Source organism: Schistocerca piceifrons, chromosome 2 (assembly GCF_021461385.2).
Source record: "Schistocerca piceifrons isolate TAMUIC-IGC-003096 chromosome 2, iqSchPice1.1, whole genome shotgun sequence".
Lineage (NCBI taxonomy): Eukaryota > Metazoa > Arthropoda > Insecta > Orthoptera > Acrididae > Schistocerca > Schistocerca piceifrons.
The window spans coordinates 655,633,137-655,867,762 of record NC_060139.1 but is presented as its reverse complement, the minus strand read 5'-3'; the positions used below and the strand labels follow the sequence as shown (position 1 = coordinate 655,867,762).

The window sequence follows — 234,626 nt, the reverse complement described above, 5'->3', positions numbered from 1 at the left end:
GATTGATACTCGTAAACTAACTTCCAGAAATGGAGAGAAACTTTCTGTCATGTTTTGTCATGATATTTTCCCTACTGTGGTGGTTTTAGTAGCCACAGATTTTTTTCGGTTTATTTAAATATTTCTCGTTTTGTCTGTGATTGCATCAAATGCAAGGCAATGGAACTGCAGATATTTGAACATAGATAATTATGTAGTGTTTTTCCTAAGTGGATCTCCATTGTGTACAAGTACAAGCCACCAAGATTGCTGCTCCCTCCAAAGTAAAAATTTTAAACAGTTATCATAAAGACCACTAAAGCCTTATTATCCACACTTTCGAAAGACAAATCCATATCAGTAAATGAGGCTTTGCAGTAATGCAGTGAAAATGAGTTGTTGCATGTATGATGATTGTGTGGACAGTCCATTAATTCTGTGTGCACCCATCCTTTCACCATCTTTCTATAACATATTGTCTAAGGAAAGAGACAGGGAAAAATAACTTGCCCTTAACTTATTCCATTGTGCAATGGAATTTTATTGGATGTAAGGTTCATGTGTAGGAGCAAGGCAAGCCTCTATTTTTACATCTCAATGAGCCCACTTCAAACCATCTGATGTTGTGTAGTAAGGTTCTGCAATCATAAAGGAATTTAACAAAACTCGCCCCCACAAATTTACTGGCAGTTGTCATTGTTTCTTTGGTGGTTTTTGTTTTATGGTTATTATGCAAAAGCATATTCCTTTGCCTAACATTTTGCCTTTCAATTCTGAAAACTTCATCAGAGGCTACAGATACTCAGATAGCAATACAAAGTTCAACAAGCTAAGCAAGTTGAGCTGTGTATACCTATCCATTCAATGGCCAGTTTGTGAAGTCATCAGACTGCTGCCTAATATTGCGCCTAATATTGCCGAGTCGTGCCAGTATGTGTTATTTTATGGACTTTGTAGTTGTGAAGATTGCTCCTGTATGCTTTATTTCCATAGCAGCTTCAGAAAACAAGTTACACTTCATCCCACATAAAGATCATTGTGCTACAAGAACAGTGCATTGTCATAAGAGAGTACATTTTCCCAGTTTCGTACAGAGATGGTTCTGCTGTAGTATGGATAACTGATGCATCACAATGTGTAATTGAAATGGTGCGACCAGTGGAAGTGGACACCGAAGTTGAAATATGTGAGCTAGTTTGATTCTTGTGGACAATACACCTAAACTGGCCACACATTCACCTTGAAATTCAAGCATTATATGGGCCAAATGTTGCATCTAGCTGTTGTGATATGGAGCCAGCAATTTGACCAAAGCCACACAGACATCAGTGGTTGTGATGTGGAAATTCATCTTTTTGGCAAGCTCAAAGAACATCTATGGGGAAAGAGATTTTTCCAATGAAGAGGACATTCACGCGGTGTTTCTTGAATGGCTCTGTAACCACAGAGTGAATTTCAGCCACCAAGGAATTGAACAGTTGGCAGAACATTCCAAATGGTGCTTACAGAAACTTGGTTAATATATTTAAAAATAATGACATGTATCTGTGTCACATTGACATATGGTGCAACATTCAATAGAAGTTATTTGGCCTGTAATAATAATGAGTAACTTACTTTTTGAAATCTCCTGTAGCTCTAAGGCCCATAACTTGTCTAATTTCCATTGTCCTTCTTTGCTGTTGAAGTTGTTTTTATGCTTTTGAATTTCTATGGCTTTTCAGTACATCTTATCATAGTAATTCTTGGATCTAGATAAAACTATAGTATCTCGGAGTAACAAATCTCTACTACTGCTGAGTAATCTGTGTTTTCCAGACAATTTCTTAGGTTGGTTGGTTAATGCTTCTTGCTGTAGTTCTAGTGTACACTTAACTGTACACATTCCTGCTATGAGAAGCAGTGGGTCTAGGTACTTTGCAATGTACAAATAGTCATGCACTTTTCTTATTGGTTTAAACCCTGTTTTAATACTGTGTCTTCCTACTATGAGGGTGGTTTGAAAAGTTCTCGGAATTCACGACAAGAGGTCAGCAATAGCGCAACAAGTTGTTCACATAATATTCATTGGGTTGTTGCTTATAAATGCGTGCCACGTCAGTGCTCTTGGAAGAGAGCTGTGGTGGTGATGCTGTTGTGATGCAGCTCTGTTGTTGTTCCCATGTAGTGATTTGTGAAGATGGAAAAAATTGAGATTCGGGCTGTGATTAAGTACTTTGTAAAGAAAGGTATGAAAGCAAAGGACATTCATGCCGATTTCCAGAATACACTGGGGGACTCTGCTCCTCTGTATTCAGCTGTTGCCAAGCGGAAAAATGAATTTAAATTTGGTCTGGAGAGCTTAGATGATGATTTGTGCAGTGGTCGGCCAAGATGTGGCACTACTACAGAAATTATTGCAAAAGTATACAAAATAGTCATGGAGGATTACAAATTGAAAGTGCGTGAAATTTCTCACGCTTGCCAGATTTCATCTGAAAGAGTATATCACATTTTAACTGAAGAATTAGAAATGAAAAAATTCTCTGCAAGGTCGGTGCCGTGACTTGATGCTGGATCAAAAACGCACGAGACTGGACATATCAGAACAACGTTTGACCCGTTCTAGGAGAAACGAACAAGGTTTTTTGCGCCGGTTTGTGACCACAGATGAAACTTGGGTGCACTACTATACCCCAAAGACTAAACAACAGTCAAGGCAGTGGAAACATGCTGATTCTTCACCACCAAAGAAAGCAGAGACAGTTCTTTCAGCAGGGAAAGGTCATGGCATCAGTTTTCTGGGATGCGGAGGAGATTCTGTTTTGCAGATTATCTCCCCACTGGGCAAACAATTACTGGAGAATACTATACTAACCTCCTGGACAAACTGCAACAAAAGATAAGCGAAAAAAGGCCAAGTTTAGCAAGGAAGAAAGTCATCTTCCATCAAGACAATGCACACATGTGCCACCACCATGGCAAAATTACTTGAACTAAGGTATTAATTGTTGCCACACTCGCCTTATTCATCTGATCAAACTTCATCAGATGGCTCCATCAGACTTCCATCTCTTCCCAAAATTGAAAATTTTTCTTGGTGGATGAAGATTTACTTCAAACGAAGAATTGATAGCCAGAGTTGACAACTGTTTTGCAGGCTTGGAGGAAACTAATTTTCGAGGTGGGATCAAGGCACTGGAACATTGTTGGACCAACTGCATTAATCTACAAGGAGACTACATTGAAAAATAAAAAAAAAGTTTCAGTGACGTAAGTACTTTTTTTCCTGTTCCACTTCGAGAACTTTTCAAACCACCCTTGTATCATGCTAATGCAATCCGTGACTTTTTTTGCGAATCCATGAATATTTTTATGAATGGGAAGAAAACTTTCCCTTTAAACTATTCTTCTTCACTAGAAGCTCCAGATCTTTTAGGAAGTAGTGTGCAATTTCTCTCTTTGTCATAGTAGCCATACGTCATGTGCTGGGCCTCTATGACACAGACAAAGAGAAGAATGCAATGTTCATTCTCCTTGGAACTTCCACACAAAGATAAATCCATTGTGAAGCTGTATGAACTGGGTTTCATCTGCAAAGACGGTGTGGCGCCACATCTGATTCCTGTGTTGTTGGACATGTCGTGTCGTGTGTGTGTGTGTGTGTGTGTGTGTGTGTGTGTGTGTGTGTGTGTGTTTTTTATGAGAAGCCACAGTAATGGTGTCCATGCTTGACAGTCTGTGATACTATAGACATCATCGCACCGTCCATGCGGATACTTGTTGCAAACAATCTCCCTTTTCTCACCCAAGGTAGGTGACATTGCTATATGATAATCAACATGACACTTATCATGTGTGGCCAATGATGTCCTTCATGGCATTGAGTGCGGCTCCTCAGTCCATTGACCCCACTTTGAATAAAATAGTGTAGGGTATTAGGCCAAGTCATTGTTGAACACTATAGCAACTAAATTGCCATTATTTTGACCGACTTTGCAGCGGTTCTCTTCAGGGCAGTTAACTGCTGGATACTGGTAAATGTCTTCCCCTACATACTGCCTATTTTGGCTATCTGATGTTTTCTGATGTCAGATATCTGTGATGTCATTGGACAATTTGAAGAGAGTTGCTACATAGGGGGTTGGCTGTACAATATGTTATTGCTTGTGGTACTCTAATAGGTGACTGGAAGAAAACTCTAGTTGGTGATTGTTAGGCAACAGCGAATCTGCAGGCTCTTGCCTGTTTACTCTAGTAAGTGACTACTAGGCAACTCTCGAAGAGATTGGTAGGCAATAGCAAATCGGTAGTTTGTAATCAGAGGTAGTGTTATCCTGCAGTGAAGCGTTCAAGCCACACGGCAGTTTCTCATGGCTGCTATTTAAACTGTTAAACCTGGATTGAGTGGTGCTGCTGGCCGGTGAACAGGTAGTCCACAGGATTGGAATCAATGGTAGGCTGGCCATAAGGAACTTGTCTCCATGCCTCCTGTGCACACTATTAAGGCATTTGATTATTTCAATAAAAACTCCACCTGAACAGACCATGAAGGACCAACAGTACCAACTGGCCACCATGTCATCTTTAGCCTACAGGCATTACTGGATGCGGATATGGAGGGGCATGATTATTTCAGTAGCCTCTCTTATTTTTGCTGCTGCACCCACAGCTTCTGGACAAACACATAATGTTCTTAAAAACTGATACAAAGGCCACATTCCTGGTTGTGTTCTTGTACAGCTGACTTGTTGTTCTGCCCTGAGAGAGATGAAGTCCCATGCTTCTTTACAGAGCGTAGGGGAACGATGCGGGAGACCCGCACCGCCTTACTAGGCAAGGTCGTGATGGAGGTGGTTTGCCGTTGCCTTCCTCCGACCGTAATGGGGATGAATGATGATGATGAAGACAACACAACACCCAGTCATCTCGAGGCAGGAAAAATCCCTGACCCCGCCGGGAATCGAACCCTAGTCATACATAATATTCATGCTCCAAAATGCTAGTGCTAATGAGTCTCCTCGTTTCGCCAACGTAGATTTTGCGGCATTCACATTGAAGTTCGTAGACACCTACAGTGTGGAGAACATCTGTAGGAGCCTTTATGGACCTCGACAAGATCTCTAATCTTGCAACCATTGTGGAATATGTGTTTGATTCCTCCACAGAACTTTGCCGATAAAGTCCCTGACACCTCTCACATAAGGTACCAGTAAGTGAGCAACAGGAAGAGTTTCTTCTGTACCTTTGTCTGTTTCGCCTTCACTGTACCTCAGAAGTATGTATCTGTTGCTATATCCATTAGCAACTAATGTTGTCTTGAGCTTGTACAGCTCAACTTGTTTGTGGTTAGTATCACTAATCTGGTTACCTTTGGCTGTCACTGCCCGTAGAACAGCATTCTTTTATGCTGGATGGTGGTGCAAATCTGCACATAGGCACCTGTTGTTGTGTGTAGGTTTCCTGTAGACTTTGTACTAGTTTGCCATTAGATGTTCTGCAAACCTCCATGTTCAGTAAAGGAATTGCTCCATTATGTGAACTATGGGTTGTTATGTAAGCTGTTGAAGTTATCATGAAATCTGTGCAGTTCTGCTTCCCCATGCAGCCATATGGTGAACATGTTCTTATGTGAGCTGTTAATAGTGCAGTCTTTGCACTGTAAAAACAAACTAATGGATTACATATGTATGCCATTTTCTCAACCAAAGAAAAGGGCGTTGAATTCTGAAAATTTTTTTTGTGTGTTTTATATGTTACCCATAGTAATGTTAATTAAAAACTATCAACAAAAAGTAAATACAGAACCTCATATTTGAAAAGGCAACAAAATTTTAATAATGAGTCACAGTTTTAACTAACACGACATCATTGGCTTCGACCTAGTTTGAAAAAATACGTATTTATACAAATTGAAATCTAATCATGGTTTTTGGATCAAGACACAGATGACCTTGGAATGATGGGGGCAAATGCCTTTAATACCTACATCACACACGTATTGTGTACTTCTATTTCATGATCTGCAGGCATAGCAGCAACCCACAGAACACCTCTGTGTCGTTCACGAAGTGGATGGCTGACTTTCCGCCAGAGAAATGCCAAGAAAGTCTTTTATTTTGAAGGGCAGCTTTCTTTTCTTTTTTCCCCTAATCTTCAGTGAGTCGGAGGTTTCATTCAAGGCAAAGACTGGTCAATAAAAAAATCTAGAGTAGTTTTGGTTCACTGTATAAATGTAAGATGCATTGAGGGTGCCAAGATACAACAAATCATAAAATACAGGAAGAGACTATCCTTGATTTTTCTGGATGTCATATAGCATGGACATCTTACCAACTAGATCCACACCTTGAGATCAATGATATTATCGTCCAAAAAAAGGGGCATTTAATCTTCAACAGTGGTTTTCTGTTGGGGGTTTGGGGGAAGAGACCAAATACTGAAGTCATCGGTCTCATCGGATTAGGGAAGGACAGGGAAGGAAGCCGGCCATGTCCTTTCTAAGGAACCATCCCGGCATTTGTCTGGAGTGATTTAGGGAAATCACGGAAAACATCAGTCAGGGTGGCCGGACGCGGGATTGAACCGTCGTCCTCCCGAATGTGAGTCCAGTGTGCTAACCACTGCGCCACCTCGCTCAGTAGTTTCCTGTTGTGTGGTTCCCTTAGGACCAGGATTCACACATACAATGTCAGGAACTCTAGCTCTTACTATATTAAGAGGAGAAGTCTTTGACCACATTATGTCAACTACACCAATGTAAAAATCAACCAGTCTGTTTCTCCGGGATGGTTCATCACATGATAATTCAGGACCACTCTCAGTTGCCTCACCAGGGCCTTCTCCCTCTTGTTTAGAGTCGGACTAGGGTCCTGCTCTTCCAGATCTTCATCTTCTTCATTAGAACTTGAGTCAGGGATATCTTTCTCGTTCTTAGTCCCCTTCAGCCACACTGGAGTTTGAGCTGCTTGCCTCTTGTCCATAATTTTGCTAATGAATTCACATGAGTATTATTTCAAATTTTTATACATTGTAAAACAATAAGAAGTTAATATAATAAATGTATCACAACAAATAATGGAAAAAACTGACTAAGAAATAAAAATGTGTTTCAAAACATAGTTACATATTAAGTCGCACAGATTGCAACGGTAAGTCGCTGACTTTGCCAAGCTGCTGTGGTACAACCACATGACCGGTGTTTGCGCAACGCTGAGAGGGTCGTCCAGCAATTCATCTTAAACTGCACATGCTCGAAGCATTGTCGCTATTCGACTTCCAGATCTTTTTTTAATTTCCACAAGTGGATTACATATGTAATCCCTGTGAGCACTGCAGGGTTAAGGTGCTGATGGAATCTGCATAGTTTTTACTTGATAACTTATGAATTTAGCAGACTACAGCACCGTCAAAGCTTTCTTCTTGAGAAACATTGATATGATGGTTCGTTGATGACGTGTGAATGCTGCCGTTTCAAACACATTTTGTCTTCTTTGTTTTTTGGCCTCTTTTTTTCCACAGTTGCACATATATAAGTTGTATAGCTTAACTGCCATCTTTAGCTACTGTAATGAAATTCTTATTAAGACCAGACATGTTTTGCTTTATTTTAAAGCACATTCAGTGGTCAGAGTAACCATATGGCTTTTATCTCTCACAGTTTCATTTGTTATGATCATTAACAGTTCGCATGCTTTAATTGTTGCTATAAACAGAGCCAAACACTCAGTGAAGTGACAAATCAGAAAAGGAAATGTCTGGTATGGCCTTTCTGCCATACATTCCCAGAGTGATGGACAGAATCGGCCAAATATTGTACAAACATGATGTAAAGACTATTTACAAACCGACAAAGATGATCAAAGAGTGTCTAGATCTGCAGAGGAGAAAAGAGACCCACTTGCAATGTTGGGAGTATACCGCATACTATGCACATGCGGAAAAGTCTTTGTTGGAATGACTGCACAATCAGTCAACACTAGGACCACAGAACATAAGCGAAATTGCAGATTGGGGAGGTGGAGAAATTGGCCATGGCAGCGCGTGTGCTATTTGAGACTGACTACGTAGTAAAATTTGCCAATACACAAGTTCTGGCTATAAATAAGAACTATCACACCTACTTGTTCAGAAAAATTATAGAAATACACAAACATGAGAATAGCTTCAACAAGAAAGAAGAAAGCTTCAAGGTAAACTGATCCTCGCTTTCCATGCCACAGCGAACGACCATTGCCGCTAGCAAGAGAACCGCACAGCAAGTGACCATGGAGAAGCTCTCTGATGTTGGCATGCCAGGTATGCGTAGTCTGCAGCCACAAGCTCTGCTCCAGTCTACCACCAGCAATGGAGGGTGAAACTTTGACAACACCAGTCACTCGTGCTGGCGAAATGTCAGAAATATCATCAGACGAATCTCAGCTGAGGAACCTGAGACAGAAACCAACAGGCAGTTTGTTACTTTAAACAGTCTTTTTTTCTTTTTCTTTTTTTTTTTTTTTTGTTTATTGCATTCTTCGTCATCTTCCATTTGTATATGTTGAGTATTTGCACACAGCACTTTCACTGCAATTAATGCATTTATACTTAGGTGTTGGGAAGTATCATTGCCCTCCTACTGTTTTGTGTGTTTTGTTTTGCTATTGCGGGATGTGTTCATCTTTTCTTTGTTTTGATAGTGGTGGGGCGTTTTAGTTTAAACAGCATCTGGTTGCTTGTGTTTGCCTGGTCATTTATTGTGTGTTTCTTCTCAGTTACTACTATTTCAATTTGGAAATTTTCTTGTAGGTGCTGAATATGAATGTTTTCCTGTCCTTTTCTACTTTCGTAGGGTGCCAGTTTTTCTGCTGGAGGTGTTGTGCATATGTTGAGGGCTGGTGTCATATTTCCATGCTCTTTTGTGTTCCTTATACCTTATTTCAAAAGTTCTGCCTCTTTTTTTTTTTTTACATTTGTGTATAGGGTTGTTCCTTTGATATGCTATTTTTATTCCTTATTCCTTGTTTCTTGAGGATGTGCCCGATTCAGTGTGTCATTTTGTTTCTGTATTTCAGTGTGCACTAGTTCGTCTGAGTTTTTATGTTCTCTTGTATTGTGTGTGTGTGTGTGTGTGTGGGGGGGGGGGGGGGGCGGGCTTGGCTTGTGGTGATTTGATGTGAGTCTCTGGATTTATGTGGTGATTTATTATTATTTTATGTTTTTCTGGATTTTTTCGGTTGTTATTATGGATTAGTGGTATCGATTATTTTTTGCTATGTGAATAATTATATGCAGCTCCTTATTATAGTTACGTTTGCCATTTGGTGCTGTGTTTAATCTATGGATCATAAATCTGAGGGCAGATTCGTTTTGGACCCGTGAGTGGTTAGAAGATTGATGTAATATTGTGACTGTTACGGTGTTTTTTTCCTATAATTGCAGAGTGAGTGTAGGTTATCTTTCCTTGTGATGGCTATATCTACGAAATTTATGTAGCCTGTTTGTTCAGTCTCTTAGGAGAACTTGTTTTAGCGTAATGTGTTTATCGCTGCATGACTTCTATTTAGTTTTTTGGTTCATACATCAATGTATCTCCGCCAATAAAGTAAATGTATTTTTCTGGTGCTATTTTCTGGAAATTTTTGTTTTCATATATTTTTTTTCACGAGCATATGTGCCAACTTTACAGAAATGGGGTATCCCATTGGGAAGCCTTCTTCTTGTATGTTGGATTCTTTGTTGTAAGAGAAGAAATCGTGTTATAGTGACCACTGAAGCTGCTTTAAAACAACGCGAAACGCAAGACTTTTATTACAGTTGCTAAAGACGGCAATTAACCAGTACAGCCTGAATTGCAGAAAGTTTTGACGTGAAGGTCAGTGTAATCGGCTTTACGTTTACTTATCCAGAACACAATTTAATTGCATGCCTTCCTCTGTGATAACACGAATGTAATTTGTTTATTACACCGGCTTTGAAGCACCATATCTTTATTCATAATCTTTGGCGTGTGTACTGTGACCGGTTCAGACATAAACATGGTTCGATTGTCATCATGTATGGCGAACAATATTTAAGTTGTTGTTTATGTGTTTAACCCAATTGTGCGCGATGTGTGTATGTTCATTTTCATAGTGAAAAGAAAATGATATGAAGTATTAGTGTTATGCAGTGATAAGCTGTGGTTCGAGTTAAGAGCGGTCAGCGCTGATGACCCAGTGTTTACAAGGTAAAATTACATCCCGCATCGCTGAATCTGCATGACAGTGGTAACTAAGATTTATTTCAGAAAACCTGAAGAGATTGGTGTAAGTATGTAATAGGAATGACACGAAAAAAAGTCCTACCACTATTTCGACCGGCTGCTTCGTTTTGGTAGGTGCGTCACGCTCGATACTAAAATGCGTTAGATGTAATGTACTCTTTTTTGGATCTCCGCAGAACTGAGATAAAGAACAGTTGTTGCCGTTTGTGGAGTTAAGAATTATTTTCAAAAAGAAAGAGCAGTTTAGTCTCGTAACCGTCATCGCAGGGTCGTGAGTAAAGAACTGAGTTGAAACAATTTTTAGCAAGGTATTTGTAATTGCATATGCCTTGCAACTAATGCCTTATTAGTGTGTGAATTGCAATCGTGGACGTTTTACATAATCCAGTTTCGTTTATATCTAATTGAAATTAATAGTATTGCTGGTATTATATGCTGTACTGCTGCAGTGATTTTCGATCAGTACTTTTTAATTCAGTAAGTTTTATTTAGAACATTTAGTACACCGTCTCGCGGACGAACACTACTCTCCCTATAGAGTTTTTGTCGTTTAATCCGGAATAAAATTAGTGTATTCATCCAGTAGCCGGCATGTAAAAATTTAAATGCACCCAGTAGATTCTGCTGTAATTTGCTTTAATTATAATATCAAGAAAAATTGTTTTATCCAGACATTTGGCACAATTATTTGCTCCAAGAAACGTAATGGCATTGCATCCAATTTTGATCTATGCTTTTCTTAATTGCTGACAGATATTGACTGCTATTAATTAGATTTTGCCCTGCAGACCTGTGAAGTGCCTGCTGAACTAGTTGTTGATGTTAAATAGGTCATAAGACAGTAAGTTGTTATCTTATCAAGCACTTCAAAGACAATAAATACCAATAGTTATACTATACAGTCGAAAATTGGTGCTTTTGGGATTTATGGCTAACAACATAACCTCTCCATGCGACCAACTTCAAAATTTTATAGGGTCATTTTTGGCAGAAAAAAAGCCTCCCTCCCCCCCTCCCTCTCGTAGATCCATTTTGTTGACACATTTTCCAAGGGATGAAACCAAAAAACTATGACTACAATGACACTATAACTCAGAAACTGTAGATAGTAAGATAGACTGGCTGTTAGTTTACACTGATTAACCAAAAACATTGAATACTGACAACCGCGAGACTGACTGCCGTTTTATGGTGTGGCGGGCATGTGACATAGAAAGGAGAACAGAGATGAGTGAGGAGTCATTTTAATGATGATGTGGCCCGCAAAATGGGGAATTCCACTGACATAAGCGACTTTGACAAAGAGTAAAATCAACAGTGGAACATCCAGGAAGGAATAATGACAGTATTATGAAAAGGATAGATTGCTACTCACTATGTAGAGGAGATATTGAGTCTCAGAGAGGTACAACAAAAAGATTGCTAAACATGTGAGCTATCAGCCAAAAGGTCTTCTTCTAAAGTAGGCAACCAACACACATTCACACAAACAACTCACATACATGTGACAATTGAGGGCGGACTGCAAGCAGCTGCACATGAAGGAAGAAGCAGTCTGTGTGGTGGGGCTAAAGAGAAGACTAGGACTGGAAGGGGGAGGGATAGCAGTGTGGGATTGGGGAACAGCCTGTTTAGTGCTTGGTGGGGGCAGGGAAAGGGTTAGGTGGGTGAATGATGGGAACTAAAAAAGCAACAGGCCTATGGGAGAGGCAATAGGCCAATGGGGTTACAAGAACATAGGATATATTGCAAGGGGAGTTCGCACCTGTGCAGTTCAGGAAAGCTAGTGTTGGTAGGAAAGATCCAGAAGACGCAGGCTGTGAAGCAGTCATTGAAATGGAGAAGTCATTATGGGTAGCATGGTGAACAACAGGGTGGTACAGATGTCTCTTGGCCCTTCATGCAGGCAGACAGTTTGTTGGTTCTCATGCCCACATAGAATGTAGCACAAAGGTTGCAGCTTAGCTTGTAGATCACATAACTGCTTTCACAAGTTTCCCTGCATTTGATGGAATATGTAATGCTTGTGACAGGGCTGGAGTAGGTGCTGGTGGTGCTGGGAGGAGGATGTGTATGGCAGGTCTTGCATCTAAATCTATTACAGAGATACAAGCCATGAGGTGAGGGGTTGGAAGCAGGGGTAGAGTAGGGATGGATGAGGAAACTGTAGGTTTGGTTGTTGTTGTTGTTGTGGTCTTCAGTCCTGAGACTGGTTTGATGCAGCTCTCCATGCTGCCCTATCCTGTGCAAGCTTCTTCATCTCCCAGTACCTACTGCAACCTACATTCTTCTGAATCTGCTTAGTGTATTCATCTCTTGGTCTCCCCCTATGATTTTTACCCTCCACGCTGCCCTCCAATACTAAATTGGTGATCCCTTGATGCCTCAGAACATGTCCTACCAACCGATCCCTTCTTCTGGTCAAGTTGTGCCACAAACTTCTCTTCTCCCCAATCCTATTCAATACTTCCTCATTAGTTATGTGATCTACCCACCTTATCTTCAGCATTCTTCTGTAGCACCACATTTCGAAAGCTTCTATTCTCTTCTTGTCCAAACTATTTATCGTCCATGTTTCACTTCCATACATGGCTACACTCCATACGAATACTTTCAGAAATGACTTCCTGACAATTAAATCAATACTGGATGTTAACAAATTTCTCTTCTTCAGAAACGCTTTCCTTGCCATTGCCAGCCTACATTTTATATCCTCTCTACTTCGACCATCATCAGTTATTTTGCTCCCCAAATAGCAAAACTCCTTTACTACTTTAAGTGCCTCATTTCCTAATCTAATTCCCTCAGCATCACCCGACTTAATTAGACTACATTCCATTATCCTTGTTTTGCTTTTGTTGATGTTCATCTTATATCCTCCTTTCAAGACACTGTCCATTCCGTTCAACTGCTCTTCCAAGTCCTTTGCTGTCTCTGACAGAATTACAATGTCATCGGCGAACCTCAAAGTTTTTATTTCTTCTCCATGAATTTTAATACCTACTCCGAATTTTTCTTTTGTTTCCTTTACTGCTTGCTCAATATACAGATTGAACAACATCGGGGAGAGGCTACAACCCTGTCTTACTCCCTTCCCAACCACTACTTCCCTTTCATGTCCCTCGACTCTTATAACTGCCATCTGGTTTCTGTACAAATTGTAAATAGCCTTTCGCTCCCTGTATTTTACCCCTGCCACCTTTATAATTTGAAAGAGAGTATTCCAGTCAACATTGTCAAAAGCTTTCTCTAAGTCTACAAATGCTAGAAATGTAGGTTTGCCTTTCCTTAATCTTTCTTCTAAGATAAGTCGTAAGGTCAGTATTGCCTCACGTGTTCCAGTGTTTCTACGGAATCCAAACTGATCTTCCCCGAGGTTGGCTTCTACTAGTTCTTCCATTCGTACTTTTTGTAAAAAAATTAAATCAAAATATTAATTACCATTTTGAAAAAGGTTATTAATTAGAAGCTATGTTTTTTGTCTATCACTGGAAAGAGCATGCAAAATGCTGCAAAATGACACCTTTCCCAGTTCTTTAGCTCAACTAGGGCAGCTCCTAGGACAATTTAAAAAAAAGTCCGTTCACACATTTTTGACTGGTTTTTGAAAAGCTTACATAGCCATATTTCAGGAATGGTTTGAGATAAAAAATTGAAATTTGGTATTTTTCTTAGTCTCAGTGCCCACTATAAGTATACCAACTTTCAGCAAAATCTAAGAGGGTGAGGTAAAATAGGTGTGTTGATTTGATTTGACTCATCAGTGGAAACGTGTAGAGGATTGTGGTAGTGAACTTAAGTTGGTGTCGTAGCAACCAAATTTGTCTGATCAGAATCCTATGGAATACTTGTACATGTGTGACATTAACTGCCACTAGCTTCGCACCTACTAACCATCAGCCCATAATTTATGGGAACTGCATGACCTGTGCCATATACTCCGGGGATGCTAGAAAGGAGTTGTTGAATTCATGTTGTGCACAATTACTGCTGTAATGGATTCCTAAGGTGGACCAATGTGCTGTTAAGTAGTTGGTCGTACAGTTTTGGCTCATCAGTGTATTCCAGTTCTTTTAGTGTTACCCGTGGTACACGTGCACAGTTTCACTACACACACGACTTATCCTCCACTGTAATAACAGAAAATAGAGAATTTAAAAATCAGATGTTACTACATTAGCTCTTCTGAATCCACAATTCAGTGGAATAAAACTGTATACAGTAATCAAGCAGATTTTGATGATTTACCTTTGCATGGTGTGTTTCACAGCTTAAAACTGAATGAGACTTCACAGCGATTGAGAAAATGGTCTCGTATTCATTAGGAGTGTGGACAGAAACAGTCGAAGTACACCAGTGAGCAATGTTCAAATGCGTTTGGCTAAGTTTTTCCTTAATAATGTTCCGTTCTCTTAAGTAGGCCAACAGCATTAAACGACAAGGTAGTCTAAATAGTAGGCTTTTTATCACAGTTTATGAGTATAATGAGGTAAGGGGACACCCATTAATGATCTGTTTATGTGAGGGATTTTCTTAAAACTTAGACCCCCTCGTCCCTTGGAGAAATGTGGATGAAGATATGTCGCAATGAAAATTTCTTGGTGTGTTTTAAACATTAATCAAAATACTTTGATAAAACCGTGTTTTATTTAGAAAGTATATTAAATAGTGTTTTTAATATGTGATTAAAACTTTTACACTGTCAACCCTGAGTAATATTCAGGGCCTCACGAAAATAGTGTGAACGTTTTTGATGGAACCCTAAAAAGTTGACTTTTTATTGGTGTATTATATGCGTTAAATGTCAGTATATTTTACTTCGCAGATGAAATACAACATTGTTTGTACCTTCCTTTGAACGATGTGATGACGTAGTTTTTCAATCTCTTCATTCATTTGATCACTAAGAGAATTATTGTTGGTGAACTTCAGCTAGGCTTCCTTCCACAAACAAATTCTTGTTCGCGCATGTATTTCGACTTGGCGGCATCCCACTTAATATACGCCTTTTAAAAGTGTTCATACATATTATGTTGAACACAATAACATAGCATTTATTTGCGTTGCAGAACATCACGAATGATTGACTGACTGGCACGCAGTGATTTCGAACGGCGCGGCAGAAAACTCCCGGAATGAAATCTGACACTTGTTTTAAATCGGGGAATCTCGGGCATGCACAAATGTAAAGCGTTCAGTTCAGAGAGGCCTTAAATATTTGTGGGCACTTTAATATTGCCCTTTATAATAATATATGTTCCCTGAATTAAAAAGTTGCCGCCCCACCCACTTCAAATGAGAGTTGGTGATATCTCGCTGGTCCCCTCCCCCCTCCCTATTTTGAGCTCACGTAAATAACGGACGTTCCCTAATTAGTGTCATACACCTGTGGCTTACATCACGTTTCTTGAATTAATTTCGTTTTCCATGTGTCATTGCTACAGTATAGAATTATGAACTTGTACACTCCATTATTTGAGTATTTGACACTACCGTCATAGGCCATAGCTAAGGCAGTACACCAGTTCCTCCATTAGTGGTCCCAGATGTGTGTCCTAGCCATAATTTTTTATACATTTGGAGTGTTATTTTACAATATGACGCCACTCTACACCCAGAAAACTTTTACGTTTATCACCAATCGTTCTTCCTCGAATGCACACTAAAACTACTAGGTAGAGAGCAATTACATTACGGAGGGCATCAATCATTCCGAGTATTGGTACGTCCGAAAACGAATCATATCGAATGTGATTTGTGACAATAAACATTGTTCTCTTGATATAAGAAATAGTTTGACTCATAAACTGTCATCCTGGCAAACAGAAATAATCAGGAATTGCTCAGTTCTTGTAATAGCGAGATGTTCGTCGCTTTTCACAAAAACTGTGCAAATGTGAATGCTGATTGCTTCCTCTTGCGTGAAACCCCGATCCAATTACCAACCTCTTTAATTTTCTGTTCGAAACACATTAACTAGTTGTCAGCTTTTTCTCATTCACAATTTCACGCTATGGTCACTTCCGGTAAGAACGAAATTGATTAAAGTGTTTTAGATACTTTAGAAGGGCCATTATTTTTTTACTGAACCAGTATTTCGTTTAACCAGTTTTCAAAGCAGTTGCGTGATGGTCCGTCTGCACTCCAGAAAAATTGTAAAATAATTGCCGGGAGAATTTACTCACAAGAATAAAATCTTTTCCTTCCTGCTGTATTTAAAAGTCTTACTTTGCCAATTCTCTTATAAAAAAACCACACTGCGCAACACACGTGAAGAATAACTTTTTTGAAACACCGTAATCGTCTTCCACTGCGATACAGAAGTTCGAAATTTGTCTCAAAGGAGTTTACAACCTTCTACCGTAGTGGCACCCTGCGACGCCACTCTCGGGGACGCTTCAAACCGCAAGGTCTCAGCACATGCAAATAAAAGGCGAGAGCTCAGAAGTTCATGTGAGCTGTAAGGTGGGTTAATAACGTCACACTTCTGACCAACGCCACTGTGGACGTGTCACACGACGGGAAAGGTCATTATAACTCCCTCCCACCTATATTTCACCCCTTCCTTTAACGCCTCAGCAATGGAGGTCAGAACTATACGTGTAGCGTTGAAATCATGCGAGTATCTTATTGTATGAATGAATAGCCGAGGAAAAAAATTTCGAACATACCACCTTTCGGAATCAACGCAAGAAGGCCTAAAGAGCGTCAATGAAATCACCCCTTCTCGAGGGGCGTTCATTTAGGCACATTTCGTGGTCGAAATCGACACTTTGCAAAGTGATGAGCAACAAAACACTGTTTTTGTCAAATTTTGCCACTGCTGACCTCGCTGGGCCTCCAAAGAGCATGATCTCACTCCTTCGGAGGGTAGCGTTACCGCAGCTTTTGCTTTGGAGACCGTTCAAATCCATTTGACAGAATCTGAACGTTGATTCGAAACAGAAAGGGTGTTTATGCTTTTTCATCCTCCCTTCCTCGCACTCTCCTGTGGCGTGTGCATGGAGGGGTGCGTGCTGTATAAAGATAACACACAGTACGTTGGTACCAGAAGTCCCGTGGCCGTCCGCAGCCAGGAACATTGCTGCGCACAAACCAATCACGCAGCCCGCGAACATCGCGGTCCCCCTAGAGCGGCAGCGCCACAGGAAAAAGAGACGCGCGCTTAATTAACCGTAGGACGCCTTAGAGGGGGATTGGTTGAACTCATAATTTTTTTATGTCCCCTGCTTTTGCCCAAGTAACTTTCACACTACATATTCCCTTTGAGTTATTGTTTGTTGGCTATTTTATGAAACTTTAGTGTCAATATATTTTATAGAAAATTCCTGCTTTGAAAGAAAAAATAAATAAACTTATTATGGGTCCAACAACCCCCCCACCACCACCAAGGCTTCCATGCTATAGAAAATTTCCCTTAGTAGGATTTCGTATTTCTCATCTATACAAGACTGCAAGTTAGTTTCTCGTTGGTTGGTATTCTTCATATTCACAACAGTCGGTTTACTTTCAGAGGAAGTGATTGTTGATGTCAGTCAGCTGTTATTCATCTTTAAACTTGCAGTGAGTGCAGTTCCCAACACGTAGGCCTCCAGTAACTTTGGTGTCCTACCCAGCAAAAACGAAACCAAGTGAAAACTTACTGATGTTTGGCAACAGTGCACCAAGATAAAGGCACTGTTGGAGGAGAGAAGAATAAAACCGAGATAAATGCATATTATAATTCCACTAAAGGTGGAATTGATACCATTGATAAAATGGTGCGCATGTACACCTGCAAGAGGGGAACAAAGAGATGGCCTCTATCTATATTTTACTCTCTCATCGACATTTGTGCTATCAATGCAACCACCATATTCATCCAGCAACATCCAAGAAAGAATGAAAAGAAACACAACAAACGGAAACTTTATCTTCTGCAAGCTGGGATGGAACTAGTGAAATTGCAGGTAGAAGAAAGAAGTGCCAATGCAAGAGAGTTATCTAACCAAATTGTTCAATCAATGGAGACTATTCTACAAAAGACAATCAAAGAAGTGACAACAGAAGCGCGTCAGCCTCTTGCAGGGAAAGGTCAGTGACATATTTGTGTAAGAAAAGCTAAAACAAAGAAGCAGAAGTACAACAATCTACGTAAACCAAAACAGTATTGTGGACAATGTCATAAACATGTGTGTACACACATCCAGAAAAAAATTGTGAAGTCTCTCTCTTGCCTTAAAGTTGAGGACTGAGAGTAGTCTATTGTATATGAACACATCTGTATTTTGTATTTGCAATATGCCAATTTTTTATTCACTCAATCCAATATTTATAACAATTAACAACATTTATAAACCGATGCCTTAGTTAAAATACATAAACCATTTTGAAAGTTGTAATTTATCGTCAGTAAACTTATTTAATACCTGTGGGCTCGCCGAACCCCCCCTCCCCCCCTTAGGCATCCAAGTTAGAAAAAAAGCCTAGGGTTAACCCTGTTCGAGGAAAGTTGTGAGATGCACGTTGTAAACCAGCCTGAGTCTTGCTAGGGAGTTCGTCGTGCCTTCTAGTCGTCAGTGTGAGATAAGCAGCTGCCGATAGATAGTGGAAACAGAACAGTGAATAGAATGATTGTGTATGGACAGAGGCCGCCTGCCTATAGATTTAAGAGTAGTGTTTGTTTGGAACTGTTCTTCGAATAGTACTTCAAGAGAGAATATTAGTTTCATTCTGACTTTACTTCAGACAACATTATTTAGTTTGTGTTCACGAAACTGTAGTCAGTGCAGGACAGATAAGCTGAAACTTCGCTATTTTGTGTTTCTTTCATTGTGTGTGTGTGTGTGTGTGTGTGTGTGTGTGTGTGTGTGTGTGTGTGTCCTAAATCATTTCAGTTTCTTCGCCTTTACTGTTACGTCTGCCGCTGCCATCGTGATAAACTGCGAACTGCGTTTAAAAAATGTAGTTACCGCTGATAGCAATATATACACCATTTTTTCGGCCACACGACAGGATCTTCACTCCAGTAAGCGCCACGAAAGAAAATAATCATAGGAACTTAAGTTCTGCGACCCTTGTCATTTATGTTTTTCACTTATCGCACGAAAATTCCTCTAATAGATTGGGTACGTGTTCCGAATATAGTTTATCGGGTGGTTACTAGAGGCTTCCAGTCTAGTGAAGGAGCTACAAACAGAACGATGAATCGCTGATAGTTCCTTGTTTCTACTGAGCGACTTCCATGAAATGGCTCTGTGGTGTTTTAGAGGCTGAGTCTTTACGTACCACTTCTGCAGTTCTCGTCGACTGAACATAGACCTTTCTGAAGCTCAAACATGAATGTTGCGAGAATCTCAAGAATTGCAGCGGATCTACTTTAGTTGGCATGGGGCAGTAAAAAGTGTATGTATAGTTGTTGAAGAGGAGCGGCAGATTTTCACTAATTGCAGTATGATTAACTGATCTGGCCTTGTAATATTAGCCAACTGCGAACAGCTGAAAGCAAGAGGAAACCACAGCCGGTATTTTTCCCGAAGGGGGGATGATGCTGATGATGATATCTTCTTGGGCAGAATATTCCGGAGATAAAATAACACTCGAATCCCTGGGCGCCAGCTACTCAGGAGGATGTCGTCAGGAGAACCAAAACTGACGTTTTATGGATCGGAACGTGGGTTGTTAGATTCCCTAACCGGGTGGTCAGGTTAGAGAATTTAAAAAGGGAAATGGATAGGTTGAAGTTGATTACAGTTAAAATTAGTCAACTGCAGTGGCAGGAGGTACAGGACCTCTCGTCAGGTCAGTGCGCTGTTATCAACACAAAATCAAATAGGAGTAATGCAGAAGTAGGTGTAATAATGACTAAGAAAGTAGGAATGTGAATAAGCTACATTGAGCGGCATAGTCAAATATAAGCATAGTCAAATACAAGAAACATTGACACCACCTTCCACAATAGTACAACAAATGCCAGCTGAGCTCCGCAAGTGAAGAGATTGAAACAATGTGTGATAAGAGATAACAAATTACATAGATAGTCAGGGGAGACGAGTATTTAAAATAACGGGCATCTGGAACTCGATAGTTGGAAGAGGATGAGAACGAAAAATAACAGAACAATGTAGCGGATGATAGGAAGTACCGAGCACAATTTAATCACAAGTAATACTTGGTTTAAACTATGAAAGAATCTTGTATACGTGGAAGAGAGCTTGAAACACTGGAAGGTTTCGAATAGATTACATAATAGCAAGACAGAGATTTTAAACTGCAGAACATTTCCAGGGGCAGATGTGGATTCTTACGATAACTGTAGACTCAAACTGAAGAAACTGTAAAAAGGTAGGAAATTAAGGAGATCAGCTCTGAATAAGCTGCAAGAATCAGAGGTTGAGAGTTTCAAAGGGGGTATTCGGCAACAGTTGACTGAAACGGGGGTAAGGAATATAGGAAAAAAAAAACGGATGGGTAGACTTGAGAGATGAAATAGTGAATGCAGCTCTGAATAAGCTGCAAGAATCAGAGGTTGAGAGTTTCAAAGGGGGTATTAGGCAACAGTTGACTGAAACGGGGGTAAGGAATATAGAAAAAAAAAACGGATGGGTAGACTTGAGAGATGAAATAGTGAATGCAGCAGATTATAAAATTGGCAAAAATACAAGGTCCAGTCAGGCCCCGTAGATAAAACACCACGTATTGAATTTAGTTGACAGAAGGAGAAAATATAAAAATTCAACAGATGAAGCAAGAAAATGGGAATAGAGACGACCAGAAGATACTCTGGCAGAAAGGCCAAAATAACTAAACAGGTATGTTAGGACACATTCGAGGCTGTAGAAGCGCGCATATGTATGGAATAAATAGATGCCATCTACAGGAAAATTCTAGAGACCTTTAGAGAAAAGATAAGCACCTGTATCAGTATCTAATGGCAGCCCGTGCTAACCAAGAAAGGAGAAGCTAGCAGATGGAAGGAATACGTAGAGGATATGTACGGGGTGAGATACGTAATACGTAACACCTATTTTATTTCGTGAACTGTTATAGGCGCCGTAACGAGGTTTTCGGCAAATGGTAAACACTAAAGGGGACGTACCTTCTATATGTGATAAAGAATCTTGTATTGATCCAGATATTGAAGCACGTATGATTTTCGAAATAGAACGGTATACTTATTTAACGTCACTCGAAAGCTCTTGAAAATACGAGTACAGTGATATAATGCTTGTTCATTTTTAGATTTTAAATGTTCGTGAAAGAATCTGGGAAACATTCTAAGCCAGAAAGGCCAGTCGACCGGAATCTACCATTCTGTTGTAAATACGATCATGCCACGCTCCGTCACTGTACAAAGTCTTTCGATTGTTTACTTGTGTGCACTGCTGAACTAAAGTGCTCGTCATTTATGTTGGCGGCCGAGTTTACGTTCGTTCTGCGCATCTGGCGTCACAAAACACAGTCAGCCAATGAACAGAGAACGACGTTGCCAGATCTCGACTGCAGTGCAGAGCATGAACGAGTGTCTTCAGTTTTAGAAACGTTCAGTCATAAATAAAGCAATAGAACAAAAGCAATGTCTTGATAGCAGACTTTCTTTTATAGAAAGTTTGGAAAAAGCATTCTTTATACCAATTGCTTCATATTCTATTAATTAATTAAACCAAACAAGCAATAAGACTCCTAATTCAGGCGATAGCAAGGAAAGGTGTTTGTATCAAACTCACGAACCGCTTTTTCGCAATAAAGAACAGCGGTAGTCGTTTATTTCCTATTGAACTTCGACGAAGTGTGAATATTCATAGTCATGGCAACAGTGTTTGTCAGTATTTTGCGTGACGTGTTATAGTTCCTAGGACTTATGTAGACAGACAAGATGCGTTAGCGTAACGGTGAAGGTGTTGGGCTTCTGTGTGAAAGGTTATGAGTTCAAACCTTATGCAGTGCTTAATATTTTCTTTATTTAAAAACAATATTGAAGTGCCATACTTCACGAATTTTATTCGTTTGAATGCAATTTTTTTGAAATTTCTAGAGCTTTGTCTCTTCATTAACCCTTTCGCTGCTACAAAGACGTGCTCCCTGCATTGCGCACTGTGCGCGATTTTGTCACTGCACTGCTCGCCTGTGCAGACACATGGTGTTCCGACTGCTTTGACACTTATCATTCAATTCCACAAAAACTATTTGGCTCAAAAATTAGATTTTTACACATCTTCTTGACTGATACCTTCCCCCCATAACTGACTTAATTTTGTTTCGATGTTCAACGCAGTTATTATGCAGCATTAAATATAGTAAACCATTGCAAGAAATTTTGAAGAGTTTGCAGAGGTAAAAGTCCATAGAGTATACTTTCCGTATGGTCGATTTTAGTTGCCACAATGTTGAGAATGAAATGTGGACAAGATACCTAAATTTCATATAAAATTTACTGTATAACAATATCTCATTTAATTTAAGTACCACATAGGTGTCGTATGTAATATTGAGAAATATTCCATCTTTCGCGACTGTAACAAAAGTTTTGTTTACACCGGGCACGTTTGGCTTTATTTTAAAGAAGACGTGTAAAAATCAAATTTTTGGGCCAAATAGTTTTTGTGAAATCGAATGATAAGTGTGTCAAAGCAGTGGGAACACCATGTGTCTGCACAGGCGAGCAGTGCAGTGATGATAAAATCGCGCACAGCGCGGAATGCGGGGAGCACGTGTCTGCAGTGCAGCCGTGGTGGCTTTACTTCATGTACTGCGCGCTACCCCCTAAACGTAAGCTTGCGAACTATGCTATACTATGGCGCTGCTTCTTTTGGCGCGTGCGTCGTGTGCAACTGGCAACGCAGCAATCTCCCGCGTTTGGGCGGGCATGCGCGAGCCGCCAAGATAAACGAATTGAACTATAGCAGCAACTGTCTGCTTCAGTTTCTTGCATGCAGACGTGCTATTTTTATACGATGAATGCTATCGAAATGGTACTACGGTGGTATGGGGATACCTCTGTCCGTCGCGCCAGGCAGTTGGATGAATTATTAGGCCACTGGTGCGAACAGGCAGCTGCAACGCCGAACAGAGGTCGAAGACTGCGACTGATACAGCGCTTGAATGAGCTGTTCTTATCAGTCCTCATGGTGGCATGAATGTGGGATCAGCCAGAACGAGTGTCATTTGCATCTTGCATCATCATAAAAGCCACCCTTATCACGCGTCACTACGTCAGGCTCCCGGAGGTCGTGATTTCGAACGTCGTATAGAATTTTATCGGTTTGCTCTGCAGCGCCTGGGAGATGGCACTAGATTTTTCCAACGTGTGGTCATCACCGATGAAGTAACGTTTCCGAAGCACGATAATGTAAATTTACGTAACATGTTCTACGGGGTAGCTGGAATTTCACGCTGGCTTCGTAAGGTATAGGGTAGCGCACGAAAAACCGGCCTCGAGTAGTACAGCTCATTGTCGCCCGCCAGTCATCATTTATGGTTTCGAAGCTGACCATACGAATGCTGTCTTTCATTACGACCGGGCGATCTGTCACACTTCATGCGAGTCAGTATCACGAATCCATGAAAGGTTAACAGAATAAAGAACTGTCGCAAAGGATTGTGCGGACCTAACCACATGTGACTTTTACCTGTGAGGCAATTGAAAGGGAAAAGTGTACACAAGTAACCTAGTAACGTTAGAAGACTTGATGGACAATATTCATAACGAAGTTTTCAGAACTAATGTGTTAGAGTGGGGCAAAGTGTACGTACACGGAGATGATGGAAGCCATGGGAAAGCGATATGCACCTACACAGATGGCGGTGGTATCGTGTACACAAAGCATAAAAGGGCATTGCAGTGGCGGAGCTGTCAAGATTTATGTGGAAAGGTTTATGACGTGATTATGGCCGCACGACAGGAGTTAACACACATTGAACGCGAAATAGTAGTTGGAGCTAGACGTATGCGGCATTCCATTTTGGAAATCGTTAGGGAATGGAATATTCCGAGATCCAGTGTCAAGAGTGTGCCGAGATACCAAACTTCAGGCATTACCTCTCTCCACTGACAACGCCGTGGCCGACGGCCTTCACTTAACGATCGAGAGAGCAGTGGTGCTTGCGTAGTGTCAGTGCTAACAGACGAGCAACACAGCGTGAAATAACCCCAGAAATCAATGTGGGACGTACGACGAACGTATGCGTTAGGCCAGTGCGGCGAAATTTGGCGTTAATGGGCTATGGCAGCAGACGTGCATTTTCTAACAGCACGACATTGCCTGCAGCGCCTCTCCTGGGCTCGCGACCTTATCGGTTGGACCCTAGATGACCGGAAAACCATGGCCTGGTCAGATGAGTCCCGATTCAGTTGGTAAGAGCAGATAATCTAGTTAGTGTGGCGCAGACCCCACGAACCCATGGACCCAAATTGTCAACAAGACACTGTGCAAGATGATTGCATATCCATAATGGTGTGGACTGTGTTTACATGGAATAGGCTGGGTCCCCTGGTCCAACTGAACCGATCATAGACCGGAAGTGGTTATTTGTGGACTTCACGCTATCAAACAACGATGGAATTTGTGTAGATGACAATGCGCCATGTCAGCGGGCTACGATTGTTCACAATTGGTTTGATGAACATTCTGCAGAATTCGAGCAAATGATTTGGCCACGCAGATCGCCCGACACGAATCCCATCGAACATTCATGGAATGTAATCGGTAGGTCAGTTCGTGCACAGAATCCTGCACCGGCAACACTTCTGCAATTATGGACGGCTATAGAGGCAGCATGGCTTAATAATTCTGAAGGGGACTTCCAACGACTTGTTGAGTTCTTGCCAAGTCGAGTTGCTGCAGTACGCCAGGCAAAAGAAGGACCGACACGACATAAAGAGGTATCCCATCACTTTCGTCATCTCAGTGTGTATCAACATTTCAGGTCGCGCGCAAAAGTGTACTGAAGCACAAGGAGGTCATTTTCAGCACCTAATGTAAATAACAAACTCTATTCGGAAAATATAGATCTTTGCATTAGCTTATTTGTTATTTCTTTAATATCTAATTATCACATGGTGCGGCATTATAGGAAATTCCATTTTGGGACCTTACTTCACCCCAATGGCGTTAAATGGAAATACGACGCACATTTTACGAGGAACATATTCCTGTTCTTCTAGAAGAGGTACCACTAGATAAGCGACTGTATCGTTCCAAGACGACGGCTGTCCATCACACTTTTCCCGTGTTCAACGTAAACACTGAATGACAAGTTACCTGACCGTTGTATAGGACGGAATGCTGCAATACAGTGACCGGCCAGGTCACCGTATTTTACTCTTCTTTATTTCTTTTTATGGGGAGCACTGAAAGATGCAGCCTGTCACGAAGCCCCCAACTACGCCAGACGATATGCGCCATAGAACAGCCACAGCATGCAACAACATATTATACAATGTACTTTCATCTGTTCATCTTTCGATCGGCGATTGCAGTCGATGGAAAAAAAATTGAGGACATGTTAAAGCAATGTTCAAAACTATCTTTCCTTAAGAAAAGTATTTATTTTGTGAGTTCTGAATAACATGTTTAGTTCATTCAAAGTATATTCTAACTGCTGCAATTTCAGGTGGACTCCATTAACACAGAAGATAGTGAGACAAGATTGTAAGGCTAAATTCCTAATGTTGTTGACTTTATATGTTGAGCAAGCCGCAAGGGAAAAGAGAAATTTGGGAAGAGAATTAAAATTGAGGGAGAAGAAATAAAAACTTTGTGGTTTGCCGTTCACATTGTAATTCTGTAATAGATTAGCAAGAGCAGGTGTCTTGAAAATAAGTTATAAGCTGAATATCAGCAAAAGTAAAAACAAGGTAATGGAATGTTGTAAGTTAAATTAGGGGATACTGATGGAATTAGATTAGGAAGTGAGATAATAAAAGTAGTAGATGAGTTTTCCTCTTTGTGGAGCACAGTGACTGAAGATGGCCGAAGTAGAGACTGACATCAGCAAGGTAAACGTTTCTGAAGAAGTTTGGGAACTCTCTTGTGAAGGCAATCTGAATGAGTGTAGCCCTGTACGGGAGTGAAACATGGGGCATCAGCATTTCGTACCAGAAGGTAATTGAAGCTTTCGATATGTGGTTCTACAGAAGAATGTTTAAAATTGAATGGGTAGATCGAATGACTGATGCGGAAATAACTGAATCGAATTGGGAAAAGAAGAAATTTGTGGCACAGAAAGGATCGGTCAGTAGAACGCACCCTAAAGCGTCAAGGAATTGTCAATTTAACAGAGGGAAATGTAAAAGGTAAAAACTACAGAGGGAGACCAAAACTTGAATACAGTAAGTAGGTTCAAATATTGACGTAGGTGGCCGCAGTTTCGCAAAGACCGAGAGTCTTGCGCAGTATAGACTAGCGTGGAGAGCTGCTCAAAACCTGTCCTCGGATTGAAGACAACAACAAGACTGCCCATCTTATGTTGAACCAGCCAATACTGCAACACGTGCAGGCAGATGTACGAGGGTGTGCTGATAAGTAATGTCTCCGATTTTTTTATGTGAACACTCTTAAAGCTTTTTAAATAAAATGAACTGTATTAGCATTCTACACATTTATTGTTCATTTCTGCATATTTTATTTCTCATCAGTTACCCTGTAGAATAATACATTACTCCCAACTAGAGACCACTTTGTTGATACTGTCGCTTTAGAATGTCCGACTTCGTTGACGGAGCCTCAACCTCATTTCTGCTTGCACCGCTTCATCACTATCAAAGTGAAGTCTTCGAATGTATTCATTAAGTTTTCAAAACACTCCAATCTCTTGTCACAGACGTTGAGGTCAGCACCGGCGTTTCTTTCGTTGCGAGCACGAACAATCTAGGGTCGCGGATTACTGATGTCGATACAATCATCACCGTACACAGCTTTCATTCTTCTATGGATTTTAATTGGATGTACCTTTTCTGTAGGTAGAAACTCGATTACAGCTCGCCGTTTCTCGCGTACCGACATATTTACATTACACACCGCCATGTGGTAGCCGATATTGAGACCAGAATAAAAAAAAAATAATTGAAGGTATTACATTTCAGTTCACCCTCATGTAGGCTGCAGTCTGAAAAATGATGCACATTGCTCTGACTTCTCAGTGTATTTTATTTGAAATAGTCATTTAAGTCCGGAGATGGATTAGTCAAAATTTTTACCGTACATTTCCAAGCATAACAGATAAAGTGGATTCTGTATGCTTATAATTATAGATAAGCATGATTTCCGACGGTAATTTAAACTATGTATTCCTGGAATTCTGCGTTTGCTGATGTGTTGGTATTACGTGAAAAGTGGTAGATAATATCCAGCTGGATTCAGTGCAACGAAAACCAAAAGATGTATAGTCCATTCATGTATAGGCAGTTCTTCGTCGAACTTGTTCATCTATGCGCGAATATTCGCTTGGTAGTTACCCGCAAGCCTGCGAAATACACATTGTTAAGTATTTTAAAAAATTTGAATTTTTTCCTTCACTAAATTGCAGAAAAGAAGAACGCACCAAGAGGCCTTAGCGCGGATTACCGTTTTTTGTTACGACGCTGACGAAACAAAACACACAAAACAAGGCTTTGCTTACGCAAGTCGTCACGCCTACTGCTTTCCTTTGCTACAAAACAAGCCAAGGGCTTGAAGTAGAAGTCAGTGAAGCAAGCGTTTTGCAGGGAGCTTTACTAAAGGATCCAATACTGCTTATAACCTATCATTTGCATTTCTGTTCGACGAAATGACAGCGGCGACGGTAGCTGCGACAGGTTAGAGTTAAGAAGCTTATGATCTTAGTCATCTGTTACGTGGACATTACTGTCGTAGGACAGAAATCCACTCTAAATAATGAAATGAGTGTTTCTGTGTCCAATGCGTCTTCATCTACAGAAACTTTTCCTGAAAAGGCGCAGGTCGGCGTGCTTGCTGCACCGTGCCCATTTATTGTAGAACCGGTTTGGTTGAAACTGAACAAGTCCAACTGAATGAGATGAACTGCTTTTTAGAATTTGAATTTAGCATATCGCAATCTTCGAAGAGACGAGGGAGAAGTCTGATTCCACAATGTCTTACCCCGAATATTATGTAATGTTCACTCGATCCTAGCGACGCAGTATTTTTATTTTTTTTCGAAATTACAGTTGGACTCTTCGAGGACAGTGTGGTACGTTTCGAATAGGATCCTTTCCAATAATAGCTCAGTCTAAAAACACGACGTTCCCGTGCTGCAGGAAGGAAAAGGTGGAAATGTATTCCAACGTCCTTCGTTTACGGGGCGAAATAGCGATAGGATTTTACCATGACACTCATAATTACTGGTCCTACATCTGTAGTCAACTAACCTGTATGGGTACAATCTCAGTACTAAGGGACCGACGAAATACTCAATGCCTCTTCTTGACCGATTGTGCGCCGATTTTTGTGAGAGATTATTCAGACCAGAAACGAATCAGCAGCCTGTTGAGCTGATGACTTCACAAGAATAACTTTAGTTATCATCACGGATATTTTACGCATATTGGATTTCGTGACCGGTTTATCCGCCATTTTGATGACGCTGTGGGTCAAAAAATAAGGGTGGTTCGGCAAATACAGTTCGCCATCTCTTGTTCTAAGACGGACAGTCAGTTTAAAACATGACACATGAAAAAAAACAAGTAAACTGGTTATTATTTTAAAATCTGTTAATACACTTATCTCACTGTAAGACAAGACGAGCATTGCCATTACGGAAAAATATTTGAGGTTGCCTGCGGAATCATGATTGCAGCCAGGCGTGCGCCTCTTCGACCGAAGCAAGTCGACTGCGACGAATGTCGTTCATCATCATCAGTCGCATGGGGAGAGTTACGACAGTATGGAGGATATGCAGGCCTTCCTAGCGGAACTTCTGCAGTTTAGTCGAAACAACTGGCCAACAAAATGGCCGCCCACATCTTGGCAAGGTGTTTCGACTACACTGCAGAAGTTTTGCTGGTGATCTCCTACAGTCATGATCAATCCCCATGAGATTTTCGTGTTGTTGGTGCACTGGAGAAACACATTCGTGCCCGTCAATTTGCTTCGGATTGGGTACAGTCGTGGTTCCGAAGGCATCTGCAAACATTTTTCCTTGAAGACACTGACCGTCTTACAGTGGAATAAGTGTATTAACAGTTGTGGCGATTAGTTATGAAATAATGTCCGTCTAATAACTGCTGTAGGGATTTGAGATCGTTTTCGCTAACACGAAGGCGTGCTGAATAGTAATGCCTCCGAATTTTTTTTTTTTTTGTGTGAAAACTCTCAAAGGTTTTAAATTAAAAAAAAACTTTACTAACATTGTACAACTTTATTCTTCATGGCTACATATGTGCAGCGCTATGTTTCTAGAGGGTTCCAAATTGTAGCTTGTAACACGGCGGCGTGTAACGTAACTATATCGTTGCTTGAGAAAACAGCATGCTGTAATCGAGTTTAAAATTAGAAGTGTCCGTCAAAGCATGGAGTACCCTCTCCTTCAGCAGACAATGCTAGATCTCACACGAGAGCTGCGACGTCTGCAGTAGTCTAGCCCCTTGGGTTCACTATAATCGATCATCCTCCATACAGTCGCGACTTGGCTCCATCCGATTTTCACCTGTTTCCAAAACGCAAAGAACATTTTCCAGGATTTCACTTTGATAATAATGAAGAGATGCAAGTATATGTTAGGTAGTGGCTCCGTCAACGGCGTGGAACATTCTGCATTGACGTATCAACAGACTGGTCCCTCGTTGGGAGAAACGTGTTCTATCACCAGGGTGATTTTCTTGAGGAGTAAATATGAAGAACAAAGATGTAGAATGTTAAAACGTTTGGTTCATTTAAAAATCTTTAAGAGTTTTCACATGAAAAATTAGGAGGCATTACTTTTCAGCACGCCTTCGTAGATACACTGATTTACGAGGAAGTTTTTTTGTGTATAATTTGTAAATATTTCTTACAGATTGAATTATAAAAGTTAAGGTGCGAAAACGATGCCACTGCGAACAGCCTCCATAACTCGAGAGAGCAGCAGTGCTTGAGTTAGCAGAAAGCGTAACCAATTTCGCATGTGGTATGATGATGTGGTGGTAAAGCATTGGGCTGGAAACTTGAAGGTTGTTGGATCTAATCCCGCCTGGGTCACTTCTTTTCACTCATCCTTTTAAGCTAGCCTTTCCCTTTAAACCATGTGGAGATTCGTCAGAAACGAAACGTGGCTGGGTTCCAAATGACACTGTAGCTCCCCATTCCCCAGTTATATAACTGGTTAGGGATATGCAAGTTGCTTAAGTGACATCCAGTTGTTTGCTGTCGTTTCAGAAATAACGCATAACGAAGAAGCATATGATTCCAAAACCTGTGGTTTTCAATTATTTATGCATAGAGTAAGTAAGATGCAGCATCAGATGCAGCTTTACTTCGTTTACGTAAAGAAAATGTTGTAGCAGCGCAGCAGATGACTCACTTTTCTGCTTTCTACTTTCCTCGATTCAGGTCTAGTTGTGGACACGATTCTTTGCGTGTTATGGCACAACGGTCTGCCATAAAAAGTCCACCACAAAATATTGCGACAATGAGTCTCAACAATGCACCACAGTGCATACTAAGCTTTACAAGAGGAGTGCTGTAACACGACCTAAACATGTATAATATTTGCATTGGTTGTAAACATTTTACTTAACGTTCGCTGCCATCTGCGCACGTGTGCGCCCGGCCGATACTGGTGCACATGCCGTGGAAACGCCTGCGCGGCGAGAGACGCAGCTGTTGCGAGGCACCGTGATTTAGTCGGACACAGCCATTCGGTGAAGTTTATTCCGCAGGCACTCTAAGAACGTATTGTTTTCAATTTTTACGGGTGCGGTTCGGGTTTTTTCCCTACAGTTTTTCTCTGTTGTTGGACTGAAAATGGAAAACAATCGTGACACGGCGGGTCCTTCAAAACCTAAGAAACGTAAAATACGGGACACAATAAACGTACAAAAACTAACGGATGCGGAATTATTACGAATATTAGAAGAAAGCGATTCGGAAACGGAATTGGCCAGTGGGGAGGACGGGTGGGAATCCAGTGAAGAGTCTGACGGAGCCGAGTTTACTTTGGATGAGTCTGTAGAAACGGCTGAGAATCCAAGCGACAGGGAAAGGGCACAGAGAGTGGTAACAAGTGGTAACGTAGCTGATAAAAGTGTTGCATGGAAAAGAGAGCCAGTTGGAATGGTAAACTGCCCGTTTATAAAAAATGAGGGACTGCTAATTGAACCAACCGGAAATACTCCCTTAGATTATCTTCGCCTTTTGCTGACGAACGAATTTCTGTTGAAAATTGTAGAAGGAACAATTCGAAACGCAGTTGAATTTTTCCTTTCTGTGGGAACCAAAGAACAATCACGAATTAGTTGTTGGAAAGATGTGACGGTTAGCGAATTATTAGTGTTCTTGGGAGTTTTCCTGCACCCGGGAAATGTAAAGATGAGTAAATTGCGGGACTAGGAAAAATGACTCTTTATTTCACATGAAAGGAATTCCCGATAGTATTTCACGTAAACTTTTCTTCTTTTACTACGTGCATTGCATTTTTCTGAAAAATCAAAATATAGCGAACCAAAACCATCCGACAGGTTGTATAAAATACATCCAGTTATCAATGTTTTCAATGAAAGGATGTGCCAAGTGTACTACCGTTGATGGGAACTGTCACTGGACGAATCAATGATCCTTTGGCATGGAAGGTTACCTTTCCGCCAATACATCAAAAATAAAAAGCACAAATACAGCATAAAGCTATATATTTTGACAACCCCCACTGGAATGGTCCTAAAATTCGCGGTATACAGTGGCATGCTGGACGATTAAAGAGGAAGAGGCAATGCGCAAACAATTGTTCTTCATTTACTAGATGAAAAGATGAATGCTGGTCACCACGTGTACATGGACAATTACTATAATACCTTCGCATTGGCTAAGTTGCTCCTGGACAAGAAGACTCATTGAACGGCAACTCTGAGGGCGAATAGGAAGGATACACCCAAGGAAATGCAGAAGGCAAAATTAGGAAAAGGTGAAGCCGTTGCCAGATTTGCGTAAGGAGTTGATAGTTACGTGGCTTGATAAGAGGGAGGTTTGCTACATTTCTAATGCATTTACAAATGAAATGGTTGAAGTTGAAAACAAAAGAAAGGAGAAGAAATCTAAGTCCTTGGCCGTTTTAAACTACAATAAATTTATGTCGGGAGTTGATCGGCACGATCAGATCTTATCATATTACCTCTCGGAACAAAAAACCATACGCTGGTACAAGAAACTCTTTTTCCACGTTATGGAAATGATGCTGACAAACGCACATGCCCCACACAATAAATATTCTGGCACAAAATGCCCCTCCAAGAATTTAGACTCAGTATTACAAGAGCACTGTTGCCACCAAAGCAGGTAGAACGGCCAGTCAGAAATCCCCAAAATGTTGTGGTAAAACGAGAATCAACTGGAAAACCAAAAACACTGAGAAAAAGTGCAGATCATGCGCCAGACGAAGACAGCAAACAGTCAAGATTTATGATTGCCCAGATTGCCGAAATAAAGCAGGGTATTGTTTGAATTGTTGTGTTATTCACCACCTCTAAAGGCAGCTAGCACTTTCTTTGTTCTTTCATTTTTCCACCTTTTTGCGTAGGTACTATTCTTAAACTTTGTATTTATTTTGTTTGAGTGTAATCGGTAAAGTTCTTGATTGTATCTTTTCTGAGATTTGACATACATTGTATTCCAGAAGTTTCTTCAAGATCTTGTGTTTGTTTTTGAATGCTGTTTCTACTATATTTTTTGTTCAATAAATATGTCGTTTGTCAGTAGGATGTTTCGTTTTATTTTTGAATATAAAATAAATGTAGAACCCTGAACTGTCACAATTTTCAGGAAAAATAAACGAGACGCACTAGCGCGTTCATGGCCACCCGCTACAGAAGGTTGCCTGATATGCCACTGACGCCTTAATGCGCCGCCCCCCCCCCCCCCCCCCAAAAAAAAAGAAAAAAATTATTCACGAGAATAAATTTTATCTTTTGCTTATAAAAGAAATTCATTTCATATTACTTTTAGCAATACAGTTTGATATTCTATTTAAAAAAATAATTGGTTACGTGGCAACGCAAGGCCAATTACAGTGGCAGCGAACGTGCTAAAGTGGTCTTATGCGTTCCCATAATTACCAGTCCAATGTTGTTGTTGTGGTGTTCAGTCCGAAGACTGGTTTGATGCAGCTCTCCATGCTACTCCTTTCCTGTGCGAGCCTCTTCATCTCCCAGTACCTACTGCAACCTACATCCCTCTGAATCTGCCTACTGTATTCATCTCTTGGTCTGCTTCTACGATTTTTACCCCCCCCACACTTCCCTTCAGTACTAAATTGGTTGTCCCTCGATGTTTCGGAATACGTCCTATCAACCGATACCTTGTTTTGGTGAGGTTGTGCCCCAAATTTCTTTTCTCTTGATTTCTGTTCGCTACCTCCTCATAAGTTACGTGCTCTACCCGTCTAATCCATAACATTCTTCTGTAGCACCACATTTCGAAAGCTTCTATTCTCTTTGTGTCTAAACTTTTATTCGTCCAGTTTTCACTTTCGTACATAGCTACACTCCCTACAAATACTTTAACATCAGACTTCATGACTCTTAAATCTATATTCGATGTCAAAAAATATGTCTTTTTTTTTAAATGCTTTTCTTCCCATTGCCAGTCTACATTTCATGTCGTCTATACTTTGGCCATCATCCTTTATTTTGCTGCCCAAATAGCAAAACTCATTTATTGCTTTAAGTGCCTCGTTTCCTAATCTAATTCACCTGAGCATCATCTGATTTATTTCGACTACATTCCATTATCGTTGTTTTTTGCTTTTGTTAATGTTTATCTTAAATCCTCCTTTCAAGACGATGTCGGAAGTTCGACTTCTCTTCCATGTCCTTTGCTGACTGTGACAGAATTACAGTGTTATCGGTAAACCTCAAATTTTTTATTTTATTCCCTGAATTTTAATTCCTACTTCAAATTTTTCTTTGGTTTCCTTTACTGCTTGTTCAGAGTACAGTTTGAATAACAGGGGATTGGCTACAACCCTGTCTCGCTCCCTTTTCAACCACTGCTACTCTTTGATGCCCCTCAACTCTTATTACTGCCATCTAGTTTCTGTACAAGTTGGTAAATAGCATTTGGCTCCCTGTATTTTACCCCTGCTGCCTTCAGAATTTCAAAGAGAGTATTCCATTCAACATTGTCAGAAGCTTTCTCTAAGCTATACATGTAGGTTTGTCTCTCCTTAACCCTTCTTGTAAGATAAATTGGAGGATGAGTGTTGCATTGTGTGTTCCTACATTTCTCTGGAACCCACACTGAACGTCTACCGTTTTTTCTATTCTGCTGTAAATAATTCTTGTTAGTACTTCGGAACCATGATTTATTGGACTGATAGTTCGGTAATTTTCACATCTGTCAGCAAGTGCTTTCCTTGGAATTGCAATTATTACTTTCTTCTTGAAGTCTGGGGGTATCAGGCCGTTCTCATACATCTTGCGTACCAGAAGGAAGAGTTTTGTCATGGCCGTCTGTCCCAAGGCTATCAGTCGTTCTGACGGAGTATCATCTACTCCCGGGGCTTGTTTCGACCTAGGTCTTTCAGGGCTTTGTCAAATTCTTCTCGCAGTATCATATCACCCATTTCATCATCATCATCATCATCATCATCATCATCATCATCATCATCATCATCATCCACTTCCCTTTCTATAACATTGCTTTCAAGTTTATGTCCCCATCTTAGCTCTTGATAATCATACAGTTGCTCCCCTTTTCTCCCAAAGGCCTCTTTAATTTTCGTGTTGCAGTATCTATCTTTTTTTCCTAATGAAATGTGCTGCTAAATCCTTAAATTTGTCCGCTAGCCATTCGTGCTTAGCCATTTTGCACTCCCTGTCAATCTGATGTTTTGGACGTTTGTATTCCTTCTCGCCTGTTTCATTTGCTGCATTTTTATATTTCCTCCTTTCATCAATTAAATTCAATATCTCTTGTATTATCCAAGGATTCCTACTAGCCCCTGTTTTTTTTTTACCTATTTGATACTTAGGTGCCTTCACTATTTCGTCTCTTAAAGCTGCGCATTCATTTTCTACTGTATTCCTGTACACTATTCTAGACAACCGTTGCCTAATACTTCGCGTCTGGTTCTTTCAACGTATCCAGGTTGCATCTCCTTAACTTCCTATCTTTTTCCAATTTTTTTCAGTTTTAATCTATAGTTCGTGACGAGTAAATTGTGGTCATTGTGGTCAGAGTCCACATGTGCCCCTGGAAATGTTTTACAATTTAAAACTTGGTTTTTAAATTTCTGTCGTACTATTATATAATCAGTCTGAGAGCTTTCGATTTCTTGAGGTTTCTTCCACGTGTACAACCTTCTTTTATGATTCTTAAACCCGAATGGGGGACTATTTTACCTCCGGAAAATTTTACCGAAGAGGACGATATCATCATTTAACCATATAGTAGAGCTGCATGCATTCGGGAAAAGTTACGGCTGTAGTTTCCCCTTACTTTCACCCGTTCGCTGTACCAGTTCAGTAAGGCCGTTTTGGTGATGTTACAAGGTCAGATCAGTCAATCATCCAGACTGTTGTCCCTGCAACTACTGAAAAGGCTGGTGCACCTCTTCAGGAACCACACTTTTGTCTGACCTTTGAACATCTACCCATCCGTTATGGTTGCACCTACGGTACGGCTATCTGTATCGGTGAGGCACGCAAACACTATAGTTCAATTCTTTTATCTTGGCGGCTCGCGCATGCCCGCCTAGACGCGGGAGATTGCGGCGTTGCCAGTTGCACACGACGCACGCGCCAAGAGAAGCAGCGCCATAGTATAGCATAGTTCGCAAGCTTACGTTTAGAGGGGAGCGCGCAGTTCATGAAGTAAAGCCACCACGGCCGCATTAACCCTTTCGCTGCTACAGAGGCGTGCTCCCTGCATTCCGCGCTGTGCGCGATTTTGTCATCACTGCACTCCTCGCCTGTGCTGACACATGGTGTTTCCGACTGCTTTGACACTCTTTATCATTCGATTCCACAAAAACTATTTGGCTCAAAAATTAGATTTTTACCTATCTTCTTGACTGATACCTTCCCCCCATAAATGACTTAATTTTGTTTCGATGTTCAACGCAGTTCTTATGCAGCATTAAATATAGTAAACCATTGCACGAAATTTTGAAGAGTTTGCAGAGGTAAAGTCCATAGAGTATACTTTCCGTATGGTCGATTTTAGTTGCCACAATGTTGAGAATGAAATGTGGACAAGATACCGATATATTTAATTTAATTTAAGTACCACATAAGTGTCGTACGTAATATTGAGAAATATTCCACCTTTCGCGACTGTAACAAAAGTTTCACTTACACTGGGCACGTTTGGCTTTATTTTAAAGCACTTCAATCAATCAAAAGGAAGTAGACAAAATACATTAAACAAAACTGTGGACTTAAAAAAACATTAGGACTTGAATATACCGTCTGTCAGTGAAGTGCTCAGAGCTATGTCAAATATAATTTGGTGTGTGGCACACACAAACAGCATTTATTTGCTAAAACACTGATGAGCCAACACAAACGTTGAATATTGTGCTACCGCAGCACAAAACTACGAAAGGTGACTTGGCAATGGAGGACACAAAATACAGTCCTCTTATGATGCTTCAAAAGAGAGAAACGCGTCTGGTCTAAATAAGTCGCTTATTACAGTTGCAGAAGATGGATATATATCAATACCATTGGTAAAACTGCGACTGTGGAACAAAAACAAGAAATAGAACATGAATACCGTTGTGTATGTGCCATACCTTTCACCGATGGAAGTGCTTTAAAATAAAGCCAAACGCGCCGTGTGTCAATAAAACTTTTATTACAGTCGCGAAAGACGGAATATTTCTCAATATTACATACGACACCTATGTGGTACTTAAATTAAATGAGATATTGTTATACAGTATATATTATATGAAATTTAGATATCTTGTCCACATTTCATTCTCAACATTGTGGCAACTAAAATCGACCATACGGAAAGTATACGCTATGGACTTTTACCTCTGCAAACTCTTCAAAATTTCGTGCAATGGTTTACTACATTTAATGCTGCACATCAAAACAAAATTAAGTGATTTATGGGGGGAAGGTATCAGTCAAGAAGACGTGTAAAAATCAAATTTTTTGGCCAAATAGTTTTTGTGAAATCCAATTATAAGTGTGTCAAAGCAGTGGGAACACCATGTGTCTGCACAGGCGAGAAGTGCAGTGATGACAAAATCGCGCACAGCGCGGAATGCAGCAGCGAAAAAGTTAATGAAGAGGCAAAGCACTAGAAATTTCATTCAAACGAATAAAATTCGTGAAGTAAGGCACTCCAATATTGTTTTTAAATAAAGAAAATTTTACGCACCGTACAAGGTTTGAACTCATAACCTTTCACTTGGCAGCTGAACACCTTAACCGTTCCGCTACCTCAGCTCATCGAACAATTTAACTCCATAAGGAGTCTAACAGCTCACGCAACTGCTTATAAACACTGTTGGTATGACTATGAATTACTCACGCTTCGTCGAAGTACAATAGGAAATAAACAATTACCGCTGTTCTTTATTGCGAAAAAGCGGTTCGTGAAATTGATACAATCGCCTTTCCTTGCTATCGCCTGAATTAGGAGTCTTATTGCTTGTTTGGTTTAATTAATAGAATATGAAGCAATTGGTATAAAGAATGCTTTTTCCAAACTTTCTATAAAAGAAAGTCTGCTATCAAGACATTGCTTTTGTTCTATTACTTTATTTATGACGGAACGTTTCTAAAACTGAAGACACTCGTCCGTGCTCTGCACTGCAGTCGAGATCTGGCAACGTCGTTCTCTGTTCATTGGCTGACTGTGTTTTGTGACGTCAGATGCGCAGAACGAACCTAAACTCGGCCGCCAAGATATATGACGCGCACTTTAGTGTTTGCGGATGTCGCTCATTGACACGGCACGACACAAAATGATGATGGACGATGCCAGCGGTGGAATTTCCAGCAGCGACAAGAGCTTGTAGTAATTCTAAATCGTAACTGAACTTGGAATAATCATTAGTAAGTAAGGTGGCATCTCAAAAAAAAAAAAATCATTTCCGCTCATAAAAAAGAGTAGCATAAAACTTGCTCTCACTGCAACAGAAATCAGTTCATGTAAATTTGGAATTTCAGTCTGGATATGTGAGAGAAACATTACAAGAAACAAGTCGCCACCCTGTGATTCTTCAAGAGAAGCTTCTTTTCCTCCAGGAAAGTCTCAGTGTGTAAAGTTAGACTGCACCCTACGGTCTTGCAACAGACGGACGACGTCTGTGGATCCGTCCCTTTATTCTTTCTGTTTACGGGACTGACTTGCGCCCTTTTCTAGTCACGTGGGACCATTCACTTCGCAAGAGATTATCCCTAAATATGAAATAAGAAAGTGGCTGATCTGTAACTTAATATAGTCTAACTGTAATTCCATGATTAAAATAGTAATTTAACAGAATTGCGTTATCGAGAGCTGGCTGAATCACATTTGCGACTATGAAATTACACCTTGCTCTGAATGTGTTTCAACGAGTTTAAGTGGTAAAACGTGCAGCGTGGTGCGTCTTAAGTATAATTAGCTAAAAGTTGTTGCTCTCTGCGCAGACAAACTGATATATCATTTGGTGTGTCAGTACAAAATATGTATGTTTGGTCATTTATAGATTTATTAGTCACCGCCCTGTTCCATCATCAATTACACCTTTAGGCATGTCTCGCCAGTGCAACTCTGAAGAACCCTAAAATGAGATTCTAATGCAGAGTTCACCAGGATAATACTGACCGCAAATGGGACAAAACAGCAGAATTTGTAACAGCCTTACATTCATGTGAGATACGCTGACGAGCTGCAGTGGCGGAATTATAATTTGTAACATCGCCTTCTACACAGAAGAGCCAAAGAAACTTAACACCTACCTAATATAGTGTAGGGCCGCCGCGAGCACGCAGAAGTGCCGCAACACGACGTGGCATGGACTCGACTAATGTCTGTCCATAAATCCCTAAGAGTACGAGAGGGTGGAGACCTCTTCTGAACAGCACATTGCAAGGCATGCCAAATCTGCTCAATAATGTTCATGTCTGGGGAGTTTGGTGGCCAGCGGAAGTGTTTAAACTCAGAAGAGTGTTCCTGGAACCACTCTGTAGCAGTTCTGGACGTGTGGGTTGTCGCATTGCCCTGTCGGAATTGCCCAATTCCGTCGGAATGTACAGGATGCAAGTGATCAGACACGATGCTTATGTACGTGTCACCTATTAGAATCTCATCTAGACGTAACAGAAGTCTCATATCACTCCAACTGCACACGCCACACACCGTCGCAGAGCCCCCACCAGCTTGAACAGGCCCCTGCTGATACGCGGAGTCCATGGATTCATGAGGTTATCTCCATACCCGTACACGTCCATCCGCTTGATACAATCTGAAACGAGACTCGTCCGACCAGGCAACATGTTTCCAGTCATCAACAGTCTAATGTCGGTGTTAACGGGCCCAGGCGAGTCGTAAAGCTTTGTGTCGTGCAGACGTCAAGGGTACACGGAGGGGCCTTCGGCTCCGAAAGCCCATATCGATGATATGTCGTTGAATGGTTCGCACGCTGACACTAGTTTGTGGCCCAGCATTGAAATGTGCAGCAATTTGCGGAAGGGCTGCACTCCTGTAACGGTGAACGATTCTCTTCAGTCGTCGTTGGTCTCGTTCTTTTTCCGGCCGCAGCGATGTCGGAGATTTGACGTTATACCGGGTTCCTGATATTCACAGTAACACTCGTGAAATGGTCGTATGGGAAAATCCCCACTTCATCGTCACCCCGGAGATGCTGTGTCCCATCGCTCGTGTGCTGACTATAACACCATGCTCAAACTCACTCAAATCTTGGTAACCTGACATTGTAGCAGCAGTAACCGATGTAACAACTGCGCCAGACACTGTTTTATATAGGCGTCGCCGAGCGCAGCGTCGTATTCTGCCTTTTACGTATCTCTGTATTCGAATATGCATACCTATACCAGTTTCTTTGCCGCTTCAGTGTATAGTTCACCACGTTTGTTATAATCGTTGAACTATTTGGTAAATTGGCTTGATTTCTCTCTTTTTCTTCAGGAAACAAGTATACACAATAATTTATGTCAATTTTATTTTATTCTTATGATTTAGTTCTATAAGGTTGAGTTGTTATTTACATTTTAACACTTTCTCAAGGAAGCGGGTGTAAGTGCCTATGTCATCTGACCTAGTTTTTCTTCTGAGCTATGGATATTAATCTCGGAAGAAACACTGAATATTAATGTAAACATAACTCTGATAGTTTTTGTGCATACATAATTATGTCATCTGAATCCTCTGCTGCCATTCAATACTTGGTCAGCCTTCCATGTGTCTTAATCACCACTTTGCGCCGTGTAGGCATTGAGAGAAATAACTTTTTAAAGCATCCCTCGCTCCGTTCGTGAAACCACGCACGGACACGAGTTTCCAACAGTTCCTGTCCATTCCGTGGCTTCTTTTGTGTGACATCATTTCGTATAATCTTCCAAAAGTTTTCAGGCTATTTTAAAGTTTGAACTCCTTTTTGACTAAAGAAAGTTTTTATCCGATGTGTAGAAATTCGTAACAATGAAGTTGGAACATCTTCTGCTTCAAGCTTGATACAAACATAGATCACACGACTTACCTTCAGAGCTTTATGGCAAGGAGCAGCATTAGCCTGGAAAATGCAACTAGAAACATCCCCAAACTCCTCTCTTCCTGTGATCAGAAGCATCCTTTCAAGGATGCTGATGTATAAATTTGTACTGACTTTGCCGCCGTGTTGGCCGAGAGGTTCTAGGCGCTTCAGTCCGGAACCGCGCGACTGCTAAGGTCGCAGATTCGAATCCTGCCTCGGGCATGGATGTGTGTGTTGTCCTTAGGTTAGTTAGGTTTAAATAGTTCTAAGTTCTAGGGGACTGATGACCTCAGCTGTTAAGTCCCATAGTGCTCCAAAGCCATTTGTATTGACTTTGCCGTTTATGAAGCCTACATGACCTACTCCGTGGGTAGAAATGCATCCACAGACCATCTGTTCTGCTGGATGTTTGACTGTTTGTGTTATACACCAAGGCAAAAATTCTTGATTGGAAAGAATAGTTGAAACAAATTGTAAGGTTGATTTATGAATCTGTACACAATCTTAGGTGACTTTAACTGATACCAACATCAACAGATCTTTAGTATCAATACATTCAAGGTCAATATTCATAATTTGCATTATGTACTGCTTCACATTAATTCCATTGTGCGTTGTCCTGATTATAAAAATTCCGATGCAGGACTGCTCCTCCGCTGCTCGCTCAAATTCCTCTTGTCTGCTCCGAACCTCCTGATGCAGGATTCTCGGTGGCGGACGAAATGATGAACAGACAGGGACGCAAATCTCACAAATGCGAATTAATTTTACCTTTCTAATAACTTTTTATAACAGTTTTAATGTACGGTTGAGATATACATTTTTTTAACAATGCTGGTCCGACGGATTCAAGCATACGTCCGTACGCTACCACTTATAGAAACAAATAGGTGAAGATACAGGAATTAATAAAGTGAAGAGCGTATTTCTTCTTTTTTTCGTGCAGATGTACCAAAACATTATCCTTGCCGCGAAACAACTAATTAATTTACCTTTGGCGTTGTGTGTATCCCATTCAGCTTACATGTAACTTACTTGTATAAAAAGAAAAGAACGAAAAAATATTATTCAACACACTTTCGAGGATGCTGATGTATAAATTTGCACTGACTGTGCCATTTATGAAGCCTGCACGGCCTACTTCGTGGGTAGAAATGCATCTGTAGACCATCTGCCCTGCTGGATGTTTGACTGTTTTTGTTACACACCAAGGCAAAAATTCTTCACCTACTCTGCGATGCACGAACACTTTGGCATCAGACGCCTGCAGATTAAATTTAGACTGATCTGAAAAAATTACTCTGTTCCACATCTCCGCCGTTCGTGTCACATGTGCTTTTGCCCATTTTAGCCGTTGTTGCAGCATCGTTCTTGTCAGTAAAGGCTTCTTTCTAGGTCGACAGGCAGCGAGTCCAGCTTCCAGACGCCTGTTCCTAACTGTTCTGCTGGATACTGAGATGTCATGAATTTCGTTCCAGTCTCGCTTTAGTGTAGAGAAATTATCTTGTTGCCAGTATACGTCCTTTTAGTGCCTCTTCTGTTTCACGGTCAACATTTCCTTTCCCACTGTGTGTTTTCCGTAACCTCGAAGTTGTAGACTGATTAAAACCTATCTTAGAGGATATATTAAAACCTATCTTAGAGGATATATCTCGTGTGCTGAGACCAGCTGACGCACAAGAAAGTATAGCAGCTTTCTTCTTCGGCATTAATTCCTGCCCATCTTTTCACCTCAATGTGTCAACACAAAATGGCTGTATGGACACTGCTTCATTGTACACACATCAAAAAAGTTTTGCATGTTCCCAGAACTTCTTAAGATAGACGTTGACTGTGGATTTGTATCACAGACATAGTCCCTTTGACTGTTCAGAGATGTCACTACACCTGCCCAAAGATTTAAACAATCATGCATGAACAGTGCCTATTAGACGGAGGGGGTCCGCCAGCCGGACAGTTCCAGTCATTCCACCAGGAAGGAGGTACACGGCTTGTGTTGTCTGTAGTTCAACCATGCCTAAACGGTCAATACGGCGATTCGATCGCGTACGCGTTGTTACTTTGTGCCACGAAGGGCTCTCAACAAGGGAAGTGTGCTTGCGCCTCGGAGTGAACCAAAGCGATTTTTTCGGACATGGAGGAGATACAGACAGACAGGAACTGTCGATGACTTCCTCGCTCAGGCCACCCAAGGGCTACTACTGCATTAGATGACCGCTACCTACGGATTAGGACTAGGAGGAATCCTGACAGCAACGCCATGTTGAATAATGCTTTTCGTGCAGCTACAGGACGTCGTGTTACGACTCAAACTGTGCGCAACAGGTTCCATGATGCGCAACTTCACTCCCGACGTCCATGGCGAGGTCCATCTTTGCAACCACGCTACCATGCAGCGCGGTACAGATGGGCCCAACAACATGCCGAATGGACCACTCAGGATTGGTATCACGTTCTCTTCGCCGATGAGTGTCGCATATGCCGTCAACCAGACAATCGTCACAGACGTGTTTGGAGTTCAACCCGGTCAGGATGAACGCCTTAGACACACTGTCCAGCGAGTGCAGCAAGGTGGAGGTTTCCTCCTGTTTTGGGGTGACATTATGTGGGGCCGGCGTACGCCGCTGGTGGTCATGGAAGGCGCCGTAAAGGCTGTAAGATACGTGAATACCATCCTCCAACTGATAATGCAACCATATTGGCAGCATATTGGCGAGGCATTCGTCTTCATGGACAATAATTTGCTCCCCCATCGTTCACATCTTGTGATTGACTTCCTTCAGGATTATGACATTGCTCGACTAGAGTGGCCAGCATGTTCTCCAGACATGAACCTTATCGAACATGCCTGGAATAGATTGAAAAGGGCTGTTTATGGACGACGTGACCCACCGACCACTCTCAGGGATCTACACCGAATCGCCGTTGAGGAGTGGGACAATCTGGACCAACAGTGCCACGACGAATACAGTGCCACGACGAATAGAGGCATGCATCAGTGAAAGAGGACGTGCTACTGGATGTTAGAGGTACTGGTGTGTACAGCAATTTGGACGACCACCTCTGGAGGTCGCGCTGTATAGCGGTACAACATGCAATGTGTGGTTTTCATGAGCAATAAAAAGGGCGGAAATGATGTTTATGTAGATCTCTGTTCCAATTTTCTGCACAGGTTCCGGAACTCGAGGTGATGTAGAACTGTTTTTTGATGTGTGTAGATGACAACTGTGGCAACAAGGTGTTGGATATTGCTGGAAAAAGATGTAATAGGAATGAAACAATAAAGGAAAGAATATGTAATTGACGCGTTAATAACAATAGACCGGCATAACCTGAAGCAGGCAGCCGCCAAAGACAAAATTATGAGGAAATAATTAGTGATGCATAAAGAATTCCACCACTGTAAAATCCACGATTGTCTACTGGTTTGGAAATTTGTCGTAACTAATTAAAGAATGTCGTATGGTATTGTTGGCTGACAGAATGATAAGGCAGATTCAGCCGCCTAATTGAGTATGTTTCTTGTCCATCGCGCACAATGACGTTTTCGCAAAGTGTGATAGTTGTTTATTTATGTGTTCTTGTTAAATGTAAGTGATTGTGAATGGGCATGTGGCCTGTGATGTCTTGCTTGTGCTGGTTGATAGTGAGAGAAGCGAAAGGGTTAATCTCGATGCCGACAAGTAACGAACTCCAGCTGAATAGCACCGTGCTTAACGTCTCCATGCGACCGACGGACCACCATTAATAGGTTCGCATGCCCTCACTTTATAATACTCAGGAGAGAGGTTAGAATTTGAACTCAGGACATTGACGTATAGACTGGTTGCTAGTAAGTTAACGCCATCATCTTCTCTCTCCTTTGCCGCAAAGGCAAAGAGAAAGCAGCCACATGGGGTACCAATGCAGTTATCAATTCGAGTCCTGGCCACGCCCATCGTTGTGTAACTTCGGTGATCTGACGAGAATCTTATACTCAACGAGGCAATGCCGTTGGCGTCGCGACTAAGTAATGTAAATGTATAAAGACTGCCTTCGAAGAATTTCTGTTGCCCTAACTGTTTACTGTAATTTCTGGACAAATAGGTGTGCAGTGGCGGCCGCTTATCATGTCCTAATATGCCACATCAGACTGTAAATATTGCACTAATGGCCATTTTTCTTCGAATTCGAGCTGGAAATTACATTAAAAGTACACCATTTCTCTACGAATGCTGGTATGCAAAGAAAACGGATAAAAGCATGTTTTGTAACGCTCTCCTTGCGGCAACTACACACCAGTATCGAGTGCTGAAATGATGGTCAGCCTAATTACGATCAAGTCAGGGAAGGGATGCAGCTGTCTGTTTTCGACTTTGTATGCTCTAATGTGACGTCATCCCTTCCGGCACCACGTATGCTACGTTGCTCACAGCATCAGGCAAATATTTTTCTTTGAGATTGTGCGTAGCGTATTGTACAAGCAGAGTATGAGGAATTTTTAAGAACTGTTGTCATAACGTCACTGCAACGATACCTGCCGTTATCAATATATCTTTTTTCATTTTATTTTATTCCTCGCGGTGTTAAACTATTAAACGTAATAATTTAAATATATATACGTAAAATTAATCTATTCAATTTATTAATGATTAGTACTCTTGTAAGTCAGAAGGTAGTAAAAAAAATAAGTATACAAGTATTTCTTTGCAACCATTTGCATGTAACATACTTTACAGCATTATACTTAAAAGAGTAGAAACACCACTGCAGGGTGATTTAGGTGAATGTCAATGTGCTTTTAGGAACGCCAGATCAAGTTTTGAACGAATATTTAATCTGAAGTCAATCATTTGCCGAAGATTACTAAATTCAAAAGATGTGGGCAGATTTACTAGAGGCCATCGATTCCATTTACATAAACTATAAATAAAATAAAACTATATGAGTAGTAGCAGGTTGATGGCCCCTTCAAGTCCCTAGAAACTTTCGCCTGAGTGGGCCGTAGGAAAAAGTAAAGTGCTATCTAAATATTTACGCGTGGAGTATGACAAATTTTTGAGGAGCCAATTTTGTAACGACGTCGTGGCTGAGAGGTCTAACGCACAGACTGGCAATTCGTCGACTTAGGTTTGATATCTGCTGTTACCAACACTTCTTTAAATTTTATTTACGGTCAAAGGGCTGGCTGGCCTCTGCAATTTAAAAAAAAAAAAAAAAAGGCTGAGTGAATGTTCAACGATCAAATTGAAGGGGTGTCATGTGACGTCCGCCCAAATACGAGTTCCCCCTTACAAGCAAATAGTCTGTCGCTTGGCAGATAGCATATCATACTACTGTTCTGGTATGCTGTGAAGACTCGAAATTTGCGAAATTTGCTGTACGGCAACCTCCGGGGAACACCAAACACGTGCTCACGCGTAGGACTTAACTTAAAAATACAATAAAATTTTTGTTGCTACGTGAAGGTAAGTTTTATAAGTCGACATACTTGGACACTAACACGTGAGTCATCCATTTTATTCCGACGCTGTAAACAACTTTTATTATTGAATGCAGCTCTGTAGTCGCTAGCAGTAACGATACGTTGATGCAGTATCTAACATTTTGGCCGGAACTTTTCAAGGTGGCATACATAGTTAAATTCCGTAAGACACGCTTTCGAAATGTATGAACTGCAATCATTTGAAAGCCAATGTCGGATCCATACGAGATGATGACAATGAACGCAGCCAAAAACTCAGTACCTCCTACTTACATCAGCATCAGAAATTAAGTAATCATCCACCCATCTAACAAGTATTAGAGACAATCCATAATAAAAGACAACAAATGTGAAATTGTATTTTATTACGTATAAATCGCTCAGCGATGTTGGAATGAAGTAAACATTGTCTGAAGTGGCTGAGAAGTTAGTTGCATCGTACTCGATACAAAAACACGAAAGAGACCTGTTGGAGCCGGCCGGTGTGGCCGAGCGGTTCTAGGCGCTTCAGTCTGGAACCGCGCGACCGCTACGCTCGCAGATTCGAATCCTGCCTCGGGCATGGATGTGTGTGATGTCCTTAGGTTAGTTAGGTTTAGGTAGTTCTAAGTTCTAGGGGACTGATGACCTCAGATGTTAAGTCCCATAGTGCTCAGAGCCATTTGAACCATTTTCAGACCTGTTGGGTCTTGCCCACTCGTCTCGTGTAGGGTGCCTAAGGGAAGGGATGCTGCGTTCTCGGTATACTATTCAACAATTCAAGCAAATAACATCAGTAGTTTTATTTCTATAAAGCAGATTGACAATACTTAACTTTAATGTACAAAGATGTAGCAAGCGATGAGCGACATGCAACATAAATGCGAGTCCTTGCTATACACATTGCTCCTGCAAGTTAGATACACGTTACCACTAACTGGTCTCGTCGCACTCTCTGCTAGGCCGTCCACCAATGTCCGGCCGAGGCTGGGAGGAGCGGCGTTTATATTCACTTCTTGCAGTGGTCGCTCCCAGCGCGGCGCGGTCCGCATCAGCGGGCTATTGGCTGACGTTTCCTCACCGCCTTCTCTGGTCTTGCGTTCTTTCTCTTCGTTCCGGCGCTTGTGGTTACTCCAGAACAAAACCTACTGCACGACTAGCAAGAACAACGGACCACGATTTCACAAATGAAAGGTGGATATTGTGTAAGATGCTTCCAGATATCCCTGTAGCGTTGATGCACAGGCAAAAAGTATTCCAAAAATTGTCTGCCGTAATAGCCAAACAGAATTTTAACAGTGGTCGTTTTAGAATCCGCCTATATAGAATGTTCAAAGAGGAATGGTCAGTATTCAGGGATATAATATCCTATACAGGAAGGAAAGGTCAGTATTCAGGGATACGACAGGAACTATCAGTGGAAGCAAGAAAAGTCAAGTAGACTTGGGCTCTAAAATGCATATCTTAAGAGCTACGATCACTTGTTCATCTTCGCTGCCGTGAAACACCTATCCTGCTTTTAAGGCACGCTTTTTAGAGCCCATGTTTACTACACTTTTTTGCTTCGAATGATCGTTCCTGCCGGCCGAAGTGGCCGTGCGGTTGAAGGCGCTGCAGTCTGGACCCGCAAGACCGCTACGGTCGCAGGTTCGAATCCTGCCTCGGGCATGGATGTTTGTGATGTCCTTAGGCTAGTTAGGTTTAACTAGTTCTAAGTTCTAGGGGACTAATGACCTCAGCAGTTGAGTCCCATAGTGCTCAGAGCCATTTGATCGTTCCTGTTTTATCACTGAGCATTGACCATCCCTCCTGGAACACTTTGTATAGGATACATCTTCCACCGAGACCATTGCGCATCTGCGACAGTGAAGAAGAAGAAAAAGGAGAAGTTGAAGAATCGAAACACTTGTCCCACTGTTGCAGTATTAACCGAGAAAAAAAACTGTTTAACTGATAAAACAGTTGGTGATTGAAAATGTGGTACTTCGGAGATATGATTATGAAATTCATAAATGGCTGTACAAGTTAAGTAAAGAAAAAATGGTTTTGTAGTCCTCTGATTTGCGTTTTCTATAAGTCACTTAAATATAATAAATGTTAATAAGTATCGCACCTACAATTCTGAATTATGGTTTTAAGTGTTAACCCTGATATAAATATGCCGTGCGACGTGGCTCAGTGTTTAAAGGCTCTAGACCAGTGGTCCTCGTACTTTTTTGCTAAAGAGCTCGGCACCTTGGGTCCCATATGCACCGATCTTATTATTAATTGGTGACCTACATAAATTAGTTTGTTACGACCCCCCAGTACGCTAGCAGACTAGCTATTGTAAGGACGCGGTAAGTTGACGACCGGCTACCAAGCGCTGATCGTTAAAAGTCGGCATCATTCGGAACACTTCATCACAATAGTTCTCCCTTTCGGACTGCTGCCATCCTCAGCGACCCCAAAGTTGTGGCACTTTTAATTGCCTGACTAAGTGTTGTGTTGTCTCATTTAGCGCACGATTGATTAGTTTCAGTGCATGATGCAATATGACACACAATCACAAATGTTTACTAAATGTTTTTAATGTAATTTTATGTCTACTCATTGCGTTGTATTACAAAAGCCACAATAAGATTTCATATTCATTCCTACAGATATTTAGCGCATTTGAAGATGACCGCCTCCGTGCTGCGCATTCACAAGTTCATGTTGTTTCCGTGTCAAAATTTGTACCATAGCTACTTATCGGTACGAGTTGCGCACGCCCGTGAATTGTCAGTGAAGAAGAAGAAAAAGGAGAAGTTGAAGAATCGAAACACTTGTCCCACTGTTGCAGTATTAATCGAGAAAAAAACTGTTTAACTGGAAGACAAAAATAAAACATTGCCTCCCTGGCGTCCTTAACCCCGCAGTGACGGCGCTTTTTAGCCCTCAGCCCCTGATATAAGCGACCAACTTTACTTAGCGTACGCCCAAATTCTCCGACGTCAGTTACAGTTTAGAACATCCGTACATACACTATGTGATCAAAAGTATCCAGACACTCCCGAAACATACGTTTTTCATATTAGGTGCATTGTGCTGTCACCTGCTGCCAGATACTCCATATCAGCGACCTCAGTAGCCATTAGACGTCGTGAGAATGGGGCGCTCCGTGGAACTTATGGACTTCGAACGTGGTCAGGTGATTGGGTGTCACTTGTGTCATATGTCTGTACGCGGGATTTCCACACTCCTAAACATCCCTAGGTCCACTTTTTCCGATGTGATAGTGAAGTGGAAACGTGAAGGGACACTTACTACAGCACAAAAGCGTACAGGCCAACCTAGTCAGTTGACTAACAGAGACTGCAACAGTTGAAGAGGGTCATAATATGTAATAGGCAGACATCTATCCAGACCATCTCACAGGAATTCCAAACTGCATCAGGATCCACTGCAAGTACTATGACAGTTAGGCGGGAAATAGGAAACTTGGATTTCATGGTCGAGCGGCTGCTCATAAGCAACACACCACGCCGCTAAATGCCAAACGACACCTCGCTTGGTGTAAGGAGCGTAAACATTGGACGATTGAACAGTGAAAAACGTTGTGTGGAGTGGCGAATCACGGTACACAATGTGGTGATCCGATGGCAGGGAGTGGGTATGGCGAATGCCCGGTGAACGTCATCTGCCAGCGTGTGTAGTGGCAACAGTAAAATTCAGAGGCGGTGGTGTTATGGTATGGTCGTGTTTTTCATGGAGGTGGCTTGAGCCCCTTGTTTTGCGTGGCACTATCACAGCATAGGCCTACATTGATATTTTAGGCAGCTTCTTGCTTCCCACTGTTGAAGAGCAATTCGGGGATGGCGATTGCGCCTTTCAACGCGATCGAGCACCTGTTCATAATGCACGGCTTATGGTGAAGTGGTTACATGACAGTAACATCCCTGTAATGAACTGGCCTGCACAGAGTCCTGACCTGAATCCTATAGACAACCTTTAGGATGTTTTGGAACGCCGACTTTTTGACTTTTTGCCAGGCTTCACCGACTGACATCGATACCTCTCCTCGGTACGGCACTCCGCGAAGAATGTGCTGCCATTCCCCAAGAAACCTTCAGCACTTGATTGAAGGTAAGCCTGCGAGAGTGGAAGCTGCCATAAAGGCTAAGGGTAGGCCTACACCATATTGAATTCCAGCGTTGCCGATGGAGGACGCCACGAACTTGTAAGTCTTTTTCAACCAAGTGTCCGGATACTTTTTATCACGTATTACTGTCTTTGCAGGTATTTTTATTTGTTCTGAGCTGGAAAACCACTTTCTTAAGGAGCTCTTAACACCAGTTGGAGTTTTCGGATTCGGCTGTTACTTGCTAGATGCATATTATTATAAAATACGCCTGAGAAACGATTGCCGCACGAATGCTTGATTCAGGCCGCATGCGGATCTTGGGCTGCAGTTTGACGACCGCTGCACTAAGGCCCCCATAAACGATGAAAAGTGTTTGACAAAATCGCTTTTATCTAGTCACGGATTTGCCAAGCAAGACCGTACACGTTCAAACAATGTTTGTCAGTTTAACCTCATTTTTAAGCAGATGCTAATATATGGCTGAGAAAGATGTCGTACCTCTGCCATTCTGGTAATTGTCAGCGCTATTTTGCTTGTATACTTCATCGTAGTCTCAATAGTGATGCAAACTGACGATACAGTGGGATAAATGGTAATAAAACAATTTTTCACTAAACATATGCGGCGAAACGTGAGCACAAACAACGTCCGCCTTCTTGTCAAACTTTCTGACAGTCAAAATTTCTCTTAAATACGATTTATGCTTGACAAACACCTCAAACTGCATATTACACGGTCAGATATTTGGCGGGGATAGTTACGTCTGACAAAATGTTTCATCGTTTACGGGAGTCATTGGACTCATATTCGGGAGATCACCGGTTCAAATCCCTGTCCAGCATCTAAGTTTAAATTTTCCGTAGCTTCCCTAAATGACTTGAGGCAAATACCGGAATGGTTCCAATGAAGAAGACGTGGTCGAGTCCCTTCCTCATGCTTCTCCAAGCCTAGGTCCTGCTCCCTCACTAATGGTCACGTCTTTGACGGGACATTAAACACTAATCTTCTTTCGTTCTTATAAAATGCAAATGTTTAAGTACTAGCATATGTACAATAAAGCCTTTTAAATTGTGACTGATAACTGAGCCCATAAAATACGGAAATTATATTAAGTACTATTAGCATATATAGCTACAAATTTTAGTCGAAGTAATTCAGTTAACAGCAGAGCTACCATCCCAGTGAGGAATGATTATTCACTAACGAATATCTCGAAGAAAATTTGTGTGTGAGTATATGAGGGCTTTCACAAGGGTAATAAACTTAAAAAATTAAGGTACGACGTTGCAGTTGTTTTGTAGAACACAATATACTCTTTGATTGTCGTTGAAAGACATGTAAAATGTATCTCATTTCTGCGATGGGGGAAATCCACCAGGTTTACATTGCATAATACTGCTGCCATGCGTTTGGCATAGCAGACACGCGAGCAAAGGCTCATTGTGAACGAAAGCTTGTAAAAGAAAGGTGATGCCAGCCTGATGGGAGTTCATTGTCATACTTCTAAAATAGACCTTCGGCGTGCATTACGAAAATGTGCTGACGTAATAGATGTCGATGTCACGTAAGGGCCGCGTGCATTGTGCGACCCACACGCGATCTTCGCTTCGTAATGCCTAGGTGAAACTTCGCCATGCGGCTGGCTATTATATTGTCTTAAGAGCACCGCACACAGTAAAATAATTTGTCAAAGTTTACTATGTTTGCCACATATTTGATTATGTACATTATTGTTTAACGTGTTTGTCAAACATACAGGGTAGTCCATCTGGAGTTTCGGATGAGATTATCTCGAAAACTACACATCGAGTAAAAATAGCGGGTAAGACAAGTTCGTAAGCTCAAAGGGGGACATCAAATGATACTACACGTGGCCCCTTGGGTGGGGCAGGGGGTCCACTTTTAAATCTTAAATGGAAACTACCATTTTTTATTTCAGATTCGGATTCTCCAAACAAAAGTAATCAGGTTTTGTCTGAAACATTTTTTTAAACCATTAACAGATGGCACTGAAATCGAGAAAAATTGAAATTGGGGAAGAACTCCGTTTTATTTATAATTATCCGAGAAGGACGCATCATATCGATACAAAATGTGCACCAGTTCTTTGATTACGCCAAATTAAGCTTTTTTTTTTTTTTTCAAAGTGTGTCCTCCCAGCCACAGTTGATGGAGGAAGGCGGAATGGTATTAAAGTCTCGTTAGGGAACTCTTCACAATTGCATTACTCACCCGACTGTGGTGCTACCGTGGCCAACTGCGAACAATGGCTCAGTATAAAGGTCGGTGCAATGCGATCAGATTGTGAACCTTAAACATCAGCTGACGAAAGTAAATTATTCTTTAGCGAAATATGGCTCACTATCCTCCTACAGATATTGTTGATATGATGTTAATTTTAGGTGAATGCCATAACAATTACGCTGCAGCTGCGCAATTGTATGCGGATCGTTTCCCAAACACACGACATCCAAGCGAAAACATTATTCGAAATTGCACTCAACGAGCTCGAAATGGATTCATGCACCGTCCACCTCGTCATCGCGAATACATCGAAATGACGCTCGTACCGTTCACGCCTGTGTTCAACTGGATCCCGAAATTAGTAGTCGTGCGATTCAGAGACAAACTGGAATACCGAAATCAACTGTTTTGAGGATTTTGAAGGCACATAAATATCATGCGTATCATATCACACTGACACAGGCATTAACACCGAAAGATATGCATATACATGTGCATTTCTGCTAATGGGCCTTGGAAATGATAAGAGGTGACAATGATTTTTTTAGATACGTTATGTTCACCGGTGTAGCCACATTCAAAAACAATGGCGAATTAAATCGTCATGATTGTCATTATTGGTCCCCTGTCAATCCACACTGGTACAGACCCGTTAACAATCAGCACAAATGGACGTTACTGGTCTGGCGTGGAATTTTAAATGGTGACTTGATAGGACCGTATTTTTTTGACCGAAATGTTACGGGGGAATCTTATTTACAACTTCTCCGCGATGATTTGTTGAAGCTAATGGAAGATGTTGATTTAGAAACTAGGCAACGAATGTGGTTCCAACAGGATGGAGCAGCTCCCCATTATGCTAAAAATGTGCGGAACGTTTTAAAGTTACGGTACACTGGTCGGTGTACAGGACGCAGCGGACCAATTCAGTGGCCCTACGTCCACCAGACCTAACATCTGATTTTTTCTTGTGGGGTTATTTAAAAAATATTGTTTATGAAAGACAGCCCACAACCAGAAACGATATGGAGCAAAGCATTCGAAGAGCGTGTACAGCCATACCACGGGATGTGCTGCTCAAAACTGTGGACAACTTTCGTAGACGATTGACTTTATGCATTGAAGCAAATGGGGATAATTTGGAACCATTTCTTCGGGCTAATTTCATTAATTAAGCACCCCAAATCGTGTGAGGCAGGGGGACTCTCACTAATGAAGCACCCCCTGGGAAAATCATTCTACTACGTCCATGTCGTTGTTCCCGGGTAACGCTAAAAGTAGGATACAGTACATTTTGTACAAAAATAGCTTGATTTGGCGTAACGAAAGAATTGGTGCACATTTTTTATCGATTTGATGTGTCTTTCTCGGATAATTCTAAATAAATCAGAGTTCTTCCCCAATTTTACTTTTTTCTCGATTTCAGCGCCATCTGTCAATGGTTTAAAAGTATATTTCAGACAAAACTTGATTACCTTTTTATGGAGAATCCGAATCTGTAATAAAAATGGTGGTTTCCATTTAAGATTTAAAAGTTGCCCCCGCTTCACCCAAAGGGGCGGGGGCTGGAGGTCAAGTGTAGTATCAGTTGATGACCCCATTTGAGCTTACGAACTTGTGTCACCCACTATTTTTACCCGATGTATAGTTTTCGAGATAATCTCATCCGAAATTTCAGATGGACCCCCGCCCCCTGTAGAACGTGTTTGGAAGACATTTTGACTGCTGGAGAATTCGACAAGATGGTGAACGTTGCACGCGGGATAAATATAAATAATACGGAAGAGAAACTTTGAATAAGGAACAAAAATGCAATTACGCTCTTCAAGAGGAAGAAAAGTGGACACACCGAGAACGGAAATTGTGCTGGCGATAATATACGAGTGTGCAAAACTGAAGGACGAAAGTAACCTACGCATGTTGTGTCACTGTCAAGTAACATAGTTCGATGAAACTTGGACCACAGAAAGAACTGCTGCAGTATGGTACAGAAGTCAGTACATCCATGCTGCAGTATGGCTCTCCACACCATAACAGCTCGACCACCAAAACAATCGTGTTCGACAATGTTGGACGTACCCTCACATGGGGAGATCTGGAAACACGTAATGCACGAAGGAATATTGTCGAACGTGATCGTTTTGGTGATCCAGGTCTTATGGTGTGGGGAGGCATAATGTTGCATCGGCGTACTGACCTCCAAATCTTTGCATACTGTACACTGATTGGTCAGTCGTTATTGTGATACTATACTCCTTCATCATGTGCGTCTTTTCAGGGGTACATTCGATCCTAACTTCCTTTTAATGCGAATAGTGCGCGAGCACATCGAACAGCGCAACTTTCTTCCAACCTTGTGGCCAGCACGTTGCAGAGCATGAATTGCCGTCCGTCGTGATAACACACTCTTATGAGCCGGCCAGAGTGGCCGTGCGGTTCTAGGCGCTGCAGTCTGGAACCGAGCGACCGCTACGGTCGCAGGTTCGAATCCTGCCTCGGGCATGGATGTGTGTGTGATGTCCTTAGGTTAGTTAGGTTTAATTAGTTTTAAGTTCTAGGCGACTGATGACCTCAGAAGTTAAGTCACATAGTGCTCAGAGCCATTTGAACAATTTTGAACCACACTCTTATGAATTTTTGGAAATTTGTGGTAAGGTCTTATGGGACCAAACTGCTGAGGTCACCGTTCCTTAAGCTTACACACTACTTGATCTAACTTATACTAACTAACGCTAAGGACAAGACACACATCCATGCCCGAGGGAGGACTCGAACCTCCCGACGGGCGGAACAGCGCGGACCGTGACAAGGCGTCTCAACCGCGCGGCTACCCCGCACGGCAAGTCACTCTATTGAGAACCATGTTGTCCGCGGGGAACATCATAAATCGCGGCTGCTTCAGTGTAATTATTGTCTTTTAATAAAAGTGTCATTTGTGTTCGTCTCGTGGCGCTTTTCTTTCAGTTGCATTCTGTGCTATACTGTAGCAGTTCTTTGTATGTACGTTCGAAGTCTAGTCGAGCTGTGTTACATGGCGGTGAGACATCATGCGAAAGTTACTTTCGTCCTTGAGTTTTTTTGCACAGTACTGTAGGATGGAGGATATAGAGCATTAACTTCAGCCGGCCGGAGTGGCCGAGCGGTTCTAGGCGCTACAGTCTGGAACCGCGCGACCGCTACGGTCGCAGGTTCGAATCCTGCCTCGGGGATGGATGTGTATGATGTCCTTAGGTTAATTAGGTTTAAGTAGTTCTAAGTTATAGGGGACTGATGACCTCAGAAGTCCCATAGTGCTCAGAGCCATTTGAACTATTAACTTGAATGGAGGAAAACGAGGAACGACAATGATCGTGGCCTATTCAAGGAACCAGTTTTCCTGTTACTTCTCGGTTGAGTCGCAGTTACAAATTTGTGTGTTGACATTTGTGGCATGTTCTCTTTTGTCTACCCTCGACCATTGGGGTCAAACTGTATTTATAACCATAGATCGTGCCCTAAGTGAATGTTCGCTCTTTCCCCAACACTTGTCGAGGATGATGCACCTCGAATAGCCACAGACGTGTATTATGTAGGCGACAGTGTGTCCAAAAAAAAAAAAAAAAATACGTATTTGTTGTTTTTGTACCATGTGGTGTCCGTACTGCGCTCTTTTTTAACTGAAGTGGAAAAGCTAACCTGCGCATTCTTAGATAGTATTACAACGCTGTGCCGGAAGCTCTCCCAGATGGCTCGAAATGACTAATGGCGAAAAAGTATCTTCTTCTTCTTCTTCTTCTTCTTCTTCTTCTTCTCTCTCTCTCTCTCTCTCTTCCTCTTCTCTCTTTCTCTCCCTCTCCCACACACACACACACACACACACACACACACACTCACAGGCGCGCGCCTCACTTAATTTTATAACATTTACTTAGTGTCGTGTGTGTACCAGGGAGTTGATGCCTTAGGAAAACCTTCGCGCTTAACACCCTGTCCACACAGAGATAATTACCATATCTTCTGCACTTTTATCTACCATTTCGCTGTTTACTAGCCTCATACCTCCTCGAGTAAGTGCGCTGGAATTACTGTTTTAGGAGGTGGGGAAAACGATATTTTATATTTTTGCCAATTGCTTTTCGTGTACAGCCAAGCTGCCAAAGCCATACCACATACACTCCTCACAAAAATTGCACCATTTGCTCGTCTGTAAACGAGTCAGGGCGTAGATTGGAAGGGTGCAGGTAATGGAGAAAAAAGCTTTATAGGCAAAAACGTTTCTGAAAAATAAAAACAAAGCAATGAAGGGAATAAAGGCAGTCTGATCCCATAGCCGTGAAATTAAAATATACTGTTGGATAGCATTCAGTACCGTTTTCAATATCATAGGCGATTCCATTCATTTGATTGCTGACTGCTGGAGAGAGATGGTAAAGACATTGGTGCACCGAGTTTATGTATTACCTTTTTTAAAGGCGAAATCACCGCCAAAATGTTGATTCGAGAGCTGAGTAGAAGGTTGGAAGATCCTGTACTCACGCTGCACTGTCCTCAGATTACTCACGATGTCGGTGGAGTCCTCTGGAAGATAAACATTTTTTTACATCGAACGTAAATTTGTGTGTCGAAGAGTATTTTCTGGAGCGTAGTTTTGTAAAAAAATTGAAATGTGGAAAACAAATCGTTGGGACGGGAAAAGAGTAGGAACTTTTGAAATGTGATGCTACAGAAGAATGCCAAAGACTAGATGGGTAATTGGTTAAGCAGTGAAGAGGTTCTGAATCGACTTTGAGGGAAAATAATGGGTTGTTTGATAGGACACAAGATGAGCATCAAGGAATCGTCAATTTGATAATGGAAGGAGGTGTAAGGGATAAAAATTTTAAAAAGAGACCTGGCTTTGACTTTAGTAAGAGGTTCAATTGTATGGAGGCTGCAGTAGTTCTGCAGGGTTGAAGAGGCTTACACAGAATACATTAGCGTGGAGACCTACGTCAAACCAGTCTTCGGATTGAAAACCACAACCCACAACCCAAGAACATCGATACTGGCGTGAGACATCCGTACACGTCATTGTGTCGTTTTGCAGTGGACGCATGCAGCGTCTAGTTTGATATCCTGAAGATGGTTACGTTCTCTCCCTGTCGATATAGCTCTTCCAGTTCCCAGTGCGCTACAGAAAGCATGTGCGCAGTTCTGTAATATTTACCTCCAGGCACCTACGAACCATAATCTGTAGATAGCGGTCATGAGCTGATAGTGTTGACCGTGGGTGACAGTTAAGAGGCTTGGTTTGTGTCTCACTACAGCGCTTGGCTGTCCGGATGATGTCACAGTGCTGTACCCCAATTCGGCGGACATGTTTCTCTGCAGACAACTCTTCTTGCCGTCAGATGAGAGTGCGCACACATTCTAGATCCGCCCTCACACGGCTCGGGGCAGCTAACGTGGACGTGGACGGGACATCTGACATCACTAAAGACAGCCGTCGGCACACGGGACGGGCTAGGTAACGTGATTTGCGCGCTCAGCACTCTCCGGCGGCCATTATCGGCTGTGTTTGTCTCACAAACTACAGGGTTTCTTTACGAAAATGGACGCGCGTAAAGTAGCTGCGTTAATTCTGTTAGCGATTATCGAAGAAGACCGAAGAAAATGGTGAAGAAGATTCTGGTTCAGAATGGCTCTAAGCACTATGGGACTTAACATCTGAGAACATCAGTCCCCTAGACGTGGAACTTCTTAAACCTAACTAACCTAAGGACATCACACACACCCATGCCCGAGGCAGGATTCGAACCAGCGACGGTGGCAGCAGCGCGGACTGAAGCGCCTAGAACCGCCGGCAAGAAGATTCTGGATTCATCGATTGCTTGAACAGCGAATTGCCTGTAGAGGAACACTACATAATGTTTTACAACGATATGAGATACATACTAGTAGGCTAGAAGTTATTCGTTAACTCAATTGAATTTTTCTCCAGTTTGCGGTTTTAAATTGATTGTAGTTAAGGTGCAGAAGGAGTAGTCGGCTCACGCGGGAATAATGTCCATATTCTCGATGTTGCACTGACTACCAACACTGAAACAACATACTTCATCACAGAGTTTTCTAGACCGAGTTCCTTGTCGCAATTTCGTTCTAATGGAAGAGGAGGTTTTTTTTTTGTAGCCGCTCACTGTCACTGAAAATGATATTTACCGGCAAGTTACAAACATGAGCCAGTCATTAAACCATTATTTTACAGAAAGTTTCATAATAGCAGAAACTTCCAGTTTGTAACTTCTGTTAGTTTCATAGACTGGCAGTCATGCTCAAGATTTCTCGCTTCTGGAGAAATATTCCAGTCGCTGGCCTTCGCAACAAGAATTACAGCAGATACATTGTTTATAATAAACAACATCAACTTTTGCGATTATACTTCCATTAAATGAATCTCTTGAATCTTCTTGAAAACAAAAGGTGAGAAAAAACTGTTACATTTTCCTTCACAACTCTCGAGCTCACGACGCTCTCAAGTGTGCTACAGCTTCAACATAGCAATCGGCCTACGCTGTCTGAAGGCTGTGTTTTAAAATGTCATTGTTTGATATTTAATAGGCAAATTATACCAAAAAGATGCGCTTTTGACAGATGATCATTGTGCCGTAGCAGTGAAGTGGCATACTTCTGTAGCACACGAGTCATGACGCTAAAAAAGTCAACTACAGGAAGCCTTTACGTACCAATATGTAGTTTCCTGCCTTTTGTTAGAACAAATTGTAAGTAAAACGACGCGTTTTGTTCATGCCACATACTCTGCAATATTTTTATTATTATTATTATTTAGCGTATGGATAATACAGACATAACATGAAATTACATATACATATGTACATATTGACACACAAGAAACTTAAGTTTGTCTTTACAACTGAATAACCAGTCCTTCAATCCAGCGCACTGCATCTGGAGTTGCTAGCAGGAAGTCCTCTTTGGCGCCGTGATAAGCTCGAATCCTGCATTCACTGACAATGTGGTGAACAGTCTGGTATGGAGCCCCGCAGTCACAAGCTGGATCAGGCAGTTTAAAGAGAGCATCCCTGCATCGCCCATGGCTGGTACGGATTCTGTTGAGAGTAGACCAGGTCTTGCGTGGTAAGTCGAATCCACTTGGAAGTTTACCACCTGAGAAGATGTTATACAGGTGCACATCTGCCACTGCTTCCCACCGACCTTTCCATTCTTCAAGAGGTTTGAAATTCTTAGCAACCATGTCAGCAGCATCGCACAGAGTTGGATGACGTGATTTCAGTCTCTTGCGATTTAAAAGTGGCAGGTCGCTATGCACGGGTAGGTTAGAATTCCTGGAGATCTTGTGGAATTCTCTCATAAGGGCAGTACATCAGCGTAGATCAGGAGGCATTATACCGGTTAACAGTGGAAGCCAATAAACTGGAGTAGATCTGATTGTGCCAGATATTATGCGCATTGTCGTATTCAGCTGGGTATCAACAAGCCTTGTATGAAGACTATTCATCCAAACAGGTGCACAATACTCAGCACATGAGTATACCGAGCCCAGAGCTGAAGTTCGCAGGGTAGTTGCTGAAGATCCCCGGGTAGTTCCGCATAGCTTATGGAGGATGTTGTTTCGAGTCCTCAGCTTTTGAGCTAAGTTAAGAAGGTGTTGTTTGAAGCATAGTGTACGATCCAGGATGACACCAAGATATTTTGGGTTCCAGTTGTGACGAAGAATTCTGCCTCTGAAACTTACCTCCAGTTTTACGTTCGCCAACTGGTTATTTAGATGGAAGCAACACACTTCTGTTTTACTCACACTCGGTTGGAGTCTCCAGATTTTGAAGTAATTGTCTAATACAGACAGGTCATTGGCTAAAATATCTTCTGTTGTCTTCATTTCCTGGTGTTTGACGGCTAGAGCCAGGTCATCGGCATAGCAGTATTTTCTGGACGAAGTGTCAGGTAGATCAGATAGATACAGGTTGAACAGTAAGGGTGAGAGAACTGATCCTTGAGGCAATCCGTTGTTCAGCTTCCTCTCCTTACTTATGTTGCTTCCAGTGATTACCTGGAACTTCCGATCACATAGCATGCTGTTAATCAGTCGAGCCATTGTTCTGCAGGGTATGATGCGGAGAAATTTGTAGATAAGGCCTTCCCTCCATACAGTGTCGAAGGCGGCAGTTAAATCAACAAATGCCACAGATGATTTCTGCTTCATTTGGTATCCTGACTCTATGAGGGATGTGAGAGACAATACTTGGTCGCAGCAGCTACGCCCTGGTCTGAAGCCTGCCTGATCAACTGGAACGTTCTCTAAGATAGCGCTACTTATTCTGTTATATATTAGCCTTTCAAAAAGCTTCTAGCAGCAGCTGAGTAGGGAAATGGGGCGAAGTTTTCTACCTTGTTGCTGGGTTTGCCAGGTTTCAGAACAGATATTATCTTCACCTTTTTAAACTCAGATGGAATTTGACCAGTCAGCAGGATGTCAGTGAAGAATTCTGCCAGCCATTTCTTAGCTTTTCCTCCCATATGGATCAGGAATTCTGGATGGATACCATTGAATCCAGGTGCCTTAAGAGGTTTGAGGTCCTTCAGTCCAGAGTCAATGTCTGAAACTGTGAAGGGATGGGTATACTCAGATGAGGGAGATGCCTTCTTTTTCAGGTCACGAAGCTGTCGTCTGATATGTCTTGTATGTTTCTTGTCAGGAGGTACTCTTGAGGTAGTAATGATGTGGGAAGCAATTTGGTCTGGTGTTACTTCGGAATTTTTTCTGCATGCTGGTGCACTTCCTCCCAGTTTTCTCAGAAGACTCCATGCTTTCCTGCTCGAGTGGGTAAAGTCCATAGTTTTGACTGTTTCTGCCCATTTCGGCCTCCGAGACATGTCCAAGCTGGACAATAGTTCCGTAGCTATCTCTGGGTCACCACTTTGCTGGAAGTATTGGTACAGTATTTTACTTTCCTCATTCCATCCTGGAACATATTCTTTTCGATATCCTCTTGGCATACACTTTTCAGCTGTTGCTGTTACTGCACCAATGAAGCGTTGATAGTTATTATGTGATGGAGGTATCCATCGAATGGTCTTATCCAGTTCCGTTGAAAACTTCATCCAGTCGGCTTTCTGGGAATTCCATCGAGCATGCGGAGTTGATCGTATGACATGAACAGTGCAGCCAATTTGTATTATTACAGGTCTGTGTTGGCTGTGAGGAAAGGCATCTATCACTTTCCTTGTGGTGTTGATGGGAAAGCCAGTTTCGTTGCAGCTAACAAAGCATAAGTCTGGATTTGAATCCTTGTCCCAAGCAGCTGACCTGGAAGTGCCTTGATCTTTGGCATCAAACACTAGATGAAGATTATTCTCTTCGATCCATTCTCTAAGCATGCTCCCATTTTCATCATTTTGAAAGTACTTCCAAAGTTCATGGTGACTATTGAAGTCTCCTATGTAAATTGCAGGATGTTCTGCTGTGTGTAGGACAAAATCGGGCCATGTTGTTTTGGGTGGTTTGTAAACATTTGTGATAGTAATGCGTGCAATTGTATGACAACTGTATGTATATTTGACTCCACACTTACAGAAATCAGTGAAGCTTCGTTTATGTTGTTACGGACATACGTAGCAATTCCATACACCTCGTGGTAAGTTACACCAAGTGCAGAATATCCAGGAATTCGACCTCGGCTTCGGAATATTTCTTCGCTGGAAACGCGAGTTTCTTGAATGGCGACGACATCGATATTGTTGTCCAGCAAAAATTTTGACAGGTAGTCACACTTTGCCCTGCTAATGCTTTCGATATTCAGTTGAAGGAGTCTGATAGTTGGTCCAATGTTTCTTGTTAATGAGCTCTGAAAAGAACTGTTTCTGCTATTTGGTTGATATGTCATTGCCAGGAGATCCTATGGATAGTCTGGCTGCCTGTAATTACTGTTGCTCAATTAGCACCACCCAGGAGGCACGTCTAGGGTATTTTAAGGTTAAACCTACGGACGTGAGCAACGCTACCTCCCACTCTGCAATTTTTTTTATTACTCTGCAATAAAAAAATAACTAAAGACGGAGTTTAGCTCTATACAGTGTGGCGGCTCCAAAGCTCTGCTTGTTAGGTAAAAACGACGTCGCTTCTCATTGGCCATGTTCCTCTCCACGAGGCAAAAATCTGAAAGCCAGATTCTTTATTTTGCGCTCTGCAGTGTAGTGGAATCTGTAATTCCACGCTGTGATGTCAGCAGCTCCTCGTCCACGTGCGTTTTCATGTTTCGTGAGAGGAAGGCTTAAGTGTGAAATGACCCTTTAAGGCATGTTAGCAGACCCTTCGTGCACTAGCTGCGTTGTCTCCTTGACGATTGGGAACAGAACGCGCTCTACTGAACTGCACTTACTATAAGAGTGCAGGCTTGCTTTACCTCTTCTACACAAGTGGCCGTACTTAGCGATTTTTTGTTGTCAAAAGAGTATTGAGGAAAGAGTTTTCAATACAAGATACAAACAATACAAGTTATGAGGATGTTGCAATTTTGAGAAGTTTGCTTGTTGCATTTGATTCTTTTTATAATTATTTCATAAGAACGTATAATAATAGCTGATTTTGTTGTCGTGGTGAAGTCCGAAGACAAGCCCGATGCAGCTCTCCACGCTACTCTATCCTGTGAAAGCCTCTTCATTTCCGAATTACTCCTGTGACATTATCCATTTGAACCTGCGTACGTTATTCGCCTCTTTGTCTCTCTATAAAATTTTTACTCACCCGCCCGCACACTTCCCTCCAGTACCAAATTGATGATTCCTTATGTCTTAGATTATGTCCTATCAACTGATCCCTTTTTTTTAGTCAAGGTATGCCACAAATTTCTTTTCTCCCCAATTCTGTTCAATACCTCCTACGCGACCTACCCCTCTGATGTGATTTCTTCTGTATAACCACATTTAAAAAAGCTTCTATTCTCTTCTTGTTTGAACTGCTTATCGTCCAGGTTTCACTTTCGTACAGGGCTACACTCCAGACAAACACCTTCAGAAATGATTGCCTAACATCTAAATTTATATTCGATGTTAACAAATTTTTCTTTTTCAGAACTTTTTTTGTGGCATTGCCAGTCTTTATATCCTCTCTACCTCAGCCATCATCAGTTATTTTATTTCACAAATGATGAAACTTATCTACCACTTTTAGTGTCCCATTTTGTAATCTAATTCCCTAAGCGTCGCCTGATTTAATTTACATTCTTTTGTTTTTCTTTCGTTGATGTTCATATTATATTCTCCCGCCCATTCCGTTCATCTGCTCACCCAAATATTTCTTCTCGAAATTTTTCTTTGGTCTCCTTTACTGCTTGCTCAGTGTACAGATTGAATAACATCGGGGATGGGATACAAGCCCGTCTCACTCCCTTCCCAACCACTGCTTCCCTGTCATACCCTTCACTCTTATAAGAGCTGTCTGATTTCTGTAGAAGTTTACATTTGGTTCCCTATGTTTTACCCCTGCCACCTTCATGTTCTAAAGAATGTATTGCAATTTACGTAGTCAGAAGCTTTCTCTACTCCTACAAGTGCTATAAACATAAATTGGCCTTTCTTCAGTCTGTCTTCTGACATAAGTAATAGAGTCAGTACGGTTTCGCATATTCTTACATTTCTCTGGAACGCAAACTGATCGTCCTCAAGGTCCGCTTCTACAAATTTTGGCTTTATTCTTTAAACAATTCGTGTCGGTATTTTGCAAACATGACTTATTAAACAAATAGCTCGGTAACGTTCGAAACTGCTCGCGCCTTTTGTCTGCTGAATTGGAGTTATTACATTCTTCTTTACATTTAAGGATATTTGCCTGTTTCGTATATCTTGCACACCAGATGGAATAATTTCGTCATGGGTTGCTCTCCCATGGATCAGTAGTGCAGACGGAATGTCGTCGACTACAGGTGCCTTGCTTCGACTAAGATCTATCAGAGCTTCGTCAAATTCTTCTCGCAGGTATCATATCTCCTGATTCAACTTCATCTGTTTCCTAATCCCTTTTTGTAATATAGGCTTATAGTTCATTACCCTTGTATAGCCTCTCTACGCATTCCTCCCATCTTTTAGCTTTCGCTTCTTTGTTTAAGAATAGTTTTCCAGCTGAGCTCTAGATATTCATACAGCTGTTTCAAAAAAATGTTCAAATGGCTCTGAGCACTATGGGACTTAACATCTGAGGTCATCAGTCCCCTAGAACTTAGAACTACGTAAACATAACTAGCCTAAGGACATCACACACGTCCATGCCCGAGGCAGGATTCGAACCTGCGACCGTAGCGGTCGCGCGGTTCCAGACTGAAGCGCTAGAACCGCTCGACCACAGCTGTTTCTCTTTTCTCCGAAGGCTTATTTAATTTTCCTGTAGACAGCATCTATCTTTTCCCTAGCGAAATACGCTTGTAAGTCCTTACATTTGCCCTCTATCCATTCCTGCCTAGCCATATTGCACTTCTTGTGTGTCTGATTTTTTAGACGTTTGTATTCTCTTTCGCCTGCTTCATTTGCTGGATTTTTGTATTTTCTCCTTTCATCTGTTAAATTCAATATCTCCTATGCTATCCAAGCATTTCTGCTAGACCTCATCTTTTTACATATTTGATCCTCTGCTGCCTTGACTATTTCATGTCATAAAGCTACCCATTCTTCTTTTATTGTATTTCTTTCCCCTGTTCATGTCAATGGTTCCCTAATGCTGCCTCTGAAACTCTCAACAACCTTTGGTTCTTTCAACTTATCCAAGTGTCATCTCCTTCATTTCCCACCTTTTTGCAATAACTAATTATAACAAGACAGCATTGTAACTCGCAGTACGAGTAAGTAAAAATACTTTAAAACATTGAGAGGCGAGGAGACACGTAAGCAAAAAAGTGCAATATACCGACTTATTGTATAAAACATTCTCGGACTTCGTGCCTCTTCAATGTAGGTTAAATCCTTATTCTCATACCGACTTGTTCTTTAGTGAAATTACGACTTAATCTTCTGGATACACTATTGCTTACGTAAGGTAATGATTAGCAACATGTATATATCACCCAACAGACAGCGCATAAGGTGCATCGAAAGTTTTTTTTGTGGTAGTCGGACACATTTATATGTGCGGAACCGTTCTTGTCCGTTGTTCATAAGTATTATGAGTTAAGTGTTCCTTCCGGAAGGGAGCGCGTACATATATTTCATTATTTACAGGCTTTGTACGACAGTAAAATTTTCGAATTTTTGTGGATGGTTGAGGTGGCGCATCTGTTGAAAAAGAAAAGAAGGGACCATCCTTTACGTCTGGAGTAGGATAATTTCCATCCGTCCTGATTAGATTGAGTATTTTTTCAGATATTTTTATGTCGGTCGCTACTCTTAAAACGCTGTCCCAGAAATCAGTTGTTCGTTTAATAATAAATCTTTCGTCGAATGTATTTCGGTGTCTGTTTTCCATATTATGTTCTGCTACCTCTGTTTTCTCGGAAGTCTGTAAGCGGGAATTCGTGTAGTATATGGCGCAGTTCTGTGGTGCGCCCAGTCCGTCCAACTTGAAACTGTCCACACCCACACGGTATTTTGTATGTTCCTGGCGTTCTTAGGCTCACATCATCTTTCACCGGTCTCGTAAGTTGTCGAATTTTTTATTCTGGCGTGAAGTCTGAATCGATTCCAGGACTCTTTACAGGTTGGCTATCTTTCCTGATATCGAGCCATAGAACGGTAAAAACGCAAGCTTCTCTGTGTTCACCTCAGTGGGCTTCCGTTTACGAGTCTTTGGTGAAATGGCTTCCTAAATTTGATGGTGGTTATAGCCGTTTTCCTTTGACATTTCTGTAAGTGGCTCATTTCTTTCGGCAGATTTTCAGCGGCTGAAATTGCTTTCGCTCAATGCCTTGAGGTCCTCAGAACAGAACGTGATGGGCGATAGTTGCCACCTTGTGGGTGGGTTGTCGGTAAACACTGTGGCTGAGGCACCGTCCGACAGCATTTCACATCCATGAGACCATACAACGAATATGTCGTCGACATAATGGTAAATGCAAGTAGGGTTTGCAGGAGCCATGTCCAGCGCGATGTTCTCAAAGTATTCCGTTAACGGGACATCACAGATAGGGCAATACGGGGTGTACATTAATAAAACCGACAAACTGCGAGGATGGCTTCCTGACTGGAAGTGGAGGGGGGAAAAAAAGGGCTCTATGAGCGTGTGTCCGGAAATGCATCGTTGCCACGGTAGATGGCACTGGCGAATGGAAGTCCCTCTTACTGCGTGCCGTGTGTTCCTTGTGTTGCAGACTGTGATTGACGCAGCGTATAAAGCAGCAGAATGATTCGGTATTCATGTCGGGAACAAGTCGATTGGTGTTTTCGTACGGCCAAGCAGGTGGAAACAATCGAGAAACAGCACGGCTATACCAAAACAAATACCATCACAGACACCAACCACATCACACAGCATTTCAAACCCATTTTGGGCGCCGGCCGGAGTGGCCGAGCGGTTCTAGGCGCTTCAGTCGGAACCGCGTGACCGCTACGGTCGCAGGTTCGAATCCGGTCGCGGGTTCGAATCCAGCGTCGGACATGGATGTGTGTGATGTCCTTAGATTAGTTAGATTTAAGTAGTTCTAAGTTCTAGGGGACTGATACCTCAGATGTTTAGTCCCATAGTGCTCAGAGCCATTTGAACCATTTTGGGCGTTTGTGTGTTTATGGGTCCTTTCAGACAGACGAACGTGCAGGGAAACGACGGAATGTGGATACACCAGAATTGGACGACTACGTTCTACAAGATATTGAGACGAACCGTAGTACAAGCTCCAGGCAAGTGCCCGCCAACATGGTACAAGCCAAAGAACAATTATGTATCCCCCACGACAGTCACTACTATCCCTATCACCTGCAACGGGTACAAATATAATCAGCAGCGGATTCCACGCAACGGGAAGGATTTTGTCGGTGGTTTTTGCACCAGACCATCACAACTATGGCATTACTGTTATCGGTCGTCTTTATAGGCGAAGCATTCTTTACCAGAATGGGCATCATCAGTCTGCATAATCATCATCTGTGGGTTACAGACACGGCACGTGGTCCGAGGAACTTTCATTCGTCAGCGCCATCTACCGTGGCAGCGATGCATTTCCGGACACATGTTCATAGGACCTTTTTCCCTCCATTTTCAGTCAAGAATCCGTCCCTGCAGTTTGTCGGTTTTATTAATGTTTACCCTGTATGAGGGCAACAACCACACCAGTCTCCACTTGACAGTGGCCAAGGACCACTTGACTCGTGAAGAAGGGCCGGAGGAAATAGGACTAGAGGGAACAGAAAATATCCAGAGATCAGCGACGCGTTTCGTTACTGGTTCATTTAGTAAGCGCGAAAGCCTCACGGAGATACCCAACCAATTCCAGTGACACACGCCGCAAGAGATGCGATCTGCATCACGGCGGGCTTTGGCGTTAAAACTCCGAGAGCGTGCGTTCCTAGAAAAATCAATCAATATGCTGTCTCCTCCTTCGTATACATCACGGAAAGACCACGAAGGTAAAAATTAGGGATACGAGCTGACGCGGAGGCTTGCCAACAGTCGCTCTTCCCGCGAGCCATTCACGACAGGAACAGGAAAAGGGGAAAGTGACACTGCTACTCAAAGTTCCCTGAGTCGCACTCAGTAAGGTGGCCTGCGGAGTGTAGATGAAGATGTAAAGGTTTTGATAACAGATTGATGCCGCGCAGGATTAGCCGAGCGGTCTACGGCGCTGCAGTCATGGACTGTGCGGCAGGTCCCGGCGGAGGTTCGAGTCCTCCCTCGGGCATGGCTGTGTGTGTTTGTCCTTAGGATAATTTAGGTTAAGTAGTGTGTAAGCTTAGGGACTGATGACCTTAGCAGTTAAGTCCCATAAGATTTCACACACATTAAAAAAAAAACAAAAAAAACAGATTGATAACTAGCTTAACACGAGCTTTACGTTCGCTCCATATTTGTATTAAGCGCCTTAAGGGAACTACGAAAAACCTAAATCAAGGTATCGAGGCGACTATGTGATTCTTGTCGAGTGCGCTACCTCGCTTGGTTACGGAGTCGTAGAAAAAGCAGATGGTAGGATGAGATTGATTGTAAGAATCCTAATAAAATGTAGCTCATCCCCGTAAGAAGTGGCGTGCGGGCGAAAAAACCACCACTTTCAGCTGGTTCTTGAGTATTTTTCTTCAGTCTGCGACTCTTACCAGGCAGGGTCAACGTGAAAGCTAGAGAATATCTGTTTCGCATGTCTTCGTTTAGTAAGGTTGGGGACGTTTCGAAGATGTTTATCAAATTGCGTTGGCAGTCGCAGTAAGACGTTCGCTGTGTCTACGGACAGTTTACCCTTAAAATTCCGAGATCATACGTTCCAAGAATGACCAGACAAAGCTTTACTTCTTCCTACATGCATCGTACTACTTCTTTTTCGGGTAGCGGGTATAGATCCTGCGGAAGGCTACAATTTTTCTGTGAACTTCATTCTCAGATCGGTTTGGGAATCTTATATTTTCACTACCAATACTGTACGTGGAAAGGAAAGGTTGTTAGTCTAAAACAGAAAGGTAAAAATTACTCGTATAAGGTTTTTTCCCATTTTCTACAACATTTCGTTTTTTTATAAAATAAGGATATGATTTTCATACTACGCCAAATCTTAAAAATGGTTGAACATCATGACATTTTTTAAATTGTGCACTCAGTACAGTAGAGAGTGGATACGCGTGGGAACATTTGAATATTTTAACTGTGATGAGTGTAAAGTTTCAATTGTATGATTGTGTGCCGCTGGTACAACTTATTTGCGACTTGGCGTGATCAGGCAGTCATATCCTTTGTTAATGATTAATGAGAACCACCTCAGCTGTAGTATTACACATTTATTTTGTTACAACCTGTTTCGTTCGTTAACAACCTTCAGGTTGGGTAGTTTGCTATACGTTGCGCGCCTTCTCTGCTCGCCAGGCGGTTGTCAGAATGTTTGTGGTCATTTCTTTTGGACTTGGTCTTCAACATAAACGTACGACAACCACACCATTTGCGCCATGACTTTAGCACAACTCGACAACCCGAAGATGTCCAACGAATATAACCGCTCGTAACACAGTAAATGTGGAGTAATACAGGTGAGATGATTTTCATTGTAACATTAGTGTCATTTGTAGTGCTTAACATAATCAATGATACCACTATTTAACAAAATAAGGAAAATGATGTTGAAAAACTTGAAAAATCTAATATGTGTTTTTTTACCTTTTTGTTATTGACTTAACAATTTCTTTCTCCGTACAGCAGCGATAGTGGAAACGTTGTTGTTGTTGTCTTCAGTCCTGAGACTGGTTTGATGCAGCTCTCCACGCTACTCTATCCTGTGCAGGCTTCTTCATCTCCCAGTACCTACTGCAGCCTACATCCTTCTGAATCTGCTTAGTGTATTCATCTCTTGATCTCCCTCTACGATTTTTACCCTCCGCGCTGCCCTCCAATGCTAAATTTGTGATACACTGATGCCTCAGAACATGTCCTACCAACCGGTCCCTTCTTCTTGTCAAGTTGTGCCACAAACTCCTCCCCAATTCTATTCAATACCTCCTCATTAGTTATGTGATCTACCCATCTAATCTTCAGCATTCTTCTGTAGCACTACATTTCGAAAGCTTCTATTCTCTTCTTGTCCAAACTACTTATCGTCCATGTTTCACTTCCATACATGGATACACTCCATACAAATACTTTCAGAAACGACTTCCTGACACTTAAATCAATACTCGATGTTAAGAAATTTGTCTTCTTCAGAAACGCTTTCCTTGCCATTGCCAGTCTACATTTTAGATCCTCTCTATTTCAACCATCGTCAGTTATTTTGCTCCCCAAATAGCAAAACTCCTTTACTACTTTAAGTGACTCATTTCGTAATCTAATTTCCTCAGCATCACCCGATTTAATTCGACTGCATTCCATTATCCTCGTTTTTTTTTTGTTGATGTTCATCTTATATTCTCCTTAAATTACTGACTTCTAGAGCGAACGCGTACAAAGAAGGAAGAGTGACAGACTGCCTTTAAAGGCTAGAAATTATAAGTGTCGAGGAAGAGAGTAAAGGCAATTTTGCCTAATACCTGAAGAGAGCAAAATTACTAAATTTTCTGAGTACCCTGTTTGCTTTCAAGCAACTGCTCTTCCAAGTCCTTTGCTGTCTCTAGCAGAATTACGATGTCATCGGCGAACCTGAAAGCTTTTGTTTCTTCTCCATGGATTTTAATACCTACTCCAAACTTTTCTTTTGTTTCCTTTACTGCTTGCTCAATATACATAGGTTTCGTAAACTGGTCTAGAAATGACATTGGAAGGAAAATTGCAGCAGTTTCCTCTGCAAAGTGGATTATACAGGTGCAGACCCAATCCAGTTATCCGCCACGTGGAAACGCGTCAAGATCTCGCGAAATGACCGTGACGAGAAAATCAGAAAAATTAGAGCTCGTGGAGTATACATGAAGACGTAGCGAATTTGGTGGCAGCGGCTTTTACTGTTGTACTGTTACGGTTGGGAGTGACTACATTAGTAATTTCGGAAACGTTTGGTGAGGGTGCAAAACGTAGACTGCAGATGGCGCTTCGTGGTAACAGGAAGAGCGGAAGCGCTGTGGCTCGATAAGCTGAAGTTGGTTCGCGAGCGTGATGGTGCTGACGTAGCGTGTGCGGCTGCAGAGTGTATATAGACCGTGGCCGCGAGTGGAGCAGTGTGTGCCAGCGGCACGCGATGAGGCGTCGACGTGAGCTGGCCCGGCGCGCCATGAGGCGGCGCGTCGTCCGTGAGCCGCGAGCGTGAGTACACGTGTGTGTGTCCGTCCGTGCTGTCCGCTGGGCTACCGGTGCTGGGCCGTTCGCTGTCGCAGGTACTGTAGTCAAACTTTCTCCGCGACACTGTCTCCGCCGCAGACGACTGTAAATAACATAACTGACTGTTATTGATTATCCAAAAAAGTGAGGAGGTTCAAATGTTTAAAATACTCAGTTTAATATGAAAATATATTACACACACACACACACACACACACACACACACACACACACACACACACACACACATTTGTAGCGCCTTTGAATGGTGTCCGAAATCATGCATTCAGTTTCGTGCAGTTCCAAGGATTCTCTAACATTTTTTTCATGCTGAAAAATTTTGGGAATTTCCTTAAATTTTCGGGCATAGATGGTTGAAATATGTCAAGGACATACAACAGCAGACGGCACGGTCTACATAATCCACCAAACACCATCCTGGTACTCTGGAGATTCTTAGTTCAACGTTGTACATTAACTTCTGAATCGGCATTACATTGGCTCTACATGATAAACATTGTAGGCGCGTCAAATGTTTCTCTAATCAATTATGTTTCTACTTTTACACAAATAATTTCGCAAGACATTTGAACAATTTCCTCCATTTTTTATTCTCATTTTTTTGTTGAAAAAACATTTGTTTTCCTAGCGTTCTCCTTTTCCTAAAAGTCCAGAATTTAGAACGTAATTCAAAGAGAGCCGTCTTGAATTAAATATCACATAAATATGCAAAGACTATGCGCAAAATAGCGGGCCTTGAAGAGACGAGCTTTTTGATATTACGTTTTCCTAGCTAACAGTAGCTCTTCAAGAAATATTTTCCCTTAAATTACTGACTTTCGGCACGAACACGTACAAAGAAGGGAGAGTGACAGACTCCCTTTAAAGGCTAGGAATTATAAGTGTCGAGGAAGAGGAGATAAGGGTAGTTTCGCCTAATACCTGAAGAGAGCAAAATTACTAAATTTTCTGAGTACCGTGTTTGCTTTCAAGCAATTACTTGTTTCTTCTTCTTCTTCTTCTTCTTCTTCGAAACAAGACGTCGTACTGCTAAATTTAATACCTTCCCCCATTTGTCCATTTGCCACTCTTTGCTAGGCTATGAAAATTCGGACGAAAATCCAGTATGTAATTTATAGGGAAGCTTCTCTCCAACGCCTCCAAAACGGGACGAAGTGTTATGGACGGTAGATAGCGTTAGCTGTTGCCATTTCTGCTTACCATGTTTCAGAACTCTCTGAATGAAAACATTCTAAGACACTGCCATTGTATGGCCGAGCGGTTCTAGGTGCTATAGTCTGGAACCGAGCGACCGCTATGGTCGCATGTTCGAATCCTGCCCCGGGCGTGGATGTGTGTGACGTCCTTAGGTTAGTTAGGTTTAAGTAGTTCTAGGTTCTAGGGCACTGATGACCTCAAAGTTAAGTCCCATAGTGCTCAGAGCCATTTTTGAACTGCCATTGTAGAATTAAAGTACTTTAATTTTATGAGTCCAAACACCCAACAAATCCCTCAGTGGTAAAAAAGAAGAGGTTAGGCGGAGCGTTGACGTGACCGTAAGTGTATATAGAACAAACACTAATTAAATGTTTAAATGAAGACAGTTGCCATTGACAGACCATAGTGTTCGGTATTATGTTATGTCACATTTCATAGTAATTGACTGGGAATTTTCGGGTGAAGAGAAATATGTGGGGTTAACTCAAGGAAGTGCTATAGGTCCTTTGTTCTTAATCTGTATGAAAAATCTAGTAGACAGTCTGAGCAGACCTCTCAGATTCTTTGCAACTGATGCTTTACTATCTAGTAGAATCACCAGAAGATCAACACGCAAAACTTATTGGAAAATGATTGAAAAGAGACATGTGTGTGGTGCGAAAAGTGGGTAACCTTTTTCGATGTCATCCGTCAGTCCCACCTGATGCGGATCCCACACCGCACAGCAATACTCCAGAATAAGGCGGACAATCGTGGTGTAAGCAGTCTCTATAGTAGACCTGTTGCACCTTTTAAGTATTCTGCCAATGAATCACTTTGGTTTGCTCTACCCACAATATTATCCATGTGATCGTTCCAATTTAGGTTATTTGTAATTGTAATCCCTAAGTATTTAGTTGAATTTACAGCCTTCAGATTTGTGACTTATCGCGTAATCGAAACTTAGCCGATTTCTTGTAGTAATCATGTGAACAACTTCACACTTTTCCTTACTCAGGGTCAATTGCCACTTTTCGCACCGTACAGATGACATCTAAATCATTTTGCAAGTCATTTTTGATCATCTGATAACTTTACAAGGCTGTAAATGACAGCATCATCTGCAAACAATGTAAGACGGCTACTCAGATTGTCTCCTACGTCGTTAATATAGATCAGGAACAATAGATGGCCTATAACACTTCCCTGGGGAACGCCGCATATTACTTCTGTTTTACTCGATGACTTTCCGTCTGTTACTACGAACTGTGACCTTTCTGACAGGAAATAACGAAGCCAGTCGCACGACCGAACGATACTCCGTAGGCACGCAGTTTTGTTAGAAGACGCTTGTGATGAAAGATGTCGAAAGCCTTCTGGAAATCTAAAAATATGTAATCAATTTTGACATCCCCTGTCGATAGCACTCATTACTTGATGAGTGTAAAGAGCTAGTTGTTTCACAGGAACGATATTTTCTGAAACCGTGCTAACTGTGTCAATAAATAGTTTTCTTCGAGGTACTTCATAATGTTCGAATACAGTAGATGTTCCAAACCCTACTGCAAATAGAAGTTAATGATATAGGCCTGTAATTCAGCGGATTAGTATTACTTCCCTTTTTGGGTATTGGTGTGACATGAGCAATTTTCCAGTCTTTAGGTACGGATCTTTCTGTGGGCGAGTGGTTGTATATGATTGCTAAATATTGTATCAGCATACTCCGAGAGGAACCTGAGTGGTATAGAATCTGGACCGGTGGCCTTGCCTTTATTAAGTGATTTAAGCTGCTTTGTTACACCGAAGATATCTACTTATGTTTCTCATCTTGGCAGTTCTTGATTGGAATTCAGGAATATTTACTTCGTCGTCTTTTGTGAAGGAGTTTCGGAAAACCGTGTTTAATAACTCTGCTTTAGTGGCACTGTCATCAGTGACTTCACCGTTGTTATAGCGCAGTGGAGGTATTGATTGCGTCTTGCCACTGGTGTGCTTTATGTTGACCAGAATCTGTTTGGGTTTTCTGCCAGATTTCGAGACAGAATTTCGTTGTGGAAATTATTAAAAGCATCTTGCATATAAGTACGCGCCGTATTTCGTACTTCTGTAAAACTTTGCCAATCTTGGGGATTTTGCGTTCTTTTAAATTTGGCATGCTTTTTTCGTTGCTTGTGCAACAACGATCTGACCCGTTTTGTGTACCATGGGGGATCAGTACCATCACTTACTTGCAATGACTAATGAGAGATGTTTGAAATGCATGTCTTTCACCTAATTATCACGTATCGCAAATGTTTCGCGTTAATTGCCTCAACATAGCGTTTCCAGGCATATATAATTGCTTCACAGGTTCCCATAGATTTTTACTAAATGCTTACTGACATTACAGAACGCATTAGAATTGCCCGCCTGTTGCCGGAAAACTGTTACTCCTATCTCCTGTAGTCTGCGGTTGCCTTTCTTATTAACGTACTTTGCTGCTCTGTTTCATCTCATGTCAGCATTGACTTGTCGTACGATGCAGGACTCATCGGGAAATCATTTCATATCTTTTGGGTCCGTGGTCTGATGTGTCAATTACCAGTCTTTACCGTCTTTTCAAACATTCTCGGACCTATTTCCTCTTTTTCGTTTTCTGTTGCTTGCAAACTATAGCTAGTACAATTGCAGCACGCTTCCTGTTGGGTGTTCGCTGTCTTAACCTTATAGAAAAAGCGTTATCTATTGTCAATATTATTGATAGCGCGAGCTCGCTTCAGTGTATCGAAGATTTGACAAAATAGTCTTGTCAGTACATATTGAACCTTTAGCAGATAGGGTTGACGGAGGACATCGGAAAAGTTCAAAATGCAGCTAGTTTTGTATCATCGCGAGAAAGGTGCGACGAATATTATACGAGAGTTGAGAGTGGCAGTCGTAAAAAAAAACTTTCTCGTCAGAGTGCGAAAAGATTTGACTCTAATCTACATAAGAGACCAATGACCATCGTCATACAATAAAGCACGAACGGAAGGATCTAAATGTTCATTTTTTTTTCACATGGTCCTAGGGAATGGAATGGTCGAGAAAGTGATTCTGTGAACCCCCTGGCTAGATCTTACGTGTGAATTGTAATCATGTAAACGTGAAATGAAACATGTCATACGTAGCGAAGATATGTTTCATACGACTGTATACCTAAATAGTAGTAATGCATAAAGGGGTAAAGGAAACTAGTATTTTGGTATGTACTAAATGCTTGCAGCTTTTTAATTCTATCAAGATAGTGAACGATTATCACGGAACTGAAGGGCCCAAAATGTTTTCGCACGTTAAACGATGCATGTATGAAAATAAAAAAAAACTATGTTCGATCTTGTCAAGTTTTTATAGAGTACAATAGATTTCCTACTAAAATTCTCCTTTAGGTGCGTGCTGAGCCTCTATACAGTACCTTGTATTTTTTGCATTTTGTTTCTACGATTCTGGTTTAGCGTTCAATTTTCGGCAAATTAAGTAAAAGTTGTTTTATTCATTTCGCCATTCGAATGCCCATCAGAACAGCTGCGCGTATTTGTCACGAAGCTCTGCGTTCTTGATGCGGTGGGAAAGATAACTGCAAGATTTATTTCGTCGTCATACAGATCAACAGAGCAAGGGACGATCTCCAAAATGTCTATCATCGACCTATGTATACATTACATAGACTACAACGTTTCATCCAATGGTATTGTAGGATAGTGTAAGAATGTAAAAACTTCTCCAAATGTTTCATTACATGTCGGCTCAGTTTCAGGGTCTGCGAATTCTTTAGGCTCAAAAGAACCTGGTACTTTAGAAAATTCCCCTTACCTCATTGACAAACCCGCTCGTCGAAAACAATTTGTAGTCATCTGACATGCAAAATTCTACACAGAAAGGAATGTGTGTAATCCTTCTAATAAATTGATGGAGAGAGATCGCAATTTACTTAGATTGAGAATAAATATTTTCGGAGCAGTTGGTTTAGATAGTTCCCGACGATTATGAACAATAATTGCAACTTGTCTTGGGAAAACTCGCTTTTGTATGTCATATTTTTAAAACCGCCAATTTTAAACTTTTTCTAATGACAAGTAATGGTAGTTTTTACATCCACCTGAACTGCATCCTACCACTATAGTATTCTTTCCTTAGATATTTTCCCCTCTGAATTACCACTAAACAATGAAGTTTGTCAGCGGCAGTAAAATAATCCAGTTTCGTCAACGTTGAGTCTTGCTTGTCATATTGTACGAGTCTTGCTTGTCATATTGTACAAATAGTGAAGGCAATGTAGACTGCAAGCAATCGGAATTCATACTCGGAAACATTTTCAGCACTGTGCCGTTTTCGTCATGTAACGTCACAACCAACCTGGATTTGCAGAAATGTCTATAGGCTTTTGTTCTGCAAGTTGATCAACTCATTTTTTTTTTCAACGAGGTAGGGTCTGATGTGGACGCGTTCTAATACCTATCTTGTTTGAACAAAATACAATTAGTTTTTAGTCTTCCTCGAACATTTTCTGTCTAGACCATACTGCATCGAACATAGCCATAACTTAACCATAATTTTTGTCACCAGAAATGTTAAGTCACAAATTATTTACAGATTTACGTTTTCGACCTCCGTTTGTCATAAACTGTTAAGCAGCTTCTTTTTAAGGGAAATAGCGGTTTCTTTACGTCCCGGCATCCCTGCCACGTCGCCTGATAACAAATTCACAGTACATGTATCTGGAAAAACCACGAAAAGATTTTGACACGAAATTCACAGATTGACACCCATTACTGAATTAAGAAACTGTTGATGGCGTTACGTAAAGGCAAGCGTTAACGAAGCAGCATTAGTAGCCGTTTACTTCTGCCTCGCGAAAGAAATTGAGCCAATAAATTTCGTGAAGTCGAAAAAGCAGAAGGAACGTTTACTACACTCCTGGAAATGGAAAAAAGAACACATTGACACCGGTGTGTCAGACCCACCATACTTGCTCCGGACACTGCGAGAGGGCTGTACAAGCAATGATCACACGCACGGCACAGCGGACACACCAGGAACCGCGGTGTTGGCCGTCGAATGGCGCTAGCTGCGTAGCATTTGTGCACCGCCGCCGTCAGTGTCAGCCAGTTTGCCGTGGCATACGGAGCTCCATCGCAGTCTTTAACACTGGTAGCATGCCGCGACAGCGTGGACGTGAACCGTATGTGCAGTTGACGGACTTTGAGCGAGGGCGTATAGTGCGCATGCGGGAGGCCGGGTGGACGTACCGCCGAATTGCTCAACACGTGGGGCGTGAGGTCTCCACAGTACATCGATGTTGTCGCCAGTGGTCGGCGGAAGGTGCACGTGCCCGTCGACCTGGGACCGGACCGCAGCGACGCACGGATGCACGCCAAGACCGTAGGATCCTACGCAGTGCCGTAGGGGACCGCACCGCCACTTCCCAGCAAATTAGGGACACTGCTGCTCCTGGGGTATCGGCGAGGACCATTCGCAACAGTCTCCATGAAGCTGGGCTACGGTCCCGCACACCGTTAGGCCATCTTTCGCTCACGCCCCAACATCGCGCAGCCCGCCTCCAGTGGTGTCGCGACAGGCGTGAATGGAGGGACGAATGGAGACGTGTCGTCTTCAGCGATGAGAGTCGCTTCTGCCTTGGTGCCAATGATGGTCGTATGCGTGTTTGGCGCCGTGCAGGTGAGCGCCACAATCAGGACTGCATACGACCGAGGCACACAGGGCCAACACCCGGCATCATGGTGTGGGGAGCGATCTCCTACACTGGCCGTACACCACTGGTGATCGTCGAGGGGACACTGAATAGTGCACGGTACATCCAAACCGTCATCGAACCCATCGTTCTACCATTCCTAGACCGGCAGGGGAACTTGCTGTTCCAACAGGACAATGCACGTCCGCATGTATCCCGTGCCACCCAACGTGCTCTAGAAGGTGTACGTCAACTACCCTGGCCAGCAAGATCTCCGGATCTGTCCCCCATTGAGCATGTTTGGGACTGGATGAAGCGTCGTCTCACGCGGTCTGCACGTCCAGCACGAACGCTGGTCCAACTGAGGCGCCAGGTGGAAATGGCATGGCAAGCCGTTCCACAGGACTACATCCAGCATCTCTACGATCGTCTCCATGGGAGAATAGCAGCCTGCATTGCTGCGAAAGGTGGATATACACTGTACTAGTGCCGACATTGTGCATGCTCTGTTGCCTGTGTCTATGTGCCTGTGGTTCTGTCAGTGTGATCATGTGATGTATCTGACCCCAGGAATGTGTCAATAAAGTTTCCCCTTCCTGGGACAATGAATTCACGGTGTTCTTATTTCAATTTCCAGGAGTGTATATATTTCAGCCTAAGTTTACACAAATAGCATCATTACTTGTTAAGACTTCTTAGTAAATCATCACATGCTAATTAACAGTGAATCGCTCTATGTATTTGGGGAAAAGTAACTTACAAATCGTTTAAATGGTCAGTATGTGACTATATTTTTTGGTTATGGTGTACTATAGTTGTAAAACTACTCCTGCATCTTGGCGAGAAGTTGGCTACCATCAACGGAACATGCAAACTTCTAACTACGTTACATACTAAGAGTTAAGTCAAGAAGTTACTATTAATGGTTACAAATCATCTGATGGCATGGTAGTAAGTCGAAAACTGTGATGAAGTTGAAATATATTAAAAAAAATAGATGGGTCACTGTTTCGCTAAGCCAGTATGGTTGTGTGTGTGTGTGTGTGTGTGTGTGTGTGTGTGTGTGTGTGTGTGTGTGAGAATAATTTTTCGTGTTAATAGGAAAAATCAAGTAAATTTCACAGAACAGATTTTTCCAGTAGTGTTTCTTGTGCTAAGCAATTTCACTGTAATAACTTTGTGGGCGATGAATTCTTTGTGGCAAGCAGATAGTGTGTGAAAGTACTATTATAAAATAATTCGGTAATACATGTTTGTCAGTATTTGCAGTGTAACTGTTTCAAACAAATAGCTTCTCCTTTCAAAGCACCCACCCCCTCCCCTTTCCTTTTTTAGGTTTTATGCTTTGTAATCTATATCCTAGATCCTTACTTTCTCTCTTAAAGAATCTTGGTCACAAGCGTTTGGCGGCAGAACATAGTCAGTACGTTCCTTGGCATTAGAGCTACAGAAACTAATAACGGTTCGTAAGTGACTGCACATTTTAATTTCTACACAGATCTTCGCGACAGTTACGTTGGTTGACAGGTCGTCTGTGCCGGAACCATATCACTACCTAAAAACATCAGATCATCTAAAAACGAATCGGCAAGACTCGGACGCTCCTTCTAAACCCGAGACGTTCATAGAACTGCGTCTATCAGGGACGTTACTTGCTTTCTGTAAGTCAATAAGTAGAAACTGAAATCTTACTCAGATCCAGAAAACAGTGACAAGAATGTAATTTATTTTGCTAACATGTGTTTATATAGTTAGTATAGTTAATCCATCAGAACATTTAGCACCAGTGTGCTCACAACTATTATGGAGTACATGCTTGGCTACCACAGGGTCCCGTCTGATGCATTACTTCCTTTCTGTGCTGCAAGCTTCTGCTTCAACTATCCCTTGCCCCTTTCCCTCTCCATCGGATGGTTTTCTTGGTTCTGCGTAATCCTGGTTTTTCTTTTTATGGCATTTACTAAAACCTGTCATTAAAGAAAAACATGATCCACATTGTTGGGTTTGACCCACCACCAATTTTCAAAATTCTCCGGAAGTGAGGATCTTGAACGAAGGTCGCCTAGTGCAATGTATGCGCCACAATTGTGCCCTTCCAACCTTGCACCTTTCCTTTCAATAAGGCAATATACCCAAAACCCGGTAAAGTAGCCATTTTGTTGTGAGTGGTGTTGTCAAGTACCTCCATGGTGGTAGAACCCTAACCATATAGGGATATCACTGATGGTGCCAGAGTTGTAGACTCTCCATGTATGCAAGGAGTAGGTGCCCACTGTTACTGGGAATGAGGACTCCAAGCAATGGATTACTGGCCAGGTAGCCATTGCTCAGGCTGGGTGGTGCCCATGGGGAGAACCCACATTCGGAGTGGGTTGCACCATGGCAGATGAACCACAAATTAAGCAGATGAAATTATCTCCTGCTGGTGGCCACATCGGCCCAGCAGTCTCTTTGAAAGGTCAGTCCTCTAATACAGAGATATACGACTCTGAAATGTTTCCTTCGTAGCTGTGCCATGGGAGGAACATAGGGCTAAGTAGCAAGCACAGAAATACCGCTCCCCCCCCCCCCCCCCCCCCCCCCCAGTACTTAGGTGGGGGATTCCTTCTTGGCCACAAAGCTTTTTGTATTTGCAGAAACTACAGAGAAAAAGTTTGGGAAGTTGCAGCCATCTTCAAAATGAAGAGAGGGTCAATTTTGATCAAAACAGTCAAGCTTGATGACATATGGGTGACTCACTTCCCTTGAAGGTCTTAATATGGTTCCGGACATATTGCACAGACTTGCTCTTACACCTTGATGACGAGCTATGTGCCAACTTCGTGATGGGATATACACTTCATGTGTCATGCAGGCAGGGGGCCAAAGGACAATAGGGTTGCTACTGGTGCCTTCATCTTGGCCTTTGAGAGCTTTTCATTGCCTGAAAAGATATAGGTGATGGTATACTGATGCAATGTGAATCTGTATGCTCCCATGCGGTACTTAAAGTGCTTGAAACTTGGGAACACGTCTCCCATTGCAATGCTAGCGCCATGTATAAGGATTGTGGAAGAGCTATATGTGAATGCTCCTTGTGTCCTTCCCCGTCTGTGTCAACTGTGGAAAGCACAATTCTGCTTGCTCACTAGATTGCACTATTTTCCAGGGGGAGGAGATAAGACTCGACAAATTTACTTGTCAGGAGGCCAAGTAGTAGTATGAGCAGCACAACGATGTCACACGCCACATTTATGACGTCGTCGCTCCCTTTGCGACGGTACTCTTGTCTGTTACCTCCTACTACAGTGGGTCCTCAGTGCTGCTCAACCAGGCCTGCTCCCCTTTTGCTACTAGCCCCGCACATACTTGGGAGACATTGGTCCCCACCTCCCAGCCGGAAACAAATAATCTTCTCTTGCCACGGAGGGTCTGTTGGGGCATTCTTTACAACATTCCTGCCAGTCTACAATCGAACAGCAGCTACTGGCTGAAGCAGTCACAGGCTACTGGTACCATTGCTTTGCTATCATCTTTATCTGCAGTTGCTTCAGAGAAGCCTTCAGAATCATCCAAATCCTGTAAGGAGAGGAAAGACAAGAAAAAGTACTCAAAGGACATTCCAGTGGCCTCCCTGTCACCAGATCGTAGCTGTTCCACCCCTCTGACGAGGGCGGAGATTTGGCGGCCCGAGAGGTCCCAGTTCGCACCACACAGTGGAACCTGGAATCTACATATATTGATGCCATAACCCCTCAACCAGCGGCAGCATGTGGCCCTAGGGCATAACCTGCCTGCTTGGTCCCTTCATGGCATCACAGAGTATCGACAATAGTCTCCAGTGGAATTTTAGCAGTTTTTACCACCACCTCGTTCAGCTAAATATCACTTAAGCACTTCTCCTGCCTTCTGCATTGCGCTTCAGAAGACTTTGTTTCCAGCAATAATGCAGACCATGGCCTTCTGTGGATAATCGGATCGTGCTAACTATGAGAGGGTGTTAGGCAGAGTTTGCACATGTTTTCTGGACACTCTGTATAGAAAACATGTGCCTGTTAATACACATTTAGAGGCTGTGGCATTTCACGATATTACTATCTGCAGTATTTACGTCTCTCCCGGTGATGAAGTGCCTCAGAACGTATTGTTTGCATTGGTTTCTCAGCCCCCACCTTCCCTAGTCCTGTGTGATTTCAATGCCCGTACTCCTTTTTGGGGTGCAAAAGTGATCACTGGCCGTGATAAATATCTCAGACGTACTGGCACGACTTGATCTTTGCTTCTCGAATACTGGAAGGAAGAATCTGGTTAATGACCCGTCGACATACGTGATTAGAGGACGGAGCACAAGGTTGGATTGTACGAAGGATGGGGAAGGAAATCGGCCATGCCCTTTCAGAGGAACAATCCTGGCGTTTAGCTGGAGCGATTTAGGGAAATCACGGAAAACCTAAATCTGGTTGGTTGGAAACTGGTTTGAACCGTCATCCTCATGAATGAGTCGAGTGTGCTAACCATGGTGGCGCTTAGCTTGGTCTCTGGAATACTGGTGCCCCCCACACTTTAGTGTGGTGTACGGAACTTTATTGGCCACTGACATTTCCATCAGCAGCCCTTTTCTTCTCTCATCCATCCACTGCGGAATCCATGATAACCTATGTGGTAGTGACCATGTCCCGATCTTCCTTTCTCCCTCTCAGCGTCACTCCCGTGGACGCTTCCCATGTGTGATACACAGTAAAATATAGGATTATACTCGTGATATGATGAAGTCACACACATTGTTGAGGTGCATAGAAACGTAGTTGATGGTACTTAACTAGTCCACACAGGGACAACAATGATAAAATACCAATAAGATTGTCACATTGCCTGGCTCAGCATAAGGTGCTGGGTGCTCAAAGCAACTGTATCGTTCTATACAAGAAGAGGGAAATTTCAAGTCATCTGGTGAAAAACTATTTATGTAGTGAAATTTTTTTTTCACACATCAAAACTGGCCTGCAAAGTAGGCCGATAAGGCAGGCTGATAGTACTCCTAACGAATGTGCCTGTTATATAGGGCAGCCTATACATCAGGTGCTGGAAAGAAAATGTGTGTGCTGTCTCTGCTCCTTTTATAGCTAGGCAATTATAATCCCTACAGTGCTCAAGTAAATACGTGACTCATTATGAAGTTGTCCACAGAGAGATTGGCAGTGACGCACAACACGCGAAGCTCTTGATGCCTGCTGTGCCTTGTTGCTTGTCGTACACAGTAAAATACGGGAACGCGCGCACCACTCGGGTAACCGTCGCATCGCACTTTCTTAATTGCAACGTGTCATATTGCTCATAGTGAGAACCGCGCCTAACAGTTGAGGCCTAACTTGTTGACCAAGACTGGCTCTTATCAAGCTGCCATACATTTTTATTCATTTATTTTGTATGTCATGTCCTGTAGCCCATTTATTTTGTATGTCATGTTCCGTAGGACCAAACTGAGGAGCAAGTCTTGATGGTCGTGAAATGAGTCAGTACATGAAATTATAACAGAGTGCTAATAGATCAAACGAAACATATACAAATCCAGTGCAGACAAGTCATAAATTTAAACAAACAGTATCAACAATGTAACAGAGGAATTAGCTCAATTTTTTAATCTTCCCAGGTGTTCCTTGACGGAATATGAGTGAGCCATGAGGGGACTCTACAGTTTAGACATGAAACTGACTTGATTACTGCTAAGATTTTTGAATTCTTGTGGCGTCTTACTGAAAATGGATGCAGCAGAATACTGATTGCCTTTCAGCACAAGAGTAAAGGAGCTGTGTTCGAAATGCAGGCTGGATTTCTGCCCAATATTGAGTGATAGCTGCTAACGCTCGGGAGTAAGCTAGTTAAAAGTTGATTACTTAACTGTCTACAGTAAATCGTTGATTTCTTAGGATGGATAGGATGTTGACTGCTGTGTATGGCCACAGGAGGAGCTGTTTGCGAACAACTGAACGTGCTGATGGCCACAGTTAGCCGTCTTCAGGCTGCTGCCTCGGAGTGTAGCGGCAGTGGAGCGTCTGGTGCGTCGCATGGAACACCCCAGGTGTTACATGCTTCACCCATGGTCCCTGCTGTCGGTACATCTTCACGAGTACCGGGCGCAGTTGGTCCACCCTCTCCCCAAGGGAAGTGACGGGGTCAACGGCATTCGCGTTGCGTGAGGTGGAGGGTCAATGTGGAGGCTGGCCGTGTGGCATTGCCCACTCTGCCTGTGAGTAGACATGTGGCTGCTCCTTCAGCAAGGGCCGAGCAGTTACCGGGTGAGAGGTTTATTAGTGATTGGGAGCTCCAATGTTAGGCGGGTGATGGAGCCCCTTAGAGAAATAGCGGAAAGGTCGGGGAAGAAGGCCAGTGTTAACTCGGTCTGCTTGTCGGGGTGTCTCATCAGAGATGTGGACGCCCTGCGGGTTCGGGGATTAGAATATGCCTGCGGGTACTCCTGCATGTCCCAACAGGCGACTAAAAAGTGTCTTAAGCGTTTCGGCCTATATGTGATGGTCAACTCTTGGGTTTGACTTCCATATTTCCAAATTCTTCCAAAGAGTGAGCCAATTGTAGAAGGGCGCCTTACATGGTGCATTGTGTCCATTGTGCATTGAGACATTTAGCCAGCTTTCTCGTCGTCACATAGCTGTCCCCCTTGTTTTCCAGCTCTTGGGCGAGAATACATTCCTGGGTGCGATTTCAACCATGCACTGTGCAGTGTTGCTTTTTGCGGAGATGACTGGACTTCCTTGCACCCAATATCCAGCATGGTAGCCAGTCGATTGTGTGTGGGGGGGGGGGGGGCGCCATGTACCCTGTTGGTTGTAGCCCCCTGACGACAAAGGGACTGCTCTGCTGATGCCTGCGCCATTAACCCCCCATGTATGCCAAGGAGTAGATGCCTATCGCCCTGGGGCATCGGGACTCCTGACAGTGGCCATCCTGCCAGGTGGCCCTCGCTGAGGCTGGGTGGCACCCATGGGGAGGGCCCTTGGTTGGAGTGGGTGGAATCAGGGCAGATGACCTGCGATGAAGCGTGGTACATCATCTCTTGCTGGTGACCAGCTGCCAGTTGTCTCTAAGTGCTCTCGAGCTCAATTCAATGCTCAGAAATAAGATCCCAAAACGTTCTCTCCCTGGCCACACTGTGGGAGGAGCATAAGGCTCAGGATGGCAATGACACTTATTCGCCCCGGTTTCTAGTTTGTACGAAAGCTGGTATGGAGTCTTTCATGTCAACAAAGCCTCAATTCTTTGTAGAGCATTTAGAGGACAAGTTTGGAGAGGTGGTGGGCTTGTCCAAAATGCACTCTGGATCAGTATTGATAAAAACGGCATCCTCTGCCCAGTCACGAAGGTTACATGCTTGTGACAAGTTGGGGGGATGTTTCAGTTACCATCTCACCCCATAAGAGTTTAAATACGGTCCAGAGTATTATTTTCGATAGGGACCTTCTTTTGCAGTCTGATGACGAGCTGCGCGCCAATTTAGAGTGTCGGGGTGTTCATTTCGTCCAGCACGTTCATTGGGGTCCGAAGGATAATTAAATTGCTGCTGGTGCCTTCATCTTGGCCTTCGAGGGTGATACGTTACCGCATAAACAAGGTGATGGTCTACCGCTGTGATGTCAAGCCCTATATCCTTCCCCTGATGCGGTGCTTTAAGTGCTGGAAGTTCGGCCATGTCTTCCCACTGTACTACCAGCCTCACATGTCAAGATTGCGGACGCCCATCACGTCCCAATACTCCATGTGCCCCGCCTCCCATCTGTGTCAACTGCGGAGAGCATCACTCACCTTGCTCGCCAGACTGCAGGATCTTACAGAACGAGCGGAAAATCATGGAATAAAAGACCCTGGACCAACTGACCTATACTGAGGCTAACTCCATGATGAACAACTCCATCCTGTGCGAATGACTTCCTCATATGCCGCCTCTACGACAACTGTGATAGCCCCATCAGTTCAGCGAATTCCAGTAGGCTCACCGAGCCGTACAACTCCCATGCCCCTGCCCCCTTGCCTGTGTGGGGGGGGGGGGGGGGGGGCACTACCCACCCTGTTGCTCCTGCGCCACTTACCTCGGGAGCAACACCCCCCCCCCCCCCCCCAAACCCATCGGGGTCGTCTGTCCCTGCTTCTAAGCTGGAGGAGCATCCAACTTATTCAGCTCCTCTCGCTCGCAAGGGGCCCTCCCTTTCCAGGTTTCCACAAGTGGGAAGGATGACGCCCGGCAATGGCACATAAGTGCCCACAAGCAGCTGGTCATAGGGCTTCGCGATCCTCGTCCGTCCCACAGACTGAATCAGTGAAGCCCTCCCAGCCAGTGAAACTCAAGGAGCAGCGAGAAAAGTCCAAGAAGACCTCTAAGATGAAGGAACTTCAGGTGGCACCCACTCAGCCGCAACCTACAAGCTCTGCGTCTGAGGGCGAAGTAGAGATTCTGGCGTCTGCCTACTCGCTGGACTCTGACACAATGGATGTCACTCGCACAGGTACTCAATTGGTGGCAGCAGGTGACACAGTGGCGTAATCTGACTCCTCGGTCCCTTCACGCCTTTGTCGGCCATGGACAACGTCGTCCTCCAGTGGAACTGCAGTGGTTTTTTCCACCATCTTGTGGAGTTCCAACAACTTCTCAGCCTTCGCCCTTTCCTCTGCATTGCTCTTCAGGAAACTTGGTATCTGGCGATGTGAACCGCCGCCCTCCATGGCTATCAGGGTTATTATAGGAACCGGGCAGCTTATGAGAGGGTATCCGATGGCGTCTGCATCAATGTCCTTCACTCCCTTTACAGCGAGTCTGTCCCTCTACAAACACCTTTAGAGGCTGTTGCTGTTTGTGTGTGGACGCCTCAGGCTGTTACTGTCTGCAGTCTCTATCTTCCACCGGTTGGTGATGTCCCGCATCATGTTCCGCATCATGTCCTGGCTGTGCTGATAGCCCAGTTGCCGCCACCTTTCCTGTTACTGGGCGACTTCAACGCCAATAACCCTCTGTGGGTGGATCAGTGGCAACAGGCCGAGGCAGCGTCGTTGAGCAACTACTGGCACAGCTCGATCTTTCTCTTTTAAATAATGGTGCCTTCACACGTCAGAATGGCGCATGGCACGTACTCAGCCATCAACCTTTTGATCTGCAGCCCTAGCTTATTACCATCTGTCCAATCGAGTGTGCATGACGACTTGTGCGGTAGTGACCACTTTCCGATCTTTCTGTCACTGCCATAGTGTCACTCTTTTGGGCGCCCCTGCAGATGGGCTATGAATAAGGCTGATTGGGACTTGTTTGCCTCCATTGCCACAACTGAGCCTCTTTCCAATGACGCCATTGATGCGGTGGTTCACTCAGTCATCACTGGTATCGTTACTGCCGCAAAATCTGCCATTCCCTGTTCTTCTGGGTCCCCTCGGTGGAGGACTGTGCCTTGGTGGTCGCCCGAGATCGCGGAGGCGATTAAAGATCGCAAGTGGGCACTCCAGCATCACAAGCGGCATCCCTCATTGGAACACCTCATAGCCTTTAAGTGGCTCTGTGAGCAAGCCTGCTGCTTCATTCACCAACGCAAGCAGGAGTACTGGGAAAGGTATGTCTCCACCATTGGCCTCCATTCCTCTCCATCGCAGGTTTGAGCCAAGATTAGGCGACTCTATGGCTATCAGACCCCTGACAGTGTAGCTGCGCTTTCACTGAATGGAGCAGTCTGTACTGACTTGTTCGCAATTGCAAACCGCTTAGCGAGCATTTTGCTCAGTTCTGCTTCTGCGAATTACCCACTGGCCTTCCGCTCCCTGAAAGAACGGTTGGAACGTCGGAGCCTTTCATTTAACACGCACCACCCTGAATTGTACAACGCTCTGTTCATCACCACCTTGGACAGTTTCCAGCCACTGGCTGGGTCTGTCGGGAACACAAGCCTCTCCATCGTGTTCTGTCTTTCCACCATTCCCCCTCTTCCACCTTCGTGCAGTTCTCTCCTCTTCTCGTCACACATTCCTTCACTCCCTTCACCCATCTATCTCTTGGTCTTCCTCTGGGCCTCTTCCCCTCCAGTTGCAGATCAAACATCCTCTTTGGAATTCTTCCCTCATCCATTCTCTTCATGTGTCCATACCACTGCAGTCTTGAATTTTCTATCCTATCCTGTCCTGTACTGGTTCCTCCTTTAGTCTTTCCCTCACATACACATTTCGCAATCTGTCTCGTCTTGTTACACTCAACCTGCTCCTCTGGAACTTCATTTCACTAGCCTGTATTCTACTTTTGTCGCTTTTGTGCATTACCCATGTCTCACTTCCGTATGCCAATATGGGGACAAAGTAGGTTTGGTATATAATTCCCTTGGATTTCTGTGGCACCTCCTTGCTCCAAATAAGCCCCCTAATGCATTTGTAGAACTGCCCTGCTTTTCTGCACCTTTCATTTATTTCCATTGCGTTTCCCCCTTTACTTTCAATCATGCTTCCCAGGTACTTGAAGTTCTCTACCACTTGTAGTTTTTCCCCTCCACAAGTTATATCCACATTTGGCCTATTCTTCTTCCTTGTTGTGACAATTATTTCAGTTTTCTTTGCAGAGAAATGCATTCCATATTTTGCTGCCGTTGCCTCCCATACATCTAACTGCTCTTGCACCTCCTTCTCGCAATTTCCCCATAACATCAGGTCATCGGCAAAAAGCGCTGCTTTCATTTTATGATCTCCAATTGCATCTGATACTTGCTGTAGGATTTCATCCATAACAATAATAAACAATAAAGGCGAAAGTGCACTTCCCTGTCGCAGCCCATTTTCCAGCTTGAACCATGCAGTACGTTCCCTCCCCACTTTCACACAACTCTCACTTCCCTCATACATTTTTCTGACTTTTCGTGTTATCTCTTCATCTATCCCTTTTGCGTTCAGCACATCCCAGAGCTTGTCCCTACAGATACTATCATACGCCTTCTCAATATCTAAAAAGGCCATGATTAAGTCCTTCCCGTACTCATAGTGCCTTTCCTGCAGTTGCCTTACCGCAAATATGAGGTCCGTTGTTGATCTTCCCGGTCTGAAACCATACTGCTCCTCTTGCAGTCTACTTTCAATACTGCTTCTTATTCTCTTTACCAGGATCTTTTCATAGATTTTTCCACAGTGGCATAGCAGGGTGATTCCTCTGTAGTTCTCACATCTCCTTTTATCCCCTTTCTTGAAGATCGGGACTATAATTCCTTTCTTCCAATCCTCAGGAATTATGTTCTCCTTCCACACCACCCTCAGCACTCTGTATAGCCACTGGGTTCCTACTTCTCCTGCTGCTCTTATCATATCCACTGTTACTTCGTCCCAACCTGGTGCCTTGCCCCCTTTCATCCTCTTTATGACTTCTTCCACTTCATTCCAAGTTAGATCATCAATTTCCCCACTATTATAATCGTCTGCTGCCTTAGGCTCTCCATCGCTGTTAGTTACCCGCTTGGCGGCAGTCAACAGATCTTCAAAGTACTCCTTCCAAATCTTTTTAAGCTCGTGCATTTCCTCCACAACTCTTCCATTATTATCCATGATCCTCAGGCACTCGCTTCTGTCGTTCCTCTTATTTCTTACCATGGTGTAAAGTACTTTTTTGTTCCCTTCACTGTCCTATTCTAACATTCTTGTCCATTCTTCCATCCACTTCTTCTTCTCCGCCCCTACTATGGTCTGTGCCGTTTTCTTGCTTTCCTTATATTTTACCCTAGCTTCCTCTGTTCTGAAGGCTTTGTTCTTTCGAAGTACTGCCTCTTTACATATGTTGTTCCACCATGGGGTTTCCTTACTTCTCCTCTTTGTGCTAGTTCTTCCGCACACAGTCTCAGCTGCCTCAACTAGAGCCCTCTTAAAATCTCCCCATTCTTCTTCCACTGTTCTCTGATCTTTTTTGGCAGCTTCTTCCTGATCAGTGTCTGGTACTGGGTCCTCCGTTCATCCTCTTTCAGCATCCATGTCTTCAACCTTTTCTCCTGTATATCTGTTGCCCTCCTATCTTTTTTCTCTCTCAGGGTGGCTACCAACAGCCGATGGTCACTGTCTAAGGCCTCAGATGGAATGACCTTAACATCTATGAGGCTGCTCATCTGCCTATCCACTAGTACATAGTCTACTACTGAAGTTTGGGACCAGTCTCCACTGTACCAAGTTATTTTGTGGCTACTTCTCTTCTTGTACCAGGAATTTACGATCGCCAGCCCATTCCTCTTGCAGAATTCCAGCAACAATTTTCCTTCTTTATTTCGGTTCCCCCAGCCCTCTGGTCCCATTATCTCCTCGAATCCTTTCCTGTCTGTGCCAACATGTGCATTGAGGTCCCCTATTATAATCTGATTACCTCCATTTAGCTGCTTTTGCATGTCATCTTCAAATTCCTCCTCCTCCTTTTTTGTACACCCCACCTGTGGGGCATATGCTTGGATGATTTGAATGCTTTTTCCTTTCACTCGTACTCTGGCTTTTATCATTCGATCATTGATACCTTCCACCTCCTCCTGCAGACCCTCTCTGACCACTATTGCCACTCCATTTCTTCCCCTCTCATTCCCTATCCAGTACAGTTTACATCCTTTACTTAGTGGTTTTTCACCAACTCCTCTCCACCTAGTCTCAGCAAGTCCCAAGATGTCCAATTTCCTCCTTTCCATCATTTCTACAATTTCTTCTAACTTCCCAGTTAGAGTCCTTATGTTTAAGGTGCCCAGTCGTAAACCATCTCGTAATCCTTTTCCATTGCTTGGTCGGTTTCCTTTAAATCCGTTCCGTGATCCGAGGCATGTTCCCTTTTTAAAAGCAGTTGATTTATCCACTACTGGCTTGCTAGGCCTATCGCAGCTTCACCAGAGCCCCATTAGCCGTCACGTTTCAGGGTTCCCATAGGGCCTTCCTAGGTACCGTAGCGGTCCTGGGGCACACGAAGTCCCCGCTGTATATCGCCCCTATAGGCAGTCCCCTACTTTGTGCCGTTGCCCATCTCCCACGACTTGGACTGTTCAGTGAGTGGGAATTCCAAAGTGTCCTATCCACTTGCCCTGATACGGCTCCCGGGCCAGATCGCATCCAGTCAGATGCTCAAACATCTGTCGGTGGACTGCCAGTGATGCCTCATGGACCTTTTCAACCATATCTGGGTTGAGGGTGAGTTCCTGTCACAGTGGCAGGAAAGCATCGTAATCCCCGTGTTGAAACCTGGTAAGAACCCACTGGAGGTGGACAGCTACCGCCCCATTAGCCTCACCAACATTCTTTGCAAGTTGCTTGAACGCATGGTGAGTCAGAGGTTGAGTTGGCTACTTGAGTGTTGGGGTCTTCTTGTCCCGTCTCAGGGTGGGTTCCATAAGGGCCGCTCTGCCACCGATAATCTGGTGTGCTGGATTGTGCCATCCATAAGGCCTTTGCCTGCCGTCAGCATCTGGTCGCAGTCTTTTTCGACATGTGGAAGGCATACGATACGACATGGCGACATCATATCCTCTCTACGTCATATCCTCTCTACGCTTTATGGTTAGGTTCTTCGTTGTCCACGCCAGATTTTCACACACAATTTTCCGTCACCTCGTTCCTTCCATGTGCAAGTTGCGGCCTCCCACAGTTCCTCCCAAGTTCAGGAGAAGGGGTTACCGCATGGATCTGTCTTAAGTGTCTGCCTCTTTTTAATTGCAATTAATGGGCTCACTGCGGTGGTGGGAACATAGCTCCACTGGCATTGCAGCTTTTGAACGGCAGCTGCAGGGCGCTATCCGAAAGGTGCAGTCTTGGGCTGTAGTGCATGGTTTCCAGTTTTCAGCTGCCAAGACCAGGGTTAAGCATTTCTGAGCCACGGCTTTATCTTGACGGCGAACCTTCTGTAGGGGTGGAGACGCATTGGTTTTTGGGGTTGGTTTTCGATACCCGGCTGACTCGGCTGCCTCATATTCGGCAGCTTGAACGTGCTGGCGGCATCTTAACGCTCTTCGTTGCTTGTCACACCAGCTGGGGTGCCGATCGGTCTACCCTTCTACAGCTGTACCAGGCGTTAATTCAATCCCATCTAGATTATGGGAGCCTGGCTTACGGTTCGGCATCCCCTTCCACATTGCGGTTGTTGGACCCTATCCTTCACAGTGGGATCCGACTCGCCATTGGAGCTTTCCGGACAAGTGCTGTCAACAGCATACTTGTGGAGGCAGGTGTCCCTCCATTGCAGTTCCGGTGCCAACAGTTACTGGCGGCTTACGCTACACACGTTTGTAGTGTGCCCGGGCATCCCAATTATCGTCTCCTGTTCCCTCAGTCAGTCATCCATCTTCCGGAACGGCGGCCCCAGTCAGGGTGTCAGATCGCGGTTCGCGTCAGAGCTCCTCTCTCTGGGCTTGATGTTTTCCATCTTCCACCTCTTTTCCGGCCCCTCTGCATATACCCCCGTGGTGTGTGCCCGCCCGTGCCTTCAGCTTGATTTGGCACAGGGCCTGAAGGGCTCGGTCCCTCCTGAGGCCCTCCGCTGCCACTTTTTCAATCCTCACCACATTTCAAGGCTCTGACGTTGTCTGTACTGACGGTTCGATGGTTGCTGGTCAGTTTTGCGCCACAAGGTACTTCACACCTCGGATGAAGAATGGTGCCCTTCCTTCACTCAACAAACTTCGGGCCATCAAGGCGGTTACCGGTCCTTGGCGCTCTTCCTTGCGTGTCTCTCGCAAGGACCCTGTTGTCCCTTGTTGGCTGCACATTGGCCACACTTGGATAATGTACAGCTATTTATTGCATCGCAGAGGACCCACCTTTGTCACTGTGGGTTTATTGCATCGCAGAGGACCCACCTTTGTCGCTGTGGGTCAGCTTTGACTGTGGTCCACATCTTGTTGAACTGCCAGCCTTTTAACTCTGCTCAGGCAGACGTTTGCACTGCCTCATACGCTTGCTGCACTTTTATCAGTTGATGTTGCGATGGAAGTTTTAGTTTTGAGTTTTATTCGTGCAGGAGGTTTTTATCGCTTGATCTAAGTGTTTGTCCTTTTTTGTGTTGAGTCTGGCCATTGGCCTACGACTTTAGACTGGGGCTTTAGTGCGTTTCTTGGTGGTTGTCATTCCCTTTTTTTTTGTTTTGTTTCTATGGTTGGCCAATCACTGTCACACTCTGTATGAGTTTAATTCCTTTTGTCTGGTCTCTGTCTGTGTCTTTCTTGTCCTGTGTCGTCTCTTGTCATCTCCATTGTTTGTTTTTATTCCTTGTGGGGGTTTCAAGTTCATGGAAAAAGGGACCAATGGCCCTAGTAGTCCGGTCCCTTCAATCCCACAAACCAACCAACCGAGATATGGAGGCCCTGCCTTCGTCGATAGAGCACTGGGTGCACCTAACTGCAAATTGTTGCTCATGTCAGCACCAATGACTCCTGCCGTCTGGGTTCAGAGGTCATCCTCAGTTCATACAGGCGGTTGGCGGAGTTGGTGAAGGCGGAAAGCCTCGCTCGCGGGGTGGAATCTGAGCTATTTGTAGTATCGTTCCCAGAACCGATCGCGGTCCTCTGGTTTGGAGCCAAGTGGAAGGCTCGGGGGGTTACGTCTTGCGACCGGAGCATTCTACACTAGTCCCGTGGAGAGTCTTTATGCTGAAGCTGCCTAATTACCATTGGCCTACCAGCAGGACCATTGCATAAATGACCTTGTGGATAACATCGGAAGTTCACCGAGCCTTTTTGCGGATGATGCTGTAGTATATCGAGAGGTTGTAACAATGGAAAATTGCACTGAAATGCAGGAGGATCTGCAGCAAATGGACGCATGGTGCAGGGAATGGCAATTGAATCTCATTGTAGACAAGTATAATGTGCTGCGAATACATAGAAAGAAAGATCCTTCATTTAGCTACAGTATAGCAGGGCAGCAGCTGGAAGCAGTTAATTCCATGAATTATCTGGGAGTAGGCATTAGGAGTGATTTAAAATGGAATGGCTACAGAAATTAATCGTCGGTAAAGCAGATGCCAGACTGAGATTCATTGGAAGAATCCTAAGGAAATGCAGTCCGAAAACAAAGGAAGTAGGTTACAGTACACTTGTTCGCCCGCTGCTTGTGAATACTCCTCACCAGTGTGGGATCCGTACCAGATAGGGTTGATAGATGAGATAGAGAAGATCCAACGGAGAGCAGCGCGCTTCGTTACAGAATCATTTAGTAATCGCGAAAGCGTTACGGAGATGATAAACCCCAGTGGAAGACTCTGCAAGAGAGACGCTCAGTAGCTCGGTACGGGCTTTTGTTGAAGTTTCGAGAACATACCTTCACCGAGGAGTCGAGCAGTATATTGCTCCCTCCTACGTATATCTAGCGAAGAGACCACGAGGATAAAATCAGATTAGAGCCCACACAGAGGCATGCCGACAATCTTTCTTTCCACGAACAATACGAGACTGGAATAGAAGGGAGAACCGATAGAGGTACTCAAGGTACCCTCCGCCACACGCCGTCAGGTGGCTTGCGGAGTATGGATGTAGATGTAAGCTGATATTGTTAAAAACAAACGACATTAAAGAAAGTATGCATGGAGAGGCCAGTGTCAGAATTCTCAAAATACTGAACAGGAGTCGAAAAGAAGTTTGTGAACTTACCCCACATATTGCCCGAAAACTGCCCATTTCTTAGCCAAAAATACCTTTACTGACTCAGAAATGTTACCCCAAACAAAATACCATACGTCATAAGTAAATAAAAATAAGCAAAGTAGACTACTTTTCATGTTGAGTTGTCATTTCAGACATTTGTCCAACGTTAAAGAAAGCAGAATTTGCTGCAGAACGTGGTCTTTCCAAGACAGCTTACAGTTTATTTGAACAGCTAGGAATTTTAACTTTTGAGTATCACTAATCATATGCCGTTCTGTGTAATCAGAATGTCTGTTTTGTTGAAGTGTGTGTCAAAAAGATAAAAAATGCGTCTTACTGTAATTTAGCATCAGTTTATTTTCTGTAAGCCATGAAATTCAACTGCATTTTTTTGATACTTAGCCAATATTGTACACAGCATCCTTCACTACCAAGCTGGTGTTATCAGCAAACAAATATTTTAGACTAATCTGTAATACTAGAAGGCATATCATTTATATAAATAAGAAAATTTATATAAATAAGAAACAGTAGCACAGATCCCTGGGGACCCTGCCCCCCCCCCCCCCTCCCACTTCCTATTGGGACTTCATGTCATAGCCATTTCAGTACTTAGAAGAATGACCTTCTGTCTGTTCTTAAAGTAAGAGGTGTACCAGTTGTGAGCACTGTCTAAAACTATTTACAATTGGCTTCTGTTGTTATCAGTAACAAGAATGTCAATTTCTCTGCAAGCAATATATATGAGATTATGCGCAATTAAGGTAAGGGTTACTCTAAAAATAGATCTGTGTTGGAGTTAATTCTTAAGTTCCGATAAGTGTGAAATTCATGTTCCATTTTCACTTTGATTTCTCGGGTACTGACGACCCGTTTCGGTAGTGTGTTTCTAATGGCCATAAACTAGTTTTTTCAGCAGAATTTAAAAGCAAACTCTCAAGCTTTGCTGCAGTCTGAAAGTTATATCGATGGAAAGAGGATGATTCGGTGATGTAAGATAACACAAAACCTGGACTGACAGCCAGTGTATAGCATTTTAATGATTTGCGAGGTCTATCTCACAGCTACTAACAGAGTGCGTGTTTACGTACACCGTTCGTCTAAAAAGTTGCGTGACTGATTTTGTTCCTGGCGTACACGCGACGTCAGGGTAGTAACTGTAGTGGCAGTTTGAACTAACGACTGTAAACCACAGATATGCGTTAGTCACTTCTTAGTAGGCTGTGTTAATGTGGTGGACTTGCTACTCTAGTGTCAGAGTTTTCACAAATTACAATGAAGCAACATCTCTAAAGTGTTAAGACATTCTCCAGAATGTTTTAAAGAAGAGAAAAACTAATGCGACGTCCGTGACTTGACTGGAATGCAAAGCACGGACGATTCTTTTCTGGCGAAAATCACCACGAATGGTGAGACTTCGCCTTATCAATACGTACCTACCACAAAACGACAGTGCACAAATTGACCTGGAGAGTCAACACTTTAACAACGTAACGGACATTCAAGCCAGTGTGAAGTGAGATGCACATTCCAAAGAACTACTTTCTGACTGTTTCGCATGGTTGTAAGAGCGTTCTGTTTTATACTCAAGAGGGAACAGGTGATGCAGAACACCTGAAGCGTTAAAACCACCATCTTAACGTTTCTTGATATTTTTTTAATATTAATCCAGACTCGGAACGTCTTCGACTGACGGTTACAAATGACGAAGTCTTAAATAGTCATCAGTTGTGAAGCTTCTGGAGGTTGTGTGAAAGTCTAGGTGGTCGTATTGTAGTTTTGTAAAGGTGACTGGGGTCTCTGTGAAAGAAAAGCTATTTCTGGTAATTCATCCTTCACAATAGGTCATTCCGTCGAAAAACTAATTATGTATCAGTTGTGCTCCATATTGAGAAACTGTATGTAAATTATTGTTCCTGACTGGAAAAACATTAATCAGATGCGAAGTTTTAATTGGTAATAATGCTCCTCAGATCAGGACAAGTTAAATATTGCATGGGGCTATGGCACTGTTGAACTGCAGAGCCTCTATTCAGCCATATGCAGTCACATTATCGTAACTTGCTGCTTTACTTATGCATAATACACAATGAGAGGCCAAAGAAACTGGTACACCTTCCTAATATCGTGTAGGGGCACCGCGAGCACGCAGAAGTGCCGCAACACGACGTGGCACGGACTCCACTAATGCCTGAAGTAGTGCTGGAGGGAACTGATACCATGAATCCTGCAGGGCTGCCCATAAATCCGTAAGAGTTCGACGGGGGTGGAGATATCTTCTGAACAGCACCTTGCAAGGCATCCCAGGTATGCTCAGTAATGTTCATGTCTGGGGAGTTCAGTGACCAGTGAAGTGTTTAAACTCAGAAGAGTGTTCCTGGAGCCACTCTGTAGCACTTCTGGAGGTGTGAGGTGCCGCATTGTCCTACTGGAATTGCCCAAGTCCGTCGGAATGCACGAAGGACATAAATTGGATGCAGGTAAGCAGACAGGATGCTTACATATGTTACCCGTCAGTCGTACATATACGTATCGGGAGTCCCATATAACTGCCGGCCGGTGTGGCCATGCGGTTCTAGGCGCTTCAGTCTGGAACCACGTGACTGCTACGGTCGCAGGTTCGAATCCTGCCTCAGGCATGGCTGTGTTTGATGTCCGTAGGTTAGTTAGGTTTAAGTAGTTCTAAGTTCTAGGGGACTGATGACCACAGATGTTAAGTCCCATAGTGCTCAGAGCCATTTGAACCATTTTTAGTCCCATATAACTCAAATTGCACGCGTCCCACACCATTAGAGCCCCCACCAGCTTGAACAGTCACGTGCTGACAAGCAGGGTCCATGGATTCATTAGCATGCTGACAAGCAGGGTCCATGGATTCATTAGCATGCTGACAAGCAGGGTCCATGGATTCATTAGCATGCTGACAAGCAGGGTCCATGGATTCATTAGCATGCTGACAAGCAGGGTCCATGGATTCATTAGCATGCTGACAAGCAGGGTCCATGGATTCATTAGCATGCTGACAAGCAGGGTCCATGGATTCATTAGCATGCTGACAAGCAGGGTCCATGGATTCATTAGCATGCTGACAAGCAGGGTCCATGGATTCATTAGCATGCTGACAAGCAGGGTCCATGGATTCATTAGCATGCTGACAAGCAGGGTCCATGGATTCATTAGCATGCTGACAAGCAGGGTCCATGGATTCATTAGCATGCTGACAAGCAGGGTCCATGGATTCATTAGCATGCTGACAAGCAGGGTCCATGGATTCATTAGCATGCTGACAAGCAGGGTCCATGGATTCATTAGCATGCTGACAAGCAGGGTCCATGGATTCATTAGCATGCTGACAAGCAGGGTCCATGGATTCATTAGCATGCTGACAAGCAGGGTCCATGGATTCATTAGCATGCTGACAAGCAGGGTCCATGGATTCATTAGCATGCTGACAAGCAGGGTCCATGGATTCATTAGCATGCTGACAAGCAGGGTCCATGGATTCATTAGCATGCTGACAAGCAGGGTCCATGGATTCATTAGGTTGTCTCCACACCCATATACGTCTATCTGCTCGGTGAAATTTGAAACGAGGTTCATCCGACGAGGCAACATGTTTCCAGTTATCAACGGTCCAATATTGGTATTGACAGTCCCAGACTAGGTGTAAAGCTTCGTGTCATGCAGTCATAAATAAGAGTGGGCCTTCGGCTCCGAAAGCCCATACCGATGATGTCGTTGAATGGTTCGCATGATGATGAGACCTGTTGATGGGCCAGCATTGAAATCTGCAGCAATTTGCGGGAGGGGTTCACTTTCGTCATGTTGAAAGATTCTCTCCAGTCATTGTTCATCCCGTTCTTGCAGGATCTTTTGCCGGTCGCAGCGATGTCAGAGATTTGATGTTTTAGTGGATTCCTGATATTCATGGCACACTGGTCAAATGGTCGTACGGGAAAATCCCCACTTCATCGCTACTTCGGAGATGCCGTGTCCCTGCTTCGGAGATGCCGTGTCCCTGCTTCGGAGATGCCGTGTCCCTGCTTCGGAGATGCCGTGTCCCTGCTTCGGAGATGCCGTGTCCCTGCTTCGGAGATGCCGTGTCCCTGCTTCGGAGATGCCGTGTCCCTGCTTCGGAGATGCCGTGTCCCTGCTTCGGAGATGCCGTGTCCCTGCTTCGGAGATGCCGTGTCCCTGCTTCGGAGATGCCGTGTCCCTGCTTCGGAGATGCCGTGTCCCTGCTTCGGAGATGCCGTGTCCCTGCTTCGGAGATGCCGTGTCCCTGCTTCGGAGATGCCGTGTCCCTGCTTCGGAGATGCCGTGTCCCTGCTTCGGAGATGCCGTGTCCCTGCTTCGGAGATGCCGTGTCCCTGCTTCGGAGATGCCGACTATAACACCACGTTCAGACTCACTTAAATTTTGATGACCTGCCATTGTAGCAGCAGTAACACACTTAACAACTGCGGCACACACGTGTTTTACGTAGGCGGTGCCGACCGCAGCGCCGTATTCTGCCCGTTTCCATGTATCTGTATTTGAAAATGCATGCCTATACCAGTTCTTTGGCGTTTCAGTGTATAAAGGGAACATTTAATAAAACTTCATTTCACTAATTTAAGCACAAACAGATGATTTACACTTTGGCTTTTGAAATATTTCATCAATATAAACAACTATTAGTTAGGACACTGGACTACCAGCCAAAGTTGCCTTTTGGTTAGCTCCATTCAGATAGTAAAACAATAATCGTTTAGACGAGGAGACAGTTAAATGCTACTCCGTCGTTTGTTCCCCATTCGCATTAGATCCCTCGGAGGAGGCTACACGGTAACGAGTGACATCTGGGTTCTAACGCAAGTCGCCCTGAGACCGTTCTGCTTTTCAGCGTTAATGTGTTTTTCAAGCCGTTACCCTCATTCATGTAGCAACTGATGTTCCTGGTAAGTATTTCCACCTCAGTTAGGTCTTCTACATATGCACGAAGAGTACAAAATGCGCAACCACACTGAAGTGATAAATTTGTCATACACACACACACACACACACACACACACACTGAAATTCTCGAGGAAAATCAATTTGAAAAGGAAAGGAAGGAAACAGCAAGAATAATTAGAATGAAAAGAGACTTTGAAAAAAAAAAGAAACTTGCAGAAATTGAGAACTTTTCAAAAAATAACTCCTGTGATTTATCGGACGTTTAAGGACAGGTAATAACGGAAGGATCCCAAACTCTGTGTGAGTCATTAGTAAAAATGGCGTCGTTGGATTGACCAACATTGAAAATTGCGACATACTTTGATTAGCTTCTTAATTATTCAGGAACAAGACATAGCTGGAATTCACTCTCATAAATATCTGGACGACTTTCTAAGGGGTGAATATGTTGTCTTAAAAAGGGCACGACATGTTCTGAACAAATATTTAATCTGAAGTCATTTGCCACAGTTTATCGATTTCAAAAGATATTGTAGTAATGAACGTTAATTTTAAAAAGTCATTTGATTCTTTGACTAATTATATAAATTAATCTGTGAATATGGTTTAAAGTCTAAATTAGCAAATCTAATGTGTGCAACTCTTGGACACAGTGTCTAAAGTAAAATTTATGGGAGAAACATGTCAGCTCTTTGAGATACACGCGTACAGCAAGATGATGGCCTATCGATTCTTTTAAATTGTTTTAGAAAAAAATAGAATTAGGAATGAAAAACTGAGTGATTGAGATTTCACCAATACGATTGTGAAGAGGACACAAATATTATAATAAACTTCACATTTTTGTAGGTTACTGCGCCATACTGCCTGAAAATGTGACATCTGCTGTAACACACATTCATATTTTGGAACAAATAGCCATTAGAGTTAGCTTAAGAATTCCTGCTGGAACCAGATTTTCTCAGAAACATTAACCCTTTGAGTGCCAACAATAGAAAAATATAATTTTAAAAAATTTCACATAATCGTGATCGTGGTAAGCAACGAATACAAGAAGAAATTGGTAAAAAGTAAACAGTCGTTTTATTCTGCTGCTTTCACTTTGGAATCACTGGCACACAGTTTTCAACCAACAATCATTTCGACTTACTGAAGGCAAATTCACATTTTCCCACACTCGAAACTTCAATGACCTCATAATGCCTAAAACGAATTATATTTCTAACTAACAAGGAAAAATGGGCCTGAAATTTAATAAATTTTGTATCTCAACTACATAACGGCCCAATGGTTTCATTTCGATAATACTTGGAAAAAAATAGTAAAATTCAACTTCGTTACAATAGCTATGATATACTTATTTTAAATGTTGATCAACATACATTTCTAAAAGTTTCGTACATTGTACGTTTCCTTATTTCTGCCCAGTACGAGATGGAGATCTTGGTTTTGACTAGTCTTCTCAAGGTGCATATAACTTTTCCACATTTAGGGTTAGCCTCTTGGCATTGAACCATGAATGCAAGGACTTAGAATTCAACAACTGTAGTGGACAGATTCCTTAATGTCACTGTTACACTAGTGTCATCTGTAAATATGATCTTGACTGCAGTGTCTGGGCCGTGTATAAATAAGGAACAGAAGGGGCCTAACCCACTACCCTGTGGTATACCTATTTCGACTTTCCTTGCTCCAGGACCTGTAATCATATTTTGCAAATATGATACCGCCTGTTTTCTATTCCTTTTATTTCCATGCATCCAACTTACCGAAAAGGATTTCATGACTGAACGTGTCGAAAGCTTTAGAGACACCTAAATTAACTTCTACAAATCATTCTTGTTATCCAAACTACTGTTTCGTCAGTGTAATCGTTTCAGGGCTTCAGTACTTCTACCTGTTCAAAAGCAATGCTGATTAATATTCAGTAGGCAGCGGCCGTCGAAGTATTTATAGATTCGTTGTTTTAGTAATTTCTCAGTTTAGAGAATGCCAAGAGGAGTGAAATGGGTCGTTAATCTTAAATTTTATGCTCATTTCTACGTTTGAAGAGAGGTACCTCTTTAGATATTTTTAATCTTTCGGAGAACGCACCCATAGTGAACGATAAATTAACAAAGTGAGCCAAGAGTTTTGCAATATGTGAAGCTGTGTAAATTTAAAGTGACACTGAAAAATCTATACCAGCTGACATTTTGCGTTTGAGGCATTTAATCACATTTTAACACCTTAATGCTCGTTTGTTGGAACTAACCTCACGCTGAATGCCAGTGTGCGAAACCTAAGTTTATCCCGATTTGTGAAATTTAAACTAAGTGTGATTTTTCACAGTAATTTATGAAATTTCAGGTCTTTCCTTCCAGTATTGGTATCATCTGCACTTGTAAGAGTGATTTCCTGTTCATGTATAGCCCTCGTTTCACTCTTACGGTATTCCACACAAATTTTGATTTCCCCGACATTCTTATGTTATTTCTGAGAACCTTTGCAATTATCTGCACATGCATATAGCGGCAGAATATATTAGGGAGAAATTTACAGTGTTGGTGACTTTCCAATGCCGGCACAATTGATTTGCTATCTTTAATCTTTTCAGCCGAGCTAGTACTGTCATTTTTTCTTTCCAAGATATTCGACCTCTTCCTTATAGTAGTTGTCTTCGTATTGTTTCGTATTCGTTGTTTGCCCAGACGAAGACAACTAGGGAAGTTGTCGAAACGTCGTGAAAAGCAAATGACATTGACTTGGAAATTTAGTTGTGCTATTGCCACAGGGGCACAGTGAAGGTTAGCTCCGAAGCTATGCAGTCACGTACGGTGCTGCCTGGGCATTTGATGAGTCACCGAGTCTTGTAAATTTTTGCTGTCGCGTCTTACCTGTTCCTGTTTAGACACACTCATAGGGGCCCCTTTTGCTTATCTGTCGATGTCCAATATTCGCTGACTGCAGAAACGTGCGTAAAGCTGCTCAAACAATTTCTTCGAAACGTGCAGAAAACATCATTCTCGAAGTGCTTTTCACAACACTCACTTCTTGATCTTGTTTCCAATTGCTGTCGACCACTAAGTCTACATAAAGAACTGAACGATACCGTTTCAGAAAATGTGATCAAAAACTTTATTCGAAAGAATGGGACGGAGAGGAGATGGGAGGTGGTACTAATGCAGATTGTGTCGTCGCGTGTTAAGATTCTAATGAGCGTGGCGCATTAAATAGGTCTGAAAAATGGCATCTTAACGAAACGCTAAGATGTTTCGATTTGTACTTCGCTGAATCGATTAATATTTTAAGAAACTGCATGGCGCTACCCATAATTTTGACGCAATTAAAATTCCCTTGCTGCCAGTTTTACTACCTATTAGATACCAGATGTAACAGTGTTGTCGATACATGCCTGTTGAATTTTGAAGCTGCAAAATTTCATGGTTTGTTCCACAATTTAGGACGACGACTATCATAGAGTATTGTGCCTAACATTCTACCGTACGTACTGTACCGTTATTGGAATGGAAAAATGGAGCGTTTTTGTATTTTGAGCTGCCATTAGTTACCTTGTAATACAAAGTTTGGTAGACGGGTTCCTAGTGTTAAAACCGTATATTCCCATTATTACGAAATTTCACTAGAACGTTTTAGCGCGTTAAAAATCACATAAACCAAATACGACTAGTAAATAAAGCAAAGAGAATCCAAAATTAACTAGTGAAACAATATGTTATTTACAGGTAAGTACAGCACAATTAAATAATAGTTATGTTTTCAGTGTACGTCATAGGTGTCAGTAATAACACTTGTTCAGATTATTTTAGTAGTAATAGTTGTAGTAGTAGTAGTAGTAAAATATGTAAATAATCCGTGCCTTGGTACGTATGACCCACTAGAATATATTTGAATACCTTCGTTTAAGCTTGAGAGCTGCTACTGTTGGATTTGTGCAGATGATGATTTTCACTTGACTTTCGAATTTTTGCGTAAGTGATCACTGTCGTATAAAAATAAAGAATTGCTTACGTCTTTCACACTCTACAGCTCACCTTTCCTTTATACGAAAAAGGAAAGAATAAATGTACAACTACAGAAAATTAAAAAAACATCTAGGTGATATTGATTCATATACCAAAGATGATACGTAAATTAGGTTCCAGAACCTGGAGCTCGTTAGCCTGATAAGTGGATAGAACAAAGAGTAGGGTTTAATGAGCCGTCTGGTCCTTAGATAGAGGTAATTAGATGTTCAGATGGGCAAGGACAAGGATGAAAATTAGTCTCCTTTCTGAAAGAACGATCATGGTGTTTTAGTTTGGTTAGACCTAAATCAGGGTGGCCAGAAAAGGTGTTCTCCCTACTCCCAAATGTGAGTCCATTGTGCAAAAAACTGCACCATATTGGATGCAAAAGTGAGATGAGGAAGCCAGAGGAAACACTGATATCAAGGATTGGACAAAGTTATTAATGCAGAAACGAGACCCAGGGATGGCATAGCATGCAGAACTAGATGGAAATTGAAAGTATGTAACGACAGCAACGAACAAAATTAGAAATCTACGAAGTTAATGAGGTAGTGGTGGGGAAAAAGTCGAAGGTAAGAGCAGAAATTGAAGAGCAAAATGTAAATAAGGCGGTGGAGGGCAGAAATCTGGCGAAAAATTGTTGCAGAGCCAATTAATGCCCAGACTGAAAAAAATTAACGTAAGAGCTGTTCCTGGTAATGGGATATATGTTTTGTGTATCTGTGTACACTTCTTTGCATTTATTTTCTAGAGTGCGACATATACATCACTTTAAGAGAGTAACGTTAATATATTTTTAACCTTGAATGATGTAAATTGCTTTCCTTTATGAGTATTAATTTAATTTAACAACTTTAGGGATTTTTCCATAGCTACCGTTTATTGAAATTTTTTACATATCTGCTAATAAAATTATTTTTACTGTGTAACTAAACTATAATTATTCTGCTGCAGAATTTCTTCCAAAAGTCTCAGATGAAAATATTTGCAAACAATTCTTTTATGGAAGGAAGTTAAGTTTTATTTTATTGAGTGAAAACAAAATTACTATCTGTGAACTGTTTACATTGAGTGCAATTCTAAATTTGTTCGCAGATGAATATGGGCAGAGAGATTGGAATAATAAGGTAGTTCTGACTTCATTTCAGCCAAGGTAAGCTAAATTTGCAGTGAAGGAATTTTATCTTCCTTAATAGTTTAGTTACACATCAGGAAATACATTTGACACTTACCAATTCACAATTTATCATCTCTCATCAGTTGTTAAAATTTAGAAATTTAATATTGAATAAGTGGTGTTTAAACTGTTAATGTTCATATTATTATTATTATTATTATTATTATTATTATTATTATTATTTATTATTATTATAGCCTAGCTTGCTAGAGTATTCTGTTCTCCTTTCATAAAAATTGCTACCAAAAACTGTATTTCATGAATGTTTGGGCAATACTAAAATAACAAAAGAGAGGAAGCTAACAAAAGCATCACATTAAGATTGTTAATGTTTCCAGTCTCATGATTTAAAAGATAAACTGCTCTAGTTTATCTTGTTGCCCTAAGGAATCCTGTTGATGTGCATTTGTATAGTACACACAGGGAAAGAAGAGTCCTGACATTTAAAGTGGGTTCTATGCAGCTGCTTCACTTGTTTTCCATGACTAATCACATAATGCGGTGGTTTCTCTTTTATGACAATGCCTTGGTGTTCATGCAGCTCTGAAGAGTACTGTAGTTTCAAGTCATGTAGCTTTGATACTGCCAGAGACCATTTGCACTTAGCTGGTAACTGCACTGCCAGCTGTTATGGCTCTTTTGCTGAATGAACTGTAGTGTGCTTTAGGTACGTGAAAAATAAAAATTCAACAATATTAGGAAAAAGGTAGATTGCTACAAACCATGAAGATGACCTTTTAAAGTTGGACAGGCACAATGAAGACTGTTACACATTATAGCTTTTGATCAAAGGCTTCAACAAAGGAAATGCACACACATTCACACAAGCAAGCACACTTCACCCACATATGACCTCTACCACCAAATGGAGCCAGGAGGGTTACAGTAACTGGCTATTTTTTAGATAAGTTGCTCAAGAGAGAGAATGTGAATGGTGCAAATGTGCTACATGTCTTTGTTCTACCACCAAGGGAGCCAGCTAACAATGGCTGGATGTACATAGGTGTAGTGGCCTTGAAGTCACCACAAGCTGCCACATAGTCCCTAATAAAAACTGTAATCTAGGTGGTGTGGAATTCTTTTATTCCATTGTAGTCACAAAAATTCTCAGAATATTGATTTTGGCAAGTAATGATCGCCTGAGATGTGTTTAAAAAATGACAATTATTTATCAGAATGTGCTTTGAGCAGATCTGAAGATGGTTGCTATTGACAGATATCCATAATCTTAAGGACAACTTTTATGTTCATAGACTGCAATAAAGGGAAAAAAATAAAGTTGCCAGTTCGGTGTCTGGTCAAATCCACTAGGTAAACGTCTATCCCACTGTAAAGTCCATATGTTAGACAATCACAGTTAGATATGTAATGGAATATTGTATGTTACAATGAGTTCGTAGTTCAGCTCAAGTAAGGAAGATGAAAACCTTCAAAAATAATTTTAACTTACCTAGTGTACTATGCTAGAGAGGGGGGGAGACAAAGTTGCATACTGTGGATGGTATCCCATCCAGCTGTCACAGCTCAGTTGGATTTAGCGTATGCAGATAAATTGAGTCTGACTGTTTTGTTTGCAGTCCCGGTACACACTGAAACCCCTGCACCACAATAGTGTAGCACACCACAAGAGTATATCAGGTCTGCAGACATGTACTTCCAAATATAAATATGTAAAGTACTAACACAAAAATTGCTCCAGTACTGTGTGGAGTACTAACATTCAACAAGAGAAGGGAACAAGAGTTGGGATTGCTTGGGGGAAGAGATCAGTGAGGTTATCAGTCTCATTGGATTAGGGAAGGAAGTCGGCCATGCCCTTTCAAAGGAACCATCCCGGCATTTGCCTGGAGCGATTTAGGGAAATCACAAAAAACGTAAATCAGGATGGCCGGACGCCAGTATGTGCTAACCACTGCACCACCTCATTCGGTAAAGGGAACAAGAAAACACTATTTGTCATTGCATTTTGTTTCCAAGGTCACTAAAAGACTTCACTGGATACAAATTTCTTAAAACATGTTTTGTTACGAAGAGAGATAATGGGCCATTCTTAAGTGTCCCCATTGTACACCAATGAAAGTTCAAAAGGGATCCTGGGAATCTGCGGTCTATGCAGAGTCAAAATGGAAAACATTTAGTTGAAACTACTATCTCAGTAGCCTACTGCCATCCTTAAAAATGACAGGCTAGGAAGTTTCCCTTGAAATAGAACTGACCAACACCTTTAATTTTAGCAAGAATGTTGTAATGTGCAAGCTTTTATGCATCAGAACTAGATAAGGAGTAGGATGCAAGAGTCACACATGCAACATTAAGATCTATGTATAAACGAAGAATTGTAGAATACAGTGGCTTTCATTCTTTGCTTTGGTTTTTAAATATTACCTGAAAACTAGTACAGCTCTATACCCCAAACTTCTACAATTGCTGTAATTGTCAAAACTTTGAACATCCAAATTTTACGTGTATGCCCACAGCAACATACAAAAACTGTACTTCAGCTGCACATTAGACACACAGATCTTTTGCCTGCCTTCCATTTTGCACAAATTGCCTTCATTCACCTAGTGTCGAGCAATGTCTGTGTCATTTGCTGAGAAGAAAATTCAGTTAGAGCCGAAGGTCACCAAATGAATGTTGTCTTAATACAAGGATGACATTGAAAAAACTAGTAGTCGAACACAATATTTTTGCACCTGGGAGTGAGAGTGCTTTAGTAGACTTAACATGGGTTTTTATTGCAATATTTCACAAAAATACTCCAAAACACTTTATAGTATATGCACAACTGTGTTAAAATTGTGTGATGTGTTTTCCTTAATTACCACTGTACTTGTTTACTGCAACATCTCTGCATGTTCCTGATAATGACCACATGAGGCCAAGTGTACAAGTATTGTACTTTGTTAATATATCCCCCAATGATTTGCCCTCACCATCAAGAAAACTTAAAGTACATAGTGCTACATCTACCATGTGATACACACACACACCTGCAAAACAATACCTAAAATTTCCTGAGATGAGATCACCATTTGTGAAACAGAAGGAAACAAATAAGAGAATGTAGTGTAGAGTCCTTTATTTTTCCAAAAACATCACACTCGGGAAACAATGTAAAGTACAAAATAAATCTCCAGTCCTGAAATGGTTCTAGTGAAATGCGGCATGCAGCCAGGGAGACAGAAGACACTTTCCACGAGTATCTCGTGCTCATTAAAATGATTCCCGTGAGTCAGTGTAATATGAATTGATTACTCCTGTAGAATAATTTAAGCTCCTTGCCCAGGGAAAATACTTTCACTTATCTCCAGGAGGTAAATTTGAGATACCTGTGCACCTTTAAGGGGTTAAAATCTCCATAAACTGGAAATTTTATTAGTGACAAGACAAATTAATGGGAGGCTTGCGTTTGCTAATGAGATTTATCATTCCTTAGCAGCCTCACGTATGACTACATTACAACAATGCTGTACACAGTACTATACAAAAATGTGTGCATCCATTATGGCACTATAGTAAGAAGCCATCAAAGCGGCAACTTTCCCTCCTGCATTGACTGTGTGCTCTAGAAGGCATAAAACAAATACACAACAGGGAAATGATTTAGACTAGCAAAGCTGCCATACAGAGAGATAAAAAACCGTGACCAAGAGCTATAATTCTTCTGCGTGCTAAGGACCAAGTGAAGGGTGCATTTAGAGGCAGCATTAAGAGATATTGTCCATCGCCCATCATTTTATTATATCAATTTTGGGCATAAGTGTTATAACCTGTGCAGCAAAATGATAGCATGTACGAAAATGTTCGGGAATGAAGAGGGAGTGACATGTGTGGTTCTCTAAAAAACAGTGTCAACAGAACTGGCATACAGTCCAAAAGCTCATTCAGGGACAAACGTGGAACTATCAGGGCATGACACCGTGAAGAATTCACAATTTGAATACAAGCGAACATAACCCAAGTAAACAAGAATCTGGGTTAATGCCAGTAAGCAACTAACTTTGGTGTAAATATGGTCACGTTAGGAAAGCTAAGACTTCAAAGGCACTGCCCAGTGTACGTGCACTCACCGACTTACAGTGGAATCGTGGATCCCTCTATCAAACCCAAACAACTAGTCTGTCAAATCCCTCCTCCTTTGTCATGTAGGGCTTAAAATGGTCTGCCCTATGCCAGTTTCCAAGTCAAGGTGTGAGGGGTTGTGTTGGTTGTCATAGTAATATTCATTATGCTATTTTGTCTAAAACTGACATGGAGAGACAGTGTACTGTGTAAAATTAATGTAGGTTGATTCTTACAAAGAAGACAGCAACCAGCCACCATTAACACTGCTATTTATTTCAGTAAATAGCGCCATAACCAGTTTTGAACTGACAAGTTCATCATCAGACAGCTGCCCCAAGATTTACAAGATGCACTTTGTATAATCATCAGTTTTCGATTTTATTCTTCCACTGTAGTGAAATATTCTTGGTGTGTTGGTGCCCTATGGTAGAAAACAGTGTTAGAAGTGCCCTATGTGAACATAACTAACCCCAAACGATTAAATACAGAGTAAACAAATATATGAGGTTAAGTGGTTATAGCACTTACATCGAAAATTCCGCGCAATTTTGTTACGAAGTTGCAGGATTGTATTTTCAAAATATTGCAAAATATATGCAGCATTCTCTCTCTCTCTCTCTCTCTCTCTCTCTCTCTCTCTCTCTCTCTCTCTCTCTCAATATATGCAGCATTCTCTCTCTCTCTCTCTCTCTCTCTCTCTCTCTCTCTCTCTCTCTCTCTCTCTCTCTCTCTCTCTCTCTCTCACACACACACACACACACACACACACACACACACAAAAAAAAAAAGTATTTGCCACATGTGAAGTTGACACAAAGATTGCAGTTTTACAAATACAACTCACTGATATATTACAATATACAGATTACTTTGATTTCACAGTATGATTGTTTTTAAAGAATGGACATACTATAATGAAATTACAACACAAAGATAAACCTTACATTATGAGCATATAATGTTACAGATGAAGTTGACAGATGGTGTAACCAGCTTGTGTGAACGTTACTTACATGGTATTATGTAAATACTGTGCTGTATACAGGGGGCAACATAGAGGTGAGATGAAATAAATAATATGACAGTAACAATTATATTAACATCATATGGTGCACTGAAATTTTGAATCAAGTATAGTAGCAATAAAGTGTAACTAAGCAGGCAGCTATATTTTTGTGTAAAGCAGTGCCAAAGTAGTTCATGTATACATTGTTTTAATTTGACAGTGAATTTTTTTCTCAAGAATCAAGGTAACATTACAAATATTTATATTACAAAGAATAAACGTTACATTGTGAGCATACCATATTCAGTGAGCATTAATTACAAATAAATTAGGAAAATGTGGTGACCAGTTTGTATGAATGTTAGTTATATGGTTTGTATGAATATTATTTATATGGTATTGTGCCATAAACAGGCAACAATATATAGATGAGATACATGAATACTAATATTAATGTAGTATGGCACACCACTTTTTTAATCAATTTTTAAGTCGGAGTAATGTGTGGCTGAGCAGGCAGCCATATTATGATGTAATACTTTGTTTCTAAAGAACATAAGAAAATAACTTGTAGGCATAACAAAAAACTTGGTCTGAAAAGTAAAAAAGGTAGCTTGTGCCAAAAATCCCCATGCTAACCTACATCAGTTAGATGAAAGAGTTATTTATTCAACTAACATTACTTTTACAAATACTGAACCTGCCCTCATAAACAATGGCCTTAAGCACAACATAAAACCAAATCTTAATGGCAAAAACCTAAAAAGCCTTGTTGCAGCTGCTAAGCTTGCATGTGATGCTGCTAAATAAAATCCCAGTGAAACCAATGCAATAGCCTTCAAAGCCAATAAAATAATCACAAGACACCTAAAAAATACTTCACATCAAAACAGTAATCAAAAGACACTGAATTGTATCAACTTCAAACTTTCTGACAGTAAAACTCTAATAGTGAAGGCAGACAAAGGTAACTGTGCAGTTTTAATGCATGAAAACGAATATGTTGAAAAGACCATGGAATTTTTCAGTAGCAATAACATAATTGAATTAGACTTTAAATTTCAGGCAAACTTGTGAAATCTCTTAAGAACTGTAATTTCCTCCTAACTGAGAAGTGTGTGACTGCATTGCTGTTGAACCCCACTGCCCCTCGCCTTCCGTCACAGCCTAAGATAAACAGCATTGTTCAATCAGGCCTTTTGTTAACTCTAGGTACAGCCCTCCATATAGATTAAATTACAAACTGCTAGCTCTTCTGAATACCCATTGTACTTTTGAAACCAACTACTCCATTAGAACACGAATGAGCTCGTTGACACAATTAAGGATGTGCACATTCCACTGACAGCCAGATTTGCGTCACTTGACATTTTATGTGTCTATACTAACATCCCTATACAGGACACCATAAATATAATCAAGAAAAATCTGCTTGAACATAAGAAACTGAACATGGCAGAAATCTGAGCTCGTTGAGTTACATTGGTGCTGTCATACAAATTACTTCAGTTTTAAAAATAAAATTTACAAACAGAATGATGAGTAGCAGCCTAGCTGGGAATTAGCAGACTTTTACATTAACCACTTAGAGCACACATTTTTCAAAACTAAGTCACATCAACATTAAAATCATCTACTATAAAAGGTATGAAGATGATACAATTATTCTTTTTGATGGAGCTAATGAAGAAATTGACACATTAGCAACCAAGCTGAGCAGCATGCACAGAAACATCAAATTCGCTGTTGAACATGAATCCAATAACAGCATCAATTTTTTAGATTTAAAAATTTCCAGCAAAAACCAGAAACATCACTTTGAAATTTACAGAAAGCAAACAGCCACAGATGTGTGCATCAACAGCTCATCTTTCCATCCAAACTAACATAAGATAGCATACTTCAGATCCATGCTGAATCACCTGCATAAAATACCATTGGAACCAGTTGCACAACATAAAGAAACCAATATCATTAAAGCCATAACTCTAAACAATGGATATAACCCTCACGTTATTGATAAGTTATCACAAAAGATCCGAAGAACAAACAAAGCCCTGCACCAGGCACCTACGCGCCGGCCGTGGTGCCCAAGCAGTTAAAGGCGCTACAGTCTGGAACCGCGCGGCCGCTACGGTTGCAGGTTCGAATCCTGCCTCGGGCATGGATGTGTGTGATGTCCTTTGGTTAGTTAGGTTTAAGTAGTTCTAAGTTCTAGGGGACTGATGACCTCAGATGCTAAGTCCCATAGTGCTCAGCGCCATTTGAAGACACCTACGCAGTCAACACAAAATTCTGTAGAAAGCAGCAGAAAATATCTCACTTCCTTTTCTAGGGAGCATATCCCATAAAATAAGTAATCTTTTCAAAAACACAAACATAAATATAAACTTCCACACAAACTGTAAACTTCAGCAGCTAACCATTCATAACACAAAGAATAACAACCCCCCAATACAAAAGATAAGGTATATATAAACTCAGATGCCAAAATTGCTCCTCCTTCTATATTGGACAGACTGGGAGAAACCTTGAGATTAGATTCAAAGAACATTTAGATGCCATATGTTTGAACACTCCTACAAAATCTGCATTTGCAATGCACACAACTCTTAGTAAACATGGAGGAGAAAACATTAAAGACCACATCCAAATATTGCATTATGCTGAGAAAGGTAGCCTCATGAATCTGCTTGAAGCAATAGAAATATATACACACACAAAAGCTAATCACATCATATTCTCAAGGGACAGACAGAGCTAGCCAATGCAACCTTTCTACAAAAGTTTACTCACTTATTATCCAGTTTAAAACATAAACAAACACTACTCCTTTTAACAACATGTTATCAATAAGCCAAACATAGTATTACATCATAATATGACTGCCTGCTCAGTCACACATTACTCCAACTGTAAAATTGATTTTTTTAAAAAGTAGTGTCCCATATTTCATTAATATAATTTCTACTGTCACATTATTCATGTATGTCATCTATATGTTGTTGCCTGTTTATGGCATAGTATTTACACAATACCATGTAAGTAACATTCATACAAACTGGTCAGCACATTTTCCCAGTTTGTTTGTAATTAATGCTCACTGAATATGGTATGCTCACAATGTAACATTTATTCTTTGTGCTATAAATACTTGTAATGTTACCTTGATTCTTGGGAAAAAATTCACTGTCAAATTAAAGAAATGTATACATGAAATTCTTTCGCACTGCTTTAAACAAAAATATAGCTGCCTGCTTAGTCACACATTATTGCAACTACACTTGATTCAAAATTTCAATTTATTTATTTACATTTTCTTTGCGTGGTATGACGTTAATATAATTGTTACTGTCATATTATTCATTTTATCTCACCTCTATGTTGCTTCCTGTACACAGCACAGTATTTACATAATACCATGTAAGTAACATTCACACAAGCTGGTTACACAATCTGTCAACTTCATCTGTAACATTATATGCTCATAATGTAAGGTTTATCTTTGCGTTTTAATTTCATTATAGTATGTCCATTCTTTAAAAACAATCATACTGTGAAATCAAAGTAATCTGTATATTGTAATATATCAGTGAGTTGTATTTGTAAAACTGCAATCTTTGTGTCAACTTCACATGTGGCAAATACGTGTGTGCGTGTAATTACAATATTCATTTTTCATAGGAGGAAATTTGAATTGTTGTAAATATTGCTCGCGGTCTTTTACGAGAGCCTGGCAACTATTCCTGTGGTCAGCCAGAAAGTGATGGAGACCATACTGACCATAGTTCCCAATCTGAAAGTCCACATTCTTGTACAGCTCAGTGAAAGAAATATTTCATTTCTCTGTTTGCTCAGATCAGGACTATGGTTATAAATGAAGGTTTTTTTTGAGTTCTAATCAATTTATACATTTGGTAAAGTTTCACATGCACAACACTGTAATATTCGTGATGTTCATACTGGCAGTAAATCTCTATCCTAAACAGCACTATGAGCAGTTAAGAGGCGACCTACGGTAAGTCCCTACCAAATTGCCTTTCGCCCTGACCACTGATAAACAAAATAAATGCTCGCCACAAAAGTGAAAAATAATAGTCACAACTTGCCGCATGGAATTGTTAACATTCCGGGTGTCACACTAACAGTTACTTTTGTGAAATCTAAGTGATCCAGGGCACTGTGCAATCCTCAAGAGTTCACTTCTTGTTACTGAAAATGAGGGTTTTGTAACAGCCTCCCTCTGACGTCATCTGAGGGAGCGCGCACTCCGGCATTTGACTAACGCAGATCTTATGATGGCTGGGTGCGAAGTCAAGCCTAGTCTTGCCTCTTGGACTGTATTTATATATGTAGCGTGCGGACGGCCAGGGGAACACCTGCTGTCATCCACCCTATGCACACGGTAGCAGTCTCTAAAGGGCCGCTTTCTTGGACACACACAATATTTAATAAGTGTTATGAATCAATTTAGAATCTTCTTAATTTTGCAGGCATGTAGGTAAGTTAGTTAAAATCACAGAAAAAGTTTATTTAGCCTTCTAGAATTTTTAGAATGGAGCTGATAGAACATGATCTCTGAACTACAACTTCGAGACCTGATATTAGTTATTAACATAAAGGTCCTAAAACTTGTTATAGCTGTATTATTTAATAGGTTTCATCAGCTTGGCAAGTCTTGAGCTGACAGTGGGTTGACACTCCACCAGGGACTGGTGGTGAAGAAGTAATGACGACTAAGGGTCACTTTCTGCCAATTGTGGTAAAGAAGAAGGGAGGTACTCAACCTGCATCAGATTCAGATCTCCTTCCCTCCCCCCCCCCCTCCCCCTCCCCCTCCCCCACCACCTGCCTCCTGGCAAATGTACAGCTGTTTTCTAAGGCAGTAGTATAAATTAATTATATAACATTATGCACAGGTGGGGACTTCTGGATGCCCTGGGTGCTAGCTACTTGGTGCTGGGAGCAAGGTTTGGTTTGGTCCTTGCTGCCTGTGCTAAGGGCTCCTGTGCAGCTGATTTGTGGCTCTGGCTACTCAGTTTGGTGTGAGCATGGCTAGTTCACATGAAATGTCAGGTGCTGCTGACCTACAGTGACGTAATGTTGTCACCCCGTATGTCTCACCACAATGCCTTACTTCTGTGTGTCTACCATAAAATGTATTACCAGACAGTGGAAACTTGCTGATCTGTGGCATGACTTGCTGACAAGATACCTGTGGAACTGGGGACAAGAGGTTAGTCAGCATGGCTGATGATGGTTGTTCAGCACCTCAGCAGTCTGCACTTGTTGATTTCAGTTGTTTGGTAAGACATGAAAAACCTTATCAGGTTATCACGTCCAAATACTGCTGAGACTATTTTCTTCAGTTGTGATTTCAGTGTCAAGATAAACCACTCGACCTCTGTTTGATGCCAGAAGGAAGAGAATGGTGGTCAAATGCTGAATTGCGTTTTGGCAGCAAAATGCTTCAAAATCCTCAGACATGAACTGGTGACCAGTCAGAGACTTACATGTGTGGTGCATCCTTGATAGTGAAAATGATGGCTAAGGTCAGAATTATAGCGTGAGACATTGCGGAGGGCAGGTGAGTAGTTCATGGTAAATTGAACAAGGGGTCTCATCAGAAGCCACTTGAGTCCTAGAAAGGGGCTGGTGATGTCCACATGCATCCGGCCTCATTGGTGTTCCAGCGCTGGTCATGGAGAGAATGTTTGCGGTGGGATCTTGCTTGTGAGTGCACAGTTAATAGGCACACACTATGTACTCAGCAATGGAATCGACTGCTTGCCAATAGACAAGTTGCTAGACCAGCACTTTCATGTGACATAGCAGCCATGGTATGCATTTAACATCTACAGAATGTGTTGTTGCATTGATGGTGGAATAACAGTGTGACAGTTATGGTCTGTAGGTAGCAGTAAGATGTCGCCAACAATGAGCCTATCACAAAGTTGTAAATATGTCCAGAGCACTGATTATGACCCTGTGTGGAAAACTTCGCAGCTAACATTGCTCGGCCACAACATTAACACTGTGCAAGAGGATCCTCACTTGTAGCTCCTGTGACTTCCCAACCATCAAAGAAAACTTGTTGAGGGTATCTTGCAAATTATGGTCCAGGCAAAACAGACTGCCTCCTGCCTGTCATTGGTGTCTGGACTCTACAGTAATAAAGTCAAAGCTTCCACATTATTGTGCTGTGATGTTGGTCTGTAGTGAATATTACAGGAGTAATTACTCAAAAACGAGAGCCAGTGCTGTAAAATTTTGCAATTCTCTCCAGAAACTAGGACTGGGGATAACTGAGATGAGCCGCTTGCGGTCTGTATGCTGGTGGAACCTAGTGCCGTACAAGAATATGTGGAATAGTTTTACACTGTATATGATCGTGAGTGCGTACGTCTCAATCTGAGAGTAATTTCTGCATGCTTTTGAGAAGGCCTTAGAGGTGAATACAACAGGATGCTTTGAGATATTGGGATTTCTGTGTGAGCACAGAAATCGCAGTGGTGCAGTGTTGGTGGAAACTTGAATAAAAGGTTTACCGGGAGTGAAAGAAGCCAAACACAGTGCGTAGCAGAGGTGACATGCTTCGTATCACAAACTTCACTTTATGACGAAGCAGATTCATTAGTGACACGTGCATGGAATGAATTTTGTGTAGTAGTTTACTTTTCCTAAATAGTCTGTAAACTCTCTAATATTCTCAGGAATTGCTATTTATGTAACATGCTCTGCTGGAGGTACTATACCATTCTTACTTACCATGCCCTAAGAAATGCACTCTAAGAGGAAAAAAGCTAAATTTCCAAAGTTCATGTAGCAGCCCATTGTCCAATAGTTGCAGGAAAACCACATATGAAGTTTGCAAATACTGTTGTCATGGAGCCAGTAATGCAAATGTCTCAATAACTGATGCAGCACGGAATGTTCTTAAGTTGCTCAAGAAAACACTGAAGCTATCACAAACAGCAAATGGTTAAACTGGTGCATCCCAAAAGAAATACTTAATACTAAAATTCGCCATAACTCGATGTCCACTGTCAACTCCAATTCTGTTTCCATGAAGTCAGCTTTGGAAAAATCCTGACTGCCAGCCAACTTAGCCACCAATTCCTGAGGACACAGTACTGGATAAACATGTTTCACATTGTGCATTGATAGTGTGCTTGAAATGACTGCAAAGTTTAAAATTGCTGTTCGGTGTCTGTATTATGAGGTGTCCCATTGGCTAGATGAAACCAGTGACACCACCCCAAGATTCTGCCATCCTTCAAGCTCCACCTCCACCTTCACTTTCCAGTATAGCAAACAGCAAGAGGTTGGCTTGACAGAACATAGGAACAGCAAACTGTTAGTGTTGCGTGGACCTCAAAATGGATGTCTGTACCCAGATCCCTGCCTCAGTTCCAAAATGGTACTACTAAGAGACAAGGTTACCTTTATCGACTACTTTAAATCAAAAAATAGTGAAAGCATGATATCCTAGTATTTTTTTCTGCCAATTGTGAATTGACAACAAGAAATGTGAGTTGCCATCCAACATTTTTGCAACAACATGCTTGGTGCCGAGGGTTGAGTGCACCCACTGGTAATAAGTATCCAAACTATTCAGACTGGCTGAGGCTACTGTGTCAAATTGAAACATCATGCAACACCCAGCTATCTGTCTGCTATGGTGCATTGCAGCTGTTGGCCTGCTTAGGTGTTTGCAGACTTGTTGGCTAATATGGGAACTTTATCCCATGGCATTGCTTGTCATCATTCCTTGCACACCTCTGCGAAGTGCCCTGGTGAATGTAAAGCTGAAAAAGTTGAAAAGAAATAGGGGCAGTGTATTTTCTCGTGTACTGACCAGCAATCAGGACAAAACTGCCATTCCTGTGGCACAGAATCTGCTGCTGGGAATGCAGGCACTCTGCACCTGCTATTAACTCAATGGTGTTTCTCTTGTGGCACACACAGAGAACAGTCCTCTGTGTGCCCCCTTCTTTCTTACTGGTATTGGGGTGCTAGAGAACCTCCTGTCACTATGCTCAACTGACCAACTTGTTCATGGTTGCCGAAGCCTGAATAGCCTTTAATGGGGGACCTGCCCTCCTGGTGGGGGTCTCATTAAGTTCTGCCACCTCCCTCTCATCCAAAAGGACATTCTGTGCGGCAGTGATAAATTCTTCTCATTCTGCAATTTGTGCTACCTCATCTGAAGTCAGATCTGAATGTGTTAACTCGTTACTTTGCAGCAACCTGTTTGGGGCCAGTCACACCATTTTATCAGTAATTAGTGTGTCGAAAGTTAACATTATTTTTTCAGGGTCTGTAAGGGGGTTTCAATTTCTGTACCACCTCATATGAACTACTGCTACTCAACAATGATGACAAAAAGTGCTTTGAACTATAGAGTCGATGAGCCTTACCTGGCAGTATACATGATTTATAATTATTGTTGCTGTAACATCATCGCTAACCCTTGTTTCTGTACGGACACTTTCAAAAAGATTCAGCTTATTTGAGCTATAAGGTCCATTGTGTGTGGGCTGCTGGGTGAGCTACTCAGACAATTTTCAGATGTGTTCAAAAGTGTTTTGCATGACTGTCTGTAATCCTTGAGCAGTTTGAAAGCCCTCAACCAGTGTTAACTTTGCCCTCCCTTGTACATGGCTATGTGGGATACCCTGTATGCCCTTGACCAATGTGGACACTAAATGACCTTTGTGTGGACCCCAGGCCACTTTGGGATCTCAGGTAATGAACTTGCTGATAGCCTGGCCAAACTGGCGATAGCCTGGCCAAACTGGCTACGAGTAAGACTCTAGAGATTGGTATTCTGGAATCAGACCTCTGATCAGTATTAGGCCATAAAGTTTTAGGTATCTGGAATAAAGAACGGCTCTGTCTTCACAAAACTAACTATGCGTGATAAAGGAGACTGCAGATCTGTGGAGGTCCCCAATGCAGGCTTCTCGCAAAGACTGTACCATTCTTTGCAGGCTCCACATCAGCCATATTTGGCCAACTCGTGGTCATCGCCTCCATCAGGAGGACCCATCCCTCTGTCGTTGTGGTTCACATTTGGTGGTGGTCCATACATTGCTGAAGTGTCTTAACCTAGCTGTCATGTGGCAGGGTCTTAGCGCTCTGGCTTGTACCCATGATGTTAAGAGCCGATGCCTCAGCAGCTGACTTAATTTTAGATTTTATTTGTGAAGGGGGGCTTTCACCACTGTTTAAGGGGGCCACTAAACCTTATCAGCCCATTGAGTGATTGGCAGAACACAGTTGCCTCTTCTGCCCAGACCAGGTTGCATCTGTCTGGGCTATGTGGTCCACACCAATCCTCATCCAACCTCCTCTTTTACTCTTCTTCCCCCCTCCCATGTAGTCTGTTCAACTTGTTCTTTTATTTGTTCTTCTCTTGTCCTGTCAATGTTGCTAATCTTTCCCAGACAGTATCTGATTGTGGTATTCAGATAAGTAGTGAGGGGTGGGGGATGTTTATGTCCCTTACTTGCCCTGTGTTCAGGGGCTTCTGGCTGCTCCCTATACAGGACATCACATCTGCCTTTCTTGCTGTCTCTCCCTTTCTTTTTCCTCTTATCTAACCTTCATGGACCTTTGGTAGACCTTGGGGTTTCTTCCCCTGGGCTTTGTACAGTAGGGCATGTTTAATCTACAGTCATGTAGACCTGTCTGAGGCAGAAGACTAATGACTTAATAATCTAGTCCCTTTAGTCAACCAACTAACACAACTTTTCTCAATTTGTCCCATGTCATCATTTGACACATGAATTTGACCTGTACTCAGTCCCTTACAGACCCATAGAGTTTACTAAAATTGCTTAAACCAATAGTTCGTGCTTTTTGTGGTTGGTAATTAAATGCTGAGTCAGTTGAAATGTCCTCTGCAAAGAAATTGCCAACTCATTTCTTCTGGATGCAAGAAGACAGAAAACCTTGCACTGCATGTTAGCCATCTTACACGCTATTGATGCAAACTGTCGGGCTGTTATGGGAGCTTTCTAGCAGTTTATGCAACTGTCAGTGCTCTAGTGGCGGTAATTGAAATGTCTGGCCCTCTTCTTTAATGGTATGTAGATATTCAGATCCAAAGGAATAAAAATTAAATTGGGTCCATATTTTTAAATAAACTCACATTTTTATATTTAAAGTATGCATGCATATGTGCATGTTCCTTTTAAGTATTGATTGGTAACAATTTACATGGCTAAGGTTTATTTGTCCAAGCTACATTTTTATGTGTGACAGTGACTCAAGTGTAAGGTTTGCTAGAATAACTAATTGCCCATTTGAGTAACTATGGACTAAGATTGTTTTGCAATCTTGTCATCTGGACCTATTTCCAAAATACCAGCAGGCTGCAATGTTTTAAAAGTTCTGTCATTCTAGCTTTCAGACACTAGCCACATACACCCATTTGACCAAGTGAGTTGCACTGGGCTTGCATTCAAGAGGCCAACTGTTCAAACCCACATCTGTGATTCCCTAAATCACTTCAGGCAAATGCTGGGATGGTGTTCCTTGGAAAGGGCATGGCCAACTTCCTTCCCTAATCTGATGGTACCGGTGACCACGCTATATGGCCTGTGTGTCGTCCCCCCTCCCCCCCTCCCCTCTCCTCCTCTCCCAAACCAACCAGCCAACACCTGTGTGATGATTTTTAGGATTTAACAGTTGTTCCGCTTTTCTTTAAAGATTGACAGGACTCTGCTGTCCTTTCCACACTCTAAAACTTTTTGTTGTTATATTTTTGCAAGTAACATTATCTGATTATCCATTGCTTACATCATTTCTCTTCCTCTAGTGTTAGCTTTATATAAAGGGGCTTAATCTACCAATAAAACAATTTGCATACCATATGAAAATATAGGAATGCAGGTGAATTTTGATGGAGTCTTCTCAGGTTATCAGCCAAGTCAGGGCTTCAGCCTGTGGCCAGTTTGACACCCTGACTCTGCTGCTAACCCGAAAAGACTTTGTCATATATGAATGGTTATGAATACGAATAAAGAGTGATCTGGCTGTTCTTTGTTCCTTAAAATATTTTGAAAATATTTCCTCCTTCAGGAAATATTGTTATATTAGAATGGTGTCCATTAAAGTAAGTTTCTATTTTCATTTTATGTATTAGCTTTCAGGATGTATATAGTTAAAATTGAAGTTAAAAGTATGATTGCAGTTAGTAATAGCAACCTCTTAACTTCAATTACAGTGAGATACTTTTAATGACAACTTTATTACTGAACACTACACACATAAGGGAAGGAACTAATTTTCTCAGGTGGAAAGATGATGTAAGTGGAGCATGCAAGTGGTGATTGGAAATATAATTGCAATGGGTTTTACTTGGCAGACAGTTTTCTTAAGTAAATGCTAATTATCTCTTTCAGACAATAGTTGTAAGAGAAAGTGCTGAACAGATTGTAAAAAGGTGACTTACAGGGGAATATGCTAAGATTTCAGTATCATATCATCTGTATAATAGATATATTAATATTTCCTGATTCAGTTTCTGTCTATGTGTTCGGGGTATTCTCAGGAACTTCTGTAGAGATATTGATAGGGTTTCCACTGATACAATTATTCATGAGTAAGGTTTGTGGACACAGGTCTAAGGCTACCACAATGGCAGTGCCAGACTGGCAGTATTTACTACTACTGGGAGGCCGCTGCAGGATACTGCAGAAACTGTCCAGGAGTAAACAGCTTAAATAGTTAGTTATATGAAAGTGATGATGAGCAGTTGATTTTAATCATAAATCTGTGCAGTGGCCCATAAACAAAATTACATCTGCAATTAAGTCGTCTGGCTGTAGATACTTACTGCAACCCCGAGAAGCTGGGTGTGGGTCGATAGTCAGGTATAAAGAAAAAGTACCATCTGTTTGTGACATTATTTGCCGGTTACTCCTTTGTTCCAAGGACATTAACCTCTATTCCAATAATATGGTGTTACATAAGTGATTCCATTCATGTGGTGGTGTAAGAAATGTTTGCTGCAAATTTAGCAATTTCATGCCATCACATATTTTTGAAACTTCAGAGTAATTTAAAAGTTTTAATGGTATACATTAAATGACAAATTCATATTTTTATTTTTTACTGTTATCAGGTATGGGGCTACCAAACAGTGAGACAACTGAGCCAACCACAGCCTTGGTGAGACGTATTGGTTCTGCTGTGTTGTATGGAGCGTGTTCCTTTCTAATAACCGTAAGTTAGCATGCCTATTGCGAATTGCGGTTTGCTGGTCTCATGTACAGAAAACACATCAAAATTGAGGTTAAGCTTCACTATAAACATACAATAACTAATGATAACAGCATGGTGGTGATAATAAAATTTTGTTGTCTAAAAAATCACACTGAATTACCCCTAGCTGAAATTATCATTTAGTCCTCTGTGTCTTCTACGGAATAGTAGCATTTCTCCAGCAGAATTTACTGTAATCGTATTTTTAGAATCTCTGGCTTCATATTAAACATGTTTTTGCTCATTAATTTATTGTGTATTGGCATCCCCATGTACTGTGAAGTTTGTGCATATGATTAAAACTGATAGGTGGATAGCATCAAATTATTTCTTGTGTTGTATGAATAATTATAATGATCTTCCTCAAATAATTTTTGTGTGCTGTCTAGAATGATCATAATTTCATAAATGTATATGGAGTGAACAAATAAGATTAGCAGGTTCCAAAATAATGGGCGACAAGATTCTTAGTACTGTGCAGTACATATGTGTCTGCTAATTTTTTTCTGCAGTTTCTAATAGAGATACACTATTTGGACTTCACCAGAATGTTATACCATACTTCATGACAGATTTGTAACAACTGTGATGCACCATTTTTCGTGCACTCTTGTTGGCAGAATGTTGTGAATTCCAGCTCAAGTCCCTCAGGGGGCTCAACTCTTGTTAGTATGTGCTTGGCTACTGTGTGGGGCCCCAACCCTTACAGCATTAATCCCTTTCCGCGCTACAAACTTGTGCTTCCAATATCCCTTTTCCCTCTGCCTCTGTCAGGTGGTTCCCTTGGTGCAGACCCTGCTCGGAACTAGTTCATGATTTGGAACTCGAGTTTCCACTTCTGTTGTTTCCTGCGACTTTCCATGAAATAAATGTGGTCCCCATTGTTGGGTTTGGCATGCCACAAATTTTCAAAATTATCCAGAAGTGTGGATTGTGCAGGGAAGGTCGCTCTATATGGTATATGCACCACCTTTGTGCCTTCCCATTTTTGCACCCTTCACTTTAATAAAGTAGTATACCTAAAACCCAGCACTGTAGCCATCCCGTTGTCGGAAGGGTCAAGTAACTATATGATGGTAGCCCACTAACCATGCAGGGATCGCACTTTGTGCCTGAGCTGAAAGCTCCTCGTATATGTCAAGAAGTATGTGTGCATTGTGACTGGGGCATGGGAGCCCCAAGCAACAGATTACTGGCCAGGTAGCTGTTCCTGAGACTGGATAGTGCTCATGAGGACAGGCCCCGTTTGGAGTGGGTGACACCATGGTTGATGAGTTGCAAATGAAGAGTATGAAGTTACCTTCTGCTGGTGGCCATATGGCCCTATCAGCCCCACTAGGACAGTCCTCATTTAATGCAGATAAATACAACCCTAAAACGTTAGCTTTCCTGGCTAGACCATGGAAGGAATGTAGCACTAAGCAGCAAGCAGAGAAATATTCCCCCAATACTTGGTTTGCACGATTGATGGGATTCATTCTTGGCCACATAGCCCTTATTCTTTGTCAAGAACATAAAGGTAAAGTTTGTGAAAGTGGCAGCTATCTCTAAAATAGTGTTTCATCTTTGATCAAAACAGCATCCCCTACCCAGTCACGGGTGCTGTTAGGTTGCAACGAGCTGGGTGACATACCAGTGAATGTCACTACCCATAATAGGACGACATTTTTCACAGAGACCTGGTCTTCAAGTCTGATGATCAACGTGCCAGCAGGGAGTGGCGGGGTGTATGCTTAGTCAGTCATGTCCATAGGGTGCCAAAGGACCAGTGTAGCGATTGTGTCTTCATCTTAGCCTTTGGCGGAGATGAAAAGGTCAAGGTGGTGATACACCAATCCAATGTGAAACTGTGCAGTGCTTGAAATGTTTCAAATTCTGGCACGTGTCTTCATGTTGCAATGCTAGCCCCATCTGTAGGGATTGTGAATGATTGTTGCATGCAAACACTCCTTGTACCACTCCTCCCATCTGTCAGCTGTGGAAAGTAATTCTCCCTGCTCACCAGATTGCACTGTTTTCCAGAGAGGGGAGAAGACTATTAGACTCTGTGAAAACCAACTTACGAAGAGGCCAAGAAGTAATAAGAGCAGTAGCATCCAGAATGTATAACTGTCTCTTACGCTATAACTAAGACATTGTCGCCTCCCTTTGGCAATGGTACTCATGTCCATTACACCCCCAGGACTGTTCGAGCATGCCTGCCCACTTATGGTTGGGGCCTCTCCTCTTGGTTCTTGTCCAACATCTACTTTGGGATCATTGTTGGCTTCCCATCCACCATGGACATTGTCCCTCCCTCCCCCCCCTCCCGCCCTTCCTCCCAGCAGGAGGCAAATACTCTTCATCCAGCTTCTCTTACCATTACCTGAAACTGATTGAGAAAAGTCCTTGCAGACATCCAAAGCCTCTAAAGAGAGAAAGGATAAGACGTTTTCCAAGAAAGATTGTGGTGGCCCCCACACCACACCAAATCTCAGCTTTCCCACTCCTGTGACAGACGCAGAGATCATGGTGGCCCCGGAAGCCCCAGATCTCTCACACAACGGGACCTAGAACCTGTGTGTGTTGATGCAATAATCGCTCAACAAGTGGCAGCAGATGACTCTAGGGCATAACCTGACTCCTTGGTCCCTTTGTGGCCTCACAGTATGTAAACATTATTCTCTGGTGGAATTGTAGATGTTTTTTCCACCACCTGGCTGAGCTACAGTTCTTAAGCACTTCCCCTGCCTTCTGCGTTGCCCTTCAGGAGACTTGGTTTCCAGCAACGTGGACCATGGCTCTTCGTGGATACTGAGGATATTATAAGAATTGTACTGCCTATGACAGGGTGTCACGTGGAGTTTGCACATATGTTCTGGACACCCTATATAGTGAACTTGTGCTTCTTAATACACCTTTGTAGGCTGTGGTTGTTACGATAGGGGCATTTCAGGATATTACCATCTGAAGTGTTTACCTCCTTCCTGATGGTGAAAGTGTCTTGGAACATACTGTTGGCACTGGTTTCTCAGCTCCTCCCACCTTTCCTAATCTTGGGTAATTTCGATGCTCATAACCCTTTGTGAGGTGGTAAAGATGTCGAAAACTCACTGGCACAACTTGACCTTTGTCTCTTGAATACTGGAAGGTAGATGGGGTTAAATGTCGTGTCGACATAAAGGTCACTAGAGATGGAGCACAAGCTTGGATTGTCAGGGAACAGGGAGATCAGCTGTGTCTTTTCAAAGGAATCATCCCAGCCTGGAGAGATTTATAGAAATGACAGAAAACCTAAATCCGGATGGCTGGAATTGGGTTTGAACCATCGTCCTCCCGAATGCAACTCCATTGTGTTAGCCATTGCGCCACCTTGCTCGGTGTATTGAATACTGGTGCCCCCACACTTCAGTGTAGCGCACGAAACTTTCTCGGCCATTCACCTCTCCATCTGCACCCAGCTTCTTCTGCTGTCCAGCCACTGGAGAGTCCACGATGACTTGTATGGTAGTAACCACTTCCCAATCTACCTTTTTCTCCATTAGTGTCAGTCCCTTGGAAGCTTGCGGAGATAGGCCCTCAACGACATTGGCTGGGATGGTTTTGCCTCTGCTGTCACCCTTGGTTCCCCACTGCAAAGAGATACAGATGAGGCATTTCAGAATACAACTACAGCCGTTCTTTCAGCAGCAGATTTAGCAATCCCCTGTTCTTTGAGATTGTGCTGATGGAAGACAGTACCTTGGTGGTCATCAGCAATTGCAGAGAGCATAAGAGATCATAGACGGGCTCTCCAGTGCCATAAGTGCCACCCATCAGTGCAGCACCTTATTGCCTTTAAGTGGCTCCATGCCCAGGACCACTGGCTAAAGGAAAAGGACAGAAGCAAGAAAGCTAAATAGAAAGTTCCAATGATCAGACCACACACCTTCACAGGTCTGGGCAAAGATCAGATGTCAGTACAGATATCATACATCTGCAGGTGTATCTACGAGGGTCAGTCAAAAAGTAATGCCTCCTATTTTTTTTTTCTACGTTTAATTGTCAGGAAATTTAAATGCAATTACATAGGTTGAAAACCACAACATTGAGGATCATTTTGTCATTTTTCAATGTAATCTCCGCCCATCTCTACAGTTTTGGTCCATCTTTGAACAAGGGCATGTATCCCAGCACGGTAAAAATCACAGCTCTGCTTCCTAAGCCATTGACGCACGGATGTTTTGACGGCCTCCTCATCTTCAAAATGAATCCCACGATGAGCTTCTTTTAGTGGCCCGAACAGATGGAAGTCTGATGGTGCCAGGTCAGGGCTGTATGGGGGATGAGGCAAAACTTCCCATCCAATTTTGACAATCTCGTCAGAGGTGTGACGACTGGTGTGTGGTCTTGCATTGTCATGCAAAAGAAGAACATCTGCCATTGATTTTGTTGGGCGAACTCGCTGAAGACGTGCTTTAAGTTTGTTGAGGGTTGTGACGTATTGAACAGAAGTAATTGTGCATCCCTGCTCCAAAAAATCAACCAGAATCACACCCTCTGTAGCCCAGAAAACTGTTGCCATAACTTTCCCTGCCGATCGCACAGTTTTGAATTTTTTCTTCCTCGGCGAGCTTGTGTGACGCCACTCCATTGACTGCCTCTTTGATTCGGGTTCAAAAAAATGCACCCATGTTTCGTCCCCGGTCACAATTTTTTTCAGAAACTCATCTCCCTCCAAACGGAAGCGCTGCAAGTGTTGGGAGGCTATTGTTTTCCTTGCCTCTTTATTCTGATCGGTTAACATTCTTGGAACCCACCGTGCACAAACTTTTGAGTACCCCAATTGTTTAATAATCGTGATCACACTGCCTTTACTAAGAGAAATAATGTGACACTCTTCATCTGCAGTCACCCGACGGTCACCACGAATGATGTCATCAACTTGCTGAATGTTGTGTGGAGTCACTGCACTCACCGGCCTGCCGCTCCGCTTTTCGTCAGTCAACGGTGTTTGCCCTTCAGCTTCCTTACAACGACGAACCCATCGTCTAACAGTGCTGACATCCACTGTCACAACACCATACACCTTCTTCAGTCTTTCATGAATGCGTATGGGCGTTTCACCTTCTGCATTCAAGAATTCAATCACACAACGCTGTCTCAAACGAACATCGATGTCGGCCATCTTATAAACTTCTGCTGTGCTGCCACCTGTTGACACAGAAAGTTACTACTGCAGTGGATTGCAGAAGAAGGTTTGAGGAATGGCGCCAAATTCAAATTTTTCACTTAACTTAATTTCTTTAAGTAGAAAAAAAATGGGAGGCATTACTTTTTGACCGACCCTCGTAGTATTACCTCGGATGGTGGTTTTTACACTGACACAGCTGCTGTTGCCAAATGTTTTGCTGTGCATTATGCTTGAGCCTCTGCATCTGAGAACTATCAATCAACCTTTCTTGTCCTGAAATAGTGGGTAGAGTGAAAGCAATTATTTGTACCTAGAAGCCACCTGGCGCCGAATAACGTTCAATTCAGCAAGTGGGAATTAGTGTCCTAGCCCATTGCCCTGATGCAGCCCCAGGGCTAGACCGCATCAACAACAAAGTGCTCAAGCACCTATTGGTGGAGTGTGTGTCCATATTCTTGCCACCTTTAACCACGTGTAGAGCAAGGTAGATTTCTCCTCACGATGGTTAGAGAGCAACATCATCCTAGTACTGAATTTGGGTAAACTCCCTTTTGAGATAAACTGTTGTTGCCCCTGTTCTTTGAGATTGTGCTGATGGAAGACAGTACCTTGGTGGTCATCAGCAATTGCAGAGAGCATAAGAGATCATAGACGGGCTCTCCAGTGCCATAAGTGCCACCCATCAGTGCAGCACCTTATTGCCTCAGCCTCACCAATGTTCTCTGTAAGTTGCTTCAATGCATGGTGAGCTGGCAGCTCTGTTGGCTTCTTGAGTCTCGGGGTCTTCTGGCTCAGTCCCAGGGTGGTTTACGCCATTGTCGTTCTACTACTGATAATCTGGATTTCAAGGAGTCTGCCATCCAAACAACTCTCGCCTGATGTTAACACCTTTTAGCTGTCTTCTTAGACCTGCAAAAGGCTGAAGACATCACAAGGCAGCGACACAGCCTTCATGCCATACAAGAGTGGAGTCTAGGGGATCCACTCCTTCTCTTTATCCAGAACTTGTCTAATTGTGTTTTCTAGGTTCAGGTTGGTGCCTCCAACAGTTCTCTCCATATCCAAGAGAATAGGGTCCCACAGGGGTCTGTACTGAGTGCCCTCTCTTTTCAGTAGCCATAAAAGGTCTAGCAGCAGCTGTGGGGTCCTCAGTATCACCCTCCTTGTGTGCTGAAGACTTTTGCCTCTACTATTGCTCATCTAGTGTGGATATCACTGAATATTGACTGCAAGACACCATACGAAAGGTGTAAACATGTGTGCTCGTCCATGGCTTTTGGTTTTCAGCTGCCAAGACTTATGTCGTGCACTTACGTTGGCATCCTATCGTTCAACCACAACCTTACCTCAATGACCAATTACTCAATGCTTTCTAGGACTGGTATTCATGGCTCTGTTGATGTAGATTATCCATCTTCGCCAGCTTAATTGAAAGTACTGGCGGAACTTTAATACACTTTATTGCCTGAGTAATACTAGCTGGGTTGCAGATTGCACTACCCTTCTGCATCTTTGCAAAGCCGTGATACAATCCTGTCTTCGTTATGGGACTCTGACATACGGTTTGGCATCGCTGTCAGCATTACGGATGCTGGATCCAATTGTGGCGTTAAGACTTGACAGGAATCTTTCAAACTAGCCATGTTAGCAGCTTACTCTTAGAGGCTGGGGGCCCTCTATTGTGGATCAGGTACCAACACCACCATATCAGGTACGCTACATACATTTGCAGCTCCCCTAAACATCCAAACTGCAGTCTCCTCTTACCAAATACAGAAAGTGATCTCCCACATGGTGGCCCCAATCAGGGATTACAGTCAAAATCTGTGTCCTGTGCCGCCTCTCTGAACTCTAGTTGTTTCCTCCATCACCTCTCCTCTAGGCCCACTCACATAAAACTCCATGGCTCATCTCTCGACCACAGCTTTGTCTTGATCTGTCACAAGTTTTGAAAGACTCAGTTTATCTGAGGCCTTCGGACACCAATTTTTCACCATCCTTGGCACATTCTGGGCTTCAGTAGTAGTCTATACTAAAGGCTCAATGGTTATTGGTCTTGTAGGCTTTTCTTGTACTCATGCAGGACATACTGAACTGCACTCCTTGCCGAATGACTATAGTGTTTTCACTGCAGAATTAATAGCCATCTCTCGTGCTCTTGAGCATATGTTTCTGCTTCAGAGAGCCTTTCCCATTTGCAGCAACTCCTTCAGCAGTTTACAAGCCCTTGACTAGTGTTAACCTCGCCATCCCTTGGTCATGTCTATTCACGATACCTTGTGCGCCCTTGACCAATGCAGACACTCTGTGATCTTCGTCTGAACCCCAGGCCTCATTGGGGTCATGGAGAATAAACTTGCTTATAGCCTGGCCAAACTGGCTACCAGTATATAGACTTGAGTGGTATTCAGTAACAGGACTCTGATCGATATTACACCATCAAGTTTTAGTATCTCTAATACAGAATGGCTCAGTTTGGCTTTGCCAAACTGTGAGTAGTAAGTGGAGACTATGAATCCATGGCAATCCTCCCTGCAGGCCTCTCGCAAGGCATTGGCCATACTTTGCTGACTCATGGTTATCCCCTCCTCCGGGAGGACCCATCCCACTGCTAATGCAGTTCCTGTTTGATAATGGTCCTCATTTCGCTGAACTGTCCTAACCTAGTGTTTTGTGGCAGGCGCTTAATCTCCCTGACTTGCTACCCCTGGTGTTAAGAAACAATGTCTCAGCAGCTAAGTTAATTTTACATTTTATTTTTGAAGGGGCTTTTACTACTCCGTTTAAGGGAGGGCTACTAAACCTTATCAGCCCATTGAGGGGCCCTAAATTAGAGCCTTCAGAAACAGATGCATACAAGATGATACCACAAATGCCTGAAGTGATAATTTTGCAACATGAAGTCACCCAAGCAATTAATTCTACTCACAATTGGAAAGCCCCTGGAAAAGATAAAATAGCAAATTTCTGGCTATAGAAGTTCACCTCAACACATTCACATCCAACTAAATTATTTAACAGTTACATTGCAGACCCATACACATTCCCTAATACACTTACACATGGAATAACCTATCTGAAACCTAAAGATCAAGCAGACACAGCAAACCCAGCTAAATATCGCCCCATAACATGCCTACCAACAATATACAAAATATTAACTTCAGTCATTACACAGAAATTGACACATACAACACAGAACAAAATTATAACTGAAGAACAAAAAGGCTGTTGCAAAGGAGCACAAGGATGTAAAGAGCAACTGATAATAGATGCAGAGGTGACATATCAAGCTAAAACTAAACAAAGGTCGCTGCACTATGCGTACATTGATTACCAAAACACTTTTGATAGTGTACCCCACTCATGGTTACTACAAATATTGGAAATATACAAAGAAGATCCTAAACTGATACAATTCCTAAACATAGTAATGAAAAATTGGAAAACCACACTTAATATCCAAACAAATTAAAATAATATCACATCACAGCCAATACAGATTAAGCGTGGAATATACCAAGGAGACTCATTAAGTCCTTTCTGGTTCTGTCTTGCTCTGAACCCACTATCCAACATGCTAAATAATGCAAATTATGGATACAATATTACTGGAACATACCCACACAAAATCACACATTTGCTATACGTGGATGATCTAAAACTACTGGCAGCAACAAATCAACAACTCAACCAATTAATAAAGATAACAGGAGTATTCAGCAATGATATAAATATGGCTTTTGGAACAGACAAATGTAAGAAAAATAGCATAGTCAAGGGAAAACACACTAAACAAGAAGATTACATATTTGATAACCACAGCGACTGCATAGAAGCGATGGAAAAAACAGATGTCTATAAATATCTAGGATACAGACAAGAAATAGGAATAGATAATACAAATATTAAAGAAGAACTAAAAGAAAAATATAGACAAAGACTAACAAAAATACTGAAAACAGAATTGACAGCAAGAAACAAGACAAAAGCTATAAATACTTATGCTATACCAATATTGACCTACACATTTGGAGTAGTGAAATGGAGTAACACAGACCTAGAAGCACTCAATACACTTACACGATCACAATGCCACAAATATAAAATACATCACACACATTCAGCAACAGAAAGATTCACATTAAGCAGAAAGGAAGAAGGGGATTTATCGACATAAAAAACCTACATTATGGACAGGTAGACAATTTAAGAAAATTCTTTCTAGAACTAGCAGAAACTAACAAGATACACAAAGCAATCACTCATATAAATACATCGGCTACACCACTGCAACTTCATAACCACTTCTACAACCCTTTATATCACATAACATCAACAGATAAGAAGAAAGTAAATTGGAAAAAGAAAACACTACATGGCAAGCACCCATATCATCTAACACAGCCACACATCGATAAAGACGCATCCAACACATGGCTAAGAAAAGGCAATATATATACAGTGAGACGGAAGGATTCATGATTGCAATACAGGATCAAACAATAAACACCAGATATTACAGCAAGCATATTATTAAAGATCCCAATACCACAACAGATAAATGCATACTTTGCAAACAACAAATAGAAACAGTAGATCACATCATAAGCGGATGTACAATACTAGCAAATACAGAATACCCCAGAAGACATGACAATGTAGCAAAAATAATACATCAACAACTTGCCATACAACATAAACTAATAAAACAACACGTTCCCACATACAAGTATGCACCACAAAATGTACTGGAGAATGATGAATACAAATTATACTGGAACAGAACCATTATAACAGATAAAACACCACATAACAAACCTGACATCATACTCGCCAATAAAAAGAAGAAATTAACACAACTAATCGAAATATCCATACCCAATTCAGTAAATACACAGAAGAAAACAGGTGAAAAAATTGAAAAATACATCCAACTGGCTGAGGAAGTAAAGGACATGTGGCATCAGGATAAAGTTGACATTATACCAATTATACTATCAACTATAGGAGTCATACCACACAATATCCACCAGCACATCAACACAATACAGCTACATCCAAACTTATATATACAACTACAGAAATCTGTAATTATGGATACATGTTCAATTACCCGAAAGTTCCTAAATGCGATGGAACTTGTACCGTACAGTTAAAAGGAAGTCACGCTTGATCAAGGTCCGCGTCACTTTCCATTTTTAACCAGACATAACGTTTGAGAAAGATGATGATGATGATGATGATGATGATGATGATGATGATGATGATGATGATGAATTCCGTGGTTTCCACTGGAGAAGTGTGTGTGTGTGTGTGTGTGTGTGTGTGTGTGTGTGTGTGTGTGTGTGTGTGTGCAAATTTTTGCACAATTTGCTAATACTGTGTACTCCCTTAACTAATTACTGCTGGAATTAATTTTTTCATGGTTTTTTTAAAAAAATTGCTGTTGCTACTTCTCTCTTGAAGTCAAGCTGAGAAATAATTTGGTTTCTTGCTTCATTATACAAAATTCAACATTTTTGTATGGCGACATCTAACATCCATGTAAAGAGACACCAGTACCATTTCTTGCTTCTTATTGCAATGTGATAGCATGCTAGATTCTGATCAGTACCTCCCGTATATGTATTATATTTGGCTACCAGTTTTGGTCTGGGAATCATATTTCGCTTTTTTAGTTGCGAGAATCTCTTGACTTTGCCAACTACTTGTGCAGCACATGAAGAGATCATTGTGACAACTGAGTTGTCCAACCACTGCACATACAATAATCCATCATTCTTCTCTATTCGGATCTGGGGGCTCAACAAACACATCACCTTCAATATCGTCATTATAAAGAACCTCCAGTGCCTGAGCAAGAGAGAAACCTCTTCTAAAACAAAAGAGAAAATTTGTCATTTTACTGAGTACAAGCACCTAGCATTGCCATATGGCAACACCGACATTCAAACGGCCTAAATGAACGCAATTTATTCACCTCCAAAGAATATATATTTGAGTATTCAAAGCACAACTATACTAAAAAACCAAATTATATATTGTAAGTTACTGTGTAAACATACATACTCGAACTTGTACTCCATTTTTCTTCATCATTCAGCAGACGACGACTTCCAACACTGCTTACGCCGCAGAATTTAAATGTATTGTTAAAACTGTTACATTGTAGTGATCTTTACAGTCTTGCAGAATGGATTCCAGTGCTGCCAACACAACCCGTATGATGTGGAATCAACTATTTTTAAAAATGTGTTACAAACATTGCCATATGGCAACACATGGCGCTAATGGGTTAATACCGTCTAGTGTCAGTATATTCACAACTGGTTGTCTTCTTGCCTGCATTGAGACATATTTGTAAAATGGTTCTTTATTGCTGGAAATAGTGGTGTTTGTGTATAATTTTCTTTTGCATTATTTTTGAAACAGTCATTCCTAGCATTGTACTTTGTACTGTACAGTTTCTGGAACACTGCAGGCACATCAACAGTTACCACTTACAACAGAGGGGGCTTTTAAAAGACAGTACAAGTCATTTCTTGTTGCAGTAACCTTTACTTTCTGGGAACAATTACTTGAAAGTCATCCAGTATTACAATGTTTCTGGTTCAACTTTTCTTGATTAATTTCATGTAAATGCCACACATTAGTGTGTTTTGGCAAATGGAAATATATGTTTTGCTCCCCATATTACAGGATCTGTGTGTTTCTTCATGGCTGATATTCCCTAATGTTGAATTTTCTGGCTGATTGACTGTGTTGTGCATTGCTTGCATACTTCATTTCTTGAAGAAAAGTTACTTCAGGTGGAGCTTTTTATTAATTATGGTTGTTGCTGTTACCAAGACCTCTTTCACTTATTTATTGTGAAAGCATACCCTTCTATTATATTGACTAGTTATACAAGGTAAATAACCTAATACTAGGCCAGCATGATAGTTAAGGACTCCGATCAAATTGTTGGAGTCCAGGGTGGTCTTCAGGATCTTGTGAACTTGCATAAATTCCAACTCTTTCTTCATCTGAGTGCCACAAGCATTTGCCCTGGCTTATTATTAGGTACATAAAAGTCCACTTGCCATCATTGCCTCTACGGATCTGCCATCTTCATACTTGTAACACAACTCACATTAACAGCATGTTAGAGGAGGGATGGGAGTGAGTAGTGATGTTACATGCTGTTCCTGTATGTTTATACAAATAACACTTGAGACAAAGCAACTTGCCTGGGTCGAGAGCATTTCTTGCACAAATAGCAAATGTCATACAGGATTTGCAATGGTGTGTCATCTCACATTTGAATTTGGCTCAGTATTGCCAATTTATTTACAGGGTGTTTCAAAATGAACATGCCAGTTGTAAGGCATTGTAGCATTTATTACATTCAACTCAAAATTGTAAATAATACACAACATGAAAGAGCAACTCAGACAGTTTCATTTGTATGTCTGTATGCAATGGGAAGAGTATGGAATGACAGAGTGCCTGAAAAATATGTTGAACGAGTGTGAGTCTTTCATGCTTAGCCCCAATAAATATCCCCACACAAAGTTTATGGGCCTCTCTTTTTCGGTGAACCAACAATAACTACTGATTCTTATCCTGATGTGCTACAGCTATGGCCTGTGCCTCATTGGGAAGAAGCTGAACAACACATCTTTATTTGGGAGCAAGATAGTGTGCCGCCTCACTGTCATAACTTGATATGCGACTGGTTAAACAAAGTTCTATCTGGCTGGCGGATTGGGTGCAAGGGACAGGTCGACAAACAGCATTTTTTGCGTGTGCCTCTGATACCAGCTGATCTATCCAACTTTAGAAACAGTGTTTTTGTAGTAGTTACTCTTCACACATTGATCGAGGTTTTAGAGCAACTTGCCTGTTGACTTGACGTGTGATCGGTGTTCACACTGAATAATTGTAAGAAAAAGTGTTTGTAGCACATATTACTTTCACCTTACAATTATAAATAATACACCAAATGAAAGAGAAACACAAAGCCTTAAAACCCATATATTAATTTTGAAACACCTTTCAGTTTGATTCTACCATGTATAAGCACACGCCATGGATAAATCCATATTACTACATATAAGTCGGTGTGCCTTGGTTCACTTGAAACACTTTGTTCCCATGTCACCTGTAATGGTTATGGTAACTAATTAGAATTAGAATTCTGTGAGTGGTTCCTTCACACACCATCTTGTTGATGGGTTTCCTGTTTTGTTCCCCGTCAATGCCACATTTGGACAAGATATCATAAATGTATAGAATGCATGTGGGCACATGCTAATCTCTGTGGATATACAAAATACTGATTTTGACTTGATGTATTGGGCGATGATATTGGTGTTCAGTTGATTGTCCCACAGGCACTACCCTCGACTGACTGAACCAGCATCTGTGAACTGATGGAGAGACGTGCTGCATCTATCCTTCACAGTTTAGTGCACATTGTAATTCATACCTTAAGGAGCTGCAGTTCACTTGAGTTTGATTTTATGCTAGTTTTTAGACATTATGTTCAGTTTTTTTTTGTGACAAAATCTTTGCTGACTGCATTTGAAACAAGAAGGGATCAAACTGACATTTCAGTGTGTTAAAAAAAATTGTTTTTGCTTGTTTTCACAGCAGAAAAATCCAACAAGGTATGAAGGGACTTAAGTACTATAAAAGTTTGGACTAAATCAGTGTTTAATTGGTATTTTGAAAGGAAAAACTTAATTATGTTACCAAATCTGTTGATTAATTTTTTATTTCAGCCTAGCGTGTGTTGAGCAGGTGAAGACTGAACGAGGTATAGAGAAAAAACTATTTCAATCTTTCAGAAAAATTGAATGTCACATTAAAGTGGGCGATACCTCATTGTGCTTGAGATGGAAAATTTCAACTTGCATGTCTTGCCAGATGCAATGCAAAAATGAGTTGCATAGTGGAATGGAAAAGTGGGCATATTAATTATATTCTGAAGGCCCAGGAAGACCAATAAATGAATCATAGAAATGACAATAGGCAATTAAGAGGAAAAAGTGGGTGTATAACCAGAAGAGATGTTGAAAAATGGAGCAAAGAGAACATTTGGTGGATTCCTGGTGATAAGAGAGGACCTATCTCCAATTTAAACTCTCTTGCAGTTATGACTTCAGTAACTCCTGTCCATTCTTGTAGTCACTAGTCTCCTTGCTTTGGTAAAGGACGAAAAAAATTATGGGATAGGCAGGATGTGACTGCATGTGAATCTGCTCAGGATCGTAATAAAGTAGTGTACTGGATTTCGTCTCTTATGCTTCAGCATTTGGCATACTTGCTCTAGTTACTTTCCTTTTTTGATAATTTGCAGAAAGTTGTGTTTTTTCTCTGTCAACATAATGCATTCAACATTAAATTTTTTGAGTGCTCTCTATGTTAAATAAGTTTTTATTCTGGAACTTTGCTGCATTATTGTGAATATTTTGAAAATGAACTGTTACAGGTGGTAAACAAGAATGTATTGACAACTTATGGATTTCCTTCTGCTCAAGTTCTTGGTCTGGGTCAGATGGCTGCTACCGTAGCAGTACTCATTGTTGCACGGAGCATCAATGTGCTATCTTTCCCTCCATTTGATAGAGGCATCTTTCGTAAACTATGGCCACTGCCCCTAATTTACATGGGAAATGTTGTCTTTGGGCTCTATGGGACAAAACAACTTTCCTTGCCAATGCTTACAGTAAGTATCATTTTTTGTGTGTTAAATATCTGATAGGATCATTATGTCTACAAATTTCATGAAAATAATGAAAATCACAGGTTTTCTTCCAAATGTATAGCAGTAGATCAATCATTATTCTTCAGGCCATGTGATAAGAAAGCTCAAAGTGGACTTTTGCATTACTAGCTTATTGTTATTTTCATATGTACCATATTGCACAAGATGATCTATTCACTCAAGGTCTGATGCTTAACTGTGCTGTTCCTTGATGAAAGAAATGATTATATATTTATCGTTGTAGGTGACAAAACAGTGGGTGCATCATAGGTAAAAAATAATACTTTCACATTTCTCTGTGTGCCTGACAATTATAGCCCGGTAGCAGTATCGTGCAGTGCATAGTAAAGATTCCTAATTTACTATACACAACCTCCCCCCCCCCCCCCCCCCCCTCTCTCTCTCTCTCTCTCTCTCTCTCTCTCTCTCTCTCTCTCTCTCTCTCTCTCTCTCTCTCTCTCTCTCTCTCACAGACAGACAGACAGACAGACAGAGAGAGAGAGAGAGAGAGAGAGAGAGAGAGAGAGAGAGAGACTACTATTGTAATGAGTATGTAGTGGCCATCACTACAAAGTAATGTTAATAGCCACAACGTGTATGGTATCTAGTACTATTCATGACTGTTGAGAACAGCATTGTATAAGAATGACTCACATGAAATTTGTATTGCTTGCTTGATGACCTGGTCATTTAAAAAATTAGTGAAATGATGTTTTCAGTGAAATAAATCTTAGGTAGGTAATCATAGGATTTGTGAATTTTGCTTGTATATTGAAAAATTCAAACTACAGAAAACAGTTTCTTATTGAATTGTTGTTGAGCCATACACAAATTGATTTTAATGATTCGATGCATTAACATACAATAAATTATCATAGACACTATATAGTCTTGTGTAAATTGTTTTGAAAAAAGAGCCTCTGATCTAAATATCTCTTACTACAGGTTCTGCGACGTTTTTCGATTCTGATGACAATGGTAGGTGAATTTTATTTGCTGGGTGTTAGACCAACTACAGCTGTCCAAATATCTGTTTATACAATGATTCTTGGTGCAATAATTGCTGCAAGCAATGATCTAGCCTTCAGTGCAGAAGGCTACATATCAGTTTTGCTGAATGACTTCTTCACTGCAGCAAATGGTGTTGTTGTGAAACAAAAGCTGGATGCAGCAGAGCTTGGAAAGTATGGACTAATGTTTTATAATTCACTGTTCATGTTACCACCTGCGACTGTGTTTGCATGGGCCACAGGAGAACTGGACAGGGCCATTGCATTTTCTGATTGGGATCAGCCACTTTTTTTGGTGCAGTTTGCTGCCTCGTGTGTGATGGGCTTTGTGTTGACTTATTCTGTTATGCTTTGCACCATGTACAATTCAGCGTTGACAACTACAGTTATAGGATGCCTCAAGAATGTGTGTATTACTTATCTAGGTATGGTGATTGGTGGAGACTATATATTTTCTTGGCTGAATTTCATAGGCATCAACGTCAGTGTTATTGGAAGTCTTGTGTACACCTGGGTGACATTTAGAAGAAAACCAAGACAAGAGCCAAAGTCAAATGCTGCTGTCACAACAGTTGTATGATGAAGACTAAAGTGGTGGTATTCTTAGTGACAGTATGCATCTTACAATACTACTGAAACTGTGATTTCACTTGACTTGTGTATGTGTGTAACTGCAACTGAACATGTGAAAAAGATCTCAAATTTAGTTCTTTTTGCTCATCTGCGATTCGAGGTGGTGATATGTTTGCTGTGTAGTATATCATAGGTTGAGAACGGTGAGAGAATGCAGAAAAAAGTGCACATTAATTCCAGTACATCAAACTAAACTCTACCTGGTACTTCATACAAGAGGGCAATGATCACAGCATTGACAAATTTTTATGCAATGCTACATAAGTGCTTGAAAAGCTAGTCTGAAATTCTTCCTAGTGTGGTATATTTTTCTAAACATAATGAATGAAGTCAGTAATTGAGATTCTAGTATATACTGTAAGAAGTCTTACTTTAACAAATGTTAAACAGGATCTGTAAAATTACCATGTGTTAAAATATTTATGTAAGCACATGCAAAATGAATGGTGTGTGTGTGTGTGTGTGTGTGTGTGTGTGTGTGTGTGTGTGTGTGTGTGTGTGTGTGTGTGTGTGTCAAATTGCAGACTCTTGGTTATGGTCTGAGCTGCAGGAACTAGTTTACATTATTGATGAGGAGAGACTCACGTCGATCCACAAAAATACTTGTCATATGTCAAAATAATAATAATAATCATAATGCCAGTGCAAAAATTAAGATCCTCAATTGTACACATACAGACAATTTTCATTTGAGTGCAACAAATATAAATACAGTATTGTGCTGCAAAATCTGGTAAATGAAACTTGCCATTTATTACTGCACTGAAGACGCGTGGTGTGGAGTTCCATACACAGTGTTCGGACAGATTTCCGGATGTGCATTAAGTCTGATACCTACCTACCTACCTCTCTCTCTCTCTCTCTCTCTCTCTCTCTCTCTCTCTCTCTCTCTAACTCTGCTGCGATGCACTCTTATGGATCACTCAATTAAATGAGTATTGATGGTTGTAAAATCTAACTCCAGATATTTGTACATAGGTAACTTTAAACTGCTACTTAAAGAGACAGATTTTCAGTTAACAGCAAAGTGTTGCGCAGAGGCCTATCCATGTGTATGGTTGTTGTTTTCCTGCACATTTCGTGACAATGAAATATCATTACTTGTTGAAGGTGCTAAGCCTATTGTCAGCTTCATGTTGTAACACTGGTAGTTGTGTACAAAATCTCATGTGTTATTCAGTTTAGATTCATGCTACCCCCACTTCACATATTGTAGAATGACTAGTTTTTATGTGAAAATTGTGCCATTTTTGGAAATGTTTGTGTTAATTATGTGCCATAATCAAACATTTTGTGCTCAGAATGAAGAATGTTACATTTTTGTGTTTTAGAAGCTGGAAGGTTAATGATTAGAGGCCTTTGGAGATATTCCTTATTAAGTATACCAATAATAAGTTGTCGGATGTCTTCTGTAATATAGTTTTTTAGCTGACTTTAGTTTGTTAATCAGCATCCTGTTTTCAAATTAGTTGTCACCTGCAGAAAGGCTGTTAAGACAATTCTTTAGGTTTGGGCTCTGTTGAGACAAGACATTAACATACTGGATGAAACAATTACATCTCCTAGAAAGTACATTCCTATGGACTGCTACAGTAAAAGCCAGAGCGCTGATATAAGCAGTTTGTGCCTGTCTTAATCATTTTCAGTCAACTCCCGTTTACTGAAACTCATTCAGAGTTCTGCCTTTTCCAAGGAAGCTTTCACAATTATATTTACCAACCCTAAAAGCACAGACATCACTGTTCCAGTCAACATAACAACTAGACCATTTGGTGCTCTCACCTACCTTTGTCTGTACCGATTGTTGCATGGGCTCTGGTATGTGGTAATTAGTCCTAATTTTATTCACTCACAAATTATCAAAATCCTCCAGATGCACTTAAATATTGTCAGGCACCAGATTAAAATTTTTTGAACCTGTTCTTAGTACATTAAGCAGTTCTACGCATCCAAAGTGCACACTGCTTTTACATGTGACGTTCTACATACAGGATGCAGTGTAATCATTCAGCTGAGATGCCCGATAATGCTTACACACACAACTCATTTTCTACATCTTTTGTGCTATGGCACACTGACTGCTTCACTTGAGTGTCAACTAACTGCTGTTTCACATACCTTTATGAAATTTGCAACAAAAACATCACCATGACCATGGTTACCAACAGTGTGATGTTAAAGATTCCCATTCTATCACAGGAATTCGTAAAGTGGTCTGTCCTCCTCCTCCATGTAGCAAGATAATGGTGGTACTATCCACAAGCTGAAGCCAGTTTAATTGGCATGATGGTCAGAATTGACACACCTTCCAAGGTTCTATGAAAATGTGTGCTTCTGTGGCTCTCTCTGTATACTTTTCTGCCAAACTATCAATTTGCAGTATTTATTATTTCACTTGAAATGCATTTATCATGCAGTGTTAGATGAACACTCAAATTTGATGTGTTTAAGCAGTTATTCTGCCCATGTTCCATATGTGAAAGGATCAGGAACAACCCCTAATGTATAATACAGAGGGAAGTACCCTCTACCATGCACTCTAGTGACTTGCAAAGTATAGATGTAAATGTAGAATATGCCTGCTGTAATTTTTTCCACTCAGTTAGTAGCAAACACCTTACTTTTAAATTATAAACAGCTCTAGAAGATAAACAGACTGTGCAGGTGTGCACTGGCTGAAGTGGGGAGAACACCTCTTACATAGTAATCGAAAATCAATCAAAACAGTTGCCTCAAAGCTGAGAACTTCTCAATAAATGTCTTGAGAGACTCACATACACCAGTCACGTGTGTGTGTGTGTGTGTGTGTGTGTGTGTGTGTGTGTGTGTGTGTGTGTGTGTGTGTCCTGCACTCTGAGGACGTCAGGCTGTGATATCTTGTACAGTGAGGCAACTTAAAACTATCAGGAAGAATAAATTTAATTTGAGCTCTTCATTTGACACCATTAGCAAAGACTGATAAAATGTCATTGAAGCTTTTGTAGGTTAGTGGATAGTTTTTTGGTTATTGGTGCAGAAGGCTTTGATTTTATTCCCAAGACATAGAGTTTATAACAGACAAAATTACTCACAGAAAACCTAGAGGGAACAGGGTACACAACTTCCTTTAAGGGAAAGGTTATCACTGATTATGAAGGTAACCAGAGAAATCAAAATGTTGTTAGTTAAAATACCATACTATCCTTAGTGTGCAGGCAACACTGATTACTGAATGTTAACATGCTTTCTGGAATTATTGAAAATTTAGCTAATTGCCTGTAGAAAGGAAATTGTCATAAATATACAGGGTGAACACAGTCCTGACATGATTATACAAATTTATAACCGAATAACTGTTTGAGATAAGTTACATTTGATGCCATTACATAGGTTAATGTTACTAGTTTTTGAAGACCACTTAAGTTAGTAAACCTCGATGTGTGCTCCCTTGGTAGCTCGGAGAATATCGAGGCGGATTCCAGTTCCCTCCAGGTGTTTCGTAACATGTGTTCTGTCACAGTACCCACAGCAGCTTTTATCCTAGTCTTCAGTTCATCATCGTCAGCAACTGGTGTGACAAAGACTACCTCCCCCCTCCCACACTGGGGCTATATCAAGGACAGAGTTTTCGTCACACCAGCTGCTGATGTCAACGAACTGAAGGCTAGGATAAAAGCTGCTTTCCAGAAATCTAGGAATGTGGAATCTGCCTGTTGTCCTTCATCCACTGTTAGCAGGATGTCATGCAAGAAAAGAGCAAATGGAGTTTTGCATGAGTGATGTTTTCTAAATCGATGATGATTTGTGGACAGGTTTTCTGTCTCAAGGAAATATATTCGAACTCAGATATTCAAGAATTCTGCAGCAAACTGACATTAAGGATATTGCTCTTTATGTGGGTCCATTCTTTTATGCTTCTTACCTATGGGAGACACCTGCCAATTTTTTCCATCCATTTGGGACTTTTCGTTGGGTGAGAGATTTGAGATACATGCAAGCTAAGGGGCAAGTGCCGCAGTGTATTTTTTGTGAAACTGAACTGGTATTCCATCCAGATCTGGCAACTTATTTTTCAGCTCTTTCAGTTGCTTCTCTATGCAAGGGGAGCCTATTACTGTGATTACTGTGTTCTCCATACCGCATTCTGTGAGACAGTCAAATAAAAATGTTTGCAAGATCCTCCTGTGTGAAAGTTTTCCTGAAAGCAATCATATAACAGGTCATCAGTTTTCTTTTTTATTCTCCTGTATGATTCTTGTCAGTAACTTCGAGGCATGAATTCTTTAGCGGATTGTGTGATACTCCTGACACTCACCGACTCTGCTGCAGTTGTGTTATATACAGCAAAATTCTGGTGTCTCCTGGTTCAACAAAGACAGTCACCTGCTTCATGCTACACATACTAGAAAACTCTGCAGATTATGGTTGAAGTTTGAGGTAAATGTACTGCAGTGTTCTGCAGCACTAGGATTCAGGATTGATAGGGATCCGACATCAGATGAGCTATCCTAATGATCCAGCTGTACCACTTCTCCTCTTGAGTCTCACTAACAGGGATGGGTTTGCCTGCAGGCCCAAATGCACTAGTAAGAGTTCACAAGTCGACATGCATTCAGATATGTATTCTTGATGGCATTGCAGTTCTGGCAGTACTCCATTGAGAATATGAGAGCTGGGTTCTATTCATGTTTCAAACACTAAAAAAAGTTTACAGAAAAAATTAACTCCTCAAATACTGCTGTGAGAATAGGACTATGCATTTCTAGGCTGAGATCAGTCATTGCTAGTAGACACGTTACCATTACACCAAAGAAAATACTCACTAAACAGTGGGAAATCTAGGATGGAATAATGGCAGTATATCAAAAGGATAGATTGCTTCAGCCAAAAAGCCCATGTAACTCGTCACAGTTCGCTCCTCCATCCAACTGTGATCCTCTTCCACTGGCCCCAAATCCCCCCCCCCACTCCCCTCCCAATTAACTTTCCAGAATTTCTTAACCTCAACCTTGTATCATTATTTCCCAAATCCCTCAATATGCAAGCTAACATTAAATCTGCAGAAAGAACCACAATCCACCGTCTAAAAACTGAGCTCAATCTTATAATCCTACCTGCTTACAGACTGCAGCACTGTGGTTTTGAAGTGAAAGGTTTATCTGCCAGAAGGACTCTGGCAGTTGTCAGATTTGTCCACCTAAAAACTCTGCCACAGTGACTCCATTCCAGAAATCAAACAGGATCTCGAGCCTCTCCTCAAATCCCGAGTGCCATCCTGCTGCCACCTACATGTGGGGTGTTTACTGCGGAATTGATGGCAATTTCCCGGGCCCTTACCTTTATTAAACAATCCCAACACAGCCGTGTTTTGTTATGTACGGACTCGATGAGTGGCCTTCTTGCTATTGACTGGTGTTTTTCGCGCCATCCCTTGGTCTCTGCCATCCATGACCATCTCGCTGATATTCACTGTGCTGCTTGTTCTATTGACTTCCTTTGGGTCCCTGGCCATGTGGGTATCCCGGGTAATGAGCTTGCTGATCGTTTGGCTTGGGGAGCAGTTACTTACCCCCCGTTTTCTGTAACCCCTCCTGCAGCGGATTTATGGCTTCACATCAAATCCCACTTCGCACAGTCATGGGCCAATTCGTGGGAGGCTACTCCACTGTCTAATAAACTTCGTGCAATTAAGGTGACACCAAGCCCATGGCGTTCTTCCTTTCGCCTCTCCCGAAAGGACTCGACCACACTGTGTCGTCTCCGCATTGGCCATACCAGGCTGACCCATGGTTTTCTTTTGCGTGATGAGCCACCCCCGCTATGTGGTTGTGGAGCCTTCCAGTCAGTGGCCCACATTTTGGTTGAATGCCCCCTTCTTTTGGCTCTGCGTGTTAAGTACAGACTCCCCCACACTTTACGTTTGATGTTGGCTGACGATTCCCGGATGGTCTCTCTGGTTCTCGGTTTCCTCCGGGAGAGTGGTTTTTATTCTCAGTTTTAAGGTTTTTAATCTCTCTCTGGTGTTGGGGCAGAGCGGTGAGTGTTTGGGTGTCTCCCACTGTAGGCAGTGTTCAGAGATTCCCGATTCACCTCCCTGACCGGAATTTCTTTTTTCTTCCCCTTTTACTCTGTTTTTACCCCCCCCTTTTTTTTTTTTTTTTTTTTTTTTTTTTTTTTTTTTTTTTTTTTAAAAAAAAGGCTTGGTTAGTCTTTCTATTCCCATACATACTTTGTGCATTATAGCGGTTGTACCTTTTAAGTCACAGGTGGTCTTGCCTATGCTGCTTCAGCATAGTGTTGGGTTCGTCTCTCTTGCCAACTTCCCTCATTTGTTTTTTACCAATGACAACGTGACTGCCCTTTTACGTTTTTCCCTTTTTCCGTTTTATTGTTCTGACTTTTCTGAGATGTCCCGTTAGCGGAATGGAGTATATTTGAAACAAGAGGCTGATGACCTTGCTGTTTGGTCCCTTACACCTCAAACAACCAACCAACCGAGTGCCATCCCAGAACCTCTTCCCAGAGTCCATCTCTCTCCTCACCCCTGCCATTCCCCGCACACCTACCTTCTACATGCTTGCTAAAGTCCATAAAACGAACTATCCAGAGTGCCCCATTATGTCCAGTTACTGTGCTGCCACTGAGACAATATCTGCCCCTGTAGACCAACACCAGCCTATTACCCACAACTTACCTCCTATATAAAAGACACCAACCACTTCCTTCAGACACTCAGCATTCGTGTTCCTTTACCACAGGGTGACCTGCTTGTCATTTTAATGCCACCTCCCTTTACACTAACATCCCTAATGCCCATGCACTTGCTACGATTGGACACTACCTTCTCCAGTGCCTGATAGATTCCAAACCTAGAGTCTCCTCCTTGGTCACCATGACTAGTTACACTCTCACCCATAATTACTTCTCCTTCGAAGGCATCACCTGCAAACAAATCAATGGTATGGCAGTGGGCACCTGCATGCACCATCCTATGCCAACCTATTCATGGGCCATCCAGAGGAATCCTTCCTAACCACCCAGAATTCCAAACTGCTCACCTAATTATGATCATTGATATCTTTGTGACCTGGATTGAGGCTGAGGACAGTCTATCCACATTCCTCCAGAACCTGGACACCAGGTCAAGCAAGATACCTTAATCAATGTTGCCCTCCAACCCAAAGATGGTTACTTGATTACCTTTGTCCACATCAAACCTACCAACCACAGCAATACCTCCACTTTAGCAGCTGTCATCCATTCTGTACCAAGAAGTCCCTCCCCCATATAGCCTAGTCACCAGTGGTAGTCACATCTCTGATGATGAACAGTGCCTCTTGAACTGTACCTATGGCCTCATTGAGGCCTTTGCAGATGAAAACCTTGTACAGAAACAGATCTCATGCCTTACCTCTCAAGTCGCCCACCACCTCCTTAGGTCCCACTGTACAGCCCCAAAGGAGCATTTCCCTCATGATTCAGTAGCACACCCAGGACTAGAGCTGCTGAATCACATTCTCCACCAATGTTTTGTGCCCTGAAATGGAGAATATTATACCCACTACCTATCCAACCCCTCCCACATTGGTATTCCACTGCCTACCAAACCTTCACAATATCCTTTTTCTTTCTTACACAACTCTTGCTCCCAAACCCTTGCCTCTTGGCTCAAATGGCTCTGAGCACTATGGGACTTAACAACTGAGGTCATCAGTCCCCTAGAACTTAGAACTACTTAAATCTAACTAACCTAAGGACATCACACACATCCATGCCCGAGGCAGGATTTGAGCCTGCGACCTTAGCGGTCGCGCGGTTCCAGACTGAAGCACCTAGAACTGCTCAACCACACCGGCCAGCCCTCTTGGCTCGCATCCCTGTTATAGATGTAGGTGCAAGACCTGCCTCATACACACCACCACCACCACCACCACCACCACCACCACCACCACCACCACCTACTTCAGTCCAGTCACAAGCATCACCTATCCCATCAAAGGCAGGGCTACCTGTGACAGCAGGCATGTGTTCTAAAACCTAAACTACAATCACTGTGCTGTTTTATGTGGGAATGACAACAAACAAGCTGTTTGCATGAATGGTCACTAACAAACTGCCAGCAAGGAACAGCTGGACCACCCAGGTGCTGAGCACACTGCCCAACGCAGCGTTCATCACTTATATGACTGTATCACAACCTGTGCCCTCTGGATCCTTCCCGCTAATGCTACCTTCTCTGAACTGCACAGATGGGAACTCCCCTGTAACCCTCCTGTCCTCAATTTTCATTAGTCATTGCTCTTCACCTACCTGTCACCTTCCCTGTTACCACTCCAGCTCTACACAGCCTTGTGTTCCACCAATGCACCCAGTCTCTTTATCTCTCTCCTCCCATTCCCCTTCTGTCTAATCTGTTAGTAGATGCCCTACTTATCTCCCCGGGCCATCCCTCTGATCCCTTTTTGTTGTGTTTTTGTGACTCATCTTCACTATATTGTTATCACTAAATAAGGTTGTTTACATCTTACGAAGTAGAATATATTGAGTAGTTTGAAGCGATCTTTATTCATAAGATCACATGTGGCAGTTGGTCTGAACATAATTTAAGTAAACAACTGCTACAATGAGCAGCCTCCTGTTTTCAGCACAAAAATTGCAAAAAATTATGTTTAACTGTCTTCATGTTAGGAAAATTATGCATGATCATTTGTTTGACAGATGAATGGGATAAAGCATACATACCTCTGAGGAAATTCATTAAGGTGCCACTACTTTTGGAAGAAAGTCTAAATGTGCTTGGTTTTAGATTAGATATCTCTGGAATTTTTGACATTAGATAAATATTGCTAAAGTCTATTTCCTTGGCACAATAAACCATGGCTTCTACATGCATATTGTGCAAACCTTTGTGAAGTGCATGGCAGAGGGCACTTGCATGTTAGTTTTTTTTTCTGTTCTTCTCATGCAGACTGTGGGAAAAATGACTCCTCAAGTGCCTATTTGTGTGATGTAATTATTCCTGTCTTTTCTGCACAGCCCCTACAGAAGTGATATGTATGTGAGCTGAAGAATATTTCTAGATTAGCCACCTGATATTAGTGTTCCAAACTTTGTGAGCAGGGTCTCAAAACAGAATAATTGGCTTCTTATCTTCATCTGTCTGCCAATTCAGATGGCTTGTTAAATTTTTCTCTCAAGACAACCTCAAGGACTGTACTGCGATAATGAAAGTAACTGCATGACAAATTATAGATTTCTTACTGATTGTTAAATTGTGTTTGGAAATTTAATCATTCTGTTATGTATTGTTTTTTGTATATTTTGACTCTCTCTCTCTCTCTCTCTCTCTCTCTCTCTCTGTGTGTGTGTGTGTGTGTGTGTGTGTGTGTGTGTGTGTGTGTGTGTGTGTGTGTGTGTGTGTGTGTGAACAGATCTGTTGCCAAAGAAGTGTAGCTGGAGAACTGAAAGACAAATAGGGAAGGAAAAAAGAAATGCATGTCAACACATTGTTTTATAGTTTCCATAATTTTAGTTACATGGTGTCCATTAGTTAGCTGTAGTGAAAAGATAAACCCTTACATGAAACTTAAGTCTCGAGCAACTAAAGTGAAATTAATGTGTGTGTGTGAGATGTAATTAAGAAAAAGCTGTACATGTACAAAATTATTTGTCAGTAATATAAAAAAAAAGTCAAACATTATTTGGACTGCTTTTGCTGTGGGTCCATAATTTTTTAGTGTAAATTGTTAGTTCTTATCATGTTAGGCCATGTGTTAATACTGTAACACCCAAATGAGTGGGAAAATAAGTGTGGTTTTTAATTTCCTTGGCTTAATTGTGATACGATCAGTATTTTATGTTTATTTTCAGCATTTAAGAGAAAAACAGGCAATGTGACTGTTCACTGGTTGGTTGGTAAGAAGTTCGATAATATTTGTGTACACAAGTGGACTTAAAGACTTTATTTCCTAACATCTGAATATTATGCCAAAGTTAATTTTATTCTTCGCTGATTTATGATCAGCAGTGCAAAGTACAATTGTGCACTCAAAATAAAACAATTCTTTTAAATATGCTGCAGTATCTTTATTCATCATTAGATTTTAAAAATCCTAGGGTTCATTCATTACCATAAAGGGAGATAAAATATAGGTTTCAGAAATAGTCTACATACTGTGAAAAATGATTTATTGTATTGTGTAGTTTGTTTTCACGTGTGTATCAGTAGTTGATTGTGAAACACACAATTGTGGTAATTTTATGCCGACACAAAGTAGATATATAAAACTACGTGCAGCTGTATTAAAAGCATGGGTCAGCAAGTAAATCTGCCAGATTACATATCTGGATTAGATAGAAGGAATTCATAAAAAATCAAATTAAGAGAACTCTGCAATTGAAAATGCCAGATCAACCAAAAATAAGAGCAAGAAGAAAGACGTGAAGTCTACAGCCTTTCTACCGTATATAGGGAAATGTTTTTTTCAAAACTTGCAAGAGTAATGAGCATAAAGTGAATGTGAGCTTCCATCTAATGGCAAAGGTAGCAGCTCGGTTGGGACCTATGAAGGATGATCACCTTTTTCAAAGAGTGGGTATGTATGAAATCCCTTGAGTGTGATAAAAGGTACATAGGACAAATAATAAACACTGTATAAGAATGTTATATTGAACACTAGTGATAGGCTTGCCTTAGAAAGCCCAATAAATCTGCAGTAGCTCAACATTCCCACTGGCCATTCCATGGGTTACAGGAAAGAGACTGGCCACAGCCTCAACCCACTGGGATTCAGTGGTCAAGGAAGCTGTGAAAACACAATTAGCAGACAAGCCACCGAACTGAGATAAGGGTTTCTAGCTCCAGAAATCACGGAAAACCTTAATTTCCATCTACACTGTCAAATGAAATTTTAAGTTTTTACTGACTGGCATTCCAACATATGCCATCCATAATATACTTTGTAGGCACTAGATTCGCTGCTCTCTGTGCTTGCTTTATATTATTTGTAGGTGCATAGTTTTATCTATGATTAACATTCTTTCCAGTGGCACTTTGAGAATGGCTGAAAGGTTGTCATGTCAGCTTAAATATTTGAACAATAATTAACAATCTCCTAGAAGCATGCCCAGAAGATACTATTCTAAGAATATAAATTGTTATATTCTATATCTAAAAACAAAGATGATGTGACTTACCAAATGAAAGTGCTGGCAGGTCGACAGACACACAAACACAAATATACACACAAAATTCAAGCTTTCGCAACAAACTGTTGCCTCATCAGGAAAGAAGGAAGGAGAGGGAAAGACGAAAGGATGTGGCTTTTAAGGGAGAGGGTAAGGAGTAATTCCAATCCTGGGAGCGGAAAGACTTACCTCTCCTTCCTTCTTTCCTGATGAGGCAACAGTTTGTTGCGAAAGCTTGAATTTTGTGTGTATATTTGTGTTTGTTTGTTTGTGTGTCTGTCGACCTGCCAGCACTTTCATTTGGTAAGTCACATCATCTTTGTTTTTAGATATATTTTTCCTACGTGGAATGTTTCCCTCTATTATAACCATATCATTAATTGTTATATTCTGATTTTTATGTTGACTTAATTCTATTTATTTTATTTACATTGTGATGTTGTGGGCTCTTCAAGCTTTTAGCCCAATAGACTTAGTAATATTGAACCAATGTAAAGGTTATGGATCCACCTTAATGTAAAATATTTTGGTACGTTATAGCATCAAAAAAGTTTTCCCGTGAATGGATTTCTAATTCTCAAGTCTCACAGCAGCTAACTTAATGAAATGCTGTCACTGCCTATTGTGAGTAGTGTTTTCAGTCCCATTATATAGGTAAAATTGCTGAACTTAACAATATTCAGTTCTCTTAAAATTTTAGGCTGGTCACTGAAAAATTTTAAAATGTCTTCTAGAAATATTGAACTTTCCTAACAATGCTTAAAGAGGTTTCCCAATGTCAGTGACTTATTAGTAACAGAGCCATTGAATCAATGGTACAATGAAAATAGTGTGACTGCTCACTGATAATTTCATGTAGCAGTAGGCATTAAGTCAGTAATCACTGAGAAAGTGGAATGTCCATTTGTATGTATGAATAACTGTACAGATTCAAGATGGAACATCGCATATTGCATTTTTCTCTGTGATTAGCAAGTAGTGTATTAAAAAGGTTTTACCTTTTTACCATCATATTGCGGTCAGGTAGTTGGAGTAAACAGATAAGCAGTTCGTCACAGGAGAAGTAATGAGGTAAAGCATGCTTCCTACTTCATAACCATCACCACACCACGGCAATGGGAAGTATATAATGCAGTGGTGGCAGATGTGATACAGCAAATTTTGGTGTGTGTGTGTGTGTGTGTGTGTGTGTGTGTGTGTGTGTGTGTGACAGCATGCTGTACTTTCTTCTGTTGGTACAAATACTTCGTGCAAGTAGTGTTAATACTGAGATGTTCAATGTCTGGCGAAGGCTGTAGTGACGGTATCATCTCTGGGTGATGGATGATATCTGTTTCCCTAGTCGTACATTTGCGAAGAGCCATATTCATTGTTTACGGTAATCAGTAAGTGCAACAAAGTTGTTCAGTGTTGAGGCTTTGGTAAAGTTATATTGAATTACCACAGTATTAACTAATATGGTCTGAGTTAAAATTTTATTTCTGTGTGTTATGCAGGGACAATTGTAATTTTCAGAAGTCGGTTTCAGCCAGATGCTGAGCAGTATGGTATCGTCAGAAGGGCATGAGGAGGATTTCATGGCTTGAACACTTTGCTGTCCTGTGCATATCACTGTGCACTTGAATTTAGCAGCCTTCCTTTATTGAAGTATTTCTCCTCATTCACTACTGATATAATTCAGAGTAACAGATTTCTCAAGGGAGATCCTTGCTGATGTGCTATTGGAGTTTTCTCCATGTCGAATGTCTGTCAACACTGAATCGTGTGCTGACACTCAGTGTACTGCTGTTCTGTTAGTGGTAGTTCACAAACAGGAAGGCTGCAAAAGATTGAACTTCTTGCAGAAAATTCACCGCTCTCTGCCATGGCAGTGCTCGCATCAAGAGAGCATAATCCAACTTGAAGGTACAGCTGCACCTACAAAAATGTTGATGCTTTACATTCTCAGACTGGTTTTGCCTGTTAACACAAGTAAGAATAAAGAAACTGGCAGATGACCACAAGGAAGAGCAATTTAAATCCCAGAGAAATACAGAAATAAGAGACTATAGTGACACTACACTTAATATAAGAAGATAGATTGAAGAAAGACAAACCTTCATTTATGCAATTAACATGTTTAGAGGGCTTTTAGCAATATTAATTGGAAAGCATTGTTTGACATTACAAAGTAGGAAAGGGGGGGGACAAGGAGTGAAAGTTTATTTAGAATTTGTGCTATTTTGCAGTTCTGAGAACTGACGGACATGAAAGGTAGGAGATAGTTACAAAGTGAATGACAGGATTGTAGCCTATCCCACCTCTCATTGAGTAATAAGTAAAGGAAACTCAGGAGAAACTTTGACAGTGAAGTTCACATGGAATAAAAAAAATAAAAAAATATTGAGTTTTGTTGGTGACACTGTAATCCTGTTTGTGATGGCAAAGAACTGGGAAGATCAATTAAGTGGACTATACAGGGTGTCCCATTTATCTTGACCACCCTAAATAACTCCACCCTAAATAACTGTTTGTCCAGATGCAAATTACAAAATGTTTCAAGCAAATGTTCTTTAGCTGTCAGGGGGACATAAATCAGCACGATTGCCTTGGTTGTAGCTTTGTTTTTTACAAAGATATGAACAGCAGTATGACTTTTTTAAATGACACCCTGTATTTTTTATTCAGTAATTAATTTCCTCTCCTAAAGACCTACCATATTCAAAAATGTATCACAGTGTACCATTCTCTGAAACACAGTTATTAATTACATTACATAACACAACATTGACATTGACACTCGCAGCCCTTAGTGCATTTACTCGGGGTAATGGAACACAGTTGAAGAGTTGTGAGGGTAGAATGTACACCAACGAAGCGAAGGTAGAAATTCTACTCATCTACGGGGAATGGAAGTTAGCAGAACAGTAATTGCAGTACTGTTTTCTTATGTATGGGTACATTTAGTATAGTAGTTTAGTCCTTTTAAATACTGTTGCTTAGAGTAGGCATACAGTAAAGGCTGCCCTTCCTACAAACTGCATCGACAAAATGAAGATAGGCGAAATGCTACGCAGGGAGCAGAACTGTACAGAGCGATATCCTGACAAGAACCCACCTTTCCAGTGGAAGTTTCAATCCACGACAATGCCATCGTCATAGCACTCACACAGACAAAGTTTCCAAAGTTACCTTTATCGCTTCCATTGCTATGAATCCACATGTGAGCACAAGACATCTTGAACATGATTGGCATTCTTATAACCAGTGTACATCATATTCTTAAACGTCACTGTTGCCATCCTTACCATGTACACCTACATCAAGAATTGCATGGGAATGATTTCCAGAATCGTGTACAGTTCTCTGTGGGCACAGCAGCAAATCCTAGTCAGCCTGAACTTCTTTTCCAATGTTCTATTTACCAATGAATGTTTCTTCTCAAAGGACAGGTAAATACAAGAAACATGCATTATTGGTCCAGCGACAACTCGCGATGGTTTAGACAGGTGGAACATCAGCGTCAATAGAGAGTTAACTTCTGGTGTGGGATGCTTGGTACTAAAATTATTGGCCCTTATTTCATCAATGGTAGTCTCACACATTCACTGCCATGGTATAGTTGCGTTACCAATCCCCTGGGGCCATTTTCTTTCTTTCAGTATCCTGTTTTAGTTTGCTCCAAGTAAACTTGGCAACTGGAAATAAAGTGAAAATATGCCGTTTTAGTACCTCTTTAAATTTTTTGAGAGAGTTACATATGATTCACCTGGACCCACGTCGCTAATAATTTTCGGTTTGTACTCCTGTCAGTTTTTCATTCCACAGCATTATTTGTGTACAGTTCCATTATCGCTTTGCTGCATTGTTGCTACAGTCTTTATTCAGTGTTGTTTGCCCCATAACAAAGTGATACTGTGGCAGAAGAAAATATCTCATAGAAGTTCTGAAGATGATCGAAGGCATGTACAGCAGCTTTTAGATGAAGTTATGGACATAAGTGATGAAGATTCTGCGTCTTTATTTGGAGATAGCTCAGACGAATTTCTACCAGAGGAGACTGGAAGCGAAACAGAAGTTCTGATGATGGAGTCACATCAGTGAAGGTAGGAAGAAGTTTTATGTCCACATTCAATCAAAGAACCAGATTTCACAGCTGTAAAAATACTAGGCAACAAAGCACCTCTAACCGTGTTAGTGCCATAACTACTGCAGTTGATTCAGGTTCAATTGAAGTAAGTGTAATATCAGAAAGTTCTGAAGATGAAGAGACACACTTGGAACAAATTCTAATGAGATTGTCTGGGGGTCAGTTACGGGTAAAAATATGAAAAACTTTAAATTTATTCATTCCAGTTCTGGTGTAAATGCTTCTCTTGCACTAATTCTCAAAGGCAAGACACCATAAGATTTCTTCAAATATTTTGTAACTGATGAAATTTTAGAATATGTGACTCAACAAACTAATTTGTATGCAAAACAAGGCTTAGAAACTCATTCAGTAACTGTAAATTCACAACTGAAAACTGAAATTGAACAATTTTTAGGATTTTTGTTGTGGATGTCACTAAAAGGAAAACCAAGGATTCCAAATTATTGGTCAAGAAATATGCTCTATCACAACAATGTAAAAAATGTTTTGTCACGCAATCATTTAGAACTGCTTTAACGTATGTGGCATTTTTCCGATTATAACCAGTGCCCACCGGAAAACCACTTATTCAAAATTCAACCTCTTAGTGATAAGTTACTGCAGAGATTTCAAAGTGCAGTTGTGCTGAAGAAAGAAGTTTGCATTGACAAAACACTTATGCCAGTTCGAGGAAGACTTGGTTTCATTCAGTATATAAAGAATAAGCACCATAAATTCAGAATTAAATTGTTCAAACTTTGTCTAAAGGGTGGCTATGCCTAGAATAAGAAAGTTTACTGTGGGAAGAATGCGAATCATGGTGTTCCCACAGTCTAATATACACAGTTGTGACACTCTCGCTGATTTTTGTTATACACAGTGACAACAGCACCCCAAGCGGCGGAGAAGCTATGCTGCTGAATACGGTATTCAGGAAATGTAAACAGTATCGTTTATATTCATTTATAAGATGGTTTTTACGAAAGGCAGCTTATGTAGCTGCAATAAATTGCAGTAATAATCGGAAGAAGACACCACATTTGTCATTCTTCAGGTTTCCTAAGGACCCTGAGAGGTATGAAACATCACATTAGAGTGCTCTTTATTTACGATTTTTTCTAAACTGTATTGAATTAATGAATTTGTTTTTCTTATTTAGGAGCAAGAAATAGTTAATAAATAGTAGAAGACAGGACCTGCTGAAAAAAGATCTCCTTTATTTGCTCAATAACGTGAAGTTTTGTGCGTTACATTTAGTCAAACCAGTTCATGAGCGCGGAAAAGAAGACATTAGTATGGAATGCAGTTCCTACATTATTTGACGTGCCAAATAAGCCACAATTGGAGACGATGAAGAGAAAATTGCCATACAAATGTGAAAGTGTTACTGCAAAAACAATAAAACTGTCTCCTGACACAGAAGAAACAGCTACCACAAGTGTTACTACACGAGAGACACACACAAAATCACTAACAACGGAATCTGCAACAGCCATCTTTTGAAGATGAAATGCTTAGATTATGTGAAATTATTCGCGTGTTGGAAAATCGTGTGAAATGTAAAAACGTGCAAATCATTAGACTTCGTACAAAATTACTACTTGTAGGAGCAAGAGAAGAAATAAAAGTGATGAAGCTGGCTCATTTGGGTTGCTAAAGTGTTAGGACTGACTCATTTGTTTAATTTTATTTTCGTTAAATGTATCAATGGGATATAATAAAGTTTTAAAACAGTCATGCTTTTTATTGAGATATCCTGATACCACAAAGAATAAGATGGAAATTGTATTTTTGAAAGCAGGCTTCCTACAAAGCAGAACGTAATGAAAAGTGCTGTGTCGCTTCATTTTTACACAAGGAAGATCATCTATATACTTCATATGTAGGATATACAGTGGAATAAGTGCGATTGTATGCTACTTCTTAATTATTTCTTCAAGAATATGTTGCAGGTTATGTCACTTCATTCAATAGTTCGTGCTCTGTTTACTTATATTTCATGATCATTTATGTCCCTCGCTGTTCTCCTAACACTTGACGCAAAAATATACTATCTATTTTGTAAATTACGTACAAAACGAATTAAAAACAAACATTATTTTTACGTTGAATCTGCCGTCAGAGGAAGGCGAGCTTTCTGGCCGCTAGGGGCGCTAGTGTCACTTGAACTGTCAAATGGTAACAATTTTCACAGCGGTGAGTGTCGCAACTGTATGTATTAGACTGTGGTGTTCCTCTTGCCACTTCTGTTGGTATGAGCCTTATGAGTGAATTACTAAATGAGGGCAGAATCTTACATACAGACAATTTTTACAGAAGTGCTCATCTAGCACACCAGCTTCTTGAACAATCAAATTGTTCAAATGGCTCTGAGCACTATGGGACTGAACATCTGAGGTCATCAGTCCCCTAGACATAGAACTACTGAAACCTAACTAACCTAAGGACATCACACACATCCATACCCGAGGCAGGATTTGAACCTGCAACCGTAGCGGTTGCGCGGTTCCAGACTGAAGCACATAGAACCGCTCGGTCACTCCGGCCAGCTCTTGAACAATCAACACATTTAGTTGGTACACTAAGATCAAACAGGAAACTGAATCCTCAAAATGTTGTACAGGCAAAACTGAAGAAGGGAACACAAAGCAAAGTACCACAAGTGTAGTAGTACTGAAATGGAAAGATAAGAGGAATGTTCTGATGCTGAGTACTGTTCATGGAGTAGTAGTAGTAGTAGTAGTTCAAACCAGGAAGGGCACACAGAAAAAACCATGATAATTGACTATAATCAGTTAGTATTTATAGATCTTTCTGACCAAATGAAGTCGTACTCGCGTTGTTTAAGGTGGGATATGAAGTGGTATAATAAGCTTGCAATTTAATTGTTGACAGGGTCAGCACTGGTAAATGCTCATGTGATTTACTGATACACCAAGGTGATCTCAAATCACAGAATTCAAAGAGGAAGTGACTTTGAGACTACTCCATGCAGAAGATGCAGATGAGGCTGAGACATCTCTCACCAAAGCGTTGCATGCAGATTGTGCACTTGTGAACATGGGAGCAGCCAGATGTAGGTGTAGAGTGTGCTACAAAAAAATGAAGAATGACTTTGGACGAGAGCAAGCTGTCAAGAAATGCAAACAAACTGCTTGGAAATGTAAAAATTGTGACTTGTATTGTTGCGTAGTGTTTTTTCATAAAGCACAGCGCATACAGGTGTTAGAGAAACAGTGGGATGACCCAAATCTTTCACTTTCATTGTTGTTGCAATTAGTTGAAGAATGTAAATAAAATTGTATGTGATTTGCAATCTACTGTGTAAGTAATATGTCAAACAAAATAATAAGTAAATAATAAAAAGAAGAAAAGTCCAATACGACTGAGCCATGTGAGTTACATATAACTCACAAATTCAAATGTCAATAACTACTCTTGAGCTGTTGAAAACTGTAGGCCACGAATTTGATTTGTTACCAAGGCCATAACCTACTATAACACAGTCACAGCACGCTCCTGTGAGTTAAAACTGCACCACGGAGCTTTAAATGGAAAAATGTCCATGAGTTGTATTTACTTCATGTGGCTTGAAAACACATTGTGTGAGTTATATTTAACTCACATGGTAGTCAGTGTGCCAAACAGCACAATTTATGCCAATTTCCTCACACAAATTCTTTCTCCTCATCTAGATAAAGCACTGCTAAGAACAAGAATGCTTATGTGGTATCAACATGATGGATGTCCAGCACATATTGCCTCGCGTCCACGTCGTCTTCTGAACCGAAGGTATCCTGCCAGATGGGTTGGTTGGGGAGGCCTACTAGGTCTCCTGATTTAAATCCTCTGGACTTTTTTCTTTGGGGATACAGTAAAGACATTTTCTATTGCGATATTCCAACACCAGAGGACATGCAGGGACGTATCGTGCTTGCTTGTAGTCCTCTTCAGCAGGCAACACTGGAAGCAGTAAATAATTCTTTCATTCAATGAGTGCACCAGTGTATTGGTGTCCTGGGTCACGACTTTGAGCACCTTTGAATGTTCCACTTCTGGGCAATGGTACAGGAGTCAGTAAATTTTGGTTATGTTTTTACTAGGTTTTCATTTGTTTTCCGACAACTCCAGCAAGTGGAAGCGCTTGCGATCCCGGGCTCAGTCAAAGTTGTATCATGTAATTAATAATGTTTCGGTGAATGGTACACTGTGATACATTTTTGAATAGGTCTTTAGGAGAGAAAATGCATTAACAAATAAGTACAAGGTGCCATTTAAAAAGTCATAGCACTGTTCATATCTTAAAAAAGCTACAACGAAGGCAATCGTGCTGATTGATGTCCCCCTGACGGTTAAAGAAAATTTGCTTGAAACATTTTGTAATTTGCATGTGGACAAAGTTATTTAGGGTGGTCAAGATAAGTGGGACACCCTGTATAGTGGCTTCAAAAGTGGTAAGACATTAACAAAATTAGTGTAATAGATGTAGTTGAATTAAATCAGATGAGGGAATTAGAGTAGGAAATGAGATTGTTACTCATTAAATGAGTTTCTGCTTTTTTGGTTGATAAGATATAAAATGAATAGTGCAATATTGATTCACTCAGTGAAAAATCTATGTTCATTAGGATGAACCCAAAAGCATCACAAATGAGTGCACAAATTGAGTTGTATGACGAGAATAAATCTGTGGGTTATTTGCAATGGTAAGGAATCTGTTAATGCTGCATAAAGCTTTATACTGTAAGTTGAAGTTGGCATACACTTTCAGCATGCTTAAGATGTCAAAAATAGTGTGCACTTCGCAAATGAAGTGAAATATGTAGCTGTTCCAGAAGGTGCCATCTTGGCCTAATTAGCTGTTCTGAACATCTGCACAAACTTGATTTCAGAAACTTCAGAAATTATTAAGAACAGCCTAATAGAAAATAGGTCCATGAGCTTTTATATGTACTAGAGCTCATGTTGACTTTAATTGTTTTATCTTCAGTAACAAGATTTTTGTGCTAGATGAATGGTTGGCCATTAAAACTGCCTATCAGCTGAGATTTTTTATGGCTGACTTTGAGCATAAATTTTCTAGCTCTTGTCTAGAAATTAGACAGAATGATGGTACATCAAGTTTTGCTTTGCTCTTGGAAGGAAGGAAGGAAGGAAGGAAGGAAGGAAGGAAGGAAGGAAGGAAGGAAGGAAGTAGTAGTGGAAATGCTGGCCATAGTGGCCAAGCAGTTCTAGGCACTACAGTCTGGAACCGCGCAACTGCTATGGTTGCAGGCTCAAATCCTGCCTTGGGCATGGATGTGTGTGATGTCCTTAGGTTAGTTAGGTTTAAGTAGCTCTAAGTTCTATAGACTGATGACCTCAGATGTTGAGTCCCATAGTACTCAGAGCCATTTGAGAGTGGAAATGATATTAAATGAGCAATGTCCAAAAATGTGCTTTGCATTAGAAATGGAGGACAATAAAGCAGTTAACTTTTGGATTTGACTGCAACAAGGTAGGGAGGAAGGGGTACTTCTGGCATAGTATACATGCTTAGACAGTATTATTGGAGCAACATCATGCTACCCAGCCAGACAAAAGAACACACTTTTTATGCAATGTGCAACAGAGCCCAGAAACGTGACCCCCAAGAAAGAGAAATTACGAAGAGAAACAGATTGTACTAATAAAGTGGCTACAGCCAATGAGTATAAGACACAAGATGGTATGCATATGTTTAGTAAAATTAAAACAAGTTTTTCAGTACAAGTAAGGAGAATAACAAGATTAAAGTTAAGAAGGAATTTGGGTCTTTGACATACATAGTGCATGTCAGAAAGAATTGCTAAGTTCTTTCCAAAAATCCATTACCATAACACTTCAAAATGATGGGCAAATGGCACATAAATTAAACCAAAACTGGGACAAAGCAAAATAAATCCAAGATTTCTGGGATGTACATCAAATGCACAGATTGTGATAGGTATTACGTAGGACAGATGTGGCGAAATTTCGAAATTGGGTACAAGGAACACTGTGGTCACAGTAATTGAACATCTAACACTTGAGTGATGAGAGAGAGGAGCTGACAGCGTTTGAACATACAAATAGTGTGAACAAATGGGTGAAAAATTTCCAATATGATCCACCAAACAGCTCGTTGATCTATTCCAAAACTGATTTGAAACTTCCTGGCAGATTAAAACTGTGTGCCGGACCAAGACTTGAACTCGGGACCTTGCCTTTTGTGGGCAAGTGCTCCACCAACTGAGCTACCCAAGCATGTCTCATGACCCAGCCTCACACTGTGAAAATGATTCTAAACTTGGTGATTCTAGACTCAGTGAGACTAGTGTTGTAAAGAGTTTTCCAAAAAGCTGAAAATTAAGGGGAAGTACCTGACATATCACATACAGTGTACATGGTGTCAGTTATTTGTGTTTAGGGAAAGCCTTTAAGGGAGCAGGTACTGTCACATGCCCTAACTGGCCCAGTGAAGTGCAGCCAAAAATTCTTAGTAGTCCTTACCTAAATGTGTCAGTGCTACTTGGACTGGATTGGTTAGAAAAGCAGAGGGCAATATTGGATTTTGCCCATAAGTAGTTAATTTTGCCAAACGCAGGCCATATAATAGAAATTTTGTTCTTTGGAAGTGGGACAAATGAGGAAAGAAGGAAAAACCAGTTGTTGACTAATCAAACTCCTGTAAAAAGACAACTGTAGGTAGAACTAAAGAAAAAATGGAGATTGAGGATAAAGAATTTTACCAGAAAATAATAGAGAAGGTTCTAAGTCATGAACTCTTAGGTAGACAAGAAAAGGAGTAGGTAAGACATATTTATGCGATATAAAAAACGTATGCTGAGGTCAACCTGGGACTATCCAGAGTTATGAGTGTCAGTAGAATATTAGAGAGATAATCCTTTCCTTGTGAAACCTTACACGAAAGCCTGAGCACTGAAAGAACCCACTACCAAGGAAATTAAGTTGTTAATACAAGGACCAATAGAATGCTCAGATAGTCTGTACAACAGTTGTCTTAGTGGTAAAAAAAACTCTGCGGTGAGATATAGCTGGTCTTGATTCGTGCAGACTAAAAAAGTGCAACAGAGCCCTTGTAATTAGTCCCAAAATTTTGAGGTTCCACAATTTCAGCTGGTCTTTTAAAAATAAAATTTTTATGATAAAACTTGAATAAAAATAAATTTTCATATGTTGTCTGCATGTACGTTTTGAGCTTTTGAATGTGTTGGATATTGAACTTTACCTCCATGCACAATACAGGTAAAACTTCGGGTTTTTGTTCATAGTGTACAGAAATGACTTTGGCCTCAGACTGGTAATATATTTCTATTACAAATGGACAAGTACCATTAGGTTTAGAGGATAGCACTTGGTCTTTCTTTAACATTTCACTAATTGGGACTGCCTGACAATGAGTTGTACAGTGCATACCATCCTCGTGTTACCCTTATTGTTGTGACTACTCAGCGAAAGTGGTAATCAAATACAGTATACCTAAGTAACAATGCTGTAAACATTTTAAAAGATTGACTGACCATTGTTGTATGTACTGTAATTGGTTGTATAATATCTATACTGTAGTGAACCCACCTGTTGTATGTGTGTACAGCGTATTGTACATATGTAGCTATGTTTCTTAATGTGTTACCATAATTTGTACACCAGTGAGTGCTGGTAGTAAGAGAAAATTTGTGCCAGTGAATGTGAAACTGGAGTCTTTAAAAAGACTATACAAAGGAGAAACATTAAAAAAAAAAAAAAAAAAAAAAAAAAACTTGATGAGTATGGAGGCAATGACAGGACAGTTAGATTGGCATAGAAAGACAAAACTGAGAAGTTTTCATCAGACAAGTTGTAAGGTACCTGTTATTTGCGGACAAGAGTGCCTTCTACGTTATTTCCAGTTTTGCCATTTTACATATGTGAAGTGAATATATCAGCACTGCAGTATGTACGGAGTAAGGAGTGAGCGATAGGTTCCCCCGCTGGTTAGCAGAGGTTGTTGGCCATCTGGCACTTTCAGAGCCAGTGGGTCAAGTGCTCCTGCAGAAATCACTTGTGACATCGGCTAAGAGATACAAGGGAAAGTACATTTATTCTGGCATGAATCAAGTAATTGCTGTTAATAAATATTTGCTTACAAAAATTGCCTTTTACCACTATGGGTCATAAATACTATCTTTCAGTAATTTTTATATCCAGAAAATGATATAAATAAAAAAATAACTTTCGCATAACTTAAGATCTACAATCTTATAAGAACTAAGATTGTAAACTCAAGTTACAGACTTTGCGCCATTGTTGGCAGTTGTTGATAGGATGCCTTTAGGTCTTGTTAAGTGGTGGACTGTGCTCCTGTACCATTCAGTTATCTTACAATCAGTACAAGCAAGTTCATTTTATGGTGTTTCTTAAGTAAACTCCCCATAATAGCATCCTGTGTGAAAATTTGTTGCACAAAAAAAACTAAATAAATCGTAGGCACTAGGATCTGCAAGGGAACATGAAACTAAGAGAGGATCTCCACAGGTATGAAGAACTCAAGTTCAAGAATAGACTAACTTCATTATCAGAAAACTTGAGTCAGAAAGTGAGACCAGTTACACCGTACGCCCCCTTATATCTACAATCTGACAGGCTTAACTGAGACATTTCTGGAAGTTTTGTATGAGTGGGGAGTTCTTGCAAAGTTTTCTATTTCATAATGAAAGTCAACGAAGAAATCTTAGTATTGAAAAAGATTGAAGGAGGTTTGTTCATTTTGTTTACTTGACAGACAAAAAGGAAGTCCAATTTCAGAGCCTATTCTGCAAGCAAAAGTTTGCATTTTTAGAAATGAGTTAAAGGAAGATGAGGGTGATTTTACTAAAAGTTCAGGATGGCTGAGTAGGTGAAGAAGCGATTGGTTGGTTAGCTGAAGAAGCTATAAGGCATTAGGCAATGTGAAATTTGTGGTGAAAAGCTTTCTGTGGATTTAAAACTCTTGTACAATTTTGTGAGAAATTAAGAAAAATTATACAGGAAGAAAAATCTTACTCCTGGTCAACTTAATAAATGTGATGAAACAGGGCTAAATTATAAATTGCTTCCATCTAAAGCTCTAGCCTCAAAAGAAGAAAAGACTGCCCCAGGCTACAAAAAGTGTAAAGAGAAGTTAACAGTTCTTGTTGCATCAAATGCTAGTGGAGACCATAAACTGAAGCTGTTGGTAACAAGGAAATCTGCTAAGTCTTGAGCTTTAAAAAAATATCACTGCTCATGTAATGCCTCTTATGTGTGTCCACCAAAAATCTGCTTGTATGGACAGAAAGATTTTTAAGAAGTGGCTTTTTGAAGATTTTGTTCCAGATACCAAAAGATACTTAAAGAAAACATACTTGCTTCCAAGACAACCTTAATGCTTGGCAATGCTGGTTCACACCCTGATGAGGAAGAATTAAGACTTGTGACAGTATTCATCCATTGATCTTACCTGCAATGTGAAGAGTTTAATACAGCCTATGGACTAAGGCATTTTACAGTGCTTAAAAAAGTTTCATCGCTGTTTGCTTCAGATGCTTCTACAAACAGGTGATGGTGAAGGAACCATTAAATAAATTCTAAAAAAATGTAGTTTAGTAGAGAGCTGATTAAAGGTCTGAAATAAAGGTGGAGACACCGAAGTCTTCAAACCAGTTTATGGAATGAAATGAATACCTACAGTACAGATGAAGATGATCTACCATTGACAGAACTAATGGAAAAGCTTGCTGGATGTGTAAAGGCAAATTTGAGTGATGTTTGAGAATGAATGAACAGTTGTGAACAATCTGAAGTGACCAATCTTGCAATTGTTGAACCCACTGAAGACAGTGAAGAAGAATTGCCTGAGGAAATTGTACCAGTGATCACTCACACTGATGTTTTGGCAGCACTAGATGTGGCACTGCATTATATTGAGCAGCAAGTGGAAGCTACTCAAACACCGTGCTTCCAAAAGATAGCACAATATTGCTGCTAAAAGAGGTCCTATTTTAAAACAAAGGACAGGACAGTTTTTAAAATGTGACCTATATTTTTTCAACTTGCAAATGTGTGCCCATATGTACATTGAACATGGATATGTATTCTCTGCCTCGTGATGACTGGGTGTTGTGTGATGGCCTTAGGTTAGTTAGGTTTAAGTAGTTCTAAATTCTAGGGGACTGATGACCATAGATGTTAAGTCCCATAGTGCTCAGAGCCATTTGAACCATGGATACGTACTGTATTGTTTTTTATTTATTTTTTAATCATTATATGCTCATTAAACATTTATTCATGATTTATCCATTGATTTAGTGATACTCCCATTTTATCAGTTTTTTTGTAATTTGAGATAGCTGTGGCCCCAATTAGCTTGAATTATAGGGGTTCCACTGTGTAAGTAAGTAGATAGAGAGAGATTAATTGTGATAGAATAAATTTTGGTAAAATCAGAAAGCCTGAAGTAACCTAAAGGAAACCGACTGCTGGATACTGGCAAGTTTGATTACATCAGATTTAGACCTGTAACAGTTTACCTCTTTGAAGGTAGTATATCAGTTTACCATTGCATTATTTGGTCTGCATGTGTTTGTGGGCTCTGATCCAGGTTTTAGCTCCACACTTGGTGCAAAAGCTCCTGATGTGTGGGTGATGCTATGTCTATTACTAGAACCTGGGAAGAGTGTAGACACACAGTGGAAGTAGTAATGGACAATGTTTTTAAAAAAAAGGTATTTACATAAAATTGAGCAAATCATCCTTTGGAGTCAAAGAAGTTAAATATTTGGGTCATAGTGTCAGTACAGCCTGACACAGAGTTGACGCTATTGCCAACTGCCCCCTATCCAAAGTAAAAGAAGCAATTAAGCCATAGCAGTTTCAATGCATATTGATGCACCATCTTTGCCCAACATTTTAGAACAAGGATGTACTTCACTCCCACCCCTACCTTTGGGTAAAGAGCCATAGAAGGCAGTTGTACATAAATCCCATGAACTCTTAAGTATTGTTGGGTAAAATTTTATTCGACTGTAGTGGTGCAGGTACTTCACTCTCTGGCATTCAATACAGTATCTAATATTGTCCTTCACTGATCTGCCTATGTTCTTTCAATAATAATGCTTATTCATATAGAGCAAGCAATTTATACCAAAATGTCCATATTTGCTGTGTATGTGTTACCAGCTGACCTATTACAGGTATAGGTACACAAATCTTTCAACAATTACTTTCCACATCACTTCTCCAACGTAATATGTTCTGGAATATCGACCAATGATTACTTTCCTCTCTTGGCCAAGATTATTCTTCGAAACTAGAATTATTGGGAGTTCATCAGGATCTACCCTTTCCTCCCTCATTATCGCTTGTGCTAGGATTTGTTCATTAATGTTTTCTGTGACACTCAAAAAAAAGTGAAATAATTTTCCTTCTCGGCTACTAAGTGGTACACCATACATACTTACTGATAAACAAGAGAGTATCTGCAATTACATTGTTTTCCTTCTATATACAATACCAAAAAATCAAACTCTCGAAAAAGGTACCCACCAGTTAAATTGCTCTCTTAATCATTTGCTATTATTAACAGTGACAGAGCTCAATGATCAGTATAATTTTGTGTATGGCTAGTGGATAACTTCAGTCACTGTTTAATTTATGCTTGTCCAACATGTGACTTGCAGAGGCAATGCTTCTATGGTTCTCAGGAACCACAAAATCTTCCTGAAATATTTCACAAGCAGTCACTTACAACAATGCATCTGAAGCCATTTTAAGTACTTCATGAAATTTTGTATGATGTTATTTATTGGCATTTATTAATTCCCTTTTTACATTGTTGAAAGCCACTGCCTGTCACTCACTCTGTGACCACTTATTGTTTTGTCTCAATAAATTTGAGAGGTCTGATTGGATTGGTGGCAAGACCCAGTAGATATTGTCTATATAATCCTACAATGCCCGAAATCAGGTGTTTGAGACGCTTAAGAGGCAACTATTTGATAAAATATTGTGTGCCAACAATGATATTCAGATTATTGAGAAAAAATTCAGAAGATTCTTAGACACCTTGAGAGGGAAGCACTTAAGAATATGAAAGTTCCATCCTCAAGGAAGTCCTGCAAAATGGATAATGAAAGAAAGAGGGCAGTTATTCAGAACTTACTGCATGAGTAGACACAGTAAATGGGTATATCATCTTAAAGTTCCTGGCAATACGTAACGAACTGCCACAAGGGTGTACAGTGTTGGCACCATCAGAAATCTTGGGCTGTTATACAACAGGAATGCCTTTCTTAAACATAATAAAATGGGCATACCAGTATAAAAGAGAGGTAATTATTACTCATGATGTAGCTGCACAAAGATTGTAACAGAGTGCACGGAAATGAATAAAACAACCTAGTAAGATACTGAAGATACCTAAGTTTGATGTTAGAAATATATTAGTGGTACAAGCACAGGAATGTAGCATCGAGTCTAAAAAGAAAGTAGTTTTACCCAAGAAACCATGCACCTTGGGAAGTTGTGGCAGTTGAACATTCTAAGGTATTAACACTAAAAAATGTGGTTATAGGGGAATACAAAGTCCTCTGCAACAGAGCACATGTCCAGAGAAGCAACAGAGCACATGTCCACAGATGCAGATGTTGCTAGTGAGACAGACCTCCAAAAGCTGCCCTCCAGATTTCATTGTGGTTATATTTAAGGTTACTTGTATATGGTAAGAAAAAACCTGGAGCAAAAATACATAAGAGGATGCAGTTCTATGTTAGCTAGGACTAGAAATATCATTTATGAACACATCATATGAACAAGCACAGTAAGGCATATAAATTTAATCAGACAAGTGATATGTGATCTATTCATCTCATTTCGTACAATTTTCAAATCATTTGATTTGATGTACTGGAGACATGTCAAGGTTTACAAAAAAAAAAAAAAAAAAAAAAACTTTTTTTTTCTCTTTTTTTAAGAGAAATACAAAAGTTTACATTATATTTTACATTTCTAAGTTACAGCTACACAAGTACATATAATAATCCAATCCCTGTGTTCAGACTGTGAGGCTGTCCTCAATGAATTCTTCTACAGAATAACAACTTTTCCACCAGAAGAGTAAAGAGCAATCTTTTCAGTGAACCAAGCTCCATCTCAAATATATTACTGCCTTTTATTTTATTGAAAATTTTTAACCCCATATACTCTGGCATTTGGGCATAAAGTTTGAAACGATGTGTTAGAAGTTTGAAATTATTTCTGGCGAGTGCTGTAGTTGGAGTCAAAATGGAAAGTGTCTAGTGTATGTTGATTTTTATATAAGACCACCACCACCTCATATATATAAAGTGAGGGAATAGATAGTATTTTTAACTGTGGTGACAGGATTCTCATTTTCTTGCAACACATTTCTAATTACTTTCTTTTGTAATACTAGGAGCCTAGTGATATTTGCTGAATTTCCCCAGAAGATTATGCCATAACAAATAAGTGACCCAAAGTAACAGTGATAAACTATCTTTCTGGTATCCATGTTTGTGGCACCTGACAAAATACACATTGCAAATACGTGAAATGCGTTGATATAAGCAGTATTGGACGTAGATTCCACACGCAACACGGACTTCACCTGAATGGCTTGGGGAAAGAATATCTGACAAGCCTGATAACCAGGGTAATAAAAAACCACCAAAACAAATTCAAAACCAAAACGATAATTGCATTGCCATCGCCTGACTCCATTACTAAAACACTTCAAAAAAATTCATTAGAAACTTCATCAGCAGCAGCAAAACATGTAAAAAAAGACCAAATTTTAACAGAAAGAACAGTGGACATCTATTTCAACAACAAAAGAACTACTGTTCCTCATCAGCCAAGTATTATTTTAGACGAAAATAACAAAAACGAGAAGACTCCAAGTTCACAAGGAAACACAACAGTAGTGGTAGAACCAACATTTGAAGTGTCAGAAATAGCACCACCATCAACAACAACAAATAGAAGGCTGTTGGACAGAAGAAATGCTGAGCCTCCTCCTCATCTCAACGATTTTTTATGTGTGGGCCTGAAGAAAAAGAAGGGACAACAGTAGGTAGTGTCAGGTGTCTCCTCTCTCCTGTCTCAAGGCAGACTCCAATGGATTCTCAGTCAGGTAACAGCACTAATAGAATGAAAAAGCAAGAGGAAGGCATCTCTTTCTTTCATCAAAATATAAGGGGCCTCTTAAACAAAATAGATCAACTCCTTATTAACATTAGTGAAAAGGACAGTATAAATAATGCCCAGATTTTGTGCTTAACTGAGCACCATGTTACTGATAAATGTGCCTTGCCATCTATAGCAAGTTATACTTTAGTAACATACTACTGTAGGGAAAGTAAAGATAAAGGTGGAGTAGCAATTTATGTTAAGGATAGTGTAGCATACAGAGCTATAGATATTAAGAAATATTGTGTGGAACAACAATTTGAGGCATGTGCCACAGAAATAACAACTAAATTCTATCCAATAATAGTGTTGGCTGTCTACAGGGCTCCTTCAGGTGACATAAAAACTTTTCTGCATTCAATGGAACTCCTTCTGTCATGGTTACTTTCAAAAGCGAAGGATATTGTAGTATTAGGTGATTTTAATATAAACTTTTTGACAGAAAATAAGAATAAAATAGACTTTGAGATTGTGATGAACTTACTCAATCTGACTTCAGTAATAAATTTCCCAACAAGAATTACATCCGAGTGCCAAACTATGATAGATAACGTATTTTTAGATGTAAATAGACATCAGAACTATATTGTCAGGCAGGTTATAAGTGGGCTTTCAGATCATGATGGACAAATTCTCACTATTTATGACGTTAATCTGTTCAAAAAAGAATTTCCTCGATGGAAAGTCATAAGAGTAATTAATGAAAAGGCGAAAGGAACTTTCAACCACAGGTTGCAGCAAATGGATTGGTCTTTAGTATATAGCCATGATGATGTTGATACTAAATTTAACTGTTTTATAAATGAATTCTGTGCTCTTTTTGAAGAAATATTTCCCAAGAATTGGGTCAGAAACAGTGCTTCCAATTCTGTAAGCAAGCCTTGGATTACAAAAGGTATAAAACAGTCATGTAAAACCAAAAGGGAAACTTATGCTGCAATAAGATTCTGTAAAGATGTAGAAAAATGGGAACACTATAGAATATACTGTAAAATTTTGAAGAAACTAATACAGAAATCAAAAGCCGTTTATTATGAGAAGAAAATAGATAATTCTAATAATAAAATAAAAGCAATTTGGAGCATTGTAAAAAAAGAAACTGGAAGAGATGCAACAAGTAAAGAAGATATAAATAATATCAGATATGAAGGTATCCTAATAGATAACCCCAAAAGGGTGGCTGAGATTTTTAATAAACACTTCCTATCAGTATCTCAACAGATTGGTTGCAAGCCCGATGTTGATGAAGCTGTAACTCTTTGTCAAGCTGTATATTCTAACACAATTTCAGAAATGCACCTTAATCCTGTCACTGTAGAAGAAATTCAAAAAATCATCATGTCTCTAAAAAGTACGAATTCTGCAGGGGTTGATAATATATCTAGTAACTTATTGAAATATTCTTGTGTGTGGATAAGGGACATTCTCTGTCATATTTTCAATGCTTCCCTTCAGAAAGGTGTTGTTCCCAGTAGACTTAAGTATGCCATTGTGAAGCCCCTGTACAAAAAGGAGGATAAAGCTGAACTAACTAACTATCGACCTATCTCTTTGCTGACAGCTTTCTCCAAAATTCTAGAAAAGCTAATACATGTAAGAATTACTGATCATCTCATGAAGAATGGAGTTCTCAGCAAAAGCCAGTTTGGCTTTCAAAAGGGCCGTTCAACAGAAGACGCAGTCTACGCACTTGCAAATGAAGTTCTAGAAACCCTTAATGAAAAAATGCTAGCACTTGGTGTCTTCTGCGATTTATCCAAAGCGTTTGACTGTGTTGATCACCAGATTCTCTTGCAAAAAGCAAAATTAGTAGGAATAAGTGGTGTTGCAGGCAATTGGCTACAGTCGTACCTCCAAGACAGAAAACAAAAAGTTGTGTTGAATAGCTCGGGTGGAGTATGTGACACTTCCTCAGATTCTGAATGGAGTTCCATTACATGTGGAGTGCCCCAGGGCTCAATTCTTGGGCCACTATTATTCCTGATTTTTATAAATGATCTACCATCATGTACAAGCCTGCCGTGTAAATTTACGTTATTTGCTGATGATACCACAATTTTTATGAGCAGTAGAACAGTCAACAATCTTGAGGAACTCAGTAATCACATACTCTCAGATATGGTTAATTGGTTCAAGGTGAATGGTCTCTCATTAAATTCCAGTAAGACCAGCTTTATTCAATTCTGTACAAAAACAGAAAAAGAGAGAGAGATAAGTGTGACATGTGGTAATCAACCAATAGTCAGAATGGAAACAACAAAATTTCTTGGAGTGCACATTGACAAGAAAATGAACTGGTCTTCACATATTATTGATCTCTGTAAGAGGCTTAGCTCTGCTACCTATGCTTTACGGGTTGTCACTACATGTGTTGAACCTAACACTGCAAAAGTGGCCTATTATGGCTATTTTCATTGTCTCATTGAGTACGGAATTATTTTTTGGGGCAACCAGCCATTAGCAAGGAAAGTGTTCATTGCACAGAAGCGAGCTTTAAGAATTATATGTAGATTGCGCCCAAGAGACTCTTGTAGAAATAGTTTTCGTAATCTTAAAATATACACAACTACATGCCAATATATTTTTTCTCTCATGTGTTTTGTTTGTAAAAATATAGATATATTTCAACCAAATAGTAATTATCATGAGCATAACACACGGAGGAAGAATGACATACACAGTGAACTCAGAAATTTGAGCTTGGCACAAAAGGGTGTCCATTACACTGGAGCAAAACTCTTCAATGCTCTTCCTCCCGAAATAAAGACAAAGATTCATAACAATAGCGAGTTTAAGAAAGCACTAAAAATATTTCTGCTAGAAAAAGCTTTTTACAGTCTAGATGAATTTTTAACTAAATAAATTGTAATATTTTAATATTATATAATACAAGTTGACATAATGCCACTACGAATTTTATTTAACCTGAGATCTGTATCTGTGTGTGCTCCGTATCTGTTTTCTGTAGTGTTTTAATAATTCTAAGAAAATATGTATTTTCTTTTTCTATATTGCTGCCCAAAGAATTTACTGTATAAGTTTTTATATAATTATGTACTCAAATTTCTGTATATGCTATAAGATTATCAGACTGTATTTGTAAAAAACTGACTCGTTCCACGTCCTTGTGTATTCAACACAGTTGACCTATGGAACACGAAATAAATCAAATCAAATCAAATCAAATCAAGCTGTTCAGTTTATTTGCTAAGTAATCTGTGTGTACCTTCCAGTCTAAATTTTTATCAAGATTTAGGCCTAAGAACTTCACGTGGTTTGCTTCTGTGATATCCTGATCATTGCAAGTTATCTTTATTTTAGGCCTTTCTCCTGATTTAGCTTCAAATTGCAGCATTTTGGTTTTAGTTACATTTAGTTTTAGTTACATTTAGTTTTAGTTACATTTAGTTTTAGTTACATTTAGTTTTAGTTACATTTAGTTTTAGTTACATTTAGTTTTAGTTACATTTAGTTTTAGTCCGTTTTGATGAAACCAAGATTCGAGTTTTTCTAAAGTATTTTTGGCTTTTTCTAGAATACTTTCAGTTACCTCATTTTCAATTAGAACTAAGCAAATAAGACTTAATGAACATCAACAGCAAGTGGTCGGTCATTTACGTAAGAAAGAAACAGATAGGGACCCAATATTGAACCTTCTGGGACTCCTTGGGAACTGTTTTCCAGTCTGAGGAATAGTTGGTTCCATTTGAAGTTAAACTTACTCTTTGTTTACTATCTGACAAGTAAGAGCTAAACCATTTTAAAGCAGTGTCCCCGATTCCATACATCTGTAATTTGTGGAGGAGGAATGCATGGTTCAATGAATCGAAAGCTTTAGTTACATCCCAGAATATTCCTGTGACCTTTCTACCATTATCTAACGTAGAGCATATTTTTTGGATAAACTTATTTATAGCATTCACAGTGCTTTTACCTTGTTGGAATCCAAACTGGTTTTTAAAAATTACATCATTTACAGTAAGAAATTTATTAATTTGTTTTGCTGCAATCTTTTCAAACACTTAAGAGAAGGCCGGCAAAAGAGGACAGTAATTCTCCATACCTTCTGTTGATCCTTTCTTCAATAGGGGTTTGATCTCAGCATATTTCAATACATTTGGAGAGCATCCCTGTTCAAAAGATTGATTTATAATAATTGACAGTGGTTGAGAAATAATATTGTACACACACTTGATTACAGATGTGGTTATTTCATCCCATCCATGTGAGGTTCCGTTTTTTGGAGACAATATTTCCTTTTCCACATCCCTTTGGGTAATTTTTCTTTTTTTCTTTTTTATTTTTTCAGATTGTTTAAAAGATGTGCTTCCCCCCGTGAACCATGGACCTTGCCGTTGGTGGGGAGGCTTGCGTAACTCAGGGATACAGATGGCCGTACCGTAGGTGCAACCACCACGGAGGGGTATCTGTTGGGAGGCCAGAAAAACACATGGTTCCTGAAGAGGGGCAGCAGCCTTTTCAGTAGTTTCAGGGGCAACAGTCTGGATAATTGACTGATCTGGCGTTGTAACACTAACCAAAACGGCCTTGCTGTGCTGGTACTGCTAATGGCTGAAAGCAAGGGGAAACTACAGCCGTAATTTTTCCTGAGGGCATGCAGCTTTACTGTATGGTTTAATGATGATGGCATCTTCTTGGGTAAAATATTCCGGAGGTAAAATAGTCCCCCATTCGGATCTCTGGGCGGGGACTACTCAAGAGGACGTTGTTATCAGGAGAAAGAAAGCTGGCGTTATACGGATCGGAGCATGGAATGTCAGATCCCTTAATCGGGCAGGTAGGTTAGAAAATTTAAAAAGGGAAATGCATAGGTTAAAGTTACATATAGTGGGAATTAGTGAAGTTTGGTCAGGCGAATATAGGATTATCAATACAAAATCAAATAGGGGTAATGCAGGAGTTGGTTTAATAATGAATAAAAAAGTAGGAGTGCGGGTAAGCTACTACAAACAGCATAGTGAACGCATTATTGTGGCCAAGATAGACATGAAGCCCACGCCTACTACAGTAGTACAAGTTTATATGCCAACTAGCTCTGCAGATGACGAAGAAATTGAAGACATGTATGATGAAATTCAAGAAAATGTTCAGGTAGTGAAGGGAGACGAAAATTTAATAGTCATGGGTGACTGGAATTTGGTAGTAGGAAAAGGGAGAGAAGGAAACGTAGTAGGTGAATATGGATTGGGGTTAAGAAATGAAAGAGGAAGCCGCCTGGTAGAATTTTGCACAGAGCACAACTTAATCATAGCTAACACTTTGTTCAAGAATCATAAAAGAAGGCTGTATACATGGAAGAAGCCTGGAGATACTGACAGGTTTCAGATAAATTATATAATGGTAAGACAGAGATTTAGGAACCAAGCATTAAATTGTAAGACATTTCCAGGGGCAGATGTGGACTCTGACCACAATCTATTGATTAAGAACTGTAGATTAAAACTGAAGAAACTGCAAAAAGGTGGGAATTGAAGGAGTTGGGACCTGGATAAACTGACTAAACCAGAGTTTCAGGGAGAGCATAAGGGAACAATTGACAAGAATGGAGGAAAGAAATACAGTAGAAGAAGAATGGGTTGCTTTGAGGGATGAAGTAGTGAAGGCAGCAGAGGATCAAGTAGGTAAAAAGATGATGGCTAGTAGAACTCCTTGGGTAACAGAAGAAATATTGAATTTAATTGATGAAAGGAGGAAATATAAAAACGCAGTAAATGAAGCAGGCAAAAGGGAAGACAAACGTCTCAAAAATGAGATCGACAGGAAGTGCAAAATGGCTAAGCATGCATGGCTAGAGGACAAATGTAAGGATGTAGAGGCTTATCTCACTAGGGGTAAGATAGATATTGCCTACAGGAAAATTAAAGAGACGTTTGGAGGAAAGAGAACCACTTGTATTAATATCAAGAGCTCAGATGGAAACCCAGTTCTAGGCAAAGAAGGGAAAGCAGAAAGGTGGAAGGAGTATATAAAGGGTCTATGCAAGGGCAATGTACTTGAGGACAATATTATGGAAATGGAAAAGGATGTAGATGAAGATGAAATGGGAGATACCATACTGCGTGAAGAGTTTGACAGAGCACTGAAAGACCTGAGTTGAAACAAGGCCCCGGGAGTAGACAACATTCCATTAGAACTACTGACGGGCTTGGGAGAGCCAGTCCTGACAAAACTCTACCATCTGGTGAGCAAGATGTATGAGACAGGCGAAATTCCCTCAGACTTCAAGAAGAATATAATAATTCCAATCCCAAAGAAAGCAGGTGTTGACAGATGTGAAAATTACCGAACAATCAGTTTAATAAGCCACAGCTGCAAAATACTAACGCGAATTCTTTACAAAAAAAAAATGGCTCTGAGCACTATGGGACTTAACATCTGTGGTCATCAGTCCCCTAGAACTTAGAACTACTTAAACCTAACTAACCTAAGGGCATCTCACACATCCATGCCCGAGGCAGGATTCGAACCTGCGACCGTAGCAGTCGCGCGGTTCCGGACTGCGCGCCTAGAACCGCTAGACCACCGCGGCCGGCAATTCTTTACAGACGAATGGAAAAACTAGTAGAAGCCGACCTTGGGGATGATCAGTTTGGATTCCGTAGAAATGTTGGAACACATGAGGCAATACAGACCCTACGACTTATTTTAGAAGCTAGATTAAGGAAAGGCAAACCTACATTTCTAGCATTTGTAGACTTAGAGAAAGCTTTTGACATTTTTGACTGGAATACTCTCTTTCAAATTCTGAAGGTGGCAGGGGTAAAATACAGGGAACGAAAGGCTATTTACAATTTGTACAGAAACGAGATGGCAGTTATAATAGTTGAGGGGCATGAAAAGGAAGCAGTGGTTGGGAAGGGAGTGAGACAGGGTTGTAGCCTCTCCCCGATGTTATTCAATCTGTATATTGAGCAAGCAGTGAAGGAAACAAACGAAAAATTTGGAGTAGGTATTAAAATCCATGGAGAAGAAATAAAAACTTTGAGGTGTGCCAGTGACATTGTAATTCTGTCAGAGACAGCAAAGGACTTGGAAGAGCAGTTGAACGGAATGGATAGTGTCTTGAAAGGAGGATATAAGATGAACATCAACAAAAGCAAAATGAGGATAATGGAATGTAGTCAAATTAAATCGGGTGATGCTGAGGGGATTAGATTAGGAAATGAGGCACTTAAAGTAGTAAAGGAGTTTTGCTATTTGGGGAGCAAAATAACTGATGATGGTTGAAGTAGAGAGGATATAAAATGTAGACTGGCAATGGCAAGGAAAGCGTTTCTGAAGAAGAGAAATTTGTTAACATCAAGTATAGTAAGTGTCAGGAAGTCATTTCTGAAAGTGTTTGTATGGAGTGTAGCCATGTATGGAAGTGAAACATGGACGATAAATAGTTTGGGCAAGAAGAGAATAGAAGCTTTCAAAATGTGGTGCTACAGAAGAATGCTGAAGATTAGATGGGTAGATCACATAACTAATGGGGAGGTATTGAATAGGATTGGGGAGAAGAGTAGTTTGTGGCCCACCTTGACTAGAAGAAGGGATTGGTTGGTAGGACATGTTCTGAGGCATCAAGGGATCACCAGTTTAGTATTGGAGGGCAGTGTGGAGGGTAAAAATCGTAGAGGGAGACCAAGAGATGAATACACTAAGCAGATTCAGAAGGATGTAGGTTGCAGTAGGTACCGGGAGGTGAAGAAGCTTGCACATGATAGAGTAGCATGGAGAGCTGCATCAAACCAGTCTCAGGACTGAAGACCACAACAACAACTAAAAGATGTGTTCTGGCCGTTTTCCAAATTTGTGATGCCTCGATAGAATGTCATATCCACATCTGATCTTACTACATTTAGGACAAATTCATTGAAACAACTTGACATCTGAACATGGTTTACTATGATTTCATTTTGATGTCTAATTTTCAAAATCTCATCAATTTTTACTTTGGCTCCTAATTCAGATTCAACAACTGACCACACTGCTTTTGTCTTATTTCTGTGTTCTCCTATGAATTTATTGTCATTCTTTTAGCTGCCACTACAACTTTCCTAAATACAGCATTATACTGTTTGACGTAAGAAACAAAATCCGGATTTTTGTTTGATTAAACTCATTGTGGAGCTCTCTCTTTCTGGTACTAGAAATTTTTATTCCTGTTGTAATCTATTTGAGTTTAGCATTTACTTTCTCTTGCTTGGATCTACAAGGAAATGATTCATTAAATACCTCTAAGAAACAATTTAAGAATTTATCATAGTTTATCGAGCTTGAACTATTGTGTTCTACAGGCCAGCTTATTGTACTTATATGTACTGTGGAATAAATCCATTTTACTTTTACTGAGATCCTTTTTTATATATGCTTTTGGAGGCTTTAGGTTATTTGCTTTTGGGAGCTCAATAAACAGAGCTGACTGATCTGAAACACCTAAGCCTAAGCAGTATTTGTGCTTATTTCCATTGTCAAATTTGTAGCTGGTAACAATATTATCAACGTAGGTCACTGGTCTGCTGTTTTCCCTGGTGCCTTCAGAAGAGTTTAGCTTGAAACCAGATTTCTGAATTAAGTTACGAAATTTAGTGGAATCATTGCTTTCAATTAAGACATTTAAGTTGAAGTCTGCTGCTATAACAACTTTTTTCTTACTTTCTTTCTGGACTTTTTCTAGAAGGCATTTGAATTTGGCTAAGAACCCTTTTGTTACCGCACATCCAAAAGTTCTGTAAATTGCTATAACCAGTGTGTTCAGATAACTTAGTTCTACAGAGCAACTTTCAAACACGCTCTCTTCATTTAAATAATTAAAACTGTCTCTTACTTAATAACTTACAGAAGAATTGACAAGAATGCAGGAGCCTCCATGAGATTCGCTTGTTCTACAAAAGCTAGCAGCTACCGTAAAATTATTTATACTATTTAATACTTTTTAAAGTGATCAGGTTTTGAATACAGAAAAGGCATAATCAACAGAGTGGTTCTGAGAATATCATCTGAGGAAAAGAGGAGGGACAACAAGAGATCTAGAAACGAGGAATTTCAGAGAACAATGCTTGTGATTGTTAGTGCCACACATGCAAGTGATCTCATAATGCAATGCAGTGCTGTACACACAAATTATAAACGGGTGTTGATACATTATAAGTATTAAGTTTGTAGTATGATGTTAAACAAGTAAATACTGACTGCTTAAGAAAGCACTATTGTGATGGACTACATGAGTTACGGAGCTTATTAGTATGGGTCTGTGCATGACTGAGGTTTGAAGTATTTAAGGACAGGCGAAAAACTCTCAACAACTCAATAATATTAAAATTTGTGAGGGATTTAGCAATGGCTCTGGGTCCCTGAGCTTTGCCTTGACGGACGAGTAATATCCTTGTTATGGGATGATAATATCAATGAGAAAAATACTTACTCTATGTACAGTTTGTTTTACGTGTAATTTAAATTTGTAGTTCCATTTCCAGAAGTGGTGGTGACTTCAGACTGTCTTTTAAGAGGCCAGTAGTCAGTAATATAATAAAGAAATGGAATGATATATGTATGATGACCATAACTTGTGATATGAATTGAATATAAACTGAGTAGAGGAAGCTGCACAACACTTCAGCATAAAGTTAGTTTTAATCAGTGTGTGGGAATGGCACTAAAGAGATGCACGCTTGATTGATTAAATCGATGTAATGAAATCTGTACTAATTGTATTACAACAAGAGTGTATATCTGGCACTAGTTAACAAATGCACAGTCACTTCAGTTAAAAGATAATTTTAAGGAAATTAAACAAAGATGATATGACTTACCAAACGAAAGCGCTGGCAGGTCGATAGACAAACAAACATACACACAAAATTCAAGCTTTCGCAACCAACGGTTGCTTCATCAGGAAACAGGGAAGGAGAGGGAAAGACGAAAGGATGTGGGTTTTAAGGGAGAGGGTAAGGAGTCATTCCAATCCCGGGAGCAGAAAGACTTACCTTAGGGGGGAAAAAAGGACAGATATACACTCGCACACACACCCATATCCAACCGCACATACACAGACACAAGCAGACATTTGTAAAGGCAAAGAGTTTCGGCAGAGATGTCTGTGTATGTGCAGTTGGATATGGGTGTGTGTGCGAGTGTATATCTGTCCTTTTTTCCCCCTAAGGTAAGTCTTTCCGCTCCCGGGATTGGAATGACTCTTACCCTCTCCCTTAAAACCCACATTCTTTCGTCTTTCCCTCTCCTTCCCTGTTTCCTGATGAAGCAACCGTTCGTTGCGAAAGCTCGAATTTTGTGTGTATGTTTGTGTTTGTTTGTGTGTCTATCGACCTGCCAGTGCTTTCATTTGGTAAGTCACATCATCTTTGTTTTTAGATATATTTTTCCCACGTGGAATGTTTCCCTCTACTATACATCACCATGGAGAAAAATAGAGTAAGAGAGTAAGAGGCCAGTAGGATGTTTCCCAATTCGTACCAGAAAATTACTAAGGACATTTTGGTGGGAATGGAAATAAAAGGAATCAGAGATATTCTGAAATTTAGTTTTCATTTTAAGAATTCTGATGTGAGAGCATCCTCACTTACATCTGATAAAACCTGTTTATACTGTAGCTGTTCCTGCATCTATAGGATAAAGATAACTGTACTGAATGTATTGTTAAGATTAATGTGATGGCATGACAGGAAATAAACAAAGTTATCAATTGAAATACTGTGGATGGTAAAGTTCAAACAATAATTAGACTTTACCCTTTATGGAATGGTGTTACAACATATGTAATAATCAATGTAAATGGATAAAGATTGTAATATATTTGGAAATGCTGTTAGCAGTGCAACCATTAATAAGAAAAAATGCAACAGAATTTATGGAATAGAGATGGTTGCCCAAGTACATTGGGCATGATGATAAACATGTGGGAGTGACACAACTGATAATAGGCTGTGAACCATAACTGTACCTTCATAAATTGCCTGCAGCAATTATGCTTTCTGTTGGCAGTCACTGATGATTCACACATGCATTGTATTGGTTGTGCTAGTTAAGTTAATTTTTTCTATACGGTATTTGTGTGTGTGTGTGTGTGTGTGTGTGTGTGTGTGTGTGTGTGTGTGTGGTTTATGTAGTGTAGGTGCTATTCAGCCCTAATCTTGCAAAAAGGCTGTCAGTGAACAACAACATGAAAAGTAGTCTGTATTTATTATCAAGTGTGACATGAAATGAATGAAAGTGAATTAATTTTACTTACCTTTAGTACCTAGCTTAAAATGTATAGCAAACATAGATGACCATGAAAAGGAAAAGAAGATAATAGAATTAAATCAGTGCTACTCTAAAAATATAACTGTGCTATTCTTTATTACTTAAGAATGATTAGTATTAGCATAGTAGATAGGGGAAGAGCTGTATTGTAAAGGTACAGCAGCACCCAATATGTAGGATCATAGGATAGAAGGGCCAAAGTACTGGTGGAAGGGGGATAGGCAACCTGCACATCCAGTGATATGATAATGTTGTAACTGATAAGCATTAGGTTGTCAAGAAGAAAATGAGGCCAGATAACAATCTTATCTCAGTCATCTCTGGTGTCGGGTTACACAACTGGGTCACCCCCACACAGAAAACTTGCTGGCATTTGTATGGGGTGCATTTAAATTCATCCAGAGAACACCCTGCCCCCCTTCATCCCTCTCTACACTACCCCTCCAGTCCCTCTGAAAGTGATGAGAATCAAGCACCCACAGCCACTCCCCATCTTTAGCTTTTGCAGTGGGGTGCTTGAGTGACTGTACAGTTCTAGAGTGAAGCCTCACTCTGGAACTGTACAGTCTAAGGAGAGGATCGGCTGTGTAAATTCATTAATAACAAATTATTGTAATTATGTCAAGTCATGTCATTCAAGATCTGTTGATTAGTAACAATTCAATATAGTGCGACAATCGTCATTCAAGGCACCAGCAGAGATTTCACCTAGGCCAGTATATAGGTACTCTCATTCTTCCCTATTTTCCATAATTTCATGCAGTTACATAGTTAAATCCCATGCTCTCGACATGATGCTCTGTCGATCGTAATGCTGCATGTGTCCAGAAGTATCCAAGTTATTGGGTTGGTTTGTAAGTTTGCAGCATTTTTTCAATAAGTGTAATAAGCACAAAGGATAAATATAACAGAGACTTTAAGTCATAAATAATATTCTCCTTCACTAGTTACAGTAGTCTGCCCATGCTGGGATAATCTATAGATTCTGCAACAGTAGAAATTGTGTGGTTTTGAGATGAAGAACTGGTCAAGGCATGTTCCAAGCAAATTTTCATATGGAAAGGAAGTTTCTTGAAGGTTGTTAAGAGTGGGAAACTTTTTTTTTAAGCAGAATGTTGGTGGATGTTATGGTGGAGTAACATCACTTCACACAGTCTTCCTGGTTATTGTTCTTGGGAGACATTGAGATATCCAGTTGTTGACAATAAAGGTCAACAGTGGCGGTTACACCTTGGGGAATAAATTTGTAGTACATCACACCTTTGCTGTTCCACCAGATGCATAACACTAACTTTTGTGGAAGGATGCATTTCTTTGTATGGGAAGCTCCTGTCTTTTCCATATGTTAGCATAAAGACACCATTTTTTGTCAACAGTAATGTTACAGGCCAGGAATGGTCGGTGTTGTTCAGGAACCACAGTTCATCACATTTGCCAGTTCTTGAGCATACTGATGTGGATCATTGTGGAATAATGTGTTTAAAAGCTCTTTATCAAACCTCAAACGTCGAAATCACCATTGTCAAAATGATCCACCCTAAAACGAGAAAACCATTTTCTTGCCCTGTTCTGTTCAATGACATTATTCCCATACACATCACAAATGTTTCTGGCTGCCTCTGCTGCTGCCAACCCTCTATTGAACTAAAATTGAAGAATATGTCAGAAATGTTTAGATTTCTCCATATGCCATTTTATTTTCTAGCATCCGTAGCTCCACTTGCTACCTTCAAATGACAAAATTACAATAAGTGAACTAAAGTAGCAGCAGTGAACAAAAGACTTTTGGTAAATAAACCCACAGCAATTGAAATACCAGTTTTTCAAAATAAAAATGCTACGAACTTATGGACCAGCCTAATGTTTCAGTGCTAAGCCACCACTACATTTCTAATGCTTGTGTGCGTGTGTGTATGTGTGAACTAGAAATGAACTTTTTTCTCTGTTGGTAGAAAGAATGATGTCCAGCATATTATGTAAAACAGCTGTAAACATTAATGTAGTTTGTGGTATAAGACACTGACAGTGCAGCATGTGGGTAAATTGATGCCATGCTATATTATGCAAAATGGTGGTAAATATTACATATTTTATGATGTAGAACACTATGGGAATGCAATATGGTTAAATTAATGATGTCACGGTATGTAAAATGGCAGAAAAAATTGTCCAGTAAAGTGGAAGACTCAAACATCATCATAATGAAGCAAGATCTTGTTCCTAAGCTTGATTCTCCTGAGCTCTTAGATGTTTTAGCAAATAGTGTGAAAGTTTTTGTCCACACCTCTAGGTGAATTGTGTGCATCCATCACCTTGGTGAAGTCAGTCATAGCAAAATTCTGTAAGTACTGCATTTCTACAAATTTCCAAGACAGTCAAAGATGTTTATAAAAGTGGTATGTATAACAATTAGCACAATGCTACAAATACACAACTAGGTAAGGAAGACTTTGCATCCCCCCCCCCCCCCCCCCTGCTGGATAGGGTGTGTTGAATGAGCCTAGTGAGATGCTGGCAGGGTATAGAACTCATCGAGCAGCCCACTATGGCACCACTGAATCCCTGGCCACAAACGAGAGAGCTCCAGCTGAGCAGTCAACACTGCACAAAACCACTGCCTAGAAATGGTAGAGGAACTTGAATTATTTAAATAATATGTACCAACTGGTAGCTGGCAAAAAAGGCACTGACACAAAATCAGGCATTCTGGGAGGGAGCATTTCACTGTAGCAAACCAGTCATAACTTTTCAGCATCCGCATGTCCATAAGTGTAAATCAGTTAAGCATTGCTAATATCTTGTGCACAAAGCACTTCCCTCCTCTTTTCTGTCTGAACAAGAAATAAGCTTTCCTCTCTCTCCCAACTGTTACATTTCTAATACTAGAGCCTATGCTTAGGTGGCATGCTTCTTGTTCTGTTCACAGTAGTAAGTGACTGATCATGAAACACTAACAGCAGGGATCTAACACCAAATAAACTCTTGCAATATGGATGTGTGGCATCACTATAAGATGTCTTATATTGATGTCAAATATATCTGATAACAGTAGAATGCCTCCATTTCTTCTTGATTCTTGCAACTGCCTCAAGTGAACGTTGCCTCACCACCGCTAGGCTTCACGAAGCTCAGAGGAATGCAGCTGTCATCGCTATGGCACTCATCACTTAAATGAAATTCTTAGCCCCACAGAGGAAGCACCATGGCCTCAATGAGCAGACATTGGTTGATGCTAACAACAGGAAAAATGTCCTATGTGAACTGATAAATAGAATTACCAACCTGTGAATTGCTACACGTAACAGCCAAGAAATTCCTTTCAACAGCTCACAACATGTGCACCTTTGACACACACTTGCAGGCTCTCTGAATGTCACCATATGCTGTATGAAGGCGACCTTGAAATTGTTCTAAGAGTATTATTACATGGCTCATGTAAATCATTGAATATGCGTTTGAAGTGCTAGATTCATCCCTACAGTCTTCTAAACAAAAGTACGCCAATATCCTGGGGTTAAACAAAATGCCGTAATTATGAACCAATGCACTCCTACATCTACTCGATACAATTACATCAGCTGTAAAATGTTGGACATTAAGATTTTAGCACAAATCCTCGCTCCTGTTTCTTATACATTATTAGAACTCTAAAAATGTCCTGTCTACAATGCTGTCATTGAAGAAGAAAGCACAAATCGACAAGGTCAAGTTCAGAACCTGTTGATGCTGAGAAGAGGAGGATGTATATAGGACCTTACTAAATCTTTTTTCTTCATTCTCTTGTAACACATTTAAGGTTGGTTGTGCAATAACTGTCATCTCACATCTATTAGTCCAACCTGTTACTGATCCGACTGAAGACCAAATCCCATAATGTAGTTTATATGGTTTCTGGCCACACTTCGTAACAGTGGATCTTTTGTTGCTCGCAGAAATGCTGAAAACACACCACTTACTAAGTAGAACACTAATTCACCAAAACCAATCGCATAGTTCTGGACTTGCTAACCGTAGGTTCAATCAGCACCCTAGTATTATATGCACTGAAATTGGACAATGCTGTTTCTGTAAAACACTATTGAGAAGTGACATTTACAACCAACATAAATTTTGCGTAAGATAAAGGAAATTAGGACTCTTGCAGATAAATTTTTGTTTAGAGCTCAATTTTTATGATTGGCATGAGGTACCATACGGAGTATGTGTGTTGTGGTGGATGGACCAAGATTAGGACTTCGGTGGGATGTGGGTGTCTGGAAATTTGAAGAAAAGTCAAAACCAGATGTGTTTGGATTACTAACTGGAGTTTAATGCTCTGTCTCCTACTACTAATAGATATTGGAAAATACAAACTACACCATGACAGTTGGCTGCCACGGCCACGTCCCACATCTGGTGGGACGAGAGGTGGCAGGCAAGAGCGACACCATGGTACTGGAGCACATTTGCCAGTATACTCTGCTTTCCTCATGTGACTACCCTGCCCTCTGACTTGCTGACAGAAGGTACTTTAGATACATTTCTGTCAGCAATACTTTGCTATAGTGTTCTGTCAGCAGTACCTGGTGTGGAAATGTTGTTCATGTGGACTGAGTGTGGATAGGTGCAATACCTATAAACATCTGGTATTGCACCAGCCCAAGTCCAGCTAAAGCTGAAGTGTAAGATGCAGTTGACTATGCCAGAAAACCAAAAAAAGAAATAAAACAGAGATGCAGAGTTGCAGATAGGCACAACAAAAAGACTGTCACAAGTAATGATTTTGGCCATTAAGGCCTTCAACAGTAGATCACACAAGCACACAACTCCCACATACGACAGCTGTGGCAGTGTGCGCCTGCATGTTGCTGAAATCTTTATTTGTGACAGTCTTTTTGTTGTGCGTATCTGCGACTTAGCATCTCCGCTATATGGTGAGTAGCAACTTTGCTTTTCATAATATTGTTATATTCCATCCTAGATTTTCCATTGTTTGAAAGAAAGAAAGAAAGAAAATGTATTTTTTAAATTCCACTAAACAGCTCATAAACCTTTCCACTCGGTCTGATTGCTCACCATGCACTCTCCTCCCTCTTCTGCAGGAGCTGTTTGTGGTTTTATGTTGACTTAACAACAACTGGTAGAGTGTGCTGAAGGGCTCCCTTGGAAAGGTTATGCCAACGTTTAAAAAGGGTCTTGATCTATTGGAAGGTGGTTTTAAAACAGAGTAATCCTTAAAATGACGGAAGGGGCAAACAATTTGGTATTATCTGTCACTTTTAACAAAATTTATGTACAATAAGTTATTCAAGTTGGCGACATTAAAAAATAGGGAAGAGTGTGGCCTTTTTGAATTGTTATGTTGGCGTGATTCTGTTGGAGCAAAGGAAGTGCCAGTTGTGATGATGGCGGATGGAGCAGATGACAGCATGAGAGCTGTTGAGGGCCACTAACCAGGCAGTGTTTAGGCTGGCATGCTGACAATGCCTGGGCACAGCGATGGTAGGTTGTGGTCAAAACCAACAGTTCTGGTGCTCCTGAAGGAGGCTCATACATTATGAGAGACTGCAATACTCCATCAAGGGCGTGCATCAGCCAAGGCTCGTGGAGACGTGACACGAACTTTACACATTGGCAGTATCCTTAGGGTTTATCATAGAAAGAACAAAAGCAGCCAGTGACATGTAGTTATCCATGTATAAATTTCCCCTGTGAATTGACTGATAGTCTGTATGTCCCCCTTTTTGCTGATAACTTGTATAAATCTTAAAGACATTATTAACTGATTACTACTGCTTGTGTGGAAGAGTATCTGATTGGAAACTGGCCAAGTATAAAGTACTCTACACATTGTTACATTTGCATCATTCTTTAGTTAATACACTCCTGGAAATGGAAAAAAGAACACATTGACACCGGTGTGTCAGACCCACCATACTTGCTCCGGACACTGCGAGAGGGCTGTACAAGCAATGATCACACGCACGGCACAGCGAACACACCAGGAACCGCGGTGTTGGCCGTCGAATGGCGCTAGCTGCGCAGCATTTGTGTACCGCCGCCGTCAGTGTCAGCCAGTTTGCCGTGGCATACGGAGCTCCATCGCAGTCTTTAACACTGGTAGCATGCCGCGACCGCGTGGACGTGAACCATATGTGCAGTTGACGGACTTTGAGCGAGGGCGTATAGTGGGCATGTGGGAGGCCGGGTGGACGTACGGCCGAATTGCTCAACACGTGGGGCGTGAGGTCTCCACAGTACATCGATGTTGTCGCCAGTGGTCGGTGGAAGGTGCACGTGCCCGTTGACCTGGGACCGGACCGCAGCGACGCACGGATGCACGCCAAGACCGTAGGATCCTATGCAGTGCCGTAGGGGACCGCACCGCCACTTCCCAGCAAATTAGGGACACTGTTGCTCCTGGGGTATCGGTGAGGACCATTCGCAACCGTCTCCATGAAGCTGGGCTGCGGTCCCGCACACCGTTAGGCCGTCTTCCGCTCACGCCCCAACATCGTGCAGCCCGCCTCCAGTGGTGTCGCGACAGGCGTGAATGGAGGGACGAATGGAGACGTGTTGTGTTCAGCGGTGAGAGTCGCTTCTGCCTTGGTGCCAATGATGGTCGTATGCGTGTTTGGCGCCGTGTAGGTGAGCGCCACAATCAGGACTGCATACGACCGAGGCACACGGGGCCAACACCCGGCATCATGGTGTGGGGAGCGATCTCCTACACTGGCCGTACACCACTGGTGATCGTCGAGGGGACACTGAATAGTGCACGGTACATCCAATCCGTCATTGAACCCATCGTTCTACCATTCCTAGACCGGCAAGGGAACTTGCTGTTCCAACAGGACAATGCACGTCCGCATGTATCCCGTGCCACCCAACGTGCTCTAGAAGGTGTACGTCAACTACCCTGGCCAGCAAGATCTCCGGATCTGTCCCCCATTGAGCATGTTTGGGACTGGATGAAGCGTCGTCTCACGCGGTCTGCACGTCCAGCACGAACACTGGTCCAACTGAGGCGCCAGGTGGAAATGGCATGGCAAGCCGTTCCACAGGACTACATCCAGCATCTCTATGATCGTCTCCATGGGAGAATAGCAGCCTGCATTGCTGCGAAAGGTGGATATACACTGTACTAGTGCCGACATTGTGCATGCTCTGTTGCCTGCGTCTATGTGCCTGTGGTTCTGTCAGTGTGATCATGTGATGTATCTGACCCCAGGAATGTGTCAATAAAGTTTCCCCTTCCTGGGACAATGAATTCACGGTGTTCTTATTTCAATTTCCAGGAGTGTATGTAATCATAGTGTGAGGTACAGAAAGGATTCAAATACACAAGCAGTGGCAGTGAGTATTTAATCTCATTAGCTTAACCTTGGAGGAAGGGCCATGCCGGAAAAATGTCATACACCGAAGTGCCTTAACAAGGTAGTTACCTAACAGCTGCTGCTCAGTTACTGGTGGCTGTATATAGAACCCATAGAATGCAAGAGATAATGAGCAGACTTAATGGAACACATGTAACACTTGGAACAATTACCCTGTGTAGGTAGTCTTAAATCTTCCACTCAATGTGTGCAGTAGCTTGGTCAAGGGTAATATGACTAATAAATGATTGATACATTATACATTCCAACAGGCTAGCCTAGGTATTGGCCACGTAGGCTGGCTGTCGGGATGGGGCAACACAAGGGGGAGGGGGGGGGGGGGGGTGGCTTCTGCCAGGTACAGTAGAAGAGATTTTAAATGGGCAGATAGTTTGGCAGTGAGTGGACTATGTCACAGGAGGAACTATTGACTAGAAGTCAACTATCAGTCAAAGTGATTCGATAGATATGAGATATAAATGCACGAATATAACAAAGTAAAGCAACTACAATAGGCTGCGGTAAAGAGTGCAGCAAACGGTTCCCAACAGGGGCAAACCAGGGTTTGGGTATTGCATCAATAGTGTGGGGCATGGAGGTATCTTAATTTCCTCTAGAAAAATGCAATTTCGCTGTCTGTGACTCAAGTGTGAAGTGACAAAGTAGAACATGTGGAATATAAGTGCAAAGCTGGAAGTTACAAAATCTGTTTCTCAGGTGTATTTCTAACTGTATCATATGATCTGCACAAGGCAGTAGGTAAAATGTTGGTAGGAACCTGTGGGGTTTATGGTAAGTAGTAAATATTCATGATGATGCACTGATGTGGCTTCACACTCAAGTAAATCATTGGGTCATTCCCATGTCAAACAACATCCATAATGTAATGAAGGAGAACGAAGTCACTATGAGAATATGGATTAGACGGAGGTATCACCTTCTAATTTTTGTTTACAAGGTGCAATGGTTAGCCTTCCTGTGGAGGTAAATGCAACAGGATACTGTTGTTTGATTTATTTGCGGCCAAAACGAAAGAGTGCCAGAGACTAGTAATTCCGCACGCTGTGCAAGTTTACAGGTCTTTTGCTCAATTACGAGGAAGACATTATACATATGTAACGAATGGCTTAAGTAATGAGGATGTCGTTTAAGTATGTTAAATGTATTACCAATAGATTTAGATTTGAATATATAGAAAAATGTTATAAGACTTGAGGTGAGTTAAGAAGCTATCGTGCAATAGGGAGTAAGATGTATGTGGTATTAATGGGGGGGGGGGGGGGGATGAATGTAGTATCGCAGCTACTCAGAGACATGATTAGTCCATGCCAATACTAATTAAATCATATGAAAAGAACAGCTGGCAGAACACAACATGAATTCAAAAGATGGGAATGAATAAATGACTAGAAAAGGAGGTGCAATTAGTTATTGTAATTATTAAGTGATGTATATTTAAGCACACAAGAAAAGCAAGTGTTTCTAGATAACTCGTATGTCAAAAGTCCCGAGTTCGAGTCTCGGTCCGGCACACCATTTTAATCTGCCAGGAAGTTTCATATCAGCACACGCTCCGCTGCAGAGTGAAAATCTCATTCTGGAAACACCCCCCAGGCTGTGGCTAAGTCATGTCCCCCGCAATATCCTTTCTTCCAGGAGTGCTAGTTCTGCAAGGTTCGCAGGAGAGCTTCTGTAAAGTTTGGAAGGTAGGAGACGCGGTACTGGCGGAATTAAAGCTGCGAGGATGGGCCGTGAGTCGTGCTTGGGTAGCTCAGTTGCTAGAGCACTTGCCCGCAAAAGGCAAAGGTCCTGAGTTCGAGTCCCGGTCCGGCACATAGTTTTAATCTGCCAGGAAGTTTCATATCAGTGCACACTCCGCTGTAGAGTGATAATCTCATTCTGGGAACTCGTATTTCTTCTGTCATCTCATCAGCGCCTAAAAATCGCGAGAATCACATTGAGTGTGAGGTGATTGTCCCCATAAGTACACGTAGGCAAAGAACGAATCGAGAATCAAAAGATGAAGATGACATAGATGAGGCTGGGCCTGTGTAGGAATGCAGTCGATTGCAAGTGTGCATGAATACAGTTCCTCACTGTTGCTTAACGCTTATTGATTGATTATTGACATACTGGTTGGTTTAACGTTTGGCTTTTTGCTCGAATATCTGCCTGAGAAGCTGTCATACTTTGTGATAGATTTTCAGGGAATACGTAAGGGATACTGTGTCAATAGAGGATCGACACTTCAGTAGATATTGGCTGGTAGTGTAAGACAGAACTGGTACTCTGAGTGACGGAGTCGAGATGAACCCATACCAGCGTCTCTTCGACAGAAGATGAAACAAACAGATTTCAATGACATGGCAGTAGAGTCAAGATTAACAGGGAAAGGTTCAAAAATTTACTACAGCGACATGCGACTACAGATTCCTACCGGCAGTACGGGTTGCTATACATTGTGCCTTGTCAATAGCATAAGGAACTGTCTCATTGTGAAATTATCCCTATGCCAGAGTTAATCAGCAAATGACCATGTTAATAGAGGTGAATGTGATGCTTGGTATCTAGTGACAATGCCATTTGCTCATTGAAAAAGCAGACCGGTATGTCCAGATGCCCAGATGTATCTGGTGCCTCTGCTCATAACTTTGGTGTAGGGGAGAGTCGGACAAAACCAGGCCATCCTATCTAGCGGTTGAACACTGGAACTACTAGCGGCAGCCATTTCATGCAGTTGGAGAGATTGTCTAAAGATAGAGGTAAGTGCATATCTTGATTAAGTATATTTCACTGCATATTTTGACGTTTTTTTTCATATGCCTACAGCAACACATAACCTAGTGACGCCATTTTCAAGTCAACAAGTTGCTGTTGGGTCAAACCGGGTACCTAAGTGTGGGGCAAAACAGGGTACCCGGTTTTCATGTCAAGGCCACTGCCAGCCATCCATTCTGTCCCACCACAACTGATCCTGGCCAGCTGAACTTCTCGTCATTGCCCAGTCTGTCGATGCATTGCTGGCAGGGGTCCGTCCAATGCCGGCCCTGCCCCAGCTGACTCTCCTACCACTGCTGGCCCTGTTTTGGCTGGCCCTCCTGCCGTCACCAGCCCTGTTGACACTGATGCCAGCTGTCTTGTCAGTCTGTATGATTCCGGCATGCTGTAGCTGAGCCCCTTGCATTGCTGCTGCAGCTGCTGCCATCGCCAGTGTTGTGGCCAGCCCAGCTGATGTCACTGTCATCACCATGGCTGCCCACACGAATGCTCCAGTTGTGGTTGCTGGCCTGGCCACCAGTCTTGCTGTCTGCACTGGCGTCACTCCCCTCATGTCTCCTGTTGAGGCCATGGGTTACACCTTCCTGGAAATTTCTTCACAAGCCCTGCCTGTGCTCAGGCAGTTTCACTGTTGAATGTAGAGGCCACTAACAGTTCCTCTACAAGGAGACAGTGTGTTTGTTGTTTTGGGATCAAATTCTGGTGCTGTTTAGTAGTTTTGTCTATATTTTCGTGTGCTTGACGGTGAGCTTTTTCAAAGTTTCTGTACTATTCTTGTGTATCTGAAGTCATGGGTCCCACACCCCAGGCTCCGCAGTTTTGTCAGTTGTCTTTTGCAGTCTTATTCAGTGGTTATGTACTTTACAATGCTCTTATGTATGCATGGTGTTTTTGTTCAGTTCAATGCACGTGGGATGCAAGGTTCTGTTACATTTTTTGGCCCATTCTCGACCACGTTTTCCTTTGGCTGACTCTATTGTTGATCGTTACGGTTCCCTGGACAGCCAGTGCTGGCAGTGAGGTCCCTGCGCCTGTGTGTGTGGCATGTCTTTGAGATGATTGTACCATCTGTTTTTAATGGAGAGGGTGTTGTATCTGCCTTGTAATCGATTCTTCCATGCACCAGGATGGCCCTTTGGGCACTTGCCCTACCATGAGGATCTGCATAAATGGCTCTCATCAGCACAAAGATATTTTCCTAGCAAGACTTGGGCTATTTACCATGGAGATACACGTCCTTCCACAGCAGATACGGGTGGCAATCTCGCTGACAGGCAGTGTGCCTGTTGCAGCAGAGAGTGCTGTCAGCAGAGCACTATGTTGCGACACCAGGTCATAGTGCCATGTGGATATCATCCCATGCCTGACTATTTAGGCCGACGCTGGACCATCCTGAGTCAGTTATGCCCTACGTGTCAAGTCGGCAGAATGAGCAGTTCTATCTGACCACATCAGCATTACAAGCTGGCAGTAACAGAAGTTTTGTCTCAGTGTTGTATGGCTGCTGACCCGTCCCAGCTCGTCACGGTCTTCACCAGCCATATGTCAGCCACCATATATCGGCAGAACCAGCCCAGTAACATCTCAGGTCTTCATGCTGCTGCTCATTACGACTATGGAGCTTATTGCGTTGGCAAATCATAGACAATGTCACGGGAGAGACATTTCTGTTGTATGCATTGTGTCGACATTCATCCAAGGACAGATGGCTCTGAGCACTATGGGACTTAACTCCTGAGGTCATCAGTCCCCTAGAACTTAGAACTACTTAAACCTAACTAACCTAAGGACATTACACACATTCATGGCCGAGGCAGGATTCGAACCTGCGACCGTAGCGGTCGCGCGGTTCCAGACTGTAGCACCTAGATCCGCTCTGCCACTCCGGCTGGCCCATCCAAGGACATTACAATTGACTTTTGTTTTGTTAATAAACAGTTATTTTTTCATAGTGTCTTTGGTCACTCCTCAGTTGGTTCACAGGGTATGGGCCCTCATAACTGAGGCGTGAATTTCGTAGTTTTTCCTTTCTTGACACAGGGTTTCGAAGCAGAATAAGGTCTCTGGGTTTCTACTGGGGAAGCATAGCGTCTTTGTTGTTATGTCATAGTTGTTTCTGAGTGGCTTTGGAATTATTTTGTTTTGTTTAAACTTTTCCCAGATAGCTTTAAGGTGTCAGCCTAATCCATTCACTTCAGCCTCATTAGCACTTGGTGGTAGCTTATCTAGTTAGAAACCGAATTCATAGGTCTTCTGTAAACTGCCAGCCGATGTGGCTGAGCGGTTCTAGGCGCTTCAGTCAGGAACCGCTCGACCGCTACGGTGGCAGGTTCGAATCCTGCCTCTGGCATGTACGTGTGTAGTGTCCTTAGCTTAGATAGGTTTAAGTAGTTCTAAGTTCTAGGGGACTGATAACCTCAGAAGTTAAGTCCCATAGTGCTCAGGGCCATTTGAACCATTTTTTTCTTCTGTAAACTGCGTTATAGGGAGTATACCCAGTTCATTCGTGTATATGACTGTTATACGCTGGGGATATGTAAGTAGTGTACCAGTCCCAATCTGAGTGTGATTTGATGACATAGCAGCACAACATTCGGACAGTTGTCTTACGGACATGTTTGAGATGATCATTAGCTTTCTGACGAAAAGATGTGGTTCGATATTTTTTGATTCGCTACAATTTGCGTTGTTGTATGAACAGGGCAGACAGAAAATTAGTTCCTTGATCGGTCAAGATAGCATCAGAGCTTCCGAACGACAGAACTAAGTGACTGACAAAGGCGGTGGTAAGATCTTATGGGTCCAAACTGCTTAGGTCATCGGTCCCTAAGCTTAATCACTACTTAATCTAACTTAAACTAACGTATGCTATGGACAACACAGACATCCACGCCCGGGGGAGGACTCGAATCTCCGACGGGGGGAGCCGCGTGGACCGTGACAAGACGCTTGAGACCGCTCGGCTACCCCGCGCAACACTGACAAAGGCACACTGAACAGTTTCTGCAGTCATGTCTGCAAGTAGTACCAGAATTAGATACCTGAAAAAGTGATGGTTGATGGATAACATGTATTTATTAATCTGTGCGCCGTGTGGGAAGTGGCCAATAATATAGAAACAGACGGTTCGCCTGCCTGGAAGCATAACCTATGGGTCTTTCTAGTAGCTTGTGGGAGGGCTTAAAAGGGAATTTAGGTCCTTGCTTGGAGTGCCCTTTGAGCAAAAGCCAGACAATTCTGTATGTGTTTTCGAACACCAAAAGCAGAAAGCTACCATAATATTTATGGCATGCCGCCCATTATGGCATGCCTGCCAACTGTCTTGAAAATATGCTATGATACGCTGTTGCAACTCTTTAGATAGTATTATTGTCATTCAGGGGAAACTTACTGTATAAGATACCATCTTCTGTTATGAAATCTGGGAGGGAAGCATAGCGGTGACAAACTACGTCTCTCACCTGTGCTTCTTTTAGTTATTCTACCTAATCATCATATATCTGAAGAACCCTAACTTTATGGCCTCGTGCATCAGATTTCTGGTGTAAACGGACTGGTTTGTGGCTTGCTTCATAGTCACATTCCGATAAATGATTCCATTAAGTTAAGCGATTACTGGGTTCCCTTAAACTCAACATCCACATAAAGGCAGCATGGGAAGTGACCACAGTGAATTTTCGCCCGTAAAAATAGCGTTTGAAATAATTTACTCCAAAAACAAGGGCCAAAATCCTTTTTCAGTAGTACTGAAATTGATCTCTGCTGGGTTCGCCTGCCTGGAAGCGTAACCTATGGGTCTTTCTTCACCAGTACACTCCTGACTAAGGACAGCTCTGATACCGTAATCCGAAGTGTCCATGGAAATAATAAAACGTTTCTCAAAGTATGGGTAGATCAGCAAAGGTGAACTTGTCAAAACGCCCTTAATTTTTCTCATAGCTGCCTTGCACTTCTCTATTTACTCAAATACAACGCCTTTTATCAACACTGTTGTTAATGGTTTAGCTACCATGGCATAATGCTTCACAAAATGACGATAATAATTAACGAGACCAAGAAAAGATTGCCACTCTTTGGTATTAGTAGGATCTGGAAAATACTCATCTGCTTTTGTTAGTATTGTATCTCGCTTAACTCCATCTGTGCTAATAATTTTCCCCAGGTACTGAATCTGTGATTTTGCAAAAGAAAATTTCTTTACTTTCAAGCTTAAATGTGCAGTTCGCATTTCTTCTTAATCTCTCCACATGTTCCTCAACTGTTCTTGAAAAAATTACATCACTTAAATATATGAGACACATATGGCTTACAGACCTTTTAACAAGAGCTCAACGAATCTTTGGGAAGTGACAGGCGCATTCCTTAGACACAAAGGCATGCATAGAAATTCTGAGGTACCACAACTATTGGCGATGACCATGGGCTTGCAGAAGATTGAATTATCCCTGCAGCCAAATGTTAACGGATAGTGTTTTCAGCAACAGATTGTAGATGAAGCATTAGTCTATATGGTTTGTGAGTAATCGGTCTAGCATCTCTAGTAGGAAATTTGTACTGTTGGAGATCAGTTGCAGCCAAATACTCCATTCCTCGAATACCAACACGTACAAAGTGTGGCTATAAAATAACAGTGCTGATGCTGTCACAAAGTACACATGTGCGAAAGATGAACAACGAGCGGCTGTGAAGTGTGTGAGGTCTTCCAGTGGAATGCAGCATCGCTGGTGTGTGTAGGCAAATCGGCGTGACCGCGGCCTTCGTTTGTGTAAGAGCTGTTACTTCGTTTTGCCGTAAAAATAAGTGTAACAATGCAGCAACGAATGGTCGTGAAGTTTCATATGAAACTTGGAAAAACTGCTACTACAAGAAGTGTATGACGTAGACTGTTTATCACCTATGTGAGGTTTTGAGTGGTTCAGGCGTTTCCAGGATGGCTAAGAAGACGTTAAAGATGACTCACGCCTGGAGCACCCTACAAGTCTACAACATAAAAAAAGGATGAAAATATCGAAGAAGTAGATAATATGGTTCTATCAGATAGTTGGTTGAGTATTCGATCAACTGCTGAAACTGAAGGAACTGAAAAAGAATATGTAATGAAATTACAATGAAATTCAGACCGTTAGCTCCTTACAGACGTTGTTAAATACCAACAGGGACAGTTGAAAATGTGTGCCCCCGATCGGGCGACCGGGACTCGAACCTGGCATCTCCTGCTTACATGGTAGACGCTCTATCCGACCCCCCTTTTTTCCATTGATCTTATTTTGTTCTAAATTGTTGGTGGTATTCGTTCGGGGCGGACATCCCACGACACGTCCGGGTTCTTCATTGATTCGTTCACTCAGATTTTTTTTTTCAGAGGGTAGCTAGCCCTCCGACCGAGCACACGGAGTTACCGTGCCGGCATTGAGCCAGCGAGGATACAGGATACAGAGGACAGTCCAACTGCAAGGACTTATCTCTGGCACGCTTCTCGTGAGACCCACATTTCTAACTTACTGCCCACACACTACATTTGTAGTGCCCCTGCCCACTATACTCATTACTCGCGGTAGTCAATCTACCGATTCCCATAAGAGTTTGAGCAATGTGAGTGCATCCGCACTGAAGATCATTGGCCAGTAAGCCTTATCTACAGGGCTATTACAAATGATTGAAGCGATTTCATAAATTCACTGTAGCTCCATTCATTGACATATGGTCACGACGCACTACAGATACGTAGAAAAACTCATAAAGTTTTGTTCGGCTGAAGCCGCACTTCAGGTTTCTGCCGCCAGAGTGCTCGAGAGCGCAGTGAGACAAAATGGCGACAGGAGCCGAGAAAGCGTATGTCGTGCTTGAAATGCACTCACATCAGTCAGTCATAACAGTGCAACGACACTTCAGGACGAAGTTCAACAAAGATCGACCAACTGCTAACTCCATTCGGCGATGGTATGGGCAGTTTAAAGCTTCTGGATGCCTCTGTAAGGGGAAATCAACAGGTCGGCCTGCAGTGAGAGAAGAAACAGTTGAACGTGTGCGGGCAAGTTTCACGCGTAGCCCGCAGAAGTCGACGAATAATGCAAGCAGGCAGCTAAACGTACCACAGCTGACGGTTTGGAAAATCTTACGGAAAAGGCTAAAGCAGAAGCCTTACCGTTTACAATTGCTACAAGCCCTGACACCCGATGACAAAGTCAAACGCTTTGAATTTTCGGCGCGGTTGCAACAGCTCATGGAAGAGGATGCGTTCAGTGCGAAACTTGTTTTCAGTGATGAAGCAACATTTTTTCTTAATGGTGAAGTGAACAGACACAATGTGCGAATCTGGGCGGTAGAGAATCCTCACGCATTCGTGCAGCAAGTTCGCAATTCACCAAAAGTTAACGTGTTTTGTGCAATCTTGGGTTTAAAGTTTACAGCCCCTTTTTCTTCTGCAAAAAAAAACGTTGCAGGACACGTGTATCTGGACATGCTGGAAAATTGGCTCATGCCACAACTGGAGACCGACAGCGCTGACTTCATCTTTCAACAGGATGGTGCTCCACCGCACTTCCATCATGATGTTCGGCATTTCTTAAACAGGAGATTGGAAAACCGATGGATCGGTCGTGGTGGAGATCATGATCAGCAATTCATGTCATGGCCTCCACGCTCTCCCTACTTAACCCCATGCGATTTCTTTCTGTGGGGTTATGTGAAAGATTCAGTGTTTAAACCTCCTCTCCCAAGAAACGTGCCAGAACTGCGAGCTCGCATCAACGATGCTTTCAAACTCATTAATGGGGACATGCTGCGCCGAGTGTGGGAGGAACTTGATTATCGGCTTTATGTCTGCCAAATCACTAAAGGGGCACATATCGAACATTTGTGAATGCTTAAAAAAACGTTTTGAGTTTTTGTATGTGTGTGCAAAGCATTGTGAAAATATCTCAAATAATAAAGTTATTGTAGAGCTGTGAAATCGCTTCAATCATTTGTAATAGCCCTGTATATGAAGATGGTATCTGTTCGTTCGGACATGTCCGGGAATCGGTAGATTGGGTATATTGACTGCCGCGAGTAATGAGTATAGTGGGCAGGGGCACTACAAATGTAGTGTGTGAACAGTAAGTTGGAAGTGTGGGTCTCACTGGAAGCATGCCAGAGATAAGTCCCTGCAGTCGCAATGTCCTCTGTGTCCTCGGTGGCTCAGTTGGAGAGAACGTCTGCCGTGTAAACAGCAGATCCCAGGTTCGAGTCCTGGTCGGCTAACACATTTTCAACTGTCCCCGTTGGTATTTATCAACGCCGGCAAGAAGCTAATGGTCTGGATTTCATTGTAATTTCATTCTTCGAGAGCTGCAAGATCACTAATTGCATCTGTTCTTTCGGACATCTTCATGCATAAAGAATGACTCTGAGCACTATGGGACTTAACTTCTGAGGTCATCAGTCCCCTAGAACTTAGAACTACTTAAACCTAACTAACCTAAGGACATCACACACATCCGTGCCCGAGACAGGATTCGAACCTGCGATCGTAGCGGTCGCGCAGTTCCAGACTGAAGCGCCTAGAACCGGTCGGTCACAACGGGGGGCGTTCATGTACACTTTTGATTTCACAAATCGCCTCACAAGAGAGTTAAAAGGCGTAAAGTCGAATGATCTGGCAGGCCATTCCTGGTTGCCACGCAAAGAGAGAATTTTTTGAGGAAAGTTTTCATTCAGCAGAGCAGTCGTTTCACGGATTGTGTGACAAGTCGCACCATCTTGTTGAAACCAAAATCTTCATTTTCTTCAATAAAAGGGAAAAACCAATCAGAAAGCATGTTTCGGTAACGGTCGCCTTCCACTGTGACGGCAGTTCCCTCATTATTTTCAAAAAAGTACGGGCCGATCACTCCTGCCGTGAAACCACACCACACAGTCGTGCGTTATGGATGCATCTCATCTTCCACAGCCACTCTCGGATCTTCGTTATCCCAAATTCTGCAGTTATGTTATTGACGTACCCGCTGAGTTGGAAGTGCGCGTCATCCGAGAAAATCATTCTTTTTGTGAAGTTCTCGTTCTCCGCTTGTCGAGCAAAGACCCATTGAGCAAATCGGTCTCTTTCCATGATCTGCAGGCTTCAACTCTTGTGTAAGTTGAATCTTGTGCGCATGCTTTTTCAGATGTTTTGAAAGGATTTTATGCAGTGAACTTGGTGGTAAATTCAATTGTTGAGCTCGTCGGTGAACCCTTTTTCTGGGGCTTGCGGTCACATTGTCACGCACGACGGCAATGTTTTCTTAACGCGGTCGTCCTATTTTCTAAACGTTTGAAACAGAACCTGTGATCTCAAACTTCCAGATCAACTTTCGAACTGATGATTCGGTTGGAGCAACATTACGTCCGAGTGTCATACGTAACTCACGAACTGTTTTTGTAACGACTTTTTATTACTTGGATAAGTTGCTCAGTTGTCATCTGCTCCACGGCGGAAATAATCATCAAACACCAATGCAAGTTATCAGGCTATTAAAGGGAAGGATCACAGATAACAAACATGAAAAAAACCACGGCTGCCAACCGTCACATGACAAAATGGCGCGAAAGTCAAATTCGTCCTCATTTCCGGACACCCGTTATCACTGCCTGAAAATGGTATAGGAAGTCGTTTCCTTAAACAACAGTGAAATCCCGTCTAAATTTTCGCATTGCTTCCAAATCATATCCATATTTTTTTACTTTCAGTCTGGAGGTTTACGGAACAAGTCCCTGAAAGCATTATTATTTTCTCTCCTAATACACTTATTGCACAGCGGCTTAAGTGTATTCTTATCACCGTGAGAGACAAATAATACACTAATCTGAGCTTCTGTATCTACTAACATTTTGAATCTTTCCCCTAAGCTTACTTTTTAAAACTACATTTGTCACCTCAACCACTCCATTTCTTATAGGATTCACTGTTCTTACTGGAGACGAGGGCAGATGGCCGGCCTTGCTTCATGTGTCATTTTTTCCCCTGTGTCCTTTCATCATTTGTGTTATTTTGAGCAGTACTCCGCTGTTGGTAGTCTCGCCTCTGATTATGGGGAAAGCCATCGCTTGTGTGACCTATAGTAAGACATTTTGTACAGTACGGAGCGCTCAGCACTCGGCTGTGTGGTTTGGTTTTCCACGCCGTTGACAATATGAGTAATTTACAGAAACACGGCACAGCTGTTGTCTCACGCTTGCTTACGTATCAGAGCCATCTTTACTGCGTCGTCTAATGAGATAGAGGAAGACACCTTAACTACAACACAAATCTGTCGGGTTACTCCGCGAAAAAGTAGTTCAACAGCTCTCGCCTCGGCTTCTTCGATTAGCATGTGTCTGTAGCATCTTTCCCCACTTCATACACATGATAGGATACTGTTCGTATAAGATTTGCCGAAGCCTCAAGACCTTCCGCAATTTTCTGGCATGAAGTGGATAAACGATCTCTCTAATAACTATCTCTTGTCTTGTCTGGGTAGCTCTCTGACAACCCCTTTGCGAGGATATCAAATGTTGTCGCATTGCATAAAGCACCCGCTGACTGTACGAGGGTAATCCCAAAAGTAAGGTCTCCTATTTTTTTATAGGTATATAGACCTGTTTATTTCTACAGTGGTTTACATCAGTTTACAGCTTGAACATTTAGCTATTTTTCGACATAATCACCATTTCTATCGATTCATTTTTGCAGACGCTGTGGCAGTTTCTTTATGCCCATGTCATACCGACTCGCCGCCATGCTGTTCAGAAAGTTATGAACCTCTTCTTTCACCTCGTCGTCGGAGCTGAATCGCTGGGACCACAATTAACGCTGACAGATACTGTGACACTCTGAAAAAACTCAAACGGGCAATTCAGAACCGGAGAAGAGGAATGTTGAACAGGGGCGTACACATTCTCCATGACAACGCTCGCCCACACATCGTTCGGCAAACTGTTTCTCTCCTGCAACAGTTTCAGTGGAACATAATCACCCACCCACCCTGTAGTCCTGACTTGGCGTCCAGTGACTATCACCTGTTCCCTAAATTAAAAGAACATTTGGCCGGATAGCGATTCAGCTCCGACGACGAGATGAAAGAAGAGGTTCATAACTTTCTGAACAGCATGGCGGCGAGCTGGTATGACATGGGCTTACAAAAACTGCCACAACGTCTACAAAAATGCATCGGCAGAAATGGTGATTATGTCGAAAAATAGCTAAATGTTCAATCTGTAAACTGATGTAAACCATTGTAGAAATAAACAGGTCTATATACTTATATATATAAAAAAAGGAGACCTTACTTTTGGGGTGCCCTCGTACATAAGTGTGCGCGCCACCTAAAAGTTTCCGTTAGGTTACTCACAATTGGAATTCAACAAGTCAAGAACATAAATTGCAAAAGTAAACAGTGGTCTGTAAAAAAGTAGTAATATTCTCGCTGAGCTTACCTGAAAAGGGTGGAACCAGAGCAACAGTTGGAAAAGTACTGTTTGGCCCTACATGTGACGGCAGCAGTGGATATTTCTTTTGTAATTTTCGTTTGTCATCCGGAAATTTTGTACAACGATACACTCAGACAATCGCTGCTTCTGGTACTTTTTTCGCTAATGCATGAGGAAGAGTCCACTAACCATTCTTTTGGATCTGTAATTTTTACAGTTTGCTCGTCTGACGCTACATTTTTTGCCATGAATGGGCTGTTTGCTCTTGTAATGTCACAGAGGAACCCACCTCTCTTGCAGAGTTAAATTGTATCAAGCCTTTTTTTATAGCAGGAATGCTGCTCGCTAACTGTCGACACATGTGTATTTGTACTCGCCGCAGAGGCCCCAAAGGTGCTGCCAGTAGTGCTAAAGAGACTGCTTATACCAGAAATGTTATGTGGTGCAGGATCCGCATCAAATAGGATTGACGGAGGAGGTCGACAAAGTTCAAAGAACTGCAGGTCGTTTCGTATTATTGCGAAATAAGGATGAGAGAGCCACAGACATGATGCGCAAATTGGGGTGGCAATCATTAAAACAAAGGCTTTTTCGTTGCTACACGACTTTCTCGTGACATTTCCACCACCAATTTTCTCCTCCGATTGCGAAAGTATTCTGTTGGCGCACACTTGCGTGGGAGAAATGATCATCGTGATAAAATGAGAGAAATCAGAATTTGCACAGAAAACTGTTAAGTGCTTGTTTTTCCCGTGTGCCGTTCGAGAGTGGAACGGTAGGGAAATAGCTTAAAGGCGAATTGATGAACCCTCTGCCAGGCAGTTAATTGTTAATTGCAGAGTAATCATGTAGATGTAGATATAGATGCAATAACTGGGCAACTTGTTCCTGAAACTCTTAACTTTTGCAGATATAATCTGCTCTCAAAATAAAGCGGCACGAGCTACCTCAGCTGCTGCTGCTTCCTGCCATTCTGGCAACCTGCGAGAGCATACTTGTATGTCAGGCATGGTTACAAATTCTAGGACCACTAGTTTTAGAGATTGGGAGGTTTTAACACAAGCGAAAAGGTATCAACGTGTACATGGCCCCTAAAACCTAACCGTGACGGATTCCAATGGCGGTAGCTTGCAGAAAAATGACAGAATGCGTGGCAGCGAGACTTTTAAGGCCGGTTCCCACTACAGCGCGGCGTGCAGCAACGGCAAGCGTTTTCCGCGTTGACGCGGCGGCTCGTGGAATTGGCGTTCCTTTCTGCCATGAACCATGGACCTTTCCGTTGGTGGGGAGGCTTGCGTGCCTCAGCGATACAGATAGCCGTACCGTAGGTGCAACCGCAACGGAGGGGTATCTGTTGAGAGGCCAGACAAAGATGTGGTTCCTGAAGAGGGGCAGCAGCCTTTTCAGTAGTTGCAGGGGCAACAGTCTGGATGATTGAATGATCTGGCCTTGTAACACTAACCAAAACGGCCTTGCTGTGCTCGTACTGCGAACAGCTGAAAGTAAGAGGGAACTACAGCCATAATTTATCCCGTAGGCATGCATCTTTACTGTATGGTTAAATGATGATGGCGTCCTCTTGGGTAAAATATTCCGGAGGTAAAATAGACCTCCATTCGGATCTCCGGGCGGGGACTACTCAAGAGAACGTTATTATCAGGAGAAAGAAAACTGGCGTTCTATGGGTCGGAGCGTGGAATGTCAGATCCCTTAATCGGGCAGGTAGGTTAGAAAACTTAAAAAGGGAAATGGATAGGTTAAAGTTAGATATAGTGGGAATTAGTGAAGTTCGGTGGCAGGAGGAACAAGACTTCTGGTCGAGTGAATCCAGGGTTATAAATACAAAATCAAATAGGGGTAATGCAGGAGTAGGTTTAATAATGAATAGGAAAATAGGAATGCGGGTAAGCTACTACAAACAGCATAGTGAACGCATTATTGTGACCAAGGTAGATGCAAAGCCCATGCCTATCACAGTAGTACAAGTTTATATGCCGATTAGCTCCGCAGATGACGAAGAGATTGATGAAATGTATGATGAGATAAAAGAAATTCTTCAGATAGTGAAGGGAGACGAAAATTAAATAGTCATGGGGGACTGGAATTCGATAGTAGGAAAAGGAAGAGAAGGACCGTAGTAGGTGAATATGGATTGGAGGGAAGAAATGAAAGAGGAAGCCGCCTGGTAGAATTTTGCACAGAGCATATCTTAATCACAGCTAACACTGGGCTCAAGAATCATGAAAGACGGTTGTACACATGGAAGAACCCTGGAGATACTAGAAGGTATCAGATAGATTATATAATGGTAAGACAGAGATTTAGGTTCAAATGGCTCTGAGCACTATGGGACTTAACTTCTAAGGTCATCAGTCCCCTAAAACTTAGAACTACTCAAACCTAACTAACCTGAGGACATCACACACATCCATGCCCGAGACAGGATTCGAACCTGCGACCGTAGCGGTCGCGCGGTTCCAGACTGTATTGCCCAGAACCGCTCGGTCACCCTGGCCGGCTCAGATGTTATTCCAATTTGTATATTGAGCAAGCAGTAAAGGGAACAAAAGAAAAATTCGGAGTAGGAATTAAAATCCATGGAGAAGAAATAAAAACTTAGAGGTTCGCCAATAACATTGTAATTCTGTCAGAGACGGCAAATGACCTGGAAGAGCAGCTGAACGGAACGGACAGTGTCTTGAAAGGAGGATATAAGATGAACATCAACAAAAGCAAAACGAGGATAATGGAATGTAGTCAAATTAAATCGGGTGATGCTGAGGGAATTAGATTAGGAAATGAGACACTTAAAGTAGTAAAGGAGTTTTGCTATTTAGGGAGTAAAATAACTGATGATGGTCGAAGTAGAGAGGATATAAAACGTAGACTGGCAATGGCAAGGAAATCGTTTCTGAAGAAGAGAAATTTGTTAACATCGAGTATAGATTTAAGTGTCAGGAAGTCGTTTCTGAAAGTATTTGTTTGGAGTGTAGGCATGTATGGAAGTGAAACATGGACGATAACCAGTTTGGACAAGAAGAGAATAGAAGCTTTCGAAATGTGGTGCTACAGAAGAATGCTGAAGATAAGGTGGGTAGATCACGTAACTAATGAGGAGGTATTGAATAGAATTGGGGAGAAGAGAAGTTTGTGGCACAACTTGACTAGAAGAAAGGGATCGGTTGGTAGGACATGTTCTGAGGCATCAAGGGATCACCAACTTAATATTGGAGGGCAGCGCAGAGGGTAAAAATTTTAGAGGGAGACCAAGAGATGAATACACTAAACAGATTCAGAAGGATGTAGGTTGCAGTAGGTTCTGGGAGATGAAGAAGCTTGCACAGGATAGAGTAGCATGGAGAGCTGCATCAAACAAGTCTCTGGACTGAAGACCACAACAACATCTGGAAGCGGCAGATGCTAGCGGTAGCTAATGACGGGTCTACCACTGAGGTAGGGGGCGGGACCCACTGAAATGCCCGGTGCGTTTGATTAACTATATCGTGCACCTACAGGAAGAAAAGACGAAGTTGGGTGAACACATACCAATTTTTCATTTTCTGTATAATGTACTCTTTCACATATTTCATTATTCATGTTTTCTCATTTCACCATAAACAGATTTCATGACTACCGTTCATGATTAGTCACTGTCTCATGACTCATTGAAACAATGTACGATAAAAAAGATTATTCAGACAGTTAAGCGAGACAAAAATTTAAAATGTGACGCGGTAGGAGGTACAGGAAGAGAAAACAATAAGAACACAAAGGCTTGGGGGAAAGGATGACAGGGGAAGCCACCTGATAGAATTTCGCACAGAGCATAATGTAATCACCTTGATTAAGAATCATGAAAGAATAATACATATTTGGAATAGAGTTTTCGAAACCAAATTGTAAATTATAAGACATTTCCCGGTGCAGACGCAAATCGGCAATAATTTATTGGTTACGAGCTGCAGTTTACAACTAAAGAGACGGTAAACGGTAGCAAATTAAGGAGATGGAACTTGAATTTTTTCGATAATCTTAAAGGTACCGTAAGGCAACGACTGACTGAAACAGAGGAAGGAATTCACTACAATATGAATGGATATCTTTGAGAGAAGAAGTCGTGAATGCAACAGAGGACATGAATGGGAAAAAGGTACAGTAGAAATCTTTGGATAAAACGTGATGTATTAAATTTATTTGACGAGAGGGAAAAATATAAAAATGCGGCAAATAAAGTAAGCCATTGGCAATAGAAATGTCTAATAATGACGTTGACAGAGCGTCCAAAATCACAATGCGATTTTGCACTTGGAAAATATAGGAGAATGAAAATGAGAAAGAAGAAATAAAACTTTGCTCAAAGGAGAAGCAGCTGTCAAGAACTCATTTGGTAAGCCAGAACTAAGCAATTAAGAGAAGGCTAGAAAGTGGAAGGAATCTACATCTACATGACTACTCCCCAATTCACACTTAAGTGCTTGGCAGAGGGTTCATCGAACCACAATCATACTACCTCTCTACCATTCCACTCCCGAACAGCGCGCGGGAAAAACGAACACCTAAACCTTTCTGTTCGAGCTCTGATTTCTCTTATTTTATTTTGATGATCATTCCTACCTATGTAGGTTGGGCTCAACAAAACATTTTCGCATTCGGAAGAGAAAGTTGCTGACTGAAATTTCGTAAATAGATCTCGCCGCGACGAAAAACGTCTTTGCTTTAATGACTTCCATCCCAACTCGCGTATCATTTCTGCCACACTCTCCCCCCTATTACGTGATAATACAAAACGAGCTGCCCTTTTTTGCACCCTTTCGATGTTCTCCGTCAATCCCACCTGGTAAGGATCCCACACCGCGCAACAATATTCTAACAGAGGACGAACGAGTGTAGTGTAAGCTGTCTCTTTAGTGGACTTGTTGCATCTTCTAAGTGTCCTGCCAATGAAACGCACCCTTTCGATGTTCTCCGTCAATCCCACCTGGTAAGGATCCCACACCGCGCAACAATATTCTAACAGAGGACGAACGAGTGTAGTGTAAGCTGTCTCTTTAGTGGACTTGTTGCATCTTCTAAGTGTCCTGCCAATGAAACGCAACCTTTGGCACGCCTTCCCCACAATATTATCTATGTGGTCTTTCCAACTGAAGTTGTTCGTAATTTTAACACCCAGGTACTTAGTTGAATTGACAGCCTTGAGAATTGTACTATTTATCGAGTAATCGAATTCCAACGGATTTCTTTTGGAACTCATGTAGACCACCTCACACTTTTCGTTATTTAGCGTCAACTGCCACCTGCCACACCATACAGCAATCTCTTCTAATTCGCTTTGCGACTGATACTTGTCTTCGGATGACCTTACTAGACGGTAAATTACAGCATCATCTGCGAACAACCTAAGAGAACTGCTCAGATTGTCGCCCAGGTCATTTATATAGATCAGGAACAGAAGAGGTCCCAGGACGCTTCCCTGGGGAACACCTGAGATTACTTCAGTTTTACTCGATGATTTGAAGTCTATTACTACGAACTGCGACCTTCCTGACAGGAAATCACGAATCCAGTCGCACAATTGAGACGATACCCCATAGGCCCGCAGCTTGATTAGAAGTCGCTTGTGAGGAACGGTGTCAAAAGCTTTCCGGAAATCTAGAAATACGGAATTAACTTGTGATCCCCTGTCGATAGCGGCCATTACTTCGTGCACAAGAACGATGTTTTCTGAAACCATGCTGATTACGTATCAATAGATCGTTCCCTTCGAGGTGATTCATAATGTTTGAATACAGTATATGCTCCAAAACCCTACTGCAAACCGACGTCAATGATATAGGTCTATAGTTCGATGGGTTACTCCTACTACCCTTCTTAAACACTGGTGCGACCTGCGCAATTTTCCAATCTGTAGGTACAGATCTATCGGTGAGCGAGCGGCTGTATATGATTGCTAAGTAGGGAGCTATTGTATCAGCGTAATCTGAAAGGAACCTAATCGGTATACAATCTGGACCTGAAGACTTGCCCGTATCAAGCGATTTGAGTTGCTTCGCAACCCCTAAGATATCTACTTCTAAGAAACTCATGCTAACAGCTGTTCGTGTTTCAAATTATGGAATATTCCATTCGTCTTCCCTGGTGAAGGAATTTCGGAAAACTGCGCTCAATAACTCCGCTTTAGCGGCACAGTCGTCGGTAACAGTACCATCGGCACTGCGCAGCGAAGGTATTGACTGCGTCTTGCCGCTTGTGTACTTTACACATGACCAGAATTTCTTCGGATTTTCTACCAAATTTCGAGACAATGTTTCGTTGTGGAACCTATTAAAGGCATCTCGCACTGAAGTCCGTGCCAAATTTCGCACGTCTGTAAATTTTAGCCAGTCTTCGGGATTTCGCGTTCTTCTGAACTTCGCACGCTTTTTCCGTTGCCTCTGCAACAGCGTTCGGACCTTATTTGTGTACCATGGGGGATCAGTTCCATCTCTTACCAGTTTATGAGGTATGAATCTCTCAATTGCTGTTGCTACTATATCTTTGAATTTGAGCCACATCTCGTCTACATTTGCATAGTCAGTTAGGAAGGAATGGGGATTGTCTCTTAGGAAGGCTTCTAGTGACACTTTATCCGCTTTTTTAAATAAAATTATTTTGCGTTTGTTTCTGGCGGATTTGGAAGAAACGGTATTGAGCCTAGGTACAACTACCTTGTGATCACTAATCCCTGTATCAGTTATGATGCTCTCTATTAGCTCTGGATTCTTTGTGGCTAAGAGTTCAAGCGTGTTTTCGCAACTATTTACAATTCGCGTGGGTTCGTGGACTAACTGCTCGAAATAATTTTCGGAGAAAGCATTTAGGGCAATCTCGGAAGATGTTTTCTGCCTTCCACCGGTTTTGAACCAGTATTTTTGCCAACATATCGAGGGAAGGTTCAAGTCTCCACCAACTATAACCGTATGAGTGGGGTATTTATTTGTTACGAGACTCAAATTTTCTCTGAACTGTTCAGCAACTATATCATCAGAGTCTGGGGGTCGGTAGAAGGAGCCAATTATTAACTTAGTTCGGCTGTTAAGTATAACCTCCACCCATACCAATTCGCACAGAGTATCTACTTCGACTTCACTACAAGATAAACCTCTACTGACAGACACAAACACTCCACCACCAATTCTGCCTAATCAATCTTTCCTGAACACCGTCTGAGACTTCGTAAAAATTTCTGCAGAACTTATTTCAGGCTTCAGCCAGCTTTCTGTACCTATAACGATTTCAGCTTCTGTGCTTTCTATTAGCGCTTGAAGCTCAGGGACTTTCCCAGCACAACTACAACAATTTACAACTACAATTCCGACTGTTCCTTGATCCAAGCACGTCCTGTATTTGCCATGCACCCTTTGAGATTGCAGCCCACCCCGTACTTTCCCGAGGCCTTCTAACCTAAAAAACCGCCCAGTCCACGCCACACAGCCTCCGCTACCCGTGTAGCCGCCATCTGAGTGTAGTGAACTCCTGACATATTCAGCGGAACCCGAAACCCCACCACCCTATGGCACAAGTCTAGGAATCTGCAGCCAACACGGTCGCAAAATCGTCTGAGCCTCTGATTCAGACCCTCCACCCGGCTCTGCACCAAAGGTCCGCAGTCGGTTCTGTCAACGATGCTGCAGATGGTGAGCTCTGCCTTCATCTCGTAAGCAAGACCGGCAGCCTTCACCAAATCAGATAGCCGCTGGAATCCAGAGAGAATTTCCTCAGATCCAAAGCGACACACGTCATTAGTGTCGACATGTGACATCACCTGCAGCTGGCTGCACCCTGTGCTCTTCATGGCATCCGGAATTACCCTTTCCACATCAGGAACGACTCCACCCGGAATGCACACGGAGTGCACACTGGATTTATTCCCCTCCTTAGCCGCCGTAACCCTAAGGGGCCCCATTACGCGCCTAACATTGGAGCTCCCAACTACCAATAAGCCCACCCTCCGCGATTGCCCGGCCCTTGAAGGCTGAGAATCATCCTCTGAAACAGGGCAGGCAGCTGCATCTGGCTCAGCCAGAGACAGTACCTGAAACCTGTTTGTCAGACGCACTGGGGAGGCTTTCTGATCAGCCTCCAGGGACGTCTTTCGCTGCCTGCCACGCCTTGGAACGACCTCCCAATCAACCACAGGCGAGGGCTCAGCCCCACTGCGGACAGCAACCGGGGCAACCACAGCGGCAGACCGATCTGGGGACAGACGGGACGAGTTTGACATCCCCGTGATACCCAAGTCCGGCTCCCCACAGTGGTGCCCATTGGCAACAGCCTCAAGCTGCGCGACCGAAGTCAGCGCCGCTTGCAGCTGTGAGCGAAGAGGGGGAGGAGTTATACATACTAATATGAACACAATGTTAGATTCCTGTGAAATGTCTGAACACTCAAGGCAATACTGATCCTACCATTTAGCTACGTAGACAGACTGAAGAACGGCAAGACTGTGTTTATAGCATTTGCATGTTTAGAGAAAGGTTTTGACAAACTTAATTGAAAAACATTCTTTGAAGCTCTGGAGGTATCATCGATAAAACACAGGGACACAAACACAGAAACCAAACCGCATTTCTAAGACTGCAATGACTTGAAAGGGAAGCAGTAATTGAGAAGGCAGAAGTAGAGAGGATATAAAATGAAAACTGTCAATAGCAAGAAAATTTGTTCACATCGAATATAAATTTTGATGGTTGGGTACTATTTTACAAAGGTACTTGTGTCAAGTGTAGCCTTGTATGCAAGTGAAACGTGGACGATGAACAGTTCTGTCAAGAAGGCAATGGATGCTTTTAAAACGTAGGTGATAAATAACAATGCTGAAGATTAGATACGAGGATCGTATAACTAAAGAAGAGGTACTGAATTAAATAGAGGAGGAAGAGGAAATTATGGCACCACTTTGCTACAAAAGGGGTTACTTGGAAGGACATATTATGAGGCATCAAAGAATCGTTAGTTTGATAATGGAGGCTAAATGGAAGAGTGAGACAAAGGCTTGCCAACGGTAAGCAGATTAGAATGGGTGCAGTAGTTATGTAGAGATGAAGAGGCCTGCAGAGGAGAGACTACGTTGCAACACTGTATCAACACACAGACGAATTGTATTTCTTATTATTGCAGCCCAACAGTAAATAACATCACTTTTCATTAGGTAGGTCAGTTCTGTATTTACTGCCAGAATATTTGTTTAATGCAGCCCCTAGCACATGTATTTGTGATGTGTTTGTGCATACACCTCTATTAGTCTCTGCAAACAGCCTTATGTTAGGGAGAAGTTACCACTTGAATGCAGTTTTCTTATGGCGACCGTCAGCAAATGAAGAAGTTTAATTACTTTTATGGCCACTCTGCCATTTGCAGCATTTCCCATAAGACATGTATTCCTCCATGAAACAACAACCAATGATTGGTTACCTATTATTTACGACTTTCGAATGCACTGGCAGTTCTCAAAACTGTGTAGACGCCTTCCGTGGCAGATGTATCGTAATGCACTTTAACGTATGCTGCCATACGTTTGTTGTGCAGTGGAGGCTTTTCCGCTGACTTCAGATATCATGTGGCCATTTCAGGCATATTGAATGATACATGCACGTCGTATGAAACTATTTTTAATTACCGTTTTTGTCGGAGAAAGCAGGTTAAAAAATAAATACGGTATTTTGGCAACCAAATAAGGAATCGGTAATTGGGTTATAATGCCTAAAGTGATATAATTGTGAAAGCAATTATTATGACTGATCCTTCATAACTACTTGCAAGACTGTGATCAGTGAGACTTAATACTGAAAACGATTCACATAGTATTATATTTGGTACTTTATGCCAAGGTGTTTGACACAAAGATTCGATCAGGGATGTAAAATCTTTCGGTAAAAGAAATCGACATATCAAGGACTACACATCCTGACTGTAAAGACTGTTTTAGCGATGCTGGAAAGGGTAACAGGCAACATGTTGTTATTACATGTAATTATAAAGTGTTCTAAACTTTGCAAATAAACAAAATATCTTAAGGCAAAACGAAATAATGAACAAGTAATTTGTTTACGTGCCTGCAGCAAGCACAGAAATACTCGTTTTGTAAATAACAAACGCCATTTTCTTCCTGTGACGTATTTTATTTGTTCTACACGCTTTTCGCCTTTTACTTTAAGACACTTCCAGTGGAAGCTTTGTGATATTTGTAGATTATGAAACAGTCCAGGTCTTATTTTTTAAGTGAATAAGTGATTACTGACAGCTAATAGAATTTTTGGCTGGCATCTGCGTTTCCTCTCAGTTGGTCGCAGGCTGTAGATCGCACTATACAATACACAAGACGTAAGCACATTTTCATGTTGCAAACTTTTTTCCTCCGAAATTTTTATGTTCTTTGCGCTAATTGGTGTGGAGCACAATTATTCTTCTGTCACTAGCTGCGAATATTTCACCAAAAACTGATTCAGAGTCGTAAATACTATGTATTCAGTTTATATCTCTCCTTATTTGGTTTGTTTATGTACATGTTGCCAACCTAACGAAGTATATGCTGAAAAGTAAAGTCTGTTCACTCTGTTTTCTTTATATCTGTTTACGTGTACGTGTAGTCAGGCAGGCTCAGTTGGAGAAATTGAATGTGAATGTAATATATGCCAGAGCGTAGTTGAAAGTTTTCGTATTCAACTGATTCGAGTTTTGATTTAAATCTCTTGTGGAGGAGTTCATGTAAGAGTGAGAGGACAAAGGGGTTGGATGTTATTATTCTGGTAATAATAATTTGTTGAAATGCCAAGGATGTGATTCACGAGTTGGGGCAGTAATCAGGCTTCTTTTTCGTTGTCTTTAACAGAATTTCAGTCTTCCGTCTCCACAAGGAAAGATATCCATCGTAATAAAATCAGATATATACCGAATTTATGAAGTGATATGTAATACTAACCTGAAACTTCAACTACTCTGTGCTGCTATTTGACTACTTTACGAGACTTCATAGGTGACGAAGCATTTAAAGACCTCGGAAGTGATGAGGCGTCCGGTGAGCATGCTGTTAGCACTCCGTCGTGGGCCAGAAATGAGTTTAAAGTTCTAGTCCTGTGATGCAGGTCATAACAGATTTTAAACATATAAGAACACACTTTTTTACGTGATGAGAGAATGCTTAGAGGAAATATAACCAATGCCATACTGTTGTACAGGATTTTCACAAGAATTAACCATACTTTAGCGATGTGAAAATGCGTGTATGTTACGATTTCTTCTGTCTTCGAAAATAACGCGAGTAAACGAGAGGAATCTACATTGTATTCGCATGAGAAATTCGAGGTGAATGGACAACGTCCTCCTCTCGGAATGAGTAAAGTGGATTTTTTTAAACTGGGTAGTCTATGTTGGGGGTGGCATTTCAGTTACAACTCTATGTCTAAGCTGCACCTGCTTGTCTGCGGAAATCTTACAGGAAGTTTAAAAATAGCGCACATTCTGCTGCAGAGTGAGGGCTAATTCTGAAATCTTTTCAAAGTTTAGTAACAATGCAATGGGTAGATACCATTCATTAACATTCATTAACTTTTTATCAACAGAGAAAGTAATTGCCCCAAGATGGGTCGTTTTGCAGCACCATACGAGACTTCCCGGAGGTACAATAGTCCCCCATCGGATCACCGTGAGGGGACTCCTCAGAAGACGTCTCATCAGGAAAAACAAAACTGGCGTTCTACTAGTCGGAATGTAAAATGTTAGAGCCGTTAATCGGCCAGGTACGCTACAAAATTTAAGGAGAGAAATAGTGAGGTTGATGTTATATATAGTGAGAATTAGTGAAGCTCGGTCGCAGGGGAAACAGGATTGCTGGTAAGGTAAGTAGACGATTATAAATACAAGATCAAATATGGATAATACAGAAGTGGGTACGATAATAAATAAGAAAACAGGAATGCAGGTAAGCTACTGTGAACAGCATAGTGAACGCATTATCATAGCCAAGAAGACACGAAGCCTACTCGCACCAAATTAGTAGAAGTTTATATGCCAACTAGCTACGTAGATGATGAAAAAAAAAAATGTATGATGAGATAAAAGAAGAAATTCAGAGATTAACGGAGATGAAGATTTATTTACGCTGGAGGAATGAAATTCGATAGTAGGAAAAGGAAGAGAAGGAAAAACAGCAGTTGAGCATGGATTGGGGGAAAGAAATGAAAAAGGAAGCTGCATGGTAGAATTTTGCACAGAGCGTAATTTAACTATCGCTAACACTTGGTTTAAATGTCATGGAAGCAGACTGTATACGTGAAAGAGACTTGCAGACATTGGTATGTTTCATATTGATTATATAGTGGTAAGAGAGAGATTTCGGGAGCAGATTTTAAACTTTAAGACATTTCCAGGGGCAGATGTGGACTCGGATCACAATTTATTAGTTACGAACTGTACTTTAACACCAAAGAAAACGCAAAATGATAGAAAATTACGAACAGGGACCTCGATAAATCGACAACACCAGAAATTATTGAGAGTTTCAAAGGGAGCATTAGCCAACGTTTGACTGAAGCGCGGGAAGGGAATACAGTAGAAGAGGAGTAGGTGGCTTTGAGAGGTGAAATAGTGAAGAAAGCAGAAGGTCAAATACGTAAATGGACAAAGCATAGTAGAAATCCTTGGATATCACAGGAGATACTGAATTTAATTGATGAAAGGAAAAAATATAAAAATGCAACAGATGAATTGATTACAGACGTCTAAAAAATGATATTGACAGAAAGTGCAAAACGGCTTAACAGGAATGGCTAGAGGACAAACGTAAAGCTGTACAAGCATGTACAAGGGGCATTGAAAAATAAATGAGCCAGTGGCTGTAAAATGAAAAGCGATTATCGTTACGCCATTGGCTACTGAAGAAGTTGTGGTCCCTGTAAAAGCTACACAAGAAAAACGTTGATAGTGTCTAAGATATCCATTTTCGTGTTTTCTGTATTATAATAATTTCCTTCATTCTGTACACGCCCGTACCGATCTGAAAGTTGTTTGACTCCAATTGGAGTCAATTGCATCATTAAAAGCAATCGATGTCAGTCTTCTGAAAACGGACATTTTGTTGCTATTGGGAAATGACATCCGCCTGACAGCAGGCCCATTCTCAAAATCTCAGAGCTGTGTATGAAATGCTTCACAAAATAGCATCTTCTAAATTTTAGAGGCGTTTTAAGGAGCTGAGAGTAGTTTTGTACAAACAACGCACATTTTGTGGTTATAACTGTGCAAAAAAAAGTAGTCCCTTATTATATCAGAGTTATAAATGCCTACAGGTGTTGCCAGTTTGCAGTTGGGAATAACATATAATAAAAATGCCGACATTTTGCCGAAAGAAAACAGCACAGGGTTCAAAAATTTCTCTCAATTTGGGGACAATTTACTTGATTTTAAATTTACTTATAGTGCAATGTATTATAGTCTCAAGGGGTTAATTACATACGTAATGTTAACTGAAAAAACTCTGTACCACATGGCAAAGACTTTTTAAGGGTAATATATATGCGGAATTTGTTTCTTAAATGTGTCCAATTAAACAATGGTAATGAAGTGAAACTTCAAAACTCATTATCTCAAAAGAACTCTCTTTCATCACAGATATTTAACCTGTCCTAATTCACTCAAATTTGGACACAAAAATTTATTTCTTTTACATATTGTTCAGAATTTAATGCTGAACATAAAAATTACAATAGCTAAAAATCCAAAATTTTCGACAAGCAGTCCCTTTTCGTTTTCCGTCTCACAAATTCTTACGGGAGAAGATTTAGAAAATCTACAACTATCACTTATCTTTTTAAATCTGTTAAAGAGACAAGTAGAGTTTCTAAGTGATGTATGAATTAAGTACAAATTTTTGAAGATGTCCTGTACACAGTTTTTACTGTAAAGAGTTTGTTGCGAAATTCTGTTTCTGTTGTACACGCTGCTATATGCTGCTCTCAGCAAAATTTATTAATATAAATGTTCTTAATTGCATTATTTTACAAATATGGCTATTCCTCCATTCTGCATACCCGATCTATAGGAGTAAGATGCTAACCTAAATCCTGTAATATTTAACATGCCACTGTCTATACCAGTTTCCATGTTATTGTAAATATAGTGACGTTATTCGGAAATTGCTGTGTTCATTTTGGAAGACATTAAACAAACGCAACGAGCAATACATTAACAAGTAACTAAGAGGTTTCCGACTCTGTTATATAACTTCTTGAAGAGAGAAAGAAAGAAAGACAGACAGAGAGTCATAAGCAAAACATTGTCTATCTGTGGTGCACACCGTAGCGTTGACATTGATGAGGGGAGAAACAGATAACGTTTATGGTGTGGACAGAGTTTGGTGATCCCTGCTTTCACTCCAATCGGCAAGTCGCTTGCAGTCTAGAACCCGGCTTGACGGACGGTCCATATGCATTGCAAAATACATCTAACGGTTTCTCACCTTCTGCACATACTTTCTACAGAATTTCTTTCAATAGAACAGTTGACAAAGTTCACCTCGAAAACCGCACAAAAGCTGGATTAAGAAAAAAGTGATAAAAAATTCTGGATTGCCCCAGTGTCAAAGTGAACAACGCCATACTGAAATGAATCAAAGCTGAGACGGAAAATTCGTTAGTGTGCTTGCTCTTTATCACTAGTTAGTCTTTGGTTTTCTCTGGCTTAGTTGAGTGAGCGCTGTTTCTTTTTCCAGTGTCCTGGGAACAAAGACCAATTTACTACTGTAACTGAAGCATGACCATCAATGGCGCTAAGCGTCCTTCTTCTCAGGAAATTTGGGTTTTTCATGCCTGAACGCATCCAAAAAAGCGATTGCTCTTCCTGAGTTGCTCCCCCCCCCCTACCTTCTTGAAGATGCATTTCTGTTTATATTTGATCGTTTACTCTTCCACTTATGTTGCAGTCAGAAATGAAAAAGTTGGTACGCTGCAGATGACATTAGATCCACGATTGAGCTGCCAGGAACACCTACATAGATAGAGTGGAAGAGAATACAACAGTTTTCGCTACAAGAAAAGCTAGATTCACTATAAATGTGAGAAACGTTCGAATAAAAATAAAGTAAATGTAGAAGAAAGTATGTCATGTCACAACAATTAAGTTACGTTGTTTAATTTTTGTTTCTTTTACAGGTAGTGTGCAAGGTAGTCCTTACAAAGTACGGGTTTCCATCTGCTCGAGTGATTGGTCTCGGACAAATGACAGCAACAGTGATTATACTGTACGCAGCCCGTCAATGCGGATTTATATTTTTTCCCGCATACGACTCATCTATTGTCACTAAAGTGTGGCCATTGCCTTTTGTGTACTTGTTCAATGTAGTCTTCGGTCTCTCAAGTACTAAGGAGCTTTCACTGCCAATGCTAACGGTGAGATTATATTTATTAAAAGAAATGTGTTACGTCTTTGTGTTTCTATTTAAGTAAAAAAATGTGAATGTACATATAAAACATAATGTATGTGGACTGTGGTATTCATTTTCCATGGCATATTAAAAGCACGAAAAACATAGCTTTGCTGGTTTTAATATCGTTACTGGCGGAAAGAAATGAAGGTAGAACACTGCATGAAAGCAGCTGATGAAAATGCATTCTTCACTAGTCAGCCTTAAGATTATGACAGACATATGCCAGGATTTCAAAGGTTGATTGCGTTTCACTACATTATTGAAGGAGAAGTACTAGGTCTAACTACATTAATTCACTTAAGTTATATTCCAAGAAGGGGATTTTGGGAAAAGTGAGAAACGTGTAGAATGTAATGTGTTACATTAGGCATACAGTCTGTTAAATAAGAGCGAGGTAGGCATTACACACAGATAGTAAAAGATATCGCCTTAGTACTTTCACAGCCCAATAGAGGGAACCTTTGTTCTTCATGCAATGTCCATAAATCATTAGTTTACTTTGAATCCTTGACTGAGATACACAAGAAGAGACATGATTGCATCTTACGCGTCGCGTTTTGAGGCTGTAGCCTCCCCAAAGTGAAACGAAAACAAGTCACTCCGCGGCGTCTAAATGTAAGAGGAAATCAAAATAATTTGTAACACGTTATAAACTGGTTAAAACATGGCTGGCTTTGGCAATTCGTTGCACTCATGTCGCTTCTTGTGTATCTCAGTCAAGATTCAAAGTAAACTAATGCTTTTTGGACATTGTGTGAAGAACAAAGAGTCCCTCCATTGGGCTGTGAAAGTACTAAGGCGATACCTTTTACCATCTGTTTGTAATGCTGATCACGCTTTTACATAACAGAGTCTATCTATTTATAACTGTTAAATAAGAACCTAGGCCTGTGCTAGAGACAAAAACCGCCCTGTTCGAGATACAGTCTTAACCTGACACAGCCGAAATGAAGCAGGAGCATGTCTGAATTGTAGGAAGGCTGTGTAATAACCTAAGTTTGTATTTACCTGGCATAATAAACGTTACTCTACAGGGTAAAATGTGGCGATAAGTATGTCACAAATGCATCTTCTAATTATATCTAAGGTAACAGATTTTTTCTTCATTCATGTGTTAAATTGCGAAGCCTTCTCACAAACTGATGTCAGGCGTGCAGTTATATATCTCCTTTTATACTATCGTAATCCTGCTTAATGTACAATAGTGTTGTTCGATATTGATGGCCTTATTAAGTAAACCATTTAATTGGCCGAGGTTGCCTTAGATAACCTATGAAAAACCAAAGGCAGAATGACTAAATCAAAGTTTAATAACAAGACTTTATTGTTGTACTGCAACCAAATGTTTCCTTTTCTGCTACTATTGTCACGTTCTGTCCAGCATCGACATAGAATCAGTTAACGTAAGGTGTAGTTGTCCTCAATATGAACGTTGATTTAAACGTCGCAATGCTTTACTAGGCATGGTTCTACAGGAGGTGGCTACCACTTGCCTTTCTCCAAACTTCGAAATGACTTACCCAGACAACTGAGTGGTCGCCTACAGTTTAAAACTGTTTGCAAATCACAGTGCAAGTCAACATGTTTACTATCTCCACAAGACATATTTTGAATGAGTATGATATTGTAGCATACCATTGCTCAAAGCAATTAATATCTAATGTAACAGCATTCTACTACTAACGAGGTTCGGAACGCGAATTAAAAGTAAAAAAAAAAAAAATTACCCAAGCAAATTTGTAAAAAGTACATAGTGCAGGTTTCTCCCTCTTCAAAAATTCTGAACACCGGCTGACTGAGTGTTCTAAGGTTTCCGTAACGCCTTCCTCACACTGGACGTGTTTTTGAACGTGAAACACGCTAAAAGTGGTTTTCGCTATGGTCGGTTCACGCTCAGAAACAAGCTGGTTGATCACACGGAACGTGCTCCACAATCTTATTTGCGATCGCAGTGATAGTTACAGGCTATATCTGACTCGCAAACCATACAATTCGTTTACGAAATTGGACGAGCATAGAATAGCTACTGTACGTTAGCTATCGTAGTGTGTACATTACGTTCTATTAAAAATGTACGTTCTATTAAATTAAAGCCTCACAATCATAAAGAAAACATTAAAAAATATTAGCAGATAGCAGGGTGCAAATCTGCAGCCTTTCACTTCAGAGGCTGTATTTCTATCTGTTACACTACAGCTAACACACGTTATATGGATCTACATTTGTATCTTTTGGTTTCCCAAAGACTAAAGACTTTAACCGCATGTATGTTATTATCTGACATTTAACAGAATCTATGAGTTGACCAGAGATAACTGATCTTTATATCTGAACGCATCGTTTGATATAACACGGGGTTACGTCCCATCAAGAGTAGTGTTCATTAGAAAGGTACTGGGTTAGAGAAGGGGCCATGTCCATATAAATGAGTGTACGGTGAATCTGTTCCAACAAAAAAGAAGAAACGAGAGAATGTAATGAAAATTCTGTGTTACATACCTGACGAGCCATTTTATGACAGTATCTGCCAGTAGCCAGCGAAGGATGGACAAGATAAAGATGAAGCATACCCACTATCGTCTACTTTGCTGTATTTTGATTGTGGTTGTATTTTGGGTACAATATGAATAAACCTGTATGCTCATAACACACTCTTTTGCTACTGTGATGAATAATATAAACTTGCATAACACAGTTCTTCCGCTGCGAACAGGACGCTAGTTGCTTATCAACATCACAGGTTCGGAAAGGGGCCATCTCCAGTACATTCAGGCTCGATTACCCACCACAGTCTATGGCTAAATTATGTTCTAATGGTGTACATTGTTTCACTCTGGGACCAAATGCTAAGTGGCAACTCCACGTCACGATGCTTAAACTAGTTTTGTAGTAAAACAGTTTGTTATGTCACAAATTTGTTTGCGTGCTCATCCTCCGCAGAAGGCACAAAAATACTTGTTTTGTAAATAAAACCGGCTTTTATGGCTATTGCAACAAGGAAAGGTCGTTTTATTAAAAAAACAAGTAGTTTGTTTTGTCACCTGAAAAATTTATTTTCTGGGGCATGACATATTTTCCAACCAACTGATTCAAAAATAACAGACTGTACCAAAAAAAAAGGTTCAAATGACTCTAAGCACTATGGGACTTAACATCTGAGGTCATCAACCCCTACTTAAACCTAACTAACCTAAGGACATCACACACAGCCATGCCCGAGGCAGGATTCGAACCTGCGACCGTAGTCGCAGTGCAGTTCCAGACTGTACCAAAAGGACTAGTTTTTGATAGATCTTCGGTGCTTAGGTATTTTAAAATGTCATGCTTTCGTAACACAGAAGCAGGTATAATACGAAAACTACTAAATACGAAAAGCCTATAACCACCGAACACTCGTTTCCCGTCATTTTGTCATAACAAACCGCACCAAAGCGACGATTTTTCGCGATACCCTGCATGGGTTAATGCCTTTGAAACGGCTTAACACTCTGCCTGAAAAAAAAAATAATGAAGCAACCAGAAGAGAGGAGGGGGGGGGGGGGGGAGGAAACGAAATGAAACTTCATTTGTTGAGAGGGTATGTGATGTTTACAATATCGAGTCAGTTTTCCAAAGATCTTGGCAATATGAGCCAACTTCTCGGTATGACGTTGCACCCTCTCTGGCCCATGCACTGATCCGACTGGGACGTGACGTCAGAGCTGGTCCCACACGTGTTCTACCTGTTACTGATCTGGAGATCTTGCTGGCCAACGTGAGTACCTCATTATCACATCATCAAAGAAAAATGGTTCTGAGCACTATGGAACTTAACATCTGAGGTCATCAGTCCCCTAGAACTTAGAACTACTTAAACCTAACTAACCTAAGGATATCAAACACATCCATGCCCGAGGCAGGATTCGAACCTGCGACCGTAGCAGTCACGCGGTTCCAGACTGAAGCGCCTAGAACCGCACGGCCACACCGGCCGGCCATCACATCATCACGCAGACAGTTCACAGAGACATGTGCCATGTGTGAACGAGCATTGTCCTGTTGAAAAACGGCACCACGAAACTGTCGTAGAAGAGGTAACACAGAAGGATGCAAGAAGTCCGCGACCTACCTTCCGAATTCGCTCAATCACTACCAGGCGTGACCTGGAGTCACAGCCGATGGCTCTCCACACCATGGCACCAGGAGTAACGCCGCAGTGCCTCTGCAAAACATTGAAAGACTAGGATCTCTCCTCAGATCGCCGCCAACGATAATCATATTGGGTAGTGCGGAGCCATTCATCGCTGAACACAATGCGACGCCGTTCGTCAGCAGCGCACACCTCCCGGTCACAGCACCACTCCAAATGTAGTCGTTTATGCTGTAAATGGCAGCCTACGCTTGGGACAGTAATTCCCTGGTCCAGCTGCTCTGCCAGTGGTGCGGAATGACACGGTACGTTGCAGGGTTGCCGTTACTTGTTCTCGGATGCAGACGTCGATTTGAAGGGGTTAGGATGTATGCGGCGCACAATAAGGTGATCCTCCCTTATGGTGGTCACACATGGTCGACCAGAACCTTGACGACGAGTATGACTGCCCCCACGTTCCCAAGAAGGCCAACATGGGGCCACTGTCGCATCTGAATGTCCCAAAAATCTCGATACGGCATGATTCGGCCAGCCGGCCGAATGGAGATCCACAATAAAGTACGTTTCCAATCTCTGCCACGTTCTGATAACGCTGTCTCACAACAAAACACGACGTCACCGTGTCCTTCACAGTGATCATCCAGTATTTGACAGCGTTCACTCCTCTTATACAGGGATGTTCGGAAATTCCTGTTACCAGGCTTCTAGGACTTGTGGAGAATAATGAGTACATAATATTTTGAATAGGAACCCATGTCTGGAAATGTCATACAACGACGGTACAGAGTGCCAAAGCTATAGGTTCCAGCGCCTGTAAATGTATGTACGATCTATTGATGACGTTACAAACTGTCTAGGATGATGGAGAAGGATAAATGTATCAGTTTGATGTAAGTGTCCCTTTACCGGAAACGAAAGACTAGAAAGTTACTTGCGAAAACCGTTCTCATACCTCTGGCAGTGGAATACACGTATTGGTACTGTTGTTGCTAAGATTGTAGGGTAGGCTACATTCAGAGGTGACAGTATGGACCAAAAGAAGAACAAAATGTCTATTAAAAAAGAGCTCTACAGTGCGTACTGAAGAGCTAAGAGCATTTGTTCAATAGAGAAGACGTGCTTCACAGTAGCGGAGACGAACACGTGCTTATGGGTCCTCACTTCCGCTGTTTAGAGTCCATGTTTACTGGACATTTTTTCCTTGTTTTCCTCCTTACTACCACCTCTGAAAGTCCTCTACGTTACAATATTAGCAACAACAATACAATTACATACTGTCAAAAGTACCACAACGGTTTGCGCTTACAACTTTCAACTCGTTCGTTTCTGGTACAGGGCCTTTATCTCAAATGGATACATTTATCGTTCTTCAACATCCTAAACAGTCTATAATACCATCAAGGAATCCCCCTGTTTATACACACATTTACAGGCGCCGGTCCCTATAACTTTGACGCTCTGTAGCGTCGTTCGTTGACGTTTCTGCACATGGGTCCCTATCCAAAATATTATGTACTCATTACTCTCTAGAAGTCCTGGAGAGGGAGGAGGAGGAGATTAGTGTTTACCGTCCCGTCAAGAACGAGGTCATTGGAGGCGGAGCACAAGCTCGAACCAGGGAAGGATGGAGAAGGAAAGCGGCCGTGTCCTTTAGAAGGAACCATCCCGACATTTGCCTTAAGCGATTTAGGGAAATCATGGAAAACCTAAATCAGTATGCCCGGACGCAGGTTTGAACCGTCGTCTTCCCGAATGCGAGTCCAGTGTACTAACCACTGCGCTACCCAGCTCGGTTACAAGTCCTACAAGTTTGTGACGCGGATTTCAAAACACCCTGTATACCGTAGCAGAGCTGTTAACAACAGTAACGCATTCTAGTGGTCGTGCTACGCATCACAACGAATTCCGTCTCTGATTAGTTACATACCGCCGATGATGTACGTGTACTTAGTTACATTGACATCCGACCGTATCTTCTGGTTGTTTCACTTTTTACTCACAACATGTGAGTGATTACATAAAAACCACCAAACACTGGCTTCAAGTGCAACCGACGCAATCCAGTACGGCAAGTTCTGCTTGTGACGAAGATTACGGATCCTGCATTTCACTGGTCACGTTCCTCTCCATGAAGTAAATATGTGACACATATTCTGCCCTTCGGAATGTTCTGCAACGTGTAATTCCATGTTGTGACGTCTCAAAACTAAACGCTGACAAAGCTCCATGTCCACGTTCGCTTTCACACCAAGTGTAAAGACTGTTTGAGAGAAAACACCAAGCTTCCTGCAGATGGAGACATAGGAAGTCTCCAGATAATGACATCCCAAGAGGGCCTCCAAGCATCATAGTCGGATGTTACTGGCCTACAGTGTCTGTGGTAATAGTGCAATGGGGGCACCATTTAAAGAAACGAATCAAAATTCACTACTCAGCAGAGCAAAGAGGTTTGCAACATTGCTAAACTAAACATTACTCGTGGATAGTTGGTCCGATGTAAAGACAGCATTACGAAATAGATTCGCATTCATGCACGCATGCACTCCTGAAGGACATTGTATTGTGAAGATATAGACACTGTATAAACGCAGACATTGTAACCATTAATGATATATCCTTGCCTGTACGGGCTAAAATGACCATACAATATTTGTCCCCTTTGCGGGGATCACAACTGTGCGAGAATAACAGTGGGGACTACGTGACATACGGAAGCTTGGGGGCGTGCTCGGGTGGCCGAAGTTGTTGAGGCGACCGCTCGCAGAGCGGGAAATCCGGTTTCGAGTCCCGGTCCGGGACACGTTCCGACGGACGTCAATGCATGGTCGCAAATGCGAATCTATTTCGTAATTTTCACCACAGCTGCAATCGTCACTGACAGTGTCTGCTTCTTGTATTGTGAAATAGAGACACTGTAGAAACAAAAACATTGTAATCACTAAAAATACTCCGTTTGTCTCAAAGTAATAATTAAAACCCAGGAAAGAGCCCAGGGATAATAATTAGTACAATGAGCACATTATTATTTTATTTCATGTTTATTGTATGATGACAAGACTTTTTTTTCGCAATTACCTTTGTAAAAGATAATTTCTATTAATCTGCTTGTGGTCAAAGGTAGATAATTTATGCTTTGTTGAAACAAAAGCAGCCATAATATGAAAGCAGCTAATGGAGTCCCGACAAAGTATAGGGTGTTCATAAAAGAATGTCCCAGTTATAAAGTTAAATAGTATCAGTTGTTAGCTTTGTAGAGTGTTTCTTCAAGTTCACAACTACAGAGTAGCTCAAGCAGTTTTAGAGAAGCGCTTGCACGAGTAATGTTTTGTTGTTTTCCCAACTGCAGCGCCACACACGTAAAATGGCGGTTCCTGAGTGTAAAGTTTTTTTTGCGATAAGTAGTTTACTAAGAGTGAATCTGTAATTTCAGTTCAACAAGCATTTCTTTTATAGTTTAATTGTGATTCCCCATGAAGCAAGAGCACCAGCCGATGGCATTCGAAAGGAACGGAAGTGTGTGTGAAGGTAAAATTACGGAACAATCAGACGTATCTGAAGACGATGTCGACTGTGTCAGATTATCTTACCTTCATAGTTGTAGCAAGCCTATACGGAAAGCACGTTTTGAACTTCAGTTGCCAAAGACAACAGTGGGGAAGGCTTTAAGACAATGTCTACACTTGCATCTATCTATACAGGTTGTACAGTTGGTACATGCTTTAAAGCCAGATGACTATTGTGTACATTATAACTTTGAAAGTGAAAAGATGGCTTTCTTCATCATGTGGTGTTCAGTGATAAAGCAACTTTTGATCTAAGTGGTAAATACCCATAACGTTCCTATCTGGGGGCCAGATCATCTTCATGAATCTGTTCAGTATCAAAGAGATTCCCCAAAATTAAACGTTTTCTGCGCCGGGCCCAGACGTCAAGTGTATGGACTTTTTTTATTTTTTGCTGAAGCTGCCACAATGCGAGTGGCTTATCTGGATGTGCTGAAATAATGTCTGTTACTCCTATTAGAAAGTTAACCCGAAGACTTTATTTGGGGACAAGATGAGCCCCTCCCCAGTGGCACCTCTTTGTACAGGAGTGGTTGAAAGTCGAAATCCCTGACCGCTGGACTGGTTGTAATGGTCAGAACAATAGCAACCTTTCCGTCTGGACTCCGTGTTCACCTTACCTCATGCCATGCAAATCTTTTTCCTTTGGGGCTTTATACAAGATCGCGTCTACTTTCCGCCACTACCTAATGATTTGCCAGAGTTGAGACACAGAACAACAGAACAGAAGAGGCTATTGCTTCAGTTACTCTGGACTTCAACCAAAGTGTGGGAAGACTTGGATTTTAGGTTGGATGTGTGCTGTATAACTAAATATGCACATAATGAACATATGTAGCAAAAACTAGGTTAGTTTATCTTCATATCTTTGGATTATAGGCAACCACTCACGAAAAGCGGAAACGCTGAGACGTCGACAGGCACACACAAAAAGGAAAGAAAACTTTCTAGCAGCACTTCGTGAGGAAAGCGCAGCTTGTTGCCTCCGCACCGCCACTCACCCGTGGCTGACTGTGGGTAGGGTTTTGGTTAGCTGAAGCTTGTTTCCTCCACTCCCTGCCCCTGGGAGCTTGGTCAGGACCTCGTGAACAAACTTGAGCCTCCTATGCATAAGCGATTTTCTGGCCAAAATGGACTACTCGTTGTGGATTCGCGACACATGTTTGTGTGAATCTGCCTCCAGCTACATCACAAGTGGGTCAGTGACGCCAATAATCAGTTTACTGCGCCGAGTATATTATTCTAAGATCTTGAGTGTGCTGTAGCCTGTCAGCGCATGCATAGAAACAGGAGGCTGTAGCGTCGTCTGCTGATATCGCAATTTAACCTTTCCTCGCTGAGCTCAGTCCTATTATAGTAATGGATTTTGTGCTGTTGTTTCTCTTTAATCTTTATTTTGTTTGTAGCTCCGTTTTCTCGGGTCATTGAAAAAGTTTCGCGAATGCCTGGGTTTTTCCCTACTAGTCTTTTCCTACAAGAGAAACGAAATATCTGGATGCGAAAATGTACTCACGTTTTACAGTACCTGGACAAAAAAAAAGCCTACACTTTGTGTAAGTAATAACTTACACAGATAAATGTTTTAATCAAAATAGTTTCAACAGTGAAAAATTCAGATCTGTTTAATGAGATAAATAATTTTCATTGTTGTTTGGCACTTAGAAATAAAACGGGATACAAAAAATGAAGCATTTATTACTGCCCTCTAAATATTTTTGGTATATTTGTAAGTATATATTTTCTCGAGCTGATAAACATAGATGTTTTTAAGTACACTGTTCAGAATAATTTGGAGAACATAAACTTGGCCATCTGCTATACTCCATTGGACATAATTGAGGACTTAGTATGTTACCAAATTATACCTTTATCTTTCACAAATTAATTACATGACAGGTAATCATCGTTCCAAATTCATTTACGTAATGAGAACTGAGATGTCCGCAGGTGCCGAAAACATAGTGTAAACAATCACTTTTCATTGAACTTAGAGAGCTTAATATGCTCTCTATGACCATTTATCACCGCCTGATACCAATGTGACACACTCCGTATAAGTCTACGCTGGTATCCATTCCCATTCTTCAATGAGAGCGTTTGAGAGTTCTCGGAGAGTCTATGGTGGAACAGTACGACCACTAGCACGTCTGTCAAGCATGAACCACACATGCTCGATGGGATTCAGGTCGGGTCGGACCGCTGTCCACTCCATTACTTCAATATTCAGGCTTCGCAAGTCGCCACATGGGCCCTGGCATTATCGTACATGAGAAGGAATTCGAGGCTATCCATATGGCATCAACACTCACGCCTCCCCACACCAACGCGGAACCTTAGCCAAATCTGTAGATTTCTTGGGCAACAGTTGGTAAGTACTACTCACCATGGCGTCCCCACACACGAAGCTTACGTCAGAGCAAATCTGAACTTGTCTGTGAAGAACACCTTTCGCCACTGACGATGTTAGCAGTTGACAAAGGAAAGGCAGAACTGTAGGCGAACTGCTAGATGTTGTCGTGGCAAGTGGGTTACTAGAACAGGACGTCTCGATCGTTTCTCGTAACCCGTTACTCACAGTCTGATTGGACACAGCGGCTCCGTACCCCTTCTGGGATCGTGTTGCAGTGCTCTGGCAGTATCCGTAATACGCTGCAACTCAGTGATGGCCAGATACCGTCCTTCACGGGGGTCGTTGAGCATCAGCGACTTCGTGCAACTCGCCTTTTGTACTGATCTGTCTCTATGTAGCGAGTCCATGCCACAAGGAGAGGCTCGGCATCAGCAGCAACAGGGCGGAATGTCCATCCTTCTTGGATCAAACAGACTGCCATTGCAACTGTCACTGGATTAAGATGTCACTCTGCACGTGTGCTTGCGAAACGCACCAAGCTGTAGCCAGCCTCGTATTTCATTCTCCATTTTACTGAGCACATTTAATCGATTGATAAGATAGGTTTAATTAATCAATAAATTCCGACGTATATGGAAAACAGCGGTGTTATCTTGGGAGAGGGCGCTGATTGTAGAATATTTCCTTTGCCTTCGCGTAATTCTAAAGTGCATGACGAATTCACTGTGGTAGTTGGCAGGCAGTGAAAACATAGCCCTTGCAGTTTCCGTTCCCCTTGACCTACCTTCACCGGACGAGGCAGCTGACTGGACGCGCGCTGGAGATAACGCCGGCCCCAGTATTGTCATACTATATTAATTCTATCAAAAGAAAAGATTTTACTTACCTATAAAGTCAGACATGTATTACGCGGCAACCCTGCTCTCACATTCACCGCGGCAGAGGGCGGCACGAGTATTTGACAAAATTAGCCATGCTCAGGAGAGAATACGTTTGCGTGTTGAGTTCAGCGAACCATCCCTGCCTTTGCCAGTTGTCAGACATTAATTCAAAGGTTTCTCTGAATGACAGACCAACCAGTCATGTGGCATGTCCCATGCGATAACAACGGAATATTGTGCAACTGCCACGGGGCGCCTCCACAGGTGAGCCTTTTGTTTGGTGCCGATGGGTCGCGGACGCCATGAGCGTAAACATTGAGAAGACAAATTTACGGAAAGCTTTTGACGGGACTTCATTTGATAGGTTGGAAATCCGGATCTTTGGGAACAGCGATGTGCCATAGGGTCATACTCGCAAGTTGCTGGAAAGAGGAGTTCAGATTGGTCGGCGTTCAGGTTCTTCCTAGACCTCGACGCCCAAACCTCCCAGAACAAAATTGTTAGGAAGTGTCGGATTGGCGGAATAAAGCGCGTGACCTCAGATTGGCCAATATGGCAGTTTTGGCGGGCTCACACCGAGAAGGAACAGGAGAGAAAACTATGAGACACTTCCTCACTGGGAGCCACAGTGGACACTTCCTCGCTGGGAGCCATAGTACACACTTCTTCGCCGGGAGTCACAGAAAACACTTCTTTGTCGGGAACCATAGTAAACGGACTTGGTCGTCGAGCGGCGCCGAGAGGAAGGCAATTCAAGAGCAGATGGGCCGCACCGTGATAGCGTCCGACCCCATCTGCAATCTCACCGCGCCCCGTCCCGCGCAACGTGTATCGCAGCAACGGCGTAGGAAATTCGTACGAGATGATAAACGTGTTAGTTCAGATTTATCAGTCAGTCACTGTGTGGGGTACCTTTCAGCCATGATTTTACCCCTTGGGGTTCTATTTCTACTTACTCACTAACCTTGCGATGCAATCATTAGCAACACCTCAACTCGGCGATTAGCAGTTATTTAAAATGATTTCTTGTTCGTTCGGTCTATTTTATGAGAACTTTTCCAGGCCTTTTCCTACGAAGATCCACAGTTACCACACGCTCATATGTGTACATGTAGTCATTTTCCCAAAATGAGTATTTGACACTTGCTTGTTCTGAGCAGGTACTGCAATCATAACAATAAATGTACATAATTTGTAGCCCTTGTTTCATTACAGTAGCTGTTACACCCCGTCACTACTCTGTAATTAGTAAAGTTTAATCAGGCCCCACAACTACTGTCCACGAGTCAGGGCCCCTTTCCTTCCGTCCCCTTGCGCTGAATTCCTTTACGTACACCTGGACCGTACTGGCGGACTTGCACCTTGAGAGGGGCTACTCAGTGTATGTCAGTGGCGTAACAGATTGTCTAGAGACATACCCCAGTGGCGCCTTACACATAGTTGAATACAACGTCTACAAACGACAAACATCGTCTGTGTGCATCACAATACTGGCACACCAGTACTCACTTCCTTCTGAGGGGTCAGCTGATATTGTGATGCATAATGCAGCCGATACATGGCGAATGACTTTAGTTGTTGCATACATTGAAAGCGAAGGCCTCAAGCAGTGCAAGTGACCCAGCCTGTATCGAAGTGGGTTTAACACGCCGGACGTTGACGCAGTGTTCCTCTAGTTCTTTTCAGTTGTATATTTGGGCTACATTTGTCCTATTCTTTCAGTTCTCAGATTTGTGAAGAATTTGCCGTATGAATTTTGTCAAGAACATTTACTTAGAATTTTGCTTTGATCATTAATAAATTATATAATTATTGCTTGTTCCTACATTTTGTTAGTATATTTCGATTTTTTCGTAAAAACAATGGTCAAATCGCACAGCACACATCTCTCACAACATACACAGATTCGGCGCTGAAGTGTGAATGTAAAGTACCACTCGTGACAAGTGACAGTCAGTACAGGAATAAAACGCCACCAGTGCTGCAGTAGACTCAATTCACGAGTCGTCGACTGAGACAAGCAAGTCGCTCGTGTAAAAGCAGCTTCATACCGCTTGCACTAACGTTCACGAACGGCGTTTTCCCGGTTACTGTCGCTGTAGCACCTCCACTATTAACATTTTTTTTAAATGTTAAGGATAATAAGTTGCCGTCTCTTCATCTAAGAACAGATGATGAATGTAGCTAGCCGCTAACTTTGTGTAATGTCTTGTCTGTATAGACGTGTATCTGTTGCCTTTAAGATCCCTTCACCTTCACACATAAATCTATAAGACAGGCGAAAAGTTAGACTAATGGAGGATTATTAGTATTATCTCTATTTTCATTCACTCTCTCTCTTTCTCTCCTTTATCTATGTACAGTTTTTAATATAATATTTCATTACGTGAAATCAGCCAAATAGAATCTTTGGTGGAGTGCTTCGTCTTGGTAATCAGCGGCTGGCTTGCTGTAAGAGATCTTTACATTTATTATTACTGTTGAACACTGCATTCAGTCGGGAGAATCAATCGTGTGGACAATTTGTTCATTTTACGAAAGATTGCGAATTCCAGATGTGTACGAAGCCTTTTTGGACGATTTAACACAGACTCAGTGATTGCAGGCTCTCTTCGACACAGCTGAAACTTCCCCACTAATTACTGGACCAACGTGATTATCAAATGATTCAGAAAAAACTCATTCGTTCATTCACTCCAGAACAAAAAAGTCACAAACCTTATTTATGAATGAAATTGTGTATTAAATCCATCTCCATTACATGTCCAGATCTCCGGTGATTAGCCGGCCGAAGTGGCCGTGCGGTTAAAGGCGCTGCAGTCTGGAACCGCAAGACCGCTACGGTCGCAGGTTCGAATCCTGCCTCGGGCATGGATGTTTGTGATGTCCTTAGGTTAGTTAGGTTTAACTAGTTCTAAGTTCTAGGGGACTAATGACCTCAGCAGTTGAGTCCCATAGTGCTCAGAGCCATTTTTTTCTCCGGTGATTCCACGTCTGACTGCCTTGTCCGAGAATTACTTCGAGCAGATAGTTAGAGAACCAACTCATGAAGCTAACGTTTTAGACCTCATAGCAACAAATAGACCGGAACTTTTCGACTCCGTGAATGTAGAAGAGGGTATCAGTGATCATAAGTCAGTGGTTGCATCAATGACTACAAGTGTAATAAGAAATGCCAAGAAAGGAAGGAAAATATATTTGCTTAACAAGAGTGATAGGGCACAAATCGCAGAATATCTGAGTGACCACCATCAAACGTTCATTTCTGAGGAAGAGGATGTGGAACAAAAATGGAAAAAATTCAGAAACATCGTCCAGTACGCCTTAGATAAGTTCGTACCGACTAAGGTCCAAAGCGAGGGGAAAGATCCACCGTGGTATAACAATCATGTACGAAAGGTACTACGGAAACAAAGAAAGCTTCATCATAGGTTTAAGAGTAGTCGAATCATAGCTGATAAGGAAAAGCTGAACGAAGCGAAAAAGAGCGTAGAGAGAGCAATGAGAGAAGGATTCAACGAATTCGAACATAAAACATTGGCAAACAATCTAAACAAGAACCCTAAAAAGTTTTGGTCATATGTAAAATCGGTAAGCGGATCTAAATCCCCTATTCAGTCACTCGTTGACCACGATGGCACCGAAACAGAGGACGACCGAAGAAAGGCAGAAATACTGAATTCAGTGTTCCGAAACTGTTTCACTGCGGAAAATCGTAACACGGTCCCTGACTTCAGCCGTCGCACGGACGCCAAAATGGAAAGTATTGAAATAAACGAAATCGGAATTGAAAAACAACTGCTATCACTTAGTAGCGGAAAAGCATCCGGACCAGACGAGATACCCTTAAGATTCTACAGTGATTATGCTAAAGAACTTGCCCCCTTTCTATCAGCAATTTATCGTAGATCGCTGGAAGAAAGTAAAGTACCTAGCGACTGGAAGAAAGCGCAGGTCGTTCCCATTTTCAAGAAGGGTCATAAATCAGATGCGAATAATTATAGGCCTATTTCGCTTACGTCAATCTGTTGTAGAATAATGGAACATGTTTTGTGTTCTCGTATTATGACGTTCTTAGATAATACAAATCTCCTTCATCATAACCAACATGGATTCCGCAAACAGAGATCATGTGAAACTCAGCTCGCCCTATTTGCCCAAGAAATTCACAGTGCCGTAGACACTGGCGAGCAGATTGATGCCGTATTCCTGGACTTCAGGAAGGCATTTGATACGGTTCCGCACTTACGTTTAGTGAAAAAAATACGAGCTTACGGAATATCGGACCAGGTTTGTGATTGGATTCAGGATTTCCTAGAAGAAAGAACACAACATGTCATTCTTAACGGTTCAAAATCTGCAGATGTAGAGGTAATTTCGGGAGTACCGCAGGGAAGCGTGATAGGACCTTTATTGTTTACAATATACATAAATGACTTAGTTGACAACATCGGTAGCTCCGTGAGGCTATTTGCAGATGACACGGTTGTCTACAAGAAAGTAGCAACATCAGAAGACTCGTACGTACTCCAGGAGGACCTGCAGAGGATTAATGCATGGTGCGACAGCTGGCAGCTTTCCCTAAACGTAGATAAATGTAATATAATGCGCATACATAGGGGCAGAAATCCATTCCAGTACGATTATGCCATAGGTGGTAAATCATTGGAAGCGGTAACGACCGTAAAATACTTAGGAGTTACTATCCGGAGCGATCTGAAGTGGAATGATCACATAAAACAAATAGTGGGAAAAGCAGGCGCCAGGTTGAGATTCATAGGAAGAATTCTAAGAAAATGTGACTCATCGACGAAAGAAGTAGCTTACAAAACGCTTGTTCGTCCGATTCTTGAGTATTGCTCATCAGTATGGGACCCTTACCAGGTTGGATTAATAGAAGAGATAGACATGATCCAGCGAAAAGCAGCGCGATTCGTCATGGGGACATTTAGTCAGCGCGAGAGCGTTACGGAGATGCTGAACAAGCTCCAGTGGCGGACACTTCAAGAAAGGCGTTACGCAATACGGAGAGGTTTATTATCGAAATTACGAGAGAGCACATTCCGTGAAGAGATGGGCAACATATTACTACCGCCCACATATATCTCGCGTAATGATCACAACGAAAAGATCCGAGAAATTAGAGCAAATACGGAGACTTACAAGCAGTCGTTCTTCCCACGCACAATTCGTGAATGGAACAGGGAAGGGGGGATCAGATAGTGGTACAATAAGTACCCTCCGCCACACACCGTAAGGTGGCTCGCGAAGTATAGATGTAGATGTAGATGTAGATGTATTTTCCGTTTACAGTCTCTTTCTCTTCAAACAAACCGCTAGCGGCACAAATGTTAATTGGCTCGCTTTAGCGAGAAGAAAAGCAAAATATGTATCTCTCAGAAACACGTCAATTCCTTAACAGATACTCCAGAAGCTGTCCTAGTTACCACTCTAACAACCATGGAGAATGCATATATGCATCTCTGTTACTTCAAAGAATAAACGCACTAGAAAATACTTCGGCGTCGTCGAGCTGTTGCCTCATATGTTACGAGAAAATCAGATCAGATACTTTTCCAAAGTGAATGAATGTGGATGGTTTGATTGCCAATGATTAATTGGTGCGTGGTAGAGGGTATTTTCTGTGGGGATATTACACACTGTCACTTGCAACGGTCGTTTGTTGCAACATGTTAATTCAGATTTTTTTTTTTTTTTGGTCTCGTGCTTTTCTCCTTTCTTGTTAAAATTATTGTCACATTTATGAATTTGCTTCCCTGAACAAATGGGCATTGGAGCTCTTTTCCAAAGCGGGGAAGCTGTTTGTCGGCGACTTTTATTGCGTGGCCAGCATCTATGAACATCTGCTATGCCATAACTGATCTGTTATTTAACACAAAGGGATATACAGTGAATACTAAATTGAGCATCGAAATATATTTTCGTGTTAAAAAAATGTCGTGTTAAACAATGCATGCGTCAAAAATACAATAAAAATTGCATTTCAGATCATGCCAAATTTTATTACCCTATGACAACTTAATTTCCTGCTAAAATTTCCTCTTTCACACACAGCGCAAAAATGGCCGTGGCTGAAACTTTAATTGCTTCCATATTACAAAGGAGCCAATCACATTACATGGTGTACAGATCTGTTCATAAAATTAAGAAACGTTTGAATTATGTGTGTAGTAGAAGGATTAACACCTTGTTGACACTTAGTATAAGAACACATCCTCTAAAAACTGGCAAGAAAACTGCGTCGCGTCCTTAGGTACCTGGCGTCAAGGTTTGGTTCATACATGGCCCAGAGCAATTTTTTGCGTTACTTAATTACTCTCTTTAATTAGTAAAAATTACGAAATTAACACAATAGACAGTTCTTGATTCTTATTAAGATATTTTCGGCGCTCAATAGGCCACAGCATGTGGTTCCTTCACCACTCAGTATTCCGTCCAAATGTCTTCAACTTCAGTGACTGCCTGTAGCCTACGAGGAAGGGAGTCTGTGAGGTGGGTGATGAATCTCTCATTTTCTGCCACCTCCTCCCAGGCAGCAACAGTGAAGTTCTAGAAGGTATCACCGGCTTCGACGTGTTGTAAGGCCAATTTTCTCGCTTCGTCCGTTTCATCTCTGCCCATACGGTTGCAACAGGCCTTACGTCTGGTGCGGAAGGAGACCAGCCGAGAAGAGAATTCTCATTCTCTTTAGCAAACCACTCCTGCACCATCGCTGACATGCTAGTACGCAAGGTGGCCTGGTCCTACTGGAAACAGATTACTCCGTCAGAGTATATAGTTGTCATACTGATGGGACCATAAATTTCAAAAAACGTTCAAATGTGTGTGAAATCTTATGGGACTTAACTGCTAAGGTCATCAGTCCCTAAGCTGACACACTACTTAACCTAAATTATCCTAAGGACAAACACAGACCCATGGCCGAGGGAGGACTCGAACTTCCGCCGGGATCAGCCGCACAGTCCATGACTGCAGCGCCTCAGACCGCTCGGCTAATCCCGCGCGGCACCACAAATTTACTCATAATAAAGGTACTGGGTACCATCGAGTCAACCATCTATCCAGTGAAACATTCCACGTCCACGGGAACACATCCAGCTCCAAACTGCCATAAATATAGCGCCGCTATGCAAAGACTCATGGACATATTTGGAGTCGAAACGACACCATGTGACCTGTACACTCGTACTAGACCATCATCCGCTGTGGACAATACCAAGTCGTTGTAAAATATCACGTCACTCCAGTCAGGATTTATACTGTCCTCGGAAAATGCTAATCGATAGTCTCTATGATCATCACGGAACCTCTCCTTGACGTCAGCACGTTTCCTAAGTAATTTCCCGAAGCTGGTGCCTTATAGCACCCACCGACACGGCAAGCGTAGTAGCATGCTTCAATTGCACGCGTTCTGCCGTCAGGTGTTGAAAAGCTCATTATCCCGGAATGTTGTTACACTCCAAAGTCCAGTTCCCGCACGCCTATTGGATTCTCTAGTATCTCGATAATGATTATCTTTTATCGCTCAGTGCGCTCTGTGGCACCATTCTGCGCCCTGGCCTTCGAAGCTGACCAGTTCGCTTCCTCCACAAGGGTAATGACGCGGTCACGAATAGTCTGTTAACGATGACGCATGGCGCACGAATAATGTGACTCGATATAAAATTATGTGGTGCTGGTATTTGACCTTGCTCGTGTGCACAGAGAATGA

The 234,626-nt window shown here is 41.5% G+C and overlaps 1 protein-coding gene across 5 annotated transcripts; it reads left to right on the top strand.

Annotated features, from left to right (window-relative positions):
• The first annotated feature begins 9,957 nt into the window (after nucleotides 1-9,957).
• On the top strand, nucleotides 9,958-144,557 carry LOC124774256 (UDP-sugar transporter UST74c). Of its 5 annotated transcripts, none has more exons than XM_047249467.1 (5): nucleotides 9,958-10,165; nucleotides 105,211-105,268; nucleotides 122,500-122,600; nucleotides 137,270-137,506; nucleotides 138,491-144,557. In XM_047249467.1, the coding sequence occupies exons 3-5, from the start codon at nucleotides 122,502-122,504 to the stop codon at nucleotides 139,133-139,135; spliced, it is 981 nt and encodes a 326-aa protein (XP_047105423.1). In that variant the 5' UTR covers nucleotides 9,958-10,165; nucleotides 105,211-105,268; nucleotides 122,500-122,501; the 3' UTR covers nucleotides 139,136-144,557. The 5 variants fall into 5 exon arrangements, with proteins under 5 accessions (XP_047105423.1, XP_047105421.1, XP_047105424.1 ...); XM_047249468.1 differs by lacking the exon at nucleotides 9,958-10,165 and adding an exon at nucleotides 71,579-71,653; XM_047249469.1 differs by lacking the exon at nucleotides 9,958-10,165 and adding an exon at nucleotides 71,588-71,724 and having other exon boundaries at nucleotides 105,264-105,268.
• The last annotated feature ends 90,069 nt before the right edge of the window (nucleotides 144,558-234,626 follow it).

What these genes read in the sequence shown, in the direction of transcription:
- LOC124774256 (XM_047249465.1), top strand. An exon ending in CGTGTTCCTTTCTAATAACC is followed by an intron (nt 122,601 to 137,269) that starts GTAAGTTAGCAT and finishes GAACTGTTACAG; the next exon opens with GTGGTAAACAAGAATGTATT. An exon ending in TTTCCTTGCCAATGCTTACA is followed by an intron (nt 137,507 to 138,490) that starts GTAAGTATCATT and finishes CTCTTACTACAG; the next exon opens with GTTCTGCGACGTTTTTCGAT.